Source organism: Sylvia atricapilla, chromosome 1 (assembly GCF_009819655.1).
Source record: "Sylvia atricapilla isolate bSylAtr1 chromosome 1, bSylAtr1.pri, whole genome shotgun sequence".
Lineage (NCBI taxonomy): Eukaryota > Metazoa > Chordata > Aves > Passeriformes > Sylviidae > Sylvia > Sylvia atricapilla.
In genome coordinates this window covers 105858733-106078538 of record NC_089140.1, presented here as the reverse complement: position 1 = coordinate 106078538, position 219806 = coordinate 105858733, and the positions used below count along the sequence as shown (strand labels likewise).

At 40.1% G+C, this 219806-nt stretch overlaps 4 protein-coding genes across 6 annotated transcripts; 2 read left to right on the top strand and 2 right to left on the bottom strand.

Moving 5' to 3' along the window:
* Positions 1–16828: 16828 nt before the first annotated feature.
* LAMA3 (laminin subunit alpha 3) lies at positions 16829–138803 on the bottom strand. The gene is given in 79 exon segments (XM_066314476.1): positions 16829–17526; positions 17689–17808; positions 18147–18240; positions 18359–18486; positions 18628–18787; positions 19562–19702; positions 19996–20185; positions 20586–20737; positions 21040–21184; positions 23346–23480; positions 24335–24465; positions 25204–25344; positions 26452–26572; positions 26926–27050; positions 27961–28080; positions 28927–29074; positions 29554–29687; positions 30167–30329; positions 30428–30579; positions 31710–31883; positions 33025–33167; positions 34951–35130; positions 35214–35330; positions 35714–35813; positions 36395–36536; positions 37837–37988; positions 38527–38643; positions 39399–39595; positions 40715–40882; positions 41470–41581; positions 41679–41789; positions 42351–42502; positions 42878–42928; positions 45593–45699; positions 47115–47195; positions 49180–49289; positions 53006–53119; positions 56822–57052; positions 58010–58093; positions 59064–59165; positions 61127–61291; positions 62706–62846; positions 63643–63787; positions 64367–64571; positions 65378–65589; positions 66112–66227; positions 66604–66743; positions 67767–67893; positions 68311–68476; positions 70676–70773; positions 72664–72772; positions 74516–74676; positions 76041–76194; positions 76336–76436; positions 77691–77833; positions 79589–79727; positions 81556–81712; positions 82139–82238; positions 83170–83275; positions 83679–83731; positions 84911–85010; positions 85917–85963; positions 88984–89118; positions 89953–90090; positions 90222–90263; positions 91330–91392; positions 92827–92958; positions 93961–94051; positions 97684–97802; positions 100679–100794; positions 102252–102349; positions 103409–103579; positions 105157–105275; positions 105900–106017; positions 116500–116639; positions 116642–116651; positions 122506–122546; positions 122549–123269; positions 138702–138803. Coding segments are annotated over 79 exon segments (10632 nt in total). The 3' UTR covers positions 16829–17380.
* Positions 138804–140443: 1640 nt separating this feature from the next.
* ANKRD29 (ankyrin repeat domain 29) lies at positions 140444–164993 on the top strand. The gene is made up of 11 exons (XM_066314385.1): positions 140444–140510; positions 140919–140972; positions 142808–142977; positions 144718–144816; positions 146522–146620; positions 152838–152936; positions 155761–155859; positions 161611–161709; positions 162166–162261; positions 163313–163411; positions 164606–164993. Exons 1-11 carry the CDS (start codon positions 140444–140446, stop codon positions 164687–164689), a joined length of 1065 nt encoding a protein of 354 aa, XP_066170482.1. The 3' UTR covers positions 164690–164993.
* A 10630-nt stretch (positions 164994–175623) lies between these two features.
* NPC1 (NPC intracellular cholesterol transporter 1) lies at positions 175624–202401 on the top strand. The gene is made up of 25 exons (XM_066329892.1): positions 175624–175837; positions 182475–182597; positions 183820–183926; positions 184513–184688; positions 185537–185704; positions 186301–186550; positions 187785–187861; positions 188520–188890; positions 189235–189461; positions 189833–189933; positions 190842–190944; positions 191900–192089; positions 192487–192669; positions 193357–193471; positions 194208–194335; positions 194425–194565; positions 195142–195231; positions 195345–195535; positions 196328–196443; positions 196995–197124; positions 197821–198021; positions 198766–198997; positions 200056–200169; positions 200951–201113; positions 201774–202401. Exons 1-25 carry the CDS (start codon positions 175760–175762, stop codon positions 201854–201856), a joined length of 3858 nt encoding a protein of 1285 aa, XP_066185989.1. The 5' UTR covers positions 175624–175759; the 3' UTR covers positions 201857–202401.
* RMC1 (regulator of MON1-CCZ1) lies at positions 202317–218804 on the bottom strand. 3 transcript variants are annotated; one of them, XM_066329907.1, is made up of 20 exons: positions 218549–218804; positions 215870–215946; positions 214477–214561; positions 214061–214117; positions 212893–212979; positions 211580–211720; positions 209879–209982; positions 209307–209396; positions 208559–208664; positions 207583–207694; positions 206517–206561; positions 206058–206111; positions 205618–205746; positions 205156–205262; positions 204321–204440; positions 204046–204123; positions 203787–203891; positions 203634–203702; positions 203268–203493; positions 202317–202494 (listed from the first exon to the last, which is right to left on the bottom strand). In XM_066329907.1, the coding sequence occupies exons 1-20, from the start codon at positions 218750–218752 to the stop codon at positions 202415–202417; spliced, it is 2076 nt and encodes a 691-aa protein (XP_066186004.1). In that variant the 5' UTR covers positions 218753–218804; the 3' UTR covers positions 202317–202414. The 3 variants fall into 3 exon arrangements, with proteins under 3 accessions (XP_066186004.1, XP_066186021.1, XP_066186013.1); XM_066329924.1 differs by lacking the exon at positions 218549–218804 and adding an exon at positions 218365–218472; XM_066329916.1 differs by lacking the exon at positions 218549–218804 and adding an exon at positions 216418–216813.
* Positions 218805–219806: the final 1002 nt, after the last annotated feature.

The following is a 219806-nucleotide window of genomic DNA, read 5'->3' as shown; positions in this document are numbered from 1 at the left end:
CATGATTACTGATGTGAACTTACCTGTAATGCTGACAGCAAAAATCAGTATTTCCAAGTTTGGTTCAGATACAAGCTAGTCTAGCAGGCCTTTCCAAGCACAGGATGGGTGAGAAAGTACACTTGTGTAAACGTATCCATTCTGACCCAAAATGGCCAAGTACTTGGACACTGAAAATATACCCATATTGTTTTCATCCTTTGCAAGAAGAGGCTTTCTTTGCTCTGCTTAAATCCAGGTGAATACGAAGGCTAATACCAGCAACCTGGTCTTGCTTCCTGACAGCCAGAAGAGTGCTACACCTGCTCTTGAGAAAAATTTAAGGATCAGGGTTCCCCCACCTCCTCTTGGTACCATACGAAAAAATGGGGTCAAACACTGCTTTTAGTAGCAAACTCTTTTCCATGTCAATAAAAACGTCTGTCTTCCTGTGAATCAAGTTGCCATATTTCCATACATGCCTTGTGGGAATCGCTACCACCCCCTCAGGAAATACTCTGTACCAATAACTTCTTGAAACAACAGTTCTTGAAAGGTGTGGATTGCCTAATGCCAGGAGGCTTCTGCAATCTGTCAGGTGTGAATCGTGTCCTTAGGCTGATTGCCAGCCCCTCTGTTTTACTGAGCAGGCCTGGACACTCGGGGTGTTTAAAGAGGACACATCTTCTGTTACAATGCACATCTCTAAAAAAGCATGATCTACACAGCCTAGAAATCCTAAAGGGCTTCTAGAAAGTCAGCACAAAATGTCTAGGGAACAGCGTGTCCTCCAGTGTGTTTACAGGTGATTTGTGAAATTTGGACTCCAAAAAATGCAAGGAGCCTCACTAAAAGAAAACTGCAGGTTGCAGTTGTGCTGCTCTTATTCTCTGTTTCAGGCTCTCTGTTTCAAGACACTGCATTCCAAATGAAAACAATTACTCCTATATTATTATCTGCCAGGCAGGATTCTTTTGGCAGGGGCTCATGGTGGAGCAGTTTATTATATCCTTTCCCTTTGTCAGGTGTAATCATTCGAGAGGCAATGAGTCTTCTTATAGATTCCCTGAAAACTTGTCAGAGGCTCTTACCTCCAAGTGCTGTTTCTGAGGAGCATCAAAGAGCCAAAATCCTTTGTGCAACACCTGCTCCATTTCTCCAATGCTACACTCCTATTTCCTTGCCCCTGTTTGAATAATAGCTTAGCAGGGCTGTGTGTTTCCTGTAGGTTTGGGTCATATGCACAAAAACCTAGAATTCTTTTGAGATCTTCTTTCTTGTACCCAGTTGCTCCAGAGCTTGCTGAGGGCTGGCACTGATAATTTGTCTTCTGTAACAAATGCTTTTATAAGTACCCGGTAGCTAGCTATTAATTTTCAAACTCAAGATGTGAATAGCTGAATCAACTCTACAGAAACACAGTTATAACTGCATGGAAAAAAAAAAGGCAGAATGAAACTACACTTCAGCTGTCCAAGTAGACAAGTAACATGTTGAACACACCTTCCCTAATGAAGGAAGTTGACACGTGCAGTTTGACTTCATCAGCTGAGCAGCAGCACTTTTAGAGTGCCCATGTTGCTGTGATCTGCGCTGCAACCTCATTTTCCTGCAGAATTGGATTGGAAGTCAGCAGAACTGTAAGTCTCCCTGCCCTGTAACAGCAGATGAGGTCTTGTGATGGGTTACAATTAGTTTGATTCACATGGAGGATGTGGTACCGCTGATTCATCCTGCTAAAAATGGCTAAGGGACTGAGGAAACCACAGTGAATGGGACTACATGGATGACTTGGACGTGCCAATCAAAGCTTACATTGACTTTGCAGACTAACAACACTCTAAGCATCTTTCTTGAGGTTTTTTGTGTTTGATTTTTTTAAATTTCTGGTAGCATACTATCATCAGCAAAATAGGCAGTCGTCAGCCAATCATTTCAGCAGAGGGGTCAGTCATTGGCTGGTTTTCCCCTCACAGCTCCCTGCAGGGCAGTATTGAATAACCTGTGCTACTGTGGCCTGTTACCTCTCGTGAAAAAAGGTTGAGGCAACTGGTTTGTAATTACTCACAGACAGTGAAGTTACTGGTGAGCAAGAATTGTACTTCTAATAAATGAACAGCCCTGAATTTTACAAGACGTTTACTCTAGCTTCCCAGAAGCTGTTAGATAAATGAAAGGTAAAGTGGCTACACTATTCACATCCTATACGGGATACAGAATTCTGGTGGTGTTACAGCCCCTTTGCACGACACTGCTGTTGTAGTTCAAGATAGTCTGCACCTTTGTATACTCAACTGCCCTTCCCTTTGACAAGCTTTCCAAGTTTCTGCCCTGTCTTTGTGCTTCTGTCAGGGAGAAGTCCTGCTAGTCATCACACACTGGTCCCTGAGTAAAAGATACTGATGTTTTTCCCTCCACAGTCTAACTGGAATTTAGCCCTACTCATAAACAACAGAGAATAGCAGAAGCAGAAGTAGCAAAAAATAAATTACTACAGAAAAGCATATTGATTCACCTAAAGCATTAGAGAGAAAAGAGTTAAAACCAGGGGCAGGCCTATATTTGTATTTTCTTTAATATCATTTTCATAGTCTGTGAATTAGGTCCCATTTGTCTCAGGGCTCTTCTCCACTGTGTCTCGATGCAGCAACCTAACCCTTTGTTTCTGTCTCATGGTGCCCTAAATCTGATTTTGCTGGGTTTCTCTTTACCTATATTGTCCCAAAACTCTACCTCTGTCCTGAAGCACTTCAATAAGCTTGGTACAATTTATAGTTTTTAAGATGGTGATGAAATTTCAGAAGTTAATTTAGAATACCTGACAATCAGCATTTAAGTTAAAATCACTGCTCATTTCAGTAGAGAAAAGAAAAATCCTTCAGGATGGAATTAACTTTTTTCCTCTGTGTTGCAGAAAAGTGATTGTGTATGAATGTAACATGTTGGAAATTATTATTCAAATCATAAAGACATCTCCCACACTTTTTGAATTTTAGACATGAACCTGCAGAATCTGCTTCTGTAATTTTGAACTCCTTTTTGAGGATTTGCTATTCTAGTTCAATATCAGATGCAGTCCCATTGTTGACTATGAAGGGGTGTTGCAATCCAGAGTACATCCATCTTTTCCAAACCATCAGAGAGGGCTTATCTATGTCAGTGACTGCCAGTAATGGCTAGTGAATACGTAAATGGGGGGATTTACCCTTTTTTAATATGGGAAGAAAAAAAATCAAGTTCACAAGTACATTTCTAAGGAAATGTACTTTTAAAGTGGCTAAAGTCACTTATCCCTGTGCTTTGTGCCTCACACTGTACCTCTGATCTTGAACAATAACGATGTCTGTCTATTGTGTCTTGTCACTTAAATATTTATGAGTGGTGAGCTCTACATCGGTTATCATCATGCATTTTCCATACAGCACAGCAACTAAGCAATACTACAAAGCCAAGCTAATCTTCAGAGCTGGCTCTTGACATTTCCCGATTAATATGCATTGTCCTTTTGAGGGCTAAGCCCTGCCTGAGGACACACACATGAAACGATTTGTCTGTTCTGTCAATAGACAAGGAATTTGCATACGTAAACTGGTAAAACAGAACAGGCTCAATGAGTCTCTTCATCAAAAGTATTCCGAGGGTACTGAAAATTAGTCCTTTGACCCTTTCTTTTAATTAAAGAGAGCTATGGTAATAACAATAATAGCTACTATTTCTTTGCAGTGGAGCTTACTTTAGAATCAACTACTCCTTCCTCTCACAAGCTTTCTGTTTTCTCTGGTTTTTGTTTTGTTTTGTTTTCCTCCCAGGAAGCCTTTTGTACAGTGAGCTATCAGATAGAAGGTGACTGATCTTTTAGTCCTGGTCTCTTGAGCACTGTTTTGTGGCTGCTCTCATTTAGTCTGTAACACAGACTGTGCTGTGTCACTACTGCACAGAGGAATGACAGAGATGACTGGGTCAGAGCAGGTAAAGTTCTCAGAAATTCAAAAAAGAGAGTGAAAGATGAGACAGAGCAAGGGCAATTTTTTTTTTATACTTGCTTGTATTGGATAATGTTTATTTTTTACCCACACGTTGTTGCTCTGGACCCAATGTATAATCAGTCATATAATGGGATAAATTGATGTGCAGTCACACAGAGTTATTTTTACTGAAGCATATAAAGGTGTATAATTTTTGCTATATAAAGAACACTAAATAACAGAGCTTTTTAATGTTGGATTTTTTTTTTCCCAGAATGTGCTAATGGCCAAACATATGCACACAGTTCCGGAGAAAACAAAGGAATACACAAGTATTAAATACTAACAGCTGCTCTGTTCAGGCAGCAGCCACATGCTGTCCTGTTTTATAAAAATTAATTGGAAAGACTTCCACTCAAAATAATCATGCCTCTTGAATTTTTAAGAGCCAATTCAAAATTTTTTACTTTCAGAAGAATGGCTTCCTACAGAGTTCAGATCTACATTTGGTTGTAAAAATACCTGTTCTGTATTGCCACACAGCAGGAAATTTAAAGCCCGAAGGGATCACCAGAAATCCGCCAGTTCTACCCCAGTCTTTTCTGGGGAGTAAGAACAAATTCATCTAAATGGTAAAAGAAAAATGTTTTCCTGAATGTCTTTGAAATACTTTAAGTATGGAGAACCTGTAAATTAATTTCCCTCGTGTACTTGCTCCAGTGAAAAAGGAAAATGATTAAATGCATCTTTCTTATAGAAGCAGGAGGTTAGTGGCAAATTAAAACAGGTGAGCTCAATGGTTTTGTGTATGGAAGGTGAGATCTGTCTTGCCCAAAATGGAGCATATAAACATTATTTGTCCTACCCAATACCCTTGTTTCTACATTATGGGCTCTTGATTGAGGCCCTGCTAGTCTTCCAATTTTTACAACAAATAGCAACTTTAACCTTTCACATGCAGGTCATAAATTTTAAACCTCTAATAGTTTTTGCTGATCTACTTTGGAGGGGCCTTCCAGTTTTCCTGCATTGTTAATTTGTGCATGAAGCCACTTCACAGACCAGTTGCATTTGTGAAGGATGTTTTCTATATGTTCCTCTATATACATGCACATGTATCTAATTATAGGTATAGCATTTTACAGCAAATCATTTATCCAGATAGTGAGGATGTGCCTTTGTACTTTCAAGCTTGTGATGAGAAGCAAGTAATCAGCAAGGCCATAGATAACCTGTGGCAAACATATCAGCTTCAATAAACACCCTTTGCACTAGTGCTCTCCCCAGTCCTTGTCACTTACAATAATCAAAACCCCTTGTAAAATATATTTTGAGTTGTTTGGAACATTATAAAGATCCTATGTTACTAAGCTTATTCTTCTTTCACTATTTTCGCAGTAAATATTTTCTCACAGGTGTCAAGCAGCTTGATGCATAATGTGATTGGAAGTGAAACTATTTAAGGAACACTTGTCAGCAACATTTTCTACTTCCATTTGGGACTTTTGGCATTCTATGTGTTCTATGGGTAGCCTTTCAACAGTTTTCACTTTGTTCTTTCTCTAGTCCTTCACTACAAGAATGGAAAGACCGTTCAATAGAATTGAGCTACAGAGATTTTATTTTGGCCATTAGGTATCATATTTGTTTTTCATTTTTGAAATCTACATTTCTTGCCCCTCTTTTTGTCCCTCGACTTAGAGTGGGGAATCTTTTGTTTAAAATTCTAGTGACAAAAATGTCAGGCAGACCCCACTGGTGACAAGGTTTTGTTCTGACATGAAACACAAGTTTATGTAGCCAGATTGTCCAGATAATCTTGTAGAAGAGACTAAGGCCTGGCTTTACACTCCTCATTTTGAAAGATCATCACAACTGCAATGCCAAGTAGTTGAGGTAAGCAGAAAGGAAGGCATGAGAAGAAAAGGCCTGCTGGGATGATGGTTGGGTACAGCCCATGAAGGCAGATGAGAACTCAGTGGGAGGTTATAAAGCAGCCATGGCAAAGTTGTGAATCTCTGCTCCTGGCATTAGTAAAAACTGCAAACAATGAATTCTTGTGCAGATGTACCTTTTGGCCTGTTTTCTCATTTTCTGTACACTTTTAGATGGGACTACTACTTCATGGTCTAAGAAACTACTGTCCCTGCACAGTCATATGTCAGTCACATATGAAGGAACTTGCTTCAGCAGTGCCTTTCAGCAAGCCACTTCAATTGTCCGTGCATTGGTTCTTGTATCTGTTGATGCAATTCTAATACCCAATAATTCTGTGCATCCGCATTGATGGCTATGCTACATCAAGATGTTTGGTGATCTACAACTGCCTCACACTAAAGCATTTTGACTTTTTGTCACTGGAATGGGCCACACAGGACATGCTCATTTGAGCAGCTCTGTCGGCAGTGTACATGCAAACCGTACCTGACAAGATGGTGAGCTCCTTCCCTTGCATTTACACCTACTTAGCTACTGATGCCTTTGTCCCCAGTTGTTTCACTTATGTTTGGGGAGTTTAACCATGTCTTCTGGAATACAGTGCTCTGTTCTTTACAAAACTCTTCTCTGAGGCTTGCACACATAGGGGTGGCAACTGCCTTTTAAAAGAAGCAGTACGATCTGCAGCACATATCACAAGTCAGAAAAAACCCTAGAAACCATATTGAGAGACAGATGCTACCTCAGATATCAAAGTTATTATTTCTGGATACTAGCTTTTCATCTGTGAAACATGTTTTGGTCTGACAACTTTTGCTGCTCACTCAAGAAAATAACTAGTTGTACCATTTAATTTAGAGAGCCATTTAATTTGCAGGAAAAGTCATTGTGTCTGTTTGTATAAACCTGAAGTGAAGGGTTCATCTTCTTTTAAGTGTGTACTGAGGCAGCATGTATATTTAAATACACTCAGGTTACAGCATTATCTGGAGAAAACAGCTAAATAAACCCATATGGTTAAATAATCTTCATTCTAGTCTTTGCCTTAATTTGTTCTATAGTCGTGAACATTAATTTAGATGAATGGGATGCCAGTTGATATGAATGGAAGATTCTTCACATTTTGATGTGTAAAACTCTAAAGCAGACATAAAAAGTATACTCTTGTTCTTTGGTGAGATTATTTTCTGTAGCCAACATTTAAAGAGAATTAAAGAGACTGGGAGCTGTTGCTTGACCAACTAGGCTTTGAGTGACAATTCTGTAATGAAATTAGCAAACCCAGGAATGTATGTGTTACCTCCTGGTACTTACTGAAATAAGCAGCATGCATTTGCATTCCTATTTGCTACAATAAGAAGTGATTTCTCTTTTTGCTTACCATTCGGTTCCACTTACTTCGGGAAAGTTACTTCTAGAAAGTCGGCCCATTTATTTGGCATACATATTCTGTACAAATTAATTTATATTATGTTCCTATTTGGGCACCTGTTAATCAAGGTATGTGAATCGGGAAACACTCTTGACAATTATAGATTCCTCGAAGCAGTGACTACCAGAATCAGTTCCCACTACAGGAAGTGGCAGCTCTGCAAGCAAAACACTGCATTGCAGATAAAGGGAGACATCAAAGTCAAGATTCTGAGTGTGTGTAATGGTAACCACAGGAGTAACTTACAAATCTTAGCTTGCAACAAGATTTTTATTAAAGCAACAGCTTAACAGCAAATTTAATAACCCTCCTCTTTTTAAAAGTGTATTTGGATTCTGAAAGCACTCCTGCCTTTTTGAAAGCACAGTGCCTTTATACATTGGGTGACTTACCCTGTACTGACTCACATGTAATTGTTCTACAAACATGTTTTGTGAGGCTAAAAGTTACGTACAAGGCAAGTACCTTAAACTGAGTTGCATCATTTTAGCATTATGAGTTCTGCATGGCAATAAGCAGGATAATACAGTGTGAAAAGCTGTGCTTTTACTGCAGGCCATTTCTTCAGAGCTCATCTACCAGGCACAGCACAAGGAGAAACAATCTTCTGTTTTTTCAGTACACTTTCCCATCTTTCAGTTCATTACCATTTTTTTCTCAAATGCTATTTTCTGCTGCAATTCATCCAGCAAGCATTCCTCTGTTTTTCTTTCTATTCCTTTCATTTTGATAGCTCCTGCACCCATTTATTTTGAGAGGGGTTGTATGTATACAAGCACACATAAATACGCCTCATATCTCACATCTCTTTACTTTATGTGCCTTTCATTTGGGTTCAACCTACGTTTTCTTCTTAGATTCTCAAGCTTTAAATCACACAAAGCACAGAAAAAAAGTAGTTCATCATATGGAGATGCCAGAAACTAACCATGCTATGTCTGGGTGACTCAGTATTGAAAAGGGTGAGTGAAAAAAGCATTTATGATGTCAAATTTTCCCTGTAATTTGAAGCAGAAGATAATTTCCTGTGGCTTGTTCTTTTTTTCTCTGCTGCCTGCTGACGATACTGCACAATGATATTTCTATGGTTGGGTCGTAAGGTGGGCTGAGTATTCCTGAGAACTGAAGTATAATCAAGAGCTGCATCCATCTTCAGGGAGTAAGTCCAGTGGGTTTCTTGCTTGGAGCTCAGAGCTAGGTTGGCTGCTGCCATGTGTTCTTGCAGCATATGTTTGAGATGATGTGTGGGTGTGTTTTTGTCTGGGGATAACTAACTCTCCTCCACTGATTACAGAAAGACAACCAAGTAGACTATAGAGTCTACTACAGAATAGACAACCAAGGTCTGTCCACCTGAAGTTGTGAGATGAGTAACCACACTGCTCCACAAATGCTACAGGGTCTTACTCAAGTCAAGTGGGTATTACCAGTGCTACTGGCTGATTTCATATGCACCCAAGTCTGCACAGCCATTCCATTCACTTAAAATCAAATAGGGCCACGTATTTTGTAACTTTCTGTGGGTTCCCAAATGTAAAAGAATGAGTTCACCTAACATAACAGTAAAAGCCTTAACATTTTTGTTTGGATTTGGTGGTGGAATGTGCTCCTGTAAGCACAGCTATGCATGAAATGCAGATGCATGTGACAGTGTTACAGTGTGTGTTGGTTCCAATCAGGGCTGTTTTGTTCACTGGTCTTACACAGCATTCACAAAAAAAACCTCTTTGGTATTGCCCACTAAAACACAGGAGATTCATGCTATCTATATAGAAGCAAACTTTTGTTTTCCAACAGGCCTCTCTCTAGGCCTTAATAAGTTTCTGAAACTGCAGTTTTGTTTTCAAATGACTTCTCAATGCAAGCACTTTCTGCAATTTGTGTGAATTTGTTATAGCTGGGAATGCCTACATTTTATTAACGCACAGAAGTAAATCCAATGGAAACGTTGCAAATTATATTCAAGAATGTTATTTCAAACATGCATAGGAATTCCCCAGCAGACAGCATTAAGAGACAGACTCTTACCTCAACAAAAGCCTTGATCAGGCCGCTGGGTCATATAATGAGTAAATGCAAAGAGCCACATGGAATAATCACTGTTGTCCAGATTGTGAAGCCATTCCATTGAATCTAATCTCTGCTTGAGGCACAGAGTTCTCTTTGATCACACTCCAGTCCTTTCTTCTCCAACTTGTGCCTGCCCCAGCTGAAGCCCACCCTATTACTGAACTCCATTTTAGCATACAGATAAATTAAAAGATATGATGCCAGAGCTTGAAATTTAAGAATATGCAATGCAGTCTTTGGTTTTCAACAAACTAGAAATTTGCTCTGCTTTGTAAATTACTCTAAACTGTGTCTCTTAGTTGCAGTGCTGAGTAGCTTCTATTTTACCTTCTAGAAAATTTGACTCTATCACAGGAGAATTGAGGACACCTGGCCAACAAAATGCTATCTGTGGTTTCATTGCCAGGGGACTGTACAACTAAAAAGACAGGCATAGGATAAATGTATTTAATTGATAGGATAAGATGTTACAAAATGCCCTTTGTGGCCTTGGGGTGGAGGCTGTAGGGCAAATGTAAACTTCTTCCTAGCTGCAGGAAGCAGGGAAAGCAGTATTTGCCTTGGGCAACTGCAGAGAGGCAAGAGTCAGCCACACAAAACATCAGCAGTCAGAAGTGACTCTCTAGAGCTCTGTTTCCTCACATCTAAGAGGAGGAACGAGGAATGAAATCTGCTTATAGTCTCAACTACACTGGGATGTAAGCACGGATGTTTTGATTTAGGTCACCGCATCATGTCTTATGCAGAAAGCCGTTTCTACTGGAAATTGATAGATCAGAGGAAGTTCATCCTATTCAAAGTTATATTGAAGGGTTTAAGCTCAGCTGCACAACTGTCTTCACAAATAAAAAGGAGGCCAGCACTCAGTGCCTCTCAGAGATGTGCACGTGAGAGGGCCCTCTGAGGGGAACAGAAGAATAGGCAGGAAGGGGTGTGCAAAGCTATCTATGACTAATTGCTGTTTGCAGCTGCAGATAGACACGTGCTTAATTATCTGCTATATGCATGCAAATTTGGTTGCTGTCACTAGAGTCCAGATGTTCCCTTCCCTTATACTGAGTACAACACACAAAGAAAAAGGGTCAGAGAGCAAAATAAAAAGGGTCAGGAGTGCCAGCTTCATGATGTTTTCCTTCCTGTCATATACTCGGCCCGACTGACCATTTTTCTAAACTCCCTATCGCAGACAGAGATTTGTAAGCTCACAGACTGAGCATCTGGTCAGCAAAGAGGGGAAACATGAGAAAAGTCTTTGCCCTTAGCACTGGGGAAGGCACTCGGCCCCATTCCCCTGGGCTGAGAATAGGTTGGGGCACTCGAGATGCCACGCAGGAGCAGCCCAGGAGGGTGGTACTGAGCCTGGGGTTCAACGGGTCAGGGGCTGTGCTCCTTGTTGTAACCACATAACCTAAAATTCTCCAGTCAAATTAGCCACAGTTTCTAACAGCTTCTCTGCTGTAGACACTTCCCTTGGCAGAAGTACTCTCTGAGCAGTTCCAAGGCTTGCTTTTTCCTGCATACCTTTTCTTCTTCAACGATAAGATCTTTTTCTTTCTATCCATCCTCTAGGCTTGTATCTTGTTTTTGAGCAATTTTTTTGCACTGATAGAAAAACCCTTATATTTTTTTCGCACAGAGTGAACTCTAACATTCCCAGTTTTAACTCTTTGCAGCAAAATCCTTTTCATTGGGTCTATGCATTGTGTCCCCAAAATTAAAAACACACAAAGCTACACAAACACAACTAGATCCTGTTCTCCTATCTGCCCAAATCCAGGAATAACAAAGTAATGTTGATTTATCCCAGTCAGGCACCTGGCCTTTATTCTGTTTGATGGCATTCAGTGTGTCTTTGAAAGATTTAACCTATTCATTTCATTTTAATTAAATAACCGTAATGACCAGTAGTGGTTTTGTGGTGCCTGTTTCAAATTAAATTTGTGCTTAGCATACATGTCATTGTGATTAGTTTTATCTTTTGTGATAAATGCAATATACATAGATTCAGGGATCACATGTCCTCTTAAGTGGCTCTGCTTTAGGAACATTACCTTCCTTTAACATGCCAATATCAAGTTACAAGAATCTGACTAAATACAATGATCAGTCAGCAATTTGGTCCTACTCTTCTGCATACAGGAATAATGAAATTGCCAGAAGAGTCTTCTTTCCTTTTGACCAGGTAAAGGCATAGTGGGATGACTGCAGTTACTTTTGATTTTGAGCAGCATAGGAAAGAGCCAAGCCTCAGTGAGGTCTTTGGCATCCAGGTTGAATGGCTCACAGCAGGCGTTCTTGAGACCTCCTCCAGCATTGCCTAGGCATAGTGTCCTTGCTTCCCACTCTTCTTGCTGATGCAAGTACCCTTTGTGTTTGTGTAAAGTTTCCATTTATGTATATTTGTATTAGATGTATTATCTTAGATTTTACAGAGACTGTGTCCTCTTCTTTATTACATAACAAACAGATTTAATCTGCAGTAACAATTCTCTATAAACCTTGGCAGTATCTTCGAATACATTTTTTATAAACAGTAGGTAAGATTTACTGCATGTTTTAATAAGGTCTATGAACCAAAGTCCTGTGAACTAGTTCAATCTTTCCACTAAGCCACTGAACTTTGGATTATGCCTATGTGTTTCCCTGGAGAATTGCTCAGAGAGTTTTTAGCTTCTTTACTGCTTAGGTTAATGGCCCCGGGGACATGTCCTTACCTTTGATTTAAATGAGTACAGAAAAGGGGAAGTTATAACTTTATTACTGATCTGACACTTTGTTCTCAGGTAAATTTTATTAGCTGAAGCCCTTGACCTCACCAGAGGAGTCAGTACCTGAGCATATTACTGGTTGTTTAGGTTTGTAGTTGATACAAACAGTAATTCTGATCAGAAAGTAATCAGGATCTAGAATTAAGATTTATAGTAGGTGCTGTTACCCAACTATATAACTCATCTATTAAGTAATACCTCATGCTGATAGATTTTGGCTTATTAGACTAATAATTAGCCCTGTTAATTAAAACTGTGTCAGCAAGAGCTGGCTGGACACAAAATTATTAATTTCTCTATCCTTTAAAATGTTTTTCTTTGTTATGTCTTCAGGCATCCAAAAATGATCTGAACAATTCTTTCTGAATGGAAATTCCAACAGTTCCTTTCCATATTACCTTAGTTTTGGCCAGGACAGAGTTAATTTTTTGCAGTAGCTGAGAGAGCATGGTCGAAGGGGCATGGTAGGAAGCTATTCCATACCACCTCATGTCATTGCCAGGAGCAGGGGTAAGGGACTTCCTTGCTTCTGTGGGGGGCGTCAGGGGTAGGACAGGGCTTCTGGGTAAAAAACCATGGCAGCGTTGTCTGCCATGGTTCATTGCCTGGGGGCTTCCTGGTGAGCATGTCTGTATATGAATCACTCTCTCTATGTATATTTTCATTATCCATATTGTTACCGTTACTGTTCATTTTCTTATCTCATTGCTGTTTCCAGTAGATTGTTCTTTTCTCAATCCATGATCTTAATCTTTTGTGCCCTAATTCTCAATTTCCCCCACCAGACCAGGAAGGGGCAGGGGAAAGGAGGAGCAGACGAGCGTCAGTGTGGTCTAGGAGAGTCTCAGTGGGTGCACTGAACTGTGAAGCACCATTCCTAAACCATGATACATATTATTTTATAAGTCACTGACACAACTTTGAATGCAATTATTCATTCTTACCAGTGCATAGTTTTCCTGTGACAGAAATCTTAAACGTAGGCTCCCACACAATCGAGAAATCTGTTGTTGCTCTCAATTTAAATATAACTGAACAGAGACAAAAGGCCATAATGCCAACTATCTTTCTTTTTATTGTGTGATAATACAGCAGTGTTCCATCTTTCTCAACGAGTGAGTGACACCTTAACAAAGAAACTATTTCTCATGGAACATTTCACATGTGCTTCACATTTTGAACTACCTTATAGGAAACACAGTAACTGGCTGAGGTGTAAAATAATGATAGGAGTGTTTAAAAAGATCTTATGCTATCAGCTGCAAAGCAGGAGACACAGTACGATATGACCAACAGGTCATAGTTTGGTTTCGTTGCTACAGAGGAGTCTGTAAACTGACAGAACATAAAAAATCATTGGTTATTTTGCTTGCAATTCTTTATACTCAGAGGGTGCTTCATTGCAGCTCAGGCGATGACCAGCCTCTTGCAATTTTAAGATGTCTGGGCCAGCTGCACAAAGGATGTTTATGTTTCTGCCTTGCAGCCTTAATGCCTCCAGTGAAGCTATAGTATTGTATTATGGCACTATCCCCTTTAACATCCGTTTGGCCAGAGATGTCCATTTAATGTATTTTTAGAAAATGCAGACAGATTTACAGAAGGTTGTGTCCTAAATCTCCTTACATCATTAGAGAAAGATGCAGGAGATTTTTGTTTGTGGTTTTTTTTTTTAATGAGGAAACCACAAAGAGAATGGTAAGAGGCAAAAAGCATGGCAAGAGTCCATTACAAAACCATAATGCATTTATAGTGTTTTCACTAAGACTGCATTATCAAGGCTATTTCATGAAGGGCAGAAAGAAAGGAGAGGGGAGAAAACACCCCAAACAATTAAGAAATACCATGTATGAAAAATACCCGTGAAGGACTTATGGAGAGGCAAAGAGGATGGAAAGCTAAAAGGAATTGGCTCACAAGTGACTCAAAGAAGTGGTTACAAAACCACAGAAAGTTAGTTCGCCCAATTCACATTGCTGGTGACAGTGAAAAAGGTCAATGGCTCAGTGTTTTAAATGAAAGCTCCACAGCAACAAAACCATAGACCCTTAAGCTCAGACACAGAAAGACTGGTAAAGTTTTAATTGGAAGCTTTTGTTATTAGAAACTTAAGTTACAGTCACTCATAAGCAGGGAAAAGGCAGTATGTTTCCCTTTTTTATATATATATACATGCTTTTTTTTCTACCATGAATGTGTATTTCCTTCTACAGTGCTCTGTGATCTATTTCATTTTATTTGTGCTCAGTTCTCAGTGTTAGGCTTTCTGTCTTTCAGCTGCCAATAATCTGGCTGTGGTTAGTAGTTATAATAAATGGAAACTCACAGACCTTGGTGTCATCCACCTCAGATAACATGATCCTATTAAATCTAATCCAAATTAACTGGATGAGAACCCTTTGCCCTTGATACTTATATGGACAAGAGAGAGATTTGATGCTAACAATACCGATGTGGTTTACTTTAGAGTGGAAATCTTCTGCTCTCCTTCTGTAATTGCTTTGGGATTCAGAAGAACTCTAACATGCTGTAAAGAGTGTGTGTTTTTTAGCCATGCATTCTTAGTGTACTGAACATGATATTTGATTAGACTATAGAATAAAACGTTACAGGGAAGGCATCTCCTGTGTATTTTATTCTACCATGGGAATTGCTAGTTTTGGGGGCACACCTGAAATGCGACAGCCAAAAGAGGCAAATAATCAAATAATTCATGTAAGTTATTGTCAAATGGCAACACCGACAATGAAAGTCTTGGAACTACTATTTCTAACAATTAAAAAACCCCAAAATACAGTGCCCAGGTGGATTTCTTCAAAAATTAAAATTCTTGATTGATTGAAACAGGACAACTTCTTTCTTTATGTAAAGCTCATCCACTGGACTTGATGATCTTTGAGGGTTCCTTCCAACTCAAAATATTCTGTGAAAAAGCTTTTTACTAAGTGTTCCTCAGCCTGATAAAGATTTACCTATGTGAAAGTACAGAACCTGAAACTCTAGTTGGCTTTTATTCATTGTCTCAACAATGGATGACAGCCTAACTCTGTGGAAGCAATATAAGTGAACAAAAATTGTGGGGAAAAAAATCCAAACAATCACAAAGAACCTTAAAACCACAGAGACTTCACTATTTTTTTTTGTTGTGCACAAGTAATATTGTGTTGGAATTAATACTTACTGATCGATATCTTACATTTACTCAAGTCTTTATACATTTTTCATTTCTTTTTGTCTGCATTAAAACTACTTCTGATAAAATCAAACCAAATGGAAAGGAATTGAAATCTAGGACTGGCTCCAGGTTGTGATACAAAAATCTTTGCCTTTTTTTTTGTGTTGTTTTACTGAGTGGGGGGTAAGAGAAGAATGAAAGGTGCTTTTTTTTGTGATTTGGGAAAATCTGCCTCACAGAGCCATCTGATGAGCATGAGATAGGGAACTTTACTAGAGAATTGTATGATAAAATTTAATTGTTCTTCCTTTCTCCTTCTGGAAACTTTTAGTGTCAACTCAAGCCAGTAAATGAATTGAGTATTTTCACAGTTTTAGTCAACTGAGTATTTGAGCAGTATTTGAGCTTTTATAAGTAGAAAGGATTCAGTTGTTGCTATCACAGGATATGATTTCTGAATTCATCACCTCCAGTCTGATGGGTGTTTCTGTTCCATGTGGCAGATTGCTGTACAGGAGAATATGTTTCTGCAGAGCATCTCCAGAGAGAGGGCTCTGCCATGACACGTCAATCCTTTGCTCCATTCTGAGCCCTCAAACCCAGCATGCATCTCACTCCCACCAAACCTGGCTTTACAATTCAGAAACCTCCACCTGATTTGCCAGTGAAAGAGTTGCCATAAAAGAGAAAGCAACACAAGATTTGGGGTGAACAGCTTTCTGACACTTTTGCCACCCTGCAAACCTGCAAAATACAAGGGATTAATGACCAAAGCCATAAGGGCTGTCCATCTGGCATCTGCTTCTATTAGTGCAGCTTGCACCTCATTTCAAACACACTGAGGACATGCTGCTGTACATTGAGAAGAAAGAAGTGGAAAGTGGAAGCATAAGTAGTGAAGGAGAATTTGTCTGCATGCCTCCCTACACTGAGGACCAGTCTTAGAAAGCTTTTTACATTTTTTTCATTTTTTCATTTTGCAAAAGAGAGTTGGCATTAGGGCATTGGGGATAAAAGAAACGTTATCAAAATGCTGATTCTGGATGACAGTGGAAAAAGAAGCCATGTGAAGCCTATACAGTCCAGCCCTCTACTCAGTAGGTTCCCTGCCCTCCACTGTGGGTCACAACCAGGTACAAAACAAACATTTGGATGTTGAAGAAAACAGTTTTGCTGGGTTAGTCATTCATAGTACACAGTTGTAGCAGATGCAGCTGCTATTCTTGATAAAACTTTTCTTCATTTCATTAGGAAAAAATTGCCTATGGAAAAGACTCTCTGGCTATGAAGATTGCAAAAAAATATGACCCTCTTTTTGAGATTTTTAGATAATCAAGTTGTGATGAGCAGAGATGCAGAGATGATGGATACCTGCTTATCTGGGCAAATCAGCATCTTAAACCTACAGAAATATTTGCAGAAAGCAAGCAGGACTTAGAAGCTTCTAAAAAGTACTTTAAAAACCCACCAGGTTAAAACAACCAAACAAGCAAATCAAAGGTTTTAGGAACATACTGCATTTATTGGTCCCACAATTCCTAACTTTGTAACAAACCCCCAGAGTTTCACTCCTTAAAGTGCTTCAAACTCCATTTATATTATTATTATTACTTTCAACATCAATGTACATATCTGTATAAGCAACAATCCAAAGAAATTTATATTTTTATAAAATTCTTTATATTAACGGATCAAACTTGCTCTCAAGATGGCCAACATTAAGGCAAATTTCCAAAAATTAAGACACTGGAGTTGCTAAAGTCTCTGGTGTTGTGGGTGAGAGCAGAATTTGGCCCAGTAGGGTATATGCAATTATATTTTCTGCATATATCTCAAAAGGCACAACGGATTACCTCAGAAATCAATAACATTCAAAAGGGAGTTTGTCAAAGCAAATCCTTTTCGTTTGCTTTGGCACAGTCCACATCCAGAGGATGCATTTGCTCACCGGCGGTTCAGAACAAGCAGCCTGATGCTGACCAGCAAAGGGGAATCCATGCAGTTCTTCAGCAGACACAGCCCCGATGTGTGCATGACAACTGTAACAGCACAGTTACTTCTCTGGGCACCCGTGCAAGTTCACTGCACCGTGAACCTCTGAAATTCTCCTGGTGGAGACATGTTTGTCATTGATGGTGATATTCCAAAGACAGCCAAAAAATGGGTCTTCAACTGGAAGCCACGGGGTGTCCAAATTTGCTACAAAAAAAAAGGTGGAAAGACCAAGTTAATAAGAATGACTTTAAAGAACATTAATTATGGCAAGGCTTTCAAAGTAGGAGATATGATATAGGAGTACATGAATGCGACCTTTGTTTTGGAAAGGAAAGAACGTGAAAAAATAAGAAGCAATAATATTACCTGGAATTTTGCCGAAGTAGAGTGGCTGGTACACACGTTTAGGAAGAGAGGGTTGAAGTTCAGTGGTATAGTTACTCTGTGTGCCCACCTCTAGCCACACTGTGTTCTTCTTCTGAGAGACTGCAAAGAAGGAAGTAAATGAGACCTCCTTCTCAACCCTATTAAAGAATCAGCTAGATATGGCACTATTTTTAAATAGCATCTTGCTTGAAATTAAGGGCACAAAAGAAACAGATTTTATTTTAATTCACAGTCAGACAGACAAACCTAGGTCATCTGGGGCCTAACAGAGCCTACCAAAAAATTTATGTAAAGTCTTTCATTAACACAAGACACATTGCTCTAAAGAGTATTCTCAGACTAAACAGAAATAAAATTATTAATAAAAATTTGGAGCTGCAGTGCCCTGTGCCCACCATCCCTTCAAAGCTTCAGAAGAAATGGTATGTACAATGTACCTGCAATGGTATGCCACTGTCCATCAGACAGAGGTTTCTTAGGTGTGACTGATGCCTGGAATTCTCCAGCATCACTATTTCCAGCAGCAATGACCTGTAAAGAAGTTATCTGTTAAGATACTGTGACAAAGAACAGGAGCAACAGGGGAAGGCCAGAATTGCCCCTGCTGAATGAGGGCAATGCAGCTGGAATGGGAACAGTCTGTACCCACCTTTCCTCCCTTCATGTAAACAGTCAAGTAGTGGTCTTGCTTGCTTCCAGCATGGAGGAGTACACCTGTTGAACTCCTCGGTCGAATGGTAAATACAATCCTGAAATCCAATCCCATCAGCAAATTACCTGTGGAGGATTAAACAGTGGGGAGAGTGGAGAGGAATGATCATAGGTGGAGACAATTGGAAAACCACATAAAACCAAGTAACAAATACACCTACATGCTTCAGACATAATTCCATATACCATAATCTCTACACAGCTTACCAACGGTGATATATCCTCCTTCATTAAAGAAGTAAACTCCTGTGTCCATGGGAAAATCCAGGCATGGAAGTACGCCATTTTTTTGTTGAGGTGCATTCATGACTTTTCCATTCACCTTAAAATTCCTCAGGCAACCCTTGAAACTCTTCATTGGTATATTCTGAAAGCATATTTCAAAACATGAATACTGAAGCATTATGGCTTTTTTTTTTAGTAATAATACTAAACATTGGTTCTTTTGGACTAGAGAAAGCCAGCTGGCACTAAAGGCACCTAACACCCATCTTTGATGCAGTGAAAAGGTATTCCAAAATTCCAAAAGTGCTTGAAACCCGATAAGAGTTGATTTTGAATTAACATGACTCCTACTCGTAAAACAGATACTTCCCAATCATGTGTCAAAAAGACAATGCAAGAGTAATGCAGCCCTTCCCTTCCGAAGCCTGTTTATTTAAATCTGATTTTATAAAATACCCTGGATCATTAACTATCACCTTTTTAAAATGGAAACCACACATATTTCAGATTAAAATCCAGTTCTACATCCATAATTCCTTAATGAGAATGATTGTTTTGCTTCTCTACTGATTATTGCTTAAGTCCACTTAGTCCATGTTCTGCAGAAAGATAATGCTCCTGGAATTAAAAATGTGACTTTGGCCTTCTTTATTTTTAAGGAATAAAAATGAAAAGAGTACAGGGTTGCATCAGTGTCTCAGCAACATATTAAAAATACAGGTCCAGGTGAAGGCTGTGTGAATGGGTGGGGAAAAAGATCTGTAATGAACCACTACAAAGACCAGTCATAGATGGTGCTCATGCGGTCCTTGGAAATCCCATCCAAAGCTTTTCAGCATGAAGTCTTACATATGAAAGACTTTCCCATATAATTACTGCAGCATAGGGAGTGTGTGTGGATATTTCAATGATTTACCTGTTTCTTCAGTGGTGGCAGCCCTCCCACGTAGACTGGTGGCTTAATGCTGATGGCAGAATTTGTTGCCAATTTCCTGTGCTGGGCCCTTAGACCATCAATGACAAGGCGGGCGCTCTTCCCATCTGTGCTGAAGACCACCTTTCCAGGAGGCAAATATAACAGAATAAAACCCCCAAAAGCCAACAAAAGCCACTGCAGATTTTCTCTGTCTTTAAATTAAACACCGCGTTGTTGAAATATTTAAACTGTAAATAACATCCTGGGACCATCAGTCTCAGTAAGATCTCTCAGAGACCTGTCAACCACATGAACTTTCAGGCATAGGAATTAATTTCCAATGACGAAAACTGAGATTTTACTCTCTAGAAAGTGTAATAGGCCGTGCCTGCTGAATGCTAGTTATGCTATCACTGTGGTTCCATACTACTTACAGTGTGCCATTGCCCATCATTGTATTTAATGCTGGTTTTGACTTTGATTTGTTTTTCTCCAGAGCCAAGTGAAAAGACAAAACGTCCTTTTGAAATGTGGAGAGCCATGTAGGAGTCCTCAGAGCTTTGCTCCATGAAAACTATTAATCCTCTTGATGATCGAGTCCGTACATCTATAGAAAAATGTAACCTGCAGTGGAAAGTAAGCATATTCCAGTATAGGTCTATTTTGTTAGATGTTTTATCTTTTCTGTTCTCCAGTGAAACTCCATTTGTGAAATGCAGAATAACATTTGGGTGTAATCATGGCATTATACACTACATTTTGAATGTGAATGAAACTTGATACTTTCAGGCTTAGGAACTGGCATTAACATGCACCATAACTGTCCACCACATCCCAGCCAATCTACTCAGTTTAGGTAAATGTTTGCACAGAAAAAAAAAAAAAAAAAAAGCCTGAACTTTTAGAAACACCTTTTGTTATGGCCCAAGACATAAGCAAGAAGAAAATCCTTACACTCAGCACCCAAAGAGTCAAGCAGCTTTGACAATTCAAGTATGAGGAGAACAGAGAATATTTTTATTACCTGTCTGTAGATAACAATGGAGAAAACATGTAGGATATGAAACTGTTGGGGATGCTTCCAAGAAGATACGCTTCACTGCTGTCATGTAACGGAGCTGGCATAGTGTGGTTTTGCACCTTAGTAGCTTTCAAATAATCAAGGTATTTTTCATTCTGTGCACACAAGACAGAATTGAAGCATTTACTATATGTGCACATAAATAGAAACATTTTAATCAACACTTTTAAGAGCTCCCACCCAAGGCAGTCAACAGCCTTCCCTAAAAGACAGAAAAGCTGTTTTCATTCCAGACAGGTAGGGATTTAGCATGAAACTCCAGCACAGGGAGAACTTGCTTCAGATGTGAAATGGAAAGAAAGGAAGAACATCTGAATCTCAGTTCCAGAAATGATGGCTGTGCAGATAAAGCCTGAGCATCAATACAGAGTAAAGATGACAGTAACAATAAGCATACCTTGAGCATCTTAAACCTGAGAGGATTTTTAAATTCCTGCAGCAGCATTGGTTCAAGGTTTTCATATTCCTGGCAAGCTCCAAGGGATACACCAGTTTTGCCAGTATTAGCAACAAGATTTTGAACCTCAGGGAGCTGACCTGCCCTGTTGTGATGAAAGCAGTAAGTGCTGTGACTCAGCATTCCTTTTCTTTAGTGTAATCAACAACAAACGTATTGTAAAACCATGGTCTGCACAAAATATATTTCCCGGTGACAAGACAGTAAAGTTCCAAATCTTATTTTTCAACGAAAAATGTACATTCAATGCTGTAAAATATTTTCCCTGGTTCTGCTAATTTCTTTTTCCCATAGAAAAACTGATGTTTTGTTCTCACCTTTTCTAAAGAAAGAAGAGTGGTTGGTTTGGTGGGTTTTTTTGTTTGTTTTGTTTTGGGTGTTTTTTTTTTTTTTTTCTAAAAGCTGTTTAAAAAACACAAACATACATGGTCCTTGAAAAAAGAGAAAAAATGACAGCAGCCTTGATTAAGATTTCTGAATAAGACTACAAAATTTTGATTGGTAATTATACATAACCAGTTTCAAATCAAGGAAATAGAACATCATCAGGTTCTGCTTCACTCTCTCATTAAGTAAGATGTTCTAATGAGTTTTGTCAAGGGACAAAGCCCATCACAACTTCATATGTAGCTCTAATATTATAACCAAATCATCAAAAAGACTGTCAAAGCCAATTTACCCTGTGTATAAAGAATAATATTAAGTAATAATATAATGTTCTAAGTTGTACAAAGCATCTCTAATCAGTAAATTACAACAAATTTTACAACTACAAAAAAGCTACAAAGCTCCTTGCTTGTGGTTTTCTATGAGAAGAGTGGTAGATTTGGGAGTAGAACCTGAACTTCTTTAATGATGGTCATTCTCCATTCACTCCATCAGACCAGCTACAGCATTAATTCTTCATTTATTTTGGCAGAAAAACTTTCCAAATTTGTTTTCTGATGGGAAGTTTAATATATAGGTTATTTCTGAATGCCTTTTCCTGATCTTTAAAAAATTGAGAGCCAGATACGACTAAGGGATAAGGGGTTTTTACCTCAGTGTTTTAATAAGGATCAAAACAAGGTGGGATGCTTGTTTTACCAAGGTGGGATGCACCCAAATGCACACACATGATAGATTGTGTGTACAATTTTATAGAGCTTACAGATTAGCATAGCTAACAAGGATGCCTCAATGGAAGGCTTGGATGAATAGTGTGATATTCCTCCATCCAAGGAATTCCCTCCCTGGATGGGCAGAATCCTAGTTCCCAGGATATGTTCTTGGTTTCCCAAGATAGTGTAGGGCTTCCTAGCCTCCTATTACAAGGCCTCTAGGATGTTTGGTCTCCTGGCTTAACAGACTACTAGGACTATGCTGAGTTACCAGATTTAAGGAATTACAAGTATGCATGCTAGGAGTACTGAGGATACATAAAAGGTATATAAAAGAAAAGGCATCATCTTGGCTTAATTTCGTTGCCTTGTAGTGCTTTAAATGAAAACATAATCTGAGCAGCCTGGTCTAGTGGAAGGTGTCCCTGCACATTGCAGGGGGCTAAAACTGGAGGATCTTGAAAGGTGCCTTCCAGCCCATCCCATTCTGTGGTTCTATGAGAAACCAATCAAAATACACTTTTTTTTTTTGAAAACTCTCCACATGTATAAATACTCATCAAAACTTGGCTAACACAAAGCCCAACTGGGACTTGACTTAGGATGCATAGAATGTTTGTCTTCTAGAAACATCTTCATGCATGTATTTTCTCCAAAATGTTGCCTGTAATATGTCTCTAATAATCAGATAAACACATAAAAAAAAGAGACAGCCTAAATCAGGCAGATGATTTCTACACATATGGTCTCACTTGTTTGTGTAACTGTTTTGGTTCTGCCAGCTTTGCTCCTTTCACTACTTTGTTCCCTGGGGAACTATAACAATACAATCTAGCAAATCTTTCTGGATGCCTTTTTGGGACATATCCAATTCACTCTGCAGAGTTCACTCTTTGGCTAACAGACTACTAAACAAGTATGATTCAGACAAATTCCTTTACATCTGAGCAGTAGATTTCATTATAACTGGATCCCCTGTATTATATACCTGAATGAAAGAGTATTTGAAGTCAGCAAAGTTATGCATTCATGAAGGTTTTTCACACACATAGAAGAAAAACATTTTAGCAAAATGTAATTTTAATATGATTAAAGAAGGAAAACAGATCAAAATTCATTAAATGTAATTCTTTATAGGCCACATACCTTTTAATAAAGATGTTTGAGATGCAACCTTCAAAGTTATCTCCACCAAATTTTATAGGTCTGTTTGATTGCTGTGAGCTTGATGACCTGGGAGAGCCAACTGCTTTTGACTCATCATCAACCATCAGATGTACTCTGAAAAAAGTGAATGAAAATAAGTATGACATATAAAGAAATGGTTAGGAAATGAAATAATATATGTATATATATAAGAACCATTTGACAGATGTGTTTCCTTATTACACTGTGATTATGCTAGAGCTTCATTAGCTTACTTCTGGGACTTTTTCAGTATGTGCTTACTGACTGCTGTGAAATTGCTCTGCTTTTCCATATTAGATAATGAGCAAGAGTTGAAGTTCATACTTCAGTCCTACAGCAAAATCATGGTGTAATTGAAATTCATTAAAAAGCTCTCATTATCAACATGATAATGAGACTTGATTTAATTCTTTGTGTCAAAATGAAACAGACAATACTAAGTTATAATCACCCAAAGTTACAGCTAACCATTCAAACTTTTCACTTCAACTAACACTTATGTACTTTCATGCATTCCACAGCAATCAGTATGATTTAGGAGCTTTTCAGTAAATTGTCTCTTCTAATATCTAATATCTGCATAACAGATAATTATTGAAAAAACAGACACAGCATTTGCGTCTTCCCTGGTCCTTTAACCACCTGTGTTACAGGGACACACATGAAGGTTATGGCAAGGGGAAGAGCTCCAAAGACTACAAAGCTCCAGCTAGACAAGCAGTCGAAACTCATACAACTTACAAAAGAAATGCATAGTATGGTACAGCTGAAATATCACAAATGCCATCCCATTTATAGAACAAAAACCTCCTTTCCCTTCATTATTTAGGTATCCTCTGCAAGAAGAGACCGTTGTAAGCTATTTATCCAAAGAATTAGTCCCAGAAAATTTGAATTTCCTTTCTTCAACCACAACATATAAGAACTAGATGAAGAACTGGACTCACCTGTTTTCCGTTTTCATTAATGTCACATAATGCATTGACCCATCTTCGTATTTCTTTTCCAGTTTAATTTCCATATCTCGGATCTTTGCAGTTACAGATCCAGGACTCAGAAAGATGGAAAGAACATCAGGCTACAAAAGAACCCCACAAAATGATCAGCTAAATAAATGTAAGTGCCTTTAGTTTTTGCTACTGCCATTAATACAGTTCTCAGCGGGTGCAGTAGGCAACAAATTTTCTCACACTAGAACTGCATCTCTCAGTCATCTAATACCAGATGTGTACCAAGTTCTGCATGATGAGCATAGCTTCCATTTTAAAATACCCCTGCACTCTGAACAGCAAACAATTACTTTAAATACTTGTTTATTTTACAAAAAGCAGAGGAGTCAGTTCTCCACTTCTCAAATGCCTGGTGTGCACTCACTTCTTAGCTCCTCCAGCCAGCCAGAATAGGGTTCTACTTAAACTTCCCTGCTTTCTGATGGATCATAGCCAGAACCAATCCCTTTCCTCTGCCTATTTGGACATGGGTAACATTTCTGTGTGGTAAGAGTGTCATTCTTCCTTGAGAAAATTTCCAGCCAATTAAGCAACCATTTTCTTACTGGGATGGTGGTGTCAGGTACGTGAGCTACTATGCAGAAGGCTCCAGTCCAAAGTTTAGTCACTCATTGCATTACTTGTTGGCTATGTGAAGAAATTGCCAGAATGCATTTCTCTGGCCTATGACATGCAAGATGTCACTCTCAAAAAAGGCATTTCTTGCCTTAAAATACAGGAATTTGCATGAGAGTTACGACACAAACTGAAATGACTGATTCAGAGATTAAACCCATCACATATGCTAAGTTGAATGTGTTTCATACCTGTAGATTGTAATTTAAGAGTGTTCCAGTTGAAGTTGTGGTCTGAAAGCCAAAGCCAACTTGAAAATCCTGGGGAAATGGGAAATCTGTTGCACTCAAGCTCAGTGTTCCATCCTTGGAGAAAGCTGCAGATCTGACAAGCTGAAAGAGAGAAAAGAGTTATTTCAGTGATTTTCCTTTTAATCAGAAGAAATGCCAATACGAGACAACAGCTGCCCCACTCAACATAATTGTGATCAGCTCCAGTCAAAACCAAGCACAAGGCAAACCTCAAAAGCCATTATTTCAGTACAGAACAGACTGTCAGAGTTGGCTTCTCCAGCATTAACTATGGTCTGAGAAACTCTAAAAAGAGAGAGGAGGCTTGCTGAGAATAATGAGCTGTTCGTCTCTAGCTATTGTGGCTTTGAAAGTTTTCATATTAGGGGACACAAAACTGAGTAGCTTCATAACTATGAAGCTGTGCAGATGAGCTACATAACTGAAACTGCCTGAGTCATAGGACACTTTCTAATACATGAGAAGTTTTACAGATGCAGAGAATGAAGATTAAATTCTCTGCAAAGATAGTCTGTGAAGAAATCACTCTGTGAAAGGTTTAGCTGCCACAAGTAAAAGAAAATAAGCACAAACTTTCAGTGCAATACTGTAGTAAAAATGGCAAATGAGATCATGCACCATGTAAGCAGCAATAAGTAGAAGCAGGATAGTTTTCATCTTTTCATGCAGCACTAATTAAGCCACCACTGAAATGTCATGTTGCCCCATTTTAAAAAGAATGTAGCAAAACTCAAGGATGCACAGAAAACAATTAGAACACAATAAGATGAGTGGAGACTTGAATAAGAGACTTTGATGGAAGTAGTCTGTTTAGATTTTTTAAGAAAAAAGGCTGAGAGGTCATTTAACAAGCATAAACGCCTTGGCAGGAGGAAAGATACAGAGTAGTATTAAGTATTCCAGCCTAAATAATAAGAGCAACTGGAAGCCAACAAGCTTACAAGGTAAATACGAATACATAATTGTAAACGCTATTAATAAGTGGGTGGACTATGTGCTGTAACAAGATATCACAATAGGGCTGGTGTCTCTTTTTATTTCTTCACACCCAGTCCAGGTTCTTTTGCTGTCATCACATGTTAACCAAATAAAAATTTTTACCTAAGCAAAACATAATGGTCCAGGATTTATAGACAAATCAGAGTCTGTGAACTCCAGCACAAGTTTTTGAGGAAATGTATTAGTTACCTTCCAGTCATCTGAGCATTTCTTGCTGACACCAAAAGTCTTATCAAAAACAACAGATGCAGTGCTTGGGTTTTTCACATTCTTCATGCAGCCCCGGAATGGAGGTGTGGATATATTAAAGCTGGTTTCAGGGAGGGGAAGGAAAAAAGAGTTCAGTAGCCTGGCATTTCAAAGCAGACACCACACCACAGTTACCTATAAATGCTGACAATATAAGAAACAGAAAAAGAGAACGAGAGCAATCTTTCTTGTGTACACATACTCATGCTGATCAAACCCCATCTTTAGGATGAGCTCCAACAAAGATCTCATCATTAGCCAAAAATCACAGATTATGATTATGTATTATTCACTTGAATTTTTAATGTCACTTTAGATAGTTGATATGAGCATGAAAGAAATTGTGTAAGGAAAGAGTTTAGATGGAGTTTCCCTAAAAAGCTTGTATATTACAGTCTTTCTATAGGTACTCACTGTTCCCGTAGAAATGATGGAACTCCACCTAGGTAGTACTCAGTGAAATTGAAGACATGTACGTTGGCTTTAATGTCAGGACTGACGTACACAACTTTGTTTCTTCGGTCAAGCACCACATTAATCTGAAATAGATGAATAATGAGAACCACTTCACTTGGCAGAAACAAAAATCATTTACCTGATTAAAAGTAACCCCACAGAGCTGAACACAGTGATGTTTTTTCCTCTTCCTCTTGTTTACTAGTGACTTAAATCAAGGATAACTGCAGTAGTTCAAAGGTACTTTGCAAACCTTGGGCATGTAGTCAAGATAAGGAAAATGTTCAACTATCTACATACAAGGCAAGGTTTTATTTTCATCTGAAAGATTGCTCTAAAAACATACCTCACCTAAGATTCAGATACTGTCTTTGCAGCTGAAGATTCAGAAGCTGCTGCCTGAAGAAAAACTAAGTCAGTCAGCTGGCTGAAGGTAACTTGACCCAATAGAGCATAAAGATTTCCTGCAGCAGACCCTGCAATTTACACTATTTAGCTGTAAATATATTAAGGGGAAAAGGGAGAACTAACTAACAAGGAAATCAAAGATCTTTTACAATATCTTTATGATTTCACTCTGGTACTGCTACAAAAGAGCTGAACTAAAGCTAAGGGGACAAGCAACAACAAAGAAGGCAAAAGAGTAATCTCTTATAAAGATCAGCCCACCCTGAAGAAATAAACCCTTGGGTGGTGAAACCACTAATCTAAGTATGAAATTAATGCAAAGAATTGCAATTTTGCACAGCCATCTTTAGGTAAAGCATTGCTCTGACTAAATTTTTTTCTTTGGTGGTTTCACTGTTAAAACTGAACTATTCACATTAAAGCAGGACAAGAGAAAGATTAATTTTCATATCTTCAAACTGGTCCCCAGTGACTTGATTTCCTCACACAAAAGGAAAACTCCACAACTGAACTTTACAACAGGACAGTTTCAATTAATGTCTATTTTTACAAATAATGATCCCTTGATTCTTTAAAATTACATACTTGTTGATATGTTCCATCATTTACAGTTTTTTTGGCTTCTATTTCTTTTGGAGTTTCAGAGTCAAGTTTGTATCTAAAAACTGTATGACCATTTTTAATAAGCACACTGATGAACTTATCCTGCAATTAAAAAAAAGTAAAATAAATAAACACCAACACAATTAAACTGCCACAATTTCAGATGCATATTTCACTGTCATGAATAATTTTAATGAAGCTATCTAGTTGCTTCAAGAAAGCTTTTTGGGAAAGGATAACACAAGGCCTAAAACTTATACTAATTAATCATAATTACTTTAAACTATTATAAACAAATCTGGTATCAGCTGCAAGTATTCTCCAAATATCTAAAGGACTTTGTGTCCTTTCAAATGCCTTCTGACTTTTTACGTCATTGAAAAATTATTCAGAATATGTCCCAGTGATTGCAAATATGCCTACAAGATTACTACATAAGTAGCAGCACTGTGGTTATGAGCATCTTTACGGGTGTGAGTCAACATGTCACTTCCTATGTTCTTTCTTACTGTTTCCACATACATGTAGATTCGGGAAGAGTGTACTTCCAATTTCGGAGGATTTCAATATTCCAATGTCGGTTTGATACCAATTACATTCCTCCTTTCTTACCCTCAGTTCTGAATTCTCTGCATGGCCTAATGGAGGAGATTCTTGGAATCATTTTTTACTCAGCCTTGACAAAGTGAGTATTCAGCAACCATTGTAGAATCATTGAATATCTCAAGCCGGAAGGGATGCATAACTCCCTGTTTCTTGCACAACTACCTAAGACTAAACCATATGACATTAAACATACAACAGAATCTATTAATTTTCCACACAGATGAAAGTAACACTTGTAGGACATTTCTTACAGTTATTACTGTATGTAACATGTTCTTTAATAAGCAAGATTTTTAAGATGTTCTTCCACTACAAAACAGACAGAAGAATTCCACACATTACCCCATTTGCTGCAAAAAACACAATGCCTTCATCTGCAGTCGTCTCAATTGTCTGCTCGTACCGTACTCGTTGGGCAATTCTTTCTGCTGCTGTGACACTGGCATAACCAGTGCCCTCAAAATAGCTTTGGTCAGTCTCCTCCTTATACCTGTAATAATTCAATGTCTCAGGTGTGAATATACGACAGCAAAACCTTCTACTACGTGGACTTACTGCCATTATAATTTTAAAACAGCTAAAGCATTTGGTATGAGGCCAAATTCTGACCTAACCCAAGTAGAGAGAAAACCTTCCACTGGCTTTTATCAGATTCACAAATGGTCTTTAGAGAGTAAATCATGATTGACTTACTTTTTTGAACTTAATGTAATATTTACTTTATAAAGTAGAGGAACACATTAGTCTACAAATTGTGTCTGGATTTTATAACACTTAAACAGAATGAGATTGCCACAGATGTGAATCGTGTCATTATTGAGGATTTTCTCTAAGAAATTTAATAATGACCAAGAGTTAGAAAAAAACCACCACTTTAGCTACAGTGGTTATTCTTCTGGATGTGAAAAGACAAGAATTCATAACGATAAAATCACAGAACTGTGAAACACTTCTGTGTTCATATCATACCTTCTGCAGGGTTGCACTTCAGTGGTGTTGAGATTAAAAGTCCTCTTGAAGTTGTAAAGGCTGATAATGCGCTCATTGAGGCTGTTTAATTCAATGCAGCCTTCATAATGAGGATAGTTGAGATTACGTGGTGGCTGCAAAACAGTTAAAACCATTTCATCAAAATTAGCTAACAAAATTTTACATTGCTATCTAACTGCTAAGACTTACTGCAAATATTATTAAGTTGCAAAATACGATATTCTAAATATGTAAAAAAAGATACAATGTGCTTGTATGTAATACCCAAACCATCTGATACGACCCTAGGTGTACTGCAGCACAACTTAAAGTAGAGTCATATGGATTTGGAGCAGTATTTAGCAGGGCTGGACAGGTTTCATACTCTCCTTGGCGAGTGAAATATCAATCATGCTCCCTTCTTTGAGCTCTAGCATGCTACAAGCCAGGAAGATTCTGTAGGAAGTAGCATCTCCTTGCATCTTACCTATTGCTATTGACATAGATAAATTTTTACATATGCTTTTGAAAGACTGCTAGTTCCAATCTTTACTTGTAAGAAAAAAGAAATGATTAACACAAAATTTCTTTAAAACTCTAGGAAACACTGTACCCTAAAATCTGGTGGGTATCCTCCAACATAAAAGACAACACTGCTGGCATCAAGATTGAGGAGCATGTCACTGTCTCCACTGCTTGCACTTCTAGGGCTTTCAGAATCTGGAGAAATTGATGTTGCTGCTTTGATGTACTTCAGCTTTGCATACTGGTAAATCCTAAAACCAAAACACACAGGCAGAATATCACATCACACTAAAAAAAGATGTTATTAGCAGGTTTTCAAGAAGATGGTTGTATGCTGTGGGTCTTATACCTTTCAAATGTAACTTGATCCATAACAGCTTCTTCAGTTTTGCTTTGAGTCACCAATGACTGCACTCTCACTTCTCCATCACCACCTCCCAGGTTATAAACACAAGTAAGGTAACCATCTTTCACAGCCATACCAATGTAGTCCTTGGTAGCCTAAAAATAGCAAAGCAAATAATAATTAATACATGATTAATTGTAATGAAGGTAAAATACAGCAGCACTTCCTCAGAGACATCATCATGCTGTGCCTGAGTCATAAGAAATCCACCCACCTAATGATGAGAATTAAGTTTATCAGTTCTGGGAAGAAAAAACTGTACTCCTATATGTTGCACTGATTCAATGAATATAACTGAAAAGTCATGTGTGGCTTTTTATTTTTGTAACAACAGTATCTAAAATATTTTTCTCACTTCTAACATCTCCCAACAAAAGCTATGAAAACTTGACACCTTTATTAAGAATTAGATTCAACATCTGTGACTTAAAAAAGATGTTCAGAACAACACTCAGTGAAGGACAATGGTTTCTACTGAGGTGACTGGGAGAAGTAATTTTCCCCAAAAAGTCACCTTTTATTTCTTCCAGATACTGTATTTCAGAAGTAACCATTAAAATGCTTTCAATGGATGTTCTGGCTAGTTATTCAGAGGATAAAAAGATTAAATCCAGTGTAGAACAAGTACCTCCAAACAGCCTTCTGTGTAGGCACAAGGCTCACTACAGATACAGCTGCTGTCAAATAACAAGACGAGAAAGCACATGCAGGAAATTTTTAAAATGTTTGATGGTGGCTGAGCAAACCTGAATGCACAAGCAGGTCTGCATTATTCAGCACATTCAGAAGACAAAAAAAAAAAATAAGAGCTGAGGGGCTGAATTTTAAGACTGAAACGATCACTTTCTTTTAACCAACAGAGAAAAACTCAGAGTGACTTATGTTGTGAAAAGAGTCGAAGCTCTGAGGCAGGAGTTGGACTGTCTTTGTGCTGACTGGTGCAGAAACTGACAGGTTTGGTAAGAAGGTACGATGGTATCCATGATGGAGAAGTAACTTTTAAAGGAGCAAAAGAACAAAACATCAAAGGACAAGGCTCAGCGACCTGTTACTTACTTTGCTAGGGAAGGAATGAACAAAACACTTCTACCACCACTCAAAGGCATTTTTAAAGAAATAGGCTAACAGTAGCTACAAACTTCAGTCAGAACAGATCACTTCCCACCCTTTTCTTAAAACATGATGTCTGGTCTAAAAATCAGATTAAATATCCAAATATACCTACATCTTTATTACCCAGGTACAGGACAAACCTATTTGCCCTCTGGAGGGTGTCTGGTTCTTGCTGAGGTCTTTGGATAAATAAGGAAAGTGAAGTATAGCCCTTGAGATCTTCAAGGTTGCTTGGAGGTCGAACCTCTACACCAGAGCTGCCATTGAATCTCATAGGAATAGCAACCTGTTAAGAAAACCAAAGTTTGGTATGTTACAATTAACTATTGCTACCACTCCTGTTTCAGTGGTGTGTTAAATTGCCAAGTAACCCATCACACATCCTAGTCATGTTTCAGCCATTATTCACCACAGATTTGGACTCTGATCCTACCAAACTAAATAATTAGGAAACAGACTGGATAATGCAGCAGTCTGTATTCTCAGTACTTAACACAGCACTTTTTTGTTCCAGACATCAATTAATCAACCCTTACTGTGCCTCTGTCAAGTAACTGTTACCTTCAATACATGGACAGGGAAGGATGTGCCCTGCAGCTCTGAAGAACAGGTCTATGAATTATTGAGATGTCTATAAACACATCCTGGTGCTCCACTTAGCTGGACCTAGACTGTCTGTTGGGAATTACAATGCACCTCTGATATTATAAAGACACATCCTATTAGAGCTAAATACACCATGATCACTGATTCCTCTTCTTCACTGTAACTCTAGGCTATTTGTGATCATCTCAGGGATGCTTCTTGGTACCTGAGACCACACCATCACTTCACCAACTACAGCCACTTGCTTAAATGAGAAAAGGCAGTCTAATAAGGTGCCCGTAGCCAATTTCTAACATCTTGGAGCAGCTGGAGTAATGAGAGTGCATGGCTGCACAACTTTGACAGTGTCAGCTTTCAACTGACCATGCATGGGTGGAGAGCCCTGTCTCTAAGCAGCAGAACCAGCTCTGTCCCTGCTGCCAAAGCCACCACAATGTACCTTGGAAGGCAAGAGGCTGCTGTACAAATAAGTATTCCAGAGATGCCCTGAGAAAAAAAAAAAAAACAAACCCCAAACCAAAAAAAAAAAAAAAAAACCAAAAAAAACCACAAACCACAAACAAACAAAAAACCAAACAAAAACCAACAACAAAAACTAAAGGGAGAAAATGCAGCAGGATGCTACTGCATCCTGTCATTTTTATATAGGAATTATTAGGCTTCCCATCACCAGAGTTACTTCAGTTGCTGGGTAGTGCTGTTGAATTCACTTTATGTCTGGTCTTTCACACATGTTTAAATAAAATGATTTAGAAAGACAAAGATGAACAAAAGTACTGTTGTGTGCCCAAACCACTGAGGTCAAGCATGACAGGACAGACCTTATTTGCAGCATCTCTTGCCTGCTGAATCAACTCTCTTATGCGATTTATGTTCTCAGAGATGTTGGTTATTGGCATCAGCTGTTTCTTGATTCTCTCCATCGTGCTGAACAGATCTGGAAGTTGGTTTGTCAAATTTTTTACTGCAATGAAAGAATGCAAATCATCGGTATTAAAAAGGAGGAGAAAAACAAGATGTAAAAATATGGTATCACTACACAATTATCAGAAAAGTAGTGGACAGGGTAATGACAAAACAGTTTTGACTGGTCCTACAATATTAGGAAGCTCTCACTAAAAGTACCAGTTTATACAGAGGTTATTGTACTTCTGAAATTTGTGTCCAAAAGTATTTCCATAGATGTTTTAGGTAAAGGTCCAGAAAAATGCATTAAATAGAGCAGTGATGTGGTCTATGACAATATTACCCAATGGCTGTGGATGCTAGGGGAGAATGAGGATAAAGGACAGCAGATAGGAGTCAGGCTCATGGCAACTCCTACTGCCACTGTCAGAGAGTAAATAATGGGGTAGGCAGACTGCTGGCCTGGCTGAGCAGGGCATGAATTATATTCATTCTTGTGTCAAGGTTGCTAATCAGCACAGTTTAGTAGTGAGTCTTAAAGTATCTGGCCAGGTTTATTTCAGAGAAATAATATATTATGAGAATATCAGTTTTTATTATAACAGGAAACAATTTCTCATCTCCTGTGACTGCAAAAAGCCAAAACCAAAACAAAAATACCCACTCTGACAGTATTTGCAGACTTCAACCCTATGATGCAGAAGGCAAATAAAATTAAATCCAGACCTTTTGTTCTTCTAAATATGACTTATAAACCAGTTTCTTGACTGCAGGAATAACTTACAACCCTGCAATACCATGCAGGACTAGCTCTTGTATTTACATTATTTAAAATGTTTTCCTCTTACTTGAATTCATCACATAAAGCTGATGAAAAGATGTAAAATTAAATTGTTTGAGAGAGTGATTGTCCCTTATTTTGTATTCAGCACAGTCTCTGTGCAATCCTTTTCACTTAATTTCAGCTAACAGACATGTAGTCTAAGATAATTGTCTAAGCCCCTTCTCTAGCCAATATAGCAGAAAATTATATAATCACAAAGCAGCCAAGGTTGGAAAGAACCTCTGGCAGTCTCAGTGTCCAACCCCTGTGTTCAAGCAGGGCCACCTAGGTCCAGTTGCCCAGAATTCTGTCTAGGCAGGCTTCTGAATATTCCCGAAGACGGAGACTACACAACATCTCTGGGCAATCTGTGCCAGCACTCAATCACCCTCGCAGTAAAATAACTATTTTGTCATATTCAGAGGGAATCTCATGTGTTTCAACCTTTTACCCCAAGAACACATTGCTGGCTCATCTTCAACTTTGGGCCCACAAAGACTCCCAGGTCCTTTTCTACAAAGTTTTTTCCAGCCTGGCCACCTGCTCTGCCTATACTGGTATATGAGTTTATTTCTCCTCAGGTGCAGGACCTCTCCTTGTTGGACTTCATGAGGTTCCTGGCAGTTTATTTCCACAGCCTGTTGAGGTTTGTTTGGATGGCAGCACAACCCTCTGGTGTATCAGCCACTCCTTCCAGTTTAGTGTCAGGAGCAAACGTGGTGAGTCACACTCCACCTCATCATCCAGGTCATTAATAAAGATGTTGAACAGGATCAGACCCAGTATTGACCCCTGAGATCCCCCATTAGTCACTGGCCTTCAAATCTCTAGAGACCAGTCATGGCACTAGCTCTTAATATATAAGGAGCTTTTAACAGATAACCACAGACGTCCCTTTCTACCAGCAATGAAAGAAGTTCAGAATACTAGCTTAGAGTACATGGTTAACTTTTGAATGCAAAACTAGCCATGTTCACCCTACAGTGATTTGGCAGGTCCCACGCAGCACCTACAATACCTGAATTGTCTGCCTCCATCAGTGCTTTACTGAAGCTGGCACTCTGTGTGCCTCCATAATTACTCTTAATTTTTTCCACTTCCTCTTTAATTGGGACCAGATCATCCAACACATTATTGGTGACAGAGTTGGCATTTTCTGCCATGTTCCTTGCACTGGTGATGATGCTGTCGATGTCACCTGAAACACACAGAAATGACCATGCAGATTCTTATAGTAACAGATTACAGGGGCAGGCCAGAAGTAATGGCTAAGTAACAAACCTCTGTTTATCCCGTTGAGATTGTTTTGAGCAGTGACAAGATCAATTTTTAGTGTATTTGTCTTTCCATCAGCGACATCAAGTCTTTCCTTTAGGTCTTCAAGGTTTGGACCAAGAGCTGCAAAACAGTGAAAGCCCCATGAGAATTTTAAAGAAAAATATCAATTTTCTGCTGGACAGATGGTGTTGCAGCATTTGCCTACACTCTTACACAGCTCATGGTACCACTGAGCATTAAGTCCACTGAAAAAATAAGTACAAGGCAAAGAATTTGCTGGACAGGAGGACTGCAAAGCTGTATAGCATAGCAGAAGCAGGAAATCTACTTTCTTGCCTTTTTTCTATGGGAAATAACCACCACAAAAAGTTCCACTGTAATGGAACTACATTTTTTTCATTGAAAAAGTGCTGAAGGGCTTTGCTGAGATGTGAAAATTTACCATTCAAGGAAAGCTTCTCATGCTGTGTCAACATTTTTAATACCACTTTTTTTCTTAGTACCTTGCAATGTCCTTTTAGTCTCCTGCGCTTGATCCATGAGTGCACTGCTCTCAGTTTTTAACCTTGATGCTTTTCCTGATAGGTCTTCTCTCTTCACAGTCTGACAATAGAAGCATGGTACTGTAAGATCACTTGATAATTACATTAAAATTTAAAGAGTAAAAGAGATAGCCCAATACAATTTAAAGAAATCCCAACTCTACAAGGGCACAGATCTCATCTAATGAACATCACCTTTAGCAACAACTACCAAGGTTAACTTAAGCATACTACAACCTTGGTCTTTAGCAAACTTCAGATGCATTTTAGGGCATTAGGAGGAAATTACTAGCATACAGCTGTTGTATGTTACGTCTCTGCTGAAGAGCTTGTGGCAATTAGTAGTGCAAAGTAAAAGAGAATCACTGCAGGTGATTTCAGGTATTACCAAGCTTGCCTTGTAAGATCTCTTTATTTTGCCCTGAAAGCAACAGTCAGTGCTCATATGGGCAGTCCTATCAGAAAGGCCTGGTTAGTGCTGAGCCAAGACTAATTAATCAACATGCAGAACAGCAACTCATGCAAAAGGTCACAGAAAAATAAAGCATGCCAAGACACAGGTGTTAGATTTTGGGGTCACTGGGATAGTTAAAATAAAACTGTGGTTGTAACAAGTTTACCATCATTTGGCCACTTACTTACCGATAAAGCGAAGTCAGCTGCTTCCCCAGCTTGGTTGGCGGCCTCCTCTGCTGCCTTGATGGCACTAATAATATTGTCATAGACAGTAGAAGCTTCCACAGCACAGCCTACCACCTCGTCTTTCCTGACACTGTTTTTTGTTCTGTGGGAAACAGGGTGAAAAATGCAGCCTTCTGCCAAGGCTGTGAGATGGACTCCAAACAGATATGAGCTCAGTATTTTCCAAGAAATGCAAATAACAGAAAACATTTCTCCATCAGATCTGTAACTTCATTCTACAAAAATATCAAATTTGGAGATAGACCAGCATGGAAAGACTCTTCAGAAGACAGGATAAGCTCAGGCATGTGGAAAAGCACAGTTGTGAGACTCCAAAGCAGCCTTCAAATTATTAAAACAGAGAGAATTCACCAAAGCATATGGTCAATAATAAGGCAACTCAGTCACAACCCTCCAAATACAATTCAGTTAAGAGGAATTCAGAGAGCTGTAGATCATCGAGCAACTACAAGACCTTTTGTGTTTTCCCCAAGAATCAGCACAGTAGCTCTGGAATCAGAAACAAGACAAAATCTCTTCTACCCACTCCCTGTGAATTGCACAACTACCTAGTATGAGCAGCCTTGTATTTGTGAGAACAGTGCCTTCTTAACTGAAAAAAAACCACACTGAAAACTAACAAAAAAAGATAATGAAAATGTGGAGTTTTAACGAAGAATTTTACAGCCACATTAGGTATTTCGGAATTTAACTTCCTGAGACTTTTCAGTTGATTCAACGACAAAATGTGAACAATTTGCATAGGGAAAAATAAATCAGGATTTCACTTTTATTTTTCATTTTGTTCTGATGTATCACAGAAGGCCTCCAAAACCTCTCTTATAATTCCAATGCAAAGAACAAATAACGGAGAGAGAAACACTTGATTCCTATCAAGTTTATCATATTTTTGCCTTACTAGAAGATTCATTGAAGGATGAGAAAACTAGAGGAGGTCTTCTCCTCCATAGTGCTGAGCAGGCGTGTCTGAAGACTGCTAAGACAGCCTTTATTCCAATTATTTGCCTCAATTCGTTGACACCATAAAAACATCCCTGAGTAAGAGTACCTGAAATAACTCTACAAAAAATATGCTAAACATCTTCCCACTCTGTGTATGAGGATTTTCTCTTGCTAGTAAGATGTTAGTGAAGTGTTAGTACAGTACTATTAAACAGTATTATGTGAGTTCACACTTCTGGGGGGAAAAAATCATGAAACATACAGGAAGATCTGGTTTTCAGAGAAAAAGAAAACTTCCATACATCATGAAGAAGCAGAAAGAGACCAACTTAATTTCTCTCTAGCTTTGCAAATGGTTATAAAAGCAAACAAAATTACAGACCATTACAACCACAGATGTTCTTTACCAAAATTACTCATTTATAGGAATGGCAACATACTCTTCCAGTTGTTTTACCAAATCTTGCAAAGATTTGGCATGTTCCTCGGCCCTCACCACCAGTGGTTCCTTGCTTGCTGATGAGAGATTTGCCACTTTTTCATTCATATCCTTCCTTGCTCCATCCAGCTGAGCAGCCAGGATTTCGTATTCCTATGGTTTTAAAAATATATAATTTTATTTGTGTTTGTACATGTTTCATTTTGTCCATGTCTGCTTCGGTATTACACGTACCTTGCAACTGAGGAGACCAAAGGGAAAAACATTCCCTTCCAACTTACTCTGCAGGTTACTGGAAACAACAGGCAGTCATTACATTATGCTTCCAGACCCATTACATAAAAGCTGAGTCAAAGCAAAGACCCTTCTAGCCTAGTATCTTGCCTCTCTAACAGTGGTTAAAAGCAACTGAAGACCCAACTAAAGCAAAAAGAAATACAAGAATAAAACAATTGCTTATGGTATTTCTCACAGATGTTCTCTCAAATTCTGACATCTGCAGCTCAGTGTCTTCCTCAGCCACATCACAACCCTCAACAAGCTTCTCTCACAGAAACCTGTACAGGCAGGCAGACTCCTTTTGCATCCAGGATGGGCTGTGAGATCCTCTCTTTCTTGACTAGCTCAGATAAGACTCATCTCCAACAAGATAGTGGGATTTTTAACCCTCTCTTAAGGTGGTAACCTTTACCTCTTTGCTTTCTTGCAATAATCCAAGTGCTCTCTTAGCTTCTGTCAGGGAAGATTGGGCCGAGCTCAGAATATTCAAGACACCATTCTGCTGCACATTTGTCTTTTCAACCCGTTTCTGAGGAAAAACAAGTAGTTGAACAACATGTGAGTGACTTAAGAAAAGGGGCAGGAAAAGCCATATCTTGAAACCAAAATTAAAACAAAACAACAAACCCAAGCCTAATCTAGCTGGCACAGTAGATTTACCAAGGGTACAGTCACTTTTTTTTTTTTTTTAATATGGACATAAGTGTGCTAAACCAGTGATACATTTCAGCCAGGCTACAATTAAGAGAATGTGTCCTGCAGCACACACTTACTCCTTGTAATCTTTTAGCAGCACTAAAATTTAAACACTGCTCAGTAGTAACAGCTGTTCCTTGTCCTGATGAGATTTCAGAAGCTGTTCTGTAGAACATTAATCCCAAATAATTTAACAGTATAGTACACATTTTTGCTCCCACCTTTCATGGTTGTTAAAGTTAAATACTTCAAAGAACTTACTATGAAAAGTACATCAGCATCAGGAATTGGTCTAGCAAAGGAAACCAGAGCACTAGTGGCAGCTGGAAAAAAGTGCTGGGAAGAGGCTCTCCTCCCCTGCTCTCATCAGAGCTATGTCTTGGTCATGCTGCTCTGGTCACACCAAGAAGCCATAAGCAGCAGTGCACTACATTTTTACCTGTCCATACACATACCAGAAGATGGAAAGAGACCCTGAAGAAAGTCTAAAGAATTAGTGCTGCTTGGCTTTGTGAAGTCAAAAGCAACAACCAAAACCACTTCTTATCTTCTGAGGTTTAATTTTTTTCTCATGAACCCAAACATTACCTTAATGTCTTCTAACAGAACTGTGTTGTCTCTGTTTAAGCCTTGAGCCTGCTTGATTTGTCCTGTCGCATCAGTCAGAGCTTCACGAAGGTCAGTGATTTTGGATTCATATTCATTCAGTGCATCCCTCACAACTTTAATAAGACCACGATTTTCTTGGTGGTACTTTTGTAGCTCATTCTTAACACGTGCCAGTACTGCAGTATCAGGATCAGAAAGAAAAGTTTTGTTCAGAGAAGAAGGGAACTGATACAAACTTCATTAAAAAGGACTTGTCACTTAGGATCATAAAGCTGTTTCTGTGTGAACTGAGCATCTTCTGCAATGGTAATTTCACTGCTACTGTGGTAAAGATACTATTCAGCATCTCGCTGGATCAAATCTACTTACTAGTTTGCTGCTGCAGACACAGAGTACAGATAAATGTTCTCTTAATTAAGTAAGGATGAGGCTGATCTGAAAATACTAATTTTCTTTTTTAAATGAAAATAACATAATTTCATCAACAATTTCATCTACAACTGCACTAGTTATCAAAGCCTCCTCTGTAATCAATGGAGAGATAGATATAGGCACATTTAATTTCAAAGAATATAGGAACACAAAAGATGTCAAATTAATCACACTCTTAAGCACGCCCATTTCACTGCTGACAAAATAGGATACAGAAGAATCACCCAGAGGCAGGCAGCAATGTTCAAGGTTGATGGAAATCAACTGTCACTCATATGGGCTTTCACATTCCTCCACTATGCCCCTGGTTAGGAGACAAGCTTGCAACTATTCTTGATGTCTCCACAGTCTGGAATCAAGTCTCTGTATGTCCCAGTCAAACACTTGCAGAGAACACGACAGGGAGTAGAACTAGTGCAACTAGAACTCCTGAACTTCCTTGTCCTTGTATGACCTGGCCTCCTTGGACTACTCTAGCAGCTTCTGAAAATCTGTTGTTAAATTAAACACACAATTCCTCTAAAATAACTCTATATACCACTGCCTATCTCTTACAATACACAGAAGTACTGCATAGGTTGTGTGAGGATTTGCTAGATCTTTATTTTACTGAAATTGATCTAGTTACAAAAGAAGGATCTACTAGGTTTCTTCCGCAGCTCAACCCATTTTCTTCCATAACACACCAAAAATGCCTTTAAATCCCCTGCGAAACAACTGCTTTCCCATTGACTAACAACAGCTACAAATCTCAGGGACACACTGCAAAAGGTTGCTCCCTCTACTCCAACCCAATTAATAATTCTTCAGATGTAAGACTGATCTTTCTGGAAAGCCAGAAGCTGAGGAGAACAAGCACTTACACCGCTGAGCTTCCGCTCGCTCCTTCTCCGCCTCAGCTTGCAGCTGGCCAAAGCTGCGGTTGCGCATCGCAGTCATCATGCGCTGAGCCTCGGCCAGCTCTTTGGAGGCATCTCCCAGGGGCAGGTTGTTCCCTTCTCCACTTGTACCAGCTATCTGCTCCAAGAGTGCTGGAAAAAAGCCACCGTCAGAGTTAAAAAACAGGAGGCGCTCAAGCCTATTCAAAATGCTCAAATGATGGGGCCAATGTCTTTTCTGAGATGGATCTGCTTCATTAATGAATTCAGGAATAGGCACACCTTATTTTTTCCTTAATGAAGCAGATACATTTTGCATTAATTCTGTTAAGATGAAAAGTATCCCATGACACACAACCAGAGAGAGTAAGATGGCATCGGCCTTGAAATTTGTCCCGAATTACCAAGTTCTCAGCAATAATCTTAAACGTCTAACTTTAAAGAGCCCATGATAACAACCCAGAAAAAAGCTAGACTTGAGTCAGGATAGTCAAATTTGTTGCTCGAAATGTCTCTCTAGTAGAGCTCCTCTGTCCCTTTTCACTTCATAGGGAAAGTACGATCCTAAACCAACTTTATAGATTAGATTTCTAATAGGAAGAGTGAATTCTACAGCTGTGACTAAGTTCTGATTTATTAAGCTGTTTTCTAAGAAACCCTCTTATGCGTAATTAAGAATATTGCAAATAAGCTGAAAAGATGCTATAAAACAAAACATGAGTTAAGGAATTACTTTTTACCTTGTATATTTTTGACCACCACTTGTATTTGTGAAACCAAATTCTTTCCTTTCTGATGAGTTTGGCCAAAATTGTTAAATAATCTCTCAGCTTCTTTGTAGTTCATTTCAGCCTAGCAAGGAAAAACCTGTTAGATAAAAAGTATTGGGACACAGCATGCTAATACATAGTCGGGAGATGTGTACTTTTAAATTGATCTGGTAAGTCACCTTTTCCTGGAGAGCATTTATATCACGACCTAGTTTAATGAAGTCTGTCTCCAACTCATCTACCTTTGAACCTTGATTATGAACAACAGAACGGTAGTTGTTCAATAAGATCTGAAAAAGAAGGAAAAAAATAATCCAGTAAATCATCCACTGCATAGCAGACAAAAGACAAAAAATTCACTGGATTCAATCTCTACCCAAGGTAAATAAAAGCAGAATTACTGATATGAAAATTGAACACTTCCTTCCCCAAACCTGGGGTTTTTATCTGTGAGTATAGAAACTGGTATTCCAACCAAAGAACATTTTTTAGAATGAATTTTGGTAATAGCAAGTGGAATGTTGGGGGGTTTCAGTAATACAGAGACATGAAGTGCTTGAAAAAGACATAGCTAGAGGGACACCTCAGAGGTGTAAGTTCCAAGGTGAGCAGGCGTCAGAAAAAGCAGAGATACTGACTCCCTTTTTAGAGCATGACATGGAAACCACAGCTATCTTCTATCAGGTGAAGCCCAGTGCTGCCAGCATCTGCTATCTGGAATCCAGGATTGAGGTGTGTCTTCTTGCAACTGACAAAGGTTCCTATGTTCACTGGACCCTACGGCAAAGGTTCCTGGGTGCATTGCCTATCCACTTAATCTGAAACCCACTTTCCTGTTTCTGTGTGCCTACCTTTAAGTCCTTGATGCGTGTTTCCAGGTCCCTCATCTGCTTCAGAGTGTGGGCATTTGAATGGATATTTTGAAGCTGAGACTTGATGAGCTGAAGCTCATCACCTATTGTGCTCAGATCCTTCAGCAGTGTAATCACACAGCTGTCACAGGCTGGAGAGAACAGTGGAAATCAATACATATTGTTGATTATTTAACAGACAGAACATTTCACTGAACACATTAGCAATGGTGGAAAAGCTTTGAAGCTTGTCACCTGGTGCTGCCTGAAGGACAAAGGCAACAATAAAGCCTACAGCATTAGGGAAAGTGACTTAAACCAGAAGTAAGGAGGAGGATTCATCTACACCTGACTAGACGAGCACCTCTTTAATAATTTTTCCAAGTATTTGGTTGAATATTTGATTTTAAAACATTCATTACAGGATATTTCAGTTATTTTAAACTATGTCACCCTTAAAAGAGTCAGCAATATGTATTCAGAGCCAACTGGAAGTAATACAAGAGCAGTTCTATTTTACCACTTACCGTCACAATCTTCATTGGGATCCACATCTTTTGGGTCATTATTGAAACATTCTGAAATCACAAGATTGTCATTAGTAAACAAAGTCTTCTTATGGAAATACTACTGCATTTTTTCTCTCACTTTTCATGTCTGGCAGCTATTAAAACATGATGCTGCCCTTTCATAAGCCCATACCCACTGTGAATGAGCTGAAATGCTCAGAAGGCTTGAGTATGCCAGAACATTCAACTGCCACTAATGCCTGGCTGAAAGCAACACCTTTTCCATCCCTCAAAGGAAACCTACTGTAATCCCACAATATATGCTACTAGGAGCAGGAGACCCTCTCACACCAAGTGTACCAAATGTATTGCTAGAATTTGCCTAGAATAACACCACCAGGTTTGGAGACAAGATTACTTTGTTCAAGTACTTTAACCAGGACATAGGTTCAAACCCCTTTAACTACTTTAGTATCCAGGTTCAAACCACAGGTTCTGATTCCCCAAAGAATGCCTTACCCACAAGGAACTGAGAAATATTTATGGCCTTCCTTCAAGCCTGTCATAGCTTGCAAGATTGAGGTATTAATCAAGCTTGAGAGAAATCCAGTGTGTGCATGGATGGAGGCACTGTACGTAAGACAAGGCATGCAGCTTGGACCATAAATGCAGCTTGTATATAACAAACATTGCCCTCAGAGTTTCCAACAAGCCAGCACAGGTGACTTCCTCCAATGCAATCTTTTGTTTGGTTTTTACAAACCCTGTTATAAGAAGCTTAACAGTCTCCAGGTACATGTGGAGTAACATCTTAGGATCCTAACTTCTAGGATGCAGGAGAGGAACTGGCTCCAAAAAATGCCAGCATGTAGGACAGGAAATCTCCCTTTCTTGAATGCTCAAATTACTTTTACAGGCTTGGCCTCACTGCCAAGCTATCATCTCCTCTTGAAAATGAAAAGGGCCATGCATCTTCGTCAAAGATTGAACCTGATGATCTTGAAAGTCTTTTCAAACCTTAATGATTCTATGTCTTTTACTCTAAAGGAAAAAGATGCACTCAGCATAGCCTGCTGCTGTCAAGAGTCAACAACAGCTTGCAACTTGTGAGGGGATACAGTGATAAAATAGGACCTGAACTTTACCAGCAGCATGAAACAGCCTGGAACAAACTGCCTAGCTGTGCCATTTCCTTTGGCACTTGCACATTAAGTCATCAGGAAATTAAACAGAATTGGTAGTGATTGCTGCTGCCAAAAGGAGACAAATCATAAAGAATATATTATTTAAGAGAATGCAGGAAATTCCTCCAAAATTCAAACATCCATGCAGTTCTGCTGTTGGGTAGTTCAGCTAATTGCAGGCATGTTTCAGCTGTCACTGTGAAGTACCAATTAAATAGAACCATTGTTACAGCTTGTGGACCAACTTCATCAGCCAAGAAATGGTGAAGTGCTGGCCATGCACCAAACATCACGCAAAAGGAACCTGCAAGAACATGCTGTCCCAATGATCATAGAGGGGTTTATTCCTAATGAAGAGAAAGGATCACAATGTGTAGTTGGAGGAAAACAAACTGGCCTGTTGAATATTGCCCTATGGATTAATTTGTCCAGCAAACTCTTGCTTCAAAAAAGAAAGGAATGATAAAACATCACACACTGCTTGGATCTGTTCCATACAACGTATAATAGAGATGTATTACTTCAATGATGAAATATGAAATGAGAATAAGCTATTGAAAAATTGCACCAGCTGCCAACAGCACTTCACATCATTTGCTGTTTTTCTAATTTCTGTGGCCAAGGAAAGACAATGGCTTCCTTGCAGTTACTGGACTCCAAGATGAACACCAGTGCAGAGAAATGAAGAGTATAGAAATATTTGGAGTTATTAGTTGGAAATTTCACTAACAAATGAGGAAAAAAATCTGTCAACAGGGAAGGAAAAGTGAAATTTTATTGGTGAATGAAAATATAGGAGAATCAAGGACATTTCAGGAGCAGTATTTCTGACTATAAAGGAGTATCCCAAGGGATTGAGGTGAATTAAGGTAAAGACACTAAAGAATGTAAGATCCGTCCCTTTACTTCAGATTTCCAATAGATAAAGCAAACATATGCCCATGGCATTATCTAACGGCTTACAAGTAGTGAAGTACATGTGTGACTGATTCTGGGAAATCATGGATCTTTTCAGCTAGAAAAGCAGTGCAGGATTTATAAAAGAGCCTCCTGTGTCTGGTTCTAACTTCCACTGTAAATGCAGACAGCTTGGATACCTTAGACGGTAGTGCCTGATGTAGACTCTCAAGATTTCACTTAACTGTGCCAAATACATTTTAACTAGGCATATTGAGGATGCTCAGTTTCCTAAATCCATAACACATACTGGCAGGATATGATTTAACCCTGTCAGCAAAGGAACCACGATACATTTTAAAAACACTGCCACGAAACAAAAACAAAATAAAGTCAGCAGTATTTATAAAGGAAAATACAGGACAAAACCATTTAGAAGGGTAAACCTGATGACTCAGGACAGCTCTTCTATTACCATGGTGTTATGTTTTAGGAAATCTTAGATTTTGTAAAAAAATTATCTAATTTTTTTGTAAGTCTAGATCTTTCCCTCAGTTCAGCTTATCCAAGTACCTTCCTTCTTTGCTTCCCAAAGAGAAAACAATGCTCCCTTTCATTCAGAACAATGCTGCATAAACAGGCCCTCACATACCTCCAGTCAGGTGGTCACAGCTAGCCAGCTGTCCATTATTATTACAGTTACATTTCTGACAGAAGCCTCCATATTTTTGTGGATTTCCAAAATATCCAGTAGCACAGCTAGATAAAGAGACACAAGTAATTTTTATTAAATAGTTGAAGCTAATTTTGTGAAATATACTTTCCTTTGAGATAAAACCCCAGTTATTCTCCTGAAGAAACTTTCAAGAACTTTTGATTTCACGTTTTGACTTAGACAGAAATAATATTTTTGGTTTGCAGTATTCTCTGCGCTATGCTAAAAATATCTTTGTGAGCACTGCAGAATTTTTTTCTAAAAATAGAAAAACTCCCACAGTTCCGGCTCTTGCAGGAACAATTCACTTGATCTGAAAAAAAAACCACAATGCACACTGATACATACATACATAGAGAATTTGACATGGCTTAACCAAGCAAACCATACCATTCTGGCCTGTGAATCCCACCAGAAAACACGTACTAATGGGGATCATGCTGCATGCACAGCTGAGATTTCAAACAGCAGCAGCACTGAATGACATCATCACCCTTCTGCTGCGTGACACCCCCTCTTGCCTCCTGCCAGCAAAGCAGTCTGTGTGACTGATCTCTAAATATTTTAAAGGTAAAATATATTGTTCAGACTGGAAACCTAACATTCCTAGAAGTCACTCTGTGGTAAGAACTATAAGGGTGATAATACACAATCAAAGGGCCAAGATGAGCAGCTGAGGTACAGCTGTACCTGGAAGAGAAAATACCTATAACCCTCAGATTAGACAGGGTCAAAGGCACAGTCTTGAAGGACAAGATCATGTCCTACTGCAGGTCCTGTCTTCAGAGCGACATCATGGCTTATTAGCTTCAATTTTCCAAACCAGACAACGCTACTCCATTACACTTCAGTTCTCTCTGGATTTGAAACTCAGTGAAATTGGTTCCACTGCCTGCCTGAAAATGCCATGCTGTTCCTCTCTTGCTTTGCCAAACTGCCGCAATGTTCCAGCAAAAGAGATGGCTTCTGTATGGTGTGTGTAAGCTCCAATTGTGGAGCATGAGAATGATTTGGGATGAAGGGTATGGTGCTAAATGTTACGTGGTTGCTGTCGGATAAGACCACTGAGGAACCATCATGTACACTGGAGGAAATGGGAAAATGTTTTTAATTTCAAAAGGGGTGAAATAAGTGGGAGTCATTATTACCAGAGGGCAGAATAAGGCAAGGCATAGGGGCAAAGAGGCAGACACCTCCCTTCAGTAAAAATGGTGCAGTTAGTAGTCTGTGGAGAATTGCTTATATTTCCCCAGGGAGAATTGAGTTTGTGACTGGAATTACACCACAGCAGCACTCTTTACCGGTTGTTCATATAAATGCATATAACACACTCCTTATGTACATGCATACGGTGCATAGGTGTATGTCCATATGTCCACATATGTCTCTCCCAATACAGACAGCACTCCTTCTATCATTGTCTTTCAAAACTCTTGGTTTTGAGAAACAGGTTACTTACTGTTCACAACGAGATCCAGTGTAGCCTTCTCTGCAGAGACACTGGATTTCTTCACCATTTGCCACACAGCCACTTGCAAATCTTTGAGAAGAAGCAAAAATATTATTGTGAGTACATGAGCAATTAAGTTTTACACTCTAGATGTTCAGCTTAATGACTTTCAGATTAAAAAGTTTTTACAACATCAAATTACTTCTCAGCTAATATAATTTCCTCTAGATAATTTTGTTTCTTGGAAAGTAGTTTCTTGCCCAGTAGTTTCTTGCTTAGTATATTCTTGGGAAATAGCTTCTTGCCCAGAAATTACTTGCCTAGTGGTTTCCTGGGGAGTAGTTTCTTGCCCAGTGGATTCTTGGGGAGTAGTTTTTTACAAAATAGTTTCCTGGGGAGTAATTTCTTGCACAGTAGTTTCTTGGGGAGTAATTTCTTGCCCAGTAGTTTCTAATCCTTTGAAGTTTTATATTTTTCTGTGCAGATTTTTTTCCTTGGACTCAAAAAATTATAATTTCCTTGCCCTGTGGACCGAGTATAATAGTTCACTACCCAAAGGAATACCTAAAATAAACCTTAACACTGAAGTCATAAAACAAGTCTGACTAGCTATTTTATCTTAGTAGGCAAGAATCTAGCTTGTGCTAGACAACATTTCCTCACGTTTATACATATTTTCTCTTTTCTTTCTCTTTTTTTTTTTAATCAATGAAAGCATTAAAGGTTATTTTTATGTGTCTAATTTTATTTAGGGATATTTTTTTATCCAAGGCAAAGTAGAGTTGTGCGCAATTTTTGGGATCTCAAGGATCTGGCCAATACAATGAACTTTTTTCTCCTTCAGGCAGATTTGTCAAGATTCAAAGTTCAATGTCTGTGAAGGAGAAGGCAGGAGTTGAAGCATGGCCATAATTGCCATTTTCATTTTTTAATCTACGAACAGTGGGATAAAGTAAGTCTGTGCATCAAATATAGAGGTCTGCACTAAGAATTACTGGATTTTGACTAGATGGAAAATTGTCAGCTCCAGTAATGCCAGGTGGCATTTCCTATGTCAGAAATTATATTCACCACCCTAATCTGCAGTTATGAAACTGCCCAGGTTTATAGTCTCCCTAGATATTTCAGAACTATGAAAGCAAACGATGACTAAAAACATGTTCAGTCAGCCTCAGGCAAGCACCTGCAGAAGAGGCTGTCAAAACCAGATCTATCAGAGAGTTCTCTGATAAATTATAAACCTGTCTATTGTCTGATGGTGTAAATCTCTTATTTAAAGGTTACGTGGTGTGTGCTAATGCACCTGGCAAATACTATGTGGTGCCTTTAGCAATTTATAGCTTAGGGTTTGGTTTTTTAAATTTGATTTTATTTACCACATTTCAGAACTGACCAATGACAACAATCTGGCTAATCATACCATGCATTTAAAATGCAATTAACTGCCAAATTTTAAAAGCCTGGCAACTTTATTAGATCCAAGGAAGTTTTACTTTTTCACTTTTCATCTCAGTATGCTTGCACTTCAAACAGAACTTTCACAGGAAAAGCAACCATACTTCTTTAGACTTAGACTTCTAGATATGTGCTTAAGACCTTAAATGTCTTTATATTATTTTTGCATCTTAATAGTTTTCTTGAATTCTTATAAAAGGCTTGTCTCACTGCTTTCCTGCTCTCTCCTAGCCAGAAGAATGGTGTTAAAGATCTTGCATTCCAGCAAAAAAGAAAGATTGTGGATGTGCCCAGTAAGGGAATAGACCTTAATCATTTATTTCTCACTATGAAGGAAGTACTGGGGGTTTTGAAAAGAAGCTCTCTTCTACTTTCTGGGGCTCCCCAAGGCTATGGGCAGTGCGCCTCTGAAGTTCAGAATTTGAATGAGAATTGGAATACTCAGCTTATTAAAAAAGGCAATGCTGTGAGACAGACCACCAAGCTCTCAATACAAGAACAGAGAAGAAGATCATTATATTCCTATGGTAGCAGAGTTTGGGCTTTGGGATTTTTTCTTCTCTCTCTCTTCCCCCCACCCCCCTCCACCCTTGACTCTCCTTGCAAGATTTTACTGTACCTGTTTGTATATGGGCAAGGGCATTCCCGGCAGGAACCTTGAGTGGCATCTCCAAAATAACCATCTTTACAGTGCTCACATTTGTCCCCAGCAGTATTATACTGACAGTCCTTGGAAAGGAAACGAGCAAGACATTTAGCAGTGCTTTATCACTCAATATGGATTTACTATTATTTAAAAAAATACAGTCTGTTTACTCAGAGAATATGTTCTTTTTCTTCCACATAATCAAGCATTCATTGCCCAAACTGACTTCACAACCAGAATAGAACAGTTTCAGTCATTTTTCTAACTGTACAAAGCACAATTTCCTCCCTCTTGTGGAAAAATAATAGATAAATAAATTGAATTCAATATATTTTTAAAGAAAATCAACAAAGAAACTCAATAGTTTGTAAAGGGGCATTCTCTGGTCTCTCTCTCTGTTTTCATATTACAATTAAAAAGCACTACATTTATATAAAACTTTAAAATTTGCATCTTAACACTACTTAGAAGGCAGATACAATCTAAAAGCACGCAATCAATTGAGCCTAAGTATATCGCTTTAAAAATCTCAATAAATAAATACAAAAATTGTTTCTCTTAGTAAATCAGACCAGAATCAAGTTTCATATAGTTTCTCCAGTGTATGTGTTTCTTGTATTTTTCTGTAGTAAGTGGAATAAATAATAGAAAGCAAAAGCTAAGAATACAATTGAAAATGATGCAGCTGAGCACCTTTTTCCATGATAAAATTGTTGGGAATTGGATTAGAAACATTCTTAACTCTGGTGCTGTGTAAGTGTCATACATTTATGACATACATTATGTACATGTTATGTACATACATTATATACATGGGTACAGAATGAGAAAGTTGCCTTTGCATTACCTAAAGCGTTGCTAACCTAAAACAGAAGTAGTTCAAATTCATAAGCAGCATAAATATACATAAGCAGTCGTAAGGAAAATTCCAAATGACTAACAGTCAAAAGGCATTCACACTCCCAAGTTCTACAACTGTTTGTCTTCTGTGCAACAGACTGATCAAATGTCCCACAGAGCTGAAGGCTTACTAACAGAGCAAAAGATGGAAAAAAGAAAGTGGGAAATCAGCTGGAAGCTGGAAGTCACTGAGCAAACTGTTTCCATTTCAGAGACCTTGATGGTTCAGGGCTATGTTTGAAGACCTTACTACCATGACTGGCAGAAGAGGGGCATTTTTCCCTACATATGAGAAATAGTTCTGTCTCTCCCATCTCCTCTGAAACTCTGTTCTCCTTAAGATTCTTCACGCCAGATTCCCTCAAACGGGAGCTCTTCCCTCAGGCGGTAACTCTAAATTTGTTTTCATTTTGGTTAAAAAACTGAATCTCTGGCTCACTGATAAAAGGTTCTGGGAAAAACAGGAGAAGCTCCAGTTCCCATATGAGCCATTTCACATGAAGTTAAACACCAAGTATCACAAAGGCAGTATGTTTGAGAAAGAAACCATTTTAAAATGCAGCCTCTATAAAAGCTGGTACATATGTTCCTGCAAAAACCTAATGGAAAATTCAGAATGTTTCTGAAAAATTACTGTCAATTTTTATAATCCTGAATAATAAATTCAACTGCAGAAAGAGATGTATTTAAAATATATGTGCTGGTTTAATCTTAGAGCAACTTCCTTCCACCCCCACAAGTTTATCTCCTGGCTTTTTGTTTTTGTTCACTCTGTCTATAGAAACTGAAACAATTCTGTTAATCACAAAGAAAATTTCAGCCATTTCATATATAAATCACCCTAAATATGCCATGCTGCTCCTCTAGCTACATGGCATATAAGGGTTGGAGCTCCCTAGGCACAGTGCAATGAAGCCAAAGAGGCAACTACCTCATGGGTCTTCCTTCAAGTTTTACAGAGATACCCCTGGAGTCACAGCATCTCCAGACCATCAAGTACTGCCAACCCCAAAGGAGCGCTTCCAGCTGACTCCATATGCACCCACACGGTACAAGGCAGTCAGAGTGTGTCAGGGCCACGGCAGAACCACCGAGGTTATGTCACGCACATGGGGCTCCGTGACATGAAGCAACATGCCATGGGATAAGCAAGTCTCAGCACCATGCTGCTGCTGAGGGAATGCGCCTTCCAGGAGGAAGGGCAGGGACCACGAGGACACAAAGCCTGATTAATGGCAGAGACATGCTTCTTCCCTTCACATGAGAACCAAGGTCTTCAGTCTTCTCCACCTCCTCCTGCCCTCCATTGTTCCCTGCCTCCAGCAGCGCAGCAGTGTGCTCCTCTCCTTCCCCAGCATGCAGTAGCAGGAGAGCGACTGCCTGAGCCAGGGAGGGCTGTGCTGCTGCACAGGGCAAGGAGCCCGCCTGGGCTTAGCCTCCCTCACAAAGCTGCCTCTGGAGGCTGTCACTGGAGGGACACTGACAAATGTAGGTACTCAGGTCTGGGGCTCCAGATGAGGAGCAGGAAGCCAAGTGAACAAGCTTTGTACTTTGGATGTGGAACTTGATGGCTCCACAGTGGGAAGGCTTCCTTGTCTTCTCTGCACCATGTCAGGTTTTTGTCCCATGGCTCCTCTAACTTGCTCTTGGTTAGGCAGAAGTTCATGACAGAAATAAAGGCCCTCAGGGCTTTCATTTTTCACCACATTATTCTGGATGACTTTGCTTGCCCGGGACCAAGGGCTGATTTAGCTCTACCTATCTAAAAGCTAATCCAGCTGTGAGAAGGATGGGATAAAGAAAAACCTAGATCACATATTTCATGAGGTGAAAGTAAAATTTGCCTTCGTAATTCTAATCTGAGGTGAAACTTCCTGATCTTTCTTGCTGTGCTGCAGCACTTTCCTGTCACAGCCTGCCCTGTCCCTCCAAAGCAGCAGCCTGTAAGTCATCCCCCAGAACGTGCTGAATTGGTTTATAGTTTCCATTAAAGCAACACGGTTGGTTGAAACAAAGTCGGGGAGAATGACATAACACACAGGAATGCACCGCAGGCAGAATGGATGCACTGCAAACAAGGAGAAATAACAGAAAAGACAGACCATGAAAGATGTTGGCAAGGTTCTTGTTTACACAGTAAACGAGAAATTAGTGAAAACTTTTTAAGGGGGAATTTTTCAGAACAAACTATTCAAAGAAGCATCATGGATATAAAGAGAAGTGCAGTCAGCCAAGTGTCACACTTCCATTCCTGAGGGCTCATCCACTCCCATGGGACTGCTTTGGGTTTGATACAGAGTGCCAGGGAGCAAAATTTACCCCATCACCTCTTCTGTAGCAGCTGAAATCTTCTAATTAATCTAACTTTATTACTTATATTTCATCTTATTTAATTCAATATTTTTTAACCCATCTAGCTGTAGACTACCATTAGTGGAGATACACTGAAGCTGATTAAACAAGATTCTGCAAAGCCTATGATATGCATGAATGTGCTGTTTGTCATCATCATAAAACATACCCTAGTACATTTGTATAAAGCTCAGGACTACATATGCCAGGGTAAGACCCATGTTTATTATAAATAACTACAAACGTTTCCTTATGTACAAGTTTGATGTCTTTTTGTAACCAGGAGCTAACAAAAATTACAGGGGAAAGAAAAAAAAATGAAGACAAGGACACAAATTATTCCAATCAGCCACAGTTACATTAAATGTACATTTAAGTGCATGCATCTTATGCTCATTAACAATATAAAATTTAGAGGATGAGACATACAAGGATTGTTCTTACTTGCTTGGAATTGAACAATACTGTATGGTCCATACTGCAGGAAGATAAATGTTTTTGTCTCCTTTTATTCCTATTAATTTACTGAATGTTACTGATTACTTACAATACATTGTCCAGTACCATCTTGACATCTATTTGAATTTCCATTGCAGTTGCAGGGCACACAGCGTCCAGCAAATAATCCTTTATTCTCACGATAAAATCCAGTGCTGCACTCCTGGACAGCAAGAAGAAAGAAAAAAAATTGGTGAGCATTAGAAGAATGTTTTACAGGAAGTGTATTTCGAAAATGCTTGCGAGTTCCAAGGAGGAGTGAAAGTGTGAATTTCCTTTCAAGCTCTCCTAAACTTATAATGTTGCTTAAATTTTTTAATGCAGTAAATAGCAATTAATGGAGCTGATGAAGTTTCATCTGAACCCTGTGCTTTAAATACTTTGGCAGTGATGATTTAATCATTTTAACTCTAACCTCAGAGAAAAACACATTTCCTGTGGCTATGTACAAAGGTGTAAAATATGATTTCTAAGCCACAGAAAAATATTTGAGTATGAGAACACTGTAGTGTGAATTTAAAGAAGAACATCTGGAAATCTTGCGTACTAATTAGTGGTTATATCTTGATAATAATTTCACTACAGTGAAATTATTTTCCTTGGAAGCAATTCTGGATACCTTTTACATACATTCATCATGACTTCCACAGTTAAGTCTACAAAGACCTAAAGCCACACCTAGACATAGCTAGGTGATGTAACAAAACATACAGTGGTCTAATTTTTAAGTACAGGCTTGCCCTGGAGACAGGGGAAGCATGAGAAGAATGTTCCAACTATTGAGGGCACAGGAGCAGAAGTGCAGCCTGTCAGATCACAGTTGGATTTAAACAGAGAGCTGAACCAGAGGAACATTCTAAATGAAGCAAGAGACATCAAATCTGTTTGCCTACAGCAGGGAGGTAGTAACTAATATGTTAAAACCAGGTCCTTGCTCGGCATGAGCAGGAAAATCACAAGGAATTCCCCCTGGGCAGGAAGCCCTTCTGCATACAGATCAAAAATTCACACCTATCTTCTCCTGGAATACTCGGGCATGCCAACCACACTAAAAATGACTGGACATCAGTCTGTCCTTTCCATTCTGTAGCTCTTTTCCCCTAGGAACTAAGCTGGTGTGGTGCAAGGAAGATCAAAGGCTTATGGAAATGGGGAGAAAGCCGTGCTCCCCATGAAGCCAGCACCTCCCAGGTTCCTGCCTACAGCAATGTTCTTGTGAGCTGTACCTATGCCTTGGCTCTGCCTCACAGGCAGGGGCTGGCCCCAACAACATGCAGAAAACAAGCGACAGTTGAACTCTAAAGCCATAAATCTTTTCTCATAGTAAGTGCACCACCAAGACTGATGGAACCGATCTGAAGAGCAATGGGTCTGTGGGACTGGGTCACAAATCACATTCCAGTGGTTAGAGGTATAAGAATTTATGCAGAGGCAGGATTAACCAGAGAATTTTTCAATAATAGAACTACCACAGGGAAAAAAATACTCATTTCTCACAATGCAGATCCCAAAAAGAATATTGAATTACTGCTGCGAAACAATCGCTACTGGCACCTTTGCCTTCTCTACATGTAGGGTATTTGGAAAAAAAAAAGTGTGCAGAATACCAATACCATCAACAGCTTTGAATACTGACTTCAGTGTGAGCAAAGACTAAATTTAGAATAGATAGTTGAAGTTTTTCAGATACATTTTTTAAAGGGTGAATATTTTCCCTGAACAACAGGGAGCCAATATGCACAGCTTCAAAGGAAACCATGGCCTGAAATACATTAAACAGCATGACTAAGAAAATATATGCTCTAATGCATATAAATTTTATTTACTTAAAGTCTCTTTTTGGAGAGAAAAATAAATCAGACATTTAAAAAATACATCTAATTGCTTTTGGAAAAAAAAATCTGTACAGCCTTTTGTTTTTCTATTTATGCTGTCTTTAAAATGACACATTTGGAGTACGTGGGCACTTTGTTTTTGAAGCAGCATTTGTGATTCCACACAAACGATAAATTGATTCCACATGAAGATAAAGCTCCAGGCACTTTCAAGGGCTTTGTAGGATCATTGTTTTCAAGTAAACAGCAATTTAAAAGAAACCTCTTGTATGCACTTTTGTTAGTAAAGCACTTTAAGACAAAAGATTAATCTTCTCATTACTTCTATAATAAGTAATATAGAGCTGTTACCAAATTAGTTTATTTAAAAACCAAGTGAAAGAAGGAAGGAAGCAAGGAAGAAAAAATGAGCAAATTACCTCTCTTGGATAAAAATCCATTTGAACTTGTTGCCATTGACTCCTCTCCTGAAGGTGGGGATAGGAGAGCTTCTGCTGCATATCCTGTGCTAGACAATGCCCAAGGGACGCTAAAGTGACCACCAGCCATCCTACATTTCTTGGCCTCTGTGCTTGGGCCATCATTTTACGTTGGCTCCCCTGTGAATATTCACTGCTCTCCCTTCAGTGCTCACTGTTCCTTCTCTTATTACGCCCCCTTCTTCTCCAGCTTCTGACTCAGATTAATGAGGTTCTGTGCCGTGATGGGCCCCACCTTTAAACTTTATCCGTGAGTCAAGTCGCTCAGCACACAGTACCGTTCCTGAGGTTAACAAGTAACTCTGCAGTTCCTGTAGCTCAATATATACCTAAGTCGGGGTGTGGCAGGCATCACCTCCTCCCCACCTAAGGCAGCCAGACAGAGCTTGGTGATTAGAGCACTAAATCACTGCCTGAGTAATGCTGCATAAACATACAGGGCTTACGAACTTCCCCGTGAGTGTCTTGATCGCTTCCTTTGGCTTTCTATTTTCACCAGGTTACACAAAAAAACCCAAACCCAACAGCCTAGTTTAACCAAGGCAGTATGTTGAAAGCAATAGGATGGCAGCAGAATTTACAGTCAATGCTCATCAATTTGTGTGTGGCACAGAGCAACTGAAGTGTGAAAAAATAAAAAATACTTCCAAAATTGTTATTCTGCGGATGATGAATTACCTGTCCTGAGTAGTGGATGCACACACAAAATGTAAGCCAGCCATATATGGCTCTGTTCAGTCTCTCTGCAGTTGCTCCAGCCTAGATATTATTCATTCATTCATTCTCAGTTCAAAAAGCTTTTGCAAGGTTAGTACAGCAATTGCTACTTTATGGTAATGCTCAACCATCTTCTGAGAGTAATTCCTCATATTTTGTGCACTTTGTACACTGCTTATTTCTCTAGTGCTTTATTCTACTACATTGGGTGCTTACACACAGCAACAGCCAAGCTCTAAGCGAAGCAAAGTGACAGCCAAAAGAATTACAGCCACAGGAACTGCATCAGGGACAAGATATACAGCTGTATTGCCAGTCTTCAGCTAATAGTAGTACTTTGCAAAGCCCGCACTATCTTTAATAAACATTTCCAAATATTTTTTGCAAATACGTTTATTTCAGATTTCACATGTTTTTCTACACAAATAGTATCCTGAATTATCTGGATTCAGGCTATTTCCCTTGGACCCTGTTAAAGTAAGAAACACCTACTGTGTATGGTCCCACAGCCTTCAATTAAGTAAATTCTGACCTTCTCTCCATTAAAGTAAGAGATTATTCAGCCTCTTAGAGGGCATCACAGAGAAATCCTTCATTACAGTGCCTTACGTATGCAAAATTACGTTTGCAGCTCCATAAGAGCAACCACGAGTAGAATAACCCCACAGCGCTTCTTAGACGGTGAAAGCACTTGAGCCATTGAAAGTGCACAGGCTTAGGGGAAGCACTCTTAATTACTTTAACATCCATCCTGCTCCTCTAGCTAACTCCAGTGCTATGTATAGCTGTAGGCAAAAGACAGGAGATAATGGCACAGTACGGAAAGTTTCCTACCTGGCATGAGTCACCGGCGTACTGCGGCGGGCAGGCACACGTCTCCACACTGAGCGCCACACTGCCACTGCCCTGGCTGGTGGCCTCCTCCAGCCCAACCTCACCGAGAGTCAGGCGCTGAGTCTCCGTGAAGTAAAGGGCCCGGATGTGCAAGCCATCCAGCCTGGACAGCACTGTCATCAGCTCTTCCCGGGATACCAGCCCACCGCTGCTGGCGTGTCTGAAGTTGTCCTGCACGTTAAGGGGTACGAAATGAGCACAACGCTGCTTAAAAACAGTAGCTTCAAAGAAGACCAGAGGAAAAGGGAGAAAACACCCATGAAACAGACTTGTCTAGTGCCAACTGGTGTGGTGTTGGAACTTTGGTGAATAAAACACAACAGTGTGGGGTAATAGAGTCCAGGAGAGTAGACACAGGATTGGTGGGAAAAAGAATAATGAGCATAAAGAAAGGGATGTAGCTTCAACTGTGCAAGCTAAGTATGGCTCTGAGGTATGGAAAAGTGAAGAAGCCTGTAGGTTCTTCTTCAGTCATCCAAATTTCGTTGAGATACCCCCCACCAAAGCACAAAAAAATGTGAACGAAAATGCTTTTATTTCAAAGAGTAAATGAAGTCCTAGAAACCAAATCTTTCAGGGCTTTCTTGCTGCTAATAAACACAGCATTGCTGAAAATGGAATTTGGCTTCAAGAAACATCTTTTTTGCCTGCATATGAATAAATAACTCAGTTCAACCTTCTGAGAACCAGTTTGAGGTAGGAATAATCCCTGCTGAATTCACCTACCTGAATGTTGGACACCCCATTCTAAACTAGGTACCTAGACACCAAGGAAAACAGATAACAATTCATTCCATCCCTATTAAGTACAGTCTGTGGTTGCAATGAATCACCTTGTACTGAGGACTGATTCAGCATTACTCCACCAGCCCTGGAGGGAGTGCTAAGGGCTACATTGAACAAGATACCTAACCCAGATGTGCTAAAATTAGGTGTCATGAACCAGAATCCTGGTTCAATGTGGCAGTAAACAGAGATAAAAAGTGTTCTTAACATTTCAGGTCTACAGTGTTTAAGTTTATATTCATCACTGTTACCAAGTATTTGGTATTTTTGCACATATTCTGCATGTGTGTATTTTTATGCGACTCTGGAAGGAAAGGAGGCCATTCCTTTTTCAGTTCTTACCTCAACCAGCTGCACTCGGCCATAATATTGACGATCAGGCAGTGGGTTGTTGGGATCCATATAAACAACTTCCATTTGTTGGCCCTATGTGAGAATGAGGATATAACATTTCTGTTTCAATACTTGTTCTGAGAAAGTGTTCAGATGCAGTAAAATTTGGTGAAGCACATTAATCCTGTTATTTGGGGGATCAAAATTAAGTAACACTAGGAAAACTGTATGTCTTTTTCTCAGGAAACTGGTATAGTGAGCACTGAATTCTGGTGCCAGAAAGGTTTTCACTGCTTTTCCCTATTAACAACCTTGTTTTCAAGTAAAACACCAAGAGAATCGAGTTAATGCCGATCAAATTTCACAGGAACTAGTTATTACTTCAGAATAAAAATGGTTTTGCATTTTAAAACACTCTCCTTTGCATCCTGGTGCACCAGCAACTATGGGTATTATGGTAGTAGGTTATGAGGTACATTTCCCAGTAAGAATCCTAGAACATTGAATTGGTATTTCTGATGGTGAGCAGAAATACTAATACTAACAAAACACCCCCTTGAGAATTTCAACAAACAGTTAAAGATTTCAATTGGCTCTAAAGTGGTTAAATTAAAAAACTGTCAACCTAAATGCCATTTTTATTTCAGTCCCTTGAAGCTTTATAATTATGTTTAGTTTTATGCTGAAAAATTCTCACAGAAAATGAGATTAATTACACACGAAATCCAGGGCATCTTTTGGAGAGATGAGGCCATAGTTGTTGACAAGTGTGTAATGCATTAATTAATTTTTTCCACAGGCATATTCTACAGAGAAAATCCTGTTTCATCTTTTTATTTGCTTTCAAATCATTTATGCTTAATAATATGTTACTTTGGCAACAGAGCCAGATGTGTTGATGGCTTTGAACAAAATGCAGTAAAATCACTTTTATAGAAATAGTTAATGGTTAAGTTTTAATAGTTAAGTGCAGTATAAGAGCAAAATTAGCCATATTGTTAAGTAACACAAAAATCATGGTATTTGTATTTCTCGTAAGAAAAAATAGTATTTTAAAGCTTACTGTTAGTCGTATATCAGGTTTCTTATCCAGAAGAACCATGCCCTCACTAGGTAAGCCAAAAGATTTCACTTGGTAACTTAGGAAGCCACCATATGAAGAAAGCTGTAACAAAATGCACAAGATAAGAGATACTTTACTGCACTATTACTTGATATGAACATAATTTTTTATGCAATTTATCTAATCTTCCAGCACTATAAGTAACACATTTACTATTTGTAAATGATGCTCAATCAAACCACTCTGTATAAATACATTATTTCAAAAAAATAAGAAAATTCAAATTAGAGTTGATTTCCTGTTTAACAAGTTTCAGAATTGCACCATTTGAGAGGTTGTTAAATTACTTATTTTTCAGTGTTTTGTTCTGTTCTTAATAGGACACTATTGGTGTTACAAACTAACTTTTGTATTCTATATGTACAGTATTTTTTTCTAAAGTCAAGAGTGGTCTATTAAACAGAATGTTAAAATAGAAAAGAAAATGGGGACAACAATGTATGAATTTCCCAATTACCCTCAGTTTCTATACTGCTATGCATTTTACATTTGATTCCTTTCTAACTTTGTAAACAAAAGAGAGAAAAGGAAGAAAATATACTCTGCTAAATATAAATGTTCCAGTGGAACCAGTTAAAAGGTTTCAGATAATGCAAAACAGTATTTACACCCTCATCATAATGAAAAATAGTTGAAGTGATCTTGTTCACATTTTCAAAAAGAGATGCTATCACTGGAAGCAGACCAAACCCTGACATTTTCAAAACACAGTAACGTGAATAATTGGTAAATTTATGAACTTGTAAACTCACAGCTAAATAGAATTTTGGTGGGACTTTCATTACTGCAGTATTGCCCGTGCTAAAATATACACTGATACACAGTGTACAGCAAAAGCAGTACCCAAATTAGAACTATTTTATTTGGAGTGCTGTCATTGTAAATAACAGTAAGGAACGGCAGGCCTAGTTAGATACTGGGACATGCAACATAAAACTCATAGCACTGATCTTAATAGCTGTGTTTAAGAAGGGTTATTGTCTGCTTTATTATCTTGTTATGGAACAACAGAAGTACTTTTGGTTTAACACTGCAGGTGATAACGTATGCTTTAACAGGAAATTTCTTTCAAAAATAATTTGTAGGCACTGAAACAAGAGCCTTTATAACATCAACAAAAAGCATCCTAACTAAATGTGCTGTTCACCTGAGATATGAATATACAGCTCTGAGCATAGAGGAGCAGGAGGAAAAATACTGCTCTAATCTTCAAAATGAGGACTAGGGGACACTTCAAAAGTTGCACCATCTTTCATGCCTTGCTGTCTACACCATTTGTTTTCTCGTGTGTGTCAGTAGGACTGCATCTGAAAAGCCTGTGTGTCCTGAAACTGGCTGTTAAGTATTGGCACTGTCAGGGCTCCAAAGAGGAAGAACCTGGGCCTGCAAGTCACCATTATCAAAGCCCCCTGGTCAGTGTGACCCTCAGGCTGAGGTACTGATGGCAGTAACTGAAGGCTGCTCTCTGCACGGGTTGACAGAGCAGCAAGCAACCCGAAGAACACAAAAGGGTAGAAAACCAATTGATGCTCTTCCCAAGCAACGTATCAAAAGCAAAAGGTTGAGGGGGTTTTGTGTGCCACTGAGCACATAAGTACCTTTTATTCTTTTGGAAATCTGCCCAGGAGAATCTAAAGAATTCAGAAGCCTTATGTGTTCTGGGTCTCAGAGCAGCCACACTGGCAAGTTCTACATGCTCTGGGATTCAGAAAAACAGCTGAAGGTACCAGTTGCTTGACATATTTGAGCCATTTGAGCCACTGAGCTCTTGATCATGCTGTTTACATTAAGACCTGTCTGGCACCAAGCAATATGATTAATTCTGTGTTATTGGTTAATTTCAAAACTCAGAAGTAAAATGTTGTGATTCCTGGCATGACAGGTAAGAGAGAAAAGGGAAGAGAGAGAAACTTATCTAAGAAAAACAGTGAGACTCTTCATCAATGATGCTGACAAAAAAATGATTACATGTTAGTAAAACAGAAGAGTTAGGTGGCATTTACCTTCTCTCCCAGGTACGATGGTGCTGCTTTCCAGTACAAATTATGCACAGAAGCTGGCAATTCTTGAACATCAGCCACCACACTGTTACTGACTGGATTGAAAGTGACTGGAATGTCCATATTTTCATCTACTGCCTCCAAGCGCCAGTTCCTCATATCCACAAACTAATGAAAAACACATAAAGGAAACAAAAGTTTTCCTCATCCTTTATTAAAACTTTACCAGCACCAAGTAAGGAGAAGAAATTGTTTAACCTCTGTAATTCCCTTAGCATGAGATCCAACCCCTTCAGAGCCAGCCTAAAGTTTGAACAATGGATATTTCTTGGACCTCAAAATGCTGAGGTGAAAATGTGAATATGTGCCAAAGCTACTTGGGATGCAGGCATTTGGTTTGGTTTGTCACCTGAAAACTAAATTGTATCTTCAGCCACAGGAAGACATAGCCTTCTGGGGGTGATTAGGAACTGTGCACACAAACCTGAGAATATAATTTGGAGATGCTTTTTAACGTCCATTCCATAATCAAACACAGGGCACTAACCTCAAAGAAAGAGTTTGGAACAGGTTAACTGAGGGAGGGCACATGGCATGACATCTTGGAGAGGCAAGAAATGTGGCTTAATATTCTGCCTCTTTAATGCACATTTTATGTTTATGGCTGCTCTTTCATGAAAGATCATGCCTCTTTTTTTATCATTATGCTGGAGGAAAGAGAGCATAATGTGTATGATGTAGCAGAACTGTTACGGGTTCTGGCGGATTGACCTTGACTCGCCAGAGCAGGAAAAAACAACCCAAACCAAACTAAACGGAAAAAAAAAAAAAAAAAAAAAAAAAAAAAAGACATGTTTTCAAAAACAGCTTTTCATGAGGACAAGCAATGACTAGAGCGAATTTTCTTCTGATTTCACCTAGGCCAGATTTTCACCTTCTGCTTGTAAACAGTAGAGGGCACAATCTGGATTGCATCTACTCTATGTCTAAACCTTAAATAAATTCCTCATCCACTATTCTCACTTTCCTCTTCTCCTTTCTCTTGCTTTTGCAGCTGTTGCTTTTTTGTCAGTCTTCAACCATTTTACTCTTCATTTATGCTACTAAAAATCTTTGTTTCCAACACTTGATGTCTCTTTTACAGGGAGAGAAGAAAGACAATTTTTACAATCTCTGTAGAATCTGTCACACAAGTTCTTAAGAATGTACCTAAAATATAGACATGTAAAATGGTATGTGCTTATCAAAGCACCTTGAAGGACATCATTGACTTTAATGATGATACAGAGTTCGAAGATAAAGCAAGCAAGATAAAGGCCAGCTTGGGCCAGCTCAACTTCAGGGAACTAGTGACTTGTAAACAAACAGGTGAAAAGGGCCATTTGTGCTGAATGGCCCTTTCAGACTACACCTAATCTTAAGAAAGCTGCACTAAATCTTCACTTGGAGAATTGACTGGAGAATATTTCTCATCCTTAGAAACAAATAAAACATATTTTCAGCTTCAGAAGAAGTCTGGAATTTCCTTACTGGAACAAGTGTAAGTTCATGATAGAAACGAAAAAAAAAATCTTTGGTGCACCTTGGTTCTACGACGATCCGTGCTTCGACAGTTGCTGGTTGCCCCAAAACAAAAGCAAGGTGTGCATCCCCTGGGGTTAGAAGGGTTCAAATAAAAGGATCCTGGCCTGCAAGTGTCACATGCTGCACCTTCAACATTTTCCTGTTAAGGCATAGTTCAAAGAAATTTCAGTGCTTTTCTTTTTGCTTTGCTGAGGTCCCCAAAACTTCCTGTACATGAAACAAATCTTCTGAAAGAATATATATTTAAATGTATAGAAACTAATGAAAATATGTGATTGTCTGGATAGACTATAATCCAAATGAAAATAGAACTGTCTTGGAGGCTATCTTATGAGCTTTCTTTACAGTTTACAATGTGAAATGCGAAGGCCCGAGTAAGAAATATTAGTCAGAGACAGCTGGTTACTTCCTTGCCAAAACCCTCCTGCTGGCTTTTGCAAACCCATAATATAAAAGGTCACTTGTGAAAGTTCACATTTATCACATTTAATTATGCAGATCAGAACAAAAGATTTCCTAGCTATAATGATGTGGTAAAATGTCAACTGACATAATATGGCTAAAAAAAGCATGGGACTTGGTTTACATCCAAAAGGCGAGATGCAGATGAATACAGTGGATCTGTGCAGGGTACAGACTGCTTCAGTGATTCAATGGACATCTACTCTGCAGCTCTCTAACATCCCGCAAAACCTAAGACCACCTGCACAACTGACAGATTCTGAAGCCATTTTAAAATGGTATTTAACATTACCATGATAATCTGTGCACATACTGCAAAGTGTGATGGGTTTGTACAGCTGCACTTAATTTTTACTGAAAACTTGATAAAAAACTTTACTGATAAACTCACTATATTCACCCCATTATATATTAAATAGTCACTGGTGTGCAAATGATGCTTGTGAATGCAGAAGTAATTTGATTTGTCTGACCTTGCAAAGACAAATTCCTGTCTGGGGATCGCAAACATCTGGCTCTGTTCCATCTCTGTTACAGCTACATGGCACACAGTTAGGGAAACCATAAGTTCCAGGAGCACACTGATCACACCGACGTCCTGTTATTCCTGGTTTGCATCTTCATCAACAAGCACAGAGGAGAGAGTCAATAAAACAACAAACAGCTGGATTTTCAAAGGGAATGCATGGCTACGACCCAACTTTATGACTTCCACAGAGAAAAAGCAGCAGGTTAGTATTGTTCTCAGATTTTGAATAGTGTGACATTTAAAATGGCCACAGAACTGACTAGGAATGGATTTGACTTTGAAGGATAAAAATGCTCACAGTATACTTAGACTTCTGCAGCTATTCAGTCCTTGCAGTGCTGAACTACTCCCTCTGTACACCAAGGTGTAAAACATGGATGTTGAATATAGGTAAGCAGAGCTGGAAGAAGGTTTATAGCTGAAAAATGTGCCTGGGCATTACTCAAGGCATACACCTCGTAAAATGGGAAATTGCAAACATATGAATGATTACAGGGACCTCAATTATCCACAAAGCTTGGGTTAGTGTACAACTGTGGATAAAATCCATTCTGCTTCACACTGAAGGGTGAATAACTTAAATTTCCCATATCCTCTCTGAACATCTGGAAAGAGCATTGAAGCAAACCATTCACACATTGTTTATAACACACATAACCCAAACTTACTTGCATTGCCCACTGGTTTTATCACATTCTGGGCTTGCCACATCAACAATTCCTTTTTCTGAGCAGTTGCAGCTCTTGCAGCCAGCAAGGGGATGATAGCTGAAGTAATATTTCTCACACACTTCACATTTTGGCTTCACAGTTCGTGGAGGGCAAATGCATTTACCAGTCAGGTCATCACAAAGACGCTGTCCGCAGTTGCATACTAGATCAAAGAAATTGTTCTACAAATCAATCATATCTCATCTTACAACAATCAACTCTTATTGAATATACAACAAACACACACAACCTTTATGTATAGAAAACATTACACTTTTCTCTCACTAGTTTAAAGTTCAGGGTCATAGAAACCAACTATGTGACTGTAACAATAGTTTCAAAGAGCAGGTTTAGTGCTTGGCACTTTTCCGTGGATTGGTTGCTTAACTTCACCCCAGACGTTGTTTATCACTCGCCGAAATTGTCAAGGATTAAACAAGTAGTTTTGGTGTCAAGGGCACCACTTCTATAAAGCAATGTTTATAAACATCAATATAGTATCTATGAAAGCAGCTGAGGACTGTTGGTGTAATCTATAGATCTGCTGTTACTATCAACATCAGAATATGAGGAATTAGGAATGCTGCATCTCTGATTATCTGTGGAAAAGCTTGAAGGTGTAAAATGGGATTAAACATTAACAACTCGGAAATGATTTAACAGTCAGTGCAGAAAAAATCCATTTCACTGAAACAGTGGCAATGTGGATTTTATCCAGTTCAGCTTCTAACCTACTATACCTGACCAGACAACACATGTCAAGGCACACTTGACCACGAGCTAGGTGTGCTTTAGGGGAATGGGATTTCTTCTGCCTTTAACTGAAAGCTATGGTACGGTGAAGCTAAAACAGCTCTCACAGGATCAGACTCTCCAAAGAAGAGTCAGGCTGCAGTACACCTGCAGTGAATTCAGAGGACTAAGTAGGTGGCTGGGTCAGGAGCTGAAGGAGTGCAAGCACATACTTACACTTGCAAAAGGGGAATCCGTAGTAGCCGGTTTGGCAGCGGCTGCACTGGCGACCGATGACGTTGGGTCTGCAGACACACTGCCCTCCCAGGGGGCTGCACGAAGGGCTGGTGGCACCTGAGCTGTGGCAGCCACATGGCAGGGCTCCATTGTTGTAGAAAGCCACCAGGGACCTCACTGAGTCCTTACAGAAGGCTGATGATCGTTCTGGGCTATTTAAATTGAAATATAAATCATGTAAGTGCTGGCATGCGGTAATTGTTATGAGAGTGCTTTGCAGTGCTTCAGTAAATTAGGGTTCTGTCTTTCCAACAGTTGGACATAAGGGTGGCAGCAGACACATGCAAGGATATACTTTAATTAAATCAGGGATGAGTGGCTTTGAACATGCAGGTAAGAGGGTTTTTCTTCATAGCAAGTTCATATTAGCTGTATCAGTTCAGACATGCCAAGCAAAATACCAAATAGCAAAGATGGAAATACCAAAGACAGGAAGATGAAACAGATTTTCCGCTTTTGTATTATGAGCAATAAAGCTCTACCTTTACATTGCATTTGCAATAGAAAGTCATGGAAAAATGACTCATGGAAATTAATTGGGCCAGCATAAGCCATGAAAAGCATTTTAATGTAGCACAATTATAGGGATTTTAGACAGCTCTCTAATACATAGTAGAAGTATTATTACTCCCAGCTTGTTGTCAATGTTCAGTTTTATCGAAAGTGATGCTTACTCAGTGTAAAAACTGTTTCCTCCACATTGGCTGATAAAATCAAATGACTTGTCCACTGTCTTTTTGTCAAGAATTTTGTAACTGTAGGTGTCAGCTGGAACAACTAAGATATTTTCCTTAAAACAATAAGAAAGCTAAATTGTACATTTCAGAGAAAAACAAAAAGGCACAAGCTAAAGGCATTTACACGTTTAAATGTTGCTTCATTATACATTCTGGATTTTTTTAAAACCTCTAAGATTTTAACCAAAAATTACAAAAATAAACTTTGCATACTGCCCTCGAAGTTGTGATGTTACAAGCTGTACAACAGAACAGTGCAGAGTATCTTAAAAGTTTAAAATAAAACCAAAAGCAGTGCATAAGATCCAAAAAATCTGAAAGACAACATTAAAAAATTTATTCCTTTTGGTTTTCATCTTTGCACCTATCTCTAAATGAATGGTGAAACTGAGAATAACATTTTCAAGTACATTTACGTAATACACATACCAGAAGCAGTGTTCTTCCATCAGGTATCACCACCGTAACAGACACCATTGGTTCAAAAATGTCAAGCTCAATTTGGTTTGCTGCAATCACCTGAACCTGACACCCAGAAGTATGAGGGCAGAATGAAGCATTGAAAGTACCTAGAAGAAAAAAGACATTGGGTTTATGTGAAAAGGTTTTGGTTGTAGGGGGCTACTGGGATGGGTTCTATGAAAATCTGTAAGAAGCTTCTCCCATGAACAGAGCCAACACCAGGTGGCTCCAAAAGAAGACCCAACACTGGCCAAGGCTGTGGCTGACCACGGAAGCATCTCTGGAATAACATTTAAGAAAGGGGAAAAAACCCAGCTCAACAGCAAGTACAGCCAGAGAGAGGAGTGAGAACATATAGGAGAAACAACTCTGCAGTCACCAAGGTCAGTGGAGAAGGAGGGGGACAAGGTGCTCCAGGTGCTGGAGCAGAGATGCACCTGCAGCCTGTGGGAGAGACCCACGGGAGAGCAGGTGGATGCCCAAATGGGGTCTGTAAACCTCTGGGAATCCCACACTGCAGCAGGATCCTGGCAGGCCTTGTGACCCCATGAAAGGGACCCATACTGGAGCAGTTAGTGAAGAACTGCAGCCCAGGGGAATGACTCATTTTGGAGAAGCTGGTGGAGGACTGTCTCCCATGTGAGAAATCCCACACTAAGTCATGGGAAGAGAGTGAGCATTCCCCCACGGAGGAGGAAGGAACAGAGGCAACACGTGATGAACTGAGTACAGCCCACATTCTCTGTACCCATGTGCCACTCAGTGGAAGGAGCTGGAGAAATCTGGGAGCAAAGCTGAGCCCGGGAAAAAGGGAAAGGTGGAAGGAAAGTGTTTGAAGCTTTGGCTTTAGTTCTCAGTAACCTGCTCTGATGTAACTGGTAACAAATTATGTAAAATTTCCCGAAGTCAAGTCTGTTTTGCTCATGTTGGTAACTGGTGAGTGATCTCTCCATGTCCTTATCTCCTCCCACATGCCTTTCCTTGTATTTGCTCTCCCCTGTTCAGCTGAGGAGGAGAGTGACAGAGTGTGTTTTGTGGGCACCTGGTGTCCATCCAGGGTCAACCCAACACAGCTCCGTATCCCAAAATGCTGAGAAAGGAAGGGGATTAGGTCAAATTCAGATGCCTACCTGACCACACATGTCCTGCATTCACATGGACTTGCACAGAGAACATGGGGTGTGCCGGCTGATAAAAATGTACCACAAATACGTATCTGCCCAAGTGGGGCACTCTGCCACGCAAGGTGATCTGGTTCTGGAGAAACAAGAACAGTTCTGGTATTAAACCACAGAACAGATTTATTTTGTGAAACATTCTTGGATTTACCAGTTGTGCTCAGCGCCCCCTACCAGCAGTGAAAGAGAGCAGGCTTAGCATCTCTCAGCAAGTTCAGTTTCTTCAAGGAACACAGCATTACAACTCTGTTTGCCTGCAAAGAACCTTTAACATTCCTCTGCACTCTGTGAGACTGTTGTGTAATTCAGAAAGTAGCTGGCGTTTGGGTTTTTTTTTCCCCCTTTCTTTTTATTGTCTCTGTGGCTTATTCAGTTTGCCACATTTTCATCATATCACATCATCCAAATTTGATTCTTTTACAGCGTTTCCTCTATTTAACTTTAGTAAGAACATACCTTGTGACATGCAAAACAAAGTTTTTAAAATATGAGGTACCTGTAATGGTGTCAAGGTGACTCCATGAAATGAACCAGTAGGTAAAGTGGCACTCAATGTATCGTGGAGTATATTCTCCTGTATTTCAGAAATCTTCCCATCTTTGAATGCATCCAAAACCAAAGCTCCTGGTGGAGCTTCAAAAACTGAGGGAATGCACGCTGCACTAAACACAGAATTACAGTAATTACCCTTGGGGCCAGGAGAAAGTTTTAATCATAACAGGAAAATTAGACTGTATTGCAATTGATAATGCAATAATAACCCCTGTACCTATTTGGATTCTTTGTGAATGATCAGAAAGTAAATGAAAACAAGGGCTATGGATTTAACTTAAAAAGGGGGAAGTGTGTACACTTTTAATGTGTTAACTGATTTTATTCACACAAAATTTCCCTAACTTTAAGTTTCAGTGGAAAGAATTTTCTAAGGAAGATGAACTTAAGGGAATCACAGGTGCTAAAAATTAAACACATTTTAGTTAGTCCAGTCAGTTACATTCAGCAGAATCTGTATTAATACTGTATTCTTAGTTCTACAAATATTTACATAGGTGTATCCTTTAAACATGCAAGTTTTGCCACTGAAGTCAATATACTTAAGTACTTAGAAGTTAAGTATAGACTCAAATATTTGTAGAATTGGAGCCAAAATAAATAACAGTACTCCTTGAAAGCATCCTTATTCGTTCACTGCTGTGTTTAACTATTTCTTCCTTGGCCCATTTAATTCTGGAATTGAGAAAAGAATTTTTCAATACTGCAGGATAAAATATTTTTGGGGGTTTCCTGGTTGTATTTGTTCACTTCTAGTAAGTACTCAACAGACAATGATTAATCTTTGCTCAAGATGGGCCCAGAACTGGAATGGCAAGTATGTTTCAGGGCCAGAACTGAGATGTATTTGCCAGGCCCGTACGGGAAATCATCCACATACAATACCGTTAAACTGAGCCAAGCCTTTGCATCCTTCAACTTGATGAACTTAAACACTCTCAGGAAAGCAAACATGCTGCCAGATAACAATAAAAACAAAACTAAAACCTGCAGTAAATGATGCAAATATAACAAGAGTGTTAAAAAATACCCAACACAAAACCAAAGTTAAATATGTACCTTTTAACATTAGTTTTAGTTTGAATCATGTTTTTCACCCATCCTCTTTCCCTGTTTTACTCAAAACATAAAGGCCTGTATGTGTAAAATAACTTTGGTGCAAGGACAAGCATCTTTGGCCTTAGAAAGCTGCTTTCAGTGGTAACACTGAGCAGGAGAATTAAAACTGTGATTCAATGCATGCTTGGAAGCCAAGCACAGTCACATGTTTTTATCCTATTTACTATCCAGATTTTCCTGCTTTCTGTTTCAATTCAACCATTATATTAGAAGCTACCATTTGGAAAACTATTAGACCAAATCACTAACTCTTTTTGCCTCTTAAGTCCTGCAAATGACATTTACTTTTATTTTGAGACCCTTCCCACTGCTAGATCAGTAGGAAGAAAGCAAAGCCTTAGGAGTAGCCATCACGAGGCACATCCTGGGGAGTGCAACAGGCACTGAAATGTGGAGGTCCCTAATTTGGCAGCTGCAGTGACAGTTCCTCTCTGTCCCAAAGAACAAAAGATGGGGAGAGGAAAAGCTTCAACAGGACAGAAGAGATGCTCTGCAGAACCTAAACCTGATCACTTGGAAGGCAAGGTTCAGGTTCAGATCTCCACAGCATGAGAAGAGCTGTCAGCCTGGATCAACCAAGCAGTACAAGAATCCCCTAATTACTGGTCCTATAATGTATGATGGAAAAGAAGGATCAGCTGGCATTACTGTGTGAGGTGAATGATGAGTGCACACCTACCCTAAGGGCCCCACGATGACAGGGAAAAGGAAATGGCTTGTTTGGGAAGCAGGGGTTTACATGCTGAATGATCTGATGCTGCCAAGTTGAGCTGGTGGATTTGTGCCTTAAAGGGCAGTCCCACCCCTTGCCTAGTGACAAATTAAAGCCATTTTAGGACAGCTGAAGCAGTAACATGCAGAAGAAAACTCCAGATGGAACAGTAAGCATTTCAGGCCAATAAAGTAGGAATGATTTTCCAGCTTGCACATCTGTTGTACTGGATGGCATGTGAAAGATGTGCTTTCTCACACATCACCACTGGGTTCTTCAGATGGGCCAGGAAAAGGCTTTATCAACAAAATTCTGTCCAGATTTACACACTAACATTTCAGCTTCTTTACAAAGAAGTGGCCTACAAATCACCTGTGAGTCACTGAGCAAAGCTTCATTTAAATGAATTAAACCACCATTTATTCTACCTTTCAAGGTTGTCCTCGAATAATAGGAAGGATAAAACCAAGCAAGTTACCTTCCATCACTGTTACTTCTGTAAGCAGCTATGCACTGTACTTTAGGTTCCACGTATTCTGGAGAAAATTCTTCAGCTGAAATAATGCAAACCTTGTGCTGAAAAACAAGCACAATGCACAATTAACATCATAAATAACAGGGCCAGGCCTGAACTAGAAGGATTCCTGTCAAGGGAATATTGGCTGTTCAGGAGGGAAATAACTAAAAGGTAACTATATGTGTGTGGAAAAGGGAAAGACAGAAGACTGATTCAAAGGCTGAGACGTAAGGCAAGGAATGTAGAGAGGTAGGAGGGAAAAGTCCTCATCTGTGGTGTTAGGGACTTTTGGACCCTGGGGGAACTCCCAGACTTTCTCAAATACAGGCACAAACACTTGCTCGTGCAAAGTCCATGGGAGTGAGTTTCAGTGACACCAGGATTTCTCTCCCAGGATTCAGAATTCATCTCAAAAGAAGCGAGACCTCATACGGGATTTTTTATTTTAACTAAAAGTAGACATGAACAAATGAATCTGTGGTAGTCCTGCTGTACCCATGGTGGTAAGGACATAAGAGAAAGCTTGAGGGTAAACACAAGAGGGAAACTAATAAAATATGTAAGAAAATACATGTGCACAAGTTACAGAACTTATGCATGAGCTACTTGAAAAAGAGATGAAGATGTCCAATAAGCAACAAGATAGGTAGCACCAAGTAGTAATGTAAGGAAAAATTGCATATGGAGAATTCATTATTATGTAATGTGATTTAGTTTGGAAGCACATCCTAAGGGGGCTCAGCCTGTGTTTTAAAAGTAGTAAGCAGGGGAAAAAAGCCTTTATAAGCCACAAGGCAGAGTGCTAAAAATCCCTTTTCCCCGGCAGCCAACACTTTGCCTGTCCTGCGTGTAACAACCCACAGGGCTCCAGGCCATCGCAGCAGAAGAAGGGCACGTGTTGAAGCTTTGAACACCACTTCATGAGCAGCTAAGAGGTTAGTGCCAAGTGTGGTCTGCGTTTGGACAGCTTGTCTGCATCAGTGTGAGATACAGACTACCAAGATATAAGAGTCTCTCTTGACAGATGGCTTCAAGAGCCCCATTTCCCCTTTATTTAGACCAGGTGTTTCCAGCATTGGAGGTGGCTCCAATTTTCCTCTCTGCTCTGCATGAACGGAACACACGAGTGTTTTAAACCCTGAAACTGCTGCCATTTCCTTCATGATTAGTGCCTACATACCAGAAGCACTTCTTTTCCCTTTTCCCATTCTTTGCTAAGTGCAGCCCTTACAATTAAGGATTGTGAAGATCAGATCTCGTTAGCACAGCAGTCGCTGCAGGAAGCTAACAGAAAATGTGAAAGGTATTAGTTTACACTGGCTCATGAAATGAAGAAAGCATGTATCAGCTGTTAGTCCAAATAGTTGTTGCTAGCTGGGTTGGAGCTCTAGATTTTAACAAACCTTGTGTTTCTAAAATAGAAAACAGAAACAACATGTAAGAAAATTCAGTTTCCAGGAAAGTATATTCCTGGTGTGGCCAAAAGAGGTCAGTGAAGGCTTTTTATTTAAAACACCTTCAAACTGTATGACTAATAAATGTATTTATTACCTGAAAGAAATGCATTTATTACCTCAATTTTGTAAGAGACATGGGAAACTCCTACATGGGTTTTGAGAATTTAGGAAAAATGAAAGGTAAAAAGAGAAAATTAAAAATTAGGTATAAAAGCTACCAGAATATTTTTCCTTTGAAGTTTACTTGTAGAAGAGAAGTGGGAGCTGAAATAAAGCACAAGAAATCTAGAAAAAGCCTTGCCAATAAAGGCAAAGTTCTGTTTGTCTTTGAAACTGACAAGTTTGCCTCAGCATTCTGGGGTATATACAAAGCATGTCTAGTCAAGCATCTAAGATACACTGAGTTATAGAATGTGAATACAGGGAGACAAATATCTTTGTTTACCCTATCAAGGAACAAGTATTACCAAAGGGAAAAAAATGTCACCTTACCAGAAGGAAATTACTTGATGATGCCTTCAGACGTATCCTTGTGTCTGCCAGAAGGTCATAGGCTGCAATGCGATTCCTGCCATCAACTACAACGCTGCGGCAAAGGAAGCTGAGACAGAAAGCAGGATTAAGGATGAGCCTGCCGGCATTGCCACGTTGTTTAGTTTGTCACCTTGCTCCACTGCCTGGCTGTTAGCTAGCCATAGCATCTAGCCCTCCTGATGGATCATAACTAACCTCCCTGTGGCCACTGCAGAACACGAACTGTCCTCACCAGTGAGACAGAGGATCTACCGTGTACAAAACATTGCTTATCCTGGGTGGGATATCCTTATCCTAGAGCTGAAGCCTCCAGATCTCAGGTCAGACACCCATTTGAGCTACTGGCTTAAGCAGGATGTGGACAGACAGCTACACATAGTTGCTACCTGCAGATGTTTTCACATTGAGTAATGTGGTTTGTAACTAATATTGTCCTGCCTGGGCTGTGCTCCTTGAGGTGCCAGCACACACCGTTGCTCCTTTCCACTACCGCCATGTGCCACTGAGGATGTGAATCAGCAGCTTTCATTATTTGCTCAAAGCTTGCGATGTCTTATTCACTTACCATGTCTTATTTGGAATAGTCAAGCTCACTGAGCTGTAAGAAAGTCTGGCACAATATATTACAAATTCTACAAGTTACTGTTATCTACATGCACCTCACTACATCATTGCTTGATTTATTTTTTATCAGAAGAGGCTTGCACTTTCCTGTTTGGGAAAGATGACACAGCATCTCACTCACAATGTGACCATTCAGCTCATGCAGAATGTCTGCAGAAGGAATTTGCTGCATTGCTACATTAAAGCAGCAAGGGCTTTCTTTGTACTTCCATGAACATGTTTCTAATGTGTCAAATAAACAAGGAAGTGTGCTCAAAATCAGCCCGTAAAATGTGGGTATTTTGGAAAAAAAACCACCAAAAACCCAGTAAAATGGAAGATTTATAGCAAGAAGTTTGGGGCTCAAAGTGTTATGTAACAGGCTAAAATAAGAGCTTTCCCCAGCAATAACCTGACAAGGTCACTGCTCCACATGGCTGTGCTCTGTATCACAAACATGCTGATGGAAATTATTTTTCTTACTGAGCAATCTCATCCTGAATGTCCCTAAGCCTTCATTCTGCCAAACAGTTGGCTCACGGGAGCAAAGGATGCACGTCTGTAGTCCCCTGGCACTGGGTAGGCTCTCCCAAGGGCCCAAAAGCTCAAGGTGCTCAAGTGTTAAAAACAATCTCACTCAGGACAGACAAAACCTCTTGTGCAGAAACATCTGCAGTAACCTCATCAGTCAACAAGGATAAGGAAGCATTTGGCTGAAGACCTTGCCTACAGCCTAACAGCTAGAGGATGACTACAGGCAGAATTTCAGAGACCTTTATATTTCTGCTCCAGCAAATCTTGTTAGAAACAGTGGGAATACTCTTGTAAAACTGGCCGCTACATTTTTTATAGCCGAAGCCCCTGGACACATTTTTAACTAAGGAAAAACAGTGCAGGCATTTGCAGCAAACAGCAGTGCTCTTCCACTGGACTTGGAGATTAATAGTTTATAAGGATTTAAGAACGTATATAAAAAAGTAACCCTTTGCATAGGAAAACAATTCATTGAAGCAATAGCAATATTTAAGGAGCTGACTGCACAAAGAGAATTAAAAACCTCTACCAAATCCACAGAATCTTGCACTTGCTTTTAAATCACTCTACAAATTGAAATATCTATGTGGTAAAATGGATTCATATTAAAAAAAGGATGATTACCTTCCAAATGCTTATTCAATCATTTAGTGATTACTTCAGAAATTCTTACCTGTATTTACAACTGTATATTCTCACTCTGCCTTCAGTGACAGGTCCAGGGCTCTGCACTGTTACTTCTGCAGTGTGTATCTGATCCTCTTCGTTGGCATACTCAAAAACCAGAACATAGCGACCGACTTGAGGAACATTTATGGTCATCTCTAAATTGACCTGGGTCAAAATAATTGAAAAATAAAAAAGTAGTTAAATCTCTCACTCCCTTTTCTTGCAGGAAGCTCCCACTTCCTGCTCTTTTGACAGCATTAGTCCAGGGCCAGTCATGCAGTGTCTCAACAGAAGACACCCAGCAGAATGCAAACAACACTTATAAATATCACTTTGCCCTCTAACAAGAGTCAAACAAGTTCAAGAAATACCTGCCATTATAACAGTTATAGGAAAGTTGTAAAGTAACCCCAGGAAATGACTATATTATTTATAGTAATATAATATTATTATTATTTCTCTTCTCCCCAGCAGAAAGGGAAAAATTGTTATGATGCTAAAAAATTGTCACCATCATCTCTAAGCTATCCTTAACAACATACAAAAACTGAGTTTACTTCTCCACTGAAAAAATACTTCTAGGAACACAAAATTCCTACTAAAGCAATGCTGTATTTTGAGTCTCTGCAAAGAGTGAAAGCATCTTCTCTAGCAAACAATAACACTTTGTATCATCAAGGTTTTGTTTTAGGTTACTTGCACAAAGTGGTTAACACAATATTTAGTGCAAAATACTTCTAAGTAGTTAAGTGGTTACAAAGATTTTGCTTCAGTTGACTACATAATTATTTTTAAACTGTTTTTTTCTCAGTATTTCCTCAGGCTACAAACACTTAAACATGTAAATAATTCTGTCAACAGCCCTCTTGACTTCACTGCAATTATTCATACCAGTAAATTTTGCACATGGATCAGTGATGAAGCACCAGAGCCTGTGGCATTTGAGTACTCTTGCTGCACTTGATATTTTTAAAAGAAATATCCAAGCACAGTAATAGAGGCCGCAATCATTTCACATCACTATCACATACTCGATAAAATACCTTACTTTTGCCAAACACACTTCTAGTAGATCTTCTCATTTCATAAAACATGTTTTGCTTTCAAAGGACCTAGAGCAGTGGCATAATTGCTTCTGCTTGTTTTTCAGTAAAGCAAACATTTTACCTAAGTATAGCTATTTAAGAAAAAAAAAAAAAAAGATTATTTTAGAGTGATGTATGTACGCCATTTCTGCTGACAAATCATGACATTTCTTCTGAACAAGCCAGTATGCCTAAAGGAGAAGGATTTTTGTTTAATGAAATGCTCTTGCCAGAGTGGAATGTCCACTCCAGTCACAGTTATAAATCTGTCTACACTGATACTTTTACATAGTTCTGTGTAAAATGCAGACCTTGGTGGAGAGTCAGTTTTAGGCATGTGTTAAGATCTGAAAATGCTGAGCTGTAAATCTGCAACCATTTTAGTCTGGTAGGTTCATAGTCAACAGCACAGATGGGACTGCAATTAGCAGGCAGGAATCTGACCTCTCTTCCACTGATATGGGCCATCACCGGCTGACTGGGAGCTGGCTGTCGCACAGGTATTCTTCTGGATTCTCCTCCGTGCCTGAAATGCACTGCCTCTGAACCAAGGACACAGGAAAATCTGCCCAGGGGCAAATGCTGATAGAGCAAGCAGCTTACACAAAAACAAAAACAAAAACAAAAACAAAAACAAACACAAACAAACAAAACACAAGATTATTATTGTTTTCAAGTGCAGCAGGATGATAACAAAACAAACCAAGGCACTGGTTTACACTGTAGTTTATCTACTGACTGTTCTCCTGAAGCAGGCCCGGGATGTGTGCAAGGCTCCGTAACTTGGATCTGCAACAGGGATGCCTCGTAGTAATCACTGGGTAACAGTACCAGATAATCCTAAGAACAAAGAATACAACATATGCTAAAGCATTCAAACAATGACAAAAAGAGCATCTCCAGGCTTTCAAGAAGTAACAAGGAATGAAACCAACCACATGAACAATTTGTAGAGGGGGTATCTGCAAGATGTGGGTGGGGTTTCTTTTCTGTTACTACTTGGGCCAATAACATCAGAACGCTAACGATGTAATTTCAGATACCCTGTGATCAGGGAAACTCTGAAGCCACTCTCCCAGCACTGAAGGGAGCTTCCCTGCAGCTCAGCAACACACAGCCAGATGCCTGCAGTTTTCATCCATGAGTGCAATCCACAAGCACACAACCCAACCCTGGGTAACTCCACACAGGAGATTCATGTATCCCAGATGACTTGATTAAAATACTCCATATAACCTATTAAGATGTGTTTCAAAAGCTGGTAGATTTTTGTTCTGCCTTGCTTACTTAAAATATTAGAGCTAAAGTGTAACAACCATTAATGTGAAAATATGATGGGCTAAGATAATTAACAGATACCTTTTCAAAGATATTAGTGAAAAAAACCAGAACAATAATACTGTCACTTTCAGCAAGAAATATCTTTGCAAGCTCTTTACTAACACTTCATTTGGTATTCCATAAATTTAACACAGCCCCAGGCCTAATGACTAGAGACACTGCTTTTCATCCCTGTATAAAATACGTAAGTATTTCAGTATGCTTTGTGAGCATAGTTATTATTTAAGGTTTTTCATCAATGATCACCTCAAACAATCTCTTTCTCTAGCAATATTATAGAACTCCTGCTAGAAAATTTTTCAGTTTTTCAGTGAATGAAAGGAAAGATAGGAGGATAAAACCAGTCAGAAACTGACCTGCTCATAATGCAGCCCATTTACAATACTCTTTACAAAAACTTTTTTGTCAAGAAACTAAGGCCTTGGCATCTAGAGCAAAGCTCTAGACACAACATCTGATATGTAAAAATCACTAATTTTTGTGAGCATTTATGCTTTGTGCTGTATGTTAATAATACCTTATCATTTGAAGGTACAGATTTCAGATAGACTTAAAGTCTGTAAGGAGAAGAAAAAATAGAGCAGGAGAAAGAGAACAAATAAAGAGCAGAAGTGTAAATTTTCATAATCATATTCTATTCCTTTCACTAGGGCTGCATGTCACTTGCTTGCTGGGTTCTTTGTAGCAAACAACTCCAGAGCAATAACTTTATGACAACCTTCAAGCAGTTGTTTTCCTCAATTGTTTTCTTACCAAGAGGACTTCCTCTGCCATTATACTGACAGTCCACGTGCCTGGAGCCAGTGAGAAAGGCTCTGTGGAGCTTTTTCCTGGGATTGTGATAAAAGCTGGCTCCTTGCTGGGTGGGAAGACAAACTCTTTGCTCTGAGCAGCCCCTGCCAGAAAAACAAAACAAAACAAAACAACAACTGAAAAATGTAAGTGACTGTGTAAATGTCTCTATTTGCTTGGTGAGCTGGACTCATAATTTGACATTATATTTGGCAATAATAATCCATTCACTTTTGTTTGACAGGAGTTGATTAACGCTTTTCAGTCAATACGCATTAGCAATGCACCACATTGACCAGACACAGAGCTATGCAGTGGTTGTTGTTTTCCTTCTTATACTCTTGAGAAAATTGGTACAGAAAAGCAGAGCTCTGCCCCTGTAATGACCAGTTTTGCAATATTTTGAAATGGTCTTTCTCAGTTTCCCCTTCCATAATATTCCATTCAACCTCTCTCTGCACTGACTCTCAATATGTTCAGCTGACATATTTCATATTCTCATGTGACTTTAAGTCAAATATTTCAGGTATTGGAGGTTCTCAATAGCATCTAAAATTTTTTCTTACAGACAGGTAACTTCTAGGCAGAGATGATGGGCCATCTGTGGATGCCCCATCCTGGCAATGTCCAAGGCCAAGTTGGATGAGGCTCTGAGCAACCTGGTCTAGTGGAAGGTGTTCCTGCCCATGGTAGGTGATTGGAACTGGATGATCTTTAGGGCCCCCTCCAACCCAGACCATTCTATCACTCTATGTACTATAGAAATATAGCTGTGGTATGCTTTGTCAAATGGAAGTCATGAGGATCAACTGTGATGAATGTTAAAGGTTTTCTCTTTGAAGACCCTGGACACAGACAAAATCTGGTTCCCTGTCTCCCAGTCATTAGAACCCAGTCATGACCACAGACTTCTGCCACTCTGCTCAAAGGTGTCTGTGAAGTCTTCAGTTTTGTCTTACTTGAATTTCTAAAAGGATCTATAACTTTACTGCTCTCAGTAAGGCAGGAATAGTAAGACATAATTCTGCACATAGCCTTGGTATGCCCCTACCATTCAAAGGATATGGGGTACTTATCTTTTATCAGGGCCTGAAAGGCATCACGTTTTAGAGGTCTGTAATCAGAGCTACCTTGGTAAACTCGGTTCATCATTTTAAGCAAATCTTACTCATTGAATGAAGGCAAAAGTCACATTTGAAACTTAAATATTTTAGGCAAGTAAACCAAATGAAGTGTTGTTACCTTCTTTAAAAGCTTCATAAAACCCACAGTTTAGAGCTTCCAAGTACAGGACTGAGAGTACTAAGTGTGGCAAACATTTGAAAAAACAAATGTTGATTACTACTGCAAGCAGAGGTTTCATGCAAACACAGCCATATCAATTACACAGCAAAAATGTATAAGGAAAAAGCACAAAAGCTGTTAAAAGTGATGCCCCTTTTAAGCAACATTAAAGACTTGACTTGGGTGCACCTTGGAAAGCCTTCTCTGACCTAACATTCATCTGAGCTGTTGCACTGCTGAGTTACACCTACCTGCTCCAGGCTGAGATTGACAAGCAGATATGCGACCAGATAATGTTTCGCCTCCAGGGTTAATATACCTCAAGATAATGCGAAATAAGTAGAGGTTTGATTTTTCCACATTCAAAGTTATCCTCACTTCATTCTGAAAAATGGAAGTTAATAAACAAAAACAGCCGTAAAGTGCTGAACTGAGGAAGAGTTAGAAGCCATGCAAGCACCAGACTAAAGTCCTACAAGAAAAAGGCACATGCAGACAAGTATATACTGGAATGGCAATGCTGCTGTAGGACAGAGGAAGACAGGGAAGCCTAGTGAGAAAATTAATTCACTTACAAGTATAATTAGTGCCAATATGTTTTCCCTCAGCAACTGAGATCTTCCCTTTAGAGCTTTTTGAGCCCAGGCTGACATAGTGGAGGACTAGGTGGAAGAGCTTAGGGGAAGCCACAGTGATAGGCACAAACACCTCTGGCTGGGAAAAATAAAAAGAAAGGGAAAAAGGAGGAATGGAAAGTACATTACTTGTTACTAGCACCCAGAGAAAGAAAAAAAAACCAAAAAACAAAAAACATTTGTTGAAGACAAAAGGATTGGGCAGCTTACAAAAGAGCATAGAACAAAATCTCCTGTGGAAAAAAAACTCTTGTTGAATACGAGCTGATCCAGAAGGCTGAACTAACACATTAGCATGACACAACAACAGTATTTGCCTGTTATTCTCCCCACTCAGACCATAAAGGAGGCATATGGTATCAAGGGCTGTTAATATTCCTGCCTTTCCAAGGCCACAGTCATTGATCCTAGTCTGAGATCCCACAGCATGCAGACACCTCAGACTGTCACTGAAACTTCTGATCCTCCACCAGATCCTACAGTTGCTTAGAGCTGCAATATCAGGAATGGTGTCCTTGTCCTGGGGCTGAACTGACACCTCTAGACCCACAAAATTCTCTGCGCATTCACACAGCCCATTATTCAGTTTTCAGAATAACTACATGTTAAGGGTCATTGGTGGATTAGAAAAAAACAGGATTGGTGCAACCTCATGTGCTTGGTTTCTTTCTTTCCATCCTACATCCTAAGGCTCCCCTCACAGTCAAGTGCCCACCAGTTCACCCATCACAGTCCACTCGCTATCCCTTTCCAAGTTACTTGTGGCACAGTGACCTCCCCACAACTCTGCTTCCCCAAATGCAAACGTTTTCTCTGTTTCTCACATCTGAGAACAAAACAAAAAGCCCCTAGAAAAGAAATGCAAAAAGCAGCTGAATTAGAAAGCAGTTAAGAAATCACAGACACTCAAGAGCTGCTCTCATTTATGAATGTGGAATAATACTGAAAATTCAAAAATTATCTAGAATAAAAAAAAAAATCTGAGACCAAAACAACAAAAGAAGAAAGACTGAAAAATGAAGAACATAGAGGAAATCATTGTGCAGTGGTTATGTGTCCTTTTGTCCCGTGCTACAGTGATTCATTAGTCCCTGGACAAATGGAGGCTGGACACGACTATACCGAAGCACTACTTTCAAGATGAGTGAACAAATCCCATTTATTACTCAAATCTACTGTTTTAAAATTCTGCTTCATTTGATGAGCAGTTAACCCAAAGTCAGAAGGGCCCTTTTCAGAGAAATTATGGTGACTTTCTATTTCTGTGATTTACTTATTCCTTCAGCGATTGTTTAGTTTATTTATAGTCTGTCATGAAACTAGAATAAATGTTGCCAATATGCCCCTGCTCACAGCTTCTTTTATTGAACCACACATTTTCCTGTTTGCTGTAATGTGAAGGTATCATTCATAACAAAAGCTGTCATCTCTCTCTTCTTTACCCAATGTAAGTTCAAGTGTTCAGTGACAGCACTGTGAATTTACCTGAAAATCTTATGGATACAGACTGTCAGGGACCTGTGCAATTCAAATTATTTAGCCAAGCATTATTTTCTGCTGTTCCCACTGTTCTTCTCATGACAAGAATTTCTGCACATAGTAATATAGACTTGAAAGCTGTAAGTTCCCGTTTTACAGCTGTCTCATAAAAAAAAAAACCTCAAAGAACATTTCTGAAGAAGGTGTATTTCCACAAGCAATGTGCAAAGGACCCAACAAAAATACCGATACTCAGTAATCCAAACAGCAACATAGTGCCAAAGGGTTTGGATTAGTCAGATCCTGTCCTTTTTTTTCTGTCTTTTTTCCATGACCTTCCACACACATAGCAGTATTATAAAGACATATGTGCTGTGCACTTTTGTTTTCATTTTCACCCCAAAGCCTTGAGTGGAATACCAGCTTACTTGTATAGAGGACATCTGTGCATATCCTCTCCAACTGAAGCTAGGAAATTCCTGAGGATCGTAGCCAAACCGAATTTCCCCTCCTTGGACAGTAGTACCATCTTCAATCTCAAACTTCATGTGGTGCAGATCAGGAAAAAAATAGTTTTTCTCAGGCCTTTCAAGGAGGAAAAAAACCCGAAACAAATCAGCAAAGAATTACCAATCGTTTATGGTGTGCACCTAAAGGCAAAAAGCAGTGGAAGGGAGGTGATCTACTGATGACTGAGGAATTCTGACAGCAGCTCATAGATTCCAGGGGGAGGCAATGAGAATTTTCTTTCCAGAAGCTTTTACAGCTTTCATACTTTTTCCTATACAACTCTTGATAGATATATAGATAGATATGCAATACTATTGCAAAACTGGTATTGGATATTTAAGGGAACAAGTCAGAAAATCTTACTAAAATATAGGAAGTGAAACTGCCCAGGAAAATTGGCATCAATAACCAGGGCAGTTTACCAAGTTACTTATGAACAAACGCTGAACGAAAGCATAACAAGGGACTTATGGGCTGTATGGACTGAACAGCCGGACTCACTCCCGACAGGTGGTGCCCACGACGTGTGCCCTGCACCGGCAGCTGCCCGAGGGCTGGGAACAGGCTGGGCTGAGGGAGCCTCCAACATCACACCTGCAGCCTGGCAGGAGCAGAGCACAGGCCAGATCAGACAAAGAGTGATAAAAGTTATCAGAAAACACACCACGGCGTCACCTAATTAAACACCATTTCCTCCTCCCAGAGCCCTTTAGACTCTTTCAAATACAAGTTAATACACCTGCAGAAGCCGCAATTATTTTGAGCACTCCATGTTTGTGCCTGTTTTCTTTTTAACTTCTCCCTAGAATGTGACAGAAGTCACTCTGTCAAAAAACCTCTAACAATACACCCTGCCACATTGCTAAATGCAGGGCTGCAGTTTTGCAGAACTTCTATGCAATGTCTTCCTAGCGAGTAAGAATTTCTGCAGCAATATCACAAAGGATAACTGTTTTTAAAAACCCACAAACTACAGACTCTAAAATCTAACTTACAAACATTGCAATATGGTAATTTTTCAAAGTCTGGTACCTCGATATTTAATCTATCTCACAAAATTCCAATGTATGTGTTCATATAATATACATATTTTCAACTGACACTGTACAACAATACTGAATGACTTCCTACAGGAGACAGGATTTGTGGCACAAACTGAAGGACACCTCTAGTAATGAGATGTACTAAGAAACAAGTATGTCAAGGCTAAAAATTTCAAGCTGGATTGACAGGCCGAGTGTTCCTAAATGAGATTTATGTCACAGCCTAAAAGCACTGTGTTTTCTAAGACATGCACAAAATGTCTTCCCATGTGCACTGGGAAGCACAGTGGTAACATCTGCCTTGCTTGTTCTCCTGCTGAAAGGCAAAAGAGGAGTCACAAGCAAGGTTACAGTACCAGCACCAGTGAAAAATGCTGTGCACATGAGAAATTCAAACATCCCCATTCTAAAAGTACAGCCTAGGGGAATTCTAAAAACTTTTGTGCTACGTGCAAATGTTCCACCAGACATGTCCTTTACTCATTTTACCTTGGCAGCCAAAATAATTCTTTTCTTCAAGAGCATAATAACCAGCTTCACAAGTGTCACAGGAATGCCCACAAACATTAGATTTGCAGTAGCAAAGCCCATTTTCCTGTAAAGAAAATAAATTTCATCAAAAATGTTTCAGTATCTTTCCAGAACTTTAATCTCTCAATACTCTGAATTCCTTCTAATTCTAAAGAGGAAAAACCTTCTAATCTTAAAAAACAAACCAAAACCCCAGAAAACCCAAAAATCATTATCTAGACATTATTTCTGTCATTTATCATCTTCAGAAACAGACTAGAAAATGCATAAACTCAAGAAGAATTTTTTTTTTTTTAACTCTATACATCCTTTGGATATATAAATTTGTTTCTTTGATGTATAAAACTAGCTATTTTTATGTTCAAAAGCAATAAACAGTACTAAGATTTCTACCTTAGCAATTGTTATAATAATTTATCTTTACAATAAGCAATTTAATTAATATCTTTCTTTTAATTTCACTTTACCTGCTGACATTCTCCAACTCCACTTAGTGTTCCACTCACATCACATTGGCATGCTGCACAGATGAAAAACAAAGACACCTGCATTTCATCTTTTCAAGATACTTTACAGGGAAAAATCCCACCACCCTGAATCTGCAATTTTGAGTCAATGTGGTACAAGGTATATTTTATTCTGGAAGTTTCAGAACAGCAGCTAAGATACTGGTATGAGGTGAGAAGAAAAAGAGAAGGAGAAGGAATGAGGACTTCTAAGTACGTGTGATTTGCTAGTGTGTTTTAAAGTGACAACTCGTATTTGACAAAAAACCAGTATTGAGTTTGAATTTAAAATTGATTTGTTTCTCAGAAACATTCAGACAATGGATAAAAAACAGTGTCTTCCAGCCTGACTGGTACTTTCTATTCTGCAGTGTTACTCTGGGACCAAATCAACTCTCCATATGAAAAGATATGGAGAAAATATTGCAGGGAGCAACTGTGCTCACCCAGAAGTTTGGAGAAACCCAGTATTGACTCTGTGACTGAAAGTAGAGAATTACATGGCAACTGCAGTACTTAATATTTGAGCAGTTGTTTAGTATTTAGAGATCTAAAGTAAAAAATGCAATGATGCCATTATCAGGTCTAAAGCTACTCATCTTAAGTGGCTGTTGTGGTGGAATCTGTTCCAAAGGAAACAGTTGGAGAGAACCTTTAAAGATTTTTTATCTTTACCCTTTTTAATCTCAATTAATTATTATAATCTGCCTGAAAAACACACACTCCCTGTTGGAAAACATTGACAATCACAGGTTATTATACAGATATAAACCATAACAGATTTGTCACACCCTGAGGCCACAAGAAGCTTTAGAGTCCAAGTTAGGAAATAATATAAAGAAAAAAAGCACTTTTTTTTTCTCAAAACAGTGAGTCAAATTCTGATTTCAGGGTTACAGGTAAAAATCCTGCCTCACCCCGGTAGATCTGCCCTAGGGCCACGTGAAGTGAACATCATTGTAACATCATTCAGAGCACCCCCTGGTTCAGCAGTAGGCAAACACCCATGAAATTAAAGCCTGATTTCTGAAAGTAACTGCTGGTATCATGGGTAATTTGGTATTACAATTAAGCAGGATGAGAGACATGCTGTTAACAAGAGTTGTGATAGTCACAAAGAACACCACAGACAGTTTCAGAGAATAAAGATGACTACATTTCATAAGCCAGAGAAATATGCCATGAAGCCATACCTGTACATCCCTCGGGGTTTTCTTTGGCCAGGTTCCAGTACAAAGGTTTGCATTTACTGCAGGTAGGACCTTCAACATGCTGGAGACATTGACAATACCCCTAACAACAGAAAGGAGCTAGTATGGGTTCACCTGCTTCATCTACTGCTCTTTTCTACTAAGAAAAGCCTAATATTGTTAAGAGCTCATGCAGTTTACTGACTTTTACAGATACATGGGTCTCAGACTGATTCAGACATCTTAGATTTTTCTGTCTCATACTATCAGCACAGGATTGTTCCACCCTGCATATTTTTAATGTATCTAATTTATTCTAAGGGTCCCCAAAGAATGTTCTTTCCAATTCTTTTATAGCCTTATGAGAACTGCTGTGAAGTATTAACTGTTTTGCACAAAGAATAAACCCCATATTTCCTTAAAAAAATACTAACTTATTTTCGTGCTTCTTCTTTTCTTTATTAGTGGAAGACACACATAGCTCTATACATAGCCTACATAGCCCCTCCCATCCACCAGACTCATCCTTTAGGTGGCCTTTGCTACACATTTAGCAATGCCTGTAATTTCTGGTAATATGCAACTACTAATACCCACCATCGTATTAATAACAGTAATAGTGGAATGGCAACAAAGATGTAATGATTTTTCAAGAATAACTTGATGCTGAAAGGCCTGTTGCAACCTAGACCTAGAGGGTCTTGGAGACATGCATACACTTGTATCTTCATGTATATGTTAATCTAAAGAGTATACCAAAAAGACATGAACAGTATGCATATTCTATATATAAAAGATAAAACTCCCCCAACCCTTGACAAGGTTTTGCACTGGTATGATCAAAGAACAAAACACAAAGTTTATTTCCACTCCTGTTCTTCAAACTAGTTTGTGCAATTACTTTAGAATCTAAGAGCAGGCTTCAGGGCTTGAGCAATGAGCTGGATGTGTTCAGCAAAGGCACATGAATGATTAACATGCACTTTAGCTGCAGTGGCAGAGTACTTACAGAGTGAGAACCAACGCTACCTGCAGGGTCACACTCGCTGTTGACACCTTTATAAAACAGACACATAGAAAGATCTTTTGAAAACAGAGCTGTGGAATGTAGTAGTGAGAAGCACAATGTAGCAGGTGTGAGCTTGAAAGGGCTTTTTAATATGGTTACCTTGTAGAGACTAAAATACTTTAAACTCCAAGACACAAGAAGCCTTTTTAATAATGATTTTTTAAATGTTTGTTTAGCCTGATTTTTAGTATTTGGGTTTGCATACAAGGCAGTCACGTGGAAAAATAAAACACTAACCTATGGAACAAACAGATATTTTCTTAAAGTTCCTGTTCTATCAAAACTGAGATCTTTTAAATGAAAATATATTTGAGAAGATTTATTTTCTTCCATGTTGCAGAAATAGGAAGGAAAACCCTGGTAAAAGTAGGGAAGGCTTTTACTCACGCCAGCAGTTGGGATAGCTGTAATATCCTGGAGCACACCGGTCACATCTCAGCCCAGCATAGTTACTATGGCACAGACACTGTCCTCCAGGACCACAGGTATTGCCCAGGGAGCCAACACCATCACAACTGCATTCTGCACAGGTAAAAAAAAAAAAAACAAAAACAAAACAAACCAGATAGAATTTTCAAAAAAGCTTACCTTTGAACGTAAATCAATCATTTATGTTCAGATAACCAAACAAACCATAGTTCTACCACCAAAACTAAATATCCCAAACCAGACAATTATTCTGCAATTGCCTCCTCAACCACTGATAATCTTGGTTCTTGCACTTCCATAACTCACAGCTAAGGGACTCAGTATGATGCCTTGCAAAACACATGTAAGGGACATAAATCCATCCGACATTTGGGAAGAACGTCTCATGAGAGAAATACTTAAGAAAATCTTTAAAAAATATACTCAAAGCATGTTGTCAACTATAACATCAAACTTCTCATGAAGTTACCACTATTTTGGGCTAACAGCTGAAGACAAGACCTGCTATTTTCTTGAGATGATGCTGGGATGTTCCACATGGTCACACTTCACAGGTACAGGAATGAGACCCCATGTAGGCACCCAGCTCTCCCAGGTACAAGAGATGAAGTGCTGTAGTTAACCACTTGGATGTCAGGACTGGCAGAAATATAAAGCTAATACTGTCTTCCTTGTTACATGTTCATATTTCTGGTTCCCCCTTTTGGTTCCTCTTTCTGCTGCAGTCAAAGACATCTGACTTTGCCATGTTTACTTTAAAGATGCTTGGAAAGACACAGAGCTTGCTAGGAAGTTAGAGTAAGAGAAATATAAACACTGAAGCTTCCAAGAACAACACCTACACTAGAGTCCCCATCATTTGACTATTATATTGCATTCTCTCTTAATTTTAGTATTACGTGTTTTGTTTAAAGGCTTTGTTTTGGTATCACTTTATTTGAATAAAGCTTCTATTGAGTTCAACAAATCAAGACCAGAGAGATTAGTTCTAGTCACAGCAGCCCAAAAAATATAGATCTGTCTCCCTTTCGAAGATGACAATTCCTTACAGGAGTAGCAGGCTGGGCTGCTCACTTTCCCCCACAGCTTGCAGCATGCTGTGTTAATTTATGTTTAAACCCATGGCAGCTCACTTTAACTGAACAAACTGTGAACTGCAGCAGTTCTGAGTAATCCCACTGACTGCGTTTTCACCTATTTTTATCTGTCTTTTACAATTTGTTTTTGCATGCTCTTTTAAGCTTTTATGTCTCTTTTCAGCTTTTGGTGTTCAAAGATCAAACACATTCAATACAGGTTTGATTTGCTTTAAGATTGCTACTTGATTTTGCTCTAGGAAAAAGAAAAAACAACAACAAACTGTTATTTTAAAATCATTGAACAGCGTGTACCAATGCAGAATCCCGATTTTATGTTTTTCATTAAAAATGTTCATCTACTCCAGACCATAAAACCCACAATCATGTGGTGTTTTTTTATTCCACCCTTTGTGTTTGGTAACACAACCCAGTCTATCTTTGCAAGGTGCCACAGTTTAACCTCAGCTGACAAATAGGTACAGCCAATCACACCCCACCCATGGGATGGGGGGAAGAATTGGGAAAAAAGGTAAAACACAGCACTGCACACAGCACCAGGAATAAAATTAACTTTATCCCAGCTGAAACCAGGGCATGAGGGCATAAAGAATTCTGCTGTCTCTTTACAGGAGACAAACAACTGTATAAGCCCAAAGGAAGAAGACTGACGTAGCCAACAGCCAAATATGACAAGAGAGAAGAAAGCAAATCACAATGTTATACATAAATCTTGTTAATCAGTACAGGAAAGCACATATCAGAACTCTGCAATATTCTGTATTTTTTTCTCAATGGAAAAATCACTAAGGATTAAGGACCTCCCTGTCTCATTCACTTTAAAGGCAGACAAAATCTAGGGCCAAGTGGGACTTGATAGGAGTCCTTGTACGCACACAAGACCACTATGATACTCAAAAGTTATACTCCATTAATTTCCTTGTCTTGTAAAAAAGCAGGCTAGTCCTTGGTGGGCAATTCCATAGGGGTCTTTCATGTTTCATGCCTACGTGGACACAGGTTCGGTTACTTTCTGTCAGATGATCTTAAAATGAGTGAGAAACCACCATGAAAGCAAAATGAGAGCTTTGGATTTTCAGATTTACAGGACGCACCTTTGACAAGGTACCAAACTTCGGTACCAAACAAGGTATCAAAGATTCTCTGCAAAAGCAGACCAGTGCTTCATAGTTCTGCTATGCTGCTTCCTCAGTAGTCAAGTGTCCCCTGTTGCTGTGGGCCTCCATGTGAGAACAGCTCTCAAATGCTATGGTTATTAGTAAGACAGCTGTGTTGACTGAGGGTACACTAAACAGTCTGACCATGAGGGAAAAAAAAAGTCCTGAAATTGGAGAATTAAAATATATGAGGATTTCCCTGTAGAGCACAAAAGGGAGTTGCCCTGCTGCTGTGAACATTGCTTTGGCTGCTGTCCTGGAAAGCACTGCTGTGTGCCTTTTCAGGGCCCTGTTTGATGCTGTACATGCAACCAGGAGCCTTACCTTGACAGGCAGGGAACGAGTGGTGGCCAGGCTGGCAGCTGTCACACTGAAGTCCAGTGACCCCTGAGCGACAAAGACACCTCCCAAGGAAATCGCAGACTTCGGGCTGGGTGCCCACCAAGTTACATTCGCACACTGCCAGTGAGAAAAGATATTTCAGAGGCAGCCTCTGTACAGGCTCTCTTATCTTTATTGAAATAAAAATACATTTGAAAAAAAAGCAGTAAAAACAACTCCCTGCTCCCTGATGCTCAACAGGATGACAATTTTCCCATCAAATTTATATGGATTCATAACAGCTTTTATTGACTGCTCACATCTGTAACAATTCAGGAACAAGGAAAACATTAAGGAAAGAGCAGTGAAGCTGGCTCAAAATTCCATTTTCGGTGTCAAAGCACTACATTTGGCCTGGCCCCACTGAGAGTCTGATTTATCAATCCCAAGTGGTTTGCCAGCTATTGCAAGTAGTTCCATTGCTTCTGGGACAGAAGCGAAACAATTTATGGTTTAGATTTACAATCCCACATGGTAGTGGTCAAAAAACTGCCTAAAAAGACAGTACAGAGACAGCTATTAAAGTTCAAAACCAGTCAGTTTTCTAGTATTGATTAGGTGAGGTAGCATCAAAGTGAGGTTGCAAACTCGTATTAAACACAATTTTTTTAAAAAATCCCCAAGGATAAGTAACAGCAATATTTCCAAAGTTATTCTAAGTTTAATCAATGTTACTAAATCCAAACACAAACTACAGTCTGGCAGCTGCATCAAACAGCATACAGCAACCAAGGAAATGAGCATTTTTAGATCAAAATCTCCCCTCATCACATTATTCATCTTTGACTTGTGTGAGTTTTGGGAGAGCCTGTTACAAATACATCTCCATGGCAAAATAACTTCATCCTTCAGTATAAAACCTGTGGACTTGGTGTTTTGGATATGCTTGCCAAAAGGGAGTGTTTGGCTTACCATGGCAGAAGGGGTACTGAAAAAAGCCAGTTGCACAGGTATCACAGGAAAAACCCCCAAATCCAGTTCGACATCTGCACTGCCCGGTACGTCCATCGCAGTCACTGCCCAGAACTCCTGCACCGTGGCACTGGCACGCTGAAGAGCACATTTGTAAAGAAAATATTTGCAGTATTATGATCTTAAAGTTCTTATTTCCCTTGGAAGCCAAAGGTTGGCATTTATCCTGGAGCACTGGCTCCAAGTGTCAAAGAAACTACGTCACTTACGCAGACACTGGGGGCCAAAATACCCTGGTCTGCAGCCTCCTTCTAGTTAAAACAGGAAAAGAAAAAAAAAAAAAAAAAGTGAAGTTAGTATAATCCCAGAAATCCTTGTCATTTTGCAGATAAAAAAATAGATCACTACTTATTAAATATTACTCTTGAACTAAAATACCCTATTTGTATGAGCCTTAAATGCAAAATCTCACTCAAAAAGCCACAATTGTACTTAGTCTGACAGCACAAATTTACAACTTGTACTGAAACTTCCACTTAGAGGAAGCTGCCTTTCTTAGCCTTCAAATTCAGATGCTGCTCGTTGAAAGTGTAAAGAGGTCAATATCCGTTTTCTCCTGTTATATTTATTCACTTTCCTTTGGAGATTTTTTCCTTTTAAAAATTTGTGAGAGAAGGGGATATGAAACAGAGCATACCCAGAGCCCTACCAGAGCAATTATTCTGGATGCTGTACAAAGGTGAAGTGCATTATAAGTATGCAAGTGATTAAGTGCTACCTGTGATATCTCTGTTAAGCAGTATGATAATATAGGCTAAAAAATATAAGCCCACCAAGAGAATCATTGTATGGATTTCAGGCAGCTTTGCAGTGGTTTAAACAAGAAATATGAAGTTTTCTTAAAAATCAAAGTTCTTCACTGCCAAGGACAATGTACGATTTTCCAGGTGAGAGAGGACAGCCCAGAGGCAGAGGCCAGTTAGCCTCAAGAAAGACATTTACACCAAAAACCAGTGGTTGTCGTGTCAGAAAGTTGTACATGTCAGAAAGTCTTGACAGATTTGTTCTTAAGTGCACCAAACAAGATGGTCAGCCCCTCCTGCAGATGTCTGCCGGAGGCTGGCCAAAGTTATTTTGATCCATAACTCTTTCTGGAGCTAGCTCTCTAAACTGTTTGGTATAAACAAGACAATGTGATGAACTTGTGGCAAGAACAAAGGTTCTCTTGAAAGATAAATACCAACACAGGCAAAATTACTGCCTAAAAATCAACTTAATGGTTCTATGACTCTACAAAAGTGCAGGCACCACTGAAACAGTGAAAGATAGCAACATGGGGAAAAACAGTGAAATGGGGGAAAACCACCAAGAACTTGCCTATTATGTCTCCAGCCACTTCATCTCTTGGAATTGAAGAAGTAGGAGGATATACAGGAGTATCTTTAAAACGAAAGAAACAACAAGGAGCATTTAAAACAAACACACTAATTTCATGAAACATCATGACAAACAATGAAGTCATCTACCATCAATACAGAGACCATGATATTCATATGAGTCTAGTAACTCTGCTTAGCTGTCTTTAGTTTTCTTAGGAGAGAGGTAAGAGATGTGGCACTTTTGATTCCCAATTCAGATACTTCAGAGAAGTTTGCTTCTCAAAAAAGCGGTATGAAAGGCCATACACCACTTAGAAATGCCACCAGGTTGCTTTCCTGCTCCTATCCTTTTGTGCAGAAAGCTTTCTTACACTGGACAGCCTTGTGAAAATCATCTAAGGATCTTTGTATTTCTTTTACATGTCCTGCTTCCAGCTGAAGGTTCATCTTCTTCTATGCGGCATTCACACCTGCCACATGAACTGCCATAATTTATGACATGTACATCTTAGGAGCTTTTATTTGAGAGTCTCCCAGATTTCTGGATTGTTTTTCCCATTCTTAAACATTCTTGCATTGAGATGAGATCCAAGGTAAATGAGCTACAAACATCCGTGGGATCAATACTTACCTTAGCTGAACTAATTTAAAAATGTCAGGTTCCAATCAAGAAGATATATGACACATGATAATCTAGAATGCAGTGTACAGACAGCATTCTATCACAGGCAGTGCATTCAAACAACATTCAATTTTCACAGGGGTTTTTTATTTTCCTTTGTTTTGCATTGTTTTCCCTCTTCTTGTGTTTCTATTGTGGTACCTCTCTTCTAGTCAGATCTCAGATCTTGTCCCAGATCAACACTTGTTTTTTGTCAGCTGTCAGAAACACACATTTTTTTTCCTAAAGGCACAGAACATCCCACTGATGCATTTCTGCAACCTTTTCACCAAGTCAGAAGCTTTTATGCAGCAATCCTGATGCTACATTTCCTGCTCAGTTATTTATATGTAATTTTTAACGGGAAAAGCATTGTTTATCAGAGATGTAAGTTCCAAGTCCTAGGAGGTATCAAGAACACATACTCATTTTCTCCCCTCTCTGTCTTAACAGTCATGCCCTATTTCTCTGTGCAGGTAGTCTTTATCCCTAAAAATCCTGACACATGTTTAAACAATTTGTTCAGGGTTTAGGACTGGAGTTCACAACTCACTGAGGATAATCTGCAAACTTGACGTGTCAAACGATTTTTTTCTAAAACTATGTTTTAAAGAATTATGAGAATGTGGCAGAATCTCTGTTTTTCAAGTCACTATCATTTTGTTAAATAAACTCAACTCTCTAAGTATTGTTACAACTGATTTATTTACACATAAACATGTGAAGCTGAAATACCAGATTTTTTTTAACCAGGTCAAGAGCAATGAAAATCATTAATTCTTTAATGCACATTTAAAATTAGAGAAAAAGAGGCAATTTTACTTGCATACTTACAGACACAAAATGGATAACCATAGAATCCATCAGCACAGCGTTCACAGTGGTCTCCCTGGAAATTCTGCTTACAGAAGCAGCGGCCAGACCCTTCCTCACAGCCATCTGCGTGCTCCAAGTTACAACTGCAGGCTAAGCAAAAGTACCGGCAATTAGGCACTCTTTGGAAAATAATCAATTTGCCTTTCACAGCAGTGCGCTGTGGCATTGTAACAACAAACCTGCAGACGTGAATGACTCATTATTTAAGGAATTATCACTTCCCAATACACCGTATCATCAATACATCCCTTAAAAGCAAAACCCATATTAGTTTCTTAGAGAGTTTAGGAGTTTAAAATTCCAAAAGCTGCATGTTGTTCCTTCACAGCACTGCAGCAATTTTTCTGTGGCAACTACTCTTCTCTCTCCATGATCTAGGCTAAGCATCACAATATTCACTTTCACTTACACACTACGTGCAACGCTATGACCACAGCTCTGCTGACTTCCCACTCCTTTCAGTCCCCAAACACAACTTAACTGTAGTTTTCTCCTACCTGTCACATGGCTCCTTCAACCTGTTTATAATCCAACACTTTCCTTTTATCTATACCCAGTTCTTTTTCAAATGTTCTATTAGCAATTACCCTATTGCATCACTTATTAGTTAATCGGCTCAGCACTGCATAAGATCAGAGTAGTGATCCTTGTGACCTTTTGAGCTATAGAACAAAATTTTCAAGTGACCAAGGGTTAAAGGATGGCTCACATGTACATCAGAGAGCTAAGAGAAACAAGGTCATGAGAACAGGAGATGAGAAATGGCTTCCTAGGGGTCCTGAGATCCTCCTCATTGTGGGGTGTCTAGCACATCCCAGGTTTCCATGATCCTATCTCCTCCATACCCTTTTATGGCCTATTATCTATCTGTCTGCAGTTCTGAATATGCTCATAAACACAACGTACTCTTCTCATAAGTTGAGAAAAAAATAATTTAAAAGGTTTAAAGCAACACAGAAATTCATTTGCAGCTGTTCTCCAACATCTTTCGCCCACTCTTCCATTTCTTCCTCCCCAAAAGACATATCCTATACCTTGGTTATAGCCCAAACCCCTCAAGCCAGCAGGAGAAGATTCTGGAGAAGGACTCACGTATACAACCATCAGGAGCTCTCACTGGAACACCGTAGGGACGATAGTAACCTTTTGCACACTTCTCACAGTTAATCCCAGCTGTGTTGTGCTGTGCAAAATAAAACAAAAGGATAAGACAAGATAAAGAGAGGAACTTGGAAGAACTAAGAAACAATAACATCCTTTACACTGTTTCTGTATACAACTAAGAAGGGGAAAAAATGGAATATGACTGCAATAAAGAATCAGTCATCATGTGGTGTTCTTTAACCACCTGTTCTCTACAGGGCTCTGAATCATGGTATTCTCATATAAAGCAGATGAATTTTTTCTTTAAAGCACTATAAACCCCTCCTCCCATAAAAAAAAAATCTTCAGAAAAATATCTCTTTGTATCATAAAATATCTCCTTTTAGGTTACTTTCTTACCACCACATATATATTGCTCAAGAGACTGCATCATGAATTTTTTTCTTATACTATATATTAATCTTTTGAATACCTTGTGTCTCAGATCAGCAATACCAAAAGAAAACAAAAACTGAACAGTCCAGCAAGCACAAAATATATTTTTTCACTATAAAAGTGTATGGCTCTATAAATACGTGATTCGGGCACACCAGAAAAAAATCCTAAGTAATTTGAACTACAGCAGTGATGGCAAGTACAAGTTGAGTAAATCATGGTCATGAGGCACTCTGATGAGCTCACAGACATGAGAACCAGAGCAGGAAGCTCTGTCCTGGAGCAACTAAAACATTTCCTCCAGCTCCCACTCCCTGTTTAGTTCCTCATTAGGGAGTGCTGCAATTCAGAGCTGAGCAGGGACACAGCATTTCCTGGATGGACTGGTGAACAGTTCATGAGCAGGGCACTCAGGACTCTGCATGTTCATCAGTGGCACATCAGTGGCCCCAGCCCAGACAGAGTTTCAGGAAGATGCCAGAAGGACAATGCAGCAGGGTGCAAGTAATCCAGAAGTTATTTTGAATGTATGAAAGACAAGGAAACAAGACAAATAGCAGAATTACAGTTCTGGGCTTCTGGAAAGCAAACTTGTCTTTGCTCAGAGAGCTGCTTGAAAAGATACTGTGTGAAAGTGTACTGGGTGGGAAAGGGGACCAAGAGAGACAGTTGATTCTCATGGACAGACTCCTTAGAACTAGAAACGTTTTATCCAACATGCAAGCATGGCAGAAAGCCAGCACAGATATACATAGAGTTCTGATTGATCTCAACCTCAAAAAGAAAGTGCACAGAAAGTGGAAGCAGGGACAGGCTATTTGGTGGCAATACAAAGACATTGCCCAAATATGCAATAGTGGAGTTAGGAAAGCCAAAGCTTAGCAGTGTTAAAACTAGCAAGGAAGGTGAAGTGCAAAAAGAAAGATTCCAGGAGTAGAGGAGCAGCAAAAGAAAAGTTAATGGGGGTAGGGGCCCATTGCTCAGTGGGGAAGGAGATTCAGGGAACAAATTTAGAACACACAATGGAAGGTAATAGGACATATCCAGGGCAAAATATTCCCAAATCAACCTCATGGACCTCTGTGATACAACAGGTGCTGTGGGAAGACCCACACAGAAGTACATGACACCCAAGAAGAGGCTGAGATGTTTGGGTTTCTTCAGCATTAAGAGGAGAAGAGTGAATTTATTGCTACCTACAACTACTGGATTAGAGAATACAGAGGGCATGGACCCAGTCTTCTAACAGGTGCACAACAAAAGGATGAGAGGCAACAGGCACAGACTGGAACATGAAAAACTTCAATTACATATTAGGGACAAAATTTTTCATCCAGGCAGTCAAACACTGAAACAGTTTGCTGTGAAGGGCTGTAGCATTCTTCCGAAGCTTGGAAGAACAAGTTCCTGAGCACTCTAGGTAGGACTGCATGATTTCCAGAGCTCCTTTGCCATCATCCTCTAAAGAAACTGATTCTATCTTTGTATGCAACACCTTAGCTGTATCACTTCTTCATTCAGGCATCCATTCCTAAAACTTTTCTTTCCCCTGACACAAACAGAAAAGGTAAACTAAAATTCATGCATCCGTGCACTTTGCCAATGAAAACAAACAAACAAACAAACAAACACCCCCCCCCCCCCCAAAAAAAAAGAGCTAGCAATTCATATCAGTCATATAACTAGGATTTGTAGATTTAGACTAATTTTGTTCTTTTCTATCTTTGAAGCAGTATTAAAATAAATGTTCTTTCATGAACAAAGAGCTAACAGAAACAACCAACATGGTAAATCTTAGTAGACTGCATGAACAAAGTTCTGCATAGAAATGTCAATTGGAAGACAAAGAACATTTCTTCTACTCATGTTAGTAAAAATAACGCTACTCTCTCCCGACTGCCTTTCGGACAATATCTGATTGTATTGTGGCAAGAATATGGAAAATATGCTCTATACTGGATATTTGCCTTTTAATTGCTTAAATACAGCTATATTTTAAAATGCACAACACGGAAATACATAAACCATGATGCACAGATTTCACAGAAACATAGGATTGATGATAACCTTCCTGTAATGCAAAATTCTGGTCAGCTGCTTGTCAGACATCAGATGACTTGACAACAAAAGGAAGACAGACTTCCAACTAAGTCTGGATTTATTTAACCATGAGGTCACTGAACCAATGAATGACTCAGGTTGCAAGGGACCTCAGGAGGTCAAGTAGTTCAGTCCTGCTACAAGCAAGGAAAAGGCCAAGATTAGATCTTTATCAGAGTCTTATTTCATCTTTCTCATAGTCATTGCCAGAGTACAACAAAATCAAGATGAAATAAATGCTTGTTTTTTCCAAGAATCTGCTATCCATTTATGACAGACACAGTTTCTGATTCCAAAGTCACTCCCTGATTTCAAATTTACAACTTTTGATTCAATCCAGTGGAGCCTCTAAGATAGTTTTTGGTGCTCATCCCCCTATTTTTTAGGGGGAACTGAGGGAATGACTTTGGTTGGCATGGAGGGGGAAGGTGCCTAATGGCCGTTTCCTCTACTTAAGTCAACTTTCCTCTACACAAAAGACAGAACCAACTCTTCTCACATAAGCACAGCACAAGCCCAAAACCCAGCTATCACAAGCTGCAACTGGGGAAATTCCTACTGAACAGGAGTGTGATTAAGTGCTGTTAAAGATTACCAAGAGTGTGTGTAAAGTGCATCCTCAGAAATTTGCAGAATTCAACTGGGTGTTTCTCAATGCAACTGGATATAATTTTGCATCTACCCCTGGTTCAAGTGGAGCACTAATCCAGAAGGATTCCAGAGGGCTCTTCTATGATTCTGTGCTTTCCCAATCTATAACTTTCCATCTTGGTATAGTCTAGATCCTCCTTTATTTCTGCTGATGAGAGAGAGCCCTCTGTTTTGCCTCAGTAAGGAACAAGCTGGCCTGAGCTGGCATTTTATTTCGTTAATTTTACTTCCTTCTGTTGAGCAGGGAAATGGTAGAGTTTGTAACAACAGGAAAGGGGATTTTTATAGCTGATTAAATTGTTTGTTTTGATTGTGTGAGCACAGGACTGAGCATAAATACAATTTTTATGTGACTTTTACACATTACCAAGCAATGTTGAAAAAGGTAAATTGTTTTCATGCACCTTTTTCCACACTTTGAGTACAAGTAGTAACACCATCACAGAAACGGCCCTATCTGGACTGGTCAGACCCAAAACTACTGGTGTGAACATTTTTTTAAACTGATCAAAATGATCTTTTTACCTGGCAGTTAATGCAGACTCCTCCACCTTCATAATGCCCATGAATGTTCAAGCTTTCTCGATGCTGATCAACATCAGCATCATAGTAGCAATCAGTGGCATGTCCATGGCAATTGCAGGCTGAAAAAAGTAATATTCCAAGTCAGCTTTCTTTATAATGCTGGAATTTAGCAATCTCCAGCATTTCCTCCAGCAGAAGTGTAAAAGAAGATTAGATTTTTGAATGTGTACATACAGTCAGGCATGTTGGAGTATACTCAAATGCACATATTTACCTATAAACAACTGGATTTTCATAGCAGAAACACAGTGCAGTAATGCAGACATGAAGAAAACATGCAGCTAGTCTTACCAGAGAAGGCAATCATTGTACCATCTCAAAACTATATAGATATGCATAAATGCAGAAGTAGGAAGCTCTAGAAGAATGGCCACAGGAGGTTTTTTAAAATTATCAATAGCAGGCTCAAATGTTTATTTTTTCATGTCTCAAAAAACCATCTGGACTGATGCTATGTGCACTAAACCTTTATTTAAAGTTAACAATTATAGATAAGATGTACACATTTAAATAAAAAGACCTACATTGAAGAACTCTCATATTCAGCTGTCAGTACAGATGTACCAGCAAATTTGGCTATAATATAATTCCATAACAACAAACAAATAGAATATACCAAAGGGCTATACATTCGTTCAATGTCCTTTTTTTTTTTTTTTTTCTGATCTGATCTTCCTTCTTCACTGGAGAGGAAAATGGCAATTTTTTTGAAAGAATGCAGGTAGCAAAACCAGGTTTCCCTAAGCATCTGGGTGGTAGCTGATCTTTTAATTAAAGGAAATTACCTTCCCAGGAAATTCCTTAAGTTATGACTTGATAATGTCATGTTTATGACCCTATGTTTAGGGAAACCCTCCCTTCATCTGAGCCAGAGGACACAATACTCTGGAAGGCAATGGGTTACAGAAGCCAAGGGCTCTGCCCCTTCTTCAGTATGAGGGAAGCATATTGCAGGTAATTCTTCCAAACTCTATTTCAAGTTCCTAGCACAACTGGGAGCACAACTCAGGGACAACTGATTTTCCATGTCTTGCTACATAATCACAGAGACAAGACAAGAGAAACTGGATTATTCTCTACGTTCTCTCTATATCTTTTTGTCTGGAGAGTTGTGGATAAGGAAGCCTTTTCCTGGAAATTGCCAGTCATGGAGCTGAGGAGGGGCCCTTCCATCAGGCTCCCTTTATGGTCTGCTGACAAGAACTGGACTGGGTTCAAGACTGGGTTCCCTGGCCAGGATGTAACAGCCTATGAAGACCTTTAGGTTTTATTACTCCTAAAATTATTCATGAAAATAAAACGTGGCACAAATGAGATGCTGGATCAAGACATTTAGTCAGAAAAGAAAAAAAGAGACTATTTTTTTTATATATATATATGTATAATTACAACATAAATAAAACCTCCCTTGCCTCTAGGGCCAAACCATCTGTGAGCTCCAGATCAGCTATGTCTCCCAGCAATGGGAAATTATTTGCTCTGATTATAGTAACAACACTTTCACTCATAGAGGAAAAGAAATCCCTTCTACCTCACCAAGCACCTTTTCACCACTTTGGGCCATTAGCTGATCCATACATGCTGGGAAGCTCACAGCAAAATGTTGGGCTGATCCCTACAAGCTTCCACCAACCTCTTTCAATCAGTTTCTCTCAAGGAACCTCAGGCTTCTGGAAAGTTGAATAAGGTTGTTTTAATTCCTTTACTACTGGCTGCCAGCTAAAGAGGCCTGCACCTGGCAAATGCTCTCAACAAATCACCTCAAACCGCTAGGAGCAATCCATAATAAAAGGGGTATTTTTTCAAAGGTAGTTAGAAGCGAAGTGGTTTTGGCTCAGAATCTTGTAGATGATCTTCTATACACTCATTCTTCAAAGAACATGACATTATTTATGCTCTTTGTGTCTTTTCTGGCAAAAAAATGTTTTCCTTTTAAAGAGGGGGACTTGATTGAGGTTCTAAATATTTTTCAAAAACTGTGTCCCAACATGCCTACCTCCTATCAAACATTTTAATCACACACAATCTCCTTCTCCCCTCCAAAGTTTTAGTACTGCATTTTCAATTAAACAAGACATCTCTTTATTCCTCAGAGTAATTATATAGGTACATCTCTTTGACTTTCAAATAAGGTTCTCCTGACAAGAAAAACAGATTGGGCCAGACACAAAGGAAATGGTTGTGCACAGAGATTGCAATGCTCTGTTACCACCCCATGTGGTTTCTACCCAGGGGAATGGAAAACACCTGTGTGTGACAGTACAAACCCATCACCAAAAGGGGGTCCATGCTGTCGCTTTGTCTAAGAATGAAACACAGGGAAAGTGGGGGAAAGGCAAATGAATGGGCTTCTCCAGCCTGACTAGTCAATCTGTAGGGCTAACGTACTCCAAACGCCCAAATACAAGGATGGGAGGAGGTCCAAGTGTGGAATCACCAGAGTTCCGCACCAGGAGCACTGGCACACAGTCAGTGAGGGGCAACACTCAGTCTGGGAAGGGAGCGCAGCTCATGCACTGTAAGCAGTGTTAGCCTCAAACAACCTCTCTGCAATCTGAACACCAAGAAGGTGATGGAAAGGAACATTTTGGAGTTGTACAAGATGCCTGTAGCCTCTGCTCTGCTTGGACATCCACAGTCTGTCAGCAGACAGCTATGACTGAGATGCTGACCCAATGTTCTACAGAATGTGTTCCACTTTTCTCATGTCATATTCTCACACAAATTATTACTTTCACTGTTTAATAAGAAAGAAGACATTAAAAAGTATTCACTGCATTTTTGATTCTTTATTTCTGCATGGAAAGCAATTTCTCTATACAGAAAGAAAAGGTGTTAAAGCACGCTGGTTATGTTCCATGAACATGTGTGCTACAGCTAATTCCCACCCTCTTGTCAGTATTTCTTTCAACCCACCATCCTTTTGGCTACTCACGTTCACATATGTTTGTGCTCCCAGCTGTTGCAGGTTGCCACTGCTTCTGATTATATCCAGGGCAGCAGCGATCACAGGTTTCTCCACAAGTGTTATGCTGACATTCACACTGAAACCTACAGAAATGAAAGCCTCTTAAAGAAGCTGGGCTAAAAATCTTTTTCTTAAGTTTTTAAATGAAACAATTGGTTTTTTCTTTCTTTTACCTCAGTCCAAGACTTACACATCGTATGAAAAGGATAGAAAATAAGTCAGAGAGTAATACTAGAATGTTTTGGAACTATCCTCAAATTCTTCAAGATTGATATACTTCAATCATGTGACTATGAGTTGATTAGAACACATTACTTACAGAAAACCTTTCTAATTGGATAGAACAGACTGGATTATGAAACTATTTTATATGACTAAATCAAGTTGATATACAGTAGTTTAGGATGTATCTTCTTTTAGCTTCATTCCAAGGCTGAAATTTGTTGGCCTACAGTAATCAAAATATTTATTACCTTTAAATGCATGCCTTCATAACTTTTCCATTATGCTTCGTTTACAATAATTTTATCAGTGTTTTTAATAGACCAAGATTATAACTTGATCTTGTTATTTTTAAGATAGTGCACACTATTCACCAAGGGAATGTAGAGATGTTTTTGATTGATTTAGCTGATGAGCCTACATTATTATTATTATTATTATTATTATTATTAAGTAGGCTATTCAGAAGGCTATTATATATTTCTTATTCTTACTTTCTTACAACATTCTTCTCTTATGTGTGTAGTCTATTAACACAGAAAGCAATAAAACATTTGAGTATAACCATCCTATTTTCACACATTTCTCTCCTTCTTTACTTACTTTTCCCTAGCACAGATATCTGGAATGGAGGCACCCATCTTCTGCACTTACTCTTCATTAAAATTCACTAAAAATATTGCATTGTCCTGATAAAAGTTTGGTTTAATGCCATCATGGATAAGAGCAACAGCTGGTTTAAAGCAGGTTTTAAAAAACGTTTGAGACCAGCTGATTATTCAGTCACTTCCCTGTAGCAGGTGAGCCAAGAAGCCTGATTTAACTCCCAGTGAAATCAGTGTGGAGGTCACAAACTTGACAGGGAAAGGGAAAAGTCCATTCAGTTTGTTTTTATGATATTACAGTAATGATCTAAAGCCATTGGATCTTGCATGAGCTCCGTTATAGTGCTGAATATCTTCATGAAGTTCACTGATTGTGTTCCTGAGTTAGACTTCTAATTCCTGATGTAAGAAGGAACTCTTACATCAACTCATGTTTTCCAAAGAGAACTATGTGTTTCTAAGAAACTATTCAATCTACCAAACTTGTATTTCAATTAAAATGAAAAACGAAAGTAAAGACTTTCTATTATTGTATTTCACATACAATCGCTCTTGACATGTTTTCTTGCCAACCATTAGCAGGTTCTATTTCTTTTAAATATAAAGAAAAAGAATCCCTGTACAACTACATAATTCTATAATTTTAAAAAAGGTCATTTGAAAGCACTCAAATATTCTTTTTCTCAGATAAATGTCAGGCTCCATTTACTTACTGGTATTGGTTTTCAGCACTCTTTGGATTACATACTTCAGCATGGCCATGGCAAACACATCGACCACCAATGCTGATGTCCTTTATACTGTAGTAATACTGTGGAACAAGCACAAGAAATATCTATAGGTCTTTCCTTGCTTGCACTAATGTCAGAAATACCAACATCAAGTTTGCTAGACTTGGAAGGTGTCTACAATAAAAATTTGCACTCTCCTTCAGGAATTTAATAAAACATTTGACATTTCATTTATCTATCCTAGACTCCATGGGCAGATAACACCAGAAGTTCCTTACACTACAGCTGTGCTGCCTGCCAAGTAAACTGCATACTGCATTTACATCTGCCTGTGAGCAATGTCTTAAAATTTTCTTAAGGCAGTAAGGGCACTTGATGGGAGTGATGTCAAATAACTGGAATAGCTTGATGTTTTCCAGTGCAGAAACCCTCACACACATTTGTGTGGTGCCTCACCCCAGGGTTTCCTTCAATTGTTACTGAATCTTCATTTTAAATGAAAAGTTTAAAAATAGCAACACAATATGAAGTCTGAAATCTCTAAGTATATGAATTTATGTGTGGTGTTCCCTGTATTTCCTTATATTCACCCACTGAATAGGAGTGGAACTCTGGCCTTCAAGCTCTTGGATAGCCCAAAATGTACTGAAAACACCTAGGCATCTCAAATGATTTGAGGAAATAAAGCAACTTTCAAGTGCAGGCTTTGATTTCTGCTCCTTCAGAAACTCAGGTACTATTTTCTGAAAACCCTTTGTGAATAAATATCAGAAAGTACTGACAAATAAAGATGATGAGATTTAGTTCCCCAGTTCTGCATAAGGTAGTTTAGAATAATTTTGCTTTGGCTCTTTATAGCTCTCATGATGCACTCAGCTTCCTTCCATATTAGATTGTAGGGAATGGAAATGGTCTGTTACAAAATCATTAATCATTACTGCCCCTCCATAAATCCATGCTGGCCCAGTTATCTTCTTGTCTCAAACAAACCTGGAGAAAAATATGGGGATTTCAAGGTGGATCAGTGCAAATTTCATTGTCAGGATGTTGCAAACTTTAAACATTCAGACCATTTTTTGGTCCCTAAGATGCTGGGTATGATCATTGAGTATTTACATCACAGTGACAACAGTACTTACTCTACGAGTTACAGTGGGATCCCGCTGAGCTTTGGATATCAAGTGTCCAAGGAGAGTATTAGTTCTGAGAAAACGGAGGCGGATGTTTGTTGCTTTTGTGAATTCTTGAAGACCAGGGGAGTAAGTGAAGTTTTTTGCTCCTGGGCGGCCATTTATCAAAGATACTACAATCTAACAAAGAAGTAAGCACACTCTCGTTAAAATATATCAACTGCAAGTGCCAGTAGCAGCATTAATCAGCGGTAGCATTAGAGCAGAATTAATAAAAGAATCGAAAAATTTATTGTTGTTTCTGAACATACTTGCAGTAACAACTAGGCATTTCATACTGAAGTCAGGATATTGGGAAAAACAGTGTTGTTAGTCTTGGAGCCTATTGTATTCTCATTATCCATATAACAGGAAAAAAATGCCTCTATCTGTTTTGAAAACAGGAGATATAGCATGCAAAAAGTACATTTTAATAGGAAGAAAACAATAGGAATAGATGCAAGTAGTTGTTTGAACAGTTGACAGTGTCAATGGAAGTTTAGCCTGATTAAAAACATCAGATTTTGGCTCTTTCCCAAAGCACATTTATTTTTGGGTCAAGGCATAAACATTCCTGGAAAATATTATTGTTAGCAGGTCCAGTGCCTGCGAGCATATTAAAGGTCTTCTGGAAGAAAGCACACAGTGTTGCTTTAGAAAATCCCCTCACATGAAAGCAGGTTTGTTTGACTTCCAAAACAAGGGATCCAATTTTTATTTTTTTTTTAAAGAAACAGCTGCCAGCAGCTTAGCAATTGTGAATCTCTATTGAATGAACAACCTAGTTTGTATGTACAGGGCTCAGTAAAAAACCTTAATTTATTTATAACCATCCAGATAACAGACTTCTATTTTCAAATGGCTCCTATACTCCAATGCACGTAACAAGGGCATACTGATTGTTCCAATTGCAGCACAATTCCCACAGGAAAAGTCATAGAGCATGTAAGAGGGAATGGCACCAGCAGTGTTCTTCTGTGGAAATTATTCTTTACAATATCTGATTAGGAAAATTTTACAGATGTTTTAACAAACAATTCTATTTTAATATGAAGCCCTGGATCCATCTGCTCAAAACTCTGGATAACCGTTGAGGAGTTCAGACCTGGATTTTAACAACATCAGGCATAAGAACAGAATGTCAGGAGGATACATCAGCACATCCAGGAATTTAACATGCATTCAAGTAATACAAGCCACAGTTCTGCCTAGCAAGAACAATGGCTGAAATCAAAGCAATGTTTTCCAAATACTTTATTATATTATACACATATACCTTTCTTTTAGATATATATATATAAAGATAACATATATATTTTTATATATATATTTCTTAACAGCTTCTTATTCTTGAATGGTAAATATCTGTGCCTACAGCCTTTACTCACATGAGCAATTCACGTGGACCTAGTTTTGCCATGCACATTGGAAGTATTCAGAAAATGCATTCAACACCTTCAAATGCACATGGCTACAGTGAGGTACATAAATTATGATAAATATCAATGCAGGTTTCCCTGAGCAGCCCCTACCCCCTGAGGAAATGGTGAAAATTAGGAGGAGTCAGGTTATGCTCCCAAAATCTCACTGAGGTTTAGGTTATGGACTTACTGACAGAGATTCAAGCAGTCATAGCTAAAAAAGTTACTTCCAACAAACTTCTGAAGCCAATGATGTTTGCTTCCAGCATCACACATGGCTCTCCTGAAAGCACCTACCTCCCCATTTTCAAGAGGCAGAATGCGAGAGTACTCAGTGGAGCACAGGACATCGCTGTCCCTCCTCACAGCAAGATTTGCTTCCTTTCCAAAGCGCTCCAAGCAATCTGCTTTTGAGTCTAGTCACACAAGAACAAAATTAATTTTATATAAAATAGGCCCTATTGTTCTAATTTAAAGTAACAGAGAAGTATCCCCTGTGCTTTCAGGTAAATTCTCCCTGTAATAGACTAAGAACACTGACTCTGTCACTCAGCACAGAGTAACAGACATTCCTCAAAACAATAATCTCTCTTCCTAAGCAATTCATTGGGCCTGACAAGACATAATACAGTATTTCTCATATCATTACCAGAAAAAAAAAAAAAAGCTATATAGATTCTTCAAGATTTTGCATTTGTAGTTCACTTTGATTTTTGAAAGAAACTCCAGGGTCCCAAGGGAAGAAGGACACTGAAGTTCTGACATACCCAAAAAAACAAGAGAAACAAAACAAATTAGAAATTTCTAGGAAAGTGAAAAATATTCGAGTGCTGAGTTACACTTTCAAAATACCATACTCATACACTCCCACCACTAATTCACTGTGGCTAAATAAGAAAAGATAAATGTATTTAACATTCACTGTCTTCTCTTGCAGCTGAAATCTTCAGCAAGCCCCATGCTTTGCTTTTGCTGCTACTGAGGAAATGATTAAAGAAACCTGTCCCCAAAAGACCAGTGACACAAGGATTGATACTTACAAGCAAAATATTGCCAGGGAGTGTAAGTTTTTCCAAAGTCCACCGATCTTTCCAAGACCCAGAGATCTGGACGAGGAGAATTTGCAAACTTGATAAGGATATAGGCAACATGGAAGAGCTGGTAACAGAATATACATAGACATTGTCAGGAGCTTTTTCTGAGTTCTATAAAAGCACAACAATAATAAAATTAATGCAAATAAACACTTTATCTGTAGTGTACAGAAGAAGAAGGTTATTCTCTGCAGTTTCGTTCCCATTCAAATAAGAGGCCAGATTCTCAGCTGGCTGCTTCACCTGGCAATGTGTTCAAGAACATTAAGACATCTACAAGAGGACTGTGTTAAATGCCATCTCCTACATTTCAGAACAAGTCTGTTGTGCAGCTCACTGATTGCTTGGGTGTGTTAAGGGTACAGTACTCAACCTGGAAAAGTTGTATCACTCAACTAAGCTGCTTTTGCAGCACTCAGGTACATTTGTGATGTATTCCAATTACATAATTGTGCTTGTAGAGAAGGAATATCAAAATCATGTAACAGAAAATGCAAATACCCTTTACACTGTGACTCCTTTGGTTGATATTAATCCCAGCCACCTGCTCCCTTATGTTAAGGTTATTTCCAGATGAATTTGCCACTTGACAGACTTTCCAAGTAATGGAAGCAAGCCACCCCAGAGTTTATGGGTGTCAAATAGCACAGGAGAGATTTTTGTAACTGGTAGCTAATTCAGTGTCTGTCTGAATCAGCTCAAAGGGGTCCATCAGCTCAGGGTTCCCAAGATCAAGAGTTTTATCTGGGTTCTTTAGGCGCTCACTGTATATCACACAGAGGGGCTCCCAAACACCAGAGAATAAATGGATCTTACAAGACAGGAGGTCTTAGTGTAAGCCTCTTGGGATAGTCCACAGTCATAAAACCAGAACATCAATAAGAATTACCTTTACACAAAAAGCTAAACACAGATTGATTCTAAAAGCCATTAAAAAATTAAACCGTGACATGGATGGAGCTGTCAATAAAAGTGAACCAATACTGAGGTACATTCAATATTCAAGTGAAGCTGCACTGGAATTTCCCCCTCAACAACCTCAATTGAGATGCATCTGCTGGCAGGAGATTCTTACTTTGATGGGAGAGACTGCAGTCAGCAGTTTGTCAGGTAACTGCTACCAGAGCCCCCACATCAAATACACCCTAACAGTTTATCTTTGCTCATACCTCATAAATGTCATAACCCTGAAGCTAATACTTTGCAAAGTTTATTAGACTCCAAACCACAAGTGCATACAAGCTCTCAACCATGAACTGGGAGCAGCATCTTTTGGCATGCCTGGCCCTCTCAGCTGTCAGCGAGGAACAATCCAACAGCTGTCACACGAGCTGCGACCACCAAGAGGCAGATGCAAATGGTGAATAATGCAGTGAAACAGATATCTGGAAATAATTGTCTTTAACCAGCTCTGCACATGACAATCCCATGGCTACATGCAGTCTCCATGCTCACACACCTACTTCAGACATCAGCTTCTGAATATCTGTATAATGTATTCACAGCAGAAAGTAAAACCTTCTCATGGAAAAATGAGAGGAACTCAGGGACTTCATGGAGCATGATCTCATGATATACCTCACATTTCAGAAGCAAAAAAATGAAACTTTTTTGTTTTAATTTAGTAAAATTTAATTTAATTTAATGTAGTATGTACAACTACTCTCCAGGGCAAGCCCCTGTTCTACACACACACCAAGGCACCCTGTACCTTGCAACCTATTTCAGAAACTTTTGCTTTGCTGAATGTTGCTGACTTAGGTCAGTGCAGAGAGAACCAGGAGGAAAATAACTCAACTTTTCTGTTAGTGTTGAAATTTATCCTGCTATTTAACACAGCCTGACAAGCACCAGCTTCACCTCCAGAGATACTAAATTAGGTACCTCAGCAAACAGACATTATCTCCATAGGAAAAATTACTTACTAGACAACAATATGAGCACAGCATGAGGCAGCCATTCTGTTGACACAGCCATGGCAAACCCCAAACCTTTGCTCTGTGACTGCACAGGTGGAGTTATGCCCTCAAACTGCTGATGGAAAGTCTGGTTTTAGCCATTGTCAGAAATAGGTGAATACTTCAGGGACAATAGCAAGATTTGCTTTTACTGACAGTCTTTCTCTGAGTAACTTCTGCTACTTCACTGTCAAGTGTCAGAGTAGAGATATTGGCCATTCAGACATTACATGGCATCTGGTATGGTGACACAGTGCAAAGATTAGTATCCTTCTAGGAAAGCATAACAGTTCTGAAACCTCAAAAAAAAAAAAAAAAAAAAAAAAAAAAAAAAAAAAAAAAAAAGAAGTGGTTCATGTTCTCACTTTTGGTCAGCTGAATCTGGGGCATTGACCTGTTCAAACCAGGTTTGCACTAGCAGGCAACATTAATATATTATCTTCTTCCACTATGTCCTAAGATCTTTGGAAGTCCTATCTTGACATGCATGTTTAGCAGTGCTGATAACACTCCATGTGTTGACTGTACAAATTTAATCAAGACAAGTGATTAGAAAGGCTCAGAGGAAATAAGGAAGCAGATAATGTCCTGCTTTTCCAGGGCTCCACTGCCTGTAGTCACTTGTGGAGTGATTCAACATGACCTTACACCTACTCTTAAAAATGTGTATTTATCAGGAAGTCTGCAGTCTGCCAATGCTTAAGAACTGCCACTCAGCACTACTCCTTACGATTTCCATGCAAATAAAAAATTGGAATGGAAAAAACCCCATTATTTCATACACTATTGCATATAGAAACCTTCTATTCACATGACGCTCTCCCTTACATCTCTCATTTGAAACACTGCTCAGGTTGTACAGGCACATTCAGAAAGGGAAAAGGGACAGGTCTGATAAAAATTAAATTAGTGTTAGTTAATGACAACATAGTCACCAAGCCTATCATCTGTCCTGCTTCTGACTTCACATGAGTGCCCATGATTTGCTTCTGGCCTGGATCAGGGAAGTAGAATGGCACTTGGACATCTAAACTTCCACTAAGATTAAATACAGACCAAGTTGATGAACAGTCGCTCTCCAGATCTGATGAGACAACAACAGAAGAAAAATAATCCTTGGCTTAGCAAATAAATCCCATCTGAAGATAAAAGAACAACCCTGCTGACATAAGACCTAGAAAAGCAACCATTAAAGCCAATTTTAATCACATATTCTAAGCTAGATTTCACTACTTTAAATCTTGATCCCGACCTAAAACCTAACCTGAAAAAGAGGCAGACTAAACTCAAAGTAATGTTTTCCTTCAGTCATTTAGTTCTGAAAAAACAAAAAAAAAAAAAAGAAAGTGCCTTAATTTTTGAAAAAATGTTTATTTGGTTGCTTTTAAGCCAAATTTGTGTAATAAAAAAACAACCATCTCTCAAAAGGATTGCTAAAACTGCAAGTAAGCATTTCAGTATAATTATATAATACTAAAAAAAAATCACAAAAAAAATCCCGCAAATATCACTTAATCAAAATTCTGACCATTTCCTTGGACGAGTAAAGAACTGAATTTAAAAGCGGAAACAGCATTTTGTTTCCAGTAATGGAAACAATGCTCCCTGGAAGTGAATGCTTGAAAGAAGATTTATTACTGTAAGAGTCGAACATCATATCCTGCTGTAATCCAGCACCATAGGTCAAACCTGATTGATTATCAACAGCTGGAATTTAATCAATTCCACATCGATGTGACCTTTTTCCTGTTCACTCAGGTTTGCTCAGATTTAAAATGTTCTAGAAGCCAATGGCCTTAAAATCCACAAGAACCCAGAAATTTTTTTTTTTTAAAATCATCCAGTAGAATTAACAGAATGCTCTCCTCATCTGAGAATGAAAATTAAAATTCAATGTTATGCATAACAATATTACATTATAATATTAATTATAAAGAGAGAGATTTCTATAAAAGCGTTTTCAGGTGAACTTCGGATGATATTAAAAGCTCATTTAAATTGATTGAGAGCTACACTGTACCCTTACTGTTGACAATAGTCATAATTTCTAACAGCACGCACACTACTCATTTTAAACCAATAGAAAGAAAACTTCCTGTTACCCATTGCATTCTCATGAGAATGCTAAAATTTGTAATAATATTAGTTTAAAATGTCTTACCTATTTTCGCCTTAAAAGTTTAAACTACTCTTTACATAGAGAAATTTCCAAAATTTTTTTGAATCCTAGAAAGTATTAAAAATGGATAAAACTAGATATACATATATAAAGGTACAGCAGATTTTCCTCCATTCCTGACACCAATAAACCCAAACCAGAATACTAAAACACTGAAATGACTTGTTAGATGAATGCTGGACATAAACAAAAGAAAAACCCACCATGTTCCAAACAATCATGGTGTTGCGTGTCCTGCTTCTGTAGCAAAAGATTGTTCTTCCTTTTGGCTCATGGAAGATTAAAAAGCCCTGGAATGTGGTAGTAGCAAGAACCCAACTAAATCCATCTATCTGAGGCATTCTGTAGATATCACAGCAATCTTTCTTCATGTAATTTGAATGTTTCCAGCAGGGTGAAATTTCCTCAAACTGTTATTGGCAGATACAGCTGCACCATCAAAACTTCCCTCAACTTGGTATGGTGTTGTTTTAGGTTTCTTTTATTATCTTGAATAATGTGGTTGGTGTTGCAGCTTGTTCAGAAGAGACAGAAATCTGATATGATTCAGTACATAAATTAAACTTTTCAAAGGGAGGCTGATACAGGAGAGGGATCCAAGGAGTGTGACCTGTGCTTAGCACCTGCTCCAGAACACATCTTAGTGCCACTGACTGCATAGGGTTGGCGTGCATGCCCATTGGTTTCTTGGTGTAATGAAGCCTTAAGGTCTTGTTTCCTCTCAGAGACCAAGCCACAAAAGCATAAGTCTGTTCAGATGAAATAAAAATCCCACATACTCTGGCTAAAATTAAAGGCTTTGATTTCTTGATGCAGCAAAGAGGGAAGCAGTCCTTTTATTCAAACATCCCAGTAGGACTTGAGGCACCTTGGTAGATCCAGGTACTGTATAAAGCACTCCTGACAGTCAGTATTTGTCAATTTTCAACAATGTATTTTGTAACATACACGGTAATACAAAAAAATGCCAACTAGAGAGGGCTGAGCCAGCATTTCTGGAGCTTCCAGCTACTCTTCTGGGTATGTGGAAAAATAGCTGTAGCAGAGGTGCAGAGAAAATTGTGTGTGGGTAGTTCCTGAGAGGCATCAGACCTCCTGAGTGTGTTCCATCCAGCTTAACTGAGTACAGCTACACACAGCAATGACTACACTGCATAAACAGTGACAGCAGCTACAGAGGCTCCCACTGCACAGCATGCTGAAGTCATTGCTTGTGTTCTAGCTTCCCAGTCTGGGCTGCAGAAGCCAGGAATAAGCACAGGATTTTCAATGTTGTTCAGTTATCCTAGTCCATGGTGTACTCACATCATGCTTTCCTTTAACTAGCCATTGATGCTGAAAAACACCTTTAGTTAGGTAAGAGAGTGCCTTTGAATAGATACATCTGGAGATCTTTTTTCTGTCCTAGTTAATGGCAGGACCAAAGGGAGAAGCTCTCCCTACATAGCATGGGCAGTAAGTACTCTGGAAGGAAGAACTGGATCCAGAAATGAAAGGGTAGACCATTCTCCACACTCAACCAGTCATTGGTCTTTTTGCCAAGGCTGCAGGCAGCTACATCAATGAGTCTCGGTCATTTTTCCTGAAATTTCTCATGCAGCCACTTTTCCATTAGGATTTGGACAAAGACCAACTCAATTCTTGTAATTATTTCTTACATGTGGCCTATTTCTTCACAGAACACTGAAGCTATTGATATGGGAAAGGATTTGTACGATTCAGCCCTCAGTTGTCCAGAAGAAAAATGTCTCCTTATGAGGGCTGCAGTCCAAAGTAGAAGGAATACAGTAGGATGTCAGCACTGGGAAGAAACCCAGGGAAGTGCAATGGATTACAGGCAACCAGCAGAGGTTCTGCTTTTACTACACTGGATTGAAACTGAGATATTTAGAACAACATATCATAAAATTAAGTAACATGTAGGAATGAGCACGGAAAGGAGGATGGGGGAAGCAGAAGTACAGACATGAAGGGAGGAAAAGTAAGATCATTGACTGGGAACCAAGGCCTTCCTAAAGGGATGCTAAGGAAGAGCCAGAGGAAGACAGAGTCAGAAAAGCAAAGGATAATAAGACTTGTGAGGTTTTCTCCTGCCTATTTGCATTACAGTATCAAATCAGTATCAGAAATTAATTTGAAAACCATGATGTACAACTACTAATGTAAACACAAAAAGAAAAAAAAATGCTGAGTCATTGAAAAGGTCTTTAAAAAACAAACAAACAAAAAAAAACCCCAAACAACATATGGACTACAACTTAAAGGGAAACATATGAGCAAGCAAGAATGTATTTTAAGGTATTTCCTTGTTAAGGCTGGTAGCTCAACTCTGAATGAGTTGTCTGTAGTGTGAGCCAGGAATAACGAAACATGTATTACCTGATACAACTTTTAGAAGATGTGCTACTTCATCAGCTGAAGTGGATCTATTCTAGAGTTCACAACCAGATGCACCTTCTGGTGATATGAGCCAAAATTACAACTAACTTCAAAGCATACTGTTCTGCAGCATGATCCCAAATCAGCTTCCTAAACAAACTAAAATACTCAGAACCAGAGTTGTCTAATGCAAAGGAACACCTCTGTGCTGTTAACATCCCCATTTTTGTCCACTGTAGGGACACCATTCCACCTTCCCCAGACTTGAGCCCCTTTTCTCCCCAGTGTGAACCAAAACAGCAGAGCAGGGCTTGGTGCTGCTGTGGATCAGAGCTGTGAAGGGGTTCCAGAGGAAGGGCTTTGTCTCACTGCAGGTAGAGCCCTGTAGCACTGCAGAAGCCTCGTGCAGTGGTTCTCATGCCCTAATCTGTAGGACTTCCCAGTGTTATTACAGAGGTTATGCAACTTCATGCTAGGGCTCGGTCTGATTTCAGGGTCAGTGATAATAGAAAGTCTTCAAAAGCCAAGCACAATGAATGCAAGGACTATTTTTGGAAGCCCAGTTCAATGCAGTTTGTCATAAATCTCCCACCACCCTGAGAGTTTCTCCCTACAGAAGAAGTGAGCACAGGGCACTTTCTATTTAAAGATGACACTTAAATTAACTGTAACTTCAGAAACATTTTACATTATCATGTCAATCTTTTGCAAGTTAAGAACAATTGGTTTTACTTCTCAACAATTAGCCAAAGCTGAATAATATTCCAAACAACAAATATTGTTTGTAAATCAAAAGATTGCTACCAAATATAAAAAATAGATCTCTACCTTAAGAAAACAACTCAGAAGATTTGCCAAACTGTGAGGCTATTCACAAAATGATTATAAGCTTTAACTGGTAGAAACAAAAAAGCATGAAGACCTCCACAGGCCACACCCTTAGCTTAAATTTATGGTTGAATTGCCCTCTCCCTCTCTAATAAAAGAACTAATTTGGACATTACATTCCACTGTGTACCTTAATTTACAACAGGGACTAATAATATTATACATAAAACTATTCAACATATTAGTGCATAAGACTTCACTGAGTTTAAGCCTTTCAGCACTATATTATTGCCAAAAAGCACAGGTAGAGTAAAAAAAAATATACATAACAAAAAGCAACAATAAATATATGGACTACACTTCCTTGAACTACTTTTGTAGTTGGACAATTCTTTTTCATCATATGCTATCATGCTATCCTGAACTTTCATTTCTTCTGAAGAGAGAGTTCAGAAAAATACCTGGGGAGTGTTACAGTAATATCTGCTGAGCACTAAGCAAGCCAAAGATGGGGACACACCTGCTGAAATCAGGCAGTCCAAAGAGTCAGGGGAAGGGCAATGAAATTCAGTCAAACATTCTGGATTCAGAAGTTTGAAATATGTTGAAAACTACATTGGAAAAAGATAACCAATTAGAGGATTTCATTTGATCCAAATATTTCAAACAAGTCAGGAATAGCCACTCTGTAAGCAGGTATGTTAACAGAATGGAGAGACTGCCTCAGGGATAAACATTATAATTGTTACTCGGAAGGGCTGTGATTGATTAGAAATGTAGCTATAGTACAGAAGTCAGAAAGGAAGTAAAGCAGGGATTTTGCTTTAAGGTTTTTGCTTTTTCCTCATATTACGAAGTACAGCAAATGAGCACTCTTCTTGCAAACAGATTTAACAGCCTGAAGGCATTTTGATTTTCAAAATCACCAAGCCCTTGGAAACAGAAGCAGCACCAGGTGGGTGTTCTGTTCCAACTCCATTGCAGTGCGCACTAAAACTTCCACTGTGGTGCAACTATTCAATTAAATATTGCCATGAGACCATGGTAAGATGCTCCGCTGGGACTCTGCTCTCAGTGATAAAGGCATAATGGCAGGAATGCAGAAAATTAAAAGCTTTGACTTTGCACTATGTCCTGCTTCCTCTAATTGTGGATACTTGATGACCAGCTTACACTGAGTCATTGCTTCACTGCACACATTTGGACCTTACTCTTTGTCACGTCCTGCACACCCAAAAGCTTTTCCATTTTTCGTTTGCAGAAAAAAGTGCTTTGCATTAAAAAGAAACAAAAAAAAGGACGAATAATTAGTAAGGATAACTACATCCCTGTTATCTTTTCAATATTACAGTATGTGGTTCTGTATTTAGATACAAACCAAACTGTAAGAAGGTTTATTTTTCCTTAAAAACCCCAAAACCTTCAGCTAAGCTGAGGGGAATTGCACCCTGAAAATTTGTCTCTGTCAATTACTAACTAAGTCTGCATCATTAAGACCCACCAAGCCCTTAATATTTAGGACCATGAAATAAGGTAAGGTGAATTGGGGTCCCTGTGCTTACCTGTTCGCTTGAGTAGACTTACTCTGTCACAGTAGCTAATGTTCTTCTTTATTAATATTGTGTGCTACTGTATGAATTTGGGAGTGAAAATACGAAGCAAAATGTCAAACTGAATCTCAAGTTCAAACATTCCTGAGGTTAAGGTTTAACTGGATGAAAGCAGATATGACATAATGTCTGTGAAGTGGGAACAAAAAAATCGTATGAATCTTACCAAACCCTCATCCATCCACCAGCTAAAATGATTCATTCCTGATCCCAGGACATGGAGTAATTTTTCACCTTTGTCTTGGATTACCTTCATTTCCAAGAAAGAGGATTCAGAAATATCTTTCCAAGTAGTACTAGAGCAATGACAAACACGCAACCTTGCTCTAAGAAATTCCTTTACAACTACAGAAATCTTAGCACATAGCTGCTGGTGTCCATGAAAAGAGGGCACTTTGCTCATATCCCTCCTCTCAATAAAGAGGTTTATAAGAATTTTACTCAGCACATTAAAAGCAAGGTGTCTGTCAGTAGCTCCTCAAAGAAGGTAAAAAGTTCATAGCAGGAAAAGAAGTTTAGTATGGCCTTTCTACACTGCAGCTCTACTAGATACAGAAACACTGAATAAAGGTATCCTCAAAATGAGAATAATTTCAGCCATGGGAGGAACAAAGAGTATTAGAACATCATGTAAGACATGGTGTCTTGTACATTAGAACACTTGTAAGACAAGAGGTGAAATCAGTGCACCTGAATCCCCAGCAAAAACGGCAGCTAGTCTCACAGAGAAATACTGTCTTCATTATCCCCCACCTTGCTGTCAACTAAACTGAAGGTCTACTCAAAAAATCCTGTCCTATATAATCAGTCAATAAACAACTACTGCAGTCCAATATATATATATATGTGTATACATATATTTTGCAGGCTTACACATACATTTATAAACGTGTTTTCAACGTGCACAGTGTAACTAACCTCACTGGATCAGCACCTAATTATGGCAGCTGAGAATCCATCCCTGTGACTTAACAGATACAGAGGCTTTACTCTTAGGTTGCCTATCACTTGCAGGGGAAGTATGGGTGTTCTTGTTACTGTCTCATTACTAACTCATACTACATTGGTTTTGCTGTCCCATCCCTTTTCGACCACTTTATCAGTATTTTTCTGTCTATCTTGAAGATCTTGCTGGAGGACAGAGAAACCAGAAGGACCCCTGAGGCAAAAGCAGACTCCAAACATTATTCTCAAAATGTGTGCATGCAGAGATATCACGAAGCCTCTCCCTCTCTGAGCTCATGGAAAAGTAGACTATTAAACAGAAGGCAGAACTTCAGTTTCAACTAAGAGGTCCCCCCATGTCACTTCAAATTAACGAGTTACAGTGTCTGTGCAAGAAAGTACACCATCACTACATCTGTGTGGTCCCAGTGGCAAGAACTCCCGTCATCAAAATTCCTAAAAGAAAACAATCACTTTCAACTATATACAGTCAACTTGATAAAAAAATACAGAACATAAACCAGACAAAAAAGCTGTGACGTCAGGAAGTAAAAATCATCAACTCAAAAGTCTCTCACAACTGCAAAGTGTAGGCACAAATGCAAGAAATGATCACACCTCACCCCATACATAGCTCAGGCACTTACCTGCCCCAGATCTAAGGTGACATTGACTTCGTTGTACTTCAAGCCCACGGAAAGAGGGGGACTTTGCCACCAGCGCTCAGTGCCATCAATGGCGTTGGTTATCGGGTGAGCTTTGCTGGGATCAGCGGCATCGCAGTATCACAAAACTGGCCCTGAAACACAATCCATCAAAACATGGTCTCAGACAACATCTTAGGCATTGATGACATGTGTTGTTAACAGAGATTCTGAACTACAGTGTTGACTAAAAATGCGGGTAATTTGTCCCTTTATACACCGTAATTTTTAATGTATAAATTATTCCCCTGGTAACTAAATTACACACTGAAACACACTAACTTTTATGTTACAAACTAAACTTCAGAAATCTCAGTAAGAGAACTAACCGTAATTTTATTAACTCGTTGACACTTCGGTGAAATTACCTATATTACATCTACAGTGGTGTCTGCAGGAAACCTACAGAAAACTAGTGAAATAACGATTCTTAGAACTGGATTAGGAACAAACAAGCAATTTATCCTCAATTCTTCTAAAACACCATGAAATATCCACTATGCACACAGCCTGGTATAAATAAAACCGTAACAAAAAAGCTCTGTTACTTGGGCCATAAGTTTGGTATTAGAATTTTATAACACTGTTTCATTTTTCTTGTATCTTATAATACATTCTGATGAGAGTGTTCTACACAATACGGACTCATGGAAAATGCAAGACTGTTCCTTTAAGCTTCCCTTTAAAGAATGCCATTATATCTTCATTTCAAGAAGTACTGCCCAATCTCCAGTCCACCAACTAAAGCCACAATCCAAAGATGCCCTTTGAGAGTCCTCTTAGGCTCTTTGTACAATAACGATGAATAAACTCCAGGAAAATTGTCTTTTGATTTCATATCTTGGCTTGCCCCACAAGCTATTTTTATATCCAAGAAAAGAGATTTTACAGTCTACTAAGATTAGTGCTGAGCTACTGAAATTAGTTATTAAGGGATCTTTTTAGTGTCCCATTCATTTCTTATTCCAATCACTAGGTGGAGATAATCAGTGAAAATTTTAAACTCTGCCAGCTACAGATCTTTGTAGAAAAATAACATTTTCATTGAATGGCAGCACACCTGCCATGGCTACTTCAGTAGGACAGTTGCTTAAACCATCAGTCCGTGTGTTGCTGACACTATGTTGGACTTTTGTTTAAAATAAAGGGAATGGGGCGACTGTTACCTTATCAACTGAGCATATGTTACCATCAAAAGCATGTGACAAATCTTTTGTTGTTTTCCACAATCCACACTGCCTGGCATGAAGCACATTCCTACCCTTCAGAATTAACAGACTCCTGTCTAAGTGCACTGTTTTGTTGTTGCTGCTGTCAGACTAACCAGGGTAAAGTAACTGGAGCAATCACACTTGTCTTTACAGAGAAGTAACAGGAGAGCTCTCCCACTCTTGCTGGGTGCAGTCTTGCAAGCTTGGTGAGTTTAAGATGTTTAGCAGAATTTATTTAACATTTACCATAGTTACTAACGGATTGGAAAATACTTCATCAATCTCACGTTATATGAATATACCATCCTTTGCCTTTCAAACCTGAAACACAGATGTTCACTGAATTGATTATTTCTGCAGTATCAGTAGCAGTAATTTCAGCATCTGCATCTAGAAATAGTTCCATCCTCATCTTCCAGAAAGCCCAGAATACGATGCAGTTTCCAGAAGATATGGCTACCATTAGCTGTTCTGATCTAGCACAGCCATGCCAATATGGCTGGGGGTTAACTCTTGACAATTCAAAGAGACAAATACTCACATACACAAGTTGGTTAACTACAGCTGGGGTCATGTTGTAACACGATTCTCCTCCAGCTCTGTTAGAGAAGACAGTTTGGCTGACTTTAATACAAACTACAATATGCCAGGGCTCTGCCTGATTCAAGTGGTTTGCTGCAGCAGATTCACATCACCCCGTGCTAGCTACAGGCAACACTGCCAGTTTGTGCAGTGACGACAAAGAACATCATGTCACCATCTGCAAAAATCCATACCCTGAGAAATCAATCTATGCCCTGGCAACTGCAGCTACTACCACATCAGAGCATCTTCCCTGACAAATGCATACCTGAGTTCTGACATATATGTTACAACAGGGCAAGCTTCCCCAAATAGCTTTATAATGGGCTTGAAACATAGTCTTTAGATCTAAATTACATTCACAATGATCAGGCTGGAAGCACACAGGAAACAGTTGCTGTTACAGCAGTTTCAGCCCTGATCTGGAAACAACCTCAAAGAAGGTTGAATGAGAAGAAAACAATGGAGAATTAAAACAAGAGTTTAATTTACATGCATTACGTGATTTCAGTACACTAGAGTACTTGATCTGAACTCAAGATACCTCTTTCTCTTTTTGGGCACATAATTAAAAGAATTTCATTGCAACAGCTGGAGTTTCAGTTATTTAAATACATTCCAGCAATCCTGCCAACTAGGCAGCAAAACAAAAATGAAAGAAAAAAATTATTGGACAGAGCAGTCTTCCTTCCTTCTCACTGGCAGTATCTCAGGCACATCGTGCTCAGCCTGGCTGCTACAGGGCACGTCTCCATTCCAGTACACTGGGCCTTGAAACTTGGTTTGATTTTGGCTGCAGTTCATCAGACAGGCAGGTGTGCATTTGATGGTGAGTGACCTTGTTACCCTCCTTTCCCCGCTTCTGCTGAGCAGAGGAGAGACCTGGAACTGCATGAAAGAGTTTACTGAAATACACTAGTGTGGACCAGGGACACGAGGGGATGAAAATGTCTCACTTGTAAGTTATAGAAAGTGACAACAATGAAGGATTTGTTCACTATTTCATACCCAGCAGCTCTGTGCCCACTGGCAGGGCAGGACAGGTATGCACTTAGACTTCAACTCACGCCCGCACACCACTGTGGACAGACTGGCAGGCAAAACCAGGCATGCCACTTATCTATCAGCTGCTGAAATATTTTATACTGTTGAGCATTTCTTCACTCAACACTGTTCTTATTAAGTCACTGTCCTACATGCCAGTGTGCTACATAAGGGAAACCAACCTCTTTCCACACAGTACGTCCAGCACCACCTTAAGAGCCTTGGTTGAGCTGCCTACAAAAGGACTGGCCACCCGACTGACCACCTTTAAAAAACATCCAAATGCTCTTTCTGGATTTGCTGGATATTACAGGCTTCATTAAAAGACACATCACTAAATGGCAAGCTGAACGAGAACAACCAAAGGCAGAGCAATGGAAATGGTGCTGGGGCTGCTCTTCCTCTTTGCCTTACTTTCAGATAGCACTGGCAACAGAGCTGTCTGCTTCCTTTGCCAGAATGAGGATCACATTCTGCACCTCCTTTCCAATTTCCCTACTCATAGAGCAACTCCTGAAATCCAGCATTGTAGAGAGTCCAAAAGAGAGTGACTCAAGTGTGTGGTATCATTTGAACCTGAACCAGCACAGCACAGTGGCCATTACACCTATCACTTTGTAAAGCTACATGGCTTCCCTCACACTCTTAAGAAACAACACTTGAATATTTCTGCTGATTTTTAAATCCTTCTATGTAAGCTCATCTTCTTTAAAAGTTTAATGCCATCCTTTCCAATTTTCCACGAAAGACGAAATTCTTTTATTTACAGCATCTTTGAACTTGAGAGGTGAAGTGGCTTGAGAATATACACATGTGCACTTTCCACGTCTGGACTTCCCTGGCCTTTTGAAAGACTTTCCAGCCCTTCTCGAACCACAACAACTACTGATACACCACAGAAGCATTCATGTTATGTATCTCAGTGGGGCTTTGTTAAAACTGGAAAGAGACGCTGCGGTATCTGCGCTTACACAAGGCTCTGACAGGCACAACACACTCCCTCGTGCCAGGGCTGAGCTATCAGTAGCCCCTCTGGGAACTTTAGTCAGGCAGGAACCATAACAGCCCTCTAACCTAGGACCTGCAAATCAAACATTTAAGAACTCTCCCCTTTCTAGCCTCTCTCTTCCTTTACACAGCAAACCCTCATTTCCAGCTGAGTATTAGTATACCAAGGGAACAGCTACAAAAACCATCAATGGCAACACGCAGGCTTCGTTCCGCTTGCTTGGCAAGTTTATCTGATGTTTGCTTTGGCTGATTTTTATTACCCTGTGATTTCTGATATTTCAAGGCATGTCAGTTTGAGATTTCATTGCAGCAGTGAGCTGTAGCGAGTTGCTGAGAGATTGCTGGGTTTACAATTTACCTGGCGCACGGTTGTTTCAGGCCACTTTAAACATGGATGTTGCACTCAGTATGGAATGGGTGCCTAAACTTCAGAGGTGTGTTAGAAACAGCAAACCAAGCAGCTTCCTCCTGATCATCACAACCTTTTTTTTTTAAACCTCAGTTTAAGCATCTAATACCTGTGTCCCAGTTTCCCTTTTACTAGAACTGTATACTACTCAGCCTGTAAGCATCTCCGAAGTACTTTGAGCTTTTTTTTATGACTGAAAGCACTACAGAGATAGAAGGTAATATAAAGAGAGAGAGAGATATAAAATATTTCATTGTGAGGCAGGGAGTTATGGCAGAGGGAAGTCCAGAGCAAAGCACACTGCTGGCTGTGGCTGTCCAATGAACTGTGAGGGCAGGCTGCATGATGGCATGGTGCACGCTCCCTTCTGGCACATGGCAAGGAATATACATGCTGCACCTTCTTAGTCCTCTCCCCCTCTCTTGAGTGCCTATTCTCATTTAAAAAATGAGAAATCACTCTGTTATCCATTGCAACCCCTTCTGAAACCATATCTTAAGCGTTCTTTCACTTTTAAACATACAAACACCTCATAAGACTTTGAAACACTAGATCTTCTTCAAATATGCTAAAATATTACTTGTATCCTTTCTGTATTGCCTAAAGTCAAACAGTGCAAGTTTAAGCTTTCAAAATCCCTTTCAAATTGCAGTTTCTTTCTGGCTCTCCTCCCACTAAGAGAGAATACAATTAAAATAACCTTGGAAGGTCTGAGGCTTCAGGAAAGTCCCCTCTTTTAACAAAGCTTTGATTGAACAGATACCAAGCATCTATTGCAGTACAACAGTTCGGTGCATTTGTTTCTCCTTCCTAATCCTTGAACTAATGTGTAAATACACATTTCTTCCAAAGGAAACGTTTCCACCAATATTTCCACTAATCCTTTTTCAGAAGTTTTGCAGTTTATTGTTATCTTTCTTGCAACTGGCACAAAAAGTGTGTAGTAATCTTGTGCTATGCTAGGAAAGAACAGCATGATCCTCACTGCCCTCTGCGCTCGTACTCCCTGTCAGAGTCCCAAGGAGCCTCAGGCTTCCTCCCACAAGCGATGCAAGGCACAAACGATAAGCCTCACATTTAGTGCTTCTAAAGTAGCACAAAATACTCGACAGAAGCCAGTAGAAAAGAGCCAGCCACTCTTTCCGCGCGGCCAGCAGAGAGATGCCCGCTGTCCAGCCAGCAGCCGTCAGTGAAGTTCCGTCCCATCCGTCCCCTCAAGCTCGCTGGTTACCCTCAGCAGCATCGCGCTGCTCACCGCAGACCACGGGCTGAGGCCACAAAACACCACCCTGGGCACTCCCTGGGGCACTTCCAGGTGCGCCCGACGGGACGAGCAGCTCCACAGGGCCGGGAGCAGCCGCAGCCCCGGGGCACCGCGGCCGAGGTGCGGCTGCCGCTCGCCGCGGCCCGGGCGGTGTGTGAGCGTGTGGCCCAGGAGGTGCCGGGACACCCGAGGGCAGGTGCGCGGGCAGAGGCGCCGCTGCCCGCTTCCATCCATCCATCCTGCCCGCGCTTCCCTGACCGGGCTCCCGCCGGTCCACGCTCCCCTTCCAAGCCCGCGGCACACGCCCAGCCAGGAGCAAAACAAGACCGCGCACAGCAGGGTCACACCAGAGCCCCCCAGAAAGACACTCACACCCGCACACCCCCCGGGGATGCTGCCTGGGGAAGCGGTCCCGGCCGCCCGGTTACCTGGATGGCGCTTCCCAGCGGGGCGGCGGCCGGGCCCCCCCCAGCTTGCAGAAGAGCTGCGGCCGCCCGCCGCCGCCCGGCGCCTCCCCGCAGGTGGCCGTGGCCCAGACGCGGGCGGCCGCCGCCAGGTTGAAGTAGGGCGGGTGGAGGCTGAGCCCCGTCCCGCGGGAGGCGCCGGGGCCCGGCTGCGCGGCGCTCAGGGCGAGCAGCGGCCAGCAGCGCCCGGAGCAGCGCCCGGAGCAGCGCGGAGCCCGGCGGCGCCGCCATCCTGCGCCGGGCTCTGCCCTGGCCGCCCGGGGCGGCACTGCCGCGGCGCTGCGCGGGCGGGAGCGGGGCAGGAGAAGCGGCAGCCGAAAGGAAGGAGAAGGAAGGAGCAGGCTGGGGGCTGCCCGCACCTCTCTCACGCCCTGCCTGCGCTGCGCGGTGCGGGCTGGGGCGGGACGAGGCGCAGCCCCGTCCCCCGGGGCGTGCGGGTGCGCTGGACGGGGCGGGACGGGACTGGGGAAGGGTCTCGGGGCTGCCGGGGTTGCCCAGGTGTGTGCCCGGCTCCGTGGGCATGCCCAGCGCTGCCGCCACCCCGCTCGCTGGAGCTCTCTGAGCCTCCTCTTCCACGGTCGTATGTTCGACAGACCGTGAAGAAGTCTCAGAGCATGCCACCTCTGAAATCTGCCCACAGCAGTTACGTTGTGGATGCCCCATTCCTGGTAGTCTTCAAGGCCAGGCTGGATGGGGCTCTGAGCGACCTGGTCTAGAGGGAGATGACCCTGCTCAGGGCAGAGGGGTTGGAAAATTAGATGATCTTAAAGGCTCCTTCCAACCCAAGCCATTCTATGATTCTCTGATAACCCCTGACCTGTCATGTCACATACAGGGAGTAAAATTAAGATGCCCAAACTTTCCCCACGAGCAGGGACACCCCCTCACGAGGTATACCCTGCTGCTCTCTGCAGTCCTTAGGAGGACCCTGTGTGACTGTGCTGCAGAATTCACATCGCCTCTTGCCATATTCAGTGCCCTGAGGCTGCTGGAAACGCTGTAGCCTGGGCCACCCTCCTGCAATGCACAGCCGGTGCTCGCAGCTCCTTGTGAAAGGATGTTCCTGCTCATCCAGGGCAGACAATTAGTCTCCTGTCTTTTTGAAGCTATTTGGCCCCGATGTTGGATAGCAAGGAGCTGGGGGGGTGAGGGGGAAGGTTGGGGAAGGAGAAGGAAGCCCAAGAACCATGTCATCTGTATCAGGATTTGCACTGATTAATGGCATTGCTATCCTAAATTTCATATCTATTCACATTTCCAATTCTACACATGCTCACACATCCAGTGTTCTCTCCTCTAACAAAATTTGAAGGATTCAGACAAAAGATATGGGTTCAGACAAATGCTTACAATAGTTTAGAGTGATTCATGTGAGTTGCAAAGAATTTCATAACTTTATGAAAGCTTTGTTACATGCCACTCAGCAGTGGCAAGAGAGATCCCTGGTGTACTGTTTCAGGAAGCACCAGCCTCAAGCTATTGATTTTGCCTACAAGAAGATTTCACCACCTTGTTTGTTTGGCTGTGGCTTTAGCACACCATAGAGACATATCTGTGGGAGACAATTTTTGTGTCCTCCATAATAAAAGTAACTTTTATAAATGTGCTGTCAAATGACATATATCAAATTTCATAAATGCTTTTGGCTTCCAGGGCACCTTAAAAATATTCCCTTTTTCCAACTGTGACATCTCAATGCATACGTACATCATTTCGCTTCATCAGATAGATTGCACTTCATAAGATAGGAGAGTTTGAATACAAACAAATGTTCCATTAACCAAAATGCTGTCAGATAGGACAGACACTGGTAATTTCAAACTATTTATTAAAAAACTATTAAATTCCAAGTATATCCTGGAGTAAATCAGTTTTTACAAAAGGAGATCTGGGAGTATCTGATGGAAGTCCAGAACAAGCAAGCTGGTAGAAAGGCCTTCCCACTTTTTTTGGGTGGTTCTGGTAAGAAACCTAGCTTCAGGAGATCCTTTGCAAACTCACTTTGAAGAGAAGATTCTTGTGAGCTGTTTGGTGGGTTGCTCACGAGAAATGCCCATTCTCAAACAGAGAGTATTCATTTATTGGTAAGCATCACATGAGAAACACAACTTACATGAGCAAGAACCTAATGGTTCAGGAAAATAATGTTCTTGGATCTAGTTTCCTAAAAGTTAAAAACAGGCATGGCTCTTTAAAACATTCACCAGATTAGCCTATCAGATAGAAGAGAGAGGGAGGAATTTTCCTGTTCTTTTCCTAATAAAATGGTGTGCATTTCCCTTAATAGTTACCTAGATTTAAAAACATTGTTTTGGCCTTCTAGGTGATTTTTCTGTTTATTGTAAATCACTATGCCAACAAGGAGGTTTTTTTTAATTCAGTGTGTTTTCTAGAAATGGAGATCAAAGTGCCACATTTTAGATTTTCTTGAAAAACCTCTAGAGATCTCTCTAAATCTGTGGGCAGATATTACGAAAAATGCAATGACAGTTGTTGCCTTTGACTCAATGTGATTGGAAAAAATGTTTATAGGGGCATCCCCAGCAGCGGTACTTGATAACTTGATTCCTATAAAAAGTGACCAAAAATTTTATCCAGAAACCCTGCAGCTATGCAGAGTCAGAGATAATCTGTGCGAGGAAACAGAGCAGTAGTGTGGGTGTGTACATGGAGGTGATGATAACAGCATGGCCTGTCACTAGCAGATGGAAAACTGAAATTCTTCTGTGACTTCACTGAGTTTTGGCTCACCTTAACTAATATAGAACTTCATCCTCTAAAAAGGTCACTTTCAATAATTCATGAAATAATACTTCATCTTCCCCACGTGTCATCTTTTTTTGTAATTACAGGTTCCAGAAACACAGGTAAGAATTCATTAGCTGGCAGCTCTCTGCTATCAGCACTTATGAGACAGTGCCCCTCTGCAGAAAACACTCTTCTTCAGCTATCTGCCCTTTTTTTCCTCCCACTAAAGACTTTCCTCCTTTTTCCTTCAGCTTTTATAAGGTCTGCTTTCCTTATTTCTCCTGTCTGCAAGGAGTAAACTTTTAGTTGACTGATGTTGAGCACTTTATTGAATAATGTTGGCAATTGAAAATGTTATGGGTCTGTACTGTTATAACATAAGCAGAATACGTTACATTATTAGGCATTTACACTCCTACGAGTATGGATCATTCTTCCTATTTTAAAATATGTTCATTTAAAATCTCAAGTCAAGAATGTTTGTTGAAAATTAGCCTTGCTGAAATAATTCCTGTTTCACTCTCTTACTGATATGTGCAGTACAGCATTTCTCCTCTCATACTGCAGTTCCATGTATGTTATGTTATAACCTTCCAGTGAAAATGAAACCATCAATAGATAGTCCCAGTGAGTAATAGCTTTTATTGTTCACTGGTAATTAGTGGTAATATTTAGCTCCTACTTTACAATCACACATTGCCACACGTGATGTTATGGGAATTTGCTCTTTCTTTCTGAGATAATAATGAATCAATAGCCTACCTGGTAGCCAGAAAGTCTCTCCAGTTAGATAGTCCTGAGTCTCTGCTCAGTGACCATTAAAGATTAAATTGTGCATCTTGTTCCCCCATTAATGTTTCTTATCTGGCATTTATGTTTAGGACAATTTTAATAATTTTGAGGAGAGGCTCAATATTTTACAGGAAGACTCTTCCACAGACTAAATATCAGGTAAACACGTCTGCAGCCTAGAGTGTAAATACCCAGCCAGAAGCTTTCAAGCTCAAATAACGATCCCTACTCTTATCACAGAAATAAGCCATTTATCACATCCTGTCATAAATGCTTATGCATGACTAATACTCAGTTTGTGTTTATGTAAACTTTCTTTAGTTTTAATAGAATCTTTTTGCAGTAAACCTAGAGTAAAATAAGGTTACTTGCAGGCACTCTGGTGTAATAGTAAAACGGTGCAGTGTGCTGGCAAGACCAGTGTCCTCACTGAATATCATTAAATGAGATGCATTCTATTTAAGATGGTTTTAGTCTCTGCTTTTCTGACAAAAGTAGAAAGTTCATCTCTCAGAAATTCCTTTAGTATTTGAGGACCCTACCTTGTCTCTTTTCAAAAGATAAATTATCCTCTTTGTACCTGGAATAGAAACATACAGAGTCTAGGACTGAGGTCTAAAATGCAGCTCTATCAGCAGAAACAGTTTAGTTGACTACATTACACTTCTTAGTGTATTCCGAAACTCATTTATTCAGGACTGCACTTTACTCTGTCCTCTGGTTTGAGTTAATTTTTTCTTGTTTTTTTTCACTTGTTTCTTTCTGGATTTACACACTAGTATTACACCACCCTCCTTCATAGACTGTCTTTTTCTGAATGTCCTTGTACTATGCCTGCTAGATCTTTTATCCATCCAACTGGAGCCTCTCTTATTGTCTGTCCTATCATCTCACATGATTCAGGTATTTCACCTGATGCTTTTTGAACTTTTCTTAATTAGATGGCTACATAATGTTGCTGTACCATGCAACTGTGCTTGTTTCATGGTAGTTTAGTTGCTACCATTTACTTAGCATTGTTCTACAGCCTAATACCAGGTCTGTCTTTCCTTCTGCCAGAGAGCAATCTCATGTACTAAGATTTTCCTGTACATTCTGCTTCCTAAGTTTACTTGGCATAGTCTTATAATAGAAAACCACTGTGAATACTTTCTAAGTTTCTCAAATTAAATTGCAACATCTGAAGAGTATTCTCATCATAGCTCATTTTTTCCTATCTTTTGTCTTTCTTTCCTATCTCTTACCTTTCTTGAAATGTGTCCTGGCTACAAACAACTTAGTAGTAAGCACTCATGGCTTTGATGGGATTCAAGAAACTTTAAAATGGCTTTGCGGCAGATTGGTATATCACGCTCTTTCACTGCAGAGAAGTGCTAAGCCAAAAGAGGAGGGAAAGTGAATGTTTGCTACTTCACAACACTTTCCCCATTCATGGGAAGGCAAATTGCATTTTCCTGAGGAGGCAAATTACACTTCCAAGGCACAAACATGACTTCTCATCCCCAGCCAGTGTGTAGAACTCATGATAGTCTGATCCAGTTTTGATCTTTTTATGTTTACTCAGTGAGTATCCTGGAGCTAGGACAACCCTGGCAGTGAGGCACAATTTCTTTGCCATCCAATTCCAAAGAATAGGTCCAGAGGAACATTCTCGGTAGTTAAAGGTATAGCTAAGACTTCCTAAGCAAACTAACTCGACCATAACTCATGTGAACTACAGAAGCAGATGTATCTTTTTTTTTTCCCTTGAATAAACTTTCTAATGAACAACATTAAAATCTATCCACTTTATTGTTTTGTTTCTTAATGGATTTCCTTCTTATTCTTGGCTTCCTGTACTTTTTTATAGAGTTGCTCATGGACTTCAAAGTTCAAAAAGAAGAAAACAAGTCTTGGTCATAAAATGGCTCATGTTTTGTGAAGAAGCACATGATCCCTTCGGTCAGTACCCAATGACTTGTCACTCAAACATCTGGGGAAAACTAAAATGTCAGCTGTTGTATTTTTTACATCCTGTTTTTCTATTTGCTGACATTGGTCCTATTATTGCTACTTTGGCCATCATAATAAGGAAAAACAGCGCTCCACAGACTCTCTACCACAGTACACCAAGCAGCTACTCATAGAAATCACTTCTTTGTAGACTGCTTTTCTTAAGAGGCTTTTTTAGCCACTGGTTAAATTAGATTGGCATTTGAATTTCTCTCTCATATTTTTCTCTGCCAGAATTGTCTTTGATCTGATCACTAATAATAAGACAGTGTTTTTCCTGGGATCTGTTTCCAGAAAGGTTTTAGGTACTGCTGCTTTTGCAAACTGCCTCAGGTTTACTTCAATCTCAGCTCTAGCCTGAACCATAGTCTCATCAAGCTCTTAATTTTTAAATAGAACCTTATGTTTAAATGTGATAGGAAGCCAGAATTTCGGCAGTATAAACCGAGGAGACTCCAGTGCTATATCAGTTTATTCCAGCTGAAGATCAGGCAAAAAATGTAAGTGAAAATTCAAACATATGTAGTTTAAGAATATTGATTAATTTATATTAATTTTTGAAACTCAGAAAATATAGTCAATTTAAAATAAATCCCTTGTGAAAGTGCCAAAAATTTAGTGGAGAATACTCTGTTTTTTGAGCACAATCACAGGTTTCTGTGACACAAACATAACGTGTTACAAAACTTCTCCATCGAAGAGAATATATAATTATAAGAGTTACAGCTCTTTTTTTTTTTTTTTTTTTTTTTTTTTTTTTACCCTACTGTGGTACTATTTTGTCATCTGGGTATTTTATCATATTTGTATGTGTACTTTAGCCAATTCTTTCTTTTCAATTAGTGCACTGATTTTCTGACCAGCAGAGCATAAGAGAGAGAAATTGAACTGACTGAGCTGTAGCCAGTAACTCAATTTTTTTTACCTGACAAGACAAGTAGTTTCTCTCATATGCATAGAGTTGTCTCCTATTGAACTTAGTTGTGCCTTGTCATCCATACCCTCAGCCCAAGGTCTCACTCCCATCCTTTCAGGACCTCCACTCTCTCCAAGTGAGGATGAAATTAATCTACCAGATCAGTTTTACTGGGTAGGGTGAGCTCTTAAGTCCCAGGGAAGCATCTCAGAGTCTGGACTTTGAAAGTAATGCTCCACAGGACCTTCTGTTGTCTTCAGACAGAGCTATTGCGACAGAGAAGAAATAGCCAGACACACACAGGTCAGAATGGCTCATGTGAATGAGGTGGTGAGAATCTTACACTTCCATGCTAAATACAGAGCAGTTTTGTGGTTCCTGTGCAGGGCTAAGGAGGTGTGTCCCTCTTTAACAAATCAGTTTACTTAGGCTTTGGAGGATAACTAGAGGTTGGCCTGATTTCTTACGCTGAGGTTTTCTATCTTAGTAAATGTACACAAATCTTCCATTTAAAAGAAGTTAGTTTTATTCTGTTGGGAAAAAAATAGCAAGCCTTGGATAATCTGCTGTTTTTCCTACCTGTAGTAGCATATGGGATATATCATGCATTGTGCTCACACTCATGTGACACGTATGTTTTCAGATCCTCAACACTTCTCACAGTGAAATTATATACAATAATATACAAACAATGGCTGGGAAAAACGGAGATGATATTATTTGATTTGAATATGCCTTTCTGTTTAGAGAACTTCACTAGCCATCAAGTTTAGATTGTTCATGGACTCACCCAGTTTCATTTATGTACACCACTACCCATTAGCATTTAAGTGCCAGGTATAGGGTTAGAAAGATTGCAAACTTGAACACAGGCTCATGGGCTTCTCTCTGGCTGAGCAGATGGAAAATAGGTAAACAATTAATTTCAGACTGAGTCATAAAATCAGCATATACAGAGGGTAAGCAGGGAAAGCAAAAGGAAGTGGCAGATGAAGAAAACATACAGTCACAACCTGTACACGCTGTCTTAAAGCAATATAACTTGAAGAGAGCAAAATTCCAAGACTGGGAGGAGCAGGATAAAAAAACATTTGTGTTAAACATGAGTGTGATATACCTCTACAGATGCTAACACAGAGATGTTTGAGTAGAGCTGTTTGAAGGTTGGAAGGCATGTGAAGATAGTATGCTGCTGCTTATACTGGACTAGAAATTGGTCTTACATGGTAGTTGTCATCCTTTCATTGATTTCCTCGACCTGTCTCTTCATATCTGTGACAAAAACCATCAATTTGCTGTGAATAAATGGAAAAGAGGAAGGAAAAGAGCACACTCATTAAAAAATTCAAGTGGCAATTTGTGGAATTTGTTCTCTACTACTTATTCCAGTAGTGCAGTGCTATCTGCTCTCTGATTCCCTGGTCATTAGCCCAGGCATCAGTTCACCTGAAAAAAGTTAAAAACACTCTTGTGGTGCCCAGCAGCTACATGTCCTTACACCAGTTTATACCAGGAAATTTGATAGGAAGTTGGATGTCACAGGAGGCCTCAGCAAAAAGGCTGTGTAATAAAATGAAAAATTCAAGGTAAGAGTTCCCTAGAAAGATGAATGAATACAGTTACCAACATGCTGGTAAACTATTTCTATTAATAGATAAACTTTTCCATTTTAAGGTCTCATTTTGTAAATCCTCCATCCTCTTTTTAAAAGGTTTATGGGACACGTAAATATTTAGTACGGTTTTCCTGATAAGTTTACAAGATTTATTTTCAAAGTAACTTTACTGTTTCTAATATTATCCCTGTTCATTTCCAGGAGTACCTTCCAAAATAAAGAGTACCTCAAAGTACTTTCTTCATGCAATAGTTTTTGTAAAGTAGACCTGGGGTTTTTTAATATTATGGAAATAAGGAACAGGCCATGTAGCCATTTATTCTACAGTTTAGCAAGGGAAAGATTAATGGAAATGGTAGATTAGATGGAAAATCTTTCTCTTTACAGACTGTTTTATAGAAGTTATTGCTGACGATTTAAATGCATTTTCTTCAACATGAATAATTTAAATTAGCAGTCAAAAAATAATGAAAAGTGCAATGTACAACTTGAAGAATGTAACATTCCTGATAATTGCAAAATTGAAGTCAATCTATTAGCTTAGTTTTCCTTAATTTTTGCAATATTCCGTCTTCAAATTGAGGTAGGTCCTACAACAAAGAAATCAACAAAACCAGGTCATGTTCCTTAAAGAACCACACAAAAGTTCTTCCCAAATCTTGAAATCAGGCTCATAACACAGGGTGAAAATGTACTGGAAAGGCATGAGAGCATGAATTAACCTGATGCAATCCTGTGAATTAATCCTTGGAGTTGTCACAGTGTGGTAGGATGTACTGATTTCAGTGTCTCAAGTTGCTACTTGAGACAGATCTGCTGATCTCCCCAAAGCTATGTTATTGAAATCTTCATCTATGGAGTTCCAGGAAAAAGATTTTTGGCTTGCAATGAGTAGTGCCTTTTTTGTTCATAAAGAGAAAAATTTAGGGGATTGGATACCCTCAGCAGCAAGGTTGTGTATCTCTGTGCCCTTTCATAATGACACATTCATGGATCTGCTCTGGTGCTTTCCTGACTTAACACTCCTTGTGCACACCAGGGAAGGCTGGAAGTAAAATATCAGTTTGCTGAATTAATTTAGAAATGCCTCTCAGATCTGTCACTATTCCTCTTTTTTAAATAAAAGACAGTTTGAATTGCACTCAAATTAATATCCACCTCATAATGTCGTAGCATTTTGCGTGTAAACTTTGGCTAAGTACATAAGGAATAACCAATCTGAGACATGCAGGAGATCTTCTCTGTTGCTCTTCAAGTGTTTCAACATGAGAGGGGCAGTGCCACTCTCACTGAAAGAAGCAAACCCAGTTATTCAACCAACCCTAAGTGCTGTGAAGGAGCCAAAGGGCATCAAACCAAGAATCAGACAAGGATTCCTTTTGGGCTGAAGAATATTCCTAGTGGTATACCTACTGGATTAGGAATGATTAATACTCCCAGGCAGGGGATGGCAAGCCCAGGCACTCCAGGTTGTATCACTCTTATTGTACATGTACAAGCTGATGACACAAGCTGTTGTCAGTAGATACAGCATGCTTAGAAAGTATCCACATCCATTGTGTATGTTAGTACCATGAATTTGCACATTGTTCACCTTGAAAGAGGTCAGGCTCATCATGTCCTTGAAGTGGGTTGATGAAGCACACATACGTAAACCACACAGTAAACTACAGTGGACAGGCCTAGGATTTCCTGATGGTTTCTGTCCCATTTGTAGGTGCTGCAGAACATGTAAATCCTGGGAAATAGTGAGACTTCCCAGATTCCCACTGAATGAGAAAACACATGCAGGGTAAAGGGAACGAGCTCAAGACTTTGGCAACTTTTCAGGCAAGAAAGGAAGGCCAACACGGCGGTAGACATCTTATAAGGTACTTTTGCTGTATCAAAGATTGCACTGCCGTTTAGAGATGTCTAAGCTAGCTGTGGTATTAGTAGCACAACACAGGCTGTCTACATTGGCAAATACTGCAGCCTGACAGGAGGGAATCTGTAGAGCTAAGGGTGCTGAGGACATGAAGTCTACATTGTACCCATTTCATGTTGAGTTAGTTTTACTTCAGATTAGCTTCAATCCCAGCTGGCAGCTGCAACCCCACTGAGTCTGCTCCTGGAGGAGTTCTTGAGGTTAGTACAAACTGGATCCAGTTTGCACTTTACAGGATCTCTTCACACTAAGAAAAGAGCACCATAAGGGGAGACAATCAGGGGATTCTCTCCAGCTGTGTACTCCTCATCCAGACTGGAGCACTGAAGTAGCTGTCCAGAGAGGTCAGCATGAACTGATTTAGCCAGCCAAGCAGTTGGATTTGCTGGTCTATGCAGATGTCCATGCTGGCACAGCAGAAACTTGCTGGTGGTGTCACAGCTTGCCAGCTCAGTTCATTCCACAGCACAGTGCAGGATTTAACCAAGATAAGAATGATTTCAGCAACATCGAGAGTCCAAAGACTGTGAAGGACACAAAAATTTTGGAGCTGCTCTCTTACTTTGTGCTGGTATTGAATCTTGCTGACAAAAACCGATGCGCAAAAACCTTATGCAGAATGGAGACTTCAAAAGTAGTCTCTGTCTTGGTGTCATCATTTGAGTCACAAGGCAAAAGAACGTAAGGGAGCCAAACTGAGAAGTTATTTTGAAGATTTTGTCACAAAGGCTTCCCCAGGCCCACACAGGAGGTAATATGCAGAAACTTACACAGTGGTCTAAGAGGCAGTCATCCAGGATTTTGAAATCATGCAGAGAGAACTATAGTAAAGAGGACTTCAACCATTAGTAAAATACAAATGGAATTTGCTATTCACAGTAGCCAGGCTTATTACTGTTGTTAAGTGGGTAAAATCAGGCTTCAAAATTTGTAACTGAAACTGCTGAGGATTGCTCCATTTTACATTTTAAATTGCCTTTTATTTTCATACTTTGGATAAAGTATTATTTCTAGAAAAAACATAGAAACCTATTTACATTTTAAAAATATTTAAATAACTAGATGTTAATGGAAGCAAATGTCCAAGGAAAGAAAACAATGCAGATACAGCTGAAATCAATAACATTATACTAAGATCTCCACCACTTGCAAAGCTTCCAAAAAAAAAAAAGTAAGTTACAATCAGAGAATAAATGTCATCAATGATCTTTATACAGGTGATATTGAAAGCAGAAGCACTGACATTATTGACATGCAGCCATATGGGGAATGACCAAGCTATTTCAGAAATGTGTTTGTCAATGCACTATCTTCTGAGTTACACAGATGTAGTTGTGTGGCACACCCTGCAGTAAAGAGCTCTGAAGTCTGGAGGATGGCAGGGAAATTTAAAAACAGGTTTTTGAGATAGGGGCAGAATCTCATGTCAGAGTTCACTGAAGTTACAGAACATACATTCTCCTTCTTGTCTGCTGAAATGTATTTATCCACTTCCATACACAGCTGGCAAAGTTATATTTCTCTCTATTCACATTTTTAAATAGGTATTTGTTTGTTTATTGCTGTTTTTTAAAGTAGATAGAAATTAATATCATCTTTGCATCAAAAAATATAGAGGTTAGATCATGATCTCTGAAGGAAAGTTTTGTCTAACCCAAAATTTGTGCTACTTCTCTTAATCATCCATATTTAGATGTGCTTGAACTGTTCTGACTCAGGTAGAGTTTTTCTGTGACTTACACAGACTGGTTGGATCAGCTTTTAAACACAATCATTTAATTTGTTCGTGCAATTCATCTGAAGTTGCCTTCAGATTTGAACAAAACAACATGACTCAGGAAATTTGAAATAATTGCTGTGATGAAATATTAGGTGAGGAATGCAGGCTGCTGCCCTGCAGATGAATTCTGCCAAGCAGCTAACAAATCCCAACCAGTCTGAGTATCTTGCAATCTTAAATAGTCTGCCAAGACTAAAGAGTAGGGGAGAAGTGTAGCCCTAAAATACAGTATTCCCATGATAGTAACAGGCATTGACTTTGCAGGGCCTCGGGACTGAGCCTTGCCAGGTTTGATCTCTTTAAACTTTTCTTGACCTCCCTCAATTTTGTTTACATGCTTATCTCTAACAGCAGCTTTTCTAAATGAAATGAGAATTAGTTTGGTTGTCATATGGAGCTGCAGACCAGTGAAAAAAGAGTCAGAGGTAAAAGCATGTTAGCAAATGTATAAAACAGAATTATGTAGATCCTAGAAGGAAGAAGAAGCCATTAGCACGAACATCATAGACCCTGCAATGGACCAATTCCAGATACTACAGCTCACCATAACATCCCAAACCACCACCACCAGAATGAAAATACCATCGTGGGATTTAGCAGAGCAGGGAAAAGTTGAAGATAACATCCAGAAAAGGAGTGAAAACTAGGAAGTGTGTATTAGTTTAACTGTAATGTTATACTGATTTTTTTCTCTGTGTGGCCTTTTTTCTTTTTTTTGCTATAATTACATCTGCTCTAGTAATGGTTCTTATATTAGACTTTTAAGATTCAGTTATAATAATTATAAATTCTTGGTGTTATATATATATATGAAGTGCATGTCTTCCCTGCTCAATAAACAAGTGTAAACAATAGGCAGAGATCTGCCATCAAAAAACACTGTTTCTACATGCTTCCTGGGATATAACTTTCAAAGGATCACTAAAAAGGAGCATACCTTATATGTGTATTTCTCTATTCAGCCGTTCTGACAAATTACTGTGCCTAAATATGAAAACAGAAAGTCCCAGGAGACCATGTGCAACTGAAACCGGTGCAGTTTCAGATTTGTGGGGATATTAAGAAAGCACTTTAAATTTTTTCCCCTGACACCTAAAATAAATACAGACCCCCCCAAAAATGCCAATACTCCTTTCATCTCCTTTTTTGTTGTTCATCCAGATAATTCTTTAGGGTTTTTCTGGTCATAAAATTTAGTATTTGGGTTGATGAGTGTGAAAAGTCTGGCATGTTGTTCACAATAGAGTGAATAAACAAGGAGATTTTTCCAAGGGTCAGGTAGGGAGTGTATACAGATCAGTAATATTTTCCTCTTTCAGTGGACAATCATCCTTGTGCAACTGGATCAGAGCAAGGATGACTCTCAGCTATGCAATTGGCTGAGTTTATTTGGTATTTTTAAGCTTAAGAAGCAACCTGAGTGATCATCCAGGACTGTATGATCTCAGTAATTAAGGTTCACACCAGGCCATGCATTTTGAGATGAGCTGGGTGCTATTAGCAGCTTTCATCTGCTTGCCTCCCGTTTGTTTTACTGTATGCACAGATGCACAGATGAGCATTGCCCTCAGGAAAAAGATCTGCAGAAACCCCTTCACTTGCAGATTGTAGAATAAGCTATTTGGATCTCAGCACAAGTATTTTCTCTCAATGCACACGCATAATTTTCCCTGTGAATGGGATTTATGTGTGCACATCAAAAGAGGAAAATCCCTCAGGGCGCAGTTTAACCAACAATAGCAAAGAAATTCAGGAATCTCTCACCAGAGCATGCCCTGCTTTGCCTACTTATATCACGAAGACTTTGATAAAATCTGTGGCAGCCAGGCAAAACAGGACATGAATTGGCTTTATGGTTGTTCATTTTTAAGGGCTTAAAATTAAGCCCTTAAGAACTTACTGGCTTCCTAATGAGAGCACATCAGCCATGGGAGATCGTGTTGGTGATAGCTGGATGCTTGCAAGATGAAGGAATGCTCACCCTCAGCACAGGTTTGGGTGGCAGCACCTTGGGTGTACTCACAACAGAATCTCTGAACAGGTTTTTCCTAGATGTAAAGGGAAGAGGCTGTGAATGCAAAAGTGGTGCTATGCAAGTGGCATTAGCACCGTGACGAGGCTGGGGCTGGGGTGAGGGTGCTTCGGGTTTGGACCATTTCAGTGCTATTCCTGATCTGTAGGTCGAACCAGAGGTTGTGTGGTGTGGGTTCCCCCACCGTGGGGGCTGGCTTCTCAAGATGCTGCTGGAGCAGGGGCCCATTTCAAACACTACTACTACAATTAACACTCATAGTAACAACAAGAACAGAGCAGTAATAATTAAAAGCAACAAAAATAACGATAAAATACAATTTTTCGTAATGATACAAATTGCGCGCTGATATAATAAGTACGCGTTCGAATATAATTAACTCGGCTAAATAATAACAATAATAACAAAAACAAAAATAACAATATGATGATGATGATGATGATGATAATAATGGGTTAGTAAATGTATAAAACAGAATTATGTAGGTTCTAGAAGGAAGAAGAAGAAGAAGCCATTAACATGAACATCCTAGACTCTGCAATGACCAGTTCCAGATGCTACAGCTCACCATAACATCCCAATAATAATAATAGTAGTAATAGTAATAATAATAATAATAATAATAATAATATAATAATAATAATAATGATGATTATGATAAAACAACCAAACACTCCCCTCCCGGCCCAAAAAGAACCCTTAAAGAGGCATAGCAGTCGGAGCCCCATGAGCACGAGGTGCTGCGGAGGGAGGCGCCGGCCCCGCGCCCCGCCCCGGCCGCGCAGCCCCGGGCGCGGAGCGGTGCGGACCGAGCTGCGCGGGCGGGCGCGGAGCGGAGCGCGGCGGAGGCGGAGCGCGGCGATGTGCAGGATGTCGTTCAGGTGAGCCGGGCGCCTCAAGGGGAGAGGGGCGGGGGGATGCGCCTCGCTTGGCGCTTGTCACGCCGGCAGCCCGTGGAGTGCTCGGTCGTATGCGTGGGCTTGGGAATTGATTTGTTTTATTTTTTAGGAGAAACGAGGGTAGTGTAGGGCGGAAGGAAAGAAAACAGTCCTTCCCGGGCTTTGGGGTGCCCCGGGAATGCTGCGGTGGCAGGTGATGGAGCGGGCGCTTTTCACAGCTGACAGCCCCAAAAGGGTGCGTGCCTGGTGTTACATAAAACTGCGAGCCCCCGTGCAGCTTCACGCTGGCTCTGGGGTGGCCGGGCTCCGTGCTGTGGGTTTTGGTGCAGTCAGGAGCCTCCTCCTCACTTTTACGACCGTCCCTGCTGGTGCCGGTTGTGTAATAGTTAGGAGGCAGTCTGTATCCGTGCTCTTCCTTTCAGGCTGTGGTGGCCACTGAAGCCAGACTGGTTCGTTCCCTTTGCCAGCTGTGATTCCTGACACTTTTTGTACTTCTTCCATCCAAACCTACGCAAGAGCAGTCATTTCAAAAGATTGCCTTAAAGAAGTTTTTTAATCTAAGGACAGCATTAATAAGATTATTTGGCAAACACGGAAGCAAGCAGCAGTTTACTAATGATGTTAACAGATAATGTTTATGATGGATGTACATCTTCTCTGTTATGCACTTCCTGGATGCTGTGCTTGCCCTTCTCTTATTGATCAGCAGCTCAGTGCCAGTCCTTTGCCATACTGCTTGTGTTGCATTTTTTGACCTGGTGGATTATTCCCTGTACTTGCCTCACTCCTGTCAGGGTATCTCCCCCCTGGAATGCAGGTGTTTCAGTGGCACCGTGTCTGTTCAGTGGTGGTGCAGCAGATGGTTCCCACCTGCAGTTAAAGCCCTCCCGTGGCAGGCAGCAGAGAACTTTTGCTCCAAGGGCAGCTCCGTCTTACACTTGGTGGTGAAATCACAGAATGCCTTGAGTTGGAAGGGACCTTAAAAATCATCGTGTTCCAACCCCCCTGCCATAAGCAAAGACACCTTCTACTAGACCAGGTTGCTCAGAGCTCCATCCAGCCTGACTGTGGACACTTCTAAGGGTGGGACATTCACAGTTTCTCTGGGCAAACTGTTCCAGTGCCTCACCACCTTCACTTTCATGTCTTCCTAATACCCACCTCTAAACCTACCCCCTTTCAGTTTAAAGCCATTTGTCCTTGTCCTATCACTACATGCCCTTATAAAAAGTCTCCATCTCTCTTGCAGGTCTCATTTAGCCACTGGAAGGCTGCTCTAAGGTCTCCTTGGACTCTTCTCCAGGCTGAACAGTCTCAGTTCCCTCAGCTGGTCTTCATAGGAGAGGTGCTCTAGCCCTCTGATCATCTTCATGGTCCTCTTCTGGATTTACTCCAGCAGGTCCACATCCTTATGTTGGGAGCCCCAGAGCTGAACATAGTACTGCAGGTGTGGTCTTACCAGAGCAGAATTGAGGGAGAGAATCACTTTCCTCAACCTGCTGGTCTTTTTGATGTAGCCCAGGTAACACTTGGCTTTCTGGACTGCAGTATCTCTGGTCATCCCCTTTTTGTTCCTGTATTGGTCTCACACTGCATTTCCTTTTTTTTCTTAGTTTTTCTGTCCCTTCATTCTGTCTCTGTGAGGTTTTTTCCCACTTGCATTACTCACAAGCATCCACCCTAACAGCCCCATGTTCCTGGTGATGCCAGCTTCTTCTTGCTTTCTTATCCTTTTTCAGCCTCCTTGTTTATTTAACTTGTTCTTCAGGTCTTACTTTCTGTTCTGTCCCTATCAGCTCCTTTTCTGTGCCCTATTTCTCAGATTGTATTCCCTCAAGTATTCCTGTTCAAAGTAGCTCACTGCTTTCCCCTCCCTCTGAGGAACTGCAGATCATACCTTCCTCTCTCTGTTTTCTCTTCCTTTCTGTGACATTTTGTTTTGCATTTTCTCTTTCTCTCAGGAGATCATGAACTTAACTTGGATTCTTAGTATCTGTTTGCCACTGGCTGATCACATTTTCTATCTTATCCTTCTTACCCATGGCATAGCGTTTATCTTTCTTTCTCACACAAATATCCTCTCTTCTACCACATCTTGCCTGACTAAACATTTATATATTGAACTACCTTTCCTTTTTATCAGGATCCTTCATGTAGGATACATTGCTATCTGATAAAGAACTCTGCTCCTAAGTTGCACTATCCTTTTCCATCATGCTTGATCTTGATTTCCAGTTCTTCTTCTTCAGACTTTTTACTCAATTTCTCCTTCCCATTAGGACTGGTTTGGAAACTAAGAAAGAAAAGGGAATTTTCTTGTATTTTGCCAGCACAAGAACAAGCCAGCGTGAACTAGCATTTTCTTTCTCCTTTCTTTCCTTTCTCTTTGTCTATTGCCTCCTTTCTTTCATCTGCAAGGTCCCTGTTTAAGAACTGCACTCTTCCTCCTCCTCAGCAGTCACCCCACTGTCACCTGCCCTTTCTCTGCAAACAGCAAGTCAAAGGCAGGCCAGGGAGCAGGAGCTGGTGGTCACAGCGTTTAAATTATACTTTCCCCCTTAATATTCCCTGTAATGACACAGATACATTAGCGCAATTCATTTTTTCTGTATCTCTGCAGAGAAACAGTTTTGTCAGATATATAATACATATTTTCCTCTAAGCCATTTTTGAAAAAGTGTTTTTTCTCATGCCAATACAGTATGAATACAATGCAGCTTTTAATCTTTGGGCTCTCATAAAAGCGTACAAACAATCAAAATTATTAGCACGGTTAGATTTTAAAATAAAGCTTTAGAGAACTTGATGAAGTGAAGGAATTTTTATCCTGAAAGTTGCTTATGCTGGCACAAGTGACATAATGAAACAAGCAATTTTCATGGAAGCTATTAGCTAATAATTTTCAAAGGTTTATTACATTCTGCTCCCAGACTATCAGTGCTGAGGACCAGTTGTTTACTTAGAGGATGCTTTGGGAGCCGACTAGCTTTATGATAAGAATTGCATGAAAATTTTATCCAACTAATCTCTTGAAATTCAACATTACCTCTGCCTAGGAAGTATCTGATGGGACAAGGCTGAGTTCATAACCGAATGACAGCAGTCACATCCTGCAGCTGTAAACCCATTTATTGCTCAAAAATAATTCAATTAATTGGATTATTAAACCCAAAGTGCTGTCTTACGTTTTGCCTATCAGTGATGCCAGTATTGCTGATGAAAGTGAAGAGCACAGAGATAGAGATCCAGAGATATAAAGTGCCACGTGGTACACAATGAGGCTGTTCTTGTAAGGTGCCCAGATCACTACATGATTTTGCACTTTCATTCACCTTAGCAGGTAAAATAGCTCAGATTTGCATCTGATTTTTTAATCTAATCAGTGGATGGTTGATGGTCTGGGTGCGCTGTATACTCTACTTTCATACAAGGAATCCCAAGCAATATAGGGGCACAAGGGGAAGTAAAAGTGCTTTATAAGAGTCAGTACAAATGGGAAAAAACCTTAGTTTTGTGTCCTTGGTGCATTGAGGAGTTCTTCCATTCCTTGGGTCTGATCCAAAGTATAAGGACAACTCTGCTGGAGAGCTACTGTAGGACTTACAGGGGAGAAAAAAAGAGGCAGGAATTTATGACTCATAAGGCAAAAGTCTTTGAATTTCTCATCTTCTTCCAGGGTCACACTGGACATTTAGTTCTTTTATCTTCTCACATGAACTGGTGAAGGCAGGTAAGGAATTCCTGAGTATGGATTCCAGTTCCTGCATACCTGACCAGTGAAAGTAGTGGTATATGATGAGCCATTATAAAATTCAGTCTGCTACTGTGCCCTTGTAGTGAAAAGTGGGGTGGATTAAATAAATCTTCCCCTTTATGGATGTATTGCCATACCTCTAGACTTTCTAAAACTTTAAGGGATAGTTTGAGACAATAAAACCTAAGAAATTTGATTGTCCATTCTGTAAGGGCTAAACATAATTCTTTTGCAATAGCTTTCCAGTGAATATCATAATAACAAGGCCAATAAGACAATATTCCTAACTGCTATCTCTGTAAATAAATACCTATCTAATAAATCAGAGCAGAAAGGGCAATATGAACTTCTGTGTGTTTAGGCCAATTGTTTGCTTTTATGTAAAGTTTTATTGGTTCTAAGGGTAAAGATAGGAAGGCACTACAGTGTTGCCAGTGAGGAGGGTATAAACTGCTGTCTCTACTTTAATCAACATTATCTACAGATTCTCCAGGGAAATGCAATAGGTGTAAAAAGAAGATCAGAATTTAGCTTATTGTGCTTGATAAAATTTTCAGACTCCTGTTCCTGCGTGTGCTGGTACAAGAAATACCACTATCAATTTAAAGGAAGTGACTTATAATTTATTGAATGGTTGGAACATCCCTCATCTGAAACAGCTGCCAATTTTCCAACCTGTTAATATTAAAAATGCAGCCAATGCAAAGTGCTCACTGTGACAGACTTGAGATAGGTTCAGATTCATGATTTTTGTGTCTCCTGGTTTCAGCAAAGTTTATTGTCTTCATGTTAGTGAAGGAAGCAATTTAAACTATGCTGTATATATGCATTTTAATTATGAAGCATGAAACTATTGAATCCTGATTCCCTGCCACATTACATGTGTGCATTGACATTTAGAAAAGAAGTGCCTATGTCATTTCTGAAGCTGAATGATTGACTTTTATATCCACTATGCACTCTCCTAGGGTTATCCTGAAGTCAGGGTTTGCTGGAAAGCAACACCCCGGGGCATTTTTGACTCTGCTTTGGTGTGACTGTTGGTGAAGTGATGCTTTACTCCTTCGTAGGTGGTTTGGGCCCTTATTAAAAAAGCAGCAGCATGAGCCTGCTCTAGGGTATGTATCATTGCCATCACAGTGTTTCCCCTACACTTCACCCTTGACAGTGTTTACCTGTCAAGGCAGAATATTGGCAGCTATCTACATTGATTAGATAAAGAGGGTAGGAGCAAAGTCCATGTCTTTTTTTTCTGTCCTTTTCCTATGCTGGAGCAGTCATCATTCACTCCTACCCAGGAGATATTGCACATGCCCACAGTCACAGGGTGTTAATTCCAGGCAGGATGTAGAACAAGCATCTGGGAGATGCATGAGCATGAGCAATACTTTTCCTGTATTGGAACTTCGCGTGCAGAAAAGGAGGAAATGACAGAGAGCTAATCTGAAACCCAAGGGTATGTCCTGCAGCAGGAGATGGCAGCAGGATGCTTCAGCCTACCTGTGGCCAGCCCCACCACAGAAGCAGACAATACAGACATCCCCAAGTATGTTGTTTTCTGTGATGTTTCCCTGTGGATGTGGCCTAGCATCATCATTTCTCATTGAGACATAGGCTGCCATGGACACAAGGAAGACTTGAATTAACATGAGAAAGCACAGGAAGACTGGTCTCTTTAATTGCAAAAGGAAATGAAATTAGCTTCCTTTCCATGCTCTGGGCTTGAAAGAAGAGCACACTTAGCTGAAACTTGCCTCACTTGAATGCAGAATGTATGCAATGTGTATGCTTGCCCAATGTATTTTCCAAAGTGATTTATTTCTGCTTTCTTTTTTTTTTTTTTTTTTTTCCTTTTTCTTTTTTCCACCAGAAAGAAACACCACTTGCCAATGCTGCATTTTGGGCTGCAAGAAAAGGAAACCTGGCTCTCCTCCAGCTGCTGCTGAACAGTGGGCGAGTAGATGTGGACTGCAAAGACAGCGTATGCACACAATGCACCTACAGCCACAGCACTCATTCTGCATCACTTTCCATGGCCCACCGTGCAGAGGGTGTAGTAGTGATCTAACATGAAACATATGAATGTCTTATAGTACTTCAGGAGGATTTAAAACCTTCTCCTGTCAGTAAACAAGCTTGAAATGAAGGATAAAGCAGCGTGATGATTTACATCAGTGGCAAGAGGTTAAGAATTTGCCAGCACTCAAAAATGTGTCTTACATAGTTATTTGTGCTGCTGACATTAAAAACACAGATCCTAGCACCTCGGGCTTCTCTTTGCAAAGAAATGTCATTGTAGTAATAAATCACAGTGAAGAGTTGGCTCAACTGAGCCCAGGTAGCAATGATTCTGTCAGCTAGCAGACCTTCTCATAATTTGAACAACTGCTAGCCTCCTAAATTCTTCCCCCTCCACCCAATCTCTGGACTGGGCACCAACATGAAGGCACAAGATTGCCCAGCAAGAGGAGCCCAAATACATGACAGATGTCATGGGAATTTCCTTACTATAATTGACATGGATTGAAATTAGTTTTGAGATTAGAAGTGGGTTGATAAAACAGATAATGAATAGGTATTTCTATTCTGCCTGCAACACATGGTGAGATACTTGATTGTGCTAAGCTGAGCCAAAAAGCAAGGGGAAAAGGAGATTGAGAAGTTCCAGGTTTCTTTTGTTTGGCATTGGGACTGACTGATATGGAGTCATGCTGGTGTTGGCAAGGATTAATGCCACTTCCAGCCCGAAACATGAACTTGTTGCAGCTTCTCTCACTTTGAATACCTTCAAAGTATAAGAGATTTTCTAAGCCCATGACTTTAACCTATCTTTATCTTTTCATTTTAATTTCATTTTTTGTCCCGTAGGCAAGTATTTGTCTTATAGTAATTCTGGAGCTGATGCTATGACTGTCTTTCTGACAAGGGTCGGGAGGTTATTCAAATGGAGACTTGTAGTAAACAGGACAGAGATCACTGTGAAAAAATAAAGTCACTACTGTTCATTTTTTCCCAAAAGAAGGCTAACTCTGGACAAGAACTTTCACACTGCACTGCATTAATTATTGTATCAGACATACATATTTTCTAGATTAAATTATATTTGTACAATGAGGACCACATATTTCTTTTTTGTAATGTCACCCATTCCTTCTTTTAATTGAGCTGTTCTGTGTGAATTGTTTTGAAGGATGTGTTTCATCCTTATGCATGTGGTTTCTGCATATTGTCCATACACTGCATACATATAAATCCTACTTGGTTCACTGGAAGTGACCTTATATTGTACTGAGGGAGTTCAACATAGATTTCTGTACAGAAAGTTCTCTCTTATAATGTGAAGAGTCACTGAGTGAGTTTGCTCTCATTATTTGGATAGGGAATTACTGTTGAAATCACCCAGCCCCTTCTCCTGACTATGACTCAGAGTTCTAAGTGACTCAGCTGAGTCACAGCTCCTGTGTCTGAGGTTATTCTTCTGGAAATGATGCAAACAACTTTGGGATTCTCTGATTAAAAAGAGAGATACTTTTTTTTTTTAAAAAAAAAGCTGTTTAGGAGCAAACCCCATTATTTTTATACTTGTTGCACTTATTTAGGGACAATAAAGTATCATAAGATCCCTCCAGCTTTTTGGCAGAGATGCTGTCTCATCCAGACAGCCTGATTCATTGCTGTAGGTGTCTGTTGAAGGTACTGACTTGTTTTTCCTTACTCCCAGCTTGGCACAACAGCTCTGATGGTAGCATCTTACTATGGCCACATAGATTGTGTACGGGAATTGGTGTTGCAAGGAGCAGATATCAATCTGCAGAGAGAGGTAGGATTCAAACAGGGCTTGTTAAAGTGACTGTTGGTTTGTTATAAATAATAAGAGTGTTGTCTGCTGCCTGTTGCCAATTGTTTCTTTGTCACTTGCTGTATAGTGTATTTATAACACATATGCCAGGCTCTGTTCTGAGGACATCAGGGAATCAGGTATCTGGAGTTTGCAATAGAAAATCAGATGCCAGAGGTACATTTATAATAACTCATCAAACATTTTCAGCACACCTGGTTGGTGAGGGTCAGTTACATCTGGGATGTAAGCCCCTAGGGTTACGCCTTTTATGTATTTGCAGTTTTACTTTTTGGCACAACAATTTACAGATCTCCAGATGGGATAAATAATAAGAAGACCTTTACCTTTTGACTTGGAGCCTGGCTATTAAAATGGAGTGGATGCCATTGCTAGCACAGGGATTATTTTTTGACTCTGTATGTTTTGGAGTTTCTGCCTTTTAGTCTGAACCAACTCATCTCTAGCAGTCACACAGCTTTATCACCCATACCCTTCCCTGCATCTCTGCTTGGCATTCAAGGCATGTCTTGCACCATGACATCAGCATGGAAGGGACATCAGCAACTGATTTTTTTGGGAAGTTTCCTTTCACTCATACTCCATGCAGGTTGTTGCAAGGATTGCAGTTGCTCTGATCTGCGTGTTGGCTGTGTGAAGAGCAGAATTGCTCGGGGACAACCACCGGTTTTAAGAGAAGAGCAGTTTAAGGAGGGCATGAAGTTACATGGGATAATGGCAAGTCATGCAGAATAGAGTGTGCTCATTTGCTCCAACAGTACAAGCCAATGTTTCTTACTTTCCTTGGTTACCTGGAACCAGAGCATTAATCTCATGCTGACATCTGTTACTGATATAATCAAGTAACTGATTCAATGAATGCCACATTTGATGATGTAGGTGTCTTTGCACTTACTGGCCTAAACTTGCTCTAACTATGATTGTCAGTGTCTTTCAGTGGGGTCCTGTTCTAACAAAACATGCACTAAAGTATGTCCCTTCCCTTAGGTAAACATTGCATGGAAAGGAGCAACAAAAGAAAAAGTTAAGAACAGCTTTATGGAGCTGCTCTTGATTATCACTCAGGAAATACTGATTCAACAGGCCAACAAAAAGAAAACCACCAAAAGCCTCCAAAACCACTCTGTTGCAGAAAGGAAGCATAACAGATGAAGTTTAAGCACTAAAGACCAATGGCACTGTTCTGCAACTAAATGCAGTTACTCCAACCAGTGCTCTTGTGCTCTGAAGTGTTGTGAAGCCTGGGGAAGTGAGAGTCCCATAAATGTGCCCAGGAGAGCAGGCTCTGAAATGGTCTAAATGGGGCCATGTACTATTGTAAAGATTTTAGGCACTGGAGTGAATTTCACGTGTAGCTCCCGTTTCCCCATTTTTTCCATGGGGTGAGAGAGCCCAAAGTTAGGAAAGTGCCCTCTCTCCCTTCCTTCCTTGCTTCCTTCCTCCCTCCCTCCCTCCCTTCTCAAGTGTATGATGCTGGACAGATTTTTCAGTGCAGTGGGAAGAAGATTGAGTTAAGATACCTGGTGCCTTCTGGAGTCTTCAAAGCCATCATGTCTTTTCAGCTGATATTCAACTGATTGAGCTCAATACTTTTTAATTTGAAATGCCTGTACTTGAATCAAGTGTGTTATGTTTGTTATTCTTTCAATCCATTTTTCCTTTACAGTCAGGTGCGACTTCTCTGTTCTTTGCTGCACAGCAAGGCCACAACGATGTAGTGAAGTTTCTCTTTTCCTTTGGAGCCTCCACTGAATTTAAGAATAAAGTAAGATGATTGGTCTCATTTTGCATGCTGATATATTCTGACAGTCAAGGTTGGGATTTTTGTATTCATGTGAAACATGACAGAGCAGCATTAAGATGATGAAATTTCCTCACGTGAACATTTTTTCACTAATATGAGTAATGCAACATATTGTGAAATATTAGCTTTGGACAAGCTTTGCCTACCTAGACTTAGTGGCATAAGTTCATCAAGGTGCCTTGACAATGATGCCAGTCTTTACTCATAAGCCATCCCCCAATACAGTATCAAAGTGTCTTTTTGTACATACCAGGTAGGATCCTGATTTAGGTGTTTATGTTCTCTGGTTGCATAGAACTTACATTTCATCAACGTTGGGATGTCTCTGGATGCCACCATAGGATACATAAGAGCATATTGCCTTCAGTCCTCCCTAAATTCCCACTTTGCCATCTGGGACAAGAAGATGAAATGCATCTCACAGCTTTTATTTCTTTGTTTAGGCAGGTCCTTTTCCAAAATCTTCTTAGAATAGCCAAAAGCACAGGTGGCAGGGCCTGAGTTCCTCATTCCTCGTGGGATCAACAGCAGCAAGATCAAGTTCATCACTGACAGCAGTGTACATCAACCCAGTTTCTTTGCCCCAGGTAGTATTAGCACCTCTGCTTTCAGCAAACAAGGGGGAAAGAACATATTTATCCTTGACATGCTGGCTACATTTTGAAGTGTTGCCATAGTCTGGGGAGGAGGACACTAGCAAGTCATTTGCCCTGGGATCCCTAGTGATATCTTTGAAAAAACAATAGTTCTTTACTCCACAGAAATAATTTTCTCTTTTAGTCTGTGATTTGAATGATTGTCTCAATCCATACCTGCTTTCTGGAGTCCCTGGAAATACAGACTCTAAATACTAACAGGATCGGTGGAACATCAGAAACTCAGCTCGTTATGCTCGAGCGGCTAAAAATCCTGATGTTTTGTGGCCAGAGTTCACACGTGCCTATAGAGTAGGATTCTGATACCCCAGGGAACTGTGCTTGTGGTGAGCCACTCTCTGACCACAGCAGCAATCTGTAGTAAAAGCTTGAATGAAATTGTGGCTGTTTAACACAACATGGAGTGCAGCTGTGAAAGTTGGCAATGCAGGAGGTTGCAGTGTTAAATACAACAGCTGTATCCTAAAGTGCTAGATAATCTCATGTGGGACAGATTTATTGGGCAAGGTTGCACATTAAAATAAATGTTGCTTCTCTGCCTTTTATTTCACGGTATGGATGGGGTTAGCAAGATTCAGAGGGATCATCTTCCCTTGCATTCAGCTGGCAAGTCAGAGGCTCAATACCTTCTTCTCCCTTCGGGAGGGACAGTTACATCTTCACTCAATCTTTCCAGAGCCTGAGAACTAGGAGTTTGTGACGAGGCCAAGATTTCATCCAGGAGATGAACAGCAGGCTTGAAATTGTCTGAGCCTTCATGACAATATACAATCTTTTATGAAGCATGCAAAACACATTGATGTGAAATTCTAGGACAGATAAAAGAGAGCAAAGATCTAAAGTATGAAAGAATATTCCTGTGTTCAGCTGCCCCAAATGGCTTCCATCTTTGGACAAATGTAAGTTTGGGGTCTACTGTTGCTCACCTTGAAACTTTTATTTCAGCCCCTCTTTTCTTGCCTGCCTCTGCTTCCAAACTCAGATCTGACTTGGCCCATATGCCAGCCCCAAGTGTCTTTTAAGCTGCTTATTGCTCTTCCTCTCTTTGCTGTGGTTGCTCTTCCACAGCTTTCTGCTATGTCCAGACAAGCTGGTTGAAAGACAATACCAGCTCCCAATGGACATAACACGGGAACTGGTGTGTCATGTGCATGCGAGATGATTTCAAGCAACGTCACCCAGCAAGTGCCTGAACAGGAGGCACCAGTCAGGTGAAGTACATGGACAGTCCACACCTTCCACTGGTCCACTAGTGTGGCTTTGTATCACTTCAGTCTTCTGATTTAATAATATAGTTTTCATAGCTTGGAATAATTCCATCCATGTGTTAACAGGTGACCCAGGTGACAGGCTCCTCCATCCCTCCCAAACCCCAGAAACAATATAGTTGATAAAATAAGCCTTTTCAGGTTAGAGTCAAAGCATTTTCTCACTAAGACCCTTATCTGGAAGCAGCACTGGAAAAGATATGGCTGGTCCTGTTTTTAAAGGGCAGTGCAAATTTAATCCGTTTGCAAAGAATATATATATTTCTATTATAAATTACAATGTGGATTTGGAATGAGCACACAAATTGAATGTATCCCAGAAACAGAGACTTAACTAAGGAAATACAAAGCCCAACATCTTTTTCATGCCCTTATCTGTGAATTGTGATTACTACATTTGTTACTCTCATGTGAGAATTCTGGAGAACTGTCTTAATACAGGCATGCAATTCTTGTTAAGCCTTGCATCATTAGAATTGATATTTGCTAAGGCAAGAAAAGTAAAACTATTCTAAAATAGTGTAATAAAGTAATTAACAATAAATGCTGATGTTCTAAAGAGAATAAATAGTACTATTGATGAGTAATTATTATATAATTATTACATATAATATTAGTCATTAATATTATTCCTCATTGTCCCAGTCTGACGTCCAGAGAAATATTTAGCATAGGTTGAAACTTTTTTCTTTTATTCTGATAGATGTGATAAGCATATGAGTTATTTAATAACCTGGCAGCACGTTTTCTGAGCAGTACTGCAGGTTGAACAGTATGTCAGAGACTGTTTTTCAGCAGGCAGTGATTGCAGAAGATTAGTTCTCCTCCTCTGGTACCATATTTAAGAGATGGTAAAACAACGTATAATTCTAAGCTACTTCCAGGTGATGAAGAGGATAGGGGTTGGCAAATAGACAGGAAAGTCTACACCACTTAGTGTGGTCTTACCCAGTGCTGCTGTTCCAAGTATTTTCACTGCAGATCTGTTATGTGCTGGCACTGAGGAGGACAGACTCTGGGGAGGGCAAAAATATGGTTTCAGAGGAAGAATTGCAGAGGTAGCTGAGAAAAGTCCAGCTCCTGTCTGAGCTGGGAATATTTGCCGTGCAGGATTAATAGAGGCTTCATTGTGTCAGGAAAACAGGATATGAGCAAGAAGTAAACCCAAGGCAATATGCCATCTCCTGCCCACTGCAGAAGGAGTGATAGCCCCAGGAGTACCTCAGTGCTTGCTCACGTGTCCAGCTCTCACTTGCTGCCCTGCTCAAAAGTTTCCAAGAGGCTTGCCAGTACCAAAGACGCTGCTTCAGCTTTTTACTTATCTCAGCTGAAGCCAAAAAGGAAAGAGGTAATCACATGGCTGAAATGGATGTTAAAACTTTTTTTTTTTTTTTTATCCCCCACAACTTATCTGCTTTTCCTATGCCCTGTAAAACACTGGGGTCTTCAGCTAGAGCTTGCTGGAGTAAAGTGTAAGAGAAAACCTGATGGAAGCTCAGTAGAGGCAAGAGGGGGACTGAGTTTTCTACTAATGGACCTTTCGACACTTTTGATGCCACTTTTGACGCCACTTTGACAATTCCTTGATTTAACTATGTGCTGCCTTATCACATGGTCAGTGGAAAAATTTTCTGCCCCCAGCTTCCCTTTCTTACAGAAATGTGTACATCTGATTTTTCACAGTGGTACCCCCAACTCAGAGCATGCAGAGGAATCCCACTCCCTTCTGTTGAATGTATTCAGCTTTATAAATCAGACAGACAGTAGAGCAGGTCTCAGATTTCAGTTACCTTCCTAATCAGGGACCAGATCTCTGAGCCCAGGAATTGTTACCCAGTTCTCTCTGCCACAGTAAATATGTGATTCAGAGTGGACAGATGGAATTGGAGACCATCCAATGCTCCTCTTCTAATCCCGGGATTCTGATCAGCTTGATCTAGGGAAACTTGGTTACTTTAGTCTGAAGGATCCTAATGGAATTATGGAATTGTGTTACTCTTTTAAAAAAGTGTATTTGTCTAAAACTGTTCACTGTGTTTAACCAAACACTTGGTCAGGAACCCCTTTTTGAACTAATTAGACATGTCTTGAGAGAGTGTTGCATTCTTAAATCCCAAGCTGTCACATCTCCCAAGGTGGGATCACACATTGGGATTGTAGGCATTGGGCTTCAGCTCTGCTGTGCCAACTGTGGTTAGCTTTGCAGGCCTGCTTTTTATTTGGGACCTGTCACTTGGTGCCTTACAGGAATTATGATAATAACCAAACAATCTTCTAAAAATAACAGGAGTTTGTGGAGAACACAAGAATTTTAGAAAACAAAAGCCAGACCATAAAGCAATAAACAAACTTTTCCCATATGCAACCAACTGAGCATCTCTATTTACCCTCCATACAGGGAACTTTAATGTTTTTAAGCTTCCTAAAACTTTTCCTTGCCTGCCTCTCCACAGAGGACCTTCAATCTGGATAGTGTAGTTTCTCTTCTTAATTCAGTAACCTTTCTCTCTCAACTTTGCTCAGACAAAAAGTCTTTTAAAATTTCTCTGGTGTATTTTTTTGTTGTTGTTGCTTGTAGCCCTTTGATCTGGTAAGTCACCACTTGAGCAAAGTGGCTTTCACCTGGCTGGGGAGAGGAAATAGGTTTAATGAAGTGATTAGTTTTTCCATTGTCTTCTAGGTGTGTATATGATACTTTTTAATCCAAGCACAATTGCGATCGCTTTTGTGTTTTGTTCAAGCAGTTCCCATTAAATTACAGTAGTTTAATTTGGCAGGAAAATCTAATTTCTCATAAGAGAAACTTAACTCCACTGACCTAATTACACACTGTGTTAACTCAAATAATCCAAAATTAATAGACAGTTCTTAGACTGTCACACAGCAGCCTCACATCTCTGGCTTTGCTGACACCCAAGCCTTCTTTTCTTTTCAATGCTGTAGGCAGGAAGGGTGAATATGAGGTTTGGGGGTAGCCATAAACAGTGCCTCTGAGTTAGTTCAGTCATCAGAACTTGAGTTTTCCAAGGCTATTACAGACATCAAATTGCACCATTGATTATAAATCTGATTTATACTTCTCATTATAAAAGATCCATTTGGTCACTCAAACTGTAACTTCTCTTGTGGATATCTGTCTATGTGGAATATTTCAGACAACTTCGTAGTTGTTTCAGAGAACAAGTCTATGCCAAAGCACAGTTTTGTGTCCACATTAATAACAGCTCTAGAAACCATTTATCTGAAATACTTTAGATAGTTTATCTTGTGGAGGAGAGGCTTCAGACTGGGAGAAGGCAGAGGAGGAGAGAGAAGACCCGTGGCAGTGACATTTTGGAGTGTGCATCATCTTTGCACAATGGCATGATGCCATCCCAGGGGGAAGATAAGAACTTCCTCTCCATAGCTGCATCTTAAATACTGGTGATTTTTGAGTGCAGCACAGCACATTTAAGATGGCAAGACACATGTTTGCTCTCTCAGTTGTTTCAACTGGTTTGAATCATCAGTGACACTGAGCTGTTTCACTCCTTAACTATCTCCCAAGGGAATGTTTCCACAAGCAGGGATTGATGCATGTGCCTAGGTCTCCCTTTAGTGGTGATGTGCAGCAACTCTGGCTGCCTGGGATTGATCCCACCTGCAGGGATCCCTTCTCAAGCAGAAGTAACGGCGCTTTCACTGGGGGTCATGCCTTTGGCCAGACTCACACTTCCACAGTCAGCTAGCACACTTTAAAGTACTTCCTCTCTGCTCAGCTTCAGGCCAACAATCCATGATGAGAGGCAGGACAAAACAGGGCACAAGGTTCTGGCCACAGAAGAGCAGACGATCAATGGACTCTGGGGCAGTGGAAAGGTGTGCTGTCCATCCATCGGTGGAGGAATTTGGCAGGCATGAGGAATTTGGCTGTATAAGGAAGAGACGTGGAGGAGCTTGGAGTTGTGAAGGGAACAAAGCTTCTAATGGCAAGGCAGAAGATGAGGAACAAAAACCAGAATTTTCTTAGTTCCTTTCCCTCCCTAAAAAAACTCAGGAGAAAAAAATTATGTAGTGATTGAGCCAAGTTGAAAGATTTACATGTCAACACTTGGCATTAAAGTAATGAAAGATTCAGTAGCTACTCATTACAGAACAGCTGTGAGCCAAATTCTGACAAGTCTTGAAGTTTGGCTTTTTTTTTTTTTTTACGGTGATGTTCAGCCCAGCACCTGACCTCTCACCTGACTGTACCCATTTTTTGCTTTTTCACAGGATGGAGGCACAGCTCTCCTGGCTGCCTGTCAGTATGGGCATGCAAAAGTAGTGGAAACTCTGCTGAAGCACGGCGCCAACATTCACGATCAACTCTATGTGAGTTATTTGACACACACAATATTGACAGTGGTGGTGGTGGAACAAATGTGCTGTTGCTTGGACAACAGCAGACACCCTGGCTCCAGCACAGACAGGCATTTGCCAAATGCTGCAGTTTTATAGTAGTCTGTTCCTCTAAGATGTAGATTTTGTTAACTGTCTGCTTTTCATGATGCTAAGAGAAGTAACACAGAATCAGAAAACATTTTTTGGCTGCCTTTTGGCTCATGATCTGTATGGAAGATATGTAGCAAATCTGGAAACAGACTTGTGCTACCCATTAGCCTTGGACAAAAGAGCATATCATGTTCTACCACAATTTGCAGAAGAATTAATAGCTCTACAGCCTCTGAAGTACGTTAGTTTTCTGCCAGAAAGAATAGTGAAAATTAAAATCTTTAAATTACTTCATAGCATTTTTTTTAATATCAGTTAAAATTATGTTGTTTGGTATTTGTGATTCTCCAGTTTGCCAGTGTTTTGGGCAAAGTAAGGTTAAAATGGCTGAACTGATGTTGTTTAGTTGACTTTTCAGAAAGTTGGATTGAACCAATGAAGCTCTGGATTTAATTTACTCAAACGGAGACACAGATAAGTTGAACCTTTCAGCATTCAACAGAAACGAGTAGCAGATTTTGCCTCTGCTTCCCACCACTCTTTCCTACCCCAGGGCACTCGAGACTGACAAAGCGGAAGTTGTTTCTCCCAAGATATATGAGTTTTTCCGGCTGTTTCTTGGATCTGCAGGGTGCTGTTGCACTCCCAGTTCCTACTGGCTTGCAGGGAGCTGAGAGCTGGTGACTGCAGAAGTGGTCATAGTGGGATCCCCACCTCAGTGCTGCCTCACCCCTCATTTATAAAGAAGGTTGTTCCCACCCTTGCTGTTGTGCAAATAGGAATTGTCTTTCTGATCTGAGGGCAGTGATTCATCCCTCTGCAGGGTAATCCCAGAGGCTGCCACTCAGTTTAAAAATAGCTATGCTGCCACACCTGCAGACTCTTACCCAGAGGTCAAGGCAGTAAAATAACTTCCTTGTTGTCTCTGCTGGAAATGAGCAATATTAGCAATTGGATTTTAAAATGTACTTTTATTGCTCATAGACACTGGGCAACGCCAGTCAGAAACAGTTGTGCAATAAAATAATGATATGATCTCTTGGAAAAAAGTGTTGTCTAGCTCTTTTTGTGGGCCAAGCTGCATTTGTCATGGTACCTGGATGGCAATTTCACTGGCAGCCAGATGAGAGGGATTTTGAGCATACAGTTGGATACTCCTCCAAAAACCATCAGGATCAATGTTTTAATCTAAAATTGACTTGTGAGGGGTGAGGAGAGCAAGAGACAAAATAACACCCTAAATAAATAGTATTTCTTGCAGAAATGCATTATAGCCTCAAAACAGCATTCTCATTACAGCATCAAATCAAATTAAATAGGTATCAGTGAATGCAAGGTTTTCCATCTTCATCGATCCCACAATGAAGAGCTTTTTTCAATATTACACAACCTTGTTTACTTTCTAAATTGAAGTGTTCTCTGTCTCTGGAGGAAGCCTGCAAAGGCTCTGGTGCTGCCAGATTTTTTCAGCCCATCAGAGGGCCCAGGGACAGACATTATTAGTTCCAGCAGACACCTCTTGTGTTTACCATTTGTCTTGAAATCAATGTCAAACATCCTAAATTCAGTCCCTGGGGCAGTGTATTCAGCTCATGCTTCACCAAGTCTGTGCTGTGTTTTTCAGTTAGAGGAGTAGCTGAGCACACTCTCTCTGCAGATAACAGCATTTAGTCCCAACATAGTGATATGCCAACAAGGTCAACAGCAGGCCTTCACTAAAATGCCCTGTATTTTGTGATAAGCACCTGCCTGAGCTGGCATGAGAGGTCTACTTGCACACCTGAGGTGCAGTAAAGGGGTTAATTCCTGTCTCTGTTTAAACTAAAAGATTCTGGCCTCCTGGGAAAACTTGTCCTAGCACATCCTGTGCTTAGTGCTGTGGATGCAGGATGAGTAAACACCTGTCCCACCCTCAATACAGATTTCTACTTATAGTTGGTTAGATAGATTATAATGCTCTTTGAAAATTTTCCATCAAATACCTAATGAAATATGACTTTTCATTTTTCTTCCTATGGAAGAGGTTTCTCTGAAGTAAAATTCTGAGAACAGCTGTGCTTGAAAGACCTGTCAAAGAAAAACAAAACTCTATTTGTTCACAGTTTATTCTTTCACAAGCTTTTTGCAGGAAAATTCTAATTTTTCATACAGCTACAAAATACTTTTAGATTACTGTATTACAGATGAAGTCTCTTCTATAAGACATGCCAGAGCAGAAGCATGATCGTTTCTGGGGTGTCACAGTAATATGGCGCAGGCCTTACTCCTTCAGCCTCAAAGGCAGACTTCAGCTCTGAGGTTTTCAGTTTTGCAAAATACCTGACATATTTCCACCATGTAGCAGAACACTTCTGCATGAACATATAAAAGCTAAATGAAGCTGTATTGCTTTACTGGGACTAATTTCTAGTTATGTAGCTCAATGCCTCAACAAACTAGACTCTTAGTATTCCAAGCACAGGATTTAGTGCTGGATTTGATATATGATGGGAACCAGTATTTGTGCATACTGAATGAAAATCTTGCCACAGTTTATTATGAAGTAGACTTTGCATTTTGGTAATTGTTTCTTGAGGATGGCTGTATATCTCTTGTTACAAAGCATAATGACTAAAGACTGAGAACTTAATTCAGTTTGATTTGTTTCTGTATGGAAAAATGGTATTACTTCAACACAGTGTAAGACAGATGTGTTTGTTCTTAGGATGGAGCTTCTGCAATTTTCCTGGCGGCACAAGGAGGATATCTGGATGTCATCCGATTGCTGCTTTCTTCAGGAGCAAAGGTTAACCAGCCACGACAGGTATGATCAACATTCCAGGGCAGACCTGGGTTCTAATTTTATAGTTATGAAAACTAGCACTGGCATTTTCTCCAAGCATTGGGTTCCTGTGGAGGTGTTTCATTGGAAGGCAATTTGCGGCTAGGACAACATTCTGTGTTTTAGCTGAGATTGGTAATATGATTTTGAAGTCAATACCTCAGTCATTTTGGAAGAAATTGAAATGGAGAGCTTTGCTCTAGATCTACACGTTACACCCTATTAGCCACCATCCCTGGAGGTTTTTAAAAGACAGTGTAGATGTGGCACTTGAGCACATGGTTTAGTGGTGGACTTGGCAGTGCTGGGTTAATGGCTGGACTCAGATCTTTTCCAGCCTAAATGTTTCTATGATTCTAGAACAGATCAAACCACTGACTGCTCCTTTAAATGGGTTTGAGCCACATGCATGTTTGGGTCAGGCACTAAACTGAATCAAAATAAAACCCTCCAGCTGTATGAAATGTTGATGTAAGAGCCTTGCACTATCTCTTGCAACTACCGATCTCTCTGCTTGTGTTATACCACATTACTTTTGAGCCTACAACATCCCTGAGTTCTTCTGAAAATTGTTTGAAAAGCTTTTGAAAATCTGGGAGCTCTAGGAGGAAGCAGTACTAAATTCTGTTTTTTGAAATCTCCAGACCTTCAGACGTGGTTTTGGTGTCAAAGTTTATTTTGACAAACGTTTTTATTTTTAGTTTTACTTTTGTTTATTTGTTTAATTACTTTGTGTCATTCCTGTGCACTCTGAAATTCAAGCATGAGCATTGCCTTCATCTCTGGAAATTCTTGATACATATAGAAAGCTTTTCTCCCCATTTCCAGCTAGTCGCTCTAGTGGGCCTGATATTGCAAACATATACAACCAGTAGCAGCTGCAGGCATGAAATTAGCTCCTCTGCAGGCAGCAGAGCTGCTGTTTGATCATTAAATGGGAAGTATGAGCTAGATTTGTGGCTGGTTCAGAGGTCCCTGCTAGGGGGTTAGGGGCTGGATCCACTGTGCCTCACTGGATGCTGGAGTTATGTAAGGATGCAAGTGGCTTTCTAGGTTTTAAACTAACTATGGGCTAGGTACATGGTATACAGAGACATATGTGAAAGCTCTCTTGCTTTCCAAATAAAAGAGTTGCTTAATTGTTTAGCTGTTTCTTGACTCCAAAATGAGTGCATAAACAGCCAGAGGTAGAGTTGCACGGCTAGCTTTACACCTAGCACGTAGAAACATCTGGTTTCTCTACCTGCTTTGAGAGACCTTCACCTGTGGTCTGCTGAAACCCTGCAGGCAAGGTAGCTATCCTGGGTCTTCATTGCACATTTAAAATTGATGGGATAAGGTCTTGTCCTTATAATTAGTCATGCACATCAGCCAGGTGGCTGTGATCACTGACTGCAGCAAGTGAAAAAGCAGCAGGCAAAAGCAAATGAGTGCAAAAACTCTAGTAACAGTGGACAACGTGGCATGAGACAAGCTCTGCCAGGTATTTTCAGTATTTCCTTTCATCTGCATTAAAAGCATGACAAATCATAGCCTGGCAACAGATGCTGATCTATATGCTTCTGCTGCATGTGTAGGTCTGTGTACACTCCTAGCTGTGGTGTAAGGAAAGAGGATTAGTGTTTTAAGGGCCTTAACTGAAACAGTTTTCCAGTTGCCCCTAGCCCCACCTTGTAGCACCAGAACTGTGCAGGCAACTACCCCCTGGATTGATGCCTTAGCTGCTCCTAGGTTGCCTCCACACTGTCTCCCTAGAAAAAGCTTAAGAAGTGTTAAAAGCTGTTAATTAAGTCTAAAGTCTCAACGTAGAAGGAGAGACCAAGGTATGCATTAATGCCTTTTAAGTAAGTCAAAATAGGGTTGGGGAGCTTTAGATCTGGCTGAACCCTGTTACCATTAAATCTGCGTTCTGCTATCTGTAATTATAATGCAGCTAATTCTTTCTGACACTATTTTTTTAGCTCTCTAATCCAATTTCTACAACACAATGTTTCACGAGGCATTTTTAAATCTTAGTTGAGGCAAAGACTTGTCTCTGTGTGAATGTTCCTCCTGGCTTCTCTGTTTCATCTCCAGCAGGACAGACCTTCTTTGCTTGAGGGTACCTCCGATCCCTGCTAAGATTATGCCTGGATAAGTGCATGGCATTTGTATTTGGGCCCACTGTAATCTGAAACATTTCCTTAACAAATGGAACATTTTTAGTGTTTAATTAGTCAAGTAATGGTTGGATGGGCTTCAGTCTCTTTCTTACTAACAAATGGATTTGTACTTTGTTAGAAGGTGGTGTGTTGGTCATGAGGAATGTAGCTCCAGAAGGGGCAGTTTCGATGCCAGACAACTCTCACTCTCCTTTACAAGCCACATTGCTCTCACTGTGGTAGAAAACTTTTCCATGCAACATCATCTCAAATACTGGGCTGCAGAGTGCCAGGTGTGAGTTCATCTTCTCCTTCCTTGTGGTGTCCAAGTTTTCCTTTCTACCTTGGGAATTTGGTGGCTTAATCCATGGATCTGCACACATGTGTCTGCCTTTTACATCTCCTCCTGCTGCTGTAGTGGGTATCAGTTCCCCCTCAGTCTTGTATCCCACCTCCCATCCCATGGGGGTATTTCTGACACCAAAGAGCATTTTGGGTGGGGTTGGCTGTTCATGTACAAGTCCTTCAGCTCAGCTCTCACAAGACCAAATAGTGAAGCGTCCTGGAAAGTTTCTTCCCTGGCAATGTCCTTTCTCTTGGGTTGTAATTGCCTTCTGCTCTTGCCAATGTTGAGGAGCTGGGCAGGAATTCTTTTGTCATCTTTTTGTCTAGACAGAGCTGGGGGCAATGTCTGAAGCCTGCTACAGGAGATGTTTCTATGCTTCTTCAACTTACAAAACAAAGCTGTAAGATTCTTTGCCAATGCTGTTTTGGCAGTCTATGTCCCAACATAGACCCATAGGCTTTATTCTGGCTGGCTAAGCAGATTCAAAACAATCTGAAAATTAATTACTTTTTTCTTATTACATGATATGCACTTACATACACATGTAAGGCAGTAAATCTATATAGGGTGCACTTCAGCAAGCTAGCAATTTGCTACTGGCAAATTAGGTATAGTAGTGCAAGTGGACTAATGAGCAGACCAGTGGAGGAGATGACACTGAGTAGCCTGACAGTAGAGGTTGTCTGCCCTCAGAAATACCTACTGGAAATTTGAGGGGTCTTTCACCTCCCACCCTAATCTGGCCTTTTCTACAACTTGAAGCCATAAACAATAGTTGAGATTCAAAGCTGCAAGATGAAGTAATTAGTTAATGGGTTAGTTAAGTTAAGAGAAAAAAGTATTAATAATTTCAGTCAGAGTATATTTGGAACTTCTGGCTGCTGGATATAATAAGGTGTTGTCCATATATACTAGCTTGTAACCAAATGTGGAAAAAGAACACCTTACAGACATATGGGGTGTTTAAAATTATTCTAGGAATGTAGTTATCTGCAGTCTGCTGGGTGGACAGATGGACAAGGAAAGGAGAATAGCTTTTGAACTGCATCTTTCCCTGTTCTCACTTTTTTCCTGACTCATCTCCAAGCCCTAACATCTAGGGGTTTACACATGAATCCTCCCTCATGTAACCTCTTAGTAAAATGCAGCATCTGCTTTGCATCATTCACCAACATGAAAATGGACAGAAATTTCATCTACTCCATATAAATATTACAGATACTTACATAAACCTGAGTGCTAGATGCTGTTTGCTTAAGAGAAAGAAGCTGACCATAGTCAATATGAGTCCATAATTATCTTCACCATCTTTCTTTTTTTCAGGCTAAGTCCTTCAATACAGCCACTCTTCCTCATAATGTACTTTTGTCTCTATCCTATAGCTGAGGTACTGAGGATAATGTCTGACAGAAGTGATATTACCCAACATTTGCATTTCCTTTTGCTCTTTTTCATTTTTACCTGAAAATGGGGGTTGTTCCTACAAACTTCACTGTGAGTAAGCAAAAGCTGCTTTGTTTCCTATGCTGAGCTTGTGTTTTCATTGCTTTTGTAAATACAAGCGTGAATTCACACAGCAGATTAAATTGTGTAGGCTACTCTCAGGTACTTTCCCAGTTTTACAGGCTTTTTCAATGCATCTATTGCTATTTTCTAGAGCCCTCTGGTGGGGGGAGATCAGAAAAATACCAAGTGTCAGCTTGCTAGTAGGGAAAACGCTAAAATAAATAAATTGGAGAGGGATAGTTTTTGCCATCAAACTAACATCACATACTCTGCATACAAGACAGCCTTTCTTATTTTTGAATCACAAAGGACACTTGTATTAAGAGGATATATGCCAGAGTGAGTTCAGTCACTAATTGCTATGAATTAATTTATAAAGAGATCATACAAGGGTAGGCAAAGATCATGTTCCTCACCATTTGAGAATACTGAAAATTTCAGTATGTGCATTTGTTACGTCTCAGAATCAGAAAAAGGGAAGCTCAGATTATTATATCAAAGGAAGAAATAACTTTTCTATTTCTTTGAAAGGGTTAATTCACTAGTCCATGGAAAGCAGAGAACTGATTCAACAATGGTTTTCTGGGTTGCATGAAGCTTCAGCTGGCACTGGGAAGCGAGACTATTTCTTTGATCAAAGTGGCAATATTTTATTAAATGTAAAAAGTTGATTTCTCCTGAAACTTCCCATTAAGGCTGTTTTTGAAATCTCAGTTTAGTTTTTCTTCCTCTTTCAAGCCAAGACTTCAGGCTGCAGAGGGTGGTGAGGGGAACTGGCAAGCCCTAAAGGCAGAAGCAGGCACCCTGCTTTGTGGGGCCTCACTTCTGTGTTGAAGTCCATACAGGCAAAGCCTTTTTTAAAGGCTCATGAGAATCAGTTTGGCACCACACAACTGCTGTTGTCCCCCTGGAGTCTGGAGAATCAGGCCATCTAGAATCAAAAAGAGGAAAAGACACAAAACTAAATTCTACTTGCAATGAGAAATACTTTTAATGCTTCAACTCACTTTTGTCTTTGGGAGGAAAATCCATCACAAAGTTTAGCTTACTCTGAATGTGCATTTCATTTTCTGAGGTTTTGTGCTCAAATGATTGCAGAGGACAACTTTTCCAAAGCAGATTGTTTCATGCTGGACCCCTTGATAATTGCCTTGTTTTCTAGTGGAGTTTTGAAGATAAAATTTGTGAAATATTCATCTTCACTGTAAGGCGGGATGTTTTCACCAGATTCTCTGAGAATCAATAATGTAATTTAATACTGAAAATCAGTTATCACCTTGCATTGCTCCCTAGCTTCTGTAAACAACTTTCACTCCCTATGTGCAGGCACCCAGCTGCAGAATCTACCCGTGCATGCTGAGGTTTGTTTGTGTCCTCTGTCCCATCTAATCACCTAGTGTTCAAAGTACATAGGCTACCTTTAGCCCTTGTGCTTCAAACTTCCCCGTGTATTTTAGGCATGGCTGGTGCCTTACTGGGCTTTCATTTCACAGAGCAATGCACATTTCTGGCAAACTATGCAAGAGAAGGCAGTAAAGGGAGCTCTACTCCACAAACTGAAGCAGTTCTAACTTGATACACCAAGCTACCACATGGGTTGGGACACAGCTTTGCATTTGTCTCCTTGTAGGATTTGACTGAGTAATTGAAATACATCGATTCCAGTAGGCTTGGGCAATAAAATACCAGAGGGCACAGAGCACTGAAGTGAAGACATCAGCAGTCATATTTTGTTTGCAGGACGGGACAGCTCCCTTGTGGATTGCCTCGCAGATGGGGCACAGTGAAGTGGTGCGAGTGATGCTGCTCCGGGGAGCGGAGCGAGACGCTGCACGGGATGTGAGTAGCGCTTCCTCCTGCTCTCTGTCTGCAGCTTAATGCCTCATTTGGGGGCTGTAAGTCAGCCTGGATGGAGGCTTGGTGCCTCCAGAGTCCGTGCTGTTTGTCAGGTTGCAAAGTGCCACCACAGGTTTCCTTTTTCGCGTTGTGTCTGGGACAGCTTCGTGGAATAAGGGAATGGGAATGTCCACATAGTTGAGAGACAAAGATGGCATATGGTGTCACTGGTTCATTTTATCCTGCATTTCTCACCTACCAGAGGAACAATCCTCCAGGTACTCTAAAACCAGCAGGACATGCTGTGGAGGTGCCCCCTCAAAGGTGATGATCAGAGGAGACTCTCCTCTCAGATGTGTGGAGAGAGCTGACATTTCCCTCCAGCTTTTTCTTCTCCTCCAGCTTCCCTGGCAAGGGAAATGCAGGCAAGGCATTTATGACATTCCTCTTTTCTTAAAGGATGGTACAACTGCTTTACTGAAGGCTGCCATTAAAGGCTACAACAATGTCATAGAAGAGTTGCTGAAATTCTCTCCCACACTTGGCCTGCTGAAGGTTAGTAGTGAAACACGGAGATTTTTTTTAGGCAGAACAAAAGAAGACAAGGAGTCTGATGAAAGACCTGGCATTTCTGATTACTCTAGTGGAAGACAGTAGGAGTTTGAGCCAAAAAAAGTCAAGACAAAAATTAAATTATCTTGTTTAGCCTTGATGCCACTCACAAATCTTTTTAAACAAAACTGTGAATTTAATTCTTGGAATGATGAAGCACATTGTGTCATAGAAGAAATTCTGCTTTTTGTCACTTGGTATTATTTCTACTGTAAGTAGATTACTCTTGACTGTACAGATTTAACATTATACCCAGGCTTCTATTGCATTTAGTCAGCAAAATAGTGTCCTAAAAGATCTGTTGTGAGCAGATTCTCTACTTGATTTTGTTTTCCTCTGAATTCATAAAGTGGCTTGAAAAATAACAGCTATTTGGAAGCTGCTTTTTAATGGCCGACCTAATTTTATGTGTCCATAAATCACATACTTGGATATCCTCTCATGCAAATGATTGGCAAACACAATGTACTTGAAAATGTAGGTGGCATCAACTTAGTTATTAATTTTGAGTATGAAATAGCTTCCACACATATTTGAACTGTCAGTTTGCAACCACAAACAAAAGGCCAGCCATAAACCCCCTCACCAATCAACTGCTTGACACTGAGGCCATTAATCATCAGAGAGAAAAGATAAAATGCAGAGATGGCTTCCATTACTGCTTGTGCTTCTGTTTCACTTGTTAATGACTGATTTTGCCAGGCAGAATCAAGTGCTGTGTTCATGTCACCTCTGATCTATTGACAAGGGTGATTATTAAAAGGAAATACTGCTATGGTAAAGTGCATGTGACTTTCATTTTTACTAAAGCATTTAAAATCACCTCCTTCACATCACACTCGGCTGCCCGCACCCTAAATCAGACCCTATGCTATTGATGACCCAGTCTCTTCCACGCTACTTCTTTCCCACTCCTAGGTCTATTCTTTGTGTTTCACTGCCTTTTGCTTTTCTTCCCATGCATGATACAAACACCTCCACTGGCATTTCCTAGAATGGGACCTCTGCTCTCCATGCAGCCGTCCTGAGTGGCAACGTGAGGACAGTGGCGCTGCTCCTTGAGGCAGGAGCGGATCCATGCCTGAGGAACAAGGTATGTCCTGCCAAGTCATCCTCCCAGGTGAGGAGCACAGGGGGAGCTCTCAGCGGTAGAGCCGTGTGTGCCATCGAAGTGGGGGCAGCCCATGTTTCTGTGTAGAATTCAGGGCATTCCTAACACTGGAAAAAAAATCCCAAATTACATGCATTTTCCCCATATCTTACATGGATCTGTTAGGTTTTTTTAATTATTTTTGCATTCTTTTGATAACACAAACTTTTCTATAGAAAACTTACCATGGTTTTGACCCATGAAGTGTTTTAACATTACATGTTTGATAATTTCTGTGAATATGTCTTCTTCTGACATGTTTCTGAACTATTTGCTGCTAGGGTTTGATATGGCTTTCTTAAACTGTAAATGCATGGTCTGGAACTTACTTCTGATTTATGACTGGGTGAGTAAAAGTTTGTAAAACAAGTAATTCAGCACATATCTTGTAAATATTTATAAAATCTGCGGTTGTTAATTTCCGCATCATTCCACTTGATGGCAGCACAGTTAATGCCACTCACACAGTAGTCTCTGTTAATAGACATTTTGGGTTTATACTGTAACCTGAAAATGTACAAGATTTTTCTGCTACAGTGTGCAGTACAAGAAAGTGTGTGGCTGAAATCTCTCCTTCTGATTTTTTTTTTTTTTTTTAATTTTTGTAAACAACATGCCATTTGGCAGGACAGAACTACTGATTTTCAGAAGCAGCTTCATCATAAATACTTTGTGTTACCAAAATTGTATTCAATAAATAAAAACACAAATAACAAATTCATATTCTATTACCAACCTTACAGCGTAACACTATTTCCTAGCAATTTAAGTGATCCCTTGGAGTTTTATGGGCATTAGTACATAAGGACTTGCCTCATGTCCATTGAAAAATCAGCAGCTATGCTGTCCTTTACTTCTGTGGCAGAAGCATAGGGAGCCCAAGGGCATTTAGCCTGGACAGTCCCACAAAATAAGCTGTCACTCAAATTCTATTCTGGGATTGTTTTGAAGACTTAAGTGATACTTGAACACTGAAAGATGGTCTCCTAAGGTATCTTCAACAGCGGTGGAGACAACACTAGAAAAAACCCACGTCGTTATAATGACCAGTACAATCTTCTGTAGAATGTAATGCTTTCAACTATGATTGGGAAATACTCTTTCATTTCTGCTAACCTCAAGGGTTTTTTGTTCCAGGCAAATGAATTGCCAGCAGAACTAACAAAAAATGAACGCATCCTCCGACTCCTCCGTGCAAAGGAAAAGCAAAGGAAAAGCTAATGCAGCCCTATGACAGATGCAGTTTGACAAAGATGTGCCCTGACCACAAGTAGCATGACAGTAATCCTAGGTTGGAACAGTTTGCAGAACTGATTAGCCTGTCCAGTACACGCTCCCTGAATGCACCAGGCCCTTCCCACAGGGTGGCCACGGGCTGGCACCTCCGCCCGGCATCGCTGAACGCTGGACCGTGACCAGAGCAGGGGCTGGCCCAGGAGCTGCAACTGCACTGCAGCCGTGCCTGTCCTCCAGGATCCCACCAGTCCCAGCACTGACATTTGCTCCCCATGCATCCCGGCACAGGCAAGCACCTCTGCTGCTTCAGACATGCGTCCCCACGCGGTCATGGCCACAGCCGTAACAGTGTGGGTAGGGAGCACTCGGCCCATGTGCCAGGAGGATACCCGGCCCTGGCAGCTGTTTGGATTCAGCAGGTCATGGAGCAGCCCCATGATGTCCCTGCCCTCCCTTTGCTGACTGTGAACATTCCTCTCTACCTCCAAGTGCCATGTGAGACTAGAGGTGAGATGATGCCTGAGCCATCACAACAGCAAAAGTTCTCCTGTCAGCCCAGGGATGAGGCAACATGAAGCTCCATGAAAATGATCAAGAGTATTACAAATGATGCCGAAAGCTACCAACCAAACAAAAAGCAAGGGGATGACCTCTCAATTGCAGCATCTTGATCTGCCAGTTTGAACAGCAACAGAAACACCATGGAGCGGTGATTTTGCGATGCCTATGCAGCTTATGGGGATCCTTCCCCAGCCTTGTGCGCATTTTTGTGGGTAGAGGAGGACTGGTTGCTGAGCAAACCAACCATGCCCAACAGGGTATTTTTCCACAGGTACAAGAATACCAGAAACTCAGCTGTCAGGCACAACAAACTGCACAGATGCTACGCAAGTGGTATTTGTATGTTCTGCACCCAGATATGTGACACTATGGTTTAGTATCCACAGCTACTATGCAAAGCGCTCATTCCCCAGATCTGTGGCAGGAGCTAAGGGAGAAGTGCACAATGTACAGGTGTTTCAGCAGTTGGTAGCCATACCTGAACAGGCCCACTAATTATTGCAGACATGGAAAATGAAGTCTGAACAGCAGTTTTGGCCTTTGTTGTGGTCAAGACACTTAGACATGGTACTAGTGCCTGTGTGGGGAAGGCAGTGCAAATTGCAGGTGGTTTGTGAGGACCTATGTTTTAACCGTGTTGCTCTAAGACATCCCATTAAAACCCAATCATTTCTGCAGTATAAACAGTATATACCATGCCCTGTTAGCCACAAAAGCATTAGAGATTGATTTACAGTGAGTTGAGGTAAGTTAGTTCAAGTACATAAATCCAGGCACTTCACCAAACTTTCAGACCTTGGCAAATTACTGAAGAATTGCTTTAAAAGTTGAAGACAAGGAAGACTGTAAGGACACAAAAAAATTCTTGCTTAAGAAATGTCTGCCTAGGATTCAGCTGAACTGCTGCACTTTTACTTTGGTGAGTTAAAAGGAAATCTGTAGGTGAACTAATACAAATGAATGTAGTTGATGTATTGCAAATTATCCATATGAATTATCAAATTATTAAGTTATTCTTTTTGTGAGTAAGTTAGGTAAGAAGTCTGTTCTGGTGATGAGAACAGAACCAAGTGTACCTTTTCTTGCATGCTGGAATTCCTATTCAATTTCTATTCTGCATTAAATAGGAAAGTTCTAAGTTTTCCAACAACGCAATAAGAAAAATTTAAGTAATTTATGCTACTGCATTTTTAAATTAAAATAATGTTGTGCCTAACAGAAACTTGCAGATTAACTGGTACAGAACCAAAGAATTATGCAAGATGCTTAAAGGATGACTGTATCCAGGGTTAAGTTCTGCAAAAGACTAAAAAATACTGAGCATGCAGAAATCTCAAGAGCCTTATTGGGATCTTAAATTGCACAGCATTACAAGGGACTGCACTCTAATTTATTTAACAAACAACACTGGAGAGGACAGGTTTATTTGCAGCCTCCAGTGGGCTGAAGATGAACATACTATTTTGGAGAACAGTAGAGGGACTCTGGGCAGCCTGGCATCAATTTTGAACTTTCAACCTTTCAACTTTAAATTTTCTACAAATCAACAACTGGCAACAACCATACTCTCAAGGTGAAAAGCCCTTTCATATTTGTAAAGGAGGTGAATAATCATCAGAAGGTCTTCAGTAGCTATGCAATAAATGCTCTTAATATCAGACAGGCTGTAGTAATCACACAGTCCTCCTAAAAAATGTGGCAGCATCCATTGCTTGTGAGGTTCTCCTATTTTTTCTTGATAGCAGAGGATAGGAGAGAGGACAAGGTGAGCCAACAGTGGTCCTGCAACAGCTGAAGTAAGGAAGCTGAGACAACAAATGCAGGTGTCCAGTATCTACACGGGGCCCTTCCTTTCTGCTGGGTGTATTTTTTGGGAAGAGTTGTCTCGTCCCAAAAGGAGCAGTTACTCAGCAAAGAGCTTCTTCAACTATGCCTGTCCATGGGAAGATGCATGTCTGCTCTTCACCACTTAAAGTAGGACCTTCCAAGTCCTATGTCCAGCTGCCTCTATGAATGGTCACTTCAGCTGGGGATCTCTTGAAACATGTGAAGTACACCTGGGTCCCTGTGTCCCATACAGAGCATCTGCTGACCTTCTGAGAGCATATGGTTACCAGGTCTTTTTTTTTTTTTTTTGTTTTTTTTTTTTTTTTTTTTTTTTTTTTTTCCTTGTGTTACAATGGGTTTTTCTTATTTCTGAACAACATTTGAAATGTGGGGCTAGCACAGGGAGAGATTTGTTGGTCTCTTCTTGCTCTTATTAGTGCTGGCTGATACAACACACAGGCTGTCTGGGGAGATCTGTCATGGAGAACTGGCACTGAAATATTTTGCTTCCTGATTCAAGCTGAAGTTGAATCTAGCTTCAGCAAAGACACTGTTTAACCAAATGAGACTTCTGGCATGGAAACCTTTTTGGGAGGATTTGTTTCATCTTGGAGCCTTTGGAGAGAGGAATGGTTTCAGTTTTGGGCTTCCTGTAACCCAAAGGTGCTTAAATCTGCCTGTATGTGGGCTCTAAAGTTGCAATACTGTTTATCACCATGCAATTAATGTTTTCACAAAGGAACCTTAATAATTATTAGTATTTATGTAGCTGTTGTTATCTTTAAAGTGTTCAGTAAATACTGCTGTGTTTGGTTTGTTGTATTAAAATGGAAGCCCATTTTCCCTTGGTGGGTGAAGTGATTCACTAATATTGACAGTTGTTCTTTGCATAGTTCGGGTGCCTTTTGTGTAAGGTTTTCCAAGGGCTCCACAGACACTACTGTCTTGGTAAGTTCCAAAATGCATTGTTGAGGTAAGCAAGGAAGTAAATTATTTCATTCACAGACCAGTGAAATACAGCAGCTCTTCATCAGTTCAAGTCAACAGAAAAGAGTACATTTAGACATTTGGATTTAGAAATTATGGGACATTAAACTAATTTCATAGATGACAGTGTGAAGATAGATATAATATAAAGATGTGCAATAGAACTGGGACAGAATAATACAACAAATCTTACTGAGTTGGGTTTTGGGGTTTCTTTTCCCTTTAAAGTCATATATATCTCCATCTTGGACCCAAAAAGAATAAGCTAGCACACTGATTTCAGGTTTGCTTCTCTGCACATTCAGAGCCAGAGGCTCAGCCTGCTGTCCCTTCTACATTTATGCAGGTGCTATTAGCCTGGTGACTTCCCATCAGCTGCGAGTACAACGGATGTCCAATCAAGCAAAAGACCACACCAATGAAACAAGGAAAAATATAGGGCATTTTTCTTTTATTTCACTAGTATCAAGCCATTGTGTGATAGGGATGACCAGAAGGAAAAGCCTGCAGGGTCTAGAGAGAAGTGACATCTCAGCACAGATATAGTAGTGGCAGAGCCTCAGAGGTTCCAAAATACATGGAGCTCTTCATTTAGATTATCACTGCAGTGCAGTGTGCAGGGACATCTATTCAGTAATGATACAAAAGGCAATATTGTTCCACATGACTTGCGCATGCTCTTCTTCTCCTGGAACAAAACCATCTCACTACTGATTCACCCACCTTTGTTTAGCTTAGAAGAGCTGAGAGGATTAGAGCATGAGATCAAATAGCTGCAGGTCGTATTTAATGCACTTTACAATGATGATTATCTGCCTCAAAGTCAGAGTTAATTGCAAGAATAATTCATCCTTCCTTTTTCAGCCAGTCTTAGTGACTATTGGAAAATCCACAAGTTAACTGAATCTGGTGTCTCAGAAATTTCAGAATTTTATTACAGAAAATGAGGTTATACAAACCCCAGCCCATTTGTACTCCATTTGATATGAACACTGAACAGACAAAAAATACAGCCCTTGTCTGGAAACCTTGAGTCATTGGTATTAGAATGCTAATGTTTGCTAGGAGCCTAACCAAAGGTAATACACAAGGCTCTTTTTGCCAGCAATGGGATATTGTACTGCACGCTTGGGACTAAATGGAGTTGTGCCTTCTCACAGCAGCTCTGCTTTTGGCCCCTGGGAATGTCATGAGAGTTTCATACTGTTCTGAATTCCACCTTTTTTTTTTTTTTTTGACCTGACCTTTTATGCATTTGATAAAGCATATATAAATTTATGGAACTCCATGTGATACTAATATTCTACAAGAGGAATGTTGCTTTACTAAAATACATTTTTCTATACCATTTAAACAAAAATATACTATTCAGATAATCTTGTTCTGCATACTTCAATATTTATTTGCTTTCTTCTGTATTCTTCTTTTTATTCAATATCAGAATTATTTTCCTATTTACACAAAGACCCCTTTGTTCTATTCCCCTTGATTCATTAGACTGTTATTATTTTCCAGGTAGTCACAGATGTGATAGCATTCACAAAAGAAAAAAAAAAAAAAAAAAAGGAAAAAAAAAAGAAATAAAGAATGGTCTGGCTTGAGAAGATGAAAACTTAATTTAGCATAACATAACAAGGTTTATTTCAAAGATCCAGACATCGCTGACAAACTGCCCTTTACAAACTCCCTTTACATTGATCCATTAAGTCAAATCTCTTTGAAGGGAAGATTATAAAAAGTAACATAGGAACCAAAGGAATAAGACAGTACTTTTAGTTAGACAAACATGTCTTGGTGGTTCTGTTGTTCACAGATGTAAAACTGGCCCTTACACTCATCTGACATATTTCGGCTAAAAATGTCAACACCCTGTTGATATGCTTATTATGGTCTGCGGTGGATTATGCGCATTATAAAAAGGAAAAAGTCTACACTGAAGCCCGTATTTTGACATATTTTGACTGAGTTTGACATCTCAGGCTTTTTGCCTTATTCCTACAATTTTCTATTGTGATGAGCTATCATCATCAAAAATTCCTACGGCCATGACTCAATAAAGCATCTCACTCTATTCAGAGAATATAAAGGGAAAGTAGTGTGACTTGTTCATGGCCTAAATCACTACAAAGGATGATTTCTGGAAGTGAAAAGCTCCTCGGTTTTGCACATGAAAGCATATCAAAACAATATCAAGAGGCTGAAACTAGACAAATTCAAACTTCAAGCTGTGGATTTTCAAGACTGAGGATAATTATTTCAGAAAAAAACTGTTGAGATGGTTCCTTCATCATTTGAGTTAAAAACAAAACAAAACAATTACTTTTCATTCTGAAAGATGTGTATAAGCTGAAACATTTTGCATTTGATGCAGGAATTGCTGGATGAAATTATATGACATACAGGAACTAACATTATGTGATCATCATAGTCCCTTTGATCTTAAAATATATGAATCAATACACTTTTTGCTTCACCTCCTCTGTGACTTAGATGCTAACTCTTATGGGATCAATAACAGGACCATATGCCTAGCAACTCTGGAAGATGAAATCTGAGACACACCTAAGTTGTCTCTAGATAATCCATTTTGCTCTCACAATGTTGAGAAGGCATTTTAACTGTACTAATGCTTTAATGTCCTGCTTTTAATGTCAAGTCAGTTGGTCCAAAACTGGCACCAGAGCTGTATAGTGCTGTATCTTGCCAGGGAACAAGGATCAGCAGAGTGATCTGCTGTTGGGGAATGTGCTGTTGGGGAACATAGCTAAGTGAGGAAGGAAAGTGGGACGCAACTTTTTGCTATGGCAAATGGCTTAGATGCACAGATGGAGCATGTTACTAACCTACAGTGCAGACCTGAAACAGTCTCCAATTTTATACGGGTCGCACAGATACGTTCTTGTGCGGTATACATGCACACATATGCATACATCCAGTATACGGATATAGGCTCTCATAATCCCCTTGGAAAAGTGGTATCACAACCTTACGATCTGCTTGCCTGGAATATATTGCATAAGAGGCAGAAGAATAATTCTGCTTTCTGAAGACTCCAAAAACAGTTTCTGCAGGTGGTACCTTGGCCATGCTACTGCATCAGACCCTACTCACTGGGACAAACATAAAACTGCCAAAATGTCTTTGAACCAAAATCAGTCTGTTTCCCAGTTGAACTGTACTTCAGAAACCCATCTCCTGTTCTTCCTTATAAATTAGAGTTTGGTAGTGCCCTTAGGCACACCTCTGTGACAGTTCTGCCCATATTTTCCAATTGGACAGCAAATTGTCACCACATGGCAGCACGGTGCTATAGGGGCTCAGTAAACTGATGGTAATACAAGCCATACTCAGCTGTTAGAAAGTCAAACTTCGAATTTGTCAGCATTTCAGTGCTTATGCATAGTGTCTGGCATGAGGACACACTGCACACATTTGCTCACAGCAGTAAGTGCAGAGTGTCTGCAGACTTTGCTGCAATAATAAGCTGCGCTTCTACAGTGTTTTCCTTCAACAGCTCAGAGGTTGACACCTGGTTTTGGAGCTCTTGGGCTACGTATTGCCATGCAATTGGTACCTCTTTATAGAACAGGAACTTGCAGTGGCTAGGTTGGGACCTGCCCACTTAATCCAGCAAGTTTGTAGCAAAGCTGGAACAAACATTGAGTTGATTCCATTCAAGTCCCAAGCTTTTGCTCAAATGCAATAAATAGCTTTACCTGGGTGTAATAAAAATCAGTAAGTTTCAATGACTTCAATGAGAACTGAAGAAAGGATGTGTTTTAAGGAGTGACTATAGAATTATTGAAGGTTAAATAAGGACATACTGGCACAAGTTGGTGGAGCAAAATACACTAGGGCAGATAAAAAGATAAAAAGATGATAAACAGACTTGATTAAGCATCACCTGACACACTACTTGCATGTTTAAGTGAGTACTGGCAGCATCAGACACACTGATCTCTGCCCCCTCACTCTGATTTGATGTCACATGGTTAATCTGAAGCCAAGAGCATCTGACCAAAATAACAGGTACATTGACTTGTGTATAATTTAAAAGCCAAGCAGGCCTCCACAGCTGAGGGAGGCAGACAAATGAGAGCTGATCAAAAGAATACCATTAGTTTATAACACCAAAAAGGAAACACCAGGTTTGCTTAGTACTAGCATTATTCTGGTTTAGCTGGAAAAACAGTCTTGGAACTAGCTACAGTGGTTTTGTCTGAGTGAGTCTACAAAAAACCAGATGTATGAGAAACTGGGTGAAACTTCTCACTCACCTGTTGCAGCTTGTCTGCACACAGATTGCAAGACATCCCCATGGAGAACATCCTGCTTTCCCATGTGCTTGTGCAGGGTGTTGCTCACCATAGCTCCCAGTCCTTGCAAGTGCCTCTGGGTGTTACTGCAATAGAAATAATACAGGCTCATTATAAATTATGGAGAATAAACAGCAATGGACATTTTAATTGATTTTGCTGTAAAACAGTCACGTACTGTGTTTCCACTGGTAGGCACAAGTAACTCTTCAGACAGATTGCCATCTAGAAATTGCAAGGTCATTACCACTAGGTGTTCAGTTTCTACTGGAAGTTATAACACAGGTTTAATTTCTGCATTGAATAAAGGGATGGACATGCAGTAAAGCCTGCAGCTCTGCAGGCAATGTTCCTGACTTTCCATCAAAGACAGAACACAACAAAGTTATTTCCCATGAGTTTTCTGGCAGGCAACTTTACACCATTCAGGGTATCCAGTGAGGGAAAGAGCTGATTTGACCCTAATGGAAAATTAAAGGAGTTGTCCAATGAATTAGTAGCAGGCTCATCTTCCAGGCAAGAAAATTCTGTTTTGTATACGCTGCTGAAAACCAGAATAAGTTTGCTTATCTGGTTTCCCATAAACCTTCCAAGTCCATAACAGTTATGCATAATCCTGGGTTTGAAAGGGAACCTTATAAAACAGAGCTTGATAAATGTCCGTCTGAAGGAGCAGGCAGGAATGGGAATGTTCTATTTCAAGCTGTGTGTATCACAGACAAGGCAGGGAGCTGTTGTCAGCATGTTGACCTGGGTTAACTATTCAGGGCTACTTTTTCCCTGCCCACAAAGAAAGAGATAACCTTCAGGTGACACAGTCAATGGCGCCAGCTTTGTCATTGATAACACTCAAGCAACTGTGCTTAAATGCCCATGAGCTGCCAGGTATAGCTCTGCATCCTCATCCCCCAAATCTGGCACAGAACCACGACCAGGACCAATGGTTGCAGCAGGACTGAAGGCATGGTCTGTTCACATGGCTGCCAGGGTACAGAGGCCACATAAAAACAGATACTTGTTTGAGTTTCAGCATCTGCCATTACGCAAGATTTCAGTGTTTGTTATTGGTCTTCATACCTACACCACTTCAGCTTGTGAGTGCAAAAAGGCAGCACTCTGAGGGATTGCACTGAAGTAACACTGTGGATTTAGTCAGCCATCTAGAGATATTTATAAGAGAGTTAGATAAATATTAAAATACTACCCCTTCTCTCTGTGCTGTAGGTGGTAGACAACTGTGATGTTATGGACTTAATTATTTTCTGGTGAAAGTTGTCCTTGCAGCAGCTTCCCTCTTGCTTGTTCCACAACACTGTACATTAGTTCTCTCTCAGCTCTCATTTTTAAATCACATGTTCGCTATGTAATTTATAAAGGAAGAAAATACCATTTCCGTTCAGTCAGTTCTGCTATCCTTCACTTTTTTTTTTTTACACAAGCTCTGAAACAAGGTTCTTGCATTTTTTTACCTTGCAGCTGTGCCAACTATGCCCACTGAATTCTCTGCTTAAGTGGAGTGCCCGGAAAACGTGGCAATTAGTTCTCCTGCTTCTAGGATATTCCTGAATAAATTTATTATTTATAACATGAAAATTAAAATGCAATATATCTTTAACTACTCTAGCTTTGTTTGGCACTTGTCAAATGCCAGGTCCTGCATTTAGGGTGGAGTAATCCCACAGAAAAATACAAGCTGGGCAGTGGCTAGATGGAAAACAGTTTGGAAGAAAAGGACAGGGCAGTTGGGTGAAATGCTAAACATGAGTCAGCAAGCTGCATCATCAGCAAGAGGCTGGTCAGTAGGTCAAGGGTTAGGGTTTTTTCTTCGGGACATGTCACACCACAGCTGGAGTGCTGTGTTGAGGTTTAGGCTCCTCGAACAAACAAGAAAAAAGACCCCAAACCAAACAACACACACACAAAATAAAATTCAAACAAACAAAAGATACTGACATGGTGTAGTAAAATCTATTTTACTGCCCACCCCAACAGGCGAGGCTGCTGGAGCTGCGAGCTGTGTTTGCTCAGCCCGAAGAAGAAAGCTGTCTCTAGGGACATCTAACTAATCACCGCAGCTACAAACGGAAGGATGTGGAGAAGGAGTCGTCACTCTCTTCTCAGTCAGGCACCACGACAGCATAAGAGGCAACAGCCTCCAGGTGGAATAAGAGAAAATCTCTTTAGATACAGGAAAAACATTTTACTCCACGTGTGGTCAGTCAGTGGAAGAGTTTGTCCAGAGATGCTGTGAAATCTCCATCTCTGAAGCTATTCATTTACCTCAATTCCCTGAGCCACCTGCTCTAACCGGGTTCTACTCTCAGCCGAAGGTCGGATTACGTGACCCCCAGGAGGTTGCCCAGAGGCTCTGACACCCAGACCAGTCTGCCTTTCCGTCAGCAGATGGCAATATCAGCTAAATTACATGTGTTATTCCAGCAGCGCAATGCGCGCTACCCGTCTGGGAAGGCAATACAGTGTCGGGGAAGGCAATAAAGAGGTGGGGAAATCAGAGGCTGCATGCAGGGGAACGCCTCACGCCCTGCTTTTACTGTGCTTCCTCTCAGCTAAGTCCCGAGCTGATCCGAGTCCCAACAGGCAGAGGCCAAACACGCAGACAGCTTTGGCAGAGCGCAGCCAGCACTGCCAGAAGTGCGGATTGCGACAGCGCTCAGGCAGCCGGCGTCAGCGCCGGGAGCGGCCCGGGCAGCGGGCACGGCCCCGGGACAGCGGCCCTCGGCCGGGCAGCCCGCGGCTCCCGATCGCTGCCGCTGCACGGCACGTACGGCTGCCAGGCCAGTCCTTAGAAATCACGGATCAGTCACTTTGAAGCCAAATTAAAGCGCTTTTGCCAATCCAAGGGTTTTTAAAGCGATTTTTGATGTTTACAAACACTCCCGCGCCCGGACGATGCCGCTGCCCGGCTGCCGGTCGATCCCGGAGGGGCACGGCTCTGCCCCGACACCGGGACCAGCTTCCCGCCGGGGCTCCCCAGAGCATCGCGCCGCCGCGGCGGGATGGGCGCCCCGCCCGCCGCCGGGACAGGCCGCGCTGGGCGCTGCCGGGGGCGGTGCTCCTGGGCAGGCGGTGCCGGGGGAGGCGGTACCCAGGAGAGTGTTCCTGGTTCGGCCGTGCGGGGGGAGGCGGTGCCGGGGGCGGGCCGGCGGTCGCGGTTGGCGGCGGCGCTGGGGCCGCCCTCGGCCGCTCCTCGAAGGGGCGGGCGGCTCCGCCCGGGCAGGCGAGAGCGGTCCTTCCAGACTGCGCTGGCGCGGCTGTCTCGCCGCCCTCCTCCTGTTTCCATCCGCCGCCGCTCGGTGCTGCTGGCCACAGCGCCCGCCGGTCATCCGCTCCAGCCCGCGCCGCCATGGGGACCCTTCAGGGCAGCCCCGGGCAAGGCGGCCTCGGCTTCCTCGTCCTCCTCCTGCTTCTGTGGCCCGTGCGGGTGAGTCCGTGGGGTGGGGAATGCCGGGCCTCCCGGTATCGTGGGGAGGAGAGGAAGCGGCGGGTTGGCGGCGGGATCCCGCGGGTGTTGCCCGGGGCCGGGTGTCCCCCGCGCATCCCGCGGCCGGGAGTGTCCCGGGCGGCGGGGCTGGATACGGCGGCGGTGTCCCGGGTTAGGCCCCTGGGCTCGGGGCGGCGCGAAGCTGAAGTGGGGTACCTGGGCGTCCCCTCCTCGTCCCCTGTGGGGCTCGCTCCCCTTGTGCCGTGCCCCTGGTCCCCGTCGGGAGGGGGCTGACAGCCGGGAGCAGGCCCGCCGGGGAGCACCGCGAACTTCAGCCTCTGCACAGTGCCCGTCCCCTGCGGTCGCAGCCGGCGGCAGCGGCGGTCCCCGGGATGCCGCGTTCCCGTGGCGTGCCCCGGTTATGCAATGCCCAGTGCATGTGAGTGGCCACGCAGTCACATGCTCGGCAGAGGCTTGCAGATGTCCTCGGTGTCTGGTTCGCTTTGCCTGGGGTGTAACTTGCGCTGGGTGACAGCTTCTTGGAAGTAATGATCTGTGCGGAGTGAGAGTTGTTGTTTATTCATGTGCCAGTAGTAAGACAACATATTTCCTTAACATCGAGGTCTACAGTGTGTTGGACTTCTTGAGAGCTTCAGAAAAAAATGTGGTAAACCATTCACTCAGTCATGTTTTGTTATGCTGTAGCACAAGATAGGAGCGGGATACTCCACATTCCTCTGGAGAAACTAGGAGTGTCTTGTAAGCCTTAGTAGTTGGCTTTTATTCCCTCTCTACCTACGTTGAAAACATACTTTCTAGGTCAAGTTTTGTGATTAGCCCTTTATAAACACAGGAGTTTGTCATCTTGTGTGTGTACTATTCTCATATCCTCTTCAAAAAATATTTTAAGAGCTTGAACATAAAACGTGGAATTCATTCTTCTATTACCACTGGAGAAGGTGATTGTTAGTAGTGATTCATGATCTTCAGGTGCGTTAATAATGATACTTCACGCCTAACCATTGCACCTTTATGTAATGCTTTTTGAAGGGAGATACCATCTTGGAGCAATGAGTTGTGTCCTAGGCTGGTAAAGAAATGACAGAATGCCTTCCTTATCGGGAGGATACTGACCTACAGGAACTTGAATCAAGTTCCCCAAATATTTAGGGAAATCACTGTAGAGGCTTTGTGGTCCCTCGAAGTAAACACTGCAAAATTACTCTAACAATGCAGGTCTCAGTTGTGTACTGTGAGAAGACAGAATCTGGTTTTATTGGGTTTTTTTGCCATTAACTCTTATTTACAGCCTGACACTTCACAAAGAGGAAGTGATATCTTGATATCTTTCAAAGATAAACTAGTCGTTCAGTTAGACTGAGCCGATACAGTATTAGATGCTTGCTGAAGAGAAGCATCGTGAAGGTAAATTGTTCTCTCCCTCAAGTGTACTAGTGGTGTGATGGTTTTGTGCTTTCAGTTGTGATGTTTGTAATCCAGAGTGCCATATGTTATGGGAGTTTTTTTCTCTTTCAAAGCAGTCAGTGGACTGGAGCAGCACTTCAGCTCGCAATCCTTCTATTATGTTCACAATGAACTTGAAGTGTTCAGCCTGTATCTTCCACTCTGAGCTCATGGTACAAGGTTTCTGCCAGCTATCCATTACTATTTTATTTTCTTGTGAATGTCCTAAAGCACTAGATGGTATTTGTGTGCTTAATGGCCACTATTGCAGTTGGTCTTTGTAAAATTGTACTAAAACACAAGCAGTTAAATCACTGGCTAATCAAGGTTGGATATGGGTTTCCTATCAGCAGCTGGGATCCCAAGGTGTAGGTTGTATTTGATTTTCTAAACTCCCATGGGAAAGTGTTAGTGACAAGTGCTGCTCGTGCCAAGTGGTCTGTATTGTGGTGTTACCTGACTTTGGATGTGAAATTCTGTTTGGAGCAGTTTCATTGTCGGGGATTGCAGTGTAGCTCCAGAACAAGACAGTAACCACTTCACCTAAATTACTTCCTGGAAAATCAGGAGTGACTTGTTCAGCCTTTCTGGATGGAAAGTTGAGGACGCTGCCTTGGAAGGGGAGAGATGACTAAAGGGAGTGACTGGTAGAACTGAGCAGTACCTAGCTGGGCAGTAGCCAAAACAAACCAGGGGTTGTGCAGTGTTATTATTATTAACCTGCAGGACATCAGAGCTGTTTTGGTGCAGATGGACTTAGTTGCAGATAGATGCTAGCTGGGGCCCTGCATTTCCTGATTATGCATGCATCCTTGCAGGTAGTATCAGCTTGTCCCTACACATACTGAGTTATTACTGTTATTGCAACTTTCTCTTCCTACTTGACTTTGACTTTACTGTGACATCTGAAATGAGCTTGGATAACTCCAGAACCGTGGCCTGTTTTGCCTAGCCAGGAGTAGTAATGCTTCTGCTGGTGAGCAAAGGAACGAACAGGAGGAGCTTGGCAGGTAAGGCATGGCTCTGAACTGGCTGCCTCTAACAAGTTACTGAAAGAGACAAAGAACTAAACCTGTAAAGTTTCCTTTAGTCTGTGGACCTCTTTCCCAAACAGGAAGGGTTGTGAGGTAGTATGCAACTTGTGTGGCAGATCTTTGAACTTGACCTGGTCGCCTGTTTCCATGAACCAGACTTCCCATTTATTAAGGGCGGTGTAGTGATTCCTTAGAACTCTCAACCCAGTTGGCAATAGCAGGTATTAAGGGAGTGCAGGGGAAGAGTGTGCTATTTCCTGAATTGATCTTGCCCTGCAAGATCCCAGATACATCATCCTAGATGAAGGAAAGGGAAACAGCTGTATCTGCTGCTCTTGCCTTTTCCATACATTAGTAGTCCTAGTTTGAAGAACCAAACAGTGTTCACTCGTCATCTGGTATTTGTGAGACCACAAACAGTTGCTGTTTTTGTGTACAGCATCGTCATTGTTCTTTGTCTCCTTAACAGCTATGTATTCATTGGTGGTGGTGGTGGCAGCAAGTGCTGCTGGAAGCATCAAAATTATTGGTTTGTTTCAACCTGCAGTTGAAGAAACTTGGGCTGAAATAAATGTGTTTATGATCTGTTGGAACACTAGTTCTATTACAAAGCTCTAACAGAACTTTTGTAGAATGCCCATACTGGGGCCTTAGTCTGCTTGAAGAGAAATTTTACCTCAGGCCAACCTTGACAGAAATAGAAATGCAGTTTTCTGGACTCAGAGGATGTACTGAGAACTAGTATACTGACAGGTATATGGTATATGCTAGAGGAAGGAAGGAAGGAACAGCCTTATCTAAGGTTGTGTTGCTGTTGCTTTATGAGATGCTTAGGAAAGTTCCATTTTAATAGATGAAGTACTTAGTCATGTGATCTTAAAAGGAAACCAGAGAAAAACCAAAACCACAAGCCCTGTGTTACTTATGGAGTATTTTAAGTATTTTGCCTTTTTTTAGAAGACAGTTGGGTTCAACACAGCATTTCTCTGTTACTTTTGGGGCTAGGCTTTCACCTGTTTAAGAAACTTAATACCAGGTGAGTAATTATCTGACCTAGAAGTCTGACCCTGCAAGCAGCAGCTTTGTCAACTGACTTATTTACAACCACACTTACTCATCCCTATCTCACCCTGTCCTCGTAGGAGTGTTCTTCTGAAAGAATGGAAAGAGCCAAGTGCTGGTCTTACTCTGTAACTTAATCTAGCTTTTACTAGAGGGTTTTCAGGGAGAAGAGCTGTCAGCTCTGTCTTATCTGTGGTAAAGTAGTTACTTGTATCCCTGAATGTTGCCTCAAGCTTTGGGGACCAGCCCTGTCCCATATTTTGGGGCTGACTCAATGGTAAGTAGGCTATTAACTTGTTAATGTTCAAGAGCTGTGTTGTTCAATTTAGGCTGTTGATGTCTAATGATTTGGTGTTTTTTAGGATTATTGGCTTGGTTCAACCACTGTAAATCAGGTATCCCCAAAGCTCACTGGTTCAGGGAGCAAACTCATGCTTTTTTTAGGGAAATCCTGCTTGGTCATGGCATAAATGACCAAGCACAGTTTCAGCTGTTTCTGAAACTGTGTTCTTGGTGTTAATACTGAAACAGAATATTCAGATTTGCAGTTCTGGGCCTAAGTGCTCTTCTAATAGTTTAAAGCAGCTGTTCTGTTCAGCTTTTCTTAAGCAGGCAGAAAGTTCCAGTGGCAAACATTGTTTTTCCATTGTATGTTTTATTGCTGTGGAACTTGAGGAATGTGATTTAAAATTCTTTATCCACAAAATCGAATATAAAATAATGCTAGGCCAAACTTTGTCTTGCTATATTTTTTTGTGTTTAGCTTGATACATTTTGGTACATTACCAAGTGTCATGTGCAAGTAAGCTGTTTTATGTTCTGTCCTGAAAATGATGACAGGAAGCCTTGTAGGTAAATTTATAGACATAAGAGAGATTGCATTTTGTTTTGTATCAGTGTAGCTATAACCAAGGAATTGCTGCCTTAAAAACACAGATAATGTTTTTAAAACAATAGACCTATCAGTCAGACTGGCATGATAGCTGAAATTTACTCAAGTTTTTCTATGCAGGGGGTGCTCTGATAAGTTTTTTGTAACTGTTAACTGCATTACTAGTTTTTCCACACATTCCACTCTGGAAGAAGTTAAGTCTTTCTCTAAGTTGTAGGTTGATGAATTTGTGTGTTTAAAAAATAAGAAGTGTTAGATAACAAGATGTAATGAAGCACAGAAAGTGTTTTTTAGAAAGGATGATTACAAACCATTCTAGACTAAACACAGAAGCCAACCTGATACTGAAGGAAAAACTAATCTTTTTCTCATGGGCAGTGTGAAGCAGCTCCAAATTCCTTGATCCTTTGCAAAAATAGTGGTAAATCTGTGCTTCCTCTTGAAGAGACAATTCACTTCTGATGCTGGTAAAAACAGTAGAACATGTTTACTGCTAGTAGATTGTTTGCTATTAAAACTGGGGCAAATAGATGTGGGGAAGCAGAGTTGAAGATGATGACTTCTAAATTTGCATCGAAGTGGTATTAACTTCTTAGATTAACTTGATGCATGAGCAAATTTAGTTTGTGCATAAACAAACTAAAGTTTAGTTTTGAGAAATAGTCTACAAGTTATGGAAGTTTGACTTCTTGGCTTAGGATGGTGTTAAACATTCAGTGTTTATAAGTGCAATCTTAAGGGGTGTTTTCAAGCTTGTATCATAGAATATGATAATACTTAACAGCTGGTTGTGGGTTTAACTAGAAGATGTGCTAGAATAGACAAATGAAATGGTGATCTAGATGGCTGGCACTTAAACTGATTTTAAGACCTAGCTTGCAGTGAGTAACTTTGAATTGGCCTATATTGTCCTGGTTAGGCTAAAGAGGAAACAAGTCTTGGGCTGGATAATTTGGTGATGGTTATTGTCCCGATAAACAGCAAACTACTGATGCACTTTTTGAAGAACTGTCAGTGCATTTTTGCACAAAAATCGATGTTGTGGGGGCACTGTGTTTCTGGGTAGCTCTTGGGTATTGTCAGGACAACCATTCAGGGGCCTCTCTGGTCAGTAAACAATACTATTCATGGTCAAGCAGAAAGCACAGCAGTCTGTCCTTGCAGCAACAACATATGGTGGCTCTAAAATGCTAAGTCAAGGTTGTTCAGGACATCAAAATAGGTCAGTTATCTCTCAAACTGTACTAAGCAAACTCCTGATCAGAGCTGGCAGAAATGTACTAAATGTTTGTGCAGTCTGCTTTCTGCTTGTAGCCCAGGTGGTAGGAAAACTTTGGAGCTGTATTAAAGCTTTTAATGTAAATAACTTGTTATTGTATTAAATGTTTTAATTTTCAGAACAGATATTTTGGCTTGGTATCTCAGATGTCTCTGTGTCAGTACCACTGAACAAAAATAAAAGGCTTTCAAAGTGCTACTGCCCTTTTTCAATTTTTTAATGCACACAAAAAAAATTTCTGAATTTTTAATAGTTGCTTATATTAAAACATCTTTAAAATTATGCTTTTTTTTTTCTTAGTAACCCCATTTAAATGTTCCATGCTTAGGCTTGAAAGTGGTGATGGGAGGGAAACATTTGAGATTGTGACAGTATATGTATGACAAGTGCAGAGCTATGAATATCTGTTTCAGAATCCTCAGAATCACTGTAATGAGTTTTCAGGAAGGATCAAAAGGTGGCAGGAGGAAGTGAAATTGCACATAGGCAATGAGTTTCTCTCTCTGCACTGATTCGTGCTCTAACGTGACAGTTTAACCCACCAATTATTTTGTTGTCTTGCATGAACAAAGTATTTTCTATATCACCTTGTACTTGAAGATGCTTTTCAGGTATTGATTTAGATTTTTCTTAAGTAACTTTCATACTTGATCTTAGCTGTAGGCAGTGCACTTCCTGTTTCTGTAATGGTCAGGGGAGGGTGGGGAGCTGAGCTGAAGATGTACACCATGTCAAAAACACCTGCTTTTGTTGATGGGCGCTTTATGTAGGACACACTGATGTTTTAATTAGAAGGAAGTTATTTAATCTGGACTGCAAGTGGCTTTTGGAGTAGTAGCACACTAATTCTCCAATAGCTGAGATATCTGGCTACTATTGCAATTAATAATTTATTTTGTTGATTAGGTACTTCCACAAACGTGTGTCTGGTATGGAGAATGTGGAGTTGCTTCTGGAGACAAGAGGTACAACTGTGCTTATGATGGGCCACCGATAGCACTACCAGAAGATGGCTATGACTTAATGCAGGTGAGCTTCTTTTGGAGGTTTGCTGCTAAAAAAAATTCTCCAACACTAGAATTCTGTATTGGGTTCTGTTGGTCCTGTTCTATGATCTCTCATCCTAACCTGATGAGAAAGTAGACAGATTGTGTCTGATTTCTCAGGCCCAGCTAGGTTAAGGTAATTTACCTCAGTTTCTTTTCAGAAATATGAGAAGTCTCCAAAATGTGGTTAGAGGCTGTCACAGACAAAACCTTAAATACAGGATTTGTTCACTTTCTTGCATATTTTCCTCACTGGTTTGACTACTCTTTACTCAGATGCTGTTTTGAAGCATCTCCCAAAATATGTGTTCCACAGTTATTTCCTTCTGATCTGTAAAGAACAAGACTAAACTATTTTCCTTCAGATGGTCATTCCTGATAAAGGAAGGTGCTAACTGATACTTATTCAAATGGAGTAAATTTGGACAAAATCAGCTGTGCCTAGTGTGAGACTATATTTCCTTACTTGGGCTTCAGCTGCTAAAGGGAATGAAACGACAGTCAAATTAGAGTTTATATATTTCATGCACAGCATAGAACATTGCCAGATTTTCCATAGTTGAAAAAGTTCCATAGTTCCGTGGTTAGACTGGTGACAGGAGTGACTTCAATAAATATGTAGGTGCGTTAACTACTGTTGTGTATTTTTTTCTGAAGACTTAATGTACAATTCTTTTATGTTGCTATCAGTTATACTTGTGCTAAATGCATTTGTCTCTTCTATAGACTGAACATGAAGTAGCTCTTCCAGGTAATCAGTGAATTTATAGTTAGTGGATTGCCTGCTGAGACTTTAAAATCTGATACTATCCAGAAGGAGTATGAGAGGATAAGCTGCAGGAATACTTTCAACTTGGATAGCATGTGTTGTCCTCTTACCAATAGTCTCTCAAATGCCATTATCATTCTATATATAGACCCTGGTGACTAAGGATCATCTGAAGGAGCTTTTCAAAAGGAAGTGCTGCCTTGAATAAAAGAAGTGAAAAAAAGTGATTCTTCTCTCCGGTCTCTAAACAAAAATCTTGTTTGCTGGGCTGTTTTTCTCCTATGCGTCTCCCACGGCAACAGCTACTGTGTTCTGAAATATGCTGATGCAGAGCCTGTGATTGTAATGAGTTCTGAAGTCTTAAACATACTTTTTCTTCCTTTCCTCTTGATCTCAATGTTGTTTGTTTTTGATTTTTTTTTTTTATTTCATTAAGGAACTCTGTCCAGGTTTATTCTTTGGCAATGTTAGCACTTGCTGTGATGTTCATCAGCTTCAGACTTTGAAAAATAACTTGCAGCTGCCTCTGCAGTTTCTCTCCAGGTATGCTTATAAATGGTACAGCAGCTAGTTTTCTAACAGAGTAACAAAGCACTTGTCTTCAAGTAGACTGTAGAAATAGTGGTAATTTCATTTTAAGGATTATTGGAGCAATCTGCTGAAGTGACTTTCTCACCCATAGCAGCAGGTTGTAGTGTCATGAAACAACTGCTTGCAGTCTGGATTGACTTAGCTGGTAGAACAAACATTCCCTTTGCTTGTCTCAAGCTACTTTTATCTAATGAAACCTTCAGAAGAGGGTGGCACAAAGTAGCATTTGGTCTTGTTCTAGGTAAGACATTAACAAGTCTAAGAAGTCTTCCTACTAGCAGTAGTTAAGTTTTTTTTCAAATTCTAGTAAAGTTTGAATTATTTGAGGCAGGCAATTTTATTAGTGATTTATGGTGCTTAGAGTTGTTCATCTGTAGCATCAACAAAATTGTCATATTACTGATTAAAACTTTACAAAATTTAAATACTTTGTTCTGTCACTCTGAGCAGAATGTTTGTTTGCAAGACGTATCTGACTTGACCTACATAGCACCTTTACCTCTTAATCTGATTGCTGTTCATTGGCTTTTCTACCCAGATGTCCATCGTGTTTTTACAACTTGATAAACCTCTTCTGTGAGCTGACTTGTAGTCCAAATCAGTCTGACTTTTTGAATGTTACGAGCACCATACCTTATTATGATCCAGTTTTAAAAGAGAACAAAAGTAGCATTACAGAGCTGCAGTACTTTATTGGAGATCGGTTTGCAAATGGTGAGTAAACAGTGTGTTAGTTGTACCTTGGCTTTTGTCCAGGTAACAAGACCAATGCTTTTTCAGAAAGAATTTGGAGGGGGAATCATCTCTTTGACTGTCTTTTTGAAGTTTGAGTCATCACATAGATACAGGAGGTCCTGCTTAAAACATACGGAACACTTAACTACTCCCTGGGCAGGGGACATTAGCTGATGTTGTTAAATAACACTGTTTTAAAGGTTCAGCTGAGGATGAACATCTATATAAACGGTTAATAGCTGATAGCCCTGATGATTTAACTTCAGAAAAATAAAGTTGTTGCCAAGTATTCAATGTCCAAAGCCTACCTGGTACTGAAACAGTCTTGCAAGCATGATAATAAAGTTGGTACACCGTGTACTATGATGGCTCTCTAAGAGGCACTCAGTCTTGAAATGGATTGTCAAGTCATTTGTCAAAAGTAGATGTTTTTAGAGAACAATACATTTGGATCGTATTTTGATTTTGTAGCAAGCTTAAAGCATTAATTCAGTCTTTTTATTCTTTTTGCAGTAACCTTTAATAAAATTGAGACTCTTACAAGTCATATACATCCTACAAGTTGAAAATACCTTAAATGCTTTCTCATAGCTTTCCCTGAAAATAAGATTAGATAATGTTTGGGTGGCTTTCTCAGAGCAAGGTAGCTGTAACAAAGCATTGCAACCTTGAATACTATAAATACAAACAAAAGCATTAGTTCACTATCTTAAGATGTTTCTACTTGAAAACTGTAAGTATGTTCCTGGAACTTGGGGAGTCTGTAATATTGGAAATACTTGGAATGCTTACTCAAATTATGACATTGATTTAACGATTCTTCCCAGCAATGTACAATGCCTGCAAAGATGTGGAGGCTCCATCGAGCAATGTTAAAGCACTGGGGTTGCTGTGTGGGAAGGATGTCAAGGACTGCAATGCAACCAACTGGATTGAGTACATGTTTAGTAAAGACAATGGACAAACTCCTTTCAGCATAATTCCAATCTTTTCAGGTAAGAAACTGAATAGCCTTTGCCTTTGAAGCTCCTGTCAGAGGCTGGCTGCTATGGCTAGAACACTGATTTTTAAACAGCTGCCTAGCAAAGAAAGCCTGCAATATGAGATTAACTTTTGATTTTTTCTGCTTGGAAACCATACTTTGTGCCTTTTTTTTTTCTATACGGCTTCTTACTGTAGAAATCTCTAAAGCTCAATGATGGACTGATCCTGGCCACCTGACTACTTTTATTCCTTTGGAAATGGGCAGTACCCTCATCCATGAGGATTTCTTTAACAGGAAATTGTTGCACATTTCACCATCTGAATAGATAAGGGGGATGACAAATCATTGCTGGGATGTTAGAAGGATGTGCTCATTACTTTGACAGGCTGAAGTGTAATAGACATGACCAGTCATTTAATTATTAGACAACTGTAAATAGTTGGTACCTGCTGTGGAAAAGGCAGTGGTTTCTTCATCTGTAAGACCAAGAAATGCTGCTCTGCACAGGGGCTGTGAGCTTTCGTATAAAGGGTTAATTCACTTAACTGGGAAGGTTTGAATTTTTCCTGGTAGTAAACTGGCTCTGCGATTTGTGATCTGTCATAGATGTTCCTGTCCATGGAATGAACCCTATGAATAATGCTACCAAAGGCTGTAATGAGTCTGTGGATGATTCAACAGGACCATGCAGCTGTCAGGACTGTTCAATTGTTTGTGGTCCAAAACCTCAACCCCCTCCATTGCCTCCTCCTTGGCTACTGTTTGGTTTGGATGCGGTGTATGTCATCATGTGGATCTCATACATGGGCTTTCTACTCATATTTTTTGCACTAGTTTTTGGAGTCTGGTGTTACAGGTAAAGCCTTCCAAATGCTGAGCTCTACAAGTAACTTCTTTATCCCTGAGAACTTCTTTGTCCTGGTCAGATGCCTGTGTCGTGACTACTTCAGCCAGCCAGAAGTCATGTTCTGTAGCAGATACCACATATACTTACAGGAAGTGTTCTAACAGCTAAAACCACCTGGTAGAAAGTGATTTCAGAAGTTGATTTAGTTGATGCACATCTGTTATAGCATTCCTAGTTACAGAATCACATACACTGTTCTTCAACTTTCATAACTAAGTATGCAGAAGTCTGGGAAAACACACATTCATAACAAAACAGTCCCTATTGCAAATTACATCATGAATACTTTCTCCTAGTCTTCCATTTTGAAAAAAACTAAATGAAAGCTGAGCTTCCAGTAATTACATCATATAACCCTTGATCACACGGCTGGAGCACCTCTCCTGTGAAGACAGGCTGAGACAATTTGGGCTGTTCTGCCTGGAGAAGAAAAGGCTCTAGGGATTTCTTACAGCACCTTCCAGTACCTAAAGAAAGTCTGCAAGTGAGCTGGAAGAGGGACTTTTTGCAAGGGCATGTAGTGACAGGACAAGGGGGAATTGTCTTAAGATGAGGCAGAGTAGATGCGGATTAGATATTAAAAACAAATTCTGTACTGTAAGGGTGGTGAGTCAATGGAAGAGGTTGCCCAGAGAAGTTGTGGACTCTCCACACCTGGGGCTGTTCAAGGCTGGGCTTGATGGGGTTCTAAGTAAACTGATCTAGTGAAAGGTGTCCCTGCTCATGGCAGGGGAGTTGGAATTAGATGATCTTTAAGGTTTGTGTCCAACCCAAACCACTCTGATTCTATAATAGTTCAGTTATGACCAGAAAACTGAAATTGCTCTTTAATTAAGTCTGTCTGGAAAAGGATAGTGGGTATGACAGTATATGACGTGATCAGTAATCTTACCTTAGTGGTCAACATGAAATGGTAAGTATGTTTGAGATGCCTGGTTCATATTTCTAAGGTAAAAATCTCCTGCAAATATCAATTTGGGATAAATTTAAAGAGATTGTGTTGTTAATGCTAGTGATCTTCTAAATGTGCACAAAGAACCTGTGCTTGATGTAAATTGGAAAAGTTTATCAAGACAGCTGATGTGGCTGTATGTTCCAAAGGATCACAGAGTTGGAGATGGTTGTGCTAACAGTAAAGATGCCTTTTTGGACAAGCAGGATAACACAGCTTCTTGCCTTGCAGGAGGCGGCACTTTGTTTCGGAGTACACCCCAATTGACAGCAATGTAGCCTTTTCTGGGAATTCCCACCGTGACAATGGTATGTCTTGGATAAGAGTAATAGGTTTGTTACAAACTCAGCTGAAGTGTATCCCTTTCCTATGGATGGGCTCTGGAGTTTTAGCTTTATTAGGTTAAAAGTCCATTCTTAGAGGGCCTTCAGCTTTTTGGCCAGCATCTCTTTTCTAGGGTAGTACTTACCCCTATTTTGCTGCCTGCTGAAAGCCCTGGGTACACCCTTTATGGATCTAGCTAAGCGTCAAGAAAGTTTTGGAGGGCTTTGTTGTAGGAGTATAGGGAGGGCAACATGATGCTAAAGTCAGTTTGATCATGTTTTGAGTCATCCATGTATACATTTAAGGCATGCTAGGAAAAAATTTGTAGTTTAAGTGGTGTACCTGCTGAGGTAGCTTGTTTTATTGCTTACATATCTTTTAACTGCTTCTTCCTTTATTTGCTAGACCTGCTGTTGTCAAAGACAACCTTGCACTACAAGGGACAATGTAGGTACAAGCTGTTTTCTGCCCCTTGGCCTCAGCCAGGGATTGGTCCCAGGGTCTGACTGTCAGTGGAGACATAGCTTCTGGTGCTTCCTAAAAACAGAGCTAGAATAGAATTTCATCTTTCTGAGTGGACTGCAAGAAAATGCCACTTAACTGACTTCTCAAACATTTACTGTTTGCTTCTTGCTCTTGCAGGAAACATTACCTGTGGTGAAAGACTTGGTGAAAGGTTTGAGAATGGCCTGAGGATGACATTTACATCATGGGGGGCTTTCTGTGTCAGAAATCCACGTCCTGTTATCCTCTTCTCTGTGGTCTTTGTTGCAATGTGCTGCTCAGGCTTTGTCTATATTAAAGCAACTACAAATCCTGTGGATCTCTGGTCAGCCCCAAACAGCCAAGCCCGCAGGGAGAAGGAATACTTTGACACACACTTTGGGCCTTTCTTCCGTACTGAACAAATTATTATTCAAGCACCAAAGAGCCACCCAGACACCTACTCACCTTACCCATCAGGAGAAGATGTACCTTTTGGGCCTCCCCTTACCAAAGATATTCTCCATCAGGTAATTGGGACTTTCCAAGAGCAAAGACCTAAGCATACTTAACAGGTATAGCCACATGGAGTTGGCTTCCACCTGCAATGTTATATATCCATCAAAGCAGTCACTAGATATTTATATTAAAAATCATAGCCTTACTATAAAGGCTTTTTGATGAAAACTTTTCTGTTAGATGCTTGCAAGTTAGTTCATAGTATGAACGCAGAAATGTTTTTGTAATGTGCTTCACTCAACGTGTGCCTCTTGTCTCTGGAAACTGGCAAGAATATAGTGCTCACTTAAGTTCTGTCTTGCGAGGGAAATGCTTTCTTGTGCTGCTCGTAAACTATGGTTTGTTTTTTTTGAAGGTACTGGATTTGCAGAATGCTATTGTCAACATAACTGCTTCTTATGACAATGAGACTGTAATGCTGAAAGACATTTGCCTGGCTCCTCTTGCTCCCTACAATAACAACTGCACTATCCTGAGTGTACTCAACTACTTTCAGAACAGCCATTCCGTTCTGGATCACAGTGTTGGGGATGAGTTCTATGTCTATGCTGATTACCACACTCACTTCTTATATTGTGTTCGGTGAGCAGTACAATTGCATGGTTTTTAATCAAGTTGCTAGTTCAGCTTGGTTTGGTGTGGATGCTGGCTCTGGTTTACCTTAAACATGTTTTCAGTGTTTCTGGAGAGTTCTGAACAGAAGACCAGTTTCCAAGTTTTCTCTTTAGTTTACAGTTCAGTTGGTTAGAAGGTATTCCTTGTCTTAAAGCCTGTAAGGTAGACACCTTTAAAGCTGTATTTAAATTCAAAGCAAATGTAGCACGAGGGCAATGTACCACTGGCAGTCTTGTCCTGTTTGTCTTGATTTTCAGTTATAACACAACAGCTTTTTACTGTTTTGTGCCTCAGCTGTCAAGCAGAGGCTAACAATAATTGCTGGTGATCTCTTTTAGGGCTCCAGCATCACTGAATGACACAAGCTTGCTTCACGATCCCTGTTTAGGAACATTTGGTGGACCTGTATTTCCATGGCTGGTGTTGGGAGGATATGATGGTGAGTGACAAAACAGTATTGCAGTATAAGTCTGAGAGAACATGTGTACTGTTGTGTACTGTTCTTGGTGTTAAATGTGCATTCTCATTTAACACAGGTATTTAAATGCAGTCCAGAGAAACCAGAGTTTTGTTTAACTTTCAGTAAGTAAGGGTGTTCTAAGTAAGTTTTCAGTAGACCAGTGCTGGGATTGGAGGCAGACTACTCTGGAAGTGCAAAATGCAAGCAATCTGTAATTGGAATATACTTGTCGACAGAACAAATGTTTGGTCTGCTTTGGGCCTGGTAAAAGATCAAGACATGAAATAGCTCAGTTTCATGTGCTGGGATATGTATTTTGCTTTGAGTTAGGATAAAGTTTTGTCACTGATCTGACAAAAGTTAAATTGATAAGTGTTCACAAAGGAAATTCTCTCATAATTACTCTGAGGCCAGGATTTTGTTCAAGCAATTTATCTAATTAAAACTAACTTGGTAGTATATTTGTGTTTAATATATCTAAAAGTGTTAAAGGCAAGTCCTTCTTTATTAAACTGTAGGGGACTTGTATTTTCTTAGAGTAAAATCTAAATATGCAAGAGTTACAGTATTTAGGAAGCCACATTTCTCATTAGATGGAAAGTCATAAGCAGTGGTTATTTGGTAGCTCTTTGTCTAACCATGCAACAGTTTAATGTTGGGGTGTCATGAGCATGTCAAACAATGAATAATTACTCTGGAATATAATCTGGAGTGCTTATCAGCTTTGGTTCTTATTTCAGTAGTGTATTTGAGAACTCAGTGGTGTTCAGTGGAGTTGTAAGGATGGGATTGCTTTGGGCAATGCTGATTTTACACTTACTTGTATCTGCTATACTAGAATGTAAGTTATATTTTTTAATGCCAAACTTCTATTTTTCCTACTATAGATGATAACTATAATAATGCTACAGCTCTTGTTATTACTTTTCCTGTCAACAATTACTACAATGACTCAAAAAAGCTGATGAAAGCCTTGGCATGGGAAAAAGAGTAAGTAGCCTGTGTTCTGAAATGCATACATGACTTAATGCAGCTTTAAATGTAGATAAAAAAGAAACACCTGCACTCTACTGACAGTTTTTCAGTATAACTACAGAGATGTTTTGAGGGGCAGCAAAACCGGTTAAAAACAGATTGTGCTAGTCGTAAGACCTTCACTTTGTCTGGCTCACTTGATTTGCTTTGACACATGGGTTGTTGTCCTCTTAGTGATCATGTAGCCCAGTAGTACTTGCCAGTAAGTGACTTCAGAAAGGATTTGATATATTTTATTGTGGCTAGAATTACCCAGGTAGACTCTTTAATTTAGCGGACCATTAGCCATGAGTGGAAAGGTTGAGCCTGATGCTGTCGTTCTTTACCTTTTATTTTTAAAAATGTTGTCCAGATGAGCATCTAAGGCAATCTTCATCCCCTTTACCACCTTGAAGAGCTAGCTTACACAGGCCAGCTGCTCTGGCTGTCAGTTCAGATAAAACTACTGTACTAGAAAGTCTGTGACAAGAGTATGACAAGCATCTGCCTGTGTCACAAGCACCTCTCAAGTTGGGGAACTGAAACAAGGGCTAATAAATTGTTCCAGTACTGTGACTAAGCTGCAGTCATCCTTCATATGTGTATTTCTAGGGTTGGTTTTGAGGAAATTGTACTTAAGAGTTTGAAATAGTTGATGCAAGATAACTATTTGTCCTCAAACTCGAGAGAACATGGAAAGTATTTCAGCATAATGTATTTCTAGTGCCTAGTGTAGAGTTCTAGGTATGTGTAGCCAGCACCTCTCTTCTATGACTGAGAGTTGGTCCCTCAAAGTACTGTCTGGCCACAGTACACTCTTGTACCACACAGATGGTGGAAATTTGCCATCAACTGACTTTCAAGTATTTCTAGTGGAAGATGTTTCATCCTTTAAAGTGTGATCAACCTCTTGGTGTTGTTTTTTTTTTAGATTTATTAACTTTCTGAAGAACTATAATAATTCAAACTTGACTATATCATTTTCTGCTGAACGGAGTATTGAAGATGAGATCGAGCGCGAAAGCAACAGTGATATCAGTGTTGTGTTGATAAGCTATATTGTGATGTTCGTGTACATCTCGATAGCTTTGGGACATATCCAGAGCTGTAGAAGACTGCTGGTATGTGTAGTTTTCATTGCCATAAAGACTGAAGCTAGAGCCTGCTGATAGCTCTAAGTGACTTAACTATTTTTGCAGAATGTTGATGTTCAGTTTTTTATTAGAGCTTTGAGTCCTCCTTGGGCAGGAGTTATGGGGGGAGAGCATTGTTCTTGTGCTAGACAATTGATCTGTGTTTCATAGTCTCACTAAGTTCTTTCACTTGATGTTCAGTTAACATCAGCTTTAAGACTTGTAACTTCAAAGTTGGGGTGTTTTTTTTAATATTTGGATTTTCAAAAAAACCCTGAAAAGTTTTCCATTGCCTAGACTAAATGTTAGAATATGGCTTTTGCCTTTGCAGTAATCTATTCTGTGGGATGCTTGTTTGGTTGACGTTCAGTACAACTTTTTTTAGGTGGATTCAAAGATCTCTCTGGGCATTGCAGGCATCCTGATTGTACTGAGCTCAGTAGCATGTTCTATAGGCATTTTCAGCTACTTTGGAATCCCACTGACACTGATTGTGATAGAAGTAATTCCTTTCTTGGTGCTGGCTATTGGAGTGGACAACATCTTCATTATGGTTCAGACACTTCAGGTATTTATTCTTTCATACAAACTCTTTTGAAAATGCCTGTCATTTTTGAAGGTTGTAAACTTTGAGCAGGAAGTCTTCCACATTCCAATGCTCAGCTCAATGTGAGCAGTTCTGGAATCTCACAAGATGTCTAATGGAAGAGAGCAGAGAATCTGTGTACATTCTACCTTCACAAAAAAACCCCAGTTTATGTCTCTACATTTTCTTACTGCTACTTGATATCAAAGTAATTGTAGAACTCAACTGGTATTTTGATCAATTGTAATTTTACCATATTGTAAGCAGTAGTCATGAACTAAACTACATACCTAAGACTAGGGACTTCTGACACTAAGTATTAGTGGATAATCAGCTTTTTAATTTGACAGGTTCAATAACACACTGAAACTGGCACCACTTCTATTAAATGTGTAGTTTTATCTGAAGTACTGAACTTATATATTAAGTTATATAAAGTTATATATATATACTTACTATATTTTAAATTTGAAGCAAGACAAGAAGTTATGTTCAGGTTACTCTTGTTTTAGAGAGTCTCAGCTGGTTTATATCTAACTGTTGTTTATGCAGTAAAAACAACAAAAGATAGTTTAGGATATTTTAAAGTTCTGGATTTTTTAAAGCCACATGAAATAGCTTTATAAATTGCATGATTCCTAATAATAATAAATTATTGCCTTTAAACAGCGAGATGAACGCCTTCAGGGTGAAACTCTGGATAAACAGATTGGCAGAGTCTTAGGAGATGTGGCACCCAGTATGTTTCTCTCATCCTTTTCGGAGACTGTGGCATTCTTTCTTGGTAAGACTCCTTTAATATTTGAAGATATTAATAATATAATAATATAAAATATTAATAATATTTACTATCAAGTTAAACTTCTGCTGGTGATAGGCATTGGCATAGTTTGACAGATCCAATTCTGAATCTGTCAAGCTTCTCAGCCTGAAAGACTGGAGGTTTTTACTGACTTGCAGTGACTGACCAGTCCAAATTTGACCTTAGGAATAGATCAAATACCAGGGTGTATGAACTCCTGTATTGCATTTAGTCATCTTGCCAAAATGCCCCTTGGTTGGAAAAATGCCCCTACGACAGATTTGTTTGAGGCTCACTTTATAGTGTTTTAGAGGTAAATCTTTTTGTTACCCTACAAGTATAATATGGCCTTCTTTCATAATGGCTTTGTTTACCTGCAGTGTAATTTGTCATTGGATCAACTTGCATTGGAATGGCTTAATATCGAAGCAAGATGTTCCCTTGACAGCACTCCTTAACTGCACTGTTACAGTCTGCACCTAAATTTGGAATTGGAAAATGACTTAGAACTAGTCACTCCTTTGCACAGCCGCAGTGCTGTTAAACAGGTCAGGCAGCAGCTGTAGCCAGGCTTGTATGGGCTGTTTCCTTTGCTCTGGAAAGAAAGGCTCTTTGTGCTCCTATAAGGCTACCACTTAAACTGGATATTTGTCTAGAAAATGCCCGTGCATTTCTAGGGGAAGGGAGCTCTCTTAACAAACTGGGTCACTTCCTCCAGGAACACTGTCTACGATGCCAGCGGTTCGCACGTTCTCCCTGTTTGCTGGAATGGCTGTGCTCATAGACTTCATTCTCCAAGTCACTTGCTTCGTGAGTCTCCTGGGCTTGGACATTAGGCGTCAAGAGGTGAGTATAAGTGCCCCTGTAACTGCAGTGTCATGGGGATGATTGCATCTGCAGAACTGCCCTAACTCTGGCTTTTAATCCATTTTCAGAGTAATAGACTGGATATTCTGTGTTGCATCAAAAGCAGTGAAGAAACGGGTGGAGTCCAGCGCTCTGAGAGCATGTTATTTCTGTTCTTCAAAAATCTGTTTTCTCCATATCTGCTTAAGGATTGGATGAGACCAATAGTAGTATGTATAATCTATTTCAAGTAGGCAGTCATCTAAACTTGAGAAAAAGAGCAGTGAGCCTGAAGGCCTAAATAGGGAAGAAAAATCTTCAATACAGTGTAACAAATGAAGTTTCTAGTATTTTTATTCTCAGTATAAGAATAGAAACAAGCTTTTGTAACTGCAAAAGTATTTCAGTAAATAGAGGCTTGATCATGGATTGTCCAAAGCCCAGATTTAAGAGTTGCATTGCAGACAATCAAATTACTTCAGCCCTTGTAGAACAATCGGCATGTGTTGGCTTCTACACTTGATTAATCCAGAGCATTGTTGCTGAATCTGTGGTTCAGTTTAAGCTTACCATGCTTATTTACAGAAGGTGTTTGTAACTTTCACTACTGATTTCTAAGAATTAATTTCCTTACAGTTCCAAAGGGACCTCTGAGTAGCTGTGTTCTACTACCACTGTTGTATTAAGCCTGGGTAGCATATTTAAACTAGAGCCTCTTAGCATGGTTCCTATTAGCTTAACAAATGAGTCCTATTGCCTGTTGTTTCTGTAGAGTTCTCACTTCCATGGATTTGCTTTTTCTGCAGATAGCAGTGTTTGTGGGTATCCTGTCATTCAGTGCAGCAGTTATGCACAATGTAGAGATTGGACTGGATCAGTCTCTCTCAATGCCGGATGTAAGTCTTATGATCGTGTCACTGTTCAGCAGTTTGTGGCTGAATTGAAACCTTGATACCTTGTTGTGGTACCTCAACATTCCATAGTAGTAACTCAAAACTTTCCCTTGAAGGACTCCTATGTAATAGATTACTTCAGCCACATCAGCAAGTACCTGCATGCAGGTCCCCCTGTCTACTTTGTCCTAGAAGAAGGACACAACTACACCTCTTTGGAAGGGCAGAACATGGTGTGTGGTGGAATGGGATGTAATAATGATTCACTTGTCCAGCAAGTCTTCAATGCTGCGGAGATTGGTAGCTAGTAAGTCTATCATGTTTGTCTCTGTATAGTTGCATGGAAAAGATGTAGCTGAGCAGTGTGTCTTCCTGATTTAGCTCAGACTCATCTGTTGGTCATAAACTGACATGCTATTTTATTTGCTTTATTTTGTGGGTTTGAGAGGGAGGGGGTTGGAAGCAGCTGTGACAGTCTTCCAGAGTGAGGATAAAACCTGTCTGGACTGGTGGGATACATTGATGTACTTGGGTTTGGAAAAGGGGCTTGATCCTTCAAGGAATCTTGGAATGGTAGTAAGAAGCTTGTGAAAATGTCTCAGCACAGTTATGATGTTCTGGAAAATAGATGCATGCTCGGCTCTAAACCTGGTGAATAAACTAGGCTAGCCTAGGGAGACTAAGCAGGAATTTCATCTGTAACTAACAACTCAAGAAAGCCTTTCCTTGAAGTCTCAGTTCCTTCCACTGTAGTTCATTTCAGCCTAATTGAAGGAGAAGCTTTGAGTGAAAACTGAGGCAACTGAGGGTGTGGAATAGGATGGAGAATAGAGTCTATTCTCTATTCAAGAGAATAGAAAGCTGAGCTTGACAGTAGAACAGGATGCTATGAAAGAGCTACTGCTGTTTTCTAGCTGTAGTGTTCTGAGCATTATGGCTCTTGGGTGGGGTACTGGAGCATGGGACTATATAAAGAGCTGAGTAGATTTGACAAGATTGAGTTGACATGACCTAAGTTGGTACTGGGGAGATCAAGTGGTATGTTTTGGAATTAAACATAAAATTACTGATGATGGATTTGTTGTGTTGTTTGTATTAGCACGAGGATAGGCTATGCCCCATCATCCTGGATTGATGACTACTTTGACTGGGTGAAGCCACAGTCGTCCTGTTGCAGAGTCTACAATACCACTGGACAGTTTTGTAATGCTTCAGGTATTGGCATCCATCTTGTTGCTAGTGGATTAGCTTGGTTTATAAGTTTCACAGCCAAAACATTCTCATGGTATGAGTTAAGTGAATACCTTTTCTTACTCTAAGTAGGAACCTCTTGAGTTGTCCTCTTAATTTATTTGAACTGCTATTTGAATGAGTTTAAATATTCTACTGGAATGCTGCAGGCTGAAAACAACCTACCTAGACAGCCAATGTAACTTGCTGTAAAAACTCTTATCCTCCTGTTGGTTTTCTTGGAGCACACAAACTTGGTGCTCTGCTTTTGTTCAGGAACTTCAGCTGGGTGTAGTTCTCAGCAGATCTAATGGAGATAAATGCACAAGTAAGAGTTCTTTGACAGCCCTTGCTTTAGTAGCAATACATCAAATTAAGGACTACAAATCTTACATGGACTTTCAGGATGGGTCAGTTAGTTCATCAGTAAAAATGCTTTTTATGAAATTACATCCTATAGTAATGCAAGTCAGAAGTTACTAGTGTTAGGAAAAAGAATACTACATCCTGTAGATGACTTTCCTGTATTTCTTCAGTCAGCGATCCATCCTGCACTCGTTGTCGACCACTGACTCAAGAAGGCAAACAGAGACCACAGGGTGAAGACTTCATGACCTTTTTGCCAATGTTCCTATCAGACAACCCTAATCCTAAATGTGGCAAAGGGTAAGAGCCTTATTCTGTAGACCCTGCGTAGACCAGTGTGTCAAAGATACTTGCTCTGGATTTTGTCTGGAGGTTAGATATGTCCTCCTAAAAGCCTCCTAAAAGCCTTTGACATCTCATGAGTTCTGTACTATTTTCTGAAAAAAAAAAAAAAAAAAAAAAACAACTAAATGGAACAGCAGCTTTCCCCTGTACAAAGAGAGGCAATGTCTATGATCAGTCGGTTCTAGAATATCCTGTGCAGTCTTGAAATGTATTGCGCTCTGAAGATTCTACAGTTTTGGAAACTGTGCAAACAACTACCCGCTGTTAGCTTTCTAAAGGGCACCTACAAGAGAGCTGGAGGACTTTTTACAAGGGGGTGTGATGATAAACAAGGAGGTATGGCTTTAAAATGAAAGGGGGTAGGTTTGCATTAGATATTAAGAAGAAATTCTTTACTCTGAGGGCAGTGAGGCACTGGAACAGATAGCCCAGAGAAGCTGTGCCCCATTCCTGGAAGTGTTCAAGGCCAGGGGGGATGGAATGTGAGCAACTGTAGTCTAGTGGAAGATGTTCCTACTCTTGGCAGAGGTGGAACTAGATGACCTTTATGCTCCCTTCCAACTCAAACCATTCTATGATTCCATAAGATTATGTTATAAAAACTAATAAATTTGAATGGTGCTGACATCTGATATGTGCCTGTTTTTATAGAGGACATGCTGCATATAACTCCGCTGTCAACTTTATAAACAACAAAACTGAGGTTGGAGCCACTTATTTTATGACTTACCATACTGTACTGAAAACATCATCTGATTTTATTGATGCTATGAGGAAAGCTCGAATTATAGCAGACAATATTACTGAAACCATGGGCATCAAAGAGAAGAACTACCGTGTGTTTCCTTACAGGTATGGTTAGATCTTTCTTGCCTAGGTGACAAATACTTGAGCAGTGCAGAAAAGTTGCTAGCTAATAACATTAGAAACCTGAGTTTTGTCTAATTGAAGATAATGTAGGAACTTGGGGATTTCTAGCAAAACTAGGAAGATATAATTTGTATCTATAGGACTGACCTCCTGTCATTGATAACTAACTTAAATCCTTCACTACAAAGGTAGATCTGACTCCATTTTGGGGCATTTCCTAGCTTTCATAGTAGGGTTTAATAGCTCAAACATAAGCATGTGTTGACATGGGTAGTTGCAAGCTGTGATGTATTGACTTCAGATAAGTTATTTAAATGTAATGCAAATGTAATATTAATGTCAAGTATAGGAGTACCACACTAAAATTGAATTGGAGTTGGTATCTGTACATCTGAAATACTGATATCTGCATCAAAGAATCCTACCTGGACTTATAGTCCGCTTAGCTCCTGCAGTTATCACGGTGGATCTGAGCATCTGCCTTCTGGTGTCTACTGTAGCTGTTTATATTGAAATGTGGGAATTACACTGCTTTTGAGACCGTGTTATTTGAAGTTAGTGAGGAGTTAACTCCTACAGAATGCTGGGCTGTTACATGACAGTCCACTGATACAAGGAAGCCAGGTTCTGCTGGGGGCAGCTACTTTATCGTTATCACAGAAGCTAATCTTATATTAGCATATAAAAGGGAAGATTGCTAATGACAACCTCTCTTTTTGTCTACAGTGTGTTTTATGTCTTCTATGAACAATACTTGACAATTGTGCACGATGCTATCTTTAACCTCTGCATCTCTTTGGGATCAATATTTCTGGTGACAACTGTGCTTCTTGGTTTTGAAGTATGGGCTGCTGTTGTGGTTTCAATAACTATTGCTATGATAATTGTCAATATGTTTGGAGTAATGTGGCTCTGGGGCATCAGCTTGAATGCAGTTTCATTAGTAAATCTTGTCATGGTAAGTCAACAAGACCTCTCTTTGCTTCTGTTTCCAAGTTTTGAACATATGTGTGGTACAATATATAGTTGTGATACTGAGCAGTATTCTGCCACTAAACTTTGACAGGCCTTTGAACAGTAGTGGAACTATCTTAACGTATCTGGAAGAAGAGAAAACAAGTTTATTCTGACAACTAGTCTTTAGTACTAACAAGATACAGCAATTGAACTGAAACTATACTGCATCTGTTGGAGGTCACTCTTGTTTTGCAGCAATGGCTGCATTACTGCTGTCTAGGCTAGGTGCTGCTCTACATCAACACAGCTGGCTTATACTGAAGGGGAGGATGCATAGGTTTGTCTTAAGGCTTCTGCTGTAATTATGTTCCACAGAGTAGATCTGGGATGTGCTAGCACCAGTATTGTTCCTGTATAAGTGGATAAAATCATTTTGGCAAGAGAGCCTTGGTAAGGTGCTCCAGAACTAGCTCCAACAAGCAGCTTCTGGTTGCACTGGCTTACCATTCTTTTCTGGAAGTTTGTGGCAGGTCTGAGGGTTAGTGTAAACTAACATGAGCCATGTTACAATTAAATCTATGTTCAAGCAAGTCTATCTACTAGATAAGGCTAAGAATAGCTAGCTGTTCAGTTAGTTATAAATGGCTGATCAGCTAATTGTCACAGTATCAAATCAGGATGTTTATTCATTGTTATTCTAAAGCAATGTTATTGCAGCTAATAGTTGTAAACTGATTCTAATGTTCATTGTTCACTGTGTGCACTGCATCAAAGCCAGCTTGCTTCACCCTCAGGAAACTTGACCTCTGAAACAATCTGGTGTTCCACTTCCTGTATGATTGTTTGTTAGTAATGACTGGTGCTAAAACACCACACAGTGCCTGCAACAGCCTCTGGGAAGCGACACTAAACTTGTAACTTCCTGTGGTACTTTAACCCCAGGGGCTGATGACAGCTGCTGGGAATCTTTCTAGTCCATCCAGATTTCTGAGTAGAGACCTTGCTATCAAAGTGCTCATCTAACTGATGTTTTCATTTGTGTTTCCTTTCACTCTCCAGAGCTGTGGTATCGCTGTGGAATTCTGCAGTCATGTGACAAGAGCATTCACCATCAGTACCAAGGGCAGCAGAGTGGAGCGTGCGGAAGAGGCTCTGTCTCACATGGGCAGCTCAGTGAGTGTCTGCTGGGTGGGGAGGAGAAAAGGAGTAGCCAAGTGACAGCCTTACTATTTAAAGATATATTATAGGTGACAGTCTTAAATCCATAAAGATGGCCTTGCTTCTTTTTTTTGGACACTTAGCTTGAATGCTTGAAGCTCTTAAGGTCAAATAGGCCTCTACTAGTAATAGGAGTGATGAAGACTCATTTTTAATCTGATGTTACTACTACCTAATAGTAGAGGAGAGCTAAATGTTTTAGCTGCACTAGTAGTTTGGATAAACCTCAAACTGTCCCATTAAAATTCAAGTGTTTCTCTTCCAGATAGTCAGAGGTGACTAGGAAAGGTGGTTGTGAATATGGGATGCAGTTGTAGCTTGTAGAGAACAAGCAGGGCTTTGTTTAAGCAGTACTGTCACATCACTTGTCTTAGACTAAGTGACCTGTATGGGGTTGGAATAGACAGCTCTTGTGATTTTGTGTACCACACCCAGGTACAGAACTTCACTGGATTGTGAGTTAAGTAATGATTTTCACTTGTATCTGCCTGAAGCAAAAAAATTAATTAGATGGCTGCACAAATCAAGAGTGCATTTTTAATCATACTGAGCCTGTCCTGTGGGACCAAAAAGATCAACTCCTTCTCCTGAGTGCATCTTGATTTGGTTCTAGACTAGCAGGGCAGTAGGTATATGGCATATAAGAGCCTTAGATTACACAGAAATGTTAGCAAATGCTAAATACTTGAAGGAAACAGACTATCTAAACCTCTACTTAAACACCTTTTATTGCCAGGTTTTCAGTGGTATCACGCTGACCAAATTTGGAGGAATTGTAGTATTGGCTTTTTCCAAATCTCAAATCTTCAAGATATTCTACTTCAGGATGTATTTAGCTATGGTTGTGCTGGGAGCAACACACGGACTGATATTTCTTCCAGTTCTGCTTAGTTACATAGGTAAGATGTGATAGTCTCTATGCCATACTTGAAACAAAAATAGCTGTCTGTGGACTTCCCATGATATGGGAAGGTTTGCAGAGATGAAAAGCAGCACTTGAATATGCCTCTCTCATCCAAGTGGCCTGTCCTTTGGAAAGCAAAGGCTGACTGGTGGCACTGCAGGCTCACTGTTGTGGCCTTGTTGAACTGAAGCAAGCACAGCCTGGCCAACATGGTTGTACTTTGCTGTGCTTTGTGAAGGTGGCTGCTGGGCCCCTGTGGTCCCCAGAGACAGTATGATGAGTGTGTTTCAACCTGGGGACAGGATGGTGGGTGGAAGCAACAAACCTCCTGTGGGTCACCGTTCCTGCATTCGCAGAAACAACAATCTTGCCTTGCACTGAGGATGGTTCAAGCACTGTCCTCTTGAATTTGAAAATGCATGTGGATAGTGTATGCCTTCTTAAAGGCAGACTTAAGCCCATTAAGTAAGGGTCAGTTTAAGACTGATGGGGATTCATCTACCACTGCCTTTGTTGGGGCTGACAGCCATTAACAGCTGAGCAGAAGCATGTTTCTCAGTGTTAAGCTGGCCCTAGACAGTAAGTTCGTGCATGCTTCCTGATGACTGATCAGCTGAAATGTGGAGCCTTTGGATAACTGTGTTCTCTCACTCAGGCCCATCAGCAAATAAAGCTAAAACTCGTGCTGCACAGGAGAGGACCAGAGGCACAGAACGGGAGAGACTCCTCTACTTCTAGTTTTTAACAGTGTTCAGTGGACTGCTTGAACTGTGGCTTAGGCCCGACTCCTAAGAACTGAAGCGCAGCAATATTCTATGACTATCACACTGTAACCACCACAGACTTGACTCCTGCACAGATTCAACTAGAAGATACCAGCTGCAGCTTGGGACGTAGCTTTAAACTCAGGAAATGCTAAGTGTGGCGCAAGTAACAGTATTACTAAAACTAGATGTGTTAATATGATTACTAAAACACTTCTGTTTTCAAGAGGTTGCATCTTTTTCCTCCAGAAACCTAAACCAGCTGTGTAGTGAGAGTTGAATACCATTTTGTCAATGAAACTGAGGTGATGTGTATGAGAATGGACTGCTGAACTACTGACACTAATTTTAAATGCAGGTCAATGCAATTTTTGTCTCTATTTTTAGAGGGAAGCCATCACAAGTTGTAATATTTTTAGTACTATTTGCCAAAATGTCTTGTATATACTTTATTATAAAATAGCAATTTTGTAGTTCAAAAATCTACTTAAATGCAATAAATTAAGTTTATACATTTCAGTGGAAGAGTCTTTCAGAATGTTGTGGGTTTCATGAGAGCTTGTTCTCCAAAAACTTGTTTGAAGAAGGTGACATGTTCTTCACAGTGCTCACCTAAGGGAGACAAAAAAAAAGTTCACGTTCACAACTCGGAAACCAAGAACCAAGATTGCATAGTTTCACTTACATTCATTTATTGGTACTAATTCTTATTTTTAATGTGTTTGAGTACCAGAGTTGAACAAACAGAAAGCATTGGAATACTGAGTTATTTCCAGTCCTGTGACTGGTATTGTCAAGGTAAAGCAGATATTTGATCTAATTCCTGGATCTAGCTCGTGTATCTAACCAGCAGCTTCACAGCCATGAGAGCCCTTTACTGTCAAGATACAAGAGCATGGGGTGGGATTCTGTGCTACAGGATGTCTGGTGATTACATGTTGCTGGTGCAAATGATGTCTAGAGAGGCTGACTTAGCCAGTTTGGCTTAGCCTTTAAAGGAAGAACTGTAGCATAAAACAGGCCTTGAATTTTCTTAGTGGAAATAAGACTATTGAACTCAAGGGCTTCCCAGCCTGGTTGCTGACTTCAGGAGAAAGCACTAATTGGAGATAATGGCTCTGCTAAGCTAAGCCGTGAGAGCAACTGCCAAGTCAAACAGGTTCATCTGCAAGTTTATGTTTAGCTCAGGCTCTTTACTCCTGGGTGCAGAACACAAAGGAGTAAGACAAGTTAATCTGGAATCGTGCTTAAAGGTAAGTATAAAAGATAGGCTAAAATGTGCCAAGAGTTTTATCATCTAATAGAGACTCAACTGGATTGGAAGTAAAGCAAGTCTGAGTTTGTTTGCACAGCTGAGTAGCTTGGTCAAACTGCTTACTGCGTACCTGGTGTGAAGCTGGGGTTTCCTCGTAACCGCTGGTTTCTCTGTTCAAAGAATCGGAATATGGTGTAGAAAAGCATCTCGTCCTCTGCTTGTTTCGCTGCATCGAGGAATTTGCGGGCTGAAATGCTGTCATGTCCTCCAATACCCCTGATGAATCTCAAGGCAGCCAAAACTTGGTGTTTGGACAACAGAACTTCTACTATTTCATCATTTGCTGTGGAAAGTCTCTGTGAAGTCAACCACAGCTGTAAGACAGTGCTTCTAATACATGCAAATGATTGATGCTAGTTAATGACTTCAAGCCTGGTCAAGGGAAAACTGGTAAAACAGTCTAACCCACATGGGACAGAGAGTCAGAAATGCTTACTTTTAACATGTCCAGCGAGAGCTGATGTGCAGGAGGGTAAATGCTTTCCAGGGACAGTAAGAGGCAAGCCTAGGGCAAAAGCAGAAAAACCTTAAAATTCTGAAGACTTCCCACCTCCCTCACTAGCTTATTGGAGCTACTTGTCTTACATACCAAGGGCTTTGAGTCACTGAGCACATGGTACTGCAGAAACTGATGGAGCATGTAGAACAAGTTGTGTTGAACAAGGGTTTTGATGACCAGCTCATACAAGTAATGCTGTGAATGTAGGAAGAAGACAATCAAAGGTATGTCTCTATGTGTTTTTACAATCTAAAAGTGTACTGTACAGAACTTACATGTGTGACCAAGACTGGACTAAATCTGCATATAATTTTATGGAGTGGGGCAATGTACTCAGCACAGAGATTACCTGAACTGCAATCTGGAACTGGTTGAGAGAGCGAATGTATTCCATCAAGACAGCTATAGTGAACTTGTGAGGTGCTTCCTGGACAAAGAACAAAGTGTTAGGTGGAACTTGCATGGGTTTGTTAATAACCCCATAATAATAGGCATCAAAATACCCTAATCCTGACAAAGCTTCCTGCAGCCAATTTCAAGCTGTCAACTTAAAAGTCAGCTGATCTGAGACGGCTGCCAAATTAGCCCTTAGATTTATTTCATTAGCCCTTAAAATTGACTTACCTTCTTCTCTGTAAATACAGATAAAACATGTGTGTACATATCAGACTGGTCAATAACCGCTTGAGTGCGGACAGGACGTTTCAGGAGTGGATTACTTCTACTCAGGCCTGTTTCTACCACCTAGGAGGAAAAAAAAGTCTTTTTAAAAAAGAAAACTGTAGTGTAGTACAGTTCCAAGTCAGTCTCAGTTGTACAGACTGTTTTCTGTTTCAAACACAACTATAAAGTTGTTTTGTTAACAAGAAATTAATATCTGTGGTCATGTTAAATTGGATACATCTTGCTCAGTGGAGCTTTCATATTAAATTTAAAGCTGCTTTCAAAAGTTATATAAATACAGCTACTCTTATATACCTTAAAGCCAGGAGATTAACTAACTACACTGATACAGGCCCTCAGGCTTAGAAGAGTTTTGTGACTGTACTCTGAGTTAGTGCTTGAACTTGGTACTTTTAACAGAAGTAACTGAAATGTATCAGGACTGCCAGTTATGCCATAATACAATGTGCAGTGGAACCAGTGCTTTGGAAACCAAGGTATTACTGATTCAGAGTTGCTTTTTCAGCTTTTACCTTCTCTCTGCTTTCAAGCACTGGGGTATGTTAACTTATTACTCTGGAGATGAGCTATGCAGCACCTGCCACACAAGTGTCAAGAGGATTTCTTAGTGCATTTTCCATGGCAGACTTTTACTTGTGAGCCTAAGGCAATCAGGACCTTTTGGGGTAAGCCCAAATTTCCTAAGTAGAAAGGAGCATGCCTTCACCTTGATGGCACCTGAAAAGCAAATAGCATTATCCTGTCTCTGTAAGCTGCTATAGCTGTCATGGTTTACCATTGTATAGCTTTGCTCAGCTTCCAAGTACTTCTTATATTCATGATTCAGTTTGTCAAAAACAGTTGCAATCACAGACAGTGATCCTCTTTCTGGCTCACTGAGCACTGAAAAGATAAAAAGAAAGGACTATGAGAAGAAATAACCAGGCACCTGAATGTTGCCTTTTTCAAAAGGTGATCTCTATTCTCTACCTGATTTTTAACTTTTAAGAAACACTTTAAATCATGTCAGGTGTATTTGAATTGAAGTGAGGGAGACTTCAATTTTTCATGTGGTTAAATTACTTCATAATAGTGACTGAAGGCAGTTGAGACAAATGACATTCTAATGACAATCAAGGATATCCAAGGCAGCTTCAGAGGTAATCTCAAATCTAGGAACAGCTGAGCTAATTTAGGTGAGTATTTATGAATAAGCAGTATTGTACTTTCATGATACAGAAAACACACTTGAACTTACTTTGAGAGCATACAGACAGGATAACCATTTTGCATTCTTTTCTTTGGAGAAGGAAATCCATTAGTTTTCCTTTATCTAGCAAGAGGTTAACTACAGGTTCAAGTTTCACCTGAAGACTCCAGAGGTAACCTTGATTTGAAGGAGTAAACAAAGTGAATTGCCTTATACAGTATACCCTAGACACACAACTTTACCACCCTTAAATGAAAACACATCAACGCTGTTAATTTGCCTTTCTAAGCCCAAATTTTAGAGCAGCATTACCCTGGAAAAGTTGTAGTAGAGATAGTTAATCCTCTATTAACTATCACTACCAAGAGCAGTCAACTCAGCAGATGTACCTATTAAGTCATTTCAGTATTAAGCTGCTTTGTGCACTGAAAGTGTAAACTAGCCATCCTGATATTGAATATTGTAGAATCCAAGAACTCACCACTTACCTTCACTTGCACTGATGATAATATCAGGTTGAAAGACAATCCAAGAAGAAGAATCTAAATGTTAAGGTTTTAACATCTATATTACCGTTGATGCTAAACTGTTTTTCCTGAATGTACATTACTGTAGAGAAGCAGATCCCATTAACATACTTTCATTTACAGTCACTTCTACTTCTGAAGTTTTGAACCATGTTTTTGGAATGGTATCTTCAATTTTGTGGCGTACCTATTGAATAATTTCATACACGTCTCAATCAGGAAACATGGTATTATACTAGACTTCAGTATGTACTACTCTGTGAAAGCATTATGAGGCTATTATGAAGCATATTATTTTGCATATATTGAAGTACATGTGCATAATCAGCTAAAACTGCTCTGTTAAGGAGTCAAGACCACCTTCTTCCCTGCTTGATACATAGAATGAGTTCTTACTTTTTGAGAGGATTTAAAGGATACAGAGTTTACAGGGAACAGGAGCCTGACTTGTCACAGAAGCTGGGCCTGCAGAAAAAATAACATCAGGTGAAGAATAGCAGTACACTGGCAGCTCTCCTAAACCAAGTATTTTATACCAAAAAGGTAAATATTGATTGTAACACTTGAGCATGCAGTCAAGAAGAAAGATTCATTTTTGTAGCCAGATCTACAAAGAAAATCTGACAATGAGAAGGCAAACAAATCCTTCAAAACGTGGTTCTTTTACTTTTCAGTCAAGTGAAATAATGCATGCAGAATTATTACAGCTCTTGTATTGTAATTCTAAATACACAGACTCCATTTGCTGTATTTAAATGTACACTCTTTAAAAGGAAGAGTGGGTTGTACATTCTGATCCTAACATTTGTTTAATACAAATCTCCATCTGCAGATTTATCATACTTGCTCTCAGATGTTAAGAGTTTTTAATGTGCAATCTTTTTGTATAGAAGCACCTTTCTCTTCTACAAAGAGAACCTCACTGCTCTATCACCTGCTAGTGAAACTATGCTCAGACTATTTCTATACTCCCAGCTTGAGAGTAACTTCTTGTCACACTTCTTGGACTGGAAAAGAAGAAAGGTAATCCAAGAAGAATCTAAGCATTTATGTCCTAACACCGATTGTAGCATTACTTCTATACTGGTCCCAAACTTGATTCTGAGCTTGTATTGTCTTTCAGCCTTTAACTTCGCATAGTCCTGACTGAAGCCAGAAAAGCATGAAGTGCTTTTGAGCACCCACAAGCTTTGAGAGCCATGGCCAAAAAACTCCCAGAAGTCAACACTTTTCAAGTGTAAAAGCAAAGTACTATAGGAAGCATGCACCTTAAACAGCAACTCTTCGGTGGCTGACACACATTAACATTTGGAACACCAACTTCTGCTCACTTGCTTCTTACCTTCTTCCTTCCTCATCCTCTCAAACATGTATAATTGAAGTGTTAGTAACTAGCCTCCTAAAACCTGAAGCACTCCTGTATGTGAGCCACTACATTTAAGTACTCTTGCTAAGTGTTAGGTTATTCACTATATAGTGGTTCTACCTGCTACAGGTATTTGATAGGGTTGTATTGATCGAGGTGGAAGTACAAACTGATGGATGGTTGTGGACCCATCAAATTCTCCTTTTAGCTTGATGTCAAATATAACTGAAGTCTGCAATTAAAAAGAGGAAGTTAGTATTGACAAATGTGAATCACCACCCATTTACATGCATTTGGTCTTCTTTTCACATTTCCATCGATTACTCTCTGTTAGAATCATAAAATGGTTGGAAGGGATGTACTGGGGTTGATGACATTTTTCACTGATCAGGCTGCTCAAGGCCCCATCCAACCTGGCACTGAACCCTTTCAGCGATGGGGCATCCTGTTCCAGGGTCTAACACCCTCACTGTAAAAAGCTGCATCCCATCTAACTATCTCCCTTTGGTCTAAAATCACTGCCCCTAGAACTGTCACTACATGCCCTCTCAAGTCTTTCTGGCACAACACATGACTTAGACACTGCAGAGTTAAGGATGCTAGAAACTCTGAGGAACATTGTCTATCTTCCTCTGATATCCTCATACTTCTACCACTCAGTCTTGTTCAACTCAAGTCATCAACACTTCTACCCAGTATGGACCACCAGGGAAAGCAGCTTTGATTTCAGTGCCAGTGAAACTTCAATTACTGGTGTTTCCCGAAGGCAAAGTGAGTAATGTTTTCTGGGTTTCTATAGTCATGTTTATAGCTTGACCAAAAGGCTGGGGAGGAAGTGCTCTGGGTTAAATACTAATGTGTAGAATTTACATGAAATATAACTGAAACATCAACTAATCCTCCTAAGGAGGTAACGTGCCCCAGTTCTTGAAGTTGTCCGAGAGAAGTTTTATGGTTTTGTTCCTGCAAATACTCTGGCTTTTGGCTAAGCTAAGCCCAAAGGAAAATAATTTAAATTAAATTAAATTACTAGGTTATTAAAACCTGCCCATAACTTCTCCAAGTTACAGCACAACACAATATAAATAAATCAGACCTCAGTATCCTGATGATGTACTACCACCAAGTTATCCACTACATTCAGTGCAAACTTCCCAGTTCTGTTCAGCTTTAAAATATGTGTCTTCTTACAGGAGCCCTCTCTGTGGAAACAAAGAGAAATGAGAACTGGTCAACGAGCCTGTTTAGACTACAAAAGATGTCTTTTTGTCCTGGTTTTGCTGGGACTCTGTCTATTTTCTTCCTAGGAACTGGCACACTGCGGTATTTTTGATTTAGCATGAGAATAACATTGATAAGACACAGATGTTTTAGTTATTGCTAAACAGTGCTTACTCTAAGTCAAGGACTTTTTGGTTTCCCATGCTCTGCCAGTGAGCAGGTGTGCAAGAAGCTGGGCCAGGACAGCAGACCTTAACTGGCCAAAGGGATATTCCATACCCTAGGACATCATGCTTGGTATATAAAGTGGGAGAAGTTGGCCAGGAGGCACAAATCAGTGCTGGGGACAGGCTGGGTAGTGAGCAATTGTTATTGTGTCACTTAATTTGCATGGGTTTTATTCCCTCCTTCATGCACTTTTCATTACTACTACTAGTTTTTACTTTACTTCATTTACTAAACTGTTCTTTTCTCAATCTATGAGTTTTACCTTTTTCTGATTCTCCTGCCCCTCCCACCAGGGCTTTGGGGGAGCAGCTGGTGGTACTTAGTTGCCAGTTGGGGTTAAACCACAACACTGACACAGACAGAACTGCAACTAACGTTCTTCATTCTGCTCTTACCTGGGTAAGTGATAGAGCACTACTTCTGCTCCTGTACTGTTGGAAGTCCTTGAATGATGCCTCAAATAGAGAACATAAAGCTGCCCATATCTAACAAGACAACAGGATTAAAGCATTATTTTCAATTAAGAGCTCTAACAGTCTCTTAGAGCCAAACATTTTATCCTAAAAGACGAGGTAAGACTCCCTAAATCATGTAATTATTTAATTAAAAGTGACAGATGAAATAGTACTTGATAAATCCCAATGCATGGCCTATACTCATGCAAGTTAGGCATCTGTGAATGATTCCTCTATCAAAATATCAACTAAAAAAATGAAACATTCTCCAAACATCTGTGGTAATCCAGAACAATTTCATGTAAGAATTCTCCATTTGCTTCCCCTCCCCACCCTGCCCTAAGAGATGCTTTGTTTAGATGCTTTGTTCAAGGCAGTAACTGAAGTGCTTTAAAGCAACAGCACTGCTAAAACAAGAAACAAGTGCAACCATTGTAATGTTCTTGTCTTCTCCCAGCATTCCCAAACCGTCAGAGCTTCCCGAGAAAGGCCTGGATGCGTGAGATACGTACATTGTGGCCATAGCAATATCTCTTTCAGAAAGGCTGAGCTTGGATGACTTGGGTGCTGCAGGTAACTCAATTTCAAATTTCGACAGTTTTGACATGGTCCCACCCTGTTAAACAGCAAAACAGGAACTGTCACGACCTGCACCAGGAAGGGACGAGCCGCCTTTGCCCGAACGCTGTATCACCAGCGCCCCCACGGGGCGAAGGGCGGTCATAGTCCAAAAGAAAGGGCTCTGCGTTTTCTTTCATAAAAACCCCCAGTGATTCTTAACACACGCTCCTGTAACTCCAGAAGCTTTATCGTCCTGATCTTATTATTTCAGCTACAAAAATATTTCTATTTTAATTCAGTCAAGAGAAATTTGTACGCAAATTCCATGTGCAATTAGTCTGGAGAATTCAAACAGCAGTTCTTTTTCCCTCTTCCAGAAAAGTGTGTGCTCCAACACTTAAATAACTGCTTCCTGGGAAGGAGAAAATATCACTGCCTCCTACCAGTCACAGTCTCCTTTAGCTCCTACCTTATACTTACAGCATATCCCTTCTCCTGCCCAAGGCTTCTGCTCTCCTCTTCCTCTTTTCTATAAAATTTATATTTAAGCAAATTTTCACAGTTCCCAAACCTTCTACCGAAATTCACTTCCTATTCTTACTGATTCATTCTTGAGTGTGAGTGTGAATACTACAGAACTATTTCCTTTACAATATCTCTGTTTTCAAGTATTACTTTGGTACAGGACCTATCTCAGGAGATCTTTAAAGATTACCTTCTGAACAGAGGATAAAAATTATTTAGCTTCAAGCTACAACGTGACACAAAAGTGAAGGAGGGGGACCCATAACCTAAGTTGTCAAAAAGAAAACTGTGAAAGGCTAGCAGGTTCCTCCCAACCACCTAAAGGAACAATAATTTCAGGATGCAGTACAGACCCTACACATAATTAACACAAACCAGGAAACCCATGTAAATAAGATGCTTTTTAATCTCTTCCCTTAAACTGCCACAGAAGTCTTCTTAATCCATTGACAGGACCAAGACAAATGCTGTAGTTCTTTTCCTCATTTTTAAAATCATCTGACTGCATCATTAACTGAAAACAGATTCTGGTTTTCACAACACACTTTTTCCAAGATAAAAAAAAAAAAAAATACTTTCCCAGTAACAGTAAGTGTTCCTCACAGGGAAGAACACCAAAAGAAGTAACTACTCTAGACAAAGCCCTCTCTGGCTTCGGACAACAGTTGTTTCTTAAGTGCTACTGTTTTTCTTTATCTCTTTTTCATCCAGTCATATTTGGACAGTTATAATTATAATCACAAGAGAAAGGCACTTATATTTTTTACCATAATGCAAAGAGCAAATGTTCATATGAAAAGTAAATCATAAGCACCTATTTAAGTGAAAAAAATTATTCAAAGACATTCAGGTTGTAAAATATTTAGTCACCACCAATTTTTTCTTTCTTTTCTCAAGGTCAACTGTCCAGCCTCATCTGAACACACATCTTTCCAAAGAGCACATAAAAAAGAGTGAATTTCCTAATTCTAAGCCATTACCTAGGAGCTGCCTTATAGATTTGCTTATTGTCATACAAGGATATGAACACATGTACCTCTTGGAAGAATTTCAAGCAATAGAATATTTAGATGAAGAAGCAGTTTAGGAAAAAATAAAAATGACAAGTTTGGAATATATCCCTTTACCTTGAAATAGAATGGTTGCAGGACATTGCCAAGGACAGTGGTTGAAAGGAGGATAACAGAGCTCTCTGGACAATACATGTACCAATTGACATTAATACTCTGATTCTTCAGAAGCTTTAAACTTCGTTTCTCTGGCAATACCTGGAAACACAGAATTAATATGTCACCACCAGGATTCCAACTGCATAAATGGTAATGCAGAGGCGCAAGGAATATGAAGCAAGAAACAGTTAAGTGTAAAGATATTTACCATGCTAGAATTAAAAAAAGAAAAACAAAACCAAAACTGGAAATCTGACAATTACAGCTGAGGCCCATTTTACTGTAGCTAAGGAAATAATATACATCAAATCCTAATGAGCACAACGGTGCTGTGTTTTCCCACTCATCCAAATCTGGGTATAAGTTCTGTGCACAGTGGAGAAAACATCTAGCTTGATATAACTAGTGAAGTTTTATTAAAAAGTCCTTTCTACAATATTCTTGCTGCCTTCAATCCCCAGCTTCCTTAATCTATTTTAATTTGAGAATGAAGTATAGACATCAATTCCCTTCATTTCAAGGCCTTAAATATCTTCTCTTTAAAAAGACACTTACTTGATTTGGTCCTTTTACCTGCAGGGTTGACATTCATAATCCTTTCAGGTACTAAATATATATCTTCCCCCTCAATCAGCAGAAAATAAGGCTGCCTTTACTACTAGCTGTTAGTAACAGTAAGGAGAAACATTGTGTCTTAGCTCCAGGACTGAAACTACTGGGAAGTGCACAACTTTTTTTTTCGGGAAGTCTTTAGTAATGAATGTTAGAAAGGGTTATTTAATTATCAAACATCTTTAAAAACACATGCAAAGGAAATTACACAGAGGAACTCAATGAGAGCAACAGAGGAGAAAGCTGCAAGTTGCAGAAGGGTACTAGCTAGTCAATTATTAGTTCTTTGCCACCTTTTAAGCATTTACACAACTTCCCCAATGCTGATTTGTTTTGCATGAAGTGGTATTTCACATTAGATTTAAATAGTCATTTCCATGCAAGCCAAGAGCATCTCTTAATCTAGAGTTCCCAAGGCTCAGTTGAGTATTCTTTTATACAAAGTCTTAAAACCTGTAAATGATAAATTTGCCCTGCCCTAGAAATGTATTCTTCTTAAAAAAAATTAAAAATTTTAGTCTTCAAACCAAATGGCAGAAATTGCTTTTTTAGCACTACACTTTCTCAGTTACAGAGACAGGAAAAGAATTCAAATATGCTGTTACAAATTTACATTTTTCAAATCTCTAAGCACGTCCTACGGGAGTTATTTCTATTACCTGGTAGAATTCAATTCCTTGATCTGTGATGAAGACAATTTCTGTAGAACTCGTCCAGCAGAATCCTAGAATATTGGCATTCTTTGTCTTTTAACAAACAAGCAAACAAACACTCTTTTACTTGGAAAAATTAACTATTCAGGTATGCTAATATTACTAAATGAAGAACACAAGACCAAAGGCAATTCAGGTATCCAATCTCTGGAGTTAAGACTTTTGGGCAGCCAGACACCCAGCATGCATCAGTCACTTTTATAAAGGATTCCCAAACTACATATGAACATGATTACTGTATGGCCTGGATGTTTGGCAGCATGTAAGATTTACAAGTTCATTATACAGTCAAATTTTCTTTTTAACCTAGATAAAACTAAGCTTCTCTGCTTCAAACTCTGCTGACAATTCAACCAGTTCCTGACATGAAAAGCAGGAAGAGATGTTGAGAGAAACTAAAATCTAAGTGGAAAAATTTGCCATGACTTCACTCAGAACCTATTACACTCAGAAGTGTATTACTATTACACTCAGAAGTTTCATTACCATAAAGGTTTTGCTAGAATGGTTTAAGTAAACTCATAATCCTAAATAATGAAGCAGACAGTGTTCCAGCTTGAAAGACTACAAGGATCAAAGGATCTGTGCAAACCAGATGTATAAAAATTTACCCAAAAATGTAATTTGTTTTAGTTAAAAGTTGGAAAGTATCAAACAATGATAATGGTACTTGTTTCTGGTAAATAATCATCAAAAATTAAAAGGATTAGTAAAAAACAGCAAACATCATATGAAAACTAGTAATAGTTTACTATTACTTATTAATGACATTAGAAAAAAACACCCACATTAACATATCTGGCACTACTATAATCACTGTCCACTGTTTCTGTACCATCAGCATGTTATCTTTTCTCATTACCAAATCTCGACATTTGTTGCCCCCCACAGCATTTCTGCTCCCTCTAGGAAACAATTACGTTCACAAGACAGGGAAGGTTTTTTTTGTATTGTTAACACCTGTTTGTTCACTCAATTTCAATACACAGTAGTGCCTACATATCTCATTTCCTTGCTGTTAGTGTTTTGAAAGGTACATCAATTAGTTGTAGTCACCAGTGAAACTAACATCAGAGTTTTACTTAAGCATATAAGCTTGGGACATTTAACTCACCTTACATTCCTGTGTATATTCTAGCTGAGGGCTATCTGGAATAAAATTCAAAAAATCCTGCAAAAACACCCATTAAGTGTATTAGCAATTATGAAGCACAGACAAGATACATACATAGATACCAAAGAATAGATATTTGTTTATCAAATTGTTTTGGATGTGATATACATACAGAAGAAAAACTTATGTTCCACCTCGCCCTTGCCAGAGCTGGTTCCCCCTGACACTTTTTCTTTAAATGATGATACTAGCAATACAACAATGCTGCCTGAGCAGCCTCTCAGGATGATGGAGGAATTTTCACTATAGCTTTTATTAGCCAACAGACTTCTTGAACATTTGTCTCAAAGAATTTTAGTCTGGATGTAGAGGATTTCCAGCTCAAATTCCCTAGCTTCAGGGTGTAGGTTTCTTACCACACTCTTCAAAGTTCTCTGCACAGCCAGGATCTTGTTCCCTAAGGAAAATTTGATGCACTTCACTTCTCCTTTGTCCTCCATCCTATATAGAAAGAAACAGAAGTTATGGAAATATAATCTAAAATAGCTTCTTCAAAAATATACCCTAAAAAAAGACAATGACAGAGGCAAAAAAGTGTAATGCGTATGCTTTTGAATACAGATTATTACTCTTGCCTGACTAATATATTCAAGACCCAGATTGACAGAAAATGGCAGCTCACTCTTCAGAAGTCCTGAACACATCAATTACAGAATCGTGGCTGAGGTCACACAATTTAGCACCTGAAATCACTGCAAATGCTCAGCTCTGTTGGCCTATGATGTGGAGCTGGAAGACTTGTTCTTGAAGAAGGACTATCTAAACCTGCATCCTCAGTTCTGTAACACCAGCCTCCTGCAATCTGCTCCATTACTTCCAGAACTACTGCTAGTTGACACAAGCCTCCTTGCTTTCCCACTAGGACACAGTCTCTGGAAGAACTTCTGATGTTAAAAGGAGAGTGAGGCTGTTTTTACACCACTGAAATGAATTTAAAAACTTATTCTTACCAAACAAGCATCAGTACAACTGGTATGAATAAGGTATATACCTCCTCCAGCGTATGTTATTAAGTCAGGCCAAAGAGAGAGACAGTCAAGTATGAAAATAGTGGTACATCATAAAGTTTACTAAGCATTTTCAACTCCTTCAGGACTGACAAAGTATAACCAAATAAAAAAGTAAAATGAACCCAGCAACTTTCAGGACAGGCCCTACGCAATATCCAGGAGATCACAGTAAAGATATCTTGATTACAAATTGCTTCATCCATATTTGGATTGATAGGGAATAAAGGAATACTGCCTTACATATGCACAGCAGAGTACAAAATGCCATCACTCTTAACAGAGACATATATAAAATAGTTTACTGTTCTCAAACTCTGCAAAAATGTTTCCACAAGAAATGGAAGACATAGAAGAAGCCAATTCAGATGAAACAAGATGAACAGAACATAAGAAACCTACATCTAGGTTTGGACATTGTGCTTGAATCACAGACACCACTTGCTACACTGTATACTTGGATAAGTCATTGCTGCAGTAGGAATCACTCATACGTATTGCATGTTTTAATAAAAGACTGTTGTTTTAAAAAAACCCTAATTTCAGCCTAATTACCTTTTCTTCCCAGAAGACCACAGAGAGGGAAAAGCATACCCTCTTAATTGCAAGATTGTATCTAAGAACAAATCAAAATATGATCATAACTACTTCCAAGTTTTATGCCTGAATTACAGTGGATCAGGACTAAGCACCACATAATTTGAAGATTGCATCATTCTATTCCAAGATAAAGGTGCCTTACCTGAAGGAAATGGGATTTCTATCCTCCAAACCTTTAACAACAACTCCTGTAGCTCCACCAGATCGAACAGCAAAAACCTACAAAAAAAAGTTTTGAATATATATTTAATTCCTTCAAAGCCATAACCTTCACCTGCTTCATCTTCTATATGCCTCTAATATAACCTTTTCTTTTTTTTTTTTCCTAGACACAATTTTTGTTCTCCTGCAGATCTGCCAGTTCACACTGAGACAATCTGGAATTCCAAGTCTACTTAGAGTTGTCAGATTGCATAGTACTGCAACAGTCTTGTAGGCATATTTTTAACTACTGGGCAAGTTAAATCAATAAAAATCTTTATAAGCCTTTATCTTGGTTTTGTTTCCTTTATATTTTCCTAAGTCATGTACTAGTAAAAGTATCTAAGACATCAGAGCATTGTTTAAAATAAAAAGGAACTCAGCTTGGGGATTGGGAAGAGATGTAGTTCAATGACCCAGAAGCTTGATTTGTTAGACCACGTTATTAAACAGGAAGGGTTTAATGGTAACCTGTAGATTTTCATGTACCTATGGAGTTTCAGCCAACATGCCCTAGCAACTGAGAATTCCTTTAGCCCAACTTCACATACATGTACAAAACCTGCTAGAGACATGACATGTGTTGAGCTGGAATAAGAAAACAAACACAAAAAAAGTCATGCTGTTGCAAACTTTACCTAGCTTGGAAAAAGAAAGTCAGGCAAATGCCTTATTGGTACTTGTTGTATGTGCATCAGCATTAGGCACACAGATCAGGGCTCAGAGTGACAGGGAAACTGTCCTGTAATATCAGCCATGCTGCCAGTCTGCTATGGTCAGGTAGGAAACACATGTGTCAAGATTATAAATTGCAAGCAAGTCCACAGCCTTACTAGAATGATTAATACTTAGTTTAATTCTTCTTAGTATTATGGAGATAGAAAATGAAGGCAACACTCTCTTAATCTCTGCAAGATGAGAAGATTGCATGGACAGGACTCTCACCTAGGAAACGGTCATTGAAATGCTGGTTACAAATGATTCAGAGACACGCTGGAAATCAAACTACTTTAGATAATAAGAAAACACAGAGAAATAAATTTACACTGGAAAAAATGAATCTTTCAAGTGAGTTCTCAACAACCAGTTTCTATGTAGTTATATCACATCCACACTATGATACAGTGTCTCCTGATAGGGTATTTCAACTGGCCCTCAAAGATAATGGCTTATAAGAAAAAATATCTGGAAAGTTGCCCAGTGGAAAAGGACCTGGAGGAGCTGGATGATGGCAGCTGAACAAGAGCCAGCTGTGCCCAGGTGGCCAATGGCACCCTGGCCTGTGTCATCAATAGTGTGGCCAGCAGGACCAGGGCAGTGATTGTCCCCTTGTACTCCCCTGGCACTGCTGAGGCCACACCTCGACTGCTGTGTTCAGTTCTGGACCCCTCAGTTCAGGAAGGACATTGAGGGGCTGGAGCGTGTCCAGAGAAGAGCAACAGAGCTGCGGAAGGGTCTGAAGCACAAGTCCTCCAAGGAGCAGCTGTGGGAGCTGGGTTTGTTTAGCCTGGAGAAAAGGGGAGTCAGGGGTGACCTTATTGCTCCCTACAACTCCCTGAAAGAAGGCTGTAGCCAGCTGGGCGTTGGCCTCTTCTCCTGGCAACCAGCAACAGAAACAGAAGACACAGCCTTAAGCTGCACTGGGGGAGCTTTAGGTTGGACATTCAGAAAAACTTCTTGTCTGAAAAGGGTGATTAGACACTAGAATGGGCTGTCCAGGGAGGTGGTGGAGTTACCATGCCTGGATTTGCCACTCGGTGCCCTGGTCTAGTTGACAAGACTGTTCGGTGAAAGGTTGGACTCAATGATGTCAGAGACCTTTTCCAACCTAAATGACTCTGTAATCATTCTGAACAGAGCGCAACAACAAGCAACACACCCCAGAAATACTGCTCTCTCTCCAAACATGCCACTGATCATGATCACACATGGGGCAATGCATGCCAGCTATATGGGGAAGAAAGCTAGAGGGTTCTGACTCCGTGAATGCCAAGGTCAAAGAATGGTTACAGGAATTAGGCAGAAGAATGTATCCACATCTGTACAAGCCTCATGACAGCCCGTGGATCTTTTAGCTACACCGAGCTGAACTCTCAGAAAGCCATACAGATATTAAGGAGAGCTTGCTTAAAAGCACTAAAGCCAACAAACGGCCACTTGGGTCTGTGACACGAGGAAAGCTGCAATAATTCTTTTTTTTTTTTTTAATGATTATGCTGAATTTCAGGAATTGAAAGGGGTGTGAAAAATTCAGGGAAATTAAGCTAACAGCGAAGTGACAAAGTTTGCCAGTCATGTGGGGACACTTGGAACAGAAAGGAAAAGTGCTGACTCTGATGAATTCCAGAAAGACCTTACGGCAGTGAGAGTAAGGCAGGTGAAATCCAACCTAACAAATGAGTAAAGGGGAAAAAAGAAAAAAGAAGAAAAATCTACCGCCTCCAGCACAATGACAGGTCCTGAAGAGGAACAGCCGGGCTCACGCCCGGCAGCCGAGGGACGGGAGGAACCCAAAGGCGGGCAGGGAACCAAAGCCAAGCCGGCGAGCAGCAGCGGGCCGGGCTGAGCCCAGAGGCCCGGCTGCGCAGCCCCGGCCCGGGCAGGGCCCCGCCGCCCCCACCTGCTTGTTGGCCTCGTCGAAGAACACGCAGTTCACGGGGTTCGCCTTCTCGAAGTGCACGGGCCGCGCGCACAGCGCCAGGTAGCAGCCGCCGCCCTCCGCTCGCCCCTCGCTTTCTCCTGCTCCTGCGGCTGCGGCTGCCGCTCCCGCCGCTGCCAGCGCCTCGTCCTCGGCCGGCGGCTCGCGGCTCCCGGCGGCCGCCATTGCCGAGCCCCGCTGCCGGCGGCCGCTTCCTGTTTACACTCCCCCCGCGCGTGACGCGGCACGCTCCCGCCTTAAAGGCGCAGCGCCCCGGGACGGGGACCGGGAATGTGCCCCGCCGTTCCCGGCGCCAATGCGTGAAAGGTATCCGTGAGCTTAACGAAGGAAAACAGAAACCGGGGAAGCTGCACAATCTGCCTCAGGAAAGGTGTGGATGCTGGCAAGGTGGTAAAAAAGAAACACTTGGAATGAGCGAGGAGTTACAATGCAGGACCACGTTGCAAATATTTAGGAGCGCGCACATGAGAGGAGGCGAATAAGGGGCCAGGGTAAGCTCTGACTATAACCAGCGTCATTTATCAAGGCGCCGCTCTAGCTGGGAGGATTTATTCTGCTTTTAAAAGGAAAGCTAGTGGACTTTAAAATGGTTAGGCAAACAAAAACATTGTATTTCTTAACCAAGTGTGGAGGCCGCAGCAGCAGGATGGGGGTTTTGGCCCAATCTTTTACAGCGATTTTAAAACCAACCAACAAACCCAAAACTTTTATGTGGAGAAAAAAAAAGGAAACAATTACTTCTGAGATCTGCCTTTATTTGTCCACAATTACTGCGTCATTACCATCACCATTGATCCTGCTCCTCGGCAGGAAGCTGCTTTTTAGTGGCTTGTCGTAAAATAGTTCAGGAAAAATATTAATAAAGCATTATTGAAGTCAAAGTCTGGCTTTGTCCTCAGCATTTATGCTGAGCATGTATTTTATTTTGGACCACAAAAGAGCAATGGGATTTTTTTGTTGTTGTTGTTGATGCACTGGCTAATGCCTTAGCTCACTAGCTGTAAGCCCTATATTATAATCTACAAATCGTGTGAGAATATCAATTATGTATTTGCTTATTAGTTTATGGAAAGGAAAATTTAAAAAGGAGGGGGGAACTAAGATCATAACAATTTTAAAAATTTCAGATTAAAACGGTAGTACAATTTAGCGCGTGAGAAGTAGAAATGTAAGTACCAGATACTAATACAGTATCATGTAAACAACTGTTGGATGACTT

Bases quoted from the DNA above. Each gene is read 5' to 3' on its own strand.
- ANKRD29 (XM_066314385.1), top strand. From the start codon at position 140,444: ATGCCAGTATTGCTGATGAAAGTGAAGAGCACAGAGATAGAGATCCAG. The intron at 142,978-144,717 runs GTATGCACACAA...CCTTACTCCCAG, and splicing joins ATGTGGACTGCAAAGACAGC to CTTGGCACAACAGCTCTGAT. The intron at 155,860-161,610 runs GTATGATCAACA...TTTTGTTTGCAG, and splicing joins AGGTTAACCAGCCACGACAG to GACGGGACAGCTCCCTTGTG.
- NPC1 (XM_066329892.1), top strand. From the start codon at position 175,760: ATGGGGACCCTTCAGGGCAGCCCCGGGCAAGGCGGCCTCGGCTTCCTC. The intron at 189,462-189,832 runs GTGAGCAGTACA...GATCTCTTTTAG, and splicing joins CACTTCTTATATTGTGTTCG to GGCTCCAGCATCACTGAATG. The intron at 194,336-194,424 runs GTGAGTATAAGT...ATCCATTTTCAG, and splicing joins TGGACATTAGGCGTCAAGAG to AGTAATAGACTGGATATTCT.
- RMC1 (XM_066329907.1), bottom strand. From the start codon at position 218,752: ATGGCGGCCGCCGGGAGCCGCGAGCCGCCGGCCGAGGACGAGGCGCTG. The intron at 215,947-218,548 runs GTGGGGGCGGCG...TTTTTTTTGTAG, and splicing joins TCGACGAGGCCAACAAGCAG to GTTTTTGCTGTTCGATCTGG. The intron at 209,397-209,878 runs GTACGTATCTCA...TTGTCTTGTTAG, and splicing joins GATATTGCTATGGCCACAAT to ATATGGGCAGCTTTATGTTC.